The sequence below is a fragment of the Centrocercus urophasianus genome, unplaced genomic scaffold (genome assembly GCF_019232065.1).
Source record: "Centrocercus urophasianus isolate 14NV4802_14NV808 unplaced genomic scaffold, USGS_Curo_1.0 seq_39, whole genome shotgun sequence".
NCBI classification, from domain to species: Eukaryota; Metazoa; Chordata; class Aves; order Galliformes; family Phasianidae; genus Centrocercus; species Centrocercus urophasianus.
This window is the reverse complement of record NW_024884966.1, coordinates 1-255,918: the sequence shown is the minus strand read 5'-3', so window position 1 is coordinate 255,918 and position 255,918 is coordinate 1. Positions and strand designations below refer to the sequence as shown.

The following is a 255,918-nucleotide window of genomic DNA, read 5'->3' as shown; positions in this document are numbered from 1 at the left end:
TCTCCTCTCCTCTCCTCTCCTCTCCTCTCCTCTCCTCTCCTCTCCTCATTCTGCCTCTCTTCCCATTGGGTCTGTGGCACCTTTCTGTTTCTGTAAGACCTAATAGAGGTGATGAGGCTTCCAATATACGGTCTGGAAAGGGTGAGAGCTTCAAAGGAATCTCCAGTGAATCTACAAGCTGGATGTGGATCAACAGGAATTAATCCTAAGAAACACTAAGCCTCTCTGGAGAGCTTCAACACCAGCCTGTGCTAGTGGGAAGAGAAGTATCATCTACCTGACAGAGATAGCTTTGTGTACAGGGCCTGGAAGCATTTCACTCCCAGCTTCTCACCAAGGCCTCCTGCCACAGTAGATCACATAATGTCTTCACCTGGATGACCTTAAGGATCATCTAGTTTCAGATGCAGCTCTGCTGTCTGTTCCTTTGTTATGGATGCATCTTCAAGAACTGTCCCAAGAGACAGAAAAATAATTAATGGAGAAGGAAAGTATCCCCTAAGCTGGATAACTTAACTCAAACAATCAGGGATATCTCCTTTATTGCTCCTGGAGGTGGAGATAAGTTCGTGCTCTGGGTGTAATGTGTTTGGTTGATCAACAAGACTGTGAATTTATTTAGGTTTTAGGATGAAGGATGGGATTTTCTCAGGTTTCATTGTTGGGCACTGTTGTTTGGAAAGCAGTTGGCTACAGGAGCACTGACTCCCAGAGTGCTTCCCAAACATCTGCAAAAATAAGGGACATCAAAGATCACGAGTGGAGGTGGTGACGACATGTCCACCCCTTGGAAAAGGAAGTGCAGCCAAGATGGCCTGGCCTCGGTAGCTTAAAGAGCAGATCAGCTGCTTACAGGAACAGAGGGAGTTAGGAAAGCTTCTGGGAGAGAAAAGCAATAAGCATCAGTGAAGCAGGCCAAGTTGGAGGCTTTTTAAAGAGTAAAGGTAAGACCCCTGCTACAAAGAAATCCTAAGCAGAGGTGCTGAGTGATTGCTTTATTGTTTCTTACAAACCTTGCTGTGAAATCCCTGTAAATATGTTTATGAGCTTGTTGGGGTGGCTTCCCCACTGCCGACTGTACTGTAAATAAACATGCATGCCTTTGATTCACGGAAATTCGTCTTCTGGACTGCATTATAGTCGCTGGCTCTGCTTCCAGCTCAGCCTTGGGGCCCCTCCTGCTCTAGCTCACGAGGAGCATGATTTTTCTGCTCTCCACTGAATAAACTGGAAGAAGCAGTGCACATGTTTAGGTTTATACATCCCATATGGCAGCCCCACGTGCCTCCGCTTCTCTTCTGCTTCCTCCAAGAAGAGCTGTGTGAACCTCACCAGCTCTGAAAAAGCAGCTCGTAGTGAGGCCACCAGATCTGGAGACAGATTGAATGCACTGTCCTCCTTCCCCCCATGCAGCGTGGACATTTGGGCTTGACCCCCCGAGTTTGGATCAGCAACAAGATGCCGCAAGCACTGAGGGATACATCCGTGGCAGATGTTTGCATACACATAATGCATGTAGTGTTGAGGGCAGTCTCAAGAGATCATGTGTTTCGGCCTTCATTGTGCAGTTTCCCTTGGAATAATCCACTCCAAAGCTGTATGACCAAAGAGAGCTGACACAGCTGCCACCCCGAGCGGTCTGCCATGTCCCTCTGAACAGCCAAGCTGCCTTTGTATCATCACAGCTTTGCACTTAAAGCAAGGTGGGTTTGGAGCTATTTTATACGAAGAGACGAGATTTTGCGATGTCGAGAATGTTCTGGCATTGCCAGATGAGTGGCCAAGAATGACATGGGAGGGGATCTTAACAGAGGGAGGCACAAATCCTTTCAAGCCATCCCAGTGCTCACAGAGAAGGAGCTTCCATATCCCAACACAACCCTGTATAGGTAATTTATAGGTACTTGTAAGTTTCAAGGTTTCAGTGTAAATGAGTGGTTCCAGCACTGGATATACCCATGAACTACATTAAAATCCCTATTGAGGGATCCACCATTCTCTAACCAAACCAGCACCCAGCCCGCATAGCAAATGATGAGGCTGTTTGTCCCCATTGCTAAAGCTGGATTCCTAACCATAGTATTGAAAAAAGGGGAGGGGAGGGAAAGGGAAGGGAGAGAAATAGAAAAAAAAAAGAAAAAGAAAATCTGAATAAAGTATCTCAGAAATGCAACAGCAACAAAGTGAGATTTTATCAGCTTCTCTGCTTCCACCCACTCTCTCATTACTGAGTTTGAAAGTGAGGTTGGTCCAGGAAGCAACATACATCAAAATAAAACCAGGATATTTGCCCATCAATATAAACCAAATGAGAGACATTAAAAACATTGCAAATAATTCCAAAAGCAAGGAAATATCTTGTGCATGCAGAAAGAGAAATGCTCCTATTTTGTGCAGTACCTCACAACCCTACTGTGGTCTGAAGTGTTTGCACCATAACTTAATGAATTGTCATAGCTATAAACAGGAGACCAGAGAGATATTTCTTAGCTGACTTGTGAAATAAAATAGAATAGGTGCCGCAGAAAGGCAGCGCCAGAGGACCAAACACTGAACGAGAAGATTTTGAGACAGAAAAAAAAACCACAGGAACTTGAGGATGCTTAGCAGTGTAAGAAGCCACGTGGTGGTGGAAGGCTTAATCATAGACTCATAGAATTATCTGAGTTGGAAGGGACCCTTAAGGACCACCCAGTCCAACTCCCCTGCAGTGAACAGGGACACCCTCAGCTCAGTTGGGTGCTCAGAGCCTGACCATGAATTTCCCCATGGATGGGGCTTCCTCCACCAATCTGGGCAACCTGTGCCAGCGCCCCACCACCCTTCTTGGTCCTAGGCACCAAATCCCATCAATGCCAGTGGGGAATCGGGTGTGTATTTTCAGTGGGGATTCTTTACCTCTCCAAATTATTTGACTCTATGTAATTTGGTTGTCAGTCTCTATTTCCTATCTACAGGGCAGAAATAATTGTCACGCAGTTCTCCTGCCAGCCTTGGCTACATAGATTTCAGATTTCGTTGGCTAAAGATTGCTTTCTACTGTAGGGTTTTGTTCAGACCATGTGATAATAGGAGATGCACTGAGGGCCCAGGAGTGTTGTGGTAACCATACCATAACCAGCAGATCCCTTTTTTACATAAGCAGGAGGAAAACTCATGAAGATATCGGTCTGGAACCAGCAGCAGATGGAGCCTGGATGCCATTTCTATCATCTACACACTGCAAGGATACAAGGAAAGAAGAAAACAACCGAAGTGTCTCCTTATTTTCTGTCTCTGGAAAGAGAAAAAGGCTCTATTCTGCCTCCTGAATACTCAGTGTAATTAAGAAAGATGATTGATAGGCAGGAGAGGTCTGGTGCTGGATGACTTACTTGAATGGTTTGACCCTGGGGTGTCAGACCACTAGCCACAACGCAGAAGGTTCCCCTTACTTCCCAGCTGTCAGCAGAGATCTTCAGGAGAAAAGAGGACAGGAGAGGAAAACACATGGAAAATGAAAAACTGACAGAGCATTTCTACGATATGTTTGCAGGAATGTCCTGGGAAACCACCAGGGTTTGTCCAGTCTGGCCCTTTGCAGTGCAAATGAACATGTCTCCAAAGAATAAATCTGAAGTCTGTTCCTGCTATGTTCTCTCTGGCTCAGCCTGCCTGCAAACATTCCCATTGTTTGTAGAGACTAAGGAACAACTCAGAACTCTCTGGCATGGCCACATCTCTAATTTTAGCATCTAGCCATCTGGACTACACAAATGTAGGGAAAGAAAAGCGAAGAGGATTTCCCTCTCCCTGCACATAGCTACCCGCTGATTTCAGAAAAGAATGGGATTTACTGCTCCTATTTGCTGCCTCTTGGGACAGGGATTGGCTCCACAGCAGTAAGTCAGAGGTGGGGAGGGGCAGCCCCTGAGCGATGTGATCGATGGCCACAGAGCAGAATTTTCCTCGCTGTTCTGCAGGCCTCTTACTATCCCTTAAACTTTGGTGCCTGACCTTTGGAAGCTCATCTGAAACCTTGCCTTCCAGGTTTTTTCTATTTCTTTTTCTATTTTCACTCAAGCAAAAATTTCTTTTTCTTTTTCCTCCTCCCTTTGCTTTGGCTTAGCCAAGCCCCGAGGACACAAGACAGCAATTGTTCAGCATAATTCTACACCCTGCATTATGCTGGTAGTCAAGTGAATGATGTAATGATCCTTTCTGGATGAAAATCTCTTCAGGTGAAATCCATAATGGTAATGCTCATGTAGACATTTTGCAGATGCTCATTTCAGGATATGCATGCTTGCAGTTTACTTCACTTTGTCCAGGAATAATTAATTCAGTTCCCAAAACAGCACTGACAACCACATTCATTAATTCATTGTCAATCGCTTCATACTTACTTTGTTTCAATATAAATTACTTATTCAAGAAAAAAAAAAAGCTTTCAACAAGCTGGCTGTATTACTTCCTTGTATGGCTGAGCATTGGCTTATTCTTTTTTAAATAAGATGGTTAAAGTCAATTAGCTGTAAGGAAATGTTCAATCCTCCTCTAGCCTACAGGATTCCCGTGTCAAGAGAAACCGAACCTGTACTTCTAGTACTTCAATTCTAGTATGAATTTGCCTTGAAAAGCAATAAATCAGATAGTTCTTCCAACTATGGGGTACACTTCGTCACAATATTACACCCTTGCAAGTTTTATATCTGCTGTAGAAAATAGTTATTCAGAATCAGTCCTAAAAATCTGTGTTTGATGCCCGCTTTCAGCTCTGATCATAAAAATGAAGCTTGAATTAGGTTATGAATTTATGTGATTCACAGCATTCTTGAGTGGAGGTTCCCCCCTCTGTAAAAACACCTCCACCGGGCCAATGCCCAGGCCTTACACACAGCTGGACACCAAAGATACCCCAAAAAAGAGAGTGTGTGGAAAAGGGAGAACAGAGAGATAAATGTCAGGTTAATCCAAACACCGGTTTATCCCTCAATCCAGATGCTTAGGAGATTTAAGGGGGAGCAGAGCTACCACACAGCCAGTGTGTTTGTACTGCAGAACGGTTAATGTGCCCGAGAGTTTGGTAATCTGGATAAAAATGGATTTGAGAAATTGATTTGGATTAACTCGATCTGTGTTTTAGTGAAAAAGATTTGGAATCCTAAACGAGCAGCTTAGCCACCATCAGCTCATTTAAATACTTTCACAGCTGAATGTACCAATGCCCCGAGCTGTTGAAGTTTTACACTTTGGGGATTACACTGAAGCTTATCTGGGGTTTCTCCTGCCCTCCTCCACATCCGTCTGCTCTGCAGACATCTCCTCATCATATCCCCTGTGTCCTTCCTTTCACTGTAAGGGACTGACAAAAGGAAGAGATGGGAAATTCTACCTATCCATTCCCACTGGGTGAATTCCTCTCCCACCATCTGATCATTGAGGAGCCCAGCAGCAGGAACAGCCTTGCAGATGCTGTCTCAGGCAGATCTGAAAGGCCTCCAAAGGGAGCGGGGGGATCAGCACCCACATCTCTGCTGGGACAAAATCCAGTCCTAACCACAGGGCTGTAGGGGCTGGAAGGTACCTCTAGAGATCATCAATCCAAACCCCCTGCAAAGCAGGCTCCCAAGACCAGGTTGCACAGGTGGGCGTCCAGGTGGGTTTTGAACCAGTCTCCATAGAAGGAGAGCCCACAACCCCCCTGTGCAGCCTGTTCCAGTGCCACCCTTACTGTGAAGAAATTTGTGCAGAACTTTCTATGTTTCAGATTGTGGCCATTTCCCCTCGTATTTATTTATAGACATTGATCAGATCTCCTCTCGGTTTTCTTTTCTCAAGGCTGAACAGACCCGGGTCACCCAGCCTTTCCTCATACAGAAGATGCTCCGGGCCCTTTATCATCCTCATGGCCCTCCGCTGGACTCTTCCCAGGAGATCTCTGTCTTTTTTTTGTTCTGGGGACCCTAGAACTGGATGCAGTTCTGGTGAGGCCTCACCAAGGCAGAGCAGAGGGGGAGGATCACCTCCCTCGACCTGCTGGCCACGCTCCTTTTAAAGCACCCCAGGATCCCATTGGCCTTCTTGTCCAGCAGGGCACACTGCTGGCTCACGGCCGACCTGTCGTCCACCAGGACCCCCAGGTCCTTCTCTGCAGAGCTCCTCTCCAGCAGGTCAGCCCCCCGCCTGTACCAATGCGTGCAGTTATTCCTTGCACCAGTTATTCCAGGTGCAAGACTCTACACTTGCTCTTGTTAAACCTCATCAGGCTCCCCTCTGCCTGACTCTCCAGTCTGTCCAGGTCAAAGAATTAGTCCTTGAATTAATTGCAAGCAGCCTGAGCAGTTCTGCTGATGTGTTCTGGCCTGTGGACCTGGCAGAACTCAATGTCTATGCCCATACCAGTAACCTGAACGACAGGAGGGCACAGGCCCAAAACATGTCAAGTAATCCTCCATGCTGTGTCATTATTTGCATCCCCCTCAGCACTGTGCGGACCCAGGCCAACTTTAAATGCATGGGCACGGCTCACAGGTCAGCACAGGGTCTGAGATTACAGAAATTGATACAAACATAAATTGCACAAAGCTTCAAAACCAAAGAAGACTCCACAGCCTTTTTATTTGCTGATATGGATGGAGCTGCTAATAGCAAACCTGGAGTAAAAAATGCCACTTTAGGAGTTCCTTGAGGCAACTGAGATGCTGGGGAAGGCTCAGAGATGTTGCTGGAAAAGCTGCCGAACACTCGTGTGAGGTGCTGCACCTCCCTGTTCACTATAAAGAGAGAATCTGTTGGGAAAGGAAAGATACTCATTTCACACCACAGGTTGCAATGCACACTTCTTGTGTTGGGATAAGGAACAAAGGCACTCACCAGTAGTTCTGAAGGAATTAACACTGAGAGCCAAGAAGTTCTCTGCCAAAACTGAAATATTTTCTGTCCATTAGATTGAAAGTGCTATAATTCCCAGTGCCAGAGCTCATCAGAAATAGCTGCTTTTCCTCGTAACACTTTTTTTAATGAAACACTGTCTTGTTTAATCTCTACAGGAATGTGCTGGGGCTTTGTTTTGTCTTGTTTGTTTCTTTTCCAAAGGAGAGGAAAGATCTGTTTTTTGGACTAAAAGCACCTGGAAATAACATGTATGATTTAAACTAGACCTTCCAATACTGATGCTTTGACTCTGCTTTTCTAGAGGCCTGCTGGTGTCCCTGGCATGTTGAGTGCAGCCATGGCCCATTACAAGGCAGTTCTTAAGCCTTTCACTTCTCCTCAGTGCAGACACACAGTCTGTGCTTTCTCATTCGGACATTGTGTTTTAATTATTTTCTTTTGCTTTATTGCTTTTGTTTTTAGTGGTTTTTTTTTTTTACCATTTTTTAATTAAAAAATATATCTTTTTTTTAACAAACCAAAATCAGAAGAGAAACAAAGCAAAGTCTTGAGAAGAGAGCACAATCTGAACCTCTCCTGCAGGATCCAGCTTCTGATAGCACTTAACAGCAAAGTCAAGCTCCAGAAGCTGTCACAAGATGAGGTATAGAGAAGACCAAATCTAATCAGAAATGTAGCTTCTTTTGCTCCAAATAAATTGTATGACTTATGCAGAAACTCCAGCTACTACACCAGCCACATGATTCAATCCAACAGTTATAAAGCTTTTTCCGCTTAGTTTTTTACTAAAACATTAATATAAATGTGACATCTCCCAAAGGCGCAGGATTTACTCCTCTCTGGGGTAACAGCCTACAAAATATCGTGTCAAGGAGATCTACAGCTGTAGCAGGAACGAGGTTCCTGACCGGAACATTGAACTCTGCTGCAGCCTTGAGGATCCACCAGGGCTGTTACTGAACACCCACAGCTGCCCTGAACAAAACACTGCATTGCCTTCCAGCAGCTGCACCAGGGGCAAACCAGACCCTGAATGCTTGGAAGCCCATGTGTCCAACAGAGACATTCCCTACTTATTCTTGGTGCTGCTGTGAAACATGGCAGAACACATTGCTCCAGATGGGAGCAATGAGAACCCAAAGGGCTGAGGTACTGGGTTAAAAGAGTGGGAAAAGGTAGGAGCATCCTCTGACAAGTGGTACTAATGTGTGGCTGGCACACATATGCACGTGGAGAAGTAACCACAGCTGGTAACTTCAGGGCCTTGCTGGATGGTTCCCAGTCTGCCCAAACACAGGGCAGGTAATGAGCCAGTCTTCAGGTGTGTTTTCACCACGGAGTCCTGCAGCAAGCAGGAGATGAGGAGGCAGTGCTGCAGATGGGTGTTGTATTGGAGGCCTGGTGTTCTACTCAGGACTGTGAATTTACGTACATTATACATTAGCCAAGATTTAGGCACTGCAGTACCCAAAGCATTTCATGGACACTTCTTGATCTTTCACAAGAGGAGAGCTGGAAAAAGAATGAAAACTTTCCAATGCTCTGCTCCAAGCAGAAGCTTAATCGTGACATACTCTGTCTGGTTATGTAACATTCAGAACAAACCTTGAAATTATTTGCCCTGCACTTACTCAATTTCAAGGTTATTATTCAGAGCAGTTCATTTCTTTCAGCATAAACAAAAGCACTGATGTCTTTCATGGTGTCTATGATTCCCTCCTGGTTTTGTGCTTCTGCCTTTAGTATTTTTCCCCCAAAGTTCAAGATGAGTATAAATTCTTGCTCCACACAAGGAAATGAGCACTAAGTTGTGTGCGTGGCTTCTCCTTTCGAAGGCCTGGAACAGAGTTCAGGAGAAAATTCCCAGGAAGCCAGCCTATGCAATGCTAGCCATGCCATGTTTTTCTGTCTATAATTATCACAGGAAAGCTGACATTGCTTAGCTCACATGGTGTTTTCAGCATAGATCTGGGAAGGATCCAAAGCTTCTTTTTGTTGATTTGTCAGAGTGGATTAATTTTTCAGCAGCCCATTACTGGAATGCAGCCTGCTCAGCTTCAGGCTTCATTGTAAAAAGCCAGCGATACTGAACTGACAACAGGCATAGGCAGACAGAGCCCAGATGTGGTACAGAGCTGCAGGAATGTAGTGATGACATCTGGAGATCAGCTTCCTCCTCCAGAGTAAGACTTGGAGGATGTATTTCAGCCACTTCCACCACCCAGCAATCCCTTCCCAAACAAATTGATCCACTTAGAATCACAACTGCTGAGTTTTGAATATCATCTATCCTCATCTGGTATCTTTAATGGTACATCCCAAATGAGAACATACAGCATAAATGCAGTTTCAAGCATTGGATACTAACCTGTGACAAGGTTTTGGTAGCATGAGGCTTCAGGGCTGGGTGCCTTCTGTGAGCAGAGCCCCGCACTGCCCCGTCCACATCAGATCACAGCCAGCTCCAGCTGCTCCTAAGCGACTGCCAGTGGCCAGAGCTGAGCCCTGAGCAATGCTGGGTGCGCTCTGGGAGAGCAGACTGAGGAGAGGGAAAAACTGCTGTGCAGCTGGGAGAGAGGATGAGAAATGGGAGAGAAGCAGCCCTACAACCCTCAAGGTCACTGCAGAAGGACAAAAGGGGCTCCAGGTGCAGAGCAGAAGTTCCCTGCAGCCCAAGAGCAACCCTTGCTCTCTCACTCCATGTTCTGAACCAGCCAGCTCTGTCCCACAATGCAGAACCATATCACAGCATCTAATTGCTGTCTCTACATGACTCTGCAGCTCATGGACAGCTAAGAACTGAACCAAAAGGCATGGTAATCATGTCTTTGAGGCCTGGCGACATGCATTATTGAGTCCTGAAGGAACTGACTGATGTAGCTGCCAAGCCACCCTCCACCATATTTGGAAAATCATAGCTGTCAGGAGAAGTCCCAGAGACTGGAAAAAGGGAAGCATCTCTCCTATCTTTAAGAAAAGGATAAAGGAAGACCCACGGAGCTGCAGGCTTGTGAACCACACGTCTGTGCCTGAGAAGATCATGGAGCAGATATTTCTGTAAGCTGTATTAAGGCACACGCAAGAAGAGGATGTTATCCAGGACATCTAGCATCACTTCACCAAGGGCAAATCAGGCCCGATCAATCTAGTGGCCTCTATGGTAGAGCAATGCCATCAGTAGACAAAGGAAGAGTGATTGATGTCCTATACCTGGGCTTCTGCAATTCTGGATATGGTTCTACTCCTACATTCTTATATATAACTGCAGAGATATGGGTATACAGTGGATAAGGATTTGGTTGGAAGATTACAGCCAGAGAACTGTGGCCAGTGCCTCCATGTCCAGGTGGAAGCAGTGACAAGTGGTGCCCCACGGGGTCTGTTTTTGGACCAGTATTCTTAAACATCTTTACCAGTGACATAGATGATGGGATCAAGGGCACCCTCAGCAAGTTTGCAGATGACAACAAGCTGAGTGGTGCGGTTGACAGAACAGAAGGAAGGGATGCCATCCAGAGGGACTTCAATGAACTCAAAAAGTGGGCCATGTGAAACTAATGGGCTCAATAAGGCCAATGCAAGGCAGTGCACAGGGGTTAGGGCAATCCTGGATACCAGTGCAAGCTTGGAAAATAATTCAGTGAGAGCAGCCCTGCTGAGAAGGACCTGGGGGTCCCAGTAGATGAAAAACTTAACATGAGCCATCAGTGTTTTCTTGTAGCCCAGAATGCCAACGGTATCCTATAAGGATATGGATCTGTCGTAACAGATCCAGAGGAGGGCTGTGAGGATCAGAGGTCAGAGGCTGGAGCACCTCTTCCATGAAGAAAGGGTGAGGGAGCTGGGCTTCTTCAGTTTGGAGAAGGCTGTGGGGAGACCTCATTGCAGCCCTCCGCTACCTGAAGAGAGCCTGTAAGCAGGAGGGGGAGAGACTTTGTACAGTCTGATAATGATAGAACAATGGGGAATGGTTTAAAACTAGAAGATATTACACATTAGGAAGATAGACATTACTCACTTCCGCCCAGAGAACCATGGATGCTCCATCCCTAGAGGGTCTCAAGGCCAGGTTGCATGAGGCCCTAGGCAGCATGATCTGGTGGAGAGCAACCAGCCTGCAGCAGGGGTTTGGATTGAAAGGGCTCTGAGGTCCCTTCCAACCCAAACCATTCAGTGATTCTAGTTGCCTTTCAAACAGTGCTGACGTATCTCCAGCCTCCCAAAGATCGGTGTAGTGGAGACCACCATCCTCTTTCTGTACATTCACACAGTGTTAATGAAGGCCCCGTTTTCTCCCTCTTGTCTGCAAAGCCACAGGTATGTCTAATAGGCCCATAATGTGATTCATGAGACTTACATATACATGAGATGTCTGTGAGAAGGCTGGGTCTGCTTCAGACATGAACGTGGGTATCTATATAGCAGAGCCAAGCTATACTTTTCAGTCCTGCAGATTCATTAATTGCTAGGAAGCCTTAGCTGATTTCACTGATGTATTTGTGGACTACTTTCTCTCCAGTACAACATCAATTAGCATGAAATATCAACCACTAAAAATAATGTAACATAAAAAAGCAGTATGAAGTGCACCAGTGCATTAGTATGCATGTCAGAAGGGTTAGGTGTGAAATTTATGAGCAAACAGCAATTGCAAATCAGTGATCAATGACAAAAGAGCAATTTGGAACACTGCAATGCTAAAAGTGAGTATATAGCTCACAGAGATCAACAGTCAAGCAATTTGGATGTATTTTCTGTAAACACAGAATCATATTCTCAAAATCTGAAGCTTTCTGTGGCCACTTACTGCTCCTCACAAACCTCATCAGTCCTTACGAGAGGAGAGGTGTTGTTCAAGCAGGATGCTGACACACAGTCCTGCCCAATAGTCTCCTCATTGAAAATAACTGGATGTCTTGAGCTTCAGTGCTTGCTTAAATCTGTACCTTTCCAACACTGAATCAAAAATCGCTAAGTTCATATAAAAACACACAAACACGTTGGGTCTCTTCTGCCAGAGACCCAGAGCCTGCTCAAAGCACTCACCACCACTAAGTCACTTTGCCTCGGCAGTCATAAGGCAAGAAAGGACGATGTGCCCTTTGAAAGAAAATGAGCACAGGGATAGATGGGTCAATAAGGAAATGCTTTACTGCTCCTGCCACGCCATGAATAAACCAAAAGATAACACAGAATCATCAAATGGCCTGGGTTGAAAAGGACAATAATGACCACTAGTTTCAACCCCCCTGCTATGTGCAGGGTCAGCAACCACCAGGCATATGAGTTTAGACTCAGAAGGTGTATGGGACAGAAGCTGAAGGATGAAAAAGCTTCACAACCAGGACAATCTTGTCTTATGAAGTTTGCAGTCATAAATCCCGTTAAAAAGATGCCTCTCTCCAAAGAGAACTTGTTCTTCAGATTAATGACTTTAAAGGAATATTTAGTGCCCTGAGTTGAGCTCATCAGTGCAAGTCTCTTCCCATGCTGTCAGTTCATCAATATTTCATGCATACAAATGGATGCTCCATTAGCATTTTAAGCTGTTTTGCCCTGAGTAGTTTTACTTCACACAGAAGTGCACCTTCACTTCTGTCTTCCCCAACAGATTCAGATCTCTGCACAGAAACAAAAATATCACTCTTCCACACCACCAAGACCTTCAGGAAGCAGCTCACACTTACTGTTAAGGTACTTCAGTTTTCCCTTGAAATTGCTCCAGATTTCTTCCTACCTGAGTTTATACAATCCTTTCCCACACAAGTAAAACTTGCAGGAACACCTTTTTCATCTATTGGTGTCAGAGGGGCTTAACTTCAGGAGCTTTATCTGTGAAGCTGCATTCTCAGCAGTCAAGAACCAGTGCAGATTTCACGCTCTTCATAAATATTTTTAGGCTTTTCTTGTCTGCCGGCTTTGGTTTTCCCCCAGCTCCTACACGTGCTTTCTCACACCCATGCTGAATGTAATTTCTGCAAAGCAACCTGACCTTCCACAAGCCTGCAAAGGTGATGAGAAGCCACTGCAGACCATGCTGGAGTTTCACAAGGATTTGGCACACAAAGCCAAAGGAGGGAGCAGTAGCTGCAAGGAAATACCACAACCCTTTCTGCTTATAAAACTGGAGCACATGACCATGTTATTAATGATGACATTGTTCTCAGAAGAACCCAGTGGTGGCTGCTTTCATTCTGGTTTTCCTTAGGGTTTGTGTGCCAGAACCCCTCCAGGGGTTTTGCAGAGGCTGAAAGTGGAGTACAGCCTGCAGGGGAGTCTCAGTGTCATGGGGTTTGTGGGTGGTAAGAGCCATTCTGACCATCTCACATTACTTCTGTATCACGTATGTTGATGCTTTCCCTGAATTTCCATCTAACTTGGAATCTAGAATTTCATTTAGAAGTCATCTATCCCAATTACAATTTTCCCCATCACAAGCAATCCACCACCTGCTAAGGTTTTCCAATCCCAAATTATTGTCCCTATTAAAAGAGTTCACTCTATGTCTACTCTGAGCTTCAGCCCCATTGGCTCTTGTTAGTAGAAGTGGCTGAGAAGTTTTCACCAAAATATTTGTTTATAAAAAAAGCAGACAGCAGAAAAGAGTTATTTGTCGTAAGATTTCTTAACTCATCCCTCTTGGGCAATTTTTAGTTGAAACTTTCCAGGTCAGAAGACAAAAGATACGATTTGTCCTCCTGCTTTCTATAAAACAGAAATAGTCCAAAGAAAAATGACACAGCTAGAAATTATTTGCTCCTTCCTTCTTTCCCTAGAAGTCTGTGTGGGTGCCTGAGACATAAACATTGACTGCTGTCACTGCTGCTTCTGCTTTTGAATGGCACTTTACCGTGAGGATGTAAACAGAAATAATTTACATTCAAATGGCAATTTTTCATCCTGAAAACTGAGTGTAGTTTACAGGCAGTGCATATGCAATGGAAAGCACAGCAATGAGAGTGCAGTAGCAAAGTCCCAGGCTGCAGCAAGAGAGGATATGCTTACATGCAGCAGCTGCGGACACAGAAACAAAAGGAAGAAGCTGCTCACCCTTGAAAGGCCTCCGGGACATAGAAAACTCCAGCAAGGTCCCCTCATTTCCACTGCCAGGCCTTAAATGGGGGCTGGGAAGTGGCACCACCATCTTCCCACCAGGTGCTCCATCACTGCTTCAACCCAAGACAGCATTTCTGCTACAGCAGAAAATGCAACCTTTGGAGGTTCTGCTCTGTGAGCATCAAAGCACACGAGTTCCTTGGACTTCAAGCAGTGCCTTTAGTGGATGTTTTTTTTGTTTTTTTGTTGATCAGTTCTCAGAGGCTGATTTGGCCATTCCCAAATCCCAAATTGTGCACTGAGTTTAGATGCAAAGTCACCCATTCTGACTCACTGTGGTTTACCTGTGCCCTCTTGAACATTTTCTCTTAAATTGTCCTTTTAGAAGATGCTGTAAATGCACAAACTCCTTGCTAGTACCAAATTGCACTGAGCATTCAGATACCAGAAAAGCTTTTGGGATGGAACAGCAGCATGCACAGCCACTGCTGGGCTGGGTGCTTTGGAGCAGCATAGTGTGATTTCCAGAAATGAAAGCAATTCATACAAAGTACAGCTTAGAAGAAGTTTGGGATGCCTCTGAGTGCTGTAAGTGGGTGGTCTGAAGGCAGAATCACAGGAGATGGAGGAAGGAGAATCACCTCTGTTATTTCTAAACAACTCATTCATTTAAATAAATGTCCTGCATAAAAAGCGGAATGAGGGGGAGGGTTTAAAGATCTCTGCAAAAAGGAGATGTACAAATCACTGCCTTGTTAAGAGCCAGAGGATGTTTTTCCAGCATGGCACCGCACCCACAGAGCAGCGCTGCACGGATCTTACATTTTACACACCATACGGAGTAACACCAGGCTCCAAACATAACCAGAAAATTAACAGGCTGAGTCACTGCGTCATTCAGATATCCTCTGTAAGATGCTTTTTTTAATACCAGTTGATATCACATCATTTCTGCATATAGTCATAACAGAAAGGGAAAGGTGTTTTCTGACGGCTCAGAAACACAAACTGACTTTGCTCCTCTCTGCTGTCACTGTTTGTGTTCAGAAAGTGTGTGCTCCAAAAACAAAAGCTTATTACACAGGAGAAAAGCTCGTAGCTCTCAGGAGGTGCCAAAGAGGCAATGATTGCACTTGGCAAGGGATGGAAGGCCTTGGCAGAAATAGTTCCCCCTTAGAACGGAGTGTGCTCTGAGCTCAGCCACAGCCTGAGGTTTGGTTTGCTGTGCAGCCACTCAGCTTTGCTCAGAACAATGTACATCAACAGGAAAAAATATACAGAACTGGGTCTTGATTCCTCCTTTCCACTCCACAGCTATTTGTTGTTCAGTAGGAAAATGGGAGAAGTAGTGAAACCCAAAATCCTCTCCAGTGTCATGAACAATGTGACTTTTCCTCAGCAAAAAAGAAAGGGTGGCACAGATCCCCACCTCAAGCACTGTGTCCAGTTTTGGGACCCTCACTACAAGGAAGACATAGAGGCCCTGGAGCGTGTCCAGAGAAGGGCAAGGAAACTGATGAGGGGTCTGGAGCACAAGTCCTCTAAGGAGCAGCTGATGCAGCTGAGATCATTTAGTGTGGAGAAGGGGAGGCTCAGGGGTGACCTTAGTGCTCTCTACAACTACATGAAGGGAGGTTGTAGTGAGGTGGGGTCGGCCTCTTCTCCCATGTAACAGCGACAGAACGAGAGGGAATGGCCTCAAGCTGAATGGGAAATATTGGTGGAAGGTGCACAGTTGGACTGGATGGTCTTGGAGGTCTTTTCCAACCTTGGTGATTCTGTGATTCTATATACATGGGCAACTTCCAACCAGTATATCCCCACAGCTCAAACCAGTTTCTCCAGCACTACTAAGCCAGATTGCCCCTTGGAGGCTTATCCAAGAAGAGCGTAGTTACAAATCTTGTCACATTTGACTGTTGTATTAATAGTGATGGAGATCTGACCATGTCCACAGCCATGCTCTTCTACTGTCACAGCCTCTCGCCATCAGCGTGTGGCTGTGCTCTCCAGGTTCTTGAGGAAGCTACAGCATCGAATTGGTGAAGATAAACATGGCAAGCTCATGTCCCCCATACCTATCTGACAAGGACTCTGCTTGGAGTTTCAGTGTGAAGCACATTAGTCCAGGATTCTCTCCATCTGGGGCCATTTCTGAGAAGCCCACTCATGTGCAGAGGGAAAAGAGAATCATTGATGACATCCATCAGATGTCTCTGCGGTGGTGCTGGCCACATTTCCAAGCGCTGCATCATGGAGTCTCTCGTGCATTTCCCCTCAGCCATCAGAGACTTCTATAGGGAAACTGTGGGCCAGTTGCAAAATTCTACATTGAGAAGGATAAAACCGTGTCTGCTTTCCTTTCTGGCCTTCGGTTTTCTTCTGAAAAGGACCACAAGGGAGCCAGTAGGCATCTGTAGCAGGCACACAAATCTCAGAGCAGCATTCAGGTGGTCCTGTTTCTTCCAACACATAACTCACTGCAACGCTGTACCCGTGGACCCGTGCTACTTTATGCAACAATCCAAATGGTGGCAATGGCACTGCTGTGCTGCCACACGTCCAGGCAGTAATGGGCAATGCAAAATCCAAAAAGCAATTGACTTGCTTAAATTCTGCTAAGGCACCATGTCGATCCAGAGCAAGCTGTACTGATATTAATGAGTGGACAAGGAAAGGCAATATTTTGACAAGTCAGCCACCTTCCCTACGTAACAGCCACAGGACAAAAGATAATGGCTTTAGGTTGTGCCAGAGGAGGTTCAGGTTGGATATTAGGATAAACAACATCTCAGAAAGAGTGGTGAGGTGTTGGAACAGGCTGCCCAGGGATGTGGTGGAGTCAGCATCCTGGAGCTTAACAAGAGGAGGGCAGATGTGGCACTGAGTGACACGGTTTAGTGGTACGGTAGTAATAGGATGACGGTTGGACTAGATAATCTTAAAGGTCTTTTCCAACCTTAATGAGTGTGATTCTGCAACACCAGAATCTCAGATCACCTTATTAAAACTTCACTGCGATTGAGACCTCAATAATGACTACGAGCAGAGGGATTTCTGGGCCAGCCTAAGATGATTCATTGCATGTGATGCCTCGAGAAGCTTGGGAGAGTTCATGCAGCATGAGGGGAAATTCGTATTCCCCACTGCACCACGAGTGTATGCTGCACATCCCGGCAGCACAGCAGCTGAGACAATCTTTATTTGTGCAGCCCCTGGGGTGCTGGCAACAGCAGCAGGCAAGGAGTTAAGTGGTGGCACCAAGCAATCTGGAAGGGAACACATGCCTTATTAACTGGCTGGAATGTCTGGAGGATGTGAGCAGCACCGTGGACATGGGAAAGGCAATGAACACCATATCAGTGAGATTGCCAGGGAACAGTGAGCACAGGTCTGCAGGAGAGGTCAATGGAGCAAATGATAGCAAGAGCTGAAAATGGCCCTGAGAAGCCAAATGGCAATGCAGAGAGAGCAGCAGAGCAGTGGTGATCCAACTGGGACAACTTACCTTTTAAGACTCTTGTGGGATGAAGAATACGGGTTTGATCCCATTCTGCAGTGAATCCAGCTCCTCTGTGCTCCAGCTGTGTGGTGTTACTCCGCAGGTTTATAGAGTTAAACGCAAGCCACCAACTCCTGCCCTGTTCAGCTTGATTGTGTGTTTTTTTTTTTCCCCAGAACTATTCAATAGTTTTGGATCAAATCCAAGAATAGTTACAGAATGACTTAAAGTATTTTATTTAAGGCAGCTCAAAGGATTGTGTTTTTCTTTTTCTTCAATCAAAGCCTTATTAGAAATGCATGGCCCTGAGACCAAAGGAGCTGCAAGTGCACAGCAGGATGCATGCACTGTGAAGATGGTGAGCTGTGCTACACACTGACACCCACGGAAGACTGAGCTGAAAGCGGTGTGCACAGCCTGCTGCTTTGCCTCGCAAGCTTCAGCTGGAAGATTTACGGCAGTGCTCACAGTGCCCAGGGTACATCCTTCATCAGTCTGCATCATGCATTGCTCGTGATTTACAGTTGAATCCCTTGGTTGTACCTGAAGTACACTCAGGCTTACTGCACTTGCTCTTTCCTCTGGACAAAAGAATTTATTTGGAAAAGTTGCATACATAAATCTATTCATTTATATCATTTTTAAAACCAGTTTTGCAATCTCTCTCTCAGGACACAGCACTCCAAATCCAAACCTCTACCATTCCTCAATCACCAAAGTTGAAGGAATGCATTTGTTACAGCGGAAAAGACACAGCCAACAAAACTGATCTCCCTGGCCTCATCCTGTCACTTTGCTCTTCTCAGCACAACACAACACATTGGAAATTCCAGCTAAATCACAGCACCTGGTGACTCACCCAGGGTTGAGGACTTGCCTCCTGCTTTATTTCTAAATATCAGCTGTGAAATTACATCCCATGTCAATACCGAATCATTCCATATGAAACTGCACAGGCTCAGGAACAGGAATCACTCTGCAGAAGCCAGCCCCGCTCTCCAATCCTTCGTAATCCTGTGGGCAGGTCCACCCACCTCCATCTCCCCACGAGGCTGTGGAAAAGCTCTGGGAGCTCAGAGCTTTTGGTCACTGACACTGTTCTGCAAACTTAAGATACAAGTATGAGGAGCACATCCCAAAGCCGTGTGGGCTAAAGCAGTCTTACGCAGACCTGGAAAACATCAAGTCTTATTACTCATCCAATCACAGAATTACAGAATCACAGAGTCACCAAGGCTGCAAAAGACTCACAGGATCACCCAGTCCAACCATCCACCCACCACCAATAGATCTCACTAATCCTTGTCCCTCAACACAAAAACACAAAATCCAAACATTCCTTGATCACCTCCAGGTTTGGTGACTCCACACCTCCCTGTGCAGCCCATTGCACTGCCTGACCACTCTTTCAGATAAGCAGTATTTCCTAACATCCAGCCTAAACCTCCCCTGGCGCAGCTTGAAGCCATTCCCTCTAGTTCTATCACTGTTACATGAGAGAAAAGGCCGACCCCCAGCTCACCACAACCTCCCTTCAGGAAGTTACGGACAGCAGTGAGGTCTCCCCTGAGCCTCCTCTTCTCCACACTAACAATCCAGCTCCCTCAGCTGCTCCTCATAAGGCCCCATTGTGCTCCACACCCCTCACCAGCTTTGTTGCCCTCCTTTGAACACAATCGAGGGCCTCAATGTCTTTCTTGCAGTGAGGGTCCAAAACTGGACACAGCACTCGAGGGTGCAGCCTCACCAGAGCTGAGTACAATAGGGACAATCACTGCCCTGTTCCTTCCTGATGCCAGCACTGTTTCTGATGCAAGCCAGGCTGCCATTGGCCTTCTTGGCCACCTGGGCACACTGTCGGCTCATATTCAGCCGAGCATCAATCAATACCCCCAGGTCCATTTCCTCTATGCAGTCCTCCAGCCACACCGCCCCAAGCCTGCAGCGTCGCCTGGGGTTGTTGTGGCCGAAGTGCAGGACCCGGCATTTGGCCTTGTTGAAACTCATCCCATTGGCTTCAGCCCAGCTCTCCAACCTGCCCAGATCCCTCTGTAGGGCCTCGCTACCCCAAGGCAGATCCACACTTCCAGCCAACTTGGTGCCATCCACAAACTTGCTGAGGGTGCACTCGATGCCCTCATCCAGGTCGTCAGTAAGGATATTGAAGAGGACAGGCCCAGCACCGACCCCTGGGGCACACCGCTCACAACTGGTCGCCAGCTGGATTCAGCTCCATTCACCATCACTCTCTGGGCCCGGTGGAATGTGTCAGCAACCCACTGAAAATTCCACAGGACAACTGAAAGAGCACTTCCACCTTTTTTTTTTCTTCTCATCTATTACTTTGTTTCATTAACATTTGCTTCTGGCTCAGGTATGATTTGGGAATGGTGTACAGGCTGAAAGCATCATGAAATCACTGGTACTCTTTCCCTTAGTGCAGGTAGGCTTTGGGATGGCTGCTGGGAAGCAATGCATCGCTCAGCTGCTCCTGTTTGTGTGCACTGCAGAAGCAGGCTGATGGGCTGAGGCCAAATAAAAGTGCCTCCAGGTTCCAGGTGTGTTACTCTTCCAAACCATTTTCCTTGAGCAACAAAAGCATCAAAAGTGAGGATGCAAATTCAAATGTATTGAAGCAAACTAGAATTTATTTAGCATTTATTACCCATTCTGTTGTTATATGTGGCTTCTTTTGTCTCAATTTTCTTCTAGTAAACATAGACCTTTTCCTTTTTCATTTTTATTAATAAAATATATAAAACATTGTGCATTGCTATCCATAGGAAAACCTCAGTTTAACAACAAAAAAAGAGTAAGGCACACTCCTGTGCAGCATCTTCATATATATATATATATATTTAAAACAAAACAAAACGAAAAGCCTTTTCAACCTCTTTGAGGTTGTTAACATCTCACCAATCACTGACACATCTCCTATATTACCATAATTTCACTGTTGGAGGTGAGTTGGGTTGTATTTGACAGGGACCAGCAGGGAGAACAGACTCAAAAAAAAAAAAAAAAAAAAAAAAAGGATTTTAACCCTGAGGTGTTGGTTAAAAAAACAATGTTCCCATTGAAAAGGAGTATGAAAGAAAGACAGCCATAAATAACTGAATACACTATGGCAAACATCCAAGCACCGAGATGATTTCATGATGGAAGAACACTCCCCTCACCCCCCAGTTCTTCACAACTCATATTTGCCATTGGTTTTTAATGGGGTTTATCTCATGGCTTCTGAAGTCACTAGACAGTCAATCAGGATGTCCCTCCCTGCCCTCCCCAGTCATCTTTCCAGAGCTGTAGCTTTGTTCACAGTTCTCCCAGAGTCCACAGGAAAGGGAAGCCCAACATTCCGAAATGAAAACCAAAACCTGGATGCCTTTGCTCCCCACACAAGTGGCAACACTCGTACTACGGCGTGCCAAGCTCCGTGCTCCACACAGGGGACTCAAACTGTCAGCTCCGTGCCAGCCACTCAGAAACGAAGATGGTCGCCACCTCTGATGTGACCAGAAGGTGTCCGTGAAGGGGGTGACAGTCATACGTCAGGGAAAGGGAGACAGCGAAAGCTTTACTGCTGTCCATCGCACAGCACTCCCGGAAGGAAAAGAGGAAGCAGCCCCACGGCATTCCTCAGCACCTCCCTCCTGCCCGGCAAGGCTGGAGGAGCCCCGTGGCGCAGCGGGACGCCGGGCGCCCGGCTCTCAGTAGTAGCGGTTGAGGCTCCTGGTGCCGGGGATGTCGGGCTGGCCGTTCATCCAGATCTCGCGGATGATGCGCTCCCGCTCCTCCAGCCGCTGCGCCCTCTCCAGCTCCTCTGCCGAAGTGAAGACGTTCATGTTCAAAGTCCTCTCGAACCTGCGGTGCCTGCGGGCCGACACGTCCGACGTGCTGTCCGAGTCCCCATCGCTGTCGCTGCTGTCGCTGTCGCTCTCCCGGGGAGGTTTTTTGGTGGAGGAACGCTTGCAGTCTGTGCGGCAGGACACCCTCAGCACCAGGGCCAGCAGGGTCAGGACGAGTCCAATGCACACCCCGGAGACAAAATACAGAGCGGCGCGCTCGGGGTTTTCTGAAAGGGGAAAGGAAAGAGTGCTTGAGAACGACTCCTGAACAAACAAAACGCACGACTTGTTCCTCTGTGCAAACACCAGCAATGGTCTCCAGAGGGGCAGGGTTTCTAATGGTTCTGTTTGCTTCCAAGCCTTCCTTCATCTCCTTTCCCCGGGGAAGCCAGGGAGGAGATTTTATGTGGTAGATCTGCTGCCAAGGCAGTGACCCACATGCAGAATGCAGGTTAGCTGCAGTTGTGTCTTGGAGTTATCTGGAAGGATAAATTGAATTGAAATTGAACTGAAAAATGAATTAAGTGCTAATTCCAGTTTCTACAAGAATGGCGTTGAAACCTGAGAGCAGCGCAAGCAAAAGCAACCGAATGCATCTTTCTGTCATAGCCGTTATCACAGTGCAAAGAATAGAGTTTATTATAAAGCTTTACATTTGCTCTGTGCTGTAGCTCAGCTGAAATGGTGAGCCTTGCAGCATGGAAAAATGCATATTATTTATCTGTAAGTTTCTTCTGCTTATCCGAGGCGAGTGCGCTGGCTTTCTGCCCAGACCACCAAAAAGAATACCTGTGCTACAGGAGCACTGCTGGGGTTTGTGCCCTGACACGATGAGTCCTGCAGAGCTGCGTTTCGGGGTGATACAACAAGACTCCAAAGGATCCACAATGCCTTTTCAACTAGGTTATCTTTTTATTTACTACAGGGTGGTGTTTTTTGGTTCATGAAACTGCTAAGGGGTGTAATTGTGATAAATGTTGTTATTGCACTTGCCCTGGGCTAAATCACCTCAGCATATTTCATGTTTACAGACACCTTGAGTGGGTGAAGATGAACCAAGCAGAAGTGTCACAGCCAGCTCTGCTCTGCTGTGTCTGTTGGAAGTCCTGAGCACAAGGATGGAGTCAACTCCTCAGATGAGCCTAATCCCCTGAACTCAGAGATGAAGCTGACCTAGATCCCCCCAGCTGATAGACCAGTATTTGGTCCCTGGAAAAACTACAAGACTCGGCTCTACCTTCACCCCCCACACTATGCTTTTAGATCATTCTCCAAGTGATTTCCTTCAAATAAACTTTTATAGGAGAAAAGGAAAACAGCAGGAGCGGGGAGTTGGACCAGCTGACGTCTGGAGGCCCCACACAACCTAAATTATTCTGATTCTGTGTCCAGAACCCAGACACCAACTTGTGCATGGTTTAAGGCAATGCGTGGTTCAATGCCCCAAGATGCTCTTGGAACAGTTACGTGAACAAGAAGCATTTGTGTTCTGTGTTTCTCTCCTACCAAATGGATTTCAAAAGTAAATGACAAGCCATGGAAGAGGAAGGCGTCACGACAGTATGAAATATGGCTAATAAAACATGAGACTTGCTAGACTGGATAATGGGGAAGGCATGAGGAAAAAAGAGGCTGAAGACAGACTGCAAAAGAAGGAGGAAAGAACTGCAAAAGATGCATTTAGCAATGCAGAAGAGGAAAAAAATGCAGCAATAGTTGGAGAAAGAAGGGAGGCCAAAGCTAGAGACTTTAAGCTAAGGTATTTTGACAAGAGTGAGTCAACAAAAAAAACAGAAGGTAGAAGAGAAGAAAGGTATGAGAACAATCATGGAGAATGTGCTGATAGCTCTGCAGCAATGTGACTGACTGAAATCCTGGCCCCAGTGAAGTTAATGGAATCCTGAACTCAAGGGGCAGAACTTGAATAAAAACTGCAGCCCAGCTTATGCAATAGCAAAGCCATTGTCCATCTGCTACAGCATGCACAGTAAAGCAGTCTTCATTGCAGAGACATGACATCGCCAGGAAAAGTGTCATCATCCCCTTTTACCTCCATCTGGACCACTCAGGACAGCGAGCTGCCCTCGCAAGTAGGCACAAGGAGGACTGCAGAGACACGCAGACTGGGAAGCACAAATGAGCAGCACTGATCTGTTTGTCCTGGAAGCCAGTAAGTGCAGTGTGCCCCTGCTCTGCCTTTGGCTGACACGATGCCCAGCACTTTCCTGAGCACCACATTCCTGCACACACAGGGGCTTCGTTTGGTTGCATTAGTTCCACTGTTCACTCTTTTTAAAGCAACTCATAAGATAACATGGGTTTGAGCTTGAGAAGGACACATGTGGTTTCTCTCCTCCCATTTTTGTCCATGTCCTGCTTTTCATTTCTCCTCCCTACTCTTTTTTCCATGCTACTGTATCCTGCTCATGTGCAAGCAGCACCTCCATTGCTACTTAAGCAACTATTTTTCATCCCCTGCTCGTCCTCTTGTGTACAGCTCTCCATGCAGTGCAAAGGCTGTAATCGAATCTTTGGGCTTCGCTGGCATTTTCGAGCTTCTCCAGCTACTCTGTCAACATCTGAGACACTGTCTGGACTTCCTCATGAGCTGTAACCCTCCATTCAACTGCAGCCTCGGCATTTATCATGCATACAATCCACTTGTGCAGCAACATCTCTCTTTCTACAGCAGAAAGAGCAACTTAAGCTAAAAACCAGGGGCTGTTTTTTTCTCAGCTGAAGCAGCCAAATCAGCAACCCCCTGGATTTGGGGGATTGATCAGTTCGCCTCCTCCTTTGCACATCCTCTTTGCGAAGAACAAAAAGCAGCATCCTCTTCAGAAATGGATGCTCAGAACCTTCCAAAACTCAAGGGAGCTCACGTTCATCATGCCCACAGTAACACGTCTCAAAGTATTTCAAAAACTCTTTAAAAGCATATGGATATCAGTTAACAATAGTTTGATATGAATTCATGTGTATGTGTGCCCCACTACCCCTTTAGCACTCGGATTTTGATCAGTGGAGCTCTTTCTTCCACAGCTGTGGATGACAGCAAGGCTGTGTTTTCCTCCTACACTTCTGGAAGGACCCAGCTGCTGCCCATCTCTTTAGATGGGGTTGCCTTCCCTTCTGTGGTATTTCTCTGGACTAAAAGTGTTGATGAAAGTCACTGATTCAAGCCTGAATTTAATCACTGCAGACAAAAGACACACGCTCTTCGTAAACTCTCTACACAAAACCCACCACTTTCTATGCAGTCAAACTGCCCAGAAATTAGAAACACATTTTATTTTGTTTTTCCAACCAAACCAGCAGCAATTGTGGAGCCTGTTTCCTGAGGGCTACCAATCTGCTGGGAGCATCAGCCCAGACTGCCATTAATTCCCCAGGAAATGCCACAGGCCAAGGTTGTTACTGGTATTATAATAAATCGTTTCAATAAATACAAAGCAATCTAGGCATTAATGCTGCTGGCTTCCTGTGATGGCTTCATATATTCAGAAACCTCAGTGGGGAGGGATGTTTCAGAGCTCCCAATGAAAGGCTCAGCATTAAGCACAGTCACACAAACAGTAGCAATAACATCTTCTTGGGAGTTTACAGTCAGCCCCACAGGCTGCCGAAATCCCCTGGCCGGACAGAGGAAGCTCTCCAGCAGCCCCTTATTAAGAAAGCTCAGGCCAAGCAGCCTAAAAGTTGGAATGATCTCCCCTGGGTTGTTTTTTGGAAGCTCCTTGTTCATAACTTGGCACCAATGGTTTAGGGCTTACGGAAGAATGAAACAGGGATTTGTGGAGGTTTCCCTCTAACTACTTTATCCTGAATACAAAACTAGGGTAAGTCCTCTATCCGAAGGAAGGCACTGGAAGTGATCTGGTACAATTTAGACATTTAGTATTTATATAAACAGAAGGGATAGTTCTGGTCTTGCTGGAAGATCGTGACTGCAGAGGCAGGTCCAGCTGTCACTGAGAGCAGTGAAGTCTCAGATACTCAGACAGGTTTTGGATCAGGTCCGTGACAAATAACAGGACTGAGATTTACACACAGGGATTGCATCTAATTCTAATCCTAACTCTGTAACAAAAATTGGCTTTTAAATTAAGGGCATTCCTCAGCCTTTTGCAGGACCACACTCCACGTAAGACTCATTTGTCTGATCAGCTGATAAATCCACTCATCACAAGGCACTGCTGACTCCTTCCCTCTGTTTCTGAGGAAATGTTTTCGAGTTTAAAACACTTATTGTTTTAAGTGTTAAGGGTCACACTTAACAGGCTGTGATGCTCCTAAACACGGTGATAGCCGCAAACAGATTTGACGGTGAAAACCAACTCTCCTGCAGAGAGGCTTTGCTTCCTGCTGTGCTGTGATTTTTCACCCCTTGGTTGTCAACAGGAACATTTCCAACATTTACATGGCAACTGCAACCAAAAAGATTGTAGAAATGAGCCCAGAGGCTTTTGCTAATATTGGTGCTCATCCACTCCGTGTGCAGTAAGACTCTGCACGTGCCAACTGTGCAAACAACAGAGCCTGCAGCTCTTCATCTGCAGCTTCCCAACCAATCCTGTCATTTTGTGCAGAAGAAGCAAACGCCAGCGTGGATGTGGATTTTAGTGCTCTGCTCAGGATAAGAAACATTCCACTGCCAGGAGGCAGGAAAAGTAGCAGAGTGGAAGATCTTTTCAAGCGTGTACTTGATCCATGCAACACCAAGTGCCCCTAAGGTCCTTCTCTTGGAGGAGGTCTGAGGCTGTACACCATCCTCTGTCCCAAACAACAACAAAGAAGTGTACAACTCTTCCCTGTTTACAACTTGCCTTTACAAAATAATGTTTTGAGCCAACTCACCAGCACAGGCAAGTCCTGATCAGCAGTTTCATAGAATCATAGAATGGCACAGTTTCAGTTTCAGTTTGCAGAGTGTACCTGAGGGACATTTTAGAATCATGAAGCAGAGCACTTCTTGCATTGTTTCCCTCTGGCACAGAGGCTGGGGTCAGGGGTGGTGGAAGATGTATGAACCAAAACCTCCCTGGCCATCCCTGCCTCCCTTAAGCCACTGTAGTGACTTCTCTATGGGCACCAACAGCTGGTGTGGTGTAAGCCCTCTTCAAGGCTGCAAACTCAGGCAAACATGAAAATTTCCAAGTGATCTCAAAGTCTGCAACAAGAAGAGAAGTTGCTTTGCAGTGCCTTAGTTTTATCCCATTATATTTGTGCCCTGTCACACATCGTGTGTTTGAACTCATAACATAAAGCCTCCTCCCCATACTAACATACAGTAAAATAAACCAGGCCAAATCCATCCTCCTTGCTAAGAGCAAATGACAACATCTGTAGCAAGTAAAAAGAGTTTACAGCATCTGCTGTTTCAATCCACAGGACAGTCATCAATTATTTTTGTGACAAATACCAACCTGAACCTACATACCGCTGAGATTAAAACTCATCCAGCATTCACAGTTAAGTGCACTGGAGAACACGAGCAAGAAGCTCAGGAACTCATCACTGGAAGCCAAAGTGGTGAGGTCTGAGTTATACTATTTATCTGGCATTTAGTGAATCTGAACATATCACAGGGAGATCGCTTTATAAGAGGGTAAGCAAGTAAGTCCCACATCAACACGACGGCTAAGGCTGTCAATTTAGGGATGCGATGAGGAAGGCTAAGGCCCTCTTGGAATTATACCTTACAAAGAAGGTAAAGGGTAACAAGAAAGGGTTTTTGTAAGTATGTCAGCAGTAAAAGGAAGACCAGAGAAAATGCGAGTCCCCTGCTAAACAAAGTGGGTACGTTGGTAACAGAAGACACTGAAAAGGTAGAGATTCTGAAGGCCTTCTTTGCTTCAGTCTTCAGTGCTAAGATGGGCCCTCAAGAATTCCTGACCCTGGAGATGACAGAGAATCCGGGAGAAGGAGGATTTCCCATCACTTGAGGAGGATCTGGTCAGAGAATGTCTAGCCAAAATCAATGCACACGAAGCCATGGGCTCCGATGGGATGCACCCATGTGTGCTAGGAGAGCTGGCAGAGGTGACTCCTGAACTCCTATCATCTTTGAAAGGTCCTGGCAAACAAGAGAGGTGCCTGAAGACTGGAGGATAGCCGATGTCATTTCAGTCTTCAGAAAGGGCAAAAAGGAGTATGCAGGAAACTACAAGTCAGTCAGCCTCACCTCCATCCCTAAAAAGGTGATGGAACAGCTTGTTCTGGATATCCTCTCCGATCAACTGAAAGAGAAGAAGGTTATCAGGAGTAGTCAACATGGATTCACCAAGGGGAAATTGTGCTCGACCAACCTGGTAGCTTTCTATGATATCATCACTAGCAGAGTAGATGGGGGGAGAGCAGTGAGAGTTGTGTACCTTGAGTTCACCAAGGCATCTGACATCATCTCCCACAACATCCTTGTTATGAAACTTAGAAAGTGCAGGATAGATGAGTGCATGGTGAGGTGGATTGAGAACTGGCTGAGTGGCTGAGCTCAGAGTGTGGTTATCGGCAGTGCAGTCTGGTTGGAGGCTGTAACCAGTGGTGTTCCCCAGGCGTCAGTACTGGGTCCAGACTTATGCAACATCTTCATCAACAACCTGGATGAAGGGATAGAGTCCACCCTCAGCAAGTTTGCTCATGATACAACGCTAGGAGAAGTGGCTGACACACCTGTAGGCTGTGCTACCATTCAGCAAGACCTGGGCAGGCTGAGAGTTGGACAGAACTGGGTCAGGTTTAACAAGAGCAAGTGTAGAGTCATTCCTGGGGAGGAATGACTGCATTTATCAATAAGGGTTCAGGGATGACCTGCTGGAGAAGAGCTCTGCAGAGAAAGACCTGGGTATTCTGGTTGCTAACAGGTCGGCCATGAGCCAGCAGTGTGCCCTGCTGGCCAAGAAGGCCAATGGGATCCTGGGGTGCAGTAAAAGGAGCGTAGCCAGCAGGTTGAGGGAGGTGATCCTCCCCCTCTGCTGTGCCCTGGTGAGGCCACATTTAGAATACTGTGTCCAGTTCTGGGCTCCCCAGTTCAGAAAAGGCAGGGATCTCCTAGAAGGAGTCCAGTGGAGGGCCACAAAATGATGAAGGACTTGGAGCATCTTCTGTATGAGGAAAGGCTGAGTAACCTGGGGCTGTTCAGCCTGGGGAAAAGAAGACTGAGAGGAGATCTGATATATATTTATAAATATCTGAAGGAAGGTGGGAGGCAAATGGATGAGGCCAGGCTCTTCTCAGTGGTGCACAGCAATAGGACAAGGAGCAATGGCCTAAAACTTGAACACAGAAAGATCCATACAAACATGCAGAACTTCTTTACAGTAAGGGTGAGGGAGCACTGGAACAGGTTGCTCCGAGAGGCTGTGGAGTTTCCTTCTATGGAGATACTCAAGACCCGCTTGGTCACCTACCTGTGTGACCAACTGCAGGGAACCTGCTTTAGCAGGGTGGCTGGACTCGATGATCCCTTGAGTTCTCTTCCTATCCCTGCAATTCTGTGATCCTGTGATTTACTATTTGTTCTGGAGCAAAAGGCTCCTGCCAAGACTGACACCTTGGCAAAGGGATGAATCGAGGCCTTGTGCCCCATAAAATGACTGCAAGGTCAAAGAGCTGTGCTGTGGAAGCAGATGGAAGCAAAGTCAGCAGTCCTAAATCCTAGTACTACTGCCCCTACCGTAAATCCTAAAACTTTCTGCTACCCGTTACTTTGCAGATGGGGAAAATAATGCAAACAGCATTTTATTTTCTATTAGCATTGAGAATACAGGCATTTTTTTTCCACAGCAAAAATAGATGTAGGTAAGAGAGGGAAGAAGTATGATAGACAGAAGATACATTTAATGTTTCCTTTCCCTAATCTTTCCTTAGAAAGTCCAAACAACAAAAATATATCCCACTCAGTCATCTTTTGTGAAGAACATCACTACTTGCATTTAGGCTGCCAGCTTCTTTAAAGTGTCACCAACAGCCAATTTCAATGACACCATTCAATGTGTAGAAAAGCAGAACTTTGCATTCAATATTCATGTCCTCTTAGAAGGATCCTTCACTTAACATGAAGAAAAACTCTTATTAAGCTACTTAGTGATTCCAAAATGAAAAGCCCAAGTTAGTTACTTCAAATCCAAATACTTGTCTGTAGCAGCACGGCGGTATCTCAGCAAGAGCAGGGCACCAAGAATGCATTTCTGTTTATTGAATCAGTAAGGTTGAATGTCACAAAGACGTGGAATAACTACTGCTCCCGAATGCAGTTTTAGTTACACAGATCCCAGCTTAACTGCATTAGGGTGGTGTGAGCAGAGCGGCTATAGAGCACAGAATCATTCACAGCATGTACTAAAGGAGCAGCACATTAGCATTACCAACAAGGTGCATACGAACATTTCATTAAAATGGAGAACATTCTGCAGTCTCATAAAAAAAACTGGCTGTAAACAGCATGTCACAGCAGGCCAGTGAAAAAACAGGGCCCTCATTCTGCAGAAAGCAGCAGAGATTGTCCTAAAATACGTAGAGCCAGTGCTACCTGCTTGGGGGGTGGATCCTCCAGCTCTGCAGTCAATTCTTAGTTTTGACAAGGCACCTCACAAGATGGAAAATATTTGCACTACCTTGTCTGCCTCTACTGGACTTCTTACTCTCAATGACACTGAGTCCAAGCACTGAACACAGCACACAGTCTCTATTTCAAGAGTAATTTCTTAATGCAAATCTTAAAAGGAAGACTATTCCTCTGCTACTTGAAAGATACATGTGGGTGAAGGATAAACTGTGATCCAAGGAAATTTCGCTCTAAACTACATTTAAATATATAATTAAGCAGACTCTCAAGCTACTTCATCTTCACATTCCTACTGAAGATAAGCCAAATTCTCTTAAGCAGGGTAATGATCTCTTATTTTCCAAATTACGGGACAACAAGCTTGCCTTCCTTACGTGCCAGGCTTTGATCTTCAGGAAAAACACAGCATTAGAAATAAGACCACATTTAAGATCACATTGTATTTAACTTCAGATGAGAGCAAATCCAGGGGAAAGCAGAGCACCATAAACCCTGTTGCGTGTTGCCTGGCAGAGCTGCCCGGGTCAGGCCTTTCAAGGCAGAATTTGCTGAGAGACAAATGAAAATTACCAACAGTTCAAAGGAATGGATTTAGCCGTAAATGACCGAGGTGCAGGGCTCAGTGCAGAGTCCACAAGCAGCCCGTGGGAGCGCAGAGAGGTGGCAGCCCCCAGACCTACCTGTGATGAAGGCGTACGCTGCTAGGATGTTGCTGAGCAGTGCCATCTCTGTGCTGACACCCACGGGCTCCATGCTGCTGGCGAACGCTGGTGGCTGTGTCTCATCCACAGGAAGCAGGAAGGAGGTGTTGTCTAGAGGGTAGAAGGTGGCCGACCTCCCTTTCTTCTTCTCTGCTTCGAAACAGAAAGGGAGTGAAGAACCAGGCACGTGCACCAGCCCTGTCCTGCCCCACCTATCCTCATCTGTGTTCAGAGATCTGGAGCTGCTCAGCACCAAGCCACCCACATTCGCTCCCCTTTTTGGGGCAACAAAACCTTTGCAGTTAGCTTCGGTTGAGCCCATGCCCTGTCTGCACCCAAACAGCATCTTCTCTCTACTGTCTCCTGCTCTTTCATGTCACCGCCTAGACACACCCACCCATGTTACAGCAAATATAGAATCAGGTTTCTTTTATCTTACGTAAATCAACAAAGCCTTTATCAGCTAAGCTTGTTATAAGTCTGCACATGGGCACGGAAAACACAGCCAGAGCTGGCAACCCTGTGCTGGAGTCGCGCTGCAGTGATCCACCCGCACCTGGCAGACAACACTTTCTCCCCAGCCTTTGCAGAGAAGGGCGAATCTGAGTTTATGACTGCCTTCAGGAGCTCACTTGCATTGTGTTTCACCCAGACATCATTTCCCTTTGGAGAGGTGAGCAAGCGTGAGTTAATGATTTGATTTTATTTGTAGAAGACCAGAGCTGAGGAGGCACATAATTCCAGGAGGCTCAAAGAGACCCTTTCAGACCTTATCAGCTCGCTGCCAAGTACTTCTTGCACCTTGATCTGCTGGCAGACACTCTCACTGGTCACAAAACACTAATTGTTCTGAACACATGAAAACCACTGCACAGGATCCAGCTCCATCATCCATGTGATTGTTTAAGGGTAGCTGTTGCAACTTCTCAGGCTCCTTTTCCTGGGTGTCTGGCTCCAAGCAGCACACTGTAGAATCACAGACTTGCCTCTGGCTTCCACTTGTCTGCAAGTACTAAATTCAGGAAACTGTCGGATCCACCTCCTACAATGCCACCAGTGCCATGCAAACAAAGGGCACAACCAGAGATCATCTGTGCTCACCCAGTCTGTGCCCATTCCCTACTAACCCAGCAAAGCAAGACGAGACATTCAACCTCCTGCTATGTGTGCTGGGAAGCAGCACAGCCCAGAGGAGCAGCAACAGAACGAGGGCTGTCAGAGAACAGGTAATACTGGATGGAGAGGGACTGAGTGCATGAGTGTGTGTGCAGCAATGCCAAGCCCTAATGTGCCTCAGAGGAGAAGTACCAGAGATGGATGTCCGGGTGTTGCTGTGAGGGTTCAGCCCCAAGGAACATGGGTGCAGTTGTATCTGCCACTGGAAGACTGCATGGCCTTGAGAAAATCACACCTACCGAGCTACCAAGGTGTAAATGACTGCCCCAGAGAAGGGTTTTCAAACATGGATTTCTGGGTGCAGATGCAAAAGAGAAAAACATCCCCAGAAGCCCTTCCTTTGGGAGAATAGAGATTGCTACAACTAGGTGTATAGAGGCACAGAAGGGCAAAGGCACAGCCAGCAGGAAATTAACAGCAAATCTTTGGAAAATATTTTAATTCAAATGTAGGCCCCAGAAATGCTAACGTGCCCTCTAATCTTTCTTTTTATTCTCCTTGCCCAGTAAACCCATGTCTGTAAAAGCGGTTGACTTTTTCTTTACCACACCACCACTCCCACCAAGAAACCCCCAGGAAGCAGAGTACATTTTTTATTCGTTCAAACTGAACCCCTGCCCTCCTGAAGATGCCCTGGGTACTTCAAAGTACCTCATGTAGCACTAGGTATCTAAACCATGGCAAGCAAATCCTGCTGTTAGCTGACAGATCTTAATGGAGTGACTCAGCTCTCCCCACATAGCAGGAACTTAAAAGCTCAATGTATTCGTTCACATGGACGTTTAAGCCATCTCAGGGTCAGCAGGACATCCACACAGATGGCAGATATGAGAAGGGATGTGGGGAAAATTCTCACTCTTTTAGAATAGCTTCTGCCACTACAAATGACACATTTGTGTAAAAGCAACAGAACCCTGCCCCTGGATGTATGCACACAGAGCTCTGGTTCTAAAATAGTTAATCTAAAATCTCTTTACAACTAACAACAAAGGAAGAGCACTGCCAGCACATAATCTCATAAACATACTTCTCATCCTGAAGAGAACCACTGAGTTATGTGCTACAGGTTTCTGATAGGTCTTTACGAGGTTTCTGTGATATGAACCTGGCACCTCTTTATCACAGTCTCACGTGTCCAGCTCTAAATTAGTGACAACATAGCTACTGCCCCTCACTGCCAATGCAGTCACAGCATCTCACTAGGAATGAGATTTAAACTGTGCTTGCCACGGGGGCTTCCCTGTTTGCATGTGCTACACCAGTCAGGAAAGGCTCAGATGAAAACACTTCTGTGGGGATTTGGACACCCCCTGGAAAATAAGCTGTGCAAAATGGCGTCTTTTAGGAGAGAGTAAGGCACAACTCCTCTTACATGAGATGTAAAGAGTCTTGTTTTTTTTTCTTCTGACTTGTCCAAAGAACAGATGCGATCAAACAAGTTTTTCAATGAACATTCATCTGCATACACTGCACACCAGCAAAGAGCATCACAGAACTACACAACTAGTTTTGTCATCTACAGGATTGTACAAGAACAGACAGGAAAGACAGAAAATGGCTGGGGTTATGCAGGAGGGAAAAACAACCAAACATCATAAGGGTCACGTGCTGGTTTGCTACGCCGTTCCCTTGTCTGCCTTTTATCCCAGGATCACATTTCAATACAACCCCTTTCTGCTTGCTAGCTCTGAAGACCTCACTTGCCCTAGCAGCCCACCTGCTGCTGGTTACCCCTTCACCACGTCCACCTTTTCTTAGTTGTTCTGACTCACTCAGGCTGTTTTCCTTGCGACTTTACACCAAATTAGAGCAAAAGTATTTCAGCTAGCAGAAAGTTTGCCCAGTAACCTAGGAGAAACTATTCAAGATACTGGGCTGACTTTAGCAAACAGTTTTCATAAAAGAAATAAAACAGGAAGGGAGATTACAGAAATGTCCAAATATTTCCTTTTGCGATTTCTGAAACAATATTTCAGCTGTTAATTTCAAACTGACATCCTTGTTTGAAAAGCACTGCATTTTTTTTTAAATGAATGAATAAACGATATGAAAACTGAAGAGGTGTCATTTGTAGAAGTGAAATGTTTACAGGAATGAAAATAAGCTCTGTGTTTTTCTTCTCGTTTGAAAAAACCACTAAGATGACAGATTTTATTTCAGGCCAATCCAAAGTTCGTTTTCTTGACAATTTTTTTTCCAGTAAGGTCTCCACTGTCTGAAGTGACATCGCTGACGTGTAACCGCCTGCAGGCTGTGAGGTAACTTTGCCTACAGACAGACAGAAGGCAGCTCTGTGCACAGCAACCCCCCACTGCATTTCAGGCAGCGCAGGGTAGGAAATTCCAGCAGTCCTGTCATCACCACCCCCTGCGTGTTGGGAAACACAATGCAAAAACATTGCCTAACCCAGTAAGTGCTCACTTGCCATTTTCCTTTATTCATAATCAATCCCTTCCTCCTACTCACCTACCGCTCGATAGCAAAGACCTGACTTCATTCATCTCCCTCCACTTTGCATTCTTACGAAAATGGCATCACATTTCAAAGCTCAGCTGAAAACCTCTGTCCCCAGTGAAGCAACCTCCTGCCTGTTTGCCCTGCTTTGGATTTGGGACTGCATTGGATGGGTCTTCAAAGTACTTCTGTGACGAATTTTGACACGCATGGCCATGACTGCTATTTCAAGAAATTCAGTGTGAGTTTAACAGTTCACTGTGGTCAGCCATTGTTAATGCCTCAGAACCTCTCATTCTGCCCGTGACATGGACAGGTACAAAACAGAAACCCGGATAAAGTATAAGTTTCCATAAGGGGAAGAGTTATCAGACCACAGTAAGGTCTGAGCCAGTCATACAATAGTCATAGCTACCTGGGAGGGCACGTCCTACACTGGGAGGAGAGACATCAGAAAGGAACACGCCGTCTCCTATAGCATCAGCATCAAACAGCCTTGGTCGCAGTGGAAAATGTGGCTTCTGAAATCTTTGGTAATTGATTGGCCTTGGCTGGGTTTCATGCAGAAGCTTCCTGGGAACTGAAAGAGAAGAGTAAGAAGAGCACAACTGTTAGAGTTACTTCAGCTGATCAGAATGAGAATTATCGCATCATGCTGTGGGTTCAGCTGATACCTAATTACAAACAGGCACTCATTTACCGCTGTGATGAATGCACTCCAAATGCCTGCACAGAGATACACAAGGAGAAAAGGCCAGGAACTACAAAGTGCTCAACATATTGTTTACTTCACTGCAACAGGCTGCCAGGGAGGTGGTGGAGTCTCCTTCCCTGGAGATGTTCAAGACCCACCTGCACACCTCCTTGTGCGACCTGCTGTAGGGAACTGCTTTGGCAGGGGGTTGCACTCGATGATCTCTGGAGGTCCCTTCCAACCCCTACAAGTCTGTGATTCTGTGATACTTATAATTAAGCTTTGAGACTAGACTGAGGGTCAGATTCAGACAGCTTATTTAGACACCCATCTAAGGCAATGAAATGACTGATAAGTTGCCCTTTGGTTCCAGCCCTGAGCTTCAGAGATCTGCAGCTGGTCGTACCATGGTGGCAGGCACAACAGGAAGCCCCTAGCAAAGGGGACTGTCAGTTATGCTTGAATCCCTGTCTCCCTTCAAGCATTGCTGACTTGAGACTGCATATCCATTTCTCGATACCCAGAACCCACCTCTGGAAGATGCTGTCCACAAAAAGCAACAACAAAAAAAACCAACTTAAATTATCCACCATAAAATAAGAAATCCTACCTGAAAGAAACCCTCTCCACCCTATGAGGTCTAAAATATTCCCATCTTTGGACTTCAAGCTTCAGCCACGCTGAGAAAGACCCCTTCTCTGTTCCTACCATCCTGAGAAAGAGGATGAGGGCTTGGCTAGTACCTTGTTTCATCTTCAGTGTAAGTAACAGACAGGTGAGAAAGGTTAACATGCCTACCAGAGCTGTGTCTGTGCATCACTTGTCCCTCTGGACCAATGTGTGCCTTAGTAAGAAAACTATCTTCCCCTCCTTGATGTTGCAAGGCCAGCTCTCTTTGGCTGTACCTCTAAGCAAAGCAATCAAAGCCAGTGCAGCTCCTTTAGTGTACACCCACAGAAGGTGAATCCACACAGTAAATTCACTGATTTGCCCTGTAGGGACACAGCAGCATATCATTTATGAAGCTGAACCAGTTCTGTGCCTCAGTCATGGCCAACACCTGAGGCTATTTCAGAGCAAAGTGCCTTTCTATACAAAGAGAAAACAAACAAACAAACAAACAATGCTTATATATGCTGTTCAGCTCAGAAATTAGAGGAACAGTGTGCTGAAGGACCAAGTAAATAAACTGAAATTTACAGGGGAGAAATACATTTTCCCCTCTGGTGACTGTACCCTAATACATACATCAAAGCACCACTTTGTTCCTGCAGACAGCCAGCACTTTACTATGTTAAAAATACAGACTACTGAGAAATGACACAAGATCATGAGACCCACAGAAATCCCACGGAAGAGCTGCTGCAATGTTTGGCCCTCCCTCCTTCAAGTCTGATGGTCACAGCTTCTGCTGCCCCAGGTTGGCCGCCATCTCCCATGCCTCGGTTTCCCCGCTGCTCCATTGCAGGCTGTGCTATCTCTCATCTTTGCTCTTTGCAGAGGCGTGATTAAGAGTAATTAAAAAACCAAAGCACTTTGAGATCCTTGGCACAAACTTGAAGGAAGATTTTGAAAGCGTGCAGCCCTGGAAGAGAAAGGAAATTCCTGACTGCCCCTTGCAGCTAATCAGCTGCCAAGCTGGAGTGTGAGATTTAATCACACCCAGTAAATCTGCCTGCATAAATACAAATATTCCTAGTGAGGGAAGCAATCCAACTGCCTTGTTTACATTGTGTTTTACTTGCTGTCTTTGCTGAGGCAAAGAGAATTGTTTCTATATTTGCAGACTGACCTCCTGTATCAGGCTGCCAAGATATCAGTGTTGAAGTTCCCATATTATTAGAAGAGTCACGATAAGTCAGGAAACAGACATGAAAACCTACAGCTTCTGAGCAGCAAAAGCCTGGCACAGCAATCTGCAGCGAAATGTGAATTAGCAACTGTCCTCTGATGGGAAGGCAGCAAAAGATGCACATCTCTGTTAGGAGCTAAACAAACTGTTCCAGTGTCTCACCATACTTACTTTTTCCCGATATCTAACCTGAATCTCCCCTCTTTGAGCTTGAAGGCATTTCCCTTTGTCCTGTCACCACAGACCCTGCTAAAGAGTCTGTCCCCTTCTGTCCTGTCGCTCCCCTTTAGATACTGACAGGCTGCTCTCAGCTCACCTCGCAGCCTTCCCTTCTCTTCTCCATCTGCACAGCCCCAGCCCTCAGCCTGTCCTCACAGGAGAGGTGTTCCATCCCTTGGATCATTTCTGTGGCCCTCCTCTAGACACATTCCAACAGCTCCATGTCTCTCCTGTACTGAGGACTCCACATCTGGATGCTCCAGGTGAGGTCTCACCAGCACAGAGCAGAGAGGAAGGATCACCTCCTTTGCCCTGCTGCCACGCTGCTCAGGATGCAGTCCAGGATATGGTTGGCTTTCTGGGCTGCAAGGGCACACTGCTGGCTCATATCCAGCTTCCCATCCACCAGCACCCTCAGATGTTTTTTCAGCAGGGCTGCACTCAATCCTTTCATCCCCCAGCTTGTATTGGTAGTGGATGCTGCCTTGTCCCAGGTGCAGACCTTGTATGTGGATTTGCTGAACCTCATGAGCTTCACCTGGGCTCGCTGCTCAACCCGTGAAGGTCCCTCTGGATGGCATCCCATCCCTCCAGTGTGTCAACTGCACAAGGCTAAGCATCCTTCAGATACTGCTGCATCTCAGGCTGAGGGCCTAAAAGGCATCTGGAGAACAAATCAGTATGGCCTTAAACACCTTCCATCCAAACTGCATCCCATAAAACCTGCTGATACGTGTCTGATGAAGATCATGAAGCAAAAGGAACACAGAAACGCAGTTTAATAGATTTGGGCTACTCTTTCGTATTCCAGATTGGCTCTTCTTCACAAAGATCTCCTTTCACCTCCCAGTCTTCATGGTCAACTCTGGGGCAGAACACAGGCTGGGTGGAGCTGTACCTTTCTTTGAACAGGTCATGCCACCCTTCAGCATTCAAAGAAATAGACAAAAAAGGTCTTTCCTAAGCACATCTAGGGAATTGAGCTTTCCCTCCCACCCTGGCACCTGTGCTAATGCCAATGTGAATGCTATCTGTGGTACCAGGAGAGAAGTCGTGATAAAACAAAGCATCACTAAATCACAGCAGCTGGTCAACAGCATCCCAGGGAAGAATGCAGAAGGAGAAATAATCAGAAGGAAATATTCAGAAAGATCATTAAGGCACCTTAGGGTGCATTTATTCATCTGGGATGGATAAGAAGGTCAGGTGAAGAAAGACTGATGCCAAATAGGCTTTTGGTGCCTGAAGATAGAAGTGGCTGTGTAAAGAGACTTCCAAAAGCAGGCAGGTATTTAACATTCATGATTAGCTTTGGTACTTTTAAAACTCCTAACTAGTTTCTGTCTTCAATTCAGCAACTAAATTCTGGATGCAGCTTAGTGAAAAGAAGGAAGAACCTACAATTTTTTCGTTTGCAAAGAGCTGTCCGCTCTTCTTTGTGGACTCCATAAACATCTTGAGGACGTTTCACCAGGACAGACCTACATTTGCAAAGAGTAAATAGTGTGAATGGCACATAGCAAGTCTTCTCTTATTCTAGAACATTTATACAACACTAAACCCATATATAGCTCAGATAGATTGATTTAGAAAGTAAAATGGAAAGGCTTTTTCAAGTGCAAAACACCTCACAATTTCCAACTAGCTTCTGTGCAGCAGCCAACTCCACAAGAAAGATTAAACATCTGGTTCCTTCAAAATACCTTCCTTAAATCCCCCAGAGAGCAAAACATCTGACACAAAGCACGGCATGAACTGCAGCAAGGTGTCAAAAAATGTTATTTATGATTAAACCCACCAGAAAAAAAATACCTAGGATTTTAGTCTCCTCTCAGCATTAAGCACAGAAATCCTGCAGGGAAGGGCTGGCACTTGGCCTGCTGCATGCAATCCAGCAGAGAGCTTAACACAATTTGGCCTGCAGAACCAGTGATGTATGCAAACAAAAGGCAAAGAAATAGGGTCATCAGTCAAAATGCTAACAGGTCTGATAGTCAGGAGCCCTGCACCTTAAGAAGTGGATGGGGACTGAGTTGGGATGAGTTGAAAGAGAGGCAGTACTTGGAGGACCTCTGGGACCTTCGTTCTCTCAGAGGGTAGCAGTCAGCACTGAGACGTGGGCATTCAATCAAATGGTTAAACTGTCAGGTAACGTGGGCCAAGCAGCTGATAAGGCTTTCAAATCTTTATGTAATCTCTCTGCTCTAAAAGCAGAGCCAGCTCCTTGCTCGCACTTCTCTCACTGGAAGACCGCTCATCTCTCTGAATCAGCACCGTGCTACCAATAATTCATTACATTTCCCAATCCAAGACCTCTATTATTATTCATGTGCAGTGAATTAATGGTACCAACCTCACAACACGTCCACACCATCACTGCGTGCCACCTTCCCCTTGCAAAAAATGAGGCAAGTGAAAATTAAAGCCACAGTGTGCTCTCTGTGGCAGAGTGGGCCTATCAGCCTTGAGTACAGGCAGCTGGCAGGACAGTGTGAAGAGATACATGCTGCTAACAGCATCCTTATTTGTAGGTGGTGGAGACTCTTTCTGCTGGGATTTTCCATACAAGCACTCCCTTGCGTGGCCAGAAGACAGACAGGTGACTAGAAGTTACTGCACCCACAGGCAGCAGAATTCCCAATGACTGTGCTAAGCCATGGAAAATGCCAGCCAACACCTCGCCTCTTTGTTAATCAAGATCATTTGCTGCATCTTGTCTGCAATGCTGATCTGTCCAGTTTTAAATACTCCAGTTCTGCAGGTTCGGCTACTTGCCACATGAGATTATTTTGCAGAGGATTATGGCTCTTTCTCGGGATGTCTATTCCAAAATGCTGTCGAGTGTTTCAGCTTAAGTGCATACATTATTCCACTAAACAAAACGTTTGACTGCTATAACCCCCAAATTTTACAGATGGGAACCTGGCTCAGGGACCGAGTTTTGAAAGTGTTTAAATATCAAAGTAATTCACCCAATCCCACAGAGGGAACCTCTGCCAAAGAAAGGAAAATTTGGTCTCCCTGTAGTCCAGCCACACAAACCATCCCCTTTCTGCAAGTTCCACCATTTGGTATTTCCTGATGCTTCCGCAGTCCTGAGCACGTTTAAAGGCTTCCACTCCCAGGACTCAATTACTGTCCAACCTCCATCATCACCGTACACACCTATCAGTCAATTCCAGGAGAGATCCACGAAAGCTCATTCGTAAAAACACACAGATGGGTTTTGTCAGTCTCTAGCCCTCTGCTATATATTCACTTGTGCATTTGCAGCCCATAAGCTCAGTGCAACGAAAGCAGATCAGCAAATCCTGCCATGAACGACAGAAGCAGTATGCAGTTTGAATAAAGTATGATTCCTTCCCTGATGAAAATTATAACCAAGCCTTTTATCTCGGCAGGTTGGGGCCAGGAACTGTTAATGCTCAACGTGTTTTTAATTAAAAATAATAAAAACACCCTACTGTGAGTAAGCACCCAATATAAACCACTGCATTTTTTTTAAAGGTGGCAGCTCTGAAGCACTGCTGTTTGAGACTTGAAAATGTATGGCATGCAGACATGGAATCACTCATGTTTGTGAACTACTAAAAGAAAGCAATTTCTCAGCACATATGTAAGGTACACAGCTCCATAAGACTGCAGAACTGGAAGAGTTTTAAGTGCTGTAAAACATAAGTTAAAATACTGGATTGTGACTGCATCAGACCACCAAATAGAACAAAAAAGAAAACTCACATATGTAAGAACACTCCAAATCTGGTGACAACAGCAATACCATGATGTAGTTAGAAATATGGGAGTGAAGAAACTAATTTGAACACCAGAGCTAAACAGAGGCACAGCCTACCCCTTTGGTTCCTTACCAAACGTCTTAGGCATGGTCATAGAACCACAGAATCACAGAATCGTAGAATGGGCTGGGTAGAAAAGGACCACAGCGATGAGAGCTGCTCCAGCCCTCTGACATCTCAGTGCCTCCTCTGCACCCGCTCCCAGAGCTCCACGTCCTTCCTGTGCTGGGGCCCCAGGCCTGGATGCAGTGCTGCAGATGGGGCTCACAAGAGCTGAGCAGAGGGGACGATCACCTCCCTGTCCCTGCTGGCCGCCCCTTTTTCAATGCAGCCCATTAAAAAGGGGTGGCCAGCAGGGAGAAGTCAAGAGTTTTCCTCTTTTCATGGTCTCCTCTGTGACACCAGATATGCTAAGCCTGCCTTCAAATCTTGCCCCATGGCCAACCATTCCCCACTCATCTGACAGAGGAGCTGCTGCTTTTTGGTCAAGTATAGATGTAATCATTTGGTAAGAGACCATCAGATTGGAGTCTCCTTCTCTGGAGATGTTCAAGACCTGCCTGGATGCCGACCTGTGCGACCTGCTTTAGGGAACCTGCTTTGGCAGGGGTTGGACTCAATGAGCTCTGGAGGTCCCTTACAACCCCTACAATTCTGTGATTCTGTGATTCTGTGATTCTACAGTGTTTTGTGTCGCCATGAGTGACCGCAATGGACTGGGCACTGCCATATAAAAGCCTGAGGCCATCAGCTCCGTGCCTTAGCCAAAAAGCCATACTGTACCTCTGGATAATCTACATCGTGTTTGAAGTACGGTATAGTTTACACATAAGTGTAAAGTGTCCCAGGACCCAGCAAGAGAAGGACTCTTGTGCTACTGAACCTAAGCCTGAAAGCTGGAATTTGACCTGCGCTTCAAAATCCTCACTCTCAAGCAAATAAAAAGGAGCAGAGACTTAAGGAGACCTTTCCTTCTCCTTCTCTCATTTTAAAAGGGGAGCTTCTTTTTCCAGAGAGTGCTGGCATGGTCTGTAATCCTGAAACTAAATGTAACATCCAAGAGAAAGGAGGAGTGACTCAGCCTACTGCAGGCATGTTCTGTGAGCGTGGTGGTTCCAAGCCGCCGATAAAGAGGAAGTGACTCACGCCAACTACAGAAAGTCCACTTCCAGGCACCATGTGGAAATCAACTGAGATTTCTCTGGGAAAACAGCCCTGCCGTAAGCAAAGCTACCTACGCCCAAAGCCTGAACCAGGGCCCTCCTCCCCTGCCCCTCCTTGCACACTGCCCAAAGCAGAAATTCAACTCCTTTGCTGGTGATTTTTGGGCTGGAAATGGTGCAAGCTGGGATGCCATTGAGGCAGACCAGACATTTCTCCCTTTGCTGCATCTATTGAAGCAGCTAACTACAGAAAGGTTGTGCTATAAGTGTATAAACAGAAACAAATATCTTTTCTTTTCACAGAAGAGATGCTCATCCTTGTCTCACACATCTGTAATCAGAAGTAACTTTAGAAGTCCAACATTTCTGGTCCAGAAACAACGACCACACAACAAAAATCCACTCAGTCTCACTGTTTCTCCCTGTGGACTCCTGGAGCTGCATGGGCCTGCGACTTACGAGGTTTAGGAGATGAAGGTATACATGGGCACCTCTGACTGAGACCCCCCATAAGGCAAACAGTCACTGCTGCCTCCCAGTCTCTCCTCTCCCCTCTTGCACTGGACTGCAGGACAGCTTTCTCCTAACTCCAGAAATGTAATAACCTTATTAAAAGAGCTAGTTCACCTCACTTGGGCACTCAACACATGTGTGCCCTGAAGAAGTCATCCTTAAACAAACTGAATTCCTAAGCTCCCTGTACAGCCACAACCGTAAAAGGTGGGTGCCTTGAAATGCCCCAGGGGAGATTCTGTCTACTTAAATTTAGGAGCCTAATTAGGTGTAGTTAATGAATCATAATGTTACCTATGGATTTATTCTCCTGTGTATATCTGAGTTAAAATCTTACAAACTGCTTCACATCTTTTGCTTAGATATTTCGTTCTATCCTGAACTTTTCAAATCAGGATTTGAAGCTACAAACACCTTAATTTGTAGCCAACGATGCATGTGCTTGATCTATCCACAGGCAGTTTTCCCTCCGCTCTCATAGTCATGAAAGTTAGTTGTTGTTCTTTCATCATCCTAAATGTAATAACAGAATCTAAAGCATCTATCTTCAGCAACTCACAAATCTCCTGCTTGATGTGGCTTTTTGTCTCCACAGGGCACAGTAGAAAGCATCACATGCACCAGTCTGCTCCCTGCAAGCTCTATTTGGAGAGAAAAATGGATCAAAAGGAAGAAAGCCTTGTAAAGATATCTGCAGATATGCAGAGTTATGTTCATCTGGTAGTTCTGTGCTTGGTGCTGAAGTCAGTAGAGTTCTGCACTTTCATTAGGTAACACGTTCAGGGGGATGAGACTCACGCCGAACCTTGCCCAAATTTCACTATACTTGGCTACGCTCCTCATGGGATGTTCTGTCAGTGTTGGTCCTCTCTGATGGTCCGGCTGTATCTAATCTCCACCAGTCCCACAGGAGACCACAACAGCAGCTTTATACGCCTGAGCAGCTGCAATACATTTTAAGGAATTGAGGTGGGCATGGATCAAACCCTTCACCTTCAGCAGCTAATGTTCGAAGCGTGGGTAGCTACAGTCAGCATGCAGGAACAAAGCCAGACTCAGAACTCACAGAGGTAACTGACAGACAAAGCAACCTTCCCCCTACTGAAATCCTGAGCACGATCAGAATCTGGCCATTCAGTTATGTAGCCTCAATTCCACAAATGGCAGCATTCTTCTGGCCTTTTCTGTTCCCTGTTTGGGCTGCATCTTTCACACACTTTCACTGATGCTTTGCAAACCAGCCCACTCACATATGGATCTCTTTGGTGCTACAGAGAACTGCTGGTCTCTTCGAGGAGAATTTTATTATGGACTGAAGTTTTGGGCAATGCTGTACGTATATTCACTCAATTTCTGAACAGGCCCTAAAATGGAGCCCTGTGGAACCCCACTAGTGACTAGTTATCACTTCAATTTTAATCAACAATTTCACACTGCAAGAAAGGCTTTGCTACTGTAAACGACTTTTGTTTTGACTTATTTAGGCTATGGACCTTGGCAGAAATTCTTCTGTGCAGCTTATCTATTTTTCAGGAAAATACATGGCACAAGATGTGGCTCCCAGGAGAATGCCTGGGAACAGTCAGCATTGTGTGTTCAAGTGTGGCTGAATCAGAAGCAAGGCGTTGTTCATGTGAAGAAGTGTTTGCCAGGGACGGAGGAGAGTCTCTGCGCTCAGGAAGCCAACACCTGCAACGTGGCTGCAAGTTACCAGGCACCAAAGATACAAGGATATCAAGGATAAAGGAAGGAGAATGTGATGAAGGACCAGAGCTTCACAGAATCCATGGCAGCCTCCAACAGAGACGGAATGGGATGTCAGGGAATGAGGATGTCCTGAAGGACAGAAGTAAAAATATCCATAGCCACAAATACTTGAATAGGGGGTAAGAAGCCTCATGCTTCAGCATCTGATCCAACTGCTTGACTGGTACAACTCAAGCCATTAAATTCCAGTAGGTAGGAATATAATTCTTCCTCTGAGATTACTGAGCAAGATGGATTTGTGGGATATTCTTTGACTATCTCTGAAGCAGTATCACCCATAGTGAAGTCCACAGACCACTGGTGACCTGTAAGGCATCAGAGAAGTGATCTAGAAAACAACTAATTAGGAATGAAAACAAACAAAACAAAACAGAAGAACAATCAACAACATTTCCCCAGACATTCCCACTTCGTTTGTCTCAGTACAACAGCAGGCACAGGCAGGAGATGTTTCCCATTTGTTCTCATCTAATTAAAAATGTTTGTAACTATAGCAGTAAGTATTTAAAAAGGGATTATAAACAGGAGGGGAATCAACTTTTTACAACGGTAGATAGTAATAGGACAAGGCGAAATGGTTTTAAGTTGAAGGAGGGCAGACTGAGGTTGGATGTCAGGGGGAAGTTGTGTGCTGTGAGAGCAGTGAGGTGCTGGAACAGCTGCCCAGAGAGGCTGTGATGCCCCGTCCATCCCTGGAGGTGTTCAAGGCCAGGTTGGATGGGGCCCTGGGCAGCCTGGGCTGCTGTGAAATGGGGAGGTTGGTGGCCCTGCATGGCAGAGGGGGGTTGGAGCTTCGTGATCCTTGAGGTCCCTTCCAACCCAAACCATTCTGTGATTCTGTGATTCAGTCAGGCTACGCCCTCTAAAAAAAGTCTATTTTCTATTTATCTAAGTGCTACTTATCTGGCAATACATGCTTAGTCCTTTATGAGTTCAACAGCTTTTCCTGCCAGTAATCAAACAGCAGGGAAGCAAACAAGGGGCTAGATTTTTATGAAAAGATAATGATGCCTTGGTAACAAGGACTGAGAGATGTCCAGAGAGTAGCTCTGGAGGTTAATTTGTCACATGTGGCAATTCTCAGGATCTCACAAGATGCCCAAGCTGGAAACCTTGCAGAAGGAAAGCTTATCAAGAGAACTGGAACAAGAATTAAAAGTAAATGATATAAGCTGTCTATAGTGCTAAATGCCCTTCAGTTATATACAGATGAATGCAAATTAGTATTTACTGAACCACAACGCAATCAAGTTTGAGACGCTATGCTTGATGCAGCTTCTGTTGTAAGGACTTGGCTTATATGAGAAGCCAGGGTACACAAACAAACTCAAAATCCAAGGATCTGTGCGCAAAGTGGCAGAAGTGTTTTTTAATATAAATCCTCTAATTTGTAGAGTTTTGACTTGAGAGATCTCTTCCTTTGGGGATGAGATTTCCTAATCCCAGTGGAAATTTTGAGGATAATCTCCATAGATGTTTTAAAATTACGAGAGTATTAAACCTCATTTTTTTTTAAACAAGTAGATTTAGGTAGTAGAACTCCCTCATGCACAGTCATCTGGTTAAGTCATCTGGTTTTTAGACTGTGAAAAGCTCTTTCCATGTTTTTTGTATTATTTTTTTTTCTGGTACAAAACCTCATAGCATGCATCCTCTTGCATCCATGCATATCCTGAGGGAGCAGTGAGGACGGTGTGTTCAAGTGTTACTACAACCTCTACTGCAAGTAACTGCCAGCTTTCTGAACACTAAATTACACTCACTTTCTTGCCAACCCATAAAAGCAGACACACACCATGGAAAACAATGCCAGGGTTTTGTTTTAGCATAGCAATGTTACTGAGCACTTACCCATGCTCTTATACAACCTGCCCTGCAGTTACTTCCACTGAGAGTAATCCGTGAGCACCAAAAAACTGTGGGAATGTGCAGTGCTGCTTGTGGCAGCTTCCCAGTACTTAATTATGGCTTTTTAAAGCAAACACGAGGTTTCAAAAGCTAAATGTTTCTATTAGGCTTCATGAGACGCTCAGTGAGGAAGATATTTGAGAGCTCCAGCCTGCTCTTTTTCACCTCCATACGCAAGCAATTAATTTATATGGAAATCCCTTTCTCAAACAATACCTGGATCCACACCACCCAGTTGAAGACACTTCATAGGACATAGATGGGTGAGTAATTAATCTTTCCACCAATTACACAGGAGGGCTGACTGGTCTCCCAGTTTAACCATTTCAGTTAAATGAAATGGTGTGCACTGGTGTGACTGAGGCTTTGCAAGAGCTGCAAGTACACAAGTTATATGCATTCACATACATACAGGTGTAGGACGTAACTGGGGAAAAGGCTTCTCTCATTGATTACGGTGTTAACAGAGCTAAACAATGCTCAGTCAAATCCTGCCCACCAATGAATGGAGAAAACATCCCCTTTCTAATTGGGACTCCCTTGAGACCTCTCTAAGAGACTAGCAGGTCTGACACATCCCAGCTATCTGTAATACTTGAGTCACTGGAAGATCTTCATCGTGTTGCCACCTAGCCAAACCTCGGGGTGGTCATTCTGGGAAGGCCAGCAGCACTTCCCTTTTCATGGTCTTTGCCACGCACAGTTCAGTAAGGTCTGTTTGGGCACCAAGGTCTGTTCATTCCATCTTCCCTACTTCAAAATGACTGAATAAAAAGAGTAAATGGAGATGCATCTTTGCATTCCCTAGGAAATACAGACAGCAAAGGAACTATGAGGCCTCCAGTGGACTCATTCCATGATGTATCACCTCTATTTTTAGGTTTCCTTTAGGGGACTCTTAAAACAATTTTTCAGACTTTAACACATGCCTTTGTTGCCACTAACTTGAACTCAAAGCAGATCCTTTATCTGGCATACACTCAATTTAAGTTGCTGCCTCTTTCAAGTGGAAATTAATGCTCTGTATCACACAGTGTGTTTGTTCTCTCTACTGAATGTCCCACTAACTGATATTTTAGCATCAGATGAAAGCATTAGTCCAACAAAGAGCCAGTGAACATCTTCTGAACAAGTAAACCTTTAACAAGCACATTTCTGAGAGGTCGCACAGACAGGGATGGTTGACGAGATCCTATAGGCATTAAGGAAGCTCATCCAGTCCCATCCAAGTATTTCTGTCTCTTGCTGGGGCGACCACAGTTTATACCAAGACGGGGACTGCTCCTCTCTGCAATGACACATGCTGCAGGACCTTCTTGGCTCACAAATAAAGGTGGCAGGTCCTCCAAGGAAAAAATTAACCCTTATTAATTCAGCTGCTTAGGATACAATCTATCTCACAACCTGCTCAGTTTATAGCAACAAGCTATAAACTGATATTAATAACTGCTATTAATTGCAGTTCCAATAACCATCACGTTACTTCAAATCTGAAGTAATCCACCTTAATTACCTTAACGTTGATAACTGCTTGTGATCGTAGCAGTTAGAGGAGAAAAATACCTGTTAACTTGTTGACTGCCAGATGCAGACTGCTGATAGGAGATATATCTGATGTTCAAGTTAAAAACTGACCTCAGCCTGGCAGGAGAGGGCTGTGATTCATGCCCATGACTTCTAGGCACTGCAAGAGCGCAAACAAGTAATTGAACAGAGATCAAAGCATTAACTATTTGACTGGAAGAAGGCAGAACGCTCATCTCTAGCTCACTCTCACAGAAACCTCCTCTCCAATTTCCTCCCAGTTCAGCAAGAACTTCAAGCCCAATACAGAAATCTGTTCATTGCCACCTTGCTTACTCCTGTGCCACCAAACTACAATTACTGCTGTGGTGGAGAGTGAGAATTAGCCTAGGATTCTGCTTAGTCAGTTCTGTATCTTTGAGTTGCTTCAGACGTTTCTCTGAAAAATAGAGACCCTATCTGAAACAATCTGTATTAAAAAATCTTGCATGAAGGCTATTTTTTTCTTTATCCTTGAGCAAATAATTCACTTCAAAGATGGCACACCGTGAAAGAGACACTTTAATTAAAAACACAGTATGTAGAAGAAACGCTGCCTCTGTGCTTGTATAACCATCAGTGCAAAGAACTGCCTGCACAATTTCCCAGGAACAACGTATGCTTTGAAGACACGCAGGTACTGATTTGATGCCAGGCTTTACAGAGCTGGAAATCAAAATCTATCGTCAGTCTACTTTCGATATACTTGGCCGACAAAAGGGATGAAATATCTACAACATGATTTTCAAACTCAGGCATGAAATGAAACGTACGAGTGGTAACTGACATATTATTCACAAAATTCTCCTACCGAGGGAATCACGGCACACTGCAGTGCTGTGTGCTGCAGCAGTCCTTACAGTCACAGGCTGGTTCGGTCTGTAGCAGTCTGGTGACAGCAGATCTACGTGGCGGTATGCTGCCACAGACTGCTCCTTGCTGAGCACTGAGATGGGGACTACCGCCAGATTTCTTCACAAAGCAGAAAGGATTCTTTTCCCTCAACAAGGGCCTGATGTCACCTGAGGGTTTGCATTGTTTACCTTCCTCTGAAATACAGGACACTACAACAGCCACAGCTATCTGCAGACTAAAACACCTGGCGAACGCAGAAAGAAGGAAGCCAGGACCTGGAGATGAATTCCTGCATAGGAAGGTGAGCCTAGCCTTGCTGGCAGGCCTGACCTTCACGCAGCGGCACCCAAAGTGATGAGGAAATGCAGGAAGGGAAATGCATGTGGTCCTTCTGGCATTCCATTTAAACCTACAGCAATTTTCTAATAGATAAAATCAAGATTGGCTAATCTTTAGAACCACCAGAAAGACACAAAAGAGCATTAGCCTCTACTTTTATACATCCTGGGAAAAATAAACTGTGGTTACAGGAATACTAGGAAATTAAAGATGTCATTGGCTAGGAACAATCTGACAATGTTTGTGCCATTCAACTCTCTTAGGACTCTAAATAACGGATCCATCCAAAACGCCCACTGGAGGTAGCATACGGACAAGTCCACCTCCAGGCTGTGTCAGGAATGGGCAATACCAAACACTGCACCTGCAGCTTCACGAGGCAGTGGGTCGAATTCCAGAGGCAGGAATTCCTGGGCTTTGGCACTGTTTTCTTTTTGTTCACCAGCACTGACATACCCCACTATGTCCAGAGCTCAAATGCAGAAAGCTAGGCAGCTGGGCTGGCTTGTGAGGTCAGGGCTGTTCCTTGGGACTCAAAGCACCCGTGACATGTAATCACAGCTCCATAGCAATTAGGAAGACATTATGCTGATGACCTGGAGATGTGTCAGGCTGAGAAAGATCTGCTCTCTGTCCCTAGTAAAAGAACCAGAGTCAGCTCTTTGAAAGGTCAGATAACAGCAGGACAAGGGGAAATGGTTTGAAGTTGAGGGAGGGCAGATGGAGGTTGGATGTCAGGGGAAGTTGTGTGCTGTGAGAGTGGTGAGGTGCTGGAACAGCTGCCCAGAGAGGCTGTGATGCCCCGTCCATCCCTGGAGGTGTTCAAGGCCAGGTTGGATGGGGCCCTGGGCAGCCTGGGCTGCTATGAAATGGGGAGGTTGGTGGCCCTGCATGGCACAGGGGGGTTGGAGCTTCGTGATCCTTGAGGTCCCTTCCAACCCAGGCCATTCTGTGACTGCAACTGCAAAACCAGGGATAGCCCTGAAAGACAGCACACAGATCCAAGGCCGTGACACATATTCAACTTTGCACCATTTGAATGGACACCCTTCAGAAATACTAACAAAATCTTCCATGGGTAAAGAGGACAGTTGAAAATATTTGAAAATATTTGCTTAGCCTTCCCTGAGCTGTCCCTCCATACGTGTTCTTCCAGCCATGCTGGCAACACTAAACCTCATTTAACAGAGGTACCTGTCTGACAGACCATCCGCGATGCTCCATCTGCCCTCGTGGAACAGAACGTATCGCCGCAGGGCAACACGGACAGCAGCACTCAGCCTCCACCATAACGGAGAATGAGCTCAGCCAGCCCTCGCTAAACACTTATCAAACCAACTTATTAGCACAGTATAGAGCCATTACTGCCCAGAAACAAGAAGGAAACACAGTGCTGTATTTCCTCTGTTTCCTTTAAACACAGAGAACAAAAAGACTGTGTTAGAGAATCCAGCAGGGTATGTGACTGAGAAAGGATATTAAGTCACAGGAAAGTCTTTGGCTTGATCTTTCCATATTTTAATTAAATGACAAAGCGACAGAAAGCTAAAATAGATGATGGATGTGCAACTAATTTCCCCCGTGTTCTTGGATTTCTAAAACTTCTCCCTTAAATACCATTACAACCACTGTGTCAAATTGCAGCGGAAGTTGTCTTAAGCCACACTTGTATCAATCATTTACTAATGAGCTATCCAACAACTGCTCCCCTCCAGTGCTTTTCTGCACTTGTGGCTGTTCTATAGCTAACTGCGTAGACATAAGACAGCTTCCTACTCTCATTCCCCATCCATGAACATCTAAGCAAATCTTTAGAACCACACCTGTATGCAATTAATCACAATTATATTTTGAAAAAGTATGATGCTACAGCCCGATATTAAAACTCTTTTTACCTTCTCAACGTGACAAACTACAAAACAGAAATCCAGTTTCTGGGGGAACTCCCTGACACCAGTACCTGTCTGTTTAAAGCAGTACATCTCTTACACGCATTGATTTATTTTCTTGTTCCTTTGTCAGTATTTATCAAGATTTTTCTAACAAGAAAGACCCTGACTGCACTACCAGGAAAACCATCAGAAGAAACAGTCCAAGGGAAAGAAAGAACCCATCGCCTGCAGAAGGGATGAACTGTATCTCCCCATTTCCACTGAAGTCATCAACAGCCAGAAATTTGTAAGCATCCCAGCTCTCTTGAGACAGAAACCTTCCACTCAATTTAAAACCAGGTATTTCCCTACCAGGGCTGTCCTCCCAGATCCAGATCCAGCTCCAATTCTGGAGAGTACAAATTCCTCACAGAAATAATTATTACTGGAGCACTTGCCCCAGGGCACCTCAATGTAGAGCTCAATAGCAGGTCTTCCACTGGTTTCTTCTAGTGCTGGCACGTTCACACAGATGGACACAAGCCACCATGAAAGACAAACTGTAAGGAAAGAGAATAAAAGTTGGCTGTGCAATTCGTCCTGTACACAGCCTTCTGTACCCTTTATTCTGTGCTTCATCCTTCACTCTAATTGCAGCAGAGAGCTGAAAAATGTTGCCAATAAATATGGGGCTTCATCAAACAAAGCTCCCATATTGTTTGGTTAAGAATCACTTTCTTCTTACAAACACAGAGAAAATTAAAAGCAGTTGTATCATTCTGCATAATGTGGAAGTAACTGCTGTGGAATCAAAATATGGTTAGCTGAGGTTCTGAGTGCCCGTCCAGCATAAGTCAGACCACGTCTTGGCCTCCTGGGAGGAACGGCTGGACAGAGAAATTGCTCTTTTCCCTGGACAGACACAAGCAGCCAGCCAGCCATATAGCAGGCATCAAGACATCAAGACGCAGTCTGGTAATCAAGTACTACATGGACGTCAGTCAATCAGTATGCAGGAAAGGCAAAAAATGATGTCTGAAAGACAAATCATGTAAAATGAATGTGCTAGCCTTAGAAAAGTCATAATTACAAATGACACCAATGGGAAGACTTGTTGGCTGTCACAGTTTACCTGTCAAAGACATCATCAATGATACCTCTATCCTGGGACGGCACGACTCGCATGCACAGAGGTGGTTCTCCAAAACAAGCTCATGACAGGCAGGAGACATACAGGAAGCTTACATGGCCTGGCCTGCATCATTTCGGCAGGAAATCTACCTCAGGCTACACAGCTGTCAGTTTCACCACCTCACTTGTAAAGGAAGGACCAGAGAAGCCACATCTGCCAAGTGCTGAAGGCAATATGCACTTAAGAGACCATTCCTCCGGGTCAGCCTGCAGCAGACTTGAACAACATAGCCAAGGATATAATCCACTGACATAAAAAGGAAGTAAATATGATTTTCATATTAGATTCAAATATGCCAGTACCATACAAGTATTATTATCAAAAGTGATTGAATGAAAGTAATCTTCTGTCAAGGAAAAAGCATTTCCTTTTAAAGTCCTCAAACAATCTCATCCACTGCCGACAACTGCCATCTGTTTCTCTTCAAAAACAAGCCAACAGAACACTTCCCAGCAGAACAGCACGTTAAGTAGATGGGCATGCTCAGCCCAGCCCTCAAGCCTCAGGGGGCACCGGGCTCACCAAAAGTCCACCAGCTCTCACCGGAGAACAAAACATGAGAGATGGGCTTAGAGCTGGCACCCGGCCTGTCTCAGTGCTCCAAGCTCACTGAGTGGATCAGAGCATGTGCAGCTTCTGTCATGAGTCAGAAGGAGGTTTGAACACCTACAGTACTCCGGTGAATGTCACTACTTGCTGCAACAGTACAGGCCTCCCCTCCAGGGTTTGACTCCAGAGCATCCTACAGAGCTGATCTACAAAGTCCTACGAGCACTGAGCTCCATGGCACTGCTGTTGTAGGTCCACAAGCTGTTCTTTCTGTAAAGTACAGAGGCCCAGGGCATTGGTCCACATGATTACCTGGACTCCAGATGCTCACATCGTTCTCAGCAGGGTTTTAGGAATGCCAACTACCACTCCCTGGACCACGGCCGGCTACAGCCTGGATCACTGCCCTCAGGCAGTTGGTATGCATGATCGACCCTGTTTTGGAGAAAAAAATATCTGGCTAGATGCAAGTCCTGCTGCACTGCTTGCACGTTTTATTTCCCACTATTAGTGCAGCAGTGCTCAGAGCAGCGCTCTTTCATCACCTTTCCTCAACACCTAACTCCAGAATTTTGGTAAGAAATAAAGTCTCCAGTGCACATGGCCTTACCTTTCCATTTGCACAAGAGAGAGTAAGCCAAAGTCAGAGCTGATTTAAATCAGCCTGAGAAATCTGGCAGAGAGTCCTGTGCTGCAGATTGAAGCCAGCTGGATAGGAAGGCTTTCCACTCCACAGCCTGTATGCGCAGCCAAAAATCACATGTGGGTAGCATCACCAAAAAACATACACCTTCTCTTGTCCTGCCTCAAGCTTTGTGTGAAAACAAATGATGGTCTTCACAGTTGGAGAACTCATATTTCAAGGTATGCTTTGGGAAAAAATAACCCGGAGTGAAAGGAGCAGCATTAGTTTCTGGCAGTGCTGCAGAAAAGTCCAAGCAGGGGTTCACTGGCATACAGTCAGCAAAGAATGGCAAGTCCAGGCTCTACGAACCACACATTATGTGGTTTTAGGCAAATCAATAGATCAGTCTGAAGCAACTGCAAAATAAAGCTGAGTGTCACAGAGCCACAGGGTTACAAACAGCTCAGCAAAGTTGTCCAGTCTGTCCTTCTGGTCCTGCAACACGATTAAAACTAGGCTGCTCCTAAAGACCCCTGATGATGAAGAGCCCACTGTTTACCATCCAGTGTCTTCCCATACCTCTCTCTTTTCACCACTGTAATTAATATTCTTCCGATCGCATAACCCAAATTTCCTTTGCTACAGTTCATGTTCTTAACTACCAACACGGAGGGTAAGAATAGCAGTTCTCCACATCTCTGCCACAGCCTCCTCTATGTCCCTGAAAACTACTCACCTACTCCCTTCCAAGTATTCTTTTATTTGAGCTAAACAGCTTCAAACTGTTCCAAAGGCAGATACCAGGATGAAGTCATACCTAAAACCACATTAATGCAGCCTATAAGTGCCCCTGCTCCAAAATGCTCATAACTGATAGGGAAAGGGAAAAAGAAAGTAAAAAGGTCAAAGAGAAAGATAATTCGTATTTTAAAAGTAGAAACTTGATGTTATTCTACTACAGCTTCAAAGGAGTGGGCTTAATACCTAACAAAACCTCTGCATACCAAAATGTGCCTATTTCTGCTTCCCCTGAGCTGCTAGGTAAGTTAAAATACAACCAGTAGATGTGCGAGCGTTCGGCACAAAGCTGGGAAACACAAACCAGATCCCTCAAGTCCCTCCAATCTCAAAACGAGTCTTCCTTGTAGAGAAAGCAGTGATGAATAACGATATTTCCAAAGTCCTCTCATACTTTTTCTGTACAGGAGCTAGAAATAAAATGATTGTTACTTGCTTGAAAGAGTTTCATGCATCCCACCTTGCAGGGCAAACCTGGACAGAGAATACAGCTGAAAAAAACAGACACATCAAATTTCACAGAATCACAGAATGACAGAATTGTAGGGGTTGGAAGGGACCTCCAGAGATCATCGAGTCCAACCCCCTGCCAAAGCAGGTTCCCTGCAGCAGGTCGCACAGGTCGGCATGCAGGCAGGTCTTGAACATCTCCAGAGCAGGAGACTCCACCACCTCCCGGGCAGCCTGTTCCAGTGCTCCGTCACCTCACTGTAAAGAAGTTCTTGTGCATGATTGTGCGGAACTTCCTATGCTGCAGTTTCCGGCCGTTTCCCCTTGTCCTGTCTCCACTCACCACTGAAAACAGTCTGGCCTCGCCATGCTGCCCCCCACACCTTAGATATTTATAGACCTGGATCAGGTCCCCTCTCAGTCTTCTCTTCTCAAGGCTGAACAGACCCAGTTCACTCAGCCTTTCTCCACAGCAGAGATGCTCCAGGCCCTCACCATCTTCGTGGCAAATTTACTGTCCTTAAGACAGATTCATTAATAATTGCCAAAAATGGTCAAATTTAGAGATTTCTAAAAGTGTATTCTGAGTTAGTGTATGCATTACTGATCATCCGTAGCCTTCAGTGAACCATTTTAATTCATTGCTTTTGACATTAATACACACAAATTCCCTGCTTGTTGAAACTTTATGCTTTCACAGCATTTTTCATGCACCACACAAACAGTTTCATATTTAAAATCTCACACACAATAGAAGCAAGTTCCTGTTCCAACCTACTGGTCATGTTACGCCAATCTGGAGGACTAAGATACTACACAGTTACAACACTGAATATACTGCAATAATTGCAAAGGTAATGCTGATGAGGCGAAAATGTAAACATTGCAGATTGATTTTGTGTCAGAGCGGGATGTGAGGATGGCGTTCAACAACAATTAAAAATTTTGGTCCTAAAACAACCCCACAGAAAGCAATAAATCTTGGATTGTTCAGATATAAAAAAATATCCTGCAACTGGAAAATCTGTGTGGGGGCAGCTGTTACCCACTGATTGCCTCAGCACGCTCAGGAGGACCACCTCAGTCCATTCGTGCACACAGAGCTGTGGCAGCTAACTATCAGCACAGTTAGCAGGGCAGGAATCAAGTCACATTGCCTTTGCAGTTGGTAAAACTACAGCACAAGGAGGAGGAAGGGGCAGCTCCACATATCAGCCCAACTGGCTTGTTGAAACAGACCTTTGCAAAGGCAACTTCACCTGAAGGACAGAGGAGCAGTACTGAAAAGTGATGCAGAGGTGACAGTGGGTAAAAAAATACGCAGCGTGATGTTCTTACTGTGGAATATCACTGAGGGATATAAAAGAGAGCAGTATTACAGGGACAGGACGTGTTACCTCTCCTGTGTGGCACAGCTGAGACTGAAACTGGAATACCACGCATAATTCAAGCAGTCCATTTGTATTAGCGTAGAAAAAAGATGAAATAAACAGAGAAGAAGCAGCAGAATGATACAGTCAAATAATGCTTTATGCTGGAAAACTGGAAGAGCTTGATGTTCAGTAGATCAACACACTGACTGTGAAAGATGTCTTGACCTTATGTGCAAAGAGAAAGAAACCACGCGCTTCCACTGAACGCTTCAGTTTAGCAAAGGCAGTCATAACAAGAACTGCTGGCTGGACAAATCCCAGATCAGAGAAACAGTGCAGGTCCTTCAGTCCAAGCTGCTGATATTCAGTGTCACTGCCACGAGTGACTTGTCCTCCATATGAGATCTCCAAATCAGGCCTGGACCTCCAGGTGGGATGTGTTTATTGCAGTGAGCTTAGAATAAAAGCAACTGGATAAGATGTCATAACATGTATTAGATCATGTTGGATGATCCAATGGTCCCTTCAGGCTTTTAAACTTGGTGAGTGAACTCACGACCTTTATAAAACACTGGCTGCACTGGATATTTAAATGTATGTGTAATGAGTTTCCCATCATGCTAAACAGGCATCTTCAACTCTGTTTCTAGGACTGACTTCATGCTGTCATAAACATCACCCATATGTTATGTGATCAGATGCTGTATTATTGTTAGTGAGTTCAATTTGCACACTAAAATAAAATTTCTTTCAGTCTCAGTCCCATCACACTCCTTTTTTTTTCCTGCCAAATCCATGCAAGAAGCATGGACTCACTGTACCTTTGTAGCTGCTTTGGCTGTTGGTGTTCTCAGTGCTGTAAATCTTACGCTTGGGAGAAAAAAACCACATACCACCATAAATGAGATAAAAAGGCTACACTCACCTGATGATAAACAGTAATAAATATTAAGGGGGAATGGGATATTTTATATATAATCCTGTTTCTAAGATTAGCTATTAAGACCCTTTAAATTGAATACAGGCATTTTGCAGATGTTTATTTCATGACCATGCTCTTTTCTTCTAATCCCTGATTCCATTTGTCCCACAGAGACATCGTACAAGTTAGCATGCCTTACCCTGCTGCATTTGAAAACCAGCACACAGACCTGCAGACGCCAAGCCCCTCTTTGTTTATGCCTTGTTATTTTCATTCACTTTCACTTGCATTTGCAAGCAAATTGTTAATGGCAATCACATGTGCATAGGTTGTCACACCCAACACATGCCTCTCTGTAATGTATAAACCCTCCACTTCCTGGCACAGGAGGCAGCCCAGCATCTGGTTGTAAATAGTGCCCCATTTTGGCTTGAGGTTCTTACTCTCCCATGGTCTCTAAATGCACTGAGAACCAAAAATGACTCAGGAATCAAAGCAGTCCATGCTGCACTGGAGCAAGGCTTGAGTCTCGCCATGAAAGCAGAGGACAGCTTGCAGCAACATCCATGCACAAAATGCACCGTGCTTAAATCCCATTTATAGTGTTAAATGAATGTGTGCACACATCTGTGCCCTGCTGACTTTCAAGATGAGACTGGCAAGTCACTAAAAATGTTTTTTTTTTTTTCCAATATAACTTTTTTTTGTTCTCTTTTACACCTTGAGGAGTTGAGCACATAGATGGCATGGAAAATAGAAACTTACATGATGGAGAGTTAGATGGGTTTGCCCATTATTATCACAGATGGCCAGAGGGCTCAGTACCTCCCCTACGAAGACAGGCTGAGGGAACTGGGCCTTTCACTGGGATTGCAGCCTTTCAATATTTAAAAGGGGATTATAAACAGAAGGGGAATCAACTTTTTACAATGGTAGACAGTGACAGGACAAGGGGAAATGGTTTGGAGTTGAGGGAGGGCAGATTGAGGTTGGATGTCAGGGGAAGTTGTGTGCTGTGAGAGTGGTGAGGTGCTGGAACAGCTGCCCAGAGAGGCTGTGATGCCCCGTCCATCCCTGGAGGTGTTCAAGGACAGGTTGGATGGGGCCCTGGGCAGCCTGGGCTGCTGTGCAATGGGGAGGTTGGTGGCCCTGCACGGCACAGGGGGCTGGAGCTTCGTGATCCTTGAGGTCCCTTCCAACCCAACCATTCTGTGATTCTGTGATATTAGTATCTGGCCTTAAAAATAATCCTTGTGGATGCACTTTCTGTCACAAGAGGAAGGAGAACTTTCAAAATCACTGAAGCTGTACATCCAAGTATCTGCTGCCTTTCCTTACATTTGTAAGGGTGCTGTGATTGCTGCGCCTGTGCTTATAAACAAAACTGGTCAGGGTTCTTTCCCTGACCTGCAGGGAAACATGCTAGCACAGCTTGTGACCATATGGCTGCATTTTCTCCCTCTCTTCCCTCCCCCACATAGCACAGCCCCATACACGCTGCTCACCAGGAAGAGCTGCTGGCCCACAGTCGCTCCCAAGCCTGGGCAAGGGCTAATTCACACACAGCAAAGCCACGCCAAGGAGCACGGGAGCAATTCAGCAGCTCCACTGATGGTTGGCAGAGTTTGAGCCCCCAGCGTGGACCTTTGCAGTTTGCTGGTAAGGATGCAGCCAGAGAGAGCAGTCCTGAGATACAGACAAGAAGCCATTGGCTGTGTACAGAATATAAGCAGTTTGATCACAGGGGTAACGTCACACTCTGGGCTGAAAACACTGCAGAATGATGAAATTGTCTTTCAGACAGAAGAGTATGCCTTCTTCCCAGCTAATGCACTTGTACTATGGAAAGTACCACAACAGCATACTCTTAGTGCCTATTTATATACAGCATCATATATTCCTCCCAGTTGGATCTTGCTTATTACTGTTAAGTAATCGGACTCCTAAATTGTCAGCTAGGACTTACTGATTGATTACCAGGACTTGCTGATTCTGCAAATAAAGTCTGTTTTCAAGGCAAGATTGTTCTCCTGCTGTGCAGCCATTCAGAAAAGTACTGGAACGCCAACACACTTTGTACACAGTATTCCCCTGTCCTGGGAAAGGTGTTTTGGAGCAGGAAAGTTTCGAGTGCCTCCAGCATGAAAGTTAAGATGAAACACTCATAGAGATGCACTGTTTGCTCTGCAGCATTAGTCCAATGCCTCATGGTGCTGGAACAGAGCAGTGCTGCTGCTCAGAAAATGCGGTCAGGAAAATACACAGCAGCTTTCAGTGTGACCACTGTGAGCTCCAGCGTTTCTTTGTTGGCCTGCATTTACCTGAGGATTAATTTTCTCTTACTCTGCACATGAGCAATGTCTTCAAAATAATGTCTCTCAGCTTTCCTGTAATCAAACCACAGCAATGCAGTGTGCTATCAGGGCAGGCACTGAGCTGGGTGGAAAAGATTTAGAGTGCAGTTATCAATAATTGGTTTTCACAGAGGAAGGATACATTGAGTGGGGTTTTGCAGAGGTCAGACCAAGCTCAAGTCCTTTTGAACATACTTTCATTTTCCTGGACAGGATGCTCGAATATAAACAACATTTACTACATTTGCAGATGATGATACCAAGTTAGGAAGAACTGAAATAAAGGGAGAGGGAGAGAATCCCACGTGCTCTTGACAGGTTGTAGATACAGACTAGTCCAAGATGCCAAAATAAACCAGGGACAATTCACTGGGCAAATGCAGGATGAAGAACAGCTGTCCACTTAGCAGTCCCGCAGTTCACAAGGGTGAAAATCCACCACTGATGTCAACAAGCTGACGGACAACAGGTCAGAGGATTTAAACCCCTTCTTCTGTTCCTACTGGTAAGATCTCAGCTAAAGTACTGTGCCTGGTCTGGCATCTCATTAGCATGTGAAACAGGGTCCTTCCAGAAATAATCCAGAAGAGGTAAAGAACGACTTAGGCGATGCTGATACTCTCACTGTAAAGAGCGTAAGACCAAGAAGGAATGTGTGCTTTAAAACCATAAAGGTTGCTTGACAGCAGAAAGAAATTGTGTTTTATATGCTTACTTGGACACACGAGGCAGGTGGAAATCTCAAGCACAGAGGTAGCTAATTAAAAAGATGATGAACTTCTAGATAATCTATGCAGTTCAGCTGCACTAACCAAAAACTCAGTGAGCAAAAGACAGGAAGAGGGCATTTCAGTTTTTAAGGCCTTACAGCCATGGCAGATGTGCACACTCAGACCAAACAGATCTCTTTCGTACTTCCCCACACAGCACATCAATCCCATCAGAGAGAATGTTTCAAAAGAACAGCTGGCCAAATAATAAAAGTAGGAGCAGAAGCACTCTGCAAGTGGTACAGATGGGAACTCTGGGGGTGCACAGGTTCAGGGGGCTGTGGGAAATGCATTTCTGTGTGTCAGACACATGTCAGCAGGTCAGGCCTCCCATCTCAAAACACGAGGAACACAAAGCAGCCAAGAATGGTCTGTCTTCTCACAAGTCCTGTCCCAACCTCCTCCCTCCCATAAGTGAACAAGGACTCTGATTTGGAACTGATCCCTTCTAATCAGCATCCTTCACTTGTGAAACAGTTAAATTGCTTGCTTACTACTTTCAAACAACATAACAGCACCAAGGAGGAGGCTGTCAGGTTTCATCAGTGAAGGGAGAAGGCATTTCTGTTCACCTTTTGCACTTCTGTCTTGGAACAATGAAATGTTATTTCTCAGTAACAGGATTAAATGATCCCAATACCCACCTCCACACCTTCATCCTGTGTCTTAGGAGTCACCCATATAAACAACTTACCAAGCTGTCTTTCCTTTCCTTTTCTCTTGGTCTTTTTTTCTGGGGGGCTGAAGCACATCAATGCCTTTACTCACTGAGGGATGCATCCTGCCCTGCCTCACTGCCATCCAAATCCCACCCAGTTTGGTTTATAATGCACAATGTGATCTGGACAGGAGCTTCCACAATGCAACGCTTGGAAATAATCACCCAAATGCTTCAGAGTGCCAACACCTAAAATAAGCAAGCATTCAGCAAGTAGCAGCAGTGACCAGGTTCTGGCAGTCAGCAGTGATGCTGTTGCAGCATACGTTGCTTGACACATAACCCAAATAAATGCATCATCCCAGCAAAGCAAAGAGAAACAGAAAAGGTGCAGACAAATTGGTGCAACAGGGCAAAGAGAACTTGGTGACCACTAGGATGAAGGATGCTGCTGGTGCTACCACAGAGAAGGAAAACCTTGATGTAGCAGCTGGTTCCCCGCTTGCTTTGCTTTTTCTTTTTTGCACTATGATTATTGCTCCCCCTGGGTATTCCACTTAGGGGAGGGTTTACAACCAGCAATCAAGCACATAGATTTCACTTCAGAGAGAAGGTAAACGCATAACACTAACAAAACGAGGCACAAAAACAATCTACCAATTTCCTGCCCAGGTGTCTCACTAAACTTCTTCCTTTGGCATCCATGGTTGGCGACTGTTGCACATGCCCAGAAATGCCACCAGGTAGGCAAAGCATCCCTGAAGGCTCCATCTCCTTTGCAGCCTCCCGCCATGCTGATGGCACTGAGCTCAGTGCTCAGATGCTTTCCCATCCAATATGATCATGTCATGTCCACCTTCTGCAGCTCCATCAGTGGAATTCAGGAAACAAGAGATTCAGTTCTAAACCCCAGCTCAGCTGTGCTGGGCTCATGGAGCTCCTGCAGCCTTCGAGCTGGGAACGGGAGAAGTCCTGGTTCAGATGGGTCACTGCTGATCTCTGTTTCAAGGCACTGAGTGCCAAATTCACACGCACGTCACTAAGCAGTGAACCCAGATCTCCTCTCACCCATCTCTGTCCCCTGAGGATGAGCCCAGGCCAACCTGCACAAGGTGTGTGGGGGCAGCCAGAGAAATATGGGCACATGGAAATGCTAATGCAGATCGTGCCCTACATCCCGTCTTTGCCCCTCCATAAAGGCAAGAAAAAGGCATTTCCTGCACCCATGGAGCACTCAAGGCTAACACAAAGATTGAGTTACACTGAGCAGAACCTGGAAGTGGCTCTCATGAACAGATATGGCTTTTCCCATCACAATGGGCATGGCAGGAAAAAACGAGTAAAACCATATCCACGTGCCCTTGGACTTCAGAAAGAACCAAACCTTGATCCAACTTCTGTCGAGCTTAATGCAGCAGGGATCTCCATAGCACAGGTCAGACTGCGGTAAGCACTGCCATGCTCTCAGGACAGTGTCACTCCTCTAGCCCTTACTGCAGAGCTTTTGTGGTATTCTTGCTTTTCCTTCTGCCCTCTTTCATGGTCCCCCAGAGTTTCAATCAAAATTAAATTCCCTGCTTCTCATTCCCCTTTTGCATTCCAGGAAGTAAAACACAGCCAGAGCTGGCTGGCCATAAAAAGCCCTTCTCACAGCGAAAGCAATGCTTTCCAATAAAACTGAAGCACTCTGGCTGTGCTGCCCAGGCTTCACTTCCCTGCTTTAGGGCACATCTGTGGAGATACAGCAGTCTCAAAGGAGGGAGATAAATAATAAGGAATCACTCTTAATCATTGAGCAACTTCCAGCCATACCAAAATAGCAGCCAGTACACCCACTGATGCTGCTGCACACTTCAGACGTGCTGATCTCAGGAGCCCCTTCCCCACACAGCTGCTAACAGAACCGCCCCAGGTTTGGTTTTTCTCTTAGTGGATTTGTTTATTGCCACTTGTTTAAAGCGCTTTTCAGACATGATTTATGAAGTGCCTCTAAGGAAGCACACACATATACACATAAAAACACACAGAGCTGTGGTTCCAGTTGTACGGGAAAAGCAGCAATAAGAATTCTCACTGCATAACAAACAGTACCTGAGCAAATCCTTTTCTCTGTCTGCAGAGCCCTGTGGCCAGATCTTCGGGGAGAGGCACAACTGCACTGCTTTGGTGGCCTTATTTGAGCTGCGAGGTGATGCTTTTTACGTTCCATTTTGAAAAAGTTCTCTTAAACATACACACCACACACATGCAAACACACAAAAGGCAACTATCAGCCCTTGGTTAGTTCAAACTGCTACCCTTGCCATCCCTACATGTCCCAAGAGTACCAGCTTTAAGCCTTCACAAGCAGCTTTTCTCTAGCATCAAAGATGAAGGCTGTTGAATTCTCATTTTACAGGGTTGAGGTATATTACTCTACATTCTATCTTTATTTAATGAGGGCGTCATATCCCCTGTCCCAAAGCAGTACTCATCACCCAAGATGCTCTCCCAGCTCTTTGTGGAGCAGAGGCTCTTACATCACTTTTGTAAACTCGATGGGTCTCAGGGAAGCAAAACAGGGCATCTGCCAAAGAACAGAGGTTGTTTGTTGCAGCCTGCATGCTGCAACTTGTAAGTAAACCATTTCGAGTCCCAAGTAATGTTCCAGGTAAAGCTCAACCCAACGGAGGTGCTGTGCTCAGGGTTACTGGGATCAGCAGCCCCTGCTTGGCTGAGCAGAGCTTTGGATCTCTGCAGATCCATGCTCTCAGCTTTATCCTGGCTCCTGCTCTCCTTCCCAGGCCTGTGGATGTTCAGATATTTTTAGCTGCTTGCCATGAGTGAAGGCATGGCTTTTCCTGTTACCTCATTCACAGGGGCAGCTCTGCCAAGACAAACAGGTCCAAAGCATGATACTACGACTCCAGCCAGGGGAGCGAGCTCCCATCACATTACTGCCTGCACTCAAATCACAAGCACCTGGAATTATTAGCATCTGTGGTGCATGAAATGACATCCCTGACTTCCTCACCTGGCCACACAGATGGGAGAGGGGGAATTTCAGCCCCTTCCTGCCTTTACACAGCTGAACAGCTCTGAATATGAGTGAGGGTTCCTGAAAGCAGCCCTGACAGATCCAGGACAAGCACGGGGTCATCAGGAGGGGCTCCCCAGACAGCAACCTCTGCAGGAATACGGGCCAAAAGGAAAGCCAGTGACCAGCAGCAGCTCAGTTTCTTGCCTGGGGAAATCTGCTCTGCCCCAGACTCACTGTGTTAATCACACGCTCACCTCCATGTTCCTTCACTCTGCAGAACATTCCACAAGTGACAAAACTCAACCACGAGAGTCAGTTGATGCATTCAAGGTCAACAAGGCAAATCACAGTCCAAGTAAACTAAAAGCACCAATTACACTTCCTTGCCTTGTCCCACAGCTGCCTGTATGGCTCCAGGCCCACAGGATCTGCACACCAAGGGGCTTCTCTGCTTCACAGGACTTCCTGGAGGACAGATCTATTCAAGGTGCCCTGACCCAACCTACCTGCAGATACCTTGTAAGCACCGACAGTAATCATTCAGAGGTAGGGGCTTAAATACTTCAGCCATGGCAGGCAGGAAAATGCAGATACTGAGTACCAATACTACCTAAAAATCTTTACCTACTGAAAAATCTATCAGAAAGCATAACAAAAGCTAGTTCAGTGAACAGACAGAACTTTATTCACATTATTCACCACTGGCAGACACATATTCAATGTAAGTGCCTGACCCATAGGGAAATAGTATGTCAACCAGCTCAAAAAGGGAAAATACACATCCCAGTGAATCCATTCTGAACATACACTCAGAATGATCAAACAACCTCACACTCCACTCCACTCCACATGGGCTGTTGCACCATGAGCACATTCTTGCTTAATATGAAAGGGAATTGTAAGGCAGTGACAATGCACACAGAGACAAGGACATCCCTTCAGGAGATGTGTGCTTACTGTGGTGCACCTCCTGAACAGCGCTTACCATTCTCTTAGCAGCAACAAGCTCAATATCAACAACAGCAACAAAAGGGCTCAGTCAGCTTGCAGGGAGCCCTTGTCTGCTAAATCCTCTTTATAAGAGACAGGTGTGAACTTGACAGCTTCAGCCAGACACAGAAAGCCCAGGTAAATGCAGGAGTGAGAGTTCTCTTACACAGAGCTGGCAAGAAATAATGGGGAGATCCAAACAATGAAAGAAGTAAATCACTTCAATATGATAGGCTGGATTTTAGAAAGATTTCAGGCCATGGTCATAGAAATCAATCATCTCCGGAAATCCCAAAGGAAAATAAAACCTTGCTTTTCTCCAGAAAGTGAAGTTATAAGCCAAAGTGAAGTGAGGAAGGGAACGGTCCCTATTCAGAGAGGCACACTGCAATAATCAAGTGCTGGGATGTAATTTAAAGCAGAGATCAGATTCTACAAAGCAAGACAAAAGCAGAAGTAATAGCAAAGGAATGCTATGAGCAACAGGAAAGCCCAGGCAGTGCCGGGGCTCACTGAGCACTGCACAGCCCATACAGCACTGCCTGCACCTGGAGGGGCTTCCACGCTGCACAGACCCCCTGTCACACTGTATGCATGACTTTTCTTTGCTTTTAATTACCAGAGATCCAAATCCAGCATCCAACAAAAGCTCGAAGTATCTCTAGCAGGAAAAAGAAAGATGTCAGGCTAATTTGCTAGGTGAGAAGAAACGAGGAGAAGTTCAGGAGGTCAGAGATTTACTCTGGCCTTTCCGCACTCAAGACCTGGGATAAGGAAAGCATTTGGTTCTTGTCAGAGTACAAATCATACACACTATAGGCACAAACAGGGCTATTTCCCCCTTCAGCACCAGCAGGCAGCCCAGTAGCTTCGCAGAGAGGATGTGGCAGAGGGCTGCAAGGAGCAACAAATGCAAACAGAGCAGAGCATCTTCATTCCCAGTGAAAGAAAACAGCAAAGGCAGCTCTTAGGCTTTGGAGGTTTGTGCTGAGGAGTCAACGCAGTCCCCTCCCTTTACACCCCACCGCTGTCCTCTCAATGCCCACCTTCACATCTTTTCCAGCCTCATCCTCAAAACTACATATACAAGTGGTGACAAGACTGAAAAATGAACCAGCAAAGAGAACTCGGGCTGTTAGCACTCATTGGCAGCCGGATAATTTAGGGAGACATCCATAAGTACTCCCCATTGAACCCAAAGCAATGCTCTCTTCATCTGCCAGATGTCACAGCCCTCCTCCCCAGCTCGGAAGTACACGATTCTGGACACAGTAACTCACACACTTCCTTTTATCTTTTTCTCACTGATTCGAAATTTTATCTCAGTTCTGCCATCAAACAAACCATTACTGCAATTATTTCCCGTAAGCTTCTTTCATTTCATATTAAAATGCCCAAGGAGGCTGTGGATGCCCCATCCCTGCAGGCATTCAAGGCCAGGCTGGATGTGGCTCTGGGCAGCCTGGGCTGCACACAGGGGGTGCAGGGGTTGGGACTGATGGTCATTGTGGTCCTTTTCAGCCCAGGCCATGCTGTGATTCTCTGATGATTCTATGAAAATGTTCCCCAAATTCCTTTCCTATTAAAATAATGAGTTCGGGCCATATACCCCCTTCTCTGGCAAAATAAATGCTCTGCAAACCAACCAGAACTGTCTCTTATCATAACTTACATATATAAGAAAACCACACTGTCCACTGTTCATTCACAAACTCAAACTCAGTTTGGGGACAATGTACCATACAAATGTTTTGGCCTTACAGCTGCCTTTCTCCCCCACAGAGATGTCATGGAACTGTAGAATGGCCTGGGTTGAAACACAAGAGTCTCAAGGTACAGTTTAAAGGTGCCTCTTTCCAGCTGATTAACAACAGCATCTGTCCTCTTCTTCAGCCCAAGGAGTGCCATCCACACCTGCAGGCTGCCAGTAGCTCAGGAGAAAAATGGAGCACATTCACATCTCCTGCTGCAGTAATTGTTATCTATTATCATCTCCTCTATCATCAAGAAATCAAGCTGCATACATGAAAAGATATATAAACTGTCTGATATTTGAAAATCTATGTACAGAGCTTGTCTTCTCATTACCTCCTCATTGTTTGCAGCTCTGATTTCATTGAAATGACACTTCAGAATATTGATTTCAAGCAAACTGCAAATAAATACAGTGAGCTTTCCTGAAGAAAATCAGATATATGTATTTCATAGTCAACAGTTAGTATATCTCTCTAAGTTGCCCTTGAATCAAGAAAAATGTGGCCCTGTTTAAGAGGGCTGTGTAGTTGTGTAACACAGGAGACTGAAGGCCAAGTTCCACCCCCAAGACTGGGGGCTCACATCTTGTTCTCAGTCCAGCATCACAAGACTCATTTAAGACTTGAAGGGACCTACAGGAAAGCTGGGGTGGGACTTTTTATAAGGGAAGTGGTGACAGGATGAGGGGAAATGGCTTTAAACTGGAAGAGGGCAAATTTAGACTGGATATCAGGAAGAAATTCTTTACTGTGAGGGTGGAGATGCACTGGCACAGGTTGCCCAGTGAGGCTGTGGATGCCCCCTGCCTGGAAGCACTCAAGGCCAGGCTGGATGGGGCTGTGAGCAGCCTGGTCTGGAAGGAGGTGTCCCTGCCTACAGCAGGGGGTTGGAACTGGGTGATCTCAAAGGTCCCTTCCAACCCAAACCGTTCCATGATTTGATGATTTACCTAGTGCTATGTTTCCATATTTCCCAGTTTTGATGCTGAAAAGAGCTGCAGTAAAACTTATCATTTAATTCTTTTCTCTGCTGCATCTATCACCATGCCACCGGCTCTACTGCCCTCCCCATTATACTCAAGGTAAAAGGCAGGGGAGCAGAGCTGGCCCTTCTCCAGTGGATGGAGAATGCAAGTGACATTGGCTCATTTCGTACTCAAATATTTTACAAAAAACACCATGTCAGTGAGAAGGGTGGAAAATCACATGAGTGTATCTGACATGGCTACACAAAACAAGCATCACATGTAGAGGTCAGGAACACTTTCATGCTACAGCTTCTCTTCCCAAGCAGGAAGGTGAAGCTACATCAGCAAAAAAACTTCCTGGCAGAGACTAATGATGTATTTACTGGACAATTTACGAGTAGAGCTTGGCTGACCTAAAATCACAGAATCATAGAACCATTAAAGTTGGAAGAGATCTCTAAGATCCCCCAGTCCAACCCCAGCCCACCATGCCCACTGCCCACATCCCTCAGTGCCACATCTCTGCAGCTCTTGAACACCTCCAGGGACGGTGATGCCATCGCTGGCAGCTGTGCCAACGCCTTGTCACTCTGAGAACTCTTCCCTCACACCCAACCTCTGTTCTTCTAGAGAAAGTGGTCCAAGCATCTTCTCACTCGTTCCAGGGGATTATTGTGAGTGCCAACCCCTGTGTATCACCCGTTGCCATACCACCAGGGGAAAGTGTCAATGGTCCCAAGGAAAAGGGCTTTGCAATCCCCTGCAGACAGAAACCCCAGCTACAAACCTTCACACCAGAAAAAGGCTGGGAGGCATGCTGAACCCAGATGTACAACCAAAATAATTTCCAGTGAAGTGTAGTGAGTTGGGAACTGCCCTGCAGAACTCCTGCCGAAAGAGATAATTATCAGCTGCTGGGCTGCCTCTGATAAGAACCGCTTCTGCAGCGCTCCGTGCTCTCTGGTTATCACTGCTCATCAGTCAGCCAGAAGAGAGAGAGACTGGGGCTTCTCCTGGGGGGAATCACTGGTAACTCAGTTACAGTCGATGGAACACAGAGTGGGAATGTGCTGACCCACAAAGCACTGGAAATACCTGCAGATAGGTCAGAAAAAACACTCCTCTCACACAGATGACAACATTGCCCTCCCTATTCAAGTATTTCCAAGACTGCTTTAATTAAACAAAGCAAACAGATTGTCTTACAGACCTTTAAAGCTGCAGACATGCCACTCACACATCGTGACCATCAACTGCAAAACACACGTGTGACAAGGCTATGCTGCACGTTAGCCTAAAAACACAAGTGCAGATTCAAAGCCTTCATCCACTGCCCATGCACGTTGGTAGTCACCCAGCTCTGACAGGAGCAGGACCTCCTACAAAGCGCCAGTCTGGACAAGCAGCTGGTTGAAGCAACCTGTAGCACAGGAGGAGGTTTGTCGCATAGGAGGCTTTTCATACAGGAGGTTTTTTCATATTGGACAAACCTCTTCTTTCACAGAATTGCTCAGATTGGAAAAGCCCTTAAAGATGATGGAGTCCAACTGCAGCCCAGCCATCCCAGCCCAACTCTACCAGCCCTCCGCTAAATCATGGCCCTGAGCACCACATCCAAACGGTTTGAAACACAGCCAGGGATGGGGACTCCACCACCTCCCTGGGCAGCCCATGATAGTGCTTAACAATCTCTTCTGTAAAGAAGTTTTTCAGCAGGAACACACAAGATATCTATAGCACTGGTGGCTGTGCTCTTTGCTGTGTCTTGGTGCAGGACAAGAAAGATTCCTCCCAGATGATTTTCTCTTTTGGAGTATCTGCTGGAGGAGCCTAGCATGAAGCCTAACAGATGTGAAATGGGAGGACGCATTTAATGCAGCACCATCTGCTGCAGTGCCCAAACAAGTCAGAGTCTCCAAAACACTTCACAACCTCACAGTGCTTCACTGTTTGGTGTCACAGAACCCTGCCTGACTGAGGCACCTGCCCACGCTGCCAGTCTGTGGCAGCCCAGGGACCTGGGCATGTGTCACCAACAGGGCAGACACCACTCAGGAGGTAAAACTGAGCATTCCCATGCAGACACTGGCCTAGGAAAAAAATACCCACCACACACACACACAAAGAAAAGGAAAAAAAAAAGAAGAAAAGAAAACCAACACAGAACTGCTGCAGAAAGAAACCACCTTTGGAAACCTCAAAGCCAGAGTTTCAGACTTCTATATCTGAGAGAATGGGACAAATGGAAACAGAGAAGCAATCCAAAGTTTCCATGCAGTGGTCTCTGCAGCTTGTGCAGAGCCGATGGACATTTCTATGTTCTCATGATACTCCTGTATTTAACTCTACAATCATATAAATGGCTTTAGTTAGCACAGAACCAAAAGAATGGCCACTTTATGTGGCAAATTCCCCAAGGTGTCAAGACTGACATAGGGCCTAGAGAGCCCAGAAAAGGCACAGTGTCTCGGGCTGAAGAAAGAGCAGAGTCTCTTTCAGTCTCACACATAAACGCCTACATAACCCTACTGAATCACTGTGGTTTAAACCAGCAAGCAGCTCAGCACCACACACCCATTTCCTCTCTCCCCCCTTTCATGGGATGGGGAAGAAAAGATGAGGGATCCCTTCAGCCAGTTTAGGCCAGCTGTCCTGCTTCTGTTCCCTCCCAGCTCCTTGTGCACCCCTACCCCTTATTGACAGAACAGTATGAGAAGCTGAAATACGCTCTGCAGAGAGGGACCTGGTGGACAGCAGGTCGGCCATAAGCCAGCAGTGTGCCTCATGGCCAAGAGGGCCAATGCCATTCTGGGCTCATTAAAAAGAGCGTGGCCAGCAGGTCGAAGGAGGTGATCCTCCCCCTCTACTCTGCCCTGGTAAGGCCTCATGTGGAGTACTGCGTCCAGTTCTGGGCTCCCCAGTACAAAACAGACAGGGATCTCTTGGAAAGAGTCCAGCGGAGGGCCACCAAGATGGTGAGGGGCCTGGAGCATCTCTTCTACGAGGAAAGGCTGAGTGAACTGGGTCTGTTCAGCCTTGAGAAGAGAAGACTGAGAGGGGACCTGATCCAGGTTTATAAATATCTAAGGTGTGGGGGGCAGAATGGTGAGGCCAGACAGTTTTCAGTGGTGAGTGGAGACAGGACAAGGGGAAACGGCTGGAAACTGCAGCATAGGAAGTTCCGCACAAACATGCGCAAGAACTTCTTTACGGTGAGGGTGATGGAGCACTGGAACAGGCTGCCAGGGAGGTGGTGGAGTCTCCTTCTCTGGAGATGTTCAAGACCTGCCTGGATGCCGACCTGTGCGACCTGCTGTAGGGAACCTGCTTTGGCAGGGGGTTGGACTCCATGATCTCTGGAGGTCCCTTCCAACCCCTACAATTCTGTGATTCTGTGATTCTTGCCCCAGTTCAGCACTGCTAAGCAACAACTAACATCAGTGAGTTATCAACATTATTCTTATCCTGAGCCCAAAACACAGCACCATACCAACTACTAGGAAGAAAATTAACTCTCTGAAACCAGGTCAGCCATCAAGGCAGATAGCATTTACTGCATACAACACAAGTAAGGAAGCTTCTATGTAGAAGGGACCTCCAGATGCAAAACCTGGTGATAAGGAGTGGTGCCCTGCTGTTTGGGGAACACATAACATTACCCAATGGGACAAACACCAAGAGGAGAAGAATTCTGAGCTTTTGGACAAAGCTCTTAATGTCAGTATTGAACTTACCAGCAGTTACCACAAACTGTCATCTGTCCTCTTAAATTTACTATAGGAAGCAATATCTATTGGCCAACACTGGTTTTGAAGTGACAGCTCAGGTATACACAAGTCTTGATCTATACACAATAAAGGAGCCAGGAAACAGGTAGCACGTACAGTAGATCACAGAATCGTAGAACTGTCAAGGTTAGAAAAGACCTCCAAGCTCATCCAGTCCAACCATCTATCTGCCACCAATATTTCCCACTAAACCAGGTCCATGTCAAGAAACTTCTTGGACGCCTCCAGGACAGTAACTCCACAGCTTCCCTGTGCAGCCCATTCCAGCACCTGACCACTCTCTGGGAGAATTATTTCTTGATATCCAGCCTAAACCTTCTTTGGCACAACTTGAGGCCATTCCCTCTCGTCCTGTCAGAGGTCACACAGGAGAAGAGGCTGACCCCCACACCACAGCCTCCCTTCAGGTAGTTATAGGGAGCTATAACATCTCTCGGAGCCTCCTCTGCTCCACACTGAACAATCCCAGCTCCCTCAGCCACCCCTCATAAGACCTGTGCTTCAGACCCTCACAGCTCCGTTGCCTTTCTCTGGATACTTGCCCACAAAATGCTGTCATTGTAATGTTCCTATTTGCTTCTCATCCATCTGCAGGAAACCTTCAAATACTAAAAGTTATTCATTCCAGAAACAATAAATTAACTACGAGGAAAAGGAGAAGAGGCAGCTTCTTTAATCTCCTAATAAAGAAGCAGAGGAAATTGCATCATGCCCAGATGGGAGACTGATGTTGGCTTGGCAGACAGATAGACAGATCAGAGTGTTGGCATTAATGGCATCGCTTTCACAGAGGCAGACAGACAGAGCAGCCATTGCCTGCATGCAACTCCTTCTTGGCCATCCAGAATCTTGACTCAGTTTTTATATCTCGTTACTATTTCTCACAAAAAGCGAATCAAACCCTTGGCTTAATCATTCTCACACATGGAGAGAAGCGAACTTCTCTATCCAGACACATCTCTAATGCGGTTTTCAAACACAGTGAGAAAGCAAAGTTAGAATCCTTTTTCCCCAGGCATCAAATTCACCAACTCCACTAAAGACCACGCTGGAAAACTATACTTGTCTTTATTTTAAAGGCAATGTGAAAAAGGAAATAAGAAACAGCTTTTTGCCTGAGTTTTCTTTACTTTCTTAGTGCTGCCATCTGTCTTTAGAGGTTCGGGGCTGGTATTTTTCTTTGGTGACCCATTATCTCAGTATTTATTTTCTGGCCCCCTTCTACAAGCTATCTGGGTCAGACAGAGGTATTTGTTTTCACGTAACAAATATGGTTGTTAGTCTAAAGCGGGCAGATGTTCATCACAAGAATATTCCCTACACAACCTCAAATCCCTTTTCACCAAGGTTACTCCTATTTGAATCAAGTGCCTTTAAAAACTTGTCTAAAGCTCTCCAGAGACCAACAGATAGCCATTATGTAGAAAGAACAATCTCCTCATTCCCTCTTGTTATGCCCCTTATCATTTACACTTCGCCAAAGTGGAGTAAGTGCTGCCAAATCAGAGCAGCACCATTTCAGACTTGGCCTCCATGGCGTAGCCAGGGAGCAGGTAAGGTAAACAGGCCCTGGATGCTTAGGAAGTAATTCCCTGGATTAAGTTATCATCTGGTGCAGAGTTTTTCTACGCATCAGCACTCCCAAGGATTTGAAGTATGGACCCCAGTATGCCATCAGCTTAAACCAGCTGCAGTAACTCTCCAAAAAAAAAAAAAAAAAAGAACAAAACCAACAGGAAGCCGCTTTCACGGCTCACTAAATGAAGGCAGATGAGCAGATGATCTGCCAAACTCGCATCCAGTTTACAGCAAAGCATCTGAGAAGCACTACTGCTCATCTGAGCCCACCAAAGGCTGATACACCATCTGCTTTTGCCATCACATCTAGCAGCAGTTCCATGCTTACAAGGGAGAACCCAGCTGCACAGATGGCAGGAGTGCTGCTGCTGCTCCTTCTGTTGATAGATCTATGGTTAAAGGGAGCAGTTCCTCACCTTGCCTAAATTGGCCATTCTTAGGGACTGCTGGAAGGATGGATGTGAAATCACATCCACATGTCGACCTAACTCTGGAGAAGCAGAAAGGTCATTAGCAGCAATGACATAGGGCTCCAAACTTCTGCAAGGCCCTCAACACCAACATATCGGCCTGAGTGACTTGCCTGAGGCTGAGGTTAACACAAAGGGACACAGCGGGGAGAAAACCATTTTAAATTAGAGGCAGGAATATTTATTACCCAAGAGAAACCCCCCCCCCCCTCCATTGGGACCATGATGGTAAACACAGAAGACACAAATCACCTGAAGTGCTTGGACAGCCCCTCGTCCTGCATCCTCTGAGCAGAGCCAGATTCCTCTGCTCTCTCCAGCAGGAGACTCTGCAGCTTTCCTGCTCTGAAGTCTGCTTATATTACTTGCTCCCTTTGCTGACATTGGCAGCTTGCTCAAGCCTTAGCAAAACTATTTTCTCTTGGATATACTTAATCTATCTTATTTTTATCCCATCTGTGAGAAACAGCGGCCGCAGCACAAACAGATCTGCTTAGCAATGCTGCCAGCCGTGCAGATCCCATCGCCTCCTAGCTGAGCTGCTGCAATGTCTGCTGTTTATCTGGTGCTGCTCTCTTGCACTCACACGTCCTACCAGCAGCACAGCACCTATTTCTCTTAAAGGCTGCTTCAAGGTGAATTAACCAAGTCCCACGCTGACTGCATTGCTGAGCGTGGATTTCCAGTCCTTACTTTTTCCATATAAAGCTTTAAATAGGCTTTATATGCCTAAATAGACTGAAAATCTTACTGAGGGCTCCCACGACTGAAAATCTTACTGAGGGCTCCCACGCATTCTCCACAGATGAAGGCAGCCTTGGTCCCACACAGAGACCATAACAGCACACACAGCTTCACCAGGAGACAGGGCCAAGCAGAGAGACTGTGCCTGTACCCGCACAGCCGCCCCCCAGGTGTAAGCATGGCTCTGCTGGCACGTCCCACGCTCCACCCCCTGCACGGAGTGCCGAGCAAAGGCTCATCCAGGCCGGGCCGTGCTGGCTTACGAGTGCTGGAAGGTTCTCCAGGACAGAAGAGACGAGGCTGCTCCTCTCCTTCTGCCACCCCAGACAGCACTGTGTTGGGATTAAGCCTGTTGTGCTTGGAGACAGAAATGGTGTGTTATCACAAGGACATCTGCAAAGCCACTGCAAGGAACTGCTTGTAAACTCCGTGCGTCTGCAGGTCCAAACATTTGGAAATTTATTCCCAGCAACTGGAAATACATGAGTCAGTGACCAGGATAAACATAAAACCACAGTATTTACAGGAAGAGAGAAAGATACCATCTTTCTTTTTTAAATCAATATTTTAACCAAAACTTCCTGAAGTAAGTCATCAAAGCAAAGTTTTTTTTAAGTAGCTGCTTAGGTACTTGATAGTTCCTTCCAAGCAATACCCTGGTACCACTGCATCTTCTTGTAAAGTCCACGGCCCAGCTTCTAGAATGTTAGAAAATTACTTTCATTTACATATGTATTAAAAAATGGCTAAACTTTGAGTGCTTTGCACCTTACTTTATACTCTGTTTCTTTGCTGCATACCAGTCAGCAAGGGGGCTGTCTCTGCAGGTCACCTCCTCATGCATTCAGGTCACAGACAAAGGAACCTGCCCCACAGGGTGCTGCAGGAGGTGCCCTCCTGAAAGTTTGAATTCTATCCAGATGTCATGAATCTGGTGCTTCCCCTACCTCTGCAGATGCTCAAATCCCTGCTGGCAGCACAACGCCATTCTTAATGCTGAATCCATGCTAGAGGAACAAAGTACACGGAGTTCTTGGGGAGAGAGAATGACTGCATTTTTAATTCTCCTAGAAAAATGTAGAAGTGTTTCTTTGGGGGTTTTTTGGAGCTAATGGCTTTTCCTGCTGCTCAGCCCATCCGGAGAGTTCCTCCTGTATTTCCTGCCAGCATTCGTCTGTTCCTTTCTGAAATGCAGGAGATAAAGGAGACTCATCTTGTGAAGAAGATGCGGTCCAGAAGCACAGAACATGAAAGATTTGGAATGCTCCCTTTCCTAAAGATTTCACTTAACCAAAATATCACCAAACTGTAGGTCATTTCTAACAACTAATTGCCCACAGCCTGGAAACTATTTTGAACAACTGTAAATGAGTACAAAATCTGGTTGATGAAGGCCTTTCAATGTAGAACCTGGGAAGTTTCTGAACACTAACAACTGAGGAGAAACAAAACCACCGTTTCTTTTTGTAACTTTGATCCTGCTCTCGGAGGAACATCCAGGCACACCTAACAGCTATTTCGTTCCTCACTGTTCTTGTGCCAAGGATGCCATTTAAACACTTTGGAAAGAGCTCTACAGCTCCTCCATGCTGTCTGTGCTCCAACGTTTAACAGACATCATTTACACAAATGCATGCTAGAATTTTTCTACAAGCCTTCCCAGCATACAGCAGCTGTAACGAGCCCACGTGCAGAAATGCAGGATCCAAAAAAGCTAAAGCAAAATCAGATAGAAGAATTTGGTACTGACTTACAGTACGAAAAATTAAAACAGTCACAATAAGGAATGAAAGACCAGAGGCCTTTCTCACAAAACAAAGAAATAAATAAAATTTAAGAAGACAACAATCTGCCTTAGCACTGACTTCTCTGTGCCCTCTGAACCTTACAGGAAAAGCCCGTCTGTACGCAGTGCACCATGGCAGCACAACCAGCTGCCCTCCTCTGGATGGGTGGAAAGGCTCCCACAGGTACCCACAGGCAGTGCACATCCCTTCTGGGCATTTCTGGTCCAGTTTACTTCATCATTCTCAAAGTCACAGTCACGTGGTTCAGTGGAAACAAGGTAGAACTACTTCCCTTAGAAAAAAACATAGATTTTAGGTTAAGCTTTCCCATGCAGTGTGTATTTAATCTGTACATCCTTATGACCCAAAGAGATTTCTCAGATTGAAATATCAGATAGCTTTCCGTGGAACAAAGTTAACATTCTCACTATGGTCCCTATCACAAAAATTCATAGAATCACAGAATCCCAGCATGGCCTGGGTTGCAAAGGCCCACTTGGGACAGGCTCCTCCAGTCCCAACCCCCTGCTGTGTGCAGGTCGCCAACCAGCAGCCCAGGCTGCCCAGAGCCACATCCAGCCTGGCCTTGAATGCCTGCAGGGATGGGGCATCCACAGCCTCCTTGGGCAACCTGTGCCACTGCCTCACCACCCTCTGGGGGAAATTTTTGCACAAAGGCAGCATCCCAAGCACAGAGATGCAGTGGAAGAAGGACAGAGATTATGTGGTCCTTCAGCTGCCCACCTTGCAGCTCCTGAAACTGTAATTACCCAGAAATAAAATGTATGCAAATGCAGAAGATAAACAGGACTAAGCCACAACACAGACAAGCTGCATCAATTCATCACTATAGAAGGAAGAAATATTGATGAAGTCAGAGTTTTTTTTCTGAGCCCCAGTTTGAAATCTGCTTTTTCTTCCAGGGTCAACAAGACCTCTGGTTTCAATTTTTTAGATACAATTTGAGAATTTACATGCTGGGAGGTCTCACTATGGATGCAGTGCCTTTTTTTCAAGCAATGTGTACAACAGAGAGTTTGGGGGATTCTTTCCAACCTTCCCTCATTAATTACTCACAACAGTCTCATGGTTTTTTGTTTTTTGAGAATGTTGCAAACAAGAATGAATTAAACCTCTGACAGATGGGTTTGAGGCAGCACTCTCATTTTGCCATTGGATAGGATGAAATTCCTACATCGTGAATGGGGTGGTTCAGTCTGAGAAGAGCAGGCTCAGGGGAGACCAGACTGCTCTGCAACTCCCTGAAAGAAGGCTGTGCTGAGGTACAGGCAGCCTCTTCTCCTGGGTAATGAGAGGCGACGGCCTCAAGTCATGCCAGTGAAGGTTCAAGTTGGGCATCAGGAAAAAAGTCTTCTCCAGAAGAGCGGTGAGGCACTGGCACTGCTGCCCGGGGTGTGGTGGAGTCACCGGCCCTGCAGGGGTTCAGGAACCACGGAGATGTGGCACTGAGGGATGTGGTCAGTGGGCACGGTGGGGATGGCTGGGGCGTCTATACGATCTTAAACCTTACCGACCCCACGATTCTGTGACTGGTGGAGGACACAAGTGCCTTTTCCCCCCCAGCTGCAGTTATTCCCCACCTCAGATCCATGGCAATGCTGAAGGGAATCTTAGGGGCACAGTATAAACTGCATAAGAGCCACTGCAACAGGGCTACGATTTAAGGTGCCAGCTTCAGGTTGTGATGTTGTGAAATAACTCTAGGCCGTCCAGGAGACATAGAAAGGTGAGACACAATGTTTTAAGTCCACCTCTCAAGGTTGCTTGTCTGAAGCAGGTGGTTTTCTTCAAGTCTTTGCTTGAATTCCTGTTTCCCAGAAAATCCCTTTACTCCTCTCCAGCTCAGGACAGAAGTGTAGCTACTGGAACCTGCTGTCTATGCTATTGCACAGCTATCTCACTCTTAGCCCAAGCCAAAGAATACTCACCCAAATAACTCTCAGAAAAGACTCAAAACCCACCATGTACCAAATACATAGGAAATACTAACCACTGGAGCACTCCATTTCCAGAGACATGGGTCCCTCAACCTTCCTAATAGCTCTCCCATCATCTATTGTGGAGATAGGAAACAACTCACCGCTTGGCATCCATCTCCCAACAAGCATTTGTAAAATATACTTGCTTCTGAGTAGGGAATTTGTCTGATTCTATGTTGAGTCCACTTGCATTACTACACACCATTCACTTTTGCTTTAAGGATAATGTGTACAGTCAGGAGAGGGTAAATGCAGAAGAGTACCTGAGAACTGATCCTTTGCAACTGCTATTATCTCACAGAACAGAGGTGGCAAATGGTTCACAGTAAAAAACACACCAGTTCAGGGCAAACGGGTGCACAGTTTTTACCATTGTTGCAATGCCAGGGAAATGAACAAATTCGCCCTGTGGGCTGAAGCTAAGGGAATGAAATTCTTGAGCCCTGCCTAAAATCACATGGGTGTGCTTGGTTGTCTGATGTTGTTCCATGGTGAGTCACAAACTCTTCTTTGCCTTGTTCTCTGTATTGCTATGTGATGCTGGGCAGGGAGCTGCACAGTAAAAGCTCACAGGGCACAAACTGGGCCCTGCATGGACACTTTCTTCTTTTTCCTTTTTTGCAGGCAATCTCCTGCCCCACGGCAGCGACTCGTGAAAACAGAACAGGCAATATCTAGACTGAATTGGTGACTATTTAGTGCTGCTAGAAAATAAAGTGACACTACATGGCATGATAGCCATGTGACCCCCTTCCTAATTTGCAGAATTTCTCTTAGTAGCAACAACAAACGGTGCCTCGCAGACCTTTTTTAGCAAATTCTGATTAAAGCCAACAAGGCTTCTACCTGCACAGCCTCTCTTTTGCACTGGCAAAAACAAGCTCCAGAAAGTTAGCTTCAGTTCAGCTGCAACAAATGACACCGTGAACCTGCAGGCATCCTGCCCACAGCACGACCCAGAGCCCCTGTGTGAAATGTTCAGGGATCTAACGTGGTCAAAAGGAGAGCACCGAATTTCTCAGGCATGACTCAGAACCTGTAAGCATACGGGGATTGTAATGGGAGACAAGGTGTCTGTGCAGGGCAATTAGGTGTTCCCACATGCCAGGTGAGAAGGTGCTGAGAGGCAGCCAGCTGGCGGGGATATCTGTCAATAGGCCTCCAGGCTGGGCCCTCTCACAAATGAGTTGGCACAGCAGAGAAGCCTGCCCCAGGTTTCAACTGGAAGCTCCCACGGTGCCATGAGATCACAGAACAACAGAGTCACCAAGGTTGGAAAAGACCTTCAGGATCATCCAGTTCAATCATGCACCTATCACCAGCAGTTCTCATAAACCACGTCCCTCAACACAAAACCCAACCGTTCCTTGGACGAGATGTTGGCTGCCTGCTTCCAGGTGAAGGAGGGGCGATGCAGAACCTTGCAGACAGCTGCAGCCAGAGGTGGAGGTTGGTCTGACTGTTGCACGGTGTGCTCTGTGCCCTCCAGGGAGGGTTTCTGCTGCTGTTCTGTCACTGTATGCAATCCAGTTGTACAGCTGCTGCTCAGAAAGTCAGCAAGCCTGGCAGGTTTGCCCTGCTGGGGTTTCTTCAAGGGAGCAAATGAAGAGGAGGGAATTCCCCATGAAGCATTTGCTTCCCTTTATAACAGTGAAATTGAATAGTGAAAGCTATTTAGACCCAAATATCATACCCAGAGCTTCCATTCAGGCCATGTGCTGCAGGTTTTGGACAGAGAAGGGAGGTGACAACCATCTGGATGCAAAACTTGAGAGGACAGGGAACCTTCCTGGCATTGCCATTCGAGCCTCCTTAGCTGACTGAAGAGCATTCTTCTCACCTCTGGACTGCAGCAGAGAAAACATCCCCAGACTTCCTTAAGAATGAGGAAAAAAGGCAGCAAGTAGGACTGGAATGACTCCCTGCTTCCAGCTCTTGCTTGTAGAAGAGAGAGAAGGGAGTTTCTCTGCTTCTGGTCACACCTTCATCCTTTCCTTATTGTATATCTGGTGCCCAGCACAACACACACTATGGCATTCATTCCATCACTGCTCTCAAAGCTTTTTGCACTTACTCTACAAAGCACTGAACTCCAAACCTGCTAAATATATGAACCTAATTGTAACCATTGCACCAAGGGTGCAATGTAAAAAAAATAAGAAATGTAAGCTTCCAGTCTGCCAACTATTCCAAAACTGGAGCACTGTGTATAGTAAATAGTGAGGAACAACAGAACAGGAGTCGGAGGAATTTGAGTCTTTCATGGGCACTGATGTAGTAAATCAGCTCTGCAGTTTAATGCAGCCAAATGCAGTGTAAAGTAATATGTCTGAGGGAAAGGACTGAACTTGAAAGCACATATTCAAATGTGACATTCATGCACTTTGCTAGCCAGGAAAAGGAGGCTGATTTCATTAAAGAAAAATAAATCTCTGCAGACCATGCAGTCCATGCATGCATTCTAAAGAAGAAAAGAAGTAAATGGAATCCTCGCATTATTTTCATCATTTTAGGCTATCTCAAAGGGGAATCAGAGTGGCCATTAAAATAAAAGGAGCACAAGGTGTATGTTATTAATCTAGAACAGCATCTTGCAGGTAGTGTGAGAGGCTCTGAGGAGGAGCCACGGGCTTCACACAGCGCTCTCATTATTCTTAGTACAGGGACTGATAACCAAGAAGACTCAGACTGACATCGCACGTTCTCTGAGCACATTTCAGTTACAGCAGTACCAAAATATTTAAATTACATCCATTTCAAATGTTCTCAGCTTTCGATTGCTCCAATCCCTGCAGAAACAACAAGCGCTTCAAGGAGAGATGGTCAAGAAGAGAGCAGGAAGTGGTCTGTCTCTCCAATGGTCAGAAGGAGAAATTTTAAACAATGTGGTCACTGGGGAATCAGTGACAGTGCCATTATGCTTTTTTTTCTTATTTTTTAGGAGCGCAGAATGCTTTCTGAACTGCTTGATGCAGTGCCAGCCAGCTGCTGCCAGTGCAGGAGATGAACTGCACTGTGCACCTCGGCATGAGAGCAAACAGGCTCTGGTCAAAAGTCCTCATTTTCAGCAGTGCTGCACTACAGCATTGCTGCAGAGAGCCCAGCGTGCATCCAGAGTGATCTGACCCAGCAAATTGCTGGAAACTTCCATGACGAAGATGACGTCTGAGCTGGGACTCCCACCATGGCTCTGTGGAGATCACAGATCTCAGAGCAAACACCTCAATGCTGACCTTCTGCAGGGTCAAGTTTGTTCTCAGTGGGGAAAGAAAACCTTTCACAGTTACCAGATTAAGCTGAACAAGAGCTAACAAGAACTGGAGAAGCAACAGGAGTGGCTTCTTCATTCTGCCTCAAGAGAACAATCTGGCACTTATTACGAAATTCCAGCCTCAAGCTTCCTCCCACAGGACTGAGCATGGAGGCCCAGACTTGTATGAATGTACCAAAAATAACACTTCCAGGGAGGGAAAGGATGGCTGAGGGATTGCTGATGGGACACAGCAGCCTCTCACCTCATGCTCAGCAGCTCAGCTCCAGAAGAAATCAGCACTAAGGAGAAGCTCTGTGCTTGTGTCAAAGCATTTGGTGTCCCCAGCCGGTTCCCTGGGGAGCAAGTGACTGCCACAGCCACCAGCACCTGGGGCAGCCATGTCAGGAGCAGTTCTTTCAGCCACCCTCCCACCTTCAGCATCAAACCATTTTAAACAACTGTGAGCTGCACAGCGTCAAAGCTCAGCCTCGTATCGATCTTCAGCCCCTCGTAGCAAACGTTTAAGAATAGTCAATGCAAACAAGACCCTGTCTGGGGAGGGGTGGAGAAGGAAGGAGGCACACAACTTTCTGGCTCCTGACTGTCCCAGCTACACATCCTCATTGCTGTGGCAACAGCCCATAAACAGAGCAGCCACCAACAGCTCCCTGCAGAACAAGGCAAGAGCTGTCCTCAGGTAGCAACACTGCCTTAGAATGAAAACAAGATCTGTGCAGGTGAGTTGAAGACTCAGTAGAGCATGCAGATGTTACCTTAATTCAAGCATCAGCACTTAAATACCACAAGAACTGGAGCTCCAACCCCAGGAGAAACTGAAGCAGGCAGCAGGAAATATGAAGCACCAGAGCATCCTTGAAGAAACCTCAGGAAGGACAGGGAGCACCACACTGAGCTGAAGCACTGAACTACAGAGAGCAGCTGACAGGACCACCAGAGCCACCTGCAGCCACCAGCAATGGGAAATTTCTGCTAGACACTGCAGCTGCCACCACAGTCTGCAAAGCACAGAACCACAGAATCATGAAGACTGGAAAAGACCACCAAGATTCCCCAGTCCAACTCCAGCCCATCCCCACCATGCACTGATGTGCCTCAGTGCCACACCTCCAGGGCTGCTGAGCGCCTCCAGGGACAGACCAGCACCAACCTGAACCTGCCCCAGTGCAGCGTGAGGCCGTCACGTCTCACCCTACTGTTGAAGAGGGAAGCGGCCCATCCCCACCTTGCCACAGCCTTGCTACAGCTCCTTTCAGCAGCTCCAAGAGGTCTGATTCAGGAACCAGAAGTACTAAGAGTACCAGAAGAGCTAAGGTGATACAAAGCAAGGCTCGTTCATCCTGCATTTGAGGAATATGTAGAAAGGGGGAATGGAAACACATGCTCATCCCACCTTCCTGCAGCCTTCACAACCTGAGGCCTCTTACAATACTCCCTTCCCTCCTGCAGTGAGGCGGTGCAGAAGAGAGGTTTTACTTAAGGTAATACTTCGATGATGTAATTTAAGACAATAGGATTAAACTGAAACAGACAATTTATGTTGTGCAACAGGAAATATTTCCAGACAGTACGGTCTGTTGGGCTCCAGAGCACTTTCCCAGGGCAAGCAGCAGAACTGGAATTGCCATCCCTTGACTCATCTGTCAAAGCTACATCAGCACTGGAAGCGTGGTGTGGAGAACATGCTCACATAGGAGAGAGATGGGACGGGGACCTGCTCTTCAGCATTCGGTTTTATACAGTGCAAGGTTTCATGAGATGTGGACTAAGTGAAAAAGACAGAAAAGCCAGAAGGGTCTTGGTGAGACTCAAAACCCTCCAGTTCCCCAATACGTGGACTCTTATCCACTCTCAACTGCTGTAAATCAGGAATAACTTCACTGAAATCAGTGACATCAGCTTAAAATAAAGTGGGTTCAAAATTAGACACAAAATTTAAGGATGAAATTGCATTGTTATTAACTAAGGTAAGATCCCACTGTAGCATCCATGGGTTAAGTTTTAGGATAGTTTAGAATCAGCCCACCCAAAATTGTATTGAAACAGCCTTTCTCTCAACATCTAAATACAGAGATGGATTTCTAACGAACTTTAGGTCCTAACCACCCTCCTTCAGCAGCACCTGAAGTATGGTTAGACTCTCCCTTGCACGTGCAGTGACTCAGCTGAAGAGTTGAATTGTTGGACTCCTGCAAAAACATCAGTCTGTTATTGAGGTTCCTTCCCCATCTAGAAATACAAAACGTGGTTCCAGGTAAGCACTATTCCTTCAGCTTCTTAGATGTGCTGGCAGTAATTCCTGCTGCAGCTTCTTCCCTCCCTCTCTTATATGAGCTCATCAGCCTCTTGACTGCATCTCTACTAGCAAACCAAGCGGTGCCAGAGCCCATTCCTTGTCCCCAAAGCTAACTGGCATAGCTGCCAACACGTTGTTAAACTTTCCTACACTGTGAAACAAGGTGATCACATCCAGACTGCCTTTCTGGAGTGCTCCGGCCCATCCTAGCTCCCAGCAGTGCACAGAAGCCACGTGGAGGGCTGTGTGTGTGCCCAGTGCGCCAGGACAGAGCGTCAAGCCCAGAGGCCAACTGTGGGGAACACTGAAAGTAAAGAATGTTTTTTGACAAATCAGTGAGGAGTAGCACAGTGCTCAGAAAGAGTCTGGGAGATGGGAAGACAAAAAAAGAGCATTACCTGCAGAACTCCATTAAAAAAAAAACCAAAAAACCAAAAAGCAAAACAAAAAAACCTTGAGCTTTTGCCTAGAATCAAATCCAAACCAAATTGTCAGCACTGTCTCCTGGGTTCATCACTGCCTGTGGCAGCAAGACAAGGAATGCCAAGGCTGGGCAGGGAGCTCAAATGTTCCCAGGCCATGGGAGGCAATGTGCCTGAGCTGGAGGCTGCAGCAAGAGACTGGTGTGCTGAAGGTGTGCTCAGGGTATCCCCATGTGTACCTTCTTCCACTGTGTTTCCATCCTCGGGGATCACTGCAGAACTAACCTCAAACAAGGGTGACCTGAGAGAGTGACAGGAGTTTAGGAATGACTTGCAGCTAAACACACTGCACACAAGGCATTAAGATCACTGTTCCCAAGGCTAGATCTGAGATGTTCTTCCCCTCTTCTAATTAACTGGTGCATATTATACGCACAGTTGGCCCTTCCAAAGGCTGCTGCATAGCTGGAGGAGCTGGAGCTGATCCTGCCCACGAGGACCCTGGGGTTGTGCACCACTGTCTGCTTGATGGTATACAATGCTCTGCAAGCTCCTCTCTCCCTCTCTACTGACATGCTGAAATTTAGCGTCCTGTGTCAGCGAGTTCAAGAAAGGCTTTAACCCTGAGAGCTCCGGGAGTGGGCTCCAGCACACGGCATGGGACAGAGCTGTCACTTCGTTATGCCCTGCTTGTCTGAGAAACAGCCGAGAGGAGATGGACAGAAATGGCAGATGAAGTCACAGCCGCCCCGCTTCAAAGCACAAACATTTGTGAGATTTTCTCACCAAATCAATAAATAGACGTGCTTTCGGCCAGCGAAAAAGGGAATGTCAGAGGAAGGAGATGGCAGGCAGGTTTGTACAGACGGCAGCCGACCCGTGCCCACACTGAGTGCAATGCAGATTCCAGCAGGCATCGGTTCTTTCAGCCAGCGGCCACCGTGACCATACGCACGCACCACCAGCCTCAGGAAACCCCTCACCGAGGTAAACGCCGGGCTGAAGCTGAAAGGCAAACACGTACCGGAGAACGCCGCGCACCCCTTCTCTTTCCCTCCCTACCTTCCGCACGGCCGGGACGATTCCTCCTTCGGTTTCCCGTTTGCAGAGCAGCCCGAGCCCCGCGTTCGCTGAGCCGCCCGGCAGCCCGCACCGCTCAGCTCCGCATCCCAGCGCTCGGCTCCCACCGCGGCCACCGGCAAGGAAGTTCTCGAGCAAGAAGAGCGCCGTGGCTCTGCCTTAAACACCCAGCTGCCTGGGATCAAAATAAAAGCGCTGCTGAGCTGCCGGGAAAAGAAGAAAGTTGTGTTACCGTTCGGCTTTGCCCGAGAGCTGAGCCTGCGGGGCCGGGGGAGCAGCGCACAGCCGGGACGGGAGAGAGGAGCGGCTGCGGCTGCTCACAGCCCAGGAGCAGCGGGCAGCAATGAGAGCGTGTGTGTAGTGTGTGTGAGTGTGTGAGAGTCTGCGTGTGTGACCGTGTGTGTGTGTGACCGTGTGTGTGTGTGTGTGCGTTTGGGAGCGGTGTCGGGGCGGGCAGCAACAGGAAATGACACAGAAACTTCACCGGGCTCCAATCCAAACGTGGCCCTTGACATGAAAGAAGGGGGAGGCAATTCGGGGAGTGGAGGGGAGAATTTTTCCCCCTCATTAACTAGCCTGAAAATCTGCTGACGGGCAAGGGAAAAAAAAATGGAAAAAAAAAAAAATCCACCAAAACAGAACTGTGCGAAGTTGAATGAAAGCAGAGAATGAAGAGAGCTCTCATCTGAGTTCTGTTCTTTGAGCAGGAGCTGTGTGATGCTGTTAGAGCAGAGAGGTGCCCCATCCTTGGGGGAGCCCAAGGTCAGGCTGGATGGGGCCCTGGGCAGCCTGACTTGGTTGGGGGCAACCAGCCCACAATAGAGGGCCTGGGATTGGGCTTTAAGGTCCCTTCCAACCCAAGTAATTCTATGATTGTATGAATTTAAAGCATCCTGTAGACCTAAACACCTTGTATGTGTTGTTCCAGCACCTGTTCGATGCAGCAGGCAGTGCCATGAGCCCTTTGGAAGGATCCCACAGCACTTCTAAGGAGCCCTTTTGCCTTCCTGGCTCGGGACCCACGCTGCTGCTGTAGGGTGGTTGGGATGGATGCCAGTCTCACCTCCGATCACTACGACCACTTGATCTGATTTCCTGCATTGCTGGAGCCACAGAGCACCGTTACAAATTAACACCACCATGAATTACAGCACATCTTTCATTCCATATCACAGACTTTTAGTGAAGGACGACCCATTCAGATAAGATATTTCAGTGCTTATCACCTTGTCAAGACAAAAGCTTCCTTTTCAATCTGTATTGCTCTGGTTTCATTCCTTGCTTTCAGCTCTGGCCATCACCCTTCAATCTGCTTCACAAGAATCACAGAATCATTAAGGTTGAGAAAAGAAACCCTAATCCCAACCCCTATCCACCCCACCATGCCCCAACCACATGTCTCATTGCCACATCTGTACGGTTCTGCAACACCTCCAGGGATGACTTCCAGGGCAGCTGTACCACTGCATCATCACACCTTCTGAGAAGAATTTTTTCCTAATAAGCCAAAGAATCACACAATCATAGACTGGCCTGGGTTGCAAAGGCCCACAGCGCTCCTCCAGTCCCAACCCCCTGCTGTGTGCAGGTCGCCAACCAGCAGCCCAGGCTGCCCAGAGCCACATCCAGCCTGGCCTTGAATGCCTGCAGGGATGGGGCATCCACAGCCTCCTTGGGCAACCTGTGCCAGTGCCTCACAACCCTCTGGGTGAAAAACTTCCTCCTCATATCCAACCCAAACCTCCCCTGTCTCACTTTAAAACCATTCCCCTTGTCCCATCACCACCCACCCTCACAAACAGCCGTTCCTTCTCCTGTTTATACTCTCCCTTTAAGTACTGGAAAGCCACAATGAGGTCCCCCTGGAGCCTTCCTCTCTTCTCCAAGCTAAAACAGAACAGGCATGGACAAAGAGGGGCTCCAGCCCAGCAAGGCACAGTCCAGTCCCAGTTCACCCTTCAGCACAGCAGGCACATTTTAAGCCCATAAGCTCACATGTTGGTGAAAGCACCCAGGCCGTGCAGCTCCACGTGGAAACCAGAGCCTGCTTTTCCCTCACCACATAGGCTTGACCTTACAAAACCACAGACAAGTTATCTCATAACCTTGTCCCAAATACATAAAAGTAGCTCAGCTTTTTCAGCCTCTCACAGTGAAGTAGATTTTACAGGCAGACCACAAACTGTGCCTGTCGCTCTTTGGAGAGCCATTTCCATTGCATTAAAGGCTCTATTTTAAATGTGCCTCCCAGAACTGGATGTGGTATTACAGCATTGACTTCACCTACACAGTCCATTTTGAAGACGCTGGCAACCAGTCCATCAGAAGCATCTCTCTTCGCTGTGCTTCCATGGATTTAGTAGCTTGTTAACAAGCTGAATTAGAGATCTATTGATGTAGTATTATTTTACTCCAAACTTCAAACTTACGTACAAAACACTTTAATATTTGGCTTTTACACAGTGTTCAATACATGCTTTGATCCAAACAAAGGCTTTGACCTGCCTAACCTTTGGCGCATTTTTTCTCTCTTGTGAAAAACTCGAACACAATTTAAGGTATCAGCTGTCACTTCCCTTAACAAGAGGTTATTTTCAATTAATCAAAGAAATATAAACAGAGCCTTGTATTGAGTTCAAATAAGCTTGGAGCAGTTATGTCCTTGAAACAGATGTCTCAGGCTGTGTCATGTTTCAGATCAGAGCTGGTGGACTGTCGAGAAGAGGCCTTGCAGATCTGTTTGTTCAGCCAGCTCAGAACACTGCTGTCAGCTCCACATCCCGATATGCTCCTGCACGGACCATGGCAATCAGTGCAAGGGATAGTCCACCATGCAGATCAGGGCATTCAGGCCAGAATCTGATTCCTAAAGTCACGATAGATGCGAGAGAATAGTGGGCGAGGAATTAGGCAGCACCATCCTATTTCCAAAGCCCTGCATGCTATATCCGTTCCCCCATAGCTCTGATCCTGACAGGGATAATAAAATGAGCACAATTGAAACCATAAAAAATATGTTTTGATAGGATAACTAGAATAATAAAATCAGGAGATGAAGAGACTATAAGAGCGTTAGCGAACGCCGTGATACCTCATCCCGTGGGGATTGCATTACATTGCTCACATTAGGCACATGTGTACGAGTGAACGCAGCAGGGTCTGGTCTTTGGCCATGGGGTCAGCAGTCACAGCCCAGGCACACATGTGCTTCAGAAGTTCAATGCCTGAACCTTGAAAAGAGAACAGCAGCGTCCAAAGTTCTGTTGGAATGAGCTCTGGACAACGCCAGGGAGCTGTCATGGGCTGGGATAACCAATGTGCCAGGGGCCATGATGTCACACAATACACAGAGAACAGATTTCCAGTGGCTGGCACTATCTGATTAACTAAAGCAATTAACTAAAATATAGCAGCACCTAACTCATCTCAGAACAAGTAACCCAAAAGCCAAACAAAACTCTCCCTTCATCCCAAGGCCTTACAAAAATGGAAGCCCACCCCTGTGAGTATCAGAGTTTTCTGCACAGCTGTTATTCATGCAGTTTGGAGGCTCTGACTTTTGTCCGTGCAATGAAGCAACAGTACATCACCCCTCGGACCTCAGCCCTTGCAGTTCAAAGCCCAAGCGCAGCTCCTCCGACCCAAGAGACAGGCTGCATCTCTGCTCATCTCAGCCATCTCGCAGTCGTATCTGAGCTGAACTCCTGTGCTGCCTCTCGGTAGTTAACAGAGACTGGGAGGGATAATGGCCTTATCCAAACACAGCTTAAGACAGGTGAGATGGATCACCTCCAGAGCTGCCCCTCCTAATCCAGGGGCCGCGGAGGGCAAGCCTCAGGAATTGTGTCCATCTCAGCACCTCATTTTTCAGTGTCCAACACGGGAGCCAAACACAAGATATTTTTGCCTGCATAACACACAAATTTGTTACCATATGTAAAATAACTGCGACAGTAGCATCCTGATGCCTTCTGATGCTGGACACACGGCAGACTGTGATGAGACCATTTGGTTCAGCAGTCCCTGCTGACGCCCAATAAGCTGCGTGGCGCTGAAGCCTATCTGTGCAGCAGGACATCCCCTCCTCAAGATGTCCAGAGAGCCAGAAGCCACTCTGCCTCTTATTAGCTCATTATACTGAGGGTAATAATTCGGCTTTCAGGAAGAATTAATCTGAGGCAGCTTCCTGTAACGTGCTGTATATTTATATACAATGCATTTCTTTATTAGGTGGCATTTTCTCACTCCAAAAATACCTTCTCAAAATAATCCATCAGATTTCAAAGTCCTGATAACTGAGCTTACTCACAAACAGCACCTGCAGCAACACCTGGAAAAGGTGTGAGCAGTGCATTTGAGAGCACTCACTTTGCAGGTAGGTTGCTGACAACGAAGACAGCATTATTTGCATTTTTACCTCAAAATAAGAACAGTGGCAGGGAAAAGGTGTGAACCAGATAGGTTTTGCCTATTTATCTGTGACGATGTGCAGTGCACCAAACCCCTCCTGACAGTCATTTACCTGTGAGGTTTTCAGTTCTCCTAAGTTCACAAGACAAGGGTGTTGGAGCTTCACGACCCTTGGCGTCCCTTCCAACCCAAACTGTTCTGTGATTCTGTGGCATGATTCTGTGACTATTTATCCTCAGCCATGCATGGAGGCAGGATGAAGGTCTTGTGAATCCAAACAGAAGGAACAAGCAGCTTTACATACAATTTTTTAGTCCAGTACCTTTAATTTCACGATAACGTTTCTGAATCCCACAAAGAAAACCACGCCACAAAGATGAAACTTTTTCTGGCTTTTGAGTTTCACAGCAATCTCTGCAGTTTTCACACATTATTATTAGATGACCTGCTATTTTATAAAACATCCTTGCTCATTTCTAAGCGTGCCTGCTTCTTCCCGCTTTACTTTTGGTATTTATGTAACCAGCTACACAGACTTCACAGGCAAGTGACCTTTAAAAATGAATAAAGATCTGTAACATTTAAATCCTGCTTACTTTCAGCAGAAGAAAAGCTGATTTCAACTTCCACTCTCTCCCTGCACCCCCAAAACAAATAAGAATTGTTTCTTTCAAGTCCTTCTCTCTCCTGAAAATCTGACCTACAAATGGCTTTCTCATAACCCAGCAGACTAGTTTGGTCCTCAGATGGATTTATCATTAACCACATAAGCACATGCTGTCCATTCTGCTCAACCTAATGAGCGTGCTATAAATAAAACATCCCTAAAAGCAGGTTTCACCATACTTCACCACGTTGCTGCACGCCCTTCTAACTTCCCAACCCGCTTATGTTAGAAACATTAATCACTTGATTGTAATTCAAAACATCAGCTCCCTACAGCTTAAACTCCCCAGCACTTGACTTTGGCTACACCTCTAACCTCCACTTACCACTTTCAGGCTCACTCCACCTTTTCCTCCCCAGTCTGTCACTAACGTAAGAAAAGACATAGGAAGTCACCCATGGAAGGCATTTTTAACCTAGGAGCATCTCATTAACAGTGGAACTTGGTACAGAAACTCTCAAACAAAACCCTCTTCATTTTCCTTGGTGCAATAACCTGAAAATACCAGAGGTGCATTTCACCACAACCTACGTCATTTAAAGCCCAAGCAGCGTAAACAAAAAGGAAATTCGTCTTTCAAAGACACTGAGTGTCAATTCCTATCCCACAGATGTTTTATAGAATCATAGATTGCCTGTAGAGCTTATATTCTCTACCTTGAATGAAAGAATCTGAATCAGGGCACCTTTTAATTCTGACTGCCTGCTCATTCACGGAGTGCAGGCAACAAGTCGGGCTGTGTTTTCTGTTTGCATCAGCTGTCAGCACAGAGAACATCAGTAATCTGAACTAAGCTTTTAAAAAGCCCAGAGAAACAAGAGATTAATCGTAGGAAATTATTTTTAAACATTATACATCTTAGTCTAGAAATAGAAAGATGTAAATAAAACTTCCAGAAGGAAAGCTACAGCCAGTGAAAGCCTAAGAGGAAATAATGGCACTTATTTTGCTCTTCTGATGGATGTTCTACAAATCAAACGTTTCTGATGTCGATAAATCACTGAAGTATGATAACAGATGAAGGTGAAGGATCACAATAAAAGAGGAAAAGGAGAGGGAGCCACATATAGCTTTATAAACTGCATCCTCAGCTTGTGACGACTTGCAGCTAATAAATGTCATTCCTTTTCTACATTATCTAGGAGATTAAGAATGTTTCTCAGCGTGCAACTTCTGGGAAGCCTCTGTGTCACCTTCTCCAGGAGGTTCACATTACATCAGTTTATTTTTCCAGCAATTATGATTTTGTTCACAAAGAGAAACTTACACTTTCCTCTTCTAACTGTTGTCGGAGGACACGGGCGGCAAGGAGAACCCAGGCAGAACCGAAAGCTTTGAACTTAAAGGTCTGTCAGATTTTGTTCTGAGGCTCCAGCAAGTTTTCTTGTATGACCTTACCCTGTGCGAAGCATCTAACGTCACAGAGGTACCAGCAAGGTCTCTAATCAGCCCACGTAGGGAGCTGTTGGTTTCTATACTCAGCAGAACCGCCCAGCTGCTCATCTCCAAGTATCACAGTTTGTGGTTTTTAAGGGAAACATTCCCAGAGCTCTGCAGAGCTAAACAAATGGATTTGAGATACTGTTTCTGATGAATCAGTTCCCTTCCAGTCTTTGTCCTTCATTAGTAGATTTAATCATACGGAAAACAGCGCTGGTTGTCCAAAGCAAACTGAAGCTACTGCAAATTCAGAATCAGAGGTAATTAAAACCAGGAAGATTGCCAATAAGGCAAAATCTCCTTCGAGTAACAAAAGCCAAAGGCTCACCAGACACCTGTGAGAGAAAGGACAGAAGCACGCTGGAAGCCTGTGAGGATCATTTCAACTGAAATATGAATTTGTGTGGCTTCCCATGTATTTTTTATGACTTTTGCCACTGTGTTCTCCACTCTGTGATACAGAGTGATCTCCAAGCTGAGAACAGCCGCGAGGAGAAGGACTTGGGGTGTTTGTTAATGAAAAGCTGATCACGTGCGCTTGCACCCCTGAAAGCCAGCCACATCCTGGGCTGTATCAGAATAATGGCCAGCAAGTCAGGAACCGAGGTTGTCCTGCTCTGCTCTGACCTCATGAGGTCCCATCTGGAGCACTGCCTGGAGCTCCCACCACAATAAAGACATGGAGATGTTGGAGCAGGTCCAGAGGAGGAAAGATTATCAGAGTGATAGAGCAACTCTCCTACAAATAAACACTGAGGATGCTGGGCTTGTTCAGTCTGGAGAACAGAGGGCTCCAGCAAGATGTTATTGAGGCCTTCCAGTACCCAAAGGAGTCTGTAGAAAAGCTGGAGAGGGACTTTTTGTAATGGCATGTAGTCATAGGACAAGAGGCAATGACTTTAAACTAAAGCAGAGTTGGTTTAGATGTGATACGTAAGCTCAGATGCACGGCAGATACTGCCTTTATTCCAGTAGAGCCAGACACATCCCTACTGAAATATTCTCTGCAATGATTTTAACTTGGAGTTACAGCTGAGTTTCACTGCGCACCTCACAGCTCCTCTTGCTGTGGTTTCTCTGGCATCACCTACTGAGAACATGCCAATTTTAGTTTGCAGCAGCTAACGGGGAGATCAGCGGCAGAGTCGGGGGGGGGAGCCTTGGAAGTCACTCACTTGGAAGTGAGATGTTCCCACAGCACATAAAGCTTATTTGTCCCTGTAATGAGTGCCTTGTGCTGCACAGAATGGTAGAGCTGACATTTCTGTTGCTCCTGTTCTTGACAAGCTTTCTATATGTAGCTATACTGCAAGGGAAGTACTGAAAGCACACATGAATGGACATTCAATTACAGCATTTTCCTCCAGGCTAACTCATCATGGGCAGGAAGAGGAGACAAGTACATGTTAACAGAAAATCTAAGCTAAGATGTGAAATTTTACCCATAGAAATGGAAAGAGTAGGAAACAGAGCAAACAAAGAAGAAAAGACAACAGGTGAAAAATAAGTCCTGCAAATGAGCTCCAGCATTGAGATAAAGCAAGGAGAATACTTAGCATGCAGTTGTTTGAGTTCTGCTGTGAATAGCTGCAAGAATCTGTGGCATGGAAATGAGTCAGAATTATTGTCCCAGGGAACACACTCCACTGGAGCACTCTGACTTAGCTTAGGAGTGCATGCAAGTCTTACAATGTGATTCTTGACAGATGTCTGGTCACTGATCACTGTTTTTACAATGTCGTGTTTCAGCTGAGAAGCAGTTGCTTCGACCACATTCTTAAAATGAAAAGAGTGGAATGCTCACAATCAGAGTAGGAATGATCTTTATGCTACAAAGCCTCTGCTCTTCAAATATAGAGGCAAATAAAAAAAAAAAAAAAAACCAAAACAAAACAAAAAACGGGGCATCCAGGCCCTCTGACCAGTGCTTTTGAATGCAATGTGGTATAGATTTCTGGCTGTGAATTCTGACCTGGAAGCCCATCTGGAAGTATCTATCCTTGCATACATTAGATTTGTGCTACAGTCAAGAAATCGTAAGTTCCACAAATGACATAGATAATTGAGAAGGTCCTTGGCCTAAAACTATGCATTATGTGTTATGTTTTATTATGTTACACTGAGACCAACTCCTTAAAAGCTACTGATAACAACATCATGAAGCATCATCTGCAAAGTTCTGGCCAGCTATAGCAGCGTTCCTCTAAAGCCAACTGTATGAAAACTCACCCTTGTGTTAGCACACCAAAATCTTCCCAAACAACAGAGTTGTTCTGCATTTGGTACCACAGCAAAAAAATTACACGTATCAACCAAGTTTCACCATACTGCAGTACTGAGCTACTGTCCTTTGCCTGCAAGGGGAGAAGGAAATGCATCAGGAGAAAAGGGAGTCTTTGGCAACACACTAAGGTATGAAAGAACAAAGACAGCCCTCTCAGCAAGCTCACCTGGCACAGCAGCTGCAGTGTTTTATATGATAAAACACCACCTTGCAGTGCCAGCACTGTGTTGATGTGTTGTGCTCCTGAATAAACCCCCTCCTTCCCAGCATGGCATTTGTTGAACTTCTTGTTGAGCAGGGAAGACAGTTAGAAGCAGAGGTAGAGCTACCTCTGATCACAGGAACAGCCACATCCCTGCAGCAGCTCTGCTGCAATGAAGCATTACATAAATGAGTTCACGTTGGGTCACAGGCAGAAGGCAGAGGCAGAAACACTCAAGCAGGCATTGTTTTCCCACAGCTATTTTTAAAACGCAGTAGAACACCTCTGTGGAGGCAGACACCACAATACTAACAGTGGGATGGCTTCACAGTCAGGTTGTATTATTGCCTCCAACACTACCTTCGCTGCACTAAGTCAGTGAAAGCAACATAAATTTACAATGAACAGTCACTTAAATGAAGGCACACAATTCCCCTGGAGATCCTCTGGGTAGATCTTGAGGGCAGTGATCCATTCCCAAATCCAAATCCTCTAAGCAGCTCCACATCCACACAATATGGAATACTGATAAAGCCAAGACAGCCAGGAACCTTGGGAGCTACTGCACTGACAGCTTTTAGTTAACTGCTTGTATTTGATGTCTCAGAATGGCATTTCTTTCCTCAGGAAGATGATGAGTTTGATCAGGAGGCTTAACCTTAGGAACTTCAGCATTAACGTCAGGCTGGACATTAGGAAATACTACTCCTCTGAAAGAGTGGTCAGGCAGTGCAATGGGCTGCACAGGGAGGTGTGGAGTCACCGACCCTGGAGGTGATCAAGGAACATTTGGATTTTGTGTAGAGGGACATGGATTAGTGAGATCTATTGGTGGTGGGTGGATGGTTGGACTGGGTGACCTTGTAGGTCTTTTCCAACCTTGGTGCTTCTGTGATCCTGTGAACATATAAAGAAGTTGAAAGAAGAGAGGAAAAGCAGGGGGGGAAGGAAAGCCGAAACCAGGACTCGCTGTACCTCTGACCTCACTGGCACTTACAAATTCTGCTCCAACTTCTCTGACCCTCAAACCATCGGTAACTGCATTGCACATCAAAACTGGTAATTGCAAAGAAACACGGTCACGCTCTGTGAATAATATCATATCTCTTTGTCTCTCTCTTAATGGCACTGTTCATTTGGTTTTTAATCTGTTAAACATCAGCCCATCTGCATTCCCAAGAGTCAGTCTTGCTGACGTGTTCTGAACATCCTAAAGCAACTGTGAATTAAGGTTCATGAATCAAATATCCCTTATTCCTGACTTGTGCCATGGTAACACTTCAACCCGAAATCCCCAGTGCCTCAGAGAAGAAATCTTTCTTTTCCATGTGTAGTTGTACAGAATATAACAAATGCTGATGCTGAACTCTCATATATACTGTTATTTTTAAACAATGCCTTATAGGTTGAGCTGGCTAAATCCACAGAACTGTGGGACATATACACCCAGAAGGCTTTCAAGATCAGGTTGGATGGGGCCCAGGGCAACTTGATGTGGTGCCTGACCTAGTTAGTTGGCAACCCTGCCCAGGGCAGGGAGGTTGGAGGATCCTTCAGGTCCCTTCCAGCGCAAACCATTCTATGATTCCATGGTTCTGTGACATACTGGCATGAGGATTTGATAATGCAGGACAGATTGCCAGCTAAGAACATCACTGCAGATCACACCTTTCCTCCACCATCACTGCAGGCCATACCTCTCCTCCACCATCTAGTTCAACTCCCTGAAGAATTCTGGAATATTTGTCATCTGGATCTCCAAGACTTGTAAAAGCTCCAGAAATACACAGAGGTTAGCAGATACGATCCTCTGGCTTCATGGGAAGAGTAATAAGGCTCTCATCAAAACAGAAGAATGAATTCCTTTGGGAACCTCAGCCTACTTCAAATCCCACCTCCTTTCACTACAATTAGTGGGTGCAATTCTTTGCCTTTGCTACGTGAAATAAAATACGTAAGTGAATACATAGCTCATAAAAACCAAACCACCTTAAAATCCTATCAAAATCACACGCTGTGCTTCATACACTCCTCCCTAAAGGGGGGGCTGCAAAAACAACAGTTGAAACATTCATAATCAACGTGCTTAATGCACTACTAGAAGATGCTCCACAATTCATCTGATGAGTGCAGGAAAAGAATAGGAAAAAAAAACCCACATTCATTTCAGGCCAGGCGGTTTTCTGAAGGACCACAAAACCCAGGAGATTCTGTAAGCAAACATCTGTCCGGAAGGGAATATGATACAATAATAAAAATCAACAGTCCCAGTTATAATAATATTAAAAACTAAAATATAACTAAAACTATACATAAAACTAAAATATAACTAAAACTAACTATAACTAAAACTAATAAAACTAAAATATAACTATCCTTCAGTGAAATCCAGTAGCTGCTTGCAGGTACAGCCCCAGCTCACTGCTACACAATGCTCTTCTGCAACTCCTGGATGATTTTAGAGGGCAGTGAATGAATTGATGCTCTCCACACACTGTATGTATTAACAAGGTGTAAGTAGGTTGGTCAAACGATTCTGTGATTCTAATTTGAGTACAGACACACGCAAAGTCCTGGATGTAACATCAAACAGTGGAGAGCTTAATTCTCAGACATGAGACAAGAGGTCAGAAACAGCAAGCTGGAAAAAGCCCAGCAAGTTATGGAGTCTGTTTTGTTCACAAGGGATGATGAGTCCAATATCTTCAGCAGTAACACATGTAGAAATTGTACAAGAAGCAGTGTAATTATGCATCATCCCAACTGGTATTTGTGCAACTGCTACTGATACACAGAGCCTATTTCAGAAGCTGCAGACAATAGAAAAATGGTAAAGATTTCAGGGTAAAGGTACAAGAATGAATGAAGAATTGGAAAACTTCATCCTGGAGAAAGATATGAGGTGCTCTAACTCTAATTTCACAAAGAGCATGCAAAGAGATTGTAAGCATTTATAGACAGAATAAAAATCAGCCTCAAGGGCAAAAGCCCTGGTAATGAACAAGAGGTAGAAGTTGAAAGTAGACATGCAGAATAGAAATAAATCCCATTTCTTACACAATTTTGTTGGCATGTGAGATAGTTTCAGTCACTAGAATGTTTCAAATCAACTTTTTCACTCCTGTTCAAATAGCAACTCACTGAGGGAACTCTTAGGGCTCGTTCTCAGTAACTTACCAATTAATTGACAGGGCTCTGAATGCTTCATGGAAGGCTATTTAACAACCTAATACATGTCAGCTCTTGGGAAACGCTTCACGGGATTCGGTTTTTTTCTTTAGCACACTGCTAACAGACCACACAGAGTACCAAATCCCCTTGCTTTATGTTCTCATCAAAGAACAATTACAATAGTGACCTTTCAGCAATAACTGATCGTAATGCGTTTTCTAATACTTGGACAGAATAAGTAGAGAATGAATCAAACGTAGCTTTTATTCCTTCTTACCACACAAGTCCTGAACTCAGCACTCACTTAAACACAGGAGTAGGTGGTAAGGATTTCCTTTAGCCAAGCACTGGAGAAGGAACAAAAGGAATCTTGTTATTTGTGATGCACAAATTGCTATGTTTTGTCGTATCTCTGCCCAAAACAGAAGATTCCACAGAGAAAACTGAGACTTTTACAGGAGCTGAGGTAAATGTGCTCCTGTGGCTATCATTCACACTCTCTCTCCAACCTCACCTACTCTTTGGCTCCTGCTTGTTCCTTTTGTCACTCATGTTTTAATTTGCCTCCTAATTTCAATCCTGCTATTCAGTCTTTAAGCATGCATGTTTCCTTAAAACCACAGAGAAACAACTCTGTTGTGTCAGTGAAACCCACAAAGTCTTTCCCTGCTCCAGCGGGTTCACAGTGTGGAATATAAACCAGCCTTGTCCAAATAGTGGCCTGCAAACTGAGCCCAGCACAGACAACTTCACCATAATAATTCTTGATCCTTGGAGGAGACATTCATGGCCACTTGGCAGCTATTGGGGTACCATGGGAGAATGCCTAACGACGGGCCTCGTAACATGGTTGAGCAACACCAACAAATGTGCTGCTAATTGATAGCAAAATCACTCTGCATTTCCTGACCTCACTGTATTTCTTCCCCTTGTTCCAGATAAAGGGTGGTGCTACTAGGCCCATCTCAGGGCACCCACCCTTAGGCAGCACCATGCCCATCACACCCCAGAACTGCTTAATACACACAACCAAATCAGGAGGTGACAGACTGCCCAATCTGAATCTCTAAACACAAAGCAATTATGACAGCTTTCACTGAATACATCTCTGAGGGACAGGTTCCAGGCCCCTGGAAACAGGTTGGAGGACAGCAAATTTAATAGGGAAACAGAGGCCCTACATCTCTTTCATAGAACTGCTGAGGTTGAAAACGACCTTCAGACCATCAAGTCCAACCACCACTTTACTGCTTCACCAGCTCTGTCAGAAAAGATTAGTAGTACCAAGTTATGTGCTAGAATCATAGACTTGTTGAGCTGCCAGAACCAGGATGCTGATTGGGTCAGCCAGAGGAATCTCAGTTCTGGTACAGGGGAATACAGTGTGCACAAAGTTGGGCAAACAGTAGGTAAGGAAGTGGGAGAGGCTGAACCACCTGGTTCCCAAAGTGGAAACCAAGAAAAATTGCTTGCTCCAAGTGGCAGCCCTCAGACACAGACACTGCAGTGTCTACACACACACAGGTGCAATTAGGACCTTAGACATGACCCCCAGACTGAACTTTTTGGCACCACTTTCTCTGATCCTTATTTATCCAAAATTTGCCAAATCAAAACTTGTAAGTATGATCCCTCCCAAGATGGGTTCTGTCCAGGCAAAGACCTTACCTCATAGCCAACCCTCTTTCCAAACTGTTAAGAGAGATTTTAAGCAAACACATTAACACTGAATCCACCCCACCAAGTGTTAGCATGTACTCATCACTGTGAGTTTTGGGTCCTTCCAGATTCTTTTATAGTTTTCATCTCCAGTCAATCTAAATTAATTTTTCAGCTCAGTATTCATTATACTATACATTAATTGCCTTAATACATGAACACACATCTTATTTATGCAGATCAAATGCCCCACTTCTTTTCATCTATTCGTACTGCAGACGGATCAAACTAGGCAGGGTTTGTTTTGTACAGATCCATGTGCATGTTATTTGTGTTCCTTAATTTTTGAAGGGTGAAGTTAACTGACGTAGAGGATCCTCATACTTCCTATACGCTACTAAAGGAATTGAATTAATAACCAAAATGTGTTCTGAGTTGCACAGAAAGCTCAATAAATTCTTCAACAAGAATGAAGTTTATTTTAACTGCTCATAGAAATATTTATTATTTAGTATTTTCTGCACTGTTCTATTACAACAAAACTTACTCCTTTTCTTACCACTTACACTCTGCTTTGGCAACTGTTTTGAGGGTTAGCTAAAATACACATGGCTCCACGCGCATGCACGGCACAGTAAATTCTCCTTTCCTTACTTAGTCCACTCTACTGGAGATGGAAGCCAAACTTGTGGAATAGTTACTAGCTCTTTTACTGACTGCTGGTTATCCTTACAGATAATACAATGTTGGCTATGGATTGTTGATTTTTCTTAAAGATCAGTGCAATCAATTCTTAAAGATCTTCAAGACATTTCTTCTCAGTCCTCTGATAACAGACTGATAACAGATAACTGTCTGTAGGCCAGTCACCTTTCTTGATAACTGCAATAAGGCAGCAGACACATTTTTCCAAGTTCTATTTCTAGGATTTTCCTGTTTCCTATATCCCTGAAATCTGCCTCACAGAAGCAGCATTCCAGCCCACTCCCAAAGCATTCAGCTAATGTTAGCATCAGGAAATAGCACAGTGCCTTGGTAAATTCAGCAGCACTGACTTGAAGTTCTCATTCCGTGGGGTTCCCTAATGCTGTTAGACAGTTTGAGGTCTAAAACAGGATGAAAGGAGACAAGGCGAGGTAAATATGTCACTTCCATTCAAAGCTCTGCTTATGGATGTTTCCTAACTTGGTGAAAGTCAACTAACTCACAGGAAGAGCAGTAAGGTAGCTTGGCACATAAAAAAGCTACTGCCTAGAGCAACTCATTGCAGAGATCTCTGTAATGCTTGTAATGCAAACCATTATAAGAACAGGATTCTGAACCAGTTTAACATTTGAACCATCAACATTTTGTGGGATTCAGGGCCATGAAGAAAGAGCTCTTCAATGCTTTGTATTGTTCCCTAAGCAAACATAAATGTGAATTTCCATCAGCAGAAAATAAAAAGCTGTTTCAACAAAGTTCCTCAGGTTTAGAAACACAACAGCAGCCAAAATAAGTCAAAACTCAGAGGAGAAAAAGTATCCTTTTCAAGGAGGCCTACATTTTTAAAGTAGACAGACTCATCCAAAGTACAACGAACAGAACAGCTCATGCCAGCTGCCCTGTGACTCAGACTGGCATAAATGCAATGATTACCTGGGCAGTTTTGCAACAGCATAGGAGTGGGAGAAATAAAGGCCAAGTTCTGCCTTGGTTCAGAAAATGTGTGAGCCAAGGGAAGTTTTCAAGCAATTGAACACTGAGTTATTGGATTCTTGCTTCTTACCCCGTCCCACTAGTCAACATATCTGCTACACACATAAGGTATAGAATCATAGAATCACCAAGAATCGTCCAAGATCATCCAGTCCAACTGTGCACCTTCCACCATATTTCCCACTAAATCATCCCTCTCGTTACAACATCTAAATGGTTCTTGAACACCTACAGGTTAGGTAGGCATACGAGAAGCAACCAACCCCACCTCACTACAACCTCCCTTCAGATAGTTGTAGAGAGAAATAAGGCATAGAAGAATGACTGAAGCATGCACAGTCATGAGCTTAATAGTCACAACTGTATCTGAAATACTTATACCTGAAAGCTTCATCATTTATTTGAGTTCTGAAAAGAGAACGGAGTGCCATCTTAAGACAGGCTGCTAGGGCTAAGATCCTCAAAGCTGCCATTTCTTTACCTTCAGTCTGTGGTTATGGATGCTAAGACATCTCAAAACGACAACCTGCGACTAATGATATGAGAAAAGCAAGACAACAAAGATCAAAATGGGCTAGCTATTAATATTAGCTTCTGAGACTTGCTACGAGCTTCTGTGACTCTTTTCTGTCAACACTGGAACACTGAATTATTTGCCTCTGTTGTCTCAACTAAGACTTACTGAAATGAGAAGCAGCACATCTCAGACAATTTGTTAAAATCCCTTTGAGTCTCTGAGTGACGATAACGATCATTGACTGAGGGTAGAGTGCAGCAAGCTGAATGGCACGATGACTGGCAGATGCCAACCACACGTATTTCATGGACTCTCACAACACCTCATTGCTTCCTACTGTAAGTTCTCACAGAATCAGAGCTGTATGGGTTGGAAGGGACTTCCAGTAGTTCCCTATAGGAGGGCACACATCACCTTCCTAGACAATGTTCTTTTTTTCCCTTTTTTAATAGAGACCTGAAGCACAGAGGGAATACATGATGAGCCTAAGGTCACCTAGGTCTGCTCAGTTCTCCACCACTGTTGTAGGCAGAGACATCCATCACTCATACTTCTGGAGCTGCAGTCAAAACTTGTGGCTGATTGGTCCTTCATGATGTGCTCAGGGCTCTGCTGCTCACTCTCCTCATGAAACCTCACATTCACCAGACATTGCAAAATCTGTCATGAGGAGGCAAAACAGTTATGGACATGAGTGTCAGTGTTAGATAGTAGAATTATAGAACCATATCACAGAATAGCTTGGGTTGAAAGGGACCTCAAAGGACTTCTAGTTCCAGCCTCCTTCCATGGGCAGGGTTGCCTACCACTAGATCAGACTGCCAGGAACCCATCTTGTGTAGGTTTGGTGTACATGCTCTAGAAGGTGCCAAACTCGAGTACATTCAAGATTATCTCAGAAGTATTCACAGAGACAGCCTATTTCCAAGCATCCATCAACAACACTCAAATGTCAGCACTGCCAGGCAAGGATCTTAAGATGTTCTCACCTGCTATAAGGTTGCTAATGGCCCTTGTCCCTGTTTCAGAAATAGGGAAAGTCAGGCACACAACAATAAAAACAATTATTCTGCAGTTGCCCACAGATCAGAGCAGGAATTAAGAACAAACAAACAAAAATGTATAGGAATATTGGCTCAAGTATCATGTATTATCTACAAAATTACTGAATCATTTGTTCTCTCAGAGTTTTCTGTTCCCTTTCTGCCAGTCCCATCTTCTTCTGATTGCCATCATTTGTCTCTTTGCTCTTGTCAATCCCATTCCTATAGTCTTTCCCAGTGCCTCTCTCCCAGCAATGATCCCTTTCTTCCAGTTTCACCTCAAGTTTTTCTCTATATTTCTTTACAGCTGTGCCCCTGCCTGCCACCTCCTGTAAACCAAGAGGTAAGCACCTTTCCAAGGCTCCTGCTTACTCAAGCCAGAGGAGGACAGCAGAGCATTTCAGTTCCCTTCTAACAAAGGCTGTCGGGGAAACAGAGGGAGTGCACAAGCAGGACAGCCACCTCCCTTGTGTATCACGAGGAAGGAACCAGAATGAGGAGAAAGTTTATTTATGGCACTGCTGCTCTGATTTGAGCATACAAGAGTTTGATAATGTGCAGATTTCATGTTAATGTATTTTTAAACTCAGAAGAAAGGGCTGGGCTTTCTACCTGTGAGCACATCGCTGGCCTGCTCCTTGGACCTATCCATCTCTGACATCTTTCTCCAGTGTCTCTCTCCCAGGACATACTTCCTCAGCTAAACCTAACTACACACAAGTTGCTCTCAGGATGTAGAAGGGTCAAATAATGGGAATAGTATGGAATGCAACAGATGGAAAATGGGCCTATGTGGAAGACAGGTACTCTCCAAGCATCATGTCTCCAAGCAGTGATAAGCAATGCTATCAAATACCATGGCAGAAAGCACAAATAAATAAAACATAAAGGTGCCTCTTAAAAATAAATGTTGCTCCACAGTCTTTTTCCCAGGAGAACGAAGTTTCCAGTGCACTCTCTCTGCTTGTGGTATCAGATACTGCATGGTCTGTTCCCTATAAGCTCTCAACATATGCTACAAATCTGCCTCTCCAGTACACGCACTCTAGATCAGATGCTTATGCCTTCTCCTGATCTTTTGCAGTCACACATTCATATATATATATATATATATATATATACACAATCAGATTTTGCCACAGGCTATCAACCATTTCTCCCTTTCCAGCATCTGAAATGCATGACCCACAATTTAGTTTTATGCATGTTTTACTACAGTTTCTACATAATCACACAGGAAACTTTAATTCTCACCTTATGAGGCCAAGCACAAACCCGTAACACCAGACACAGACTGCAAACTTTTAATCCTCATCTTTCAGAGGCGTCAAGACTGCACCTCTGATCAATGACAGAATGCATTTCTCACAACTGGTGGAAAAATACCTGAACTGCAAATTCCATTGCAAGCAAAGCTTTACTCTTAATATTCAGCTCCATACATATGCCATTTTACACTTCTGATCCCAGAGCAGTACCTAAAGTCAGTCGTTATTCCCCCCACCTATGAGCGCTCCTCATTCCAGCAGTGGGTTAAGCGCAGTGACGGTGCATGAAGCAGGCATTTTCCATTGCTGTAATAGACAGAGCAAAGGCACACATCAGTCCCACAGCACACTGCAGCCTGTGCTCCTCTGAGCCATGGTTATGTGGGGACTGGGGCAGTAAATCCCTCCCCACTGTTAGGCAGAGCAGGTCCAAGACCACCTCATGAGACTGAATGCATACAAGTCTATGGTGTCAGATGGCGTGCATCCCAGCGTTCTGAAGGAGCTGGCTGAGGTGGTTGCCCGGCCACTCTCCATTAAATCTGAACAGTTGTGGCTATCAGGTGAGGTCCCGGATGACTGGAGAAAAGGATCACATCACTCCCATTTATAAGGGAGCAAGAAGGACCCGGGGAACTACAGGCCGGCGAGTCTCACCTCTGTGACTGGGAATATGATGGAACAGATCCTCCTGGACGACATGCATGATCACATGAGGAATGGGAGTGTGATCCGAGACAGCCAGCATGGCTTCACCAGGGCCAGGTCATGCTTGACCAGTGTGGTGGCCTTCTGTGATGGAGTGATGGTGTCGGTGGACAAGGTGACCGATGTCAGTTAGCTGGACTTGACCGAGGCCTCTGACATGGTCAAAGAGAGATGTGGATTTGACAGGTGGACCACCTGGTGGAAAAGGAATTGGTTGAACAGCCGCAGACAGAGGGTGGTCCTCAATGGCTCTGTGTCCAGGTGGAGGCCGGTAACAAGCAGCGTCCCCAGGGCTCTGTCTTGGGAGCGGTGCTCTGTAACATCTTCATCATGACAGCGATGGTGGAATTGAGGGCAGCCTCAGCCATTTGCTGACGACACCAAGCTGAGTGATGTGGTAGACAGGGTGGAAGGAAGGGAGGCCATTCAGAGGGACCTCGAGAGGCTGGAAAGGTGGGCAGGGGGAACCTGATGAGGTTCAACATGGCAAAGTGCAGAGTTTGGCACTTGGGCTGGAGGAATCCCAGGCATCCACACAGACTGGAAGGAGCGGTGCTTGAGAGCAGCCCTGTGGAGAAGGACCTGGGGGTCCTGGGTGTGAAAAACTGAACACCAGCTCGGAAAGCAAATGGTATCCTGGACTCTGTCAGCAGAGGGGTGGCCAGCAGGGACAGGGAGGTGATCGTCCCTCTCTGCTCTGCTCTCATGAGGCCCCATCTGCAGCACTGCATCCAGGTCTGGAGCCCCCAGTACAAGAAAGACAGGGAGCTGTTGGAGAGGGTCCAGAGGAGCCACAAAGATGATCAGGGGGCTGCAGCACCTCCCTACAAAGACAGGCTGAGGGAGCTGGGCTTGTTCAGCATGGAGAAGAGAAGCTGCAGGGTGACCTCATTGCAGCCTGCAGTACCTAAAGGGAGCCATTTTATGATTCTATGAATAAGCATTTTCTCTGTATATAATATTGCAGGTGAAAAGCTCAACTTCTTGGCAGAACACAATGTAAGTACAGACTTTACAGGCCAAAAAAACCAACACAAAACATTAAAAATAAAAAGGAAGCAACCCCATCCTCTGCAGATCCATCATATCTCAAGTGAGACTTGCCCTTCTCATTCCTTTCTGTCTGTTCCCCACTCTGCATAGCCCTGTTCCCATTGCAAAGCACAAGCAGCAGGCACAGCTGGTCAGCATCATCCACATCCCAGCTGTCTCTCTTTCAGGTCACAAAAAGAGGCCAGAGGTCAGCCCAGCCTCTGCTTTATGGCACAGCATCCACTTCCCAGCTGTACAAACCCATGCCTCAAGGCCTGACTTGATTTTGCACAGCGCCCACCAGAACAGTCCTATCTGTACACAGGGAATACAGCTCTTCCAGGACAGCATATGCCAGGCAAAGGCAGCTTTGGAATGGGGATATGCCCTCACTGGTTGAGTGTAAGACAGAGGATAGTTTAGTTCCCTGAGAAGTGACTATCTGGAAAGTGATGACAGAAAAATGGTGTTGTAAAATACCCACCCTATGCAAGGAACAGAGGCATTGGAGAAGTTCCTGCAAACAACAGTCAAACTCTAGCCATAAGCTGATTCAGCTGCCTTGAATACAGCCTCCATCACCACCAGACAGGGCTGGAAACCATCAGGCTGGGAATTTGCACGTCCTGAGTTACTGCCAAGAGTAAGATTGGTTCTGGAGGGATCCATGTGGGCCCTAGATCAGGACAGCAGCAGCTTATCCATGCAAGAGGGAAGTCAGGGACACTGCCTCCCCTCTCAACTATTCCTTGGCTCTTTACATTAATTATTAGCCCTTGGGAATATATTTTCCTCTCTACTTTTCTGCGGCTTGCATTATAATTTGCTAAATATTAGCATCTGCTATCTATCATGAGGGCCACAGCTCTCATCCACTCCAGGAAGTTTGAGACTAAATCAGAGCAATACATTTTCTGACGGTTTATGGGTTGTATAAAACCAAGAGGCACACAGCTGAAGTTATTAACTTGGAACCTTCAGGCTGTAATCTCACTGCAAAACCTTAGTCACCAAAGGATGCAAATGAAGGTAGGTTATTACACTTACACTGGATTCAGATTCAGACTCCAAATGTGTTTGTTTACTAGGAGTGATTACTTTGGCTCCGCTGCTTTTGATGATGTTTAAAGGCTCAGGAAACCACATTATGTACAGCTCCCTTTCAATAGTATGTTTTGTTCATAAAAACTGCTAGGCAAGCTAAGGAAACAGGGTGAGTTTGTGGACTAAGAATCAGACATAATTGCATCATAATAACCAAAATGGACACCTTGGTCTATAATACTGCTGTTTCTCTGTTTGTTGCAGAACAGAATCTTCTGAGACCTGACTTCAAACCTGCTGGCTCCACTGAAAGATTTTTCAGCAAATCCTACACGGTGATCAGACATTATCCTTTACTGACCTGTTCGCCCAGCACAAGTGGGGAGTTTGGCCTTTCCATCTGCAAGAGCTGTTGTCTAAAAAGAGATTCAAATTTTGACTAGAAAGGTAATTCTATCGCCTTCTTCATTTCTGAGCTCCAACTTCTTTTCAGACACATCCTTGGTTAATGACTAAAAACACTCCAGATCCTTCCGGCTTTCTGGATCTGATCCCAGGCACCTCCAATGCAAATTGGAGTGTAGACTGAACAGGGAATGTTTAATAAAAAATGTTAGATTTAAAAAAAATTATTACTGAAGAAATAAATGTTAATTGAATGGCCAAAAAACCCACTGGTCTGAGAAGTCTGTATTTTCAAACTTTTCAAAGTAGCCTACCTTGGTGTCCATTCAAAATAATGGTGGAGGTTCTCCAACAACTTTTTCCATCCAAACATGGGCAAAGTCATTAATATCAGACAGAAGAATCCCCCTGCCCTCAGTGTACCAGAGAGCAGCACACAGTGCAGCTGCTGTCTGAGAACGGGCACCCAGGAAAAGGATGCATTGAGCCGCTGGGTGACTGTGGACCCTTCTGGATCCCTTGCTCTCACGGTACCATGGGATCCAAGGCAGGAAAATGCTCCCCAATGTAGGGCTTGTTGACTGGGATGTTCTCTCCTCCTGCCTAGACCTTTCTGCAGGTGGCACAGGATGCCCAAGCAGTTTTCTTCTTGCAGATTTGGCTGGAGTATGACCAGAACATCGCGTTACTACATAAATTTACTGTAAAATACCTCAAGGAGCTTTTGACTGTAGGACAAATTCCTATTCTTTAATTGGTTCAGAGTAGTTCTTGTTGGAAATAATTATGTTTCCAATGTTAGGACTACAGCCCTAACACCAAACCCTTGCTTTTGAGTTTAGTAGTTTTCCACTGAAATAAAAAGAATGGGAATGTTTTTCTTTTATCTCTGACTGGAAAAAGGAAATGCTCTTCAGAAGGACATGGATTCTTTTGATATCTTAAAACAGAGATTGATCCCCTTGCTTTTCTGTGCCACAGGCAGGATAACACTACCATGTCCATTTTTGGGATTTGTTGTTTTCAAAGCCTGGTAAAAGCAAATATGAAATAGCAATGGAAACAGCCTTTCTTACATTCCCACTATTCTCCACAGGGATGGCTGCCAGAGAAATGACACTATATTAGGACTGGCGTATCCCTTAGAAAAATACAAACCCTTTCCCCAGGGTTTCCTCCTCACAGAGTGACAAGAATCTGGGGAGCCAGCTCTGAATTCAGACAAACATTCACGTGGCTGCAATGTGAGCATTCACATGGCTGTTAGGTGTACGAACTCCTGACTGCAAACTCCTGAAGGGAACCTGGTTTAGTGGGGGTGGAGGTGAACTAGATGATCCCCAGAGATCCCTTCCAACCCCTACAATTCTGTGATTATATGATTCTGTAAGTGTCAGCACTGATCAGATCTTGACAGTCTGAGAGCAATTCAACCCTGCAAATACCCATACAATCCTGTTAAACTTTAGTGCAGAATGATTTTGAAAGGCCTGGGCTCCAACAAAGACAAGGTCTGCAAATAATAGGTAGACTCTATGAGAAAAACATTGTCTAAAATACCTCAATGCACATATATATAGGGAAACAAACTCTTGTATCTAGTTGGTATAAAAACAAAGTTTCTTAGGCTCACTGCCTATAATAGGAGCTTTGATATTTCATCTGCCTCCAGGCGGCTACAATTGGTAGCAGAATGAGAAACTGAATCCCACCCCACAGAACTGGGTACAACAGCAGCAAATAGACACCCTTCAGAAGAGACTTATTTCCCTAAAGTAGATGTTACTGGACTACATCTCACTTGTGGCTTTTCTGTGATACAACTACTTTTTAACAGCTTCTTGTAAGTTTAAAAAAAATAACAAACATCTGAAGCAAATTAGTAAACTTATAACCAACACAATAGAATTGCATTTAAATATTGTGAGGTTTGAGGACTCTTTAAGAAAAACGGCAAACAGTTCATAAAATACACAACTTTATAGAATCCAAGCTAAGATTTATTAGACCTAACTACAGATGTTAATAACACGTCTGTTCCAGTCAACACAGTTCCCCTTCATCAATGAAAGAAAAATAAGCACTTGTACGGTGCCTGAGACATTTTAAAAATGAAATGAGCTGCAACCCAGAACCGTGCATTTCTTTTCATATACTGACTACAAAGGGAAGCCAGGTTATCTAGTCCATATGTGGTGATTATAATGTGTATAGTTACATCTGGTCAGCATCAGAGCATTTAATGACATACCTATCTGCAACTGCATCCCCATTCAGATCAGTATGTCTACGCACTCTGCTTACACTCAGGACTGCATCCACTGCTAGTCCAACCCTTTAGCCTTGAACTTCAAAAGCATCTGTGGGTTGCACTGGGCTACAATGAGATCTACAACTTGCTCCACAAGGAAATACAAGTCACCAAGCCAGGATGAGACACCTGAGATGCAATGAGAAGCCTGCAGAGGAGCTCTTCCAGGAAAACAGAGAGAAATCATCACCAACACCTCTTAGAAAAATATTTTTTACCCTGAAAAGCAAACAAACAAACAAACAAAAAAACCAGCAGTGCTGATAATTAAATACATTTCATAAGACCCTGAATTCAAAGGCAAGCCAGTCTCACATAGGTAGAGAACTGTTGAACCTTCATGCAGTCTGGACAGGTAAATCACTCCTTGTTGAAATTCAAACAGCCTGGCTCAGACATGAGTGTGTTGGCATCCCAAGGTATGGGGCAGAGTTTCCTGGCAATCTGCAAAAGGCAGGTCAGTCAGTCATCCGGATCTATAAAGCAGCAAACTGTGCTGCTATTAGAAGCCTGCCTCCCCATCTGGAAATTAAATACAAACATATGCACGTGCCAAAGTGTGGCTTGGAGAGAAATTACTGCCCTGACAACACCGAATGGGAACAGGAAGGAAAATAAAAACAAAAATTCAAACATATCTGTGCCTTCACTGTTTCGTCTTCTGTCAGAGGCAACAGAAGTTTGTAATTAAGGATAACTTAAGGGACAAAGAGTTACAAGGTGATGAAGGAGAGTGAATCCACGCATTTGTTAATACAGTAATAGGCTAATGTCTGATAGAAAATTTACATTACTTATTCCTACTGCAATTCACTAAGAGACTCACTCCTCTCAACAGTCACAACACATTACCAACACCCTGCACTTCATTCTTTGCTGACACCCAACGCATCTGCAGAAGGTTTTGATGTCTGTAATAGCAAAAGGAGAAATTCTGCCTTTCGTAATTGTGGGTATCAGGTACAGCTTTCACACAACAGGATTTGGACCCTTTGATCAATATGGGGCACATCAAGGAATGTGTGTAATCCTGGGATAAACCCTGAATGGTTTGGGTTTTTCACTGAAAAAAAAAAAAAAAAATCCACAAACACATGAGATGGGAATTTAATCTCTGTTATTTCATTCTATGAATTATAAGAATAATCCAGAAGAATGAAAAAAATAAAGGAAAAATGCAGGACAGCCATTGAATTCGTGACTGACTTCATTACCGTGACCACAGTGGAGACGTTGGGCAGGAGCTTAACACCTGTACTTCCCAAAGCTTCACACCACTGAAGTTCAACAGGAACCGCAGGCACTGACAGAGACTCACCACACCTGCGTGATCACTTCTGCACTGCATGCATAAGCTGAAAGGCCAAGGGAGGTGGTGACGCTGCTATTTCTCTGGTTTGCCCAGCAGCTGGCAGCCCTGGGCCCTGCAGTGGCTGCCCAGTGCCAAAGAGCTTGTGACAAACTGCTAGGGCTAAGAATCGTAGAATCATTTTAGATGGAAGGCTCCCCTGCCATGAACAGGAACACCTATAGCTCATCAGGCGCTCAGAGCCCTGTCAGCCTGACCCTCAGTGATTCCAGCGATGGGGTTTCCACCATCTCTCTGGGCAAGGAGGAAGTCTAAGGCCAGTGTCCACGAGCCATGCCAAATACCAAGCTGTTCCCCCTCCCCCCCTCAAAAAAAACCACAAATATTGTCAATATAGAGAAGGGTTAATAATGTGCTGGGATATTTTTGGTCCTTGTATGAGACAATTCATTTTCCTTCTAAGTTTTCATATACCCTCCAAAAAAAAAATTATTCATGTTTTCTTTTTAGAAAAGAAATACTAGAACCATTTTGTCAAAGCTTGAAGCAAATATACATGACCTAGGGACTAGCCAGAGTAAATTCCATCTACTGCCTGGTACCTGATACACACTCCCTAGATCACTACAGCCTCAGTCAGGATGCTCCCTTTTCAGATAGATAGATAGATAACAGATCAGTTGGACTCCAGATGGAGCTGCATACCAGGTATATTCCTCTCCCTGATGCTTTGGCTTGAACCACAATGGAGTGACACTTCCAGCAAATGAAATCTCCAACTCTTTGTCCTCCCTCCCTCACTCCTTCCCTGGAGGCACCAAGGCTACATCTGGTTGGATTAACCAGCCTCCAGAGTTCTTGCACCCACCTGTAAGATGGCTTTTAAAGATAAGACACAGCCCAGCCTGGCCTCATGGGTCAGGAATTTAGTTAAATATATTCTAAAGGGATTTAGTGGGATTTGCTTTGCTATTTATACTATGCAGTATCAGTCATCCTTAAGTCCCCACGTCTTTATATTAGCAGAGCCAGGCAAACCACCAGCCGGAAGGGATACTGTGATATCAGCCCCCAGGATCCTGCTTTCCAGCAGAAATACTCTGGCTTTCAGAAGTTGCTACTTTCCATCAAAATGAGGGTAAATAAGGGTTCACCAAAAGGTGAAAATGTGGGTTCACCAAAATGAGGGTAAATAAGTGAAATACTGAGCATCAAGACACCTGAGAGTGAAACTCCAGAAAGAGATTCAGCCATGGCTCTTGGGTAGCAATTCTGAAACAGCATCCATCGTTAACATATGGCCAAAAAAAAATAATCACAAGCTTCTGCCCCCAAGGTAAAAAGGCCAGCAGCTTACTCAGTGCTTGTTACAAGAAAGAGGTGACTGAGGAAAAGAGCAACACAAAGACAACAGAGACTGGGAAGCTTGATTTATGAGGAAAGATTAAAGGAGCTGAACAAGAGTGGCTTGGCCAAACAATGACTAAATCACAACATGAAAAGTAGCCACTGCCAACAGTATTTGAAGGGTCCGTCTGAAGGGCATTGACTGTTTGGGTGGGTCCACTTTGAATGAACTGAGGTCCTGAAACAGAAACAGGAAAAGTGGAAACTGGACCTTTCCTGAAGATGGAGTGCGCTGGGGTCAACTGCCACTGCAATCTCCTCCTCACTTAATGCGGGGAGTGGGCTCACCTGCACTGAGCAGACATTTCCTTTAGGGGGCTTCCCGTGGATCTTCCCCATTGCTGAGCACGAGCACAGGGATACCAAGAATGTTAGAGCCTAAAGTCTCCATACAGCCAGAAGATAAAATACCACTGCATCAGGCTTCAGAGAGCCAGCAGAAACACAAGAAGATATACGAAGAGGGAGAGGAGAGTGGCTCTCCAGACCCTCAGCATGCCACCGAATGTTGAAAAAGCACTTCCCATGGGTAGTGGGAGGACATGGAAACATCAGCCTCTGTGTCCTACAGCACTTCTCACAGAAGAGAGCACAGGAACAAGAGAAATGTTCTTTAGTGGCCACACATCCATCAGTGAGACATTAGAAATCAGAACAGTCATACAAGTCACATAATTCATATAAGGCACAGCATCAACCCCCCTGACTAACTCATGCAGGTCAGCTGTTAATCTGACCTGCTTTGGAGCTCCTCCAAAGTTAGTCTGCCTGCTTTGGAGCTCCTCCCTGAGTTCTTTTGGCCAGAGAGGCCCCCAGCTGTGGTGACTAACACGTAATGACAAATTATCTTTCCTGATCCTGGTGCCTTTCATTTCAGGATGTAGAAGGGATTGGGTAGAAGTACTGCATGATGAATGTCCAGCAGAAGGACACAGCATGGCTCTACTCATCTAACAAAGTCACCACCACCAGTAAAAGTCACCACTGCTGGGGAGGGAGGAGGCACACACAGGTAAGGCTTTACGCTGGAAGATCTTAGACTCAGCTCCTGTGACACAAACCTTTATGTAAACTGTCTTTGCACTTTCTCCCAAGATCCACCAGCCCTGCCTACGTAGCCACAGAATTACTCACAGCAGGGATGGCTTCTCAATAAGCCAGTGCACTGCACAGCAGGACAGGCCTTGCGGCAGCCTGTAGGCATGCCAAGTGATGTAAGTCATTAGTGCACTTCCTAGCAATTAAGTACGCTTCTGATGCCTATGATATCTTTCATCAAAGGACTACAGACACCCCTGAGAAGCTCCTTTTTTTTTTTTCCCCTCCCTATGTCAGCAGTCATTTACAAGCCCCAGTTGTACCAAAGGGCCCCGTCACCGTGTTCTCATATTTTATCATTTTTGGTGGCTTTCACAAAATCACTGTTTATATCCCCTCTCCATCGTGCTCTTCTCCTACTCAGGAGCAAGAGTTTTCCAAATCCCAGAGAATTTCTTGTCTGCTCATTGAAGTGGAGAGATGAAAGAGTGTGCAAGCAAACAAACAGCAGGGCAGTGGGAGATGTGCAGAGAAACGGACTGGTGCTCACAGACATCGCCAGCTGAGAGTCCTTCCATAAACAGTGGAAGAAAATGGCATTATCTTGGTACATTTTCAAAAGTCAAAGAGAAAGCACATATGTGATCTACGCAAATATATCTTAGTCATATTGCCAAACATTCCCTTTGCATTTCATCTAACCGGTATGGTACTGAGCTGTCAGCAATCTGCAGTAGCCTCCGGGCACTAATGAGTTCCCATCAAGGTGTCAATGCCTCTGGCATTAACCTCAATTAGGAGTAGTTAAGGAGATCGCTGAATGAAGGGTCAGCCATCCATTGCTCAGACATTCCTCGGACCACAGCCTGCAGTCTCCCACATGGAGGAGGATGGCAGACTGGCTGCCTGCTGCCATCTCGGTAAAGAAGCCTCACATCCGATAACATTAAAGTCAATTACCAACTCTGCTTGTCTTGACATGCATGGAAAAATCAACAGGAACCCTATTTAACGATGATGTTCAGTGAGGTTCCCAGGTGAAGAAGCTGGCTGTGACAATAAAACAGTGGATGTCTGTAAATTATTCAGAACTTTTAAAAGAACTCTGTAAAAGGAATAATCATGCCAAAGAACAGAAAGTCTCAATAGCAGAGTTATGCATACAGGGAAAAAAAATATCGTCATACAAATAATCCCCATCACTTTAACTCTGCTCCACTTATCTCTCCCCATGCTTCTTGAAAGATTGCCTTACAATGGATTAGGTTCAAATGCCATCCTGCACAGCCATTCACAGGTAGGTCTGTTTTTCTTGGGTGACATTAAGAGTGGACTACAATTGCTTTCAAGGCTGTGTCCCAGAGTAGGCTGGTCTCAGCACAGCCGGGGGGGACCCACAAAGCCACACTCAGTCTGGGACCAGTTCTCTATTTGGCAAAATGCTGTTCAGCCCCAAGGACTTGCACATGTATGCCAGAGAAAATCATTTGACAGCAGCAACTCTTTGAGGTTAGAAACCTCAAGCGTTTGTCAGCCAGCATAAAATCTTGGTTTGTGTTAGTCTAGCATTACAATTATTGCAGCAGGCATTCTGGGTTCATACTAACACATTTCTAAAAGTCTCTAAGAAAACGTAGGTAATATCAGAAGGAAAAGAAATCCCACCTGCCTTCCCACCGTCCTTGCCATCAGCCCCTGCACAAAGTCTTCACATACACCAGCCATGGCTGTACCTCCACCTGTACCCTCTGGGCAAAACAACCCTGGAGCATCCCCTACACTACGTGAGAACCCCACGCTGAGCCCCTTACCCACTGCACTTTTAGATGGTGGTCTTTATCAAGTACAACAACAACAAGAAAGAAATAAAAGGAATAAAGGATTCAGGCACACAAAACTGAGTGTGTCAGGAGCATCAGAGTAATTTAACTAACTCTCTATAGGACTCTTTTCTTCCATAGTAGAAGCCCTACACAATTTTCAGTAAGGCTGAAGTGAATGACCGCAGCAGGCTTGCTAAGCTTCCCTAGTTGTAAGGTGGCATTCTGCTTCCATCATTGTAAAAAGTGTCCTTTGAACTCTCTCAGCATCCTCCAGCCCCTTCTTCTTTCCTCCTTATCCCCAAGGCAATGACTTTTATCTCCAGGTCTCCATTTCTTCTCTGCAATAATTAAAGGGCTTCCAAGCCTTTCTTTAGAGGTGACAGCATTGCCTACTCCTCCTGCACCTGAGATGCCAAGCTCTGCTTCCTCAGAATATTTATTTATCCTAATCTACATCAGACAAGCTCATCCTTCCCTGGTAATGAAAATCTGCTGTCTGGGATAGCCAGGCCAGACATGATAGGATTGTTCTGGATGTACAATTCAGATCACACTACAGTGAGTTGTATGGTGAGCAAAGACAGAAAGGAGCCACGCACTGACAGCTTCCCATTACCTCATTTACTAAGCTTCATCTTCAAACTGATTAGGCTGTTTGTGCTTTTCTAACTCCGAGCTAAGTTTGTTCCTGGACACATCATCCCAATCCACGCTCTTGGGCAATCTCTAACCTTAAACCTAAACAAGCCATTGCCTCTATAGCATATTCTTCCTTGATGTATGATAGCAGAGCCACTACAGACTCTGTTCATAACAGGTATCTCCAAGCCCATCAGTAGAGTTGAGTGTCTCACTCTAGCTCAGGCCAGCAAGAGATCTTGCCTTTTCCTTTAATTAATCAATGATCTCCAATAGATTTGTACTGTTGATCCAAGTTATAAGAACCTTGCTTAACGAGGAGTTTCCTGCTTTGCTTCTCTCCAAGGTCCAGGAAACTGCAACCATAAAGAAAGTTACTCAATCATCAGTAAAGATGAAAAAGTCACAGCCTCAGAAGCTGGAAAACATCAGCCTTAAACGGATATGTCCGACCCATCATGGAGCAGTTACACTATTACACATATGCTTCTCTAATAGGTTCTATGAAGTTTGAGAATTCCTGAATGATCTCAGTTTCTAAAAAGAAGAAAAAGGCTTTTTTCTTTTCCTTCCCTTCATGGAAGTATATAAAAGGCTGGAAGGAGGTTCAGTACATCCATTTGCTTGCAGGAACAGGAAACAAATGCTATAACCAAATGAAAAGCCACTCTGCACTCTCCCCCACTCTACCAACTTCAGTCCATGGCAATCTACAACAAAACTAAGAACAAAAGATCAGAAAAATCAAATGGTGGGAGTGGAAACCAGGACTCATAAGGAAAAAAAAGACAGGTGTTGTAATCATCATTACAAGGCAGAGGTAATTTTGACCAAAATGAGCACTTGACCAAGAACATAGTGGTTGAAAGCCATCTAATCAGGTGTAGATATGTGCACTGTAGAAGTCCTGTGTATAGATTGTGTATCTCAACTAGATACAAGCAGCTCAGTTTACAGTTAGCACCGGGGAACTGTCACCTCAAATATGCTGTTCATCTTTCAGGCATCTGCTTTAGGATGAGATGATTTGTGCCTCAAAGGCAGCTGTTCCTCTCAATTACCAATAAAAGTAATTTTTCTCAGATGGGAACGTTTACACTGTAAATCTCTATGCTTATATGCCTGCACTTGGTTAGATGAATCCCACTTCATGAACGTTTCATTCTTTGTAGTCATTACATGGGACTGGATAAGAGATGCACATAACTTGACCAGAAGCACAGGTTTGATGCACAAAAAAACAAAACTACACAAGCTTCTATCATCTTAGAAAAATAAGACTCAGGCTTTGAACATACTTCCCAAACCTCATCTGAACCTTGATTTGTGACAATGAAAGTAGCTATATTTTGGGATTATATTCCAAAATTACTTATTACTTCATTACTTGGTAGGTCAAACTATTTGGCCTTAATTTAAAATCTGAGTGCCTTTGAGTTCTGCTTTACCATATGGCAAAAGAATTCTGTTATACAGTTTCAAACACTGTATATCCAGTTTAATATCCTTGGAGCTAAGTTGCTTGAAATGTTTGTTTGCTGGCAAAAATCAGTTTTGTAACTTCTGACAAAAAGAAGTCCTTCCATATATCGTGTCTTCCTCTAACAAGAGGCTGCCTGTATTGCTCTGTTTCAAAAGGTGTCTATTAAGTTTTCTTCTTAATTTGAAGTCTGGAACTGCTTTTTCCCCATTTGTTGGGGATCCTGGACATCGTTTTTTATACCAAGAGAAAGCCCTTTAGCAGTAATAAAAGTACGTGCAGTCTGAAACACTGACAAGTTCACTATGCAGGAGGTAATGGACAACAGCACGGCCCTTTTGAGATGACAGGAGAGCCTTCGTGCAGGTCTTCAGCCTCTCTCCTCATTGCGATTAAAAAGGCTCTCACCTAAATCGTCAGTGCTCTCATCTAAAACAACGCCTGCCTCTAGTCCAACACACACAGGATGTTTATTTAACCGCAACATTTTGGAGTTAGCCAAACTGCTTTTCCAAGTACTCAGAGATCACCCCAGATAATCTCCATCACCTCTCATCAGCCTCTTTAGCCTCTCAGTAGCACAAAACAGCACTGGCTGATGATTGCAGTGATGCTTTATCCTTTACTTACCAAGCTCCCTTATTGAGTTACCTGTGACTTCCTCCATTTTGTCATAGCCATGTCTAACAGAACATTACCATTACCAGTTATGCAGACCTGATAACCAAACCACTGAAACATGCCTACAAACAAAGAAATTCACAATCTCCTTTTTTTTTTCTCCCCCTCCTTTTCTTTCCCCCATCAGGCCATTTCTGATCAATTCATGCATTTGAAGACCAGAGGCTTACACTGACTGCAAGGGTCAGGTCTGGCAGGCAGGACAGCAGTCACTTGGATTGCTCGCTTCTTATTGCGCCGTTCTTGCTACATACAGACAAGCCCTATTCAAGGACTTGAGAAAGCATTAAACTTTCATGGTATTTATGCATGGGACTTAAAAATAATGCATGCCTTTAAATATTCCCTTGAATGAAGTGATATCACTCGTGAGACAAAAATGCAACTTTTCTTTAAACTCACTGCTGGGTTAGAAGTTCAGTACAGGCAGAAAAAGTCTAGAACACCAGGGAGGAAAGATGTTTAGAGAGTTAAAGAGAATCTTTAAAGATAATAAATAGACAATTAAGAAAAAGGAAAAGGTGAGGAATACAATAACTTTTATCAGTAAGTACAAAAATCACTGCAATAATGACACCAGCAGCATCATAGAATTGTCAAGGTTGGAAAGACCATCAATATCATCTAGTCTGACCCATTACTGGGGAGCAGAGGCCAACCCTCACCTCATCACAACCTCATTTCAGGAAGCTGTACAGCATCTTAAGGTCTCCCCTGAGCTCCACTTCTCCAGACTGAACAATGCCAGTTTCCTCAGCCATTCCCCATGACAGCGGTGCTCCAGATCCTTCACAGCTTACCCGTCCTTCTCTGGACATGCTCCAGGGCCCCAACATCATCTCTGTAGTCAGAGGCCCACAACTGAACACAGTACTCAATGTGCAGCCTCACCAACGTGAATACTGATCACCTCACCAGTCCTGCTCACCACACTGTTTGTGATAGAGGCCAGGATGCTCTTGGTACTCTTGGCCACCTGCGCACACTGCTGGTTCACATTCAGCCAGCTGTCAGCCAGCACCCCCAGATACTTTCCTGCCATGCTGCTTTCTAGCTGCTCTGCCCCAGGCCTGTAGCGATGCACAGAGTTTTTGTAACAGAAATGCAAGACGCTGCACTTGTCTTGTTAAAGCTCATGCAACAACACTTTTCCTTTAAGCCAGATTCATCAACTTAATTCTTTATGTCTGGAAGGTATTACAGAATCACAGAATCACAGAATTGTAGGGGTTGGAAGGGACCTCCAGAGATCATCGAGTCCAACCCCCTGCCAAAGCAGTTCCTACAGCAGGTCGCACAGGTCGGCATCCAGGCAGGTCTTGAACATCTCCAGAGAAGGAGACTCCACCACCTCCCTGGGCAGCCTGTTCCAGTGCTCCTCACCTCACTGTACAGAAGTTCTTGCGCACATTGGTGCAGAACTTCCTGTGCTGCAGTTTCTGGCCGTTTCCCCTTGTCCTGTCTCCACTCACCACTGAAAACAGTCTGGCCTCGCCATTCTGCCCCCCACACCTTAGATATTTATAGGGTTTCTTACAACCAATAAAACACAGAGGCTGTAGGAATGAATCTCCAAGAAATTTGGAACTAGCTAATAAGAAACCAGAGCTGTTGCCTTACCTATTTATCTCTTGAAGAAGGCAGGAGATTAGGAATAGGGCTCAGCTCCTCCTGAAAAGTTACAGAAGAAGAGTCCAAGAGACTTTTTCAGATGTACTCCTCTCAGGACTTGGAGATGTCACATCACTTGCTGTTCACAGCTTCTCTATGCAAACTGCACCAGCACTAACAGCAGTCGTAAAGCCCACCTCAGCAAAAGGGCCACGATTTCTGCTCACAATACAAGTTTTGAATTTATATAATCCTTTATCACCTCACAAAGCAATCCCTCATTGGATTTTTTTTGTTTTTTCAGGAATTGCTGTCAGCGAGAGACATTATTCTCTGTCCAGCCCTGTTCATGCTTTAGCACCAAGAGCTGAGTTCAGCTGCCCTACAGCTCGTAAAGTATCTCACAAGGAAAATGGCTGTTTGAAGGTCCTCCCATGCACACAGCACATCCATCAGTGGGCTTGCTCTTACCACCTCTTCTGAAGAGGCACTGATGGTCAGTAACTCTTGGCATGGACACATCAGTTTTTTTGTGGCAGGTAAGACAAGTGACATGGTCAGTCAGACCACGGCTGAAGCGATGCCCAGAGAAACCTGTGACGTACATCTGTCTTGCTTCCAGGTGACACTAGGACTACTCTGTGTCTTTCACTTCTCTGCAGTGAAAACCATCAAAGCCACAAACCCAGTCTGCATGAATCCAGCATCTTTAACTGTAAGAGGTGGGGAAAAAGATACATATCCAGACACAGGTGACAGAAGAGATTGGCTTAAATCAAAAGAAATCCATCTGAGTCACTTTTAGCAGTTGCCATGCTATAATGGGATGGAAAGCAACGTGATAATAACAGGGTGGCAAAATTTTTGTCTACAGTAAATGAGAACGAGCCCAAATGCTGTGGCTGTGTACACAGGAATGAAGGAAAAGAACCGCTTACCTTTGGAAGGCCTCAGGCATGCAGGGACCTCCAAGAAGACCCCCTCACCTCACTGCCAACCCTTAAATGAGGGCTCGGAAGGGGTGGATCCTGGCTCCAGCCCTTCTGGTCCACAGTACATTGTATGCAGCTGAGCTCCCTGGTTTGGCCCTGCCCTCCCAAAAGTTGCTCCGTCACTGGCTCAGGCCATGACAGTCAAAGCCAGTCCCTTTTCACTCCCATGGGTTTTGTGAAAGTGAGAGAACATCACAGCAGGAGTAATAATGCATGCATCTTTATGAAAACCCAAAACAAGGAGATATCCAACAGGAATACACCACATTTATTCTTTAAGCTATAAAACATCAAGTTGCTTGGTTTTATAATTTCTTTTAAGAGAATACCAGAATGATCCTTGATCCAGCATGGCCATGTGGAACTAGAATTTGACTTCTTGTTTAGTCGGGCTTTATATTTTGAAGGATTTTGCTTTTTGAGAGGAGAATTATGTGTCTGATGATCAGCTCAGACATGCTGAATCATGACAGCTCAGATAGCTCAGATCGTGGTTTTGAGAAGGAACCATGGACACCCTCAAATAATGAGGCAGATTTCACCTACTGGAAATCAAACCAGGGCATATTGTGCTCTCAAGCGTGACTCATTTCCTGATGCAGTTAGGCTTTAACTAGGAAAGCTGAAGTCATGCGAAGAGATCAACAATGCCTTCTATAGTAGGCTTTGGGATCAGAACCACAATGCGTGAAGGCTGCACAGGGCTTTGAAGGAGATATCTTCTTGGAAATACATCATGGGGCCCTATTTGGTTTGTTCCTGATTTTGAATTATGGAGCCCACATCCCTATGAGAATGAGATTCTCTCCAATCTGTTTATGAAAAAAATAATACAGCAGTGTCAACTCGCTGGCAAGAAAATTTGCAAGGCTTTGAATAGATAGTATTTCTGTTTCTTGCTAAATCATTTCAAACAAAAACAAAGAAGTGACAAGGGAAAAAAAAAGTTTAACATTCCTGCTGCTTCTGCCAAATGAAACAACAGCCAGGCAGGCGTTCAGAGCTTCATGCTCTTGATTCTTCGCTCTGTTTTTGAACAGGCAACACATCAGCCACACTACAGCATCTATTAAATTCTTTAGCATTCCATATCAAAAATCATATATCAGATTTAGCATGCTGCTGTTGCACATAGGGATTCATCCACAGATTTGCTGTTTGGAGACACAGCCAGCACCTCCTCTGCTAGATCAAATGGCTCATCTACTCAGCAGATCCAAACAGATCCAAAACAGCACCAGGATTTCTCTTTTCAGTGAATGTAGAAAGAAATGGAGAGGCAAAGCTGATCCTAGCAACAACTATACAAACAAAACCCTCAAGCAAATATTTTCATATCTATCAGCTACAAATGATCAAAATTTCTTAACTGGGAAAGTCAGACCTGAAGTTGTTTTCATAGTGCATCGTTCTCTTCTGCAGCACAGGAGGATTAGTCAGATAGGAGTACAGTGTCTACTCAGCACTGTGACTTATGATCCCAACTGAAGACATGTCATTTTCAAACAACAGTATTTTCTTAGGAAAATATTGCCAGATTCACCTGAAGTTTTTTCAACGAATGCCGTGGGCATGGATTAGTGATTGCCTTATTGTTTGGTAAAAAAATGAAACACAGAACAAAATAAAAAGGATCCTACTGTAAACCACAACTTTTCTGCAGGAAAATGAAACAGCAGGGTATCATTCAGGGTATAAGCACCTGATGGATCATAGAATCATTAATGCTGGAAAAGACCACTAAGGTCATCTAGTCCAGCCATCAAATGGGCTAACAGAATTTGCTGCCTCGAGGAGGCAGTGTTGAACGGGTTAACAAAATGTCATTTCCATGCTTCCTGCTTTTTCCTGTCAACCCAATAAATAGAAAAAGAGACTGAATTAAACCTCTCAGGTAATCCACAGGCTTTCCATTTAACCAAATGAAAATAACAATGAGCCAAGTGGAAGCTCAACAACATTTTACGTACATTCGTAACTCTTCTCATTTTTCATGTACTGCTGCTCATCAAACACACACCCCAGCGAGAACTGATTTTGTGACTCACCACAGGTGTAGATGACATTCAGATGCTTTTGGATGCCGGGATAACAAGGATCTCCAAATTCATAGGTGCTGGCATATATGCTACAACTTCTTTTCCCATGGCAGCGCTTGATCATGAGTTGGAGAGCAGTAGCTGACTTGCAGTCTGTAAAGGAAAAAGGACAGAGCATGGAAGAAAGATCTCAGGAGTCTCTTTCCAGTGCATTTATCCAGAAACACTACATGCTTCCTTGTAAATTAAATAACTGCCACAGGAAAAGAAAATACATGGAAACAGTTAAAATATGCATGTGGAATTTATGACGTGTATCATTTATTGGTTCAGCATTTATTTAGCTGTCTGATAATGCAACTGATCGCAGCAACGTGCAAAATTATTAGCAACTTTCCACTTCATGGGTATGAGCAAGATGGGCTTTGTGAACTTGTTCAGGGAAGAGTAAAATTGATTTGAGTGTGTAGATTTTTTTTCCAGATGTTGCTTGTTTCATTTTGAGAGGAAGAGAGAGAGTGAGTGTGGGAGGTTTGTGAGGTTCTTTAGCCTTTGCTATGTACAAAAGAGCTGTCTCAACTCTGCAGATTCCACACTGCTTCTGCAGACAGAAGTGCTCATTGTCCCTGTCTGTTCTTTGCAGATGCTGTATTTCTAAGGCTATAGTTTTTTACAGTTTTACTGTCCACCATCTAGGTAGAAATATTCTATTAATTGTGTTTGTTCCACGCAAGTATAAATATTTGTCAGATCAGGACTTGAGAATACGCAGAAGTCCAAAAGTACTCACCAGATTGTTTGCAACTGTTTTCTCATGTAAAACAGAGAGGACAAGCTCTCCAAATTTTCAATGCCAGACTGACAGTTTGCTTTCACTGTCCAACCACAGTCAATGACAGTGGGAATCAACAAGATAGTTTTTGTTTAACATTAAGAAGTTTAGCAATAGAAAATCTACCGAGAAAAGAATGCAAATCCATTTGGTCACTCGTTAGGAAGCAGGGAAAGGGAAAGTGGACCCTGAAAGGTATTGAATGATACAAAAAGTATGATGGTTTAACACCAATAGGCAACTAAACACCACTATGTTGCTCTCTTTCTCTCCTTCAACAGATCAAGTGGAGAAAATATGATAGAAAAAGGATCATGGGTTGAGATAAGGACAATGAGATTTCAAACCAGTTACTGTTACAGAAAAACAGATGAAACATTAGGGAGATTAATGTAATTTGTGAGCTGCTGCTAACAAATGAGAGCAATAAGAACTGAAAGCAAACTACTAACACCTTCATCCCCACCCACCCTCCTTCACCTCCTCCTCCTGAGTGGTGCAGAGGAATGGCACACTGGGCTGAGTTAGTCCACAAGACTTACTAGGGCTGGCTGGTTCAGAACATGGAGCGAGAGAGCAGGGGTTGCTCCTGGGCTGCAGGGAGCTTCAGCTCTGCACCTGAAGCACCTCCTGCCCTCTTTCTGCGCTGCCCTTGGGGGTTGCAGAGCTGCTTCTCTCCCATTTCTCATCCTCTCTCCCAGCTGCACAGCAGTTTTTCCCTCTCCTCAGTCTGCTCTCCCAGAGCGCACCCAGCATTGCTCAGGGCTCAGCTCTGGCCACTGGCAGTCGCTTAGGAGCAGCTGGAGCTGGCTGTGATCTGACGTGGATGGGGCAGTGCGGGGCTCTGCTCACAGAAGGCACCCCTTGCAACCTGCTGTTCAACAAATGCCAGAGGTTCCAACAGAAACATCTGCATTTGTGTTTTCGTCAAAGGTCCAGTAAGAGAAAGTCATCAAGTCTACTCACTAGATAAGATTTCATGGAGGGTATCTATTCTTTTTATTTGTTTTGGTTCCCACACAAAACAGACAGCATTCCAGGGCAGTGCAGTGGCCTCACTCCCCAACACTCCATGGGAGGATGAGGAATTACCCACACATCTTCAACGGCTGGTTCTGGGATCATCAGCCTTTGGGTTCTCCTCCTGTAGGAACAAGTAGTTTCAATGGTTACAAGCCACAGGCTCTGCTCTCCAGCTCAGCAGGCTGGATTGACTCTGCAGGACCCAGTTCTGTAGAGTCAGCACACTGAATATGCTTATGCGAACGTGACGATATCACCAGCTCCTCTGGACACCATCAGTCATGTCTTGGTATTGACAAGCTCCTTTCTCCCATGCAGAAAGCTACAATCTCTATCCATACTGACCTTAACAGCTTCATTGGCACTACAAAACCAAACAAGGCCTGAATGCTTACACACCAAGTTTAAGAGTTATCCTGTGAGCATGATTTTGCCAAGTGGCATTATGCCAGACACTGCAGAGGTCCAATGTGAGAAATCACAAGGGCTGTTTCCAACTGTCAGTTTGCAGAAGGCTTCCCTGGATATTCTGAGGAGAAGAGCAGGGGCACGTGGTAGAGGATTTCGCCACACAGACACCATGTCAGCCAGTCACAGCACCAGGCAGCAGGCTCTCTCTCACTGCATTTAGTATAGCACATGAGCATAATCCTGTTGCTATCTTTTTCAGGTAGAAGCTTCTCCCCAGGAGAAGACAGTCTTGCCTATGCTACCCACCAAAACCAAAATGCCATACTGCCAACAGACAGCTGTGAGACCCTGCTATGGCCTCTTTGCAGTCCCACCAACCAGTGCAATGGAGCCCAAGTTATAATGGCCAAGCAAAGAGTCATGCAGCTTCATCTGGCAGAGTGGGTCCTAACGCTGCTGTTCCTGTTTGTGTGTTAACTGTGCTAAGGACCAGTCTATGCTGTTTGGTTAGCATGCTTGCTGGTAAATGAAAACTTCCCCGGCCCATTCCCAGGCCCTGAGGCCAACTGTGTTGGAACAACCAACATTAATACTATTAAATACTCTTACCTTCCAAAATAGTGGTGAAACACGATAGGAATCAACCCTGTCCCATACACAACTTTAAACCAGTTTCTGGGCTGACTGTTAGTGTCAGTCAGGCCAAGACAACTAATTATAGCAACAAGTGCAGTGTAATTTAACAGAACAGAAGATCTTACAGTATCTGTACCCAGGCCTTGGCACTATTTTGCCACATTCAGGTAAGCCTAGATACCCAACTTCTTAGGGCACAAACCTACGTCCTCCATATTCACCTAACCACCAGTAGTGTCATGCTTGACTCTCCAATCACCAGGCTGCTCCAGCTCCACCTGTGCCAGACAAAATGAGCAGAAAGCAGAAGAGACTCTGCATGCTCCAATTATACATGTGGATAAGATCCCTCAGCACAGGAAGTAAAGAACCAAGATTTTAAAAGCCCGATTTATATAGAATTTTTAGAGACTTCAATATTGAAAATACTGAACTCACTGAATATTCAAATAATACGGAAAAGTCACCTGTTTGGACTGTAGCACATAAACCATACAGTAACTACATTGGAAGCAGTATCTGGAGCTTATCCAGTACAGCCTGCTGCTCAGAACAGGGCCAGCTTTGAAGTTACATCAGGTTACTCAGGATTTTGTCCAGGCAAGTTTTGAAAATACCCACAGGTAAATAATCCCCAACCTCCCTGGGCTGTGGCATTCTTCAGCTTAATTTTTTTTCTCCTGTATCTAATCAGGTTTCCATTCCTGCAGCTTGTATTGACTGCTTTTGTGATTATTTTTGTTGGGTTTGTTTATTTATGTTTGCTTTGTTTTGCATTCCCAAGAAGTCTTCTGCACAGCCACCTCTTAGGTATTAGAAAAACAACAATAACATCCCTACCTGAGCTTCCTCTTCATGAAAACAAGCCAATGCAGGTCTTTCACCATCTCCCCACATGCTGTGTGTTCCAGTCCCTGACTTCCTTGGTGGCCCTTCACTGGATTTGCTGCGTTTTTCAACATCTATCTGAGGAGTCCAAAACTGAGTATTCATTTTTTCCATGGTAAGGACAAAGACATTCTCTTAGAATCAGTCATACTCTTCCAGTCCAAATAAATCAATAAGTAGACTCTATGGCACAATAACAAATTACATAGTAGATATTAATAACAAATTAATAAAAAATAACACTGGTGACAGTGGCAAGTTTTCCCTTATTTTTCCTGCACATAAGCACAAATGCCCTGTGCACTTCCAGAATTGCCAGAGCAAGTAGCCCACAGTACTTCTTAAACTGAAATTAGTTTGGTCTCCTCTCTCATATTTTGAGCTGTTAACTTGCTGAGCCTCCACAGAACACACTGAACTGAAAAAATGCAGCAGCAAGGTCCAAATGGGATCATCCCCCTTGAACACTTCTAAGGATTTGTAATATAGAGGTCATGCCAGACTGTCATATCTAGCATCTTTATTCTCTCACTAACAAGCACTGAAGATGTCAAAATATACCAGAGCGACAGATGGGTGGTAGGTGAGGCTACCAGACCCTCATAAATCACAGTTAGCATCATGTCATCTAGAAGTGACAACGTGGTCCCATGTCTTAGGAGTATAAAAACACCCAAATCACTCGTGTTACTTTTTATGATGTACATGCTGGTAATTCAACTTCCAAGAGTAAACAATATATAAAGGAGCTGGATTGAAGTGAGAATTCCAAATATATTTGTACTTCTTCATGAGGTGATTCCAGGTATGAAGTCTTCACCTCCACTTGCCTCAGAGAAGCAATAGAATAGAGGTTCTCTTCTCTATAAGTGACGTAGCTAGCATCCCGAAAAGATGCAGAGGCAAGCCCAGCAATGTGGCAGAGCAGAGTAGGGTATGACCCCATACGGCTGGCCAAACTCAGTTCCTGTTCCTTAGAAGAGGAAAAGTGGATTTGGCACTCTTGTTTGCACTCTTATTCAGGACATCTCATTTCTCCTGTGGCTTGTTTGTTTACTAAGTGCAAACAGTGCATGTTATATTAAACACTATACTAACATCAGTGATGTTAGTACTAACAAGTGATCTCATGTGTCAGATACATGGGGAAGGACACTCACAAATGCCATAGCTCAGTCTAATGGAAAGTCTACTGCTAAATAGAGCCAGGTCCCTGTCAGGAACCTTTTACAGCCCACAAAGCTCAAATCCCACAGCAGAGCAATAAAAAGCACTTTATGTCCTCACAGATGATAGAGAATGCACTTATGAAGGCTGGGATAGAGTCACCATTTACTTTCATTAATCTTGGATAGCTCCAGTGCACTAAGAATAGATCTGATTCCTGGCTACGGTGAAACTTAAATGCAAAGATGTTCAAAGATATAAGCTGTGCTTTTGAAACATGGTATTTCAAACTAAAGTTCAGGTTTGAAGGACAGTGGGATCATCTCACTTTGTCATCTTTATCCTGAACATGCTTTCTAAAAGCTGTACTTCCCTCCAGCCTTACTACTGCTGCACGTCTACATGGATTGATTCCATAGAGGCATAGAATCAGAGAGTCCTTAGAGTTGGAAAGGACACTTAAGGTCATCTAGTCCAGCTCCCCTGCAGTAAACACCACAGCTAGATCAGGTTGCCCAGGGCCTGATCCAGCCTTGCCTTGAAAGTCTCCATGGATGGGACATCCACTACATCACCTCTGGGCATCCTGTTCCAACACCTTACTATAGAAGACTTTTTCCTTATATCTAACATACACCTCTCCTCTTTAAGCTGCAAGCTATTTCCCCTTATCCTATCACCACAGACCCTGCTAAAGAGTCTGTCCCCTCCTGTCCTATCACTCCCCTTTAGATACTGACAGGCCACCCTCAGCTCACCTCACTCTTCTCTATCTGCACAGCCCCAGCTCTCAGCATGTGCTGCAGGAGAGGTGTTCCATCTCTTAGATCATTTCTGTAGCCCTCCTCTGGACACACTCCAACAGCTTCATGTTTCTCCTGCACTGAGGACTCCACATCTGGATGCGGTGCTCCAGAGGCAGATCTCCTCCCTCACCCTACTGGCCATACTGCTTTGGATGCAGCCCAGGATATGGTTGGTTTTCTGGGCTGCAAGGGCACATTGTTGACTCATGTTCAGATTGCCATCCACCAGCACCCCCAGGTCTCTTTTCGCAGGGCTGCTCTCAATCCATTCACGCCCCAGCTTGTATTAGTAGTAGGGGTTGCCTCGACCCAGGTGCAAGCCTTGCGTGTGGATTTGCTGAACCTCATGAGTTTCACCTGGCCCACTGCTCAAGCCTGTCTAGGCCCTTCTGAATGGCATCCCATCTCTCTGGTGTGTCAACTGCATCCCACAGCTTGATGGCATCAACAAACTTACTAAGGGCGCACATGACACCACTGTTGATGTCACTGATGAAGATATTAAAGAGCACTGGCCCCAGCACCAACCCCTGGGGGACACCACTCATCACCAAACTCTGTCCAGACATTGAACTATTGACCACCACTCTCTGGACTCCGTCCTGCAGCCAGTTCTTTGTCCATCGAACAGTCCACGCATCAAATCCATGTCTTTCCAGTGTTGTGGGGTACTGTGTCAAAGGCGTTACCAGGACGATCATGAGTCAGCACTGTGCCCTTGTGGTCAAGAAGGCAAAGGCATCCTGGGGTGTGTTAGAAGGGGGATAGTTAGTAAGAAGAGAAAGGTTCTCCTCCCCCTCTACTCTGCCCTAGTGAGACTGCATCTGGAATACTGTGTCCAGTTCTGGGCCCCTTCGTTCAAGAAGGACAGGGAACTGCTTGAGAGAGTCCAGCACAGAGCCACAAAGATGGTTAAGGGAGTGGAGCATCTCCCTTACAAGGGAAGGCTGAGGGACCTGGGTCTCTTTAGCTTGGAGGAGAGACTGAGAGGTGACCTCATTAATGTTTGTAAGTACGTAAAGGGTGAGTGTCAGGAGGATGAAGCCATTCTCAGCGATGTGTAATGATAGAACAAGCTGCAGTGGGTGCAAGCTGGAATGTAGGAGGTTCCACGTAAATATGAGAAAAACTTCTTCACAGTAAGGGTAACAGAACACTGGAACGGGCTGCCCAGACAGGCTGTGAGGTCTCCTTCTCTGGAGGCATTCAAAACCCGCCTGGACAGATTCCTGTGTGATCATCCCAGGCTGGATGTGGCTTTGGGCAGCCTGGTCTGGTGGTTGGTGACTCTGCACATTAAAGGGGTTGAAACTAGATGATCATTGTGGTCCTTTTGAACCCAGGCCATTCTATGATTCTATGACCTGGTCCAGGTGTTCCTGCTCTGGCAGGAGGTTGAACTAGCGCCCTCTCTCTCTAGTATAGTTATGCCCTCCCACACTTTATTGTGGAAGGGCTCACTGTCCATCTCCCATCCCCCTTCACATCTGATTTAAAGCCCTCCCAGTGAGTCCTGCTAGCTTTTCCCCAAAGACCATTCTCTCTGAGAAAGCAAACCCCATCCACTGCCTAGAAACCCAGTACCATATAGGCTAATTGTTCATCAAAAAACGCAGAGTTCTGGTGATGGCATCAGCCACAAAGCCACATATTCAGAGAAGTGATCCTTTGGTTTGTTACCATGTGTCCTCACCCAACACAGGAGGCAGAAAAGATGAGCTGCACATTCAGTTCCTTTAGACTTGTCCCTAGGCCCTGAAGTCTCTTGACAGCCCTTGACCCATGTAGCCACATTATCTCTCCCTACATGGAAAAGGGATCCAATCACCTACAGCTAATACCCATTTCCTCTTCTTCAACAAAGCAGCCTTAGTCTTGGGGGTCGGCTTTTCCCAATTTGGACTGAGTGAGCTGTAACTACTCTCCACAAAAGGCCTGTTTATTGCTGGGCAGCTTCTTTTCACAACTTTTAGCCTAAGCCCTTGATAGGCAATTCATTTTACCACTTCAATGTAGTATTCCAGGACTGTTAGGCTGCTCTTGGATCTTCTGTCTTCATCTGCCCGGCCTCTGCCAGGGGTAAAACCCAAATCAGATGATACCAAAACCATACTGGAGAATTTTACCAGCTGTAGCTTGCAGAGAGCATCAGCTCTACTGGAATCAATCTCAGTGACAGCGTCCAAATCATCGAGCTCACCACAATGAATGGGTTCTAGTCAGTTAAAGGCTGTTTCCCAGCATGACTGATTTTTATTACTTTTTCCTGGTGAAAAAAAAAGAAAATTGAGACATTTTAAAAATGCCTATTAATCACATCCACTACTTTGGTTACTCACTGTTACTGCTTTTGATGGCAAAATCTATTTGGGTTCAAAAGAATGCTTCCAGTCAGTTCAGTTTTTGTATTACAGTAACTCTTAGCTCAAGCTGTGGTGGAGGTTAGAGCCTTTTCCAAGTCATCACAGATGGATCCACAGATGTGGAATCTTGCTTTGAGATGGGTAACTAATAGCATAATGAAATTGGGCATGTGCCAAGTGTCCAACTATATCTTCAGCATCTGTGCATTTACTGACATTAGGGTCAGACTCACCTGCCACATCCTGCCTCTTCTGCAGCTTCTTTCACATGAGGCAGGCTTTTCAGAGCAAGCAGGACTACATACACCTGAATGCATTCACAAGTTAGAATGCTGTAAGGCTGTCAGGTAGTGCCTTTTCCACAGGCTGCCTACGGGGACAGCAAGGCAGTGGGGCATGGAGAACAGAATAGTCAGAATAGAGAGAGTCAATTCTTCCTATTCTTCACAGACCTCAGGATCTTAGGAGTGTTGTCTGACAGGACATTTTTATTCTTCTAGCTCATTATTCTTTCATCTGAGCATCAGGTCTGTTTTCCACCAATAATCTCAATGGCTCCCACTGCATATTAGTCCTGAGTGCCCTTATTTCACATAAGAATTATGTGGGGACTTGACAAGAATTAAAACAGAGCTTAAGAAGAAACCTTCACCCACTTGTCAGAGGAAGCACTCTCTGAATCTAGGACAAATATTGGAGCACTCATGCTACTTTTTCAACAAAGTGAAAGATCTTGAAGTATCAGAAGAACCAAGTGACTGGCTGTAATTGAAGGCTTCAGAAACAGAATCCCTGCCTGAAGTACTATTTCCATTAGCGCAAGGGAGGTAAGCAACGAGGAACTAAAACACAACTGGTATTACCTGATCAAGGGACAAATTCTGTGGCACTCTTTGGCTCAATGATACTTCGGCTGCACTGGGAGTAGACCTACACCTGATATTCCATTCAGTGGAACCCCTTCTGTCCTCTTTTGATGAGAAGGCAAAAGGAATGAGCTAAGGCAAGCATTCCTTTGAGGGAAATCATTCAGAAGCAAGTGACAGCTCTAGGAGGAAATGCCTCTAAAGCAAGGGACAGCATTTTTCTCAGAAACACACAGTAAGATTTCTGGATAAAAAATAAAACAGGAATCTTAAAAAAAAACAACCCACTTTACATCTGCACACTGGAGCTGAATACACTGCAGACTTAGTTGCAGATGCTATAGTTACAATTGGAAGCGTTCGGTTTATTAATGTGATCTCAAATCTTCTTGTCACCTTTGTATCTAGAACCAGAACTCATATAAAACATGTGAGGCTCCAATTTGGCAGAGACTGAGTGTGTGAAGCTGAGCAAATGAATAATATTTTGCAGGTCTGGGAGCTAAAGTGAGAATCTGAGGACACCAATGAGCTTGGCTTCAAGAAGTCTCAGAGAACAAAGAAATTTGGGGCTGGCAAAGACAGTAAACTTTTATTATTTAATATGCAGCAGAAAACAACTGGCTGTGGGCCGTAAGTCACTCCAGTTACAAAGCAAAGAAGCTAACAGCTATTGCTTCAGCCAGTAGAAGATAGGGCTGGTGCATTAAATGCACTGCTTTGTGAAGGCCCTGAGTCTATCTGTCCGTTCCATTTGTTACAGCCCAACAGAAGCGTTTTCCTGAAGATGCTCACACTTCAATTAGTGCCTGCATCTACAGTGGAGTGGAGTGGACCACCTATTTTAAAAGGCTATCCTGCTGACACAACCTGCAAGTCACTTCTTGGTCTTCTTAAAGTAAAGCACTGCATGCTTGCAGCCTCATGGATTTCGCATTACCTCTGTTTCTCAGGCTCAGGATTCACCACTGTGGTAATTATATCATAATCTTGACTGACATCTGAATTGTTTTAAGAGGAGCTTCAGCAGCTCTGGACAAGTTACACCAGTTTTCATTCAGAGTGACTCCATGGAAATATGCTGAAATGCTATAGATTTGTATCTCCTATGTTCTTCCCTTTTATTTTTAAAAGCATATTCTGAATTTGCTTTTAGCTAAAACTAAGACAACAGGCATCCTTATAAGGCTGGTTACAGCATACATTTACCATTCTGAAGGAGTGAGAAGTACCCCCTTCATTTCTTCAAGCATCACATGAATATCAACACAAAGTCTGCTAGTGCTTTTTGAATTACAACTTTCAGAATTGTTGTTTACAACCATTGCATAGGGTTATATACTCCACTATATATTTTTTTTTTTCAAACCAAGTTGAACTTTGGCTTTGAGGAAGCTCTTGCCCAGAAGCCAATTTGAATGGAGCTTTCCATTATTATTTTTTTTTAATAGCAATTGTGTGCTTACAGAGAACTACACCATGTAAATCATTTTTATGACCACGCGACCCAACGATGGTTTGAGCTTTTTAAAACCAGTTGTAGAGTGACTTTAATTACCTTCTGGTGCTTCGAAACAAAAAGTGAAACATACAAACTAAGAACTGAAAAATAACTTTCTGAAAACAGCCTTCATTTCACTTTAGCCTAGCGTTCTAAATGGATTTTCATTTCAGTTAAGATTTAATAAGGTATTATGTGAATTAAACTGCAACTGGTATTTACTTAGCTTTAAAACCTGGGTACTTGTGGGTTTTATTACGTACGAACAGATCGGCCTCTATAAACTTGTTCTTAATAGCTATACATATAGTACAGCAGGTTCTACAGTGAATGTAAAATACATGCAGGGAGTCACACTTACAGGAAGGAGAATTCTGGAAGCCTGGTAGGAACCTTAAAGATGAAAATCAGAGTCCAAACCCATTGTACTTGCTGCTCATGCCACGAAGTCAATGTTTGAGCCATTTTAAAGGCTGCCATATTCATGGTGAAAGGCCAAAGCACAGGAGTGCTTCAGCCCCAAGCACTCAGATCTGCTCAAGGATTACCCCGTTACATGGCATTACCTATTAATTACTAAAATCAGCAGCAGCATTCCAGCAGCTCCGCCATCTTAGGTTGGTGGCCCTACATGTGACAGGGGGATTGGAGATTCATGATCCTTGAGGTCCCTTCCAACCCTGGCCATTCTGTGATCCTGTGATCTTGTCCTGCCACCCCCAGCCCATCAGTGCCAGCAGTCGCTGCTCCTCATAGCCCCACCTCCACAGCTTGGAGACCTTCTGTTTTTAAGCATTTCACTTAAGACCAGGTTTAGAGCCCAGTTACAGACTTGCACTGGCAGAAATATAGGGTGGAACAGAACATACCACAGATTAAAATGATTTTCTTTAATTGCATGTAATTCATTCTAATTCACATGCTAGATCTGATCACAGACAGACAAACTTAAAGAGCCTACTATTTATGTGGTATAACAAATATTTATAAGAGGAACCGTGAAAGCTCTAGTTCCAGTCATATATACATTTGCCTCAAGAGGAAGAAATCAAAACAAACAGGGTTCAATCATCTTCTTGCATTAATATGAAAAAAATGCCAGGGAATGAGCACCTAAGGCACAGGCTTCTTCGCTAAACTCATTTTTCTGCTCTTTCCTTATCAGATCCAATGACCTAGAGAGAGTCACTTCCATCTGAATTTCCTCAGGGCTTTGCAAACACATCTGTTTTCTATACATGAGATTACAGGAGAGAATCTATACATTAAGTGATAAAAACATTCTACTTCTCAGCAGACTACTGAGTTTAAGTTATATACCATGAGCTGAAGCGAGGCTTTGGAGCTTTGCTCCTCCAATCCTGTGCCAACTCAGGAAACCAAGCCCAGATTATTTCTACCAGAAGAGGAGAGAAATTGCTGTGGTAGCTTTGTATCTTTCAGGCTGTCCAGAGATGCTGTGGACGCCCCATCCCTGGAGGTGCTCAAGGCCAGGCTGGATGGGCCCTGGGCAACCCGTACTGGTGCCTGATCTAGTGGGTTGGTAACCCTGCCCACAGCAGGGAGCTGGAACTGAACGATCTCTGAGGTTTCTTTCAAGCCATTCTATGATTCTGTATCTGATGGAGAGAGACAGGGTTCTTGAGAGGAGACCTGAGTCCTTGTATTAGCAGTAAGCTAGACACATCTATCTCATTCCCTGTGGTTCAGGGGCTATTACTATAAAAATGTACATGTGAACGTATCAGGTGCATTGAACATGGTCAAGGATATCATACCACTGAATACTGGAAAAGGTGGTTTTTTTTAACATCCAGGTTCTTGCTACTCAGACTCTTAATTAGGTATTTACCTTATACACTCAGATCTGGGTAAGAAAAGTCCATTTTTTAAATTAGCTTCTCTTGTATAAACTCAGAGATGCAGAGGCAGCTGTAAACAGCATGATAAAGGGGGCAAAGGGTTCCCTGTGCTGAAGGATATTAACGACTTGTTGCTTGCAAATAACCTTTTCTCCAGAGACCTCTCTATGCTCTGCATATTGTCTCTGCAAAGCAAAGTGGAAGCTTTATTAAGAATGGAGTTACAAATAAGGTCAAATTCCTTTAGGAGCTCCTCAGAGTTCCCAAGGCATTCAAAGGAGAGGTCCAAATGTTTTCAGGGGATTTCCCATTATGCTCAGAGGCACAAGTTTCAGTGTGTTTCCAGTTAAAAGGGGATCCTGGCAGTTTTTTTCTTTAACGTGACAGGGATAGGATGGAGTCCTTCACAAAAACTTTCTCTTCTCAGATGCTAAGCACCGTCATATAGACATAAGACAGCACATGTTTGACAGGGAAATGGAGTGCTGAGTCTGACTGGGGACTCCACACTACCCAAAAGCAGCAGAAGGACGGCTGGGTGTCCAGGTTTTCAAGGGCTATAATGCATTGACAAACCTCACACTCCTCCCAGTGAGCACCCAAAATGTTGCGTGTCTCTGTAGAACCCAAGAAATTCACCATTAGCAAGCTTTACTGCTCAGCACTCCTATAGGAGTACAAGGTCTTTTTCAAGGCAGAGCAAATTAAATGATTTATTCTGTTACCTCATGGCAATAGTACCCCGATCTGTTAGGACAACTCTCCTGCTCATCCCTCAGCGTTTTAAAAGTCTCATCTGCAGATGATGAAAATTGCTAAATTCAACCCAAACGTACGTTTTATTCACAAAAGCAATGGATGGAATAACATTTTCTGAGCTGCTTTTCATCAGGAGAGGATGATCTCTCTCCCCACCTCTGGGGCACCGACAAGTTCTTCACTCATCGGTAACTCACACTACCTGAATAAACTAATTGCTGCAGACTTTTCCAGGACCTACATCCCACCAAAAGGCCCTCTGCCAAGGCTCTGGCATGGCACAAATCATAATTCCAGTGAAACTGAAACAGAGCAAATCTTTCGCGTGCAGAACGTAGCTGGGTTCTGCCTTATGGGAAGTGGTGCTGCTGTAAAGTCTGACTCGTAGCCATGTTTGTGAGATCAGCTCCTTGCCAGTGCTTGAGATCAAAGGCTGTCACAGAGCAGCCCTCTCCATATCGCAGGGCTGTGGAAATGTGCAGAGAAGTGTTCCCTAGCTAGAGAAATCTTGTCATGATGCTTTTACCAGCTCCTGAAGGAACAGAGATGCCTTCTGGGCTAGATAAGCTCATGGCAGGAGTGCAAGTTCTGAAGCAGTTTGAGGGACTTTGCACAGAGATCCCAGAATTGCTGGTGGCAGCTGGGAATACAGCCCCCTCACTTCAGTACTGTGAATGGATGCACGCCTGTTACTTCTTCAGTATGCCGTGGGCAAGCATGGTGTAAATATGCTTTTTGCTGATTTGGGTTACAGACGGATCCTACACTGTCTTCTCCTGTGGGGCCAACAGTGGAATCATAACCACAGCCACCTTCCCCTTCCTTGCATAACTAGAGCTCTGGCCCATTGGGTCACCTCCCACAAAACCTTGTTTCCTTAGCAAGTACCACACTTAGTAGGGTGTCTGTGCAGCTCTGCTTCATGCCTTGCAGTTTGTTCCTTTAACTACAGCTTTGCTCCACTGCCTCCCATCCCACTTTCTAGTGCCATACACCCCACTCTCAGCCTGGCCAAGTTTCAGGACTTTGCACTTAGAAGGAGAAGAGGAAAACTTCACCCTGCGTGTCTTTGATTCAAAATGAAGAGTTTCACTTCACACTGACATACAAGAGCAAATCCCAGCATCCGCACTTTGTCACCAGTACATGTCTTTTTCTGCACTCTCAGGAAGGAAAAAGGAGCAGTGTGCTCAGGTGTGCTCTAGAAACCCATCCAATTTTGCTGACTTGGCAAGTTGTCATCCAGCAGTCAAACCACCACTGCACTGGTCTGCCTGCTTCGGCCATCCTGTCAAACTTAATAGCTTCTACTCCAACTAAGGGACAAAAGGAGAGCATCCAAAGGCACGTGTTTCCTCCAAAGATGGGAGATTAAAGAACAGGGACTTTTCTACCATGCATCCAAAACATAGGACTGTGTAGGAAATCCTGAACTACTCCACCATGCTGCAAGTGCTGAGGTTTTTCCAGTTACACAGCGAAGGCACTCTCCATGCAGCACAAATTAATTGACAAGCCTGGTTCTACCACTCGTCTACTGACACCCATCACCTGCATATCATGTTTCCAAGCATGGTTCCATTTGAACAGCATTTAACTCCTCAAGGGCACAGGATCAGCAGCCATGAAACCAAAGATCTCCTGGTACAGTTGAACAGACACCAGCACAGACCACAGCAGCCCCTTAAGCTACTTTTGCAGCCCCTTCTGAAGCCCTTCCCTCTCTAGAGGCAATTCTTCAGAGAAAGTGGTTAGCCCCCTTTCAGTTCTGCAGAAAGTGGTGAAGAATGCCAGCCACCTGGTTTTGCACTGAGGACATACGCTCTGACACAGCCTAAAATGCTCAAACTCATTTCACGTTGGCTCAGGAACAGACAGTTTTAGTGAATGTTCTGAAGTTTATGAATCTTCAACACATGAATGTAAGAAACTACGACAGCCTGAGTAAAGAATCTGTTCAGAGGTACCCCGAGCTGACTGTAACGTGATTCAATTTAACAGCTTGCTTTTTGAATTTTTATCCCTTGCTTTAATGTGAATGAAATTTTAAATACAATGTCAAGGCTTGACTTAGCCGTAGACAGTCCATGACACCTACCAATAACATACATCTCCATGGCATAGATAGAGGGTATGGAGTACCAGGAAGGCAAACAGGTGAGTAAGGAATTCAAGGAGCACCCTGAAGTCTGATGAATCTGCCAAAAGCCTGCAGCTTCCTAACTTGGCTATGGCTTCTACCTGCACCTCAGTTAGGCACTTATGATGCAGCTCACCACTGGCTAAGGAAGCTCCACACATCAGGAGCACAACAGTGACAGGTTGCATGTGCCAGTTCTGCCTTTCCTACCCAGGCTCTCTGCCAGCACTGTGAGATGACAGTAAATGAGATAAACCTGCTCAGACTCCCAGAATAGTGTGCTCCATAAAGCCATTCTTACCAATCGTGTGCATCCCTAGGTTTTGGTACGGGCACTCCAGGCTGCCTCCCCGTGTCCTTCCAAAGATAGCAGAGTAGATGGCTATCACCATGCTCTTCTTACAGCTTAGCCGCAGCTTGTCATCTTCACAGGCTACTTTACTCTTGTACTCGTCTAGAAGAAAACAAACAATTACTCAGCTTACACAGAGGCAAGCATCCAGCATGAAGGGAGCCTCATCACTTCTCCATGGTGTGAGTTTGTCAGAGGCAGTAGTGACCGGGCATCTGTCCAGAGCTGCACATCAGCTGCCAGAAGCCCAGCTTTATAACTGCATTTGCTAGAGTAGCAGTGATCACTTGCATTACCAGAACACTTAATGAACACTGTTCAACCCAGCCCATGTGAATTCCAATGAATAGGTGGACACGTGCATGAAGTATGGCAGCTGAGAGATTTCTCCTAGGGATATCAGAAGTCTGTGGCAGGGGAAGGCGAAGGCACATCTTTAGACACATTTCTCATCAGCCCTTCATGTGCCAAATTTTCGTTCCATATTCTGCCCCTCAAATCCTTGAAATAGACAGTCCAAAGCCACAAAATATATTGTCGCTTTTCTAAGACCGCTGCACACAAAAGAACTCAGTTTACATCTGCCATAACGACTAAGCAATTATTTCACAAGAAATCTCATCATTCCCTTCTCTTTACTATTATCTGTATTATGGGAACCCCTAGAGGTCCCAACCTAGAACAGGCCCTCCCCAAGCATGTCTGCTAAAACACCACAGAAGATAACACTAATCTGAAGAGCTGAGTCTTAATAGCTAGACATCTATAAGCATGCAAGATAGAGAGAAAGAAAACCAATATGCATGCTTCAGATCAACCCCGCTGATACCAACCTCCCCAGTCTCAGTAGAGTGACTTACTTTCCACTTGACTGCATTATTTACCTTTAGAAATGTAGTCACAACAGGTCAAAGACTACTCTCCAGCCTCAAAGCCAACTGATATAATTCAGTTGACATTCACACAGCTGAACTCCTTTCTTCCCTACTGCAAGGTGTTGCATCTGAATGACTTAATGGGAAGTCATTCCCATTACTTATGTCCCTGATCCACAGTAACCTCCAAAGCATAATCAGTCATCATCTTAATGCTGCTGACTGCTCCAGATCAAAGCCGTGCCACAGAGCATGCTAACAACCAAAGCGTGTAAATCATAATCAGCCAGCGCCAGCAACTGTCCCAGGCCCTGTGTATAGTACAGACATGATAGTTGTCCCTATGTGTGATATCATAAATCTATACATACAGATAGATAAAGACTTCTGCTAAGTCCATATTTATAAAACATAATAAATGAGAACACAACATATTTTCATTACAGTTTAATACTTAATATTTGGTTAATTTAATGCACATCCCAAATACTGTGTCCAATTCTGGGCTGCCAGTTCAAAAAAGACAGGAATCTCCTAGAAATAGTCCAGCAGAAGGTGACAAAGATGATGAAGAGCCTGGGGCATCTCCCATATGTGGAAAGGCTGAGAGACGGGATTGTTCAGCCTGGAGAAGAGAAGGCTGAGAGGAGATCTCATCGTTGTCTCATCCACACCTAAAGTGTGGAAGCAAAGTCAATAGGGATGGACTCTTTTCAGTGGTGAGCAACAGTAGGACGAGGGGCAATGGGCAGAACTTGGAACACAGAAAGTTCCATACTAATGCAAGGAACAACTTCTTCACCATCAGAGTGACAGCACTGGAACAGGCTGCCCAGAATGGTTGTGGAGTCTCCTTCTATGGAGATATTCAAGACCCTCCTGGACACCGTCCTGAGCAACCCGCTGTAGGGAAGGAACCTGCTTTGCAGGGGGTTGGACTTGATGATCTCTTGAGGTCCCTTCCAATCCCTGCAATTCCATGATTATGTGACTTAAGTCTTTTTGCATCATGGGAGATGTGACATAATTCAACAGTTTCTACTGTACTGCAACTACTGGCCCAGGAATAATTTATTCCTAATGGGAGCTAGACAGAAATGCTCCACGAAAGTTGAATCACAGATGAATTCAGGTTGGAAGGCTTCTTGGAACACAATCTGGTTCAACCCCTGCTAATTCTAGGATCAGTTTTTTCAGAAGAAACTACATGAAGAAAACACATTACACCAAAACACACACGTACTGGTTGAAAAGAAGTGTCCAAGTGACTCCTTATGCTCAACATGGAAATTCCAACTCAAAGCTAAAAAACAGCCCCTTCAAAATATCCTATTATCTGACAATCAGAGCAACCGCCCAGAGAGTAGAAGCTGTGGCCCAGACCCTCACAGACCAGATGACAAACTTAAACCCACACACCAGTTATTTGGGTATCTCATCTTCCTTCTTCCCTTCCAGCTCTGTATAAAAATCTCTGAAAAATTCTATCTTTCATGCCACCACCAGAAAACTTTCAGACATCCAAAATATGTATGGAGCAGGGAAACACCTTCTTATCCAGCTCTCTTCCCTGTAGATGAAGGCAGAATTAAGATGTAACTCATTCATGGGAGAATCCGACTGTTAGAAGAACATACACAGCAATACCTGCAGTGCTCAACCCACGGCCAGCTCTGCATGCAGAACAGACTGGAGGCAGCAACAGAAGCTCTTTTTAACATCAAAGTATGCAGAGAGAGAGGATACCTCACACTGCTCTAATGAACCAGTCCGCCCATACTTTCTGTGTGGGTATTGCAGTCATTATCACCATTACCTGCATGGCACACTGAATATACTGAGTGGTTATCTTCACCTCTAGTTTGTTTGATTTTTAAATAAGACTTCTGTTTCTTCTGGGATGGAAATGGGATCACAGCTTTAAATTTGGTTACACAGCGTTAACACCTAACAGTGTATAACAGATATTAATAAACTTAAAAAACAATAGTTTCAAGCTAAAAGCACTAGGGCATTAAACTGTGCAATAGGGCAAGCTATACATAGTTGCAGCAGTACTACAGAAAGAGAAAACACTCCTGACTGGCTGAGATATGAAACAGTAGATTGACTTAAGAAAAAGAAAAATCCCAGTATGCCTAAAGAACAAGTGCTAGGGTCCCCTGCAAAGCTCTTGTTTCTTAGAGGGCAGTAACTCAATTTCCTCCTCTGATTTATTACTAGCTACCACTCCCAATTAACAAGTGTAACTGATTGCTTAACTACATGTCCTGAGGTCTCATTTAAGGCCCTTAGAACCCTAATAAGTTCTGTTGATTGTTCAAAGTTAGAGCTTGTGATTTGGAAACTTCACTGGGATTGGATGCAGTGAGCATTGTATCTTCCCCAGACGCCATTCACACCTCTGCTGAGAGTCAGGCCGGGAGCTGAGAAAATCAACAATAAAGCACGTTTTCAGTTCTTACTCTCAGAGCAGCTCTGGGAAATTACATTCAGAGCTGGTGGGGGAAACTGTCTGATGAGTGACTCACAGTACTAAACCAGGGCAATGAAGCTGACCATGCACTCCTTGGGGTTTGGCGCAGGGCGACGTGCTGCTGACATGCTGCACTGTGGTGCAGGAGGGCTACGCCATCTGCAACAGATGTCACCTCCTCAGAGCCACTGAATTCTGCCATAAGAAAGTCTGCTGGAGCTGCTGCTTACCAAGGACACGAATACCCAGTTATGGCCAAGGCAGGGCTAATCAAGAGCGCAGATCCCTGAGCTGTCACAGATTAAAATGCAACTTTTTTGAAAGGAAGGACTAAAAAAGAACAAATACAGATGAAGCACACAGTATTACTTCAGACTCCTTAAAATTTCCCATGAGTTTGATCATTGGAGAACAGGTTCTCTCTGTGTTTCTGGGCAACCTGACAGAAGTCTACATAAACAAACAGAAAGTGATGTTACGTAGGACATAAAACCCCTGGAAGTATTTTCTGTTTCATAGCTCTGCCACCTCCATCTTAGCCAGGATGAACTAAAGCCAGTTGTCTTACATCCAGACAGTGATGGCTCCCAGGCATCGGGTAATTTTAAGGGCTGTGACTGATGTGAAAAACAATACAGAGCAAAGCATCATCCATATATTTACTGGTACTTCAACCCATAATAGCATTATATAAATACTGAAAAGAACTGAAGCAGCGTGACTAGAAATGAATCTGCATTTTTCTCTCTCGTTCTCTCAAGCAGAACTGGCCTCCTACAGATCAGTCACAATCTGGCCCTAACCCTGATCTAACTGTTACAGTCTGGATATAATTCAGTCCAAATACAAACATTTGTATTAGTGGGCTTCATGTTTCACCCTGAAAAATTAAACACATTTAAATGGCCTAGGAAAGGTGGCAGTGATATTCAGCAAATGCTTACTCAACTCTAATCCCCATGCAGTCACTTGTAGGGCAAGAGAGATTTATCACGATTAAGATATTTACTAAGGATAATATCCCTTCTATTACTGCCTGTTTTCAGATACACTGACTTAAACATAATTCAACAGAGAGAAACCAAGGAGGGAACAGCTGCAGGCTTTTCTAGACACATTTTAGAGGCCAATATATGGCATTATGATAACAAAGCTAGAACAATTGAAGAGAAATAATCATAAATGTTTCCAGTGGAAAGAACGGCTCTCTCAAATAACAATGTAAACAAGAACCATTGTGATAATAGAATGCATATGAGAATATATGAGAATACCAAAATATTGACCTGCAGTAAATCAAATCAGTGTCTTAAGGACATTTTCACCTACGGCCCATGAATATTTTCTGAATGACCACAGTTGAGAAACTCAAAATGTAACTCAACTGGCTAAGGCTCCGAAAGAGCTTCAGAGATAAAAGCTCTTACAAAGATTGTACATCTAACAAGGCGTTGGAAGCCTTAATGCCAGAGGTCTACTTTGTCTAAAACTGTTTTTAAACAGAACTAGCAGTAGAAAAAAAATGAAATTTTGCTAATTAAAATATGCATGGTTCACATAATCAGTGCATAAAAGTTGACCTATTTCCCGGATCAAAGAGCTGGAAAGACATGGAAAGAGGAATCTGCCTTCCTCAGAAAGCCCTGAAGGATTTAAATCTCGGAAGCAGGGATCTGAACAAAGAGGTTATGTAGGAAACGTAGCTGGTCTCACCTACAGTAGATGTGGCCTGGAGGACGCAGCCCCACAGGAGCAGCCTGTAGAGAGGAGCCCACGGTGCAGCAGGAGGGCCGGGGGAGCTGCCGCTGTGGGGACAGGGCTGGAGCAGGGCCTGAAGGGGGACCCGTGGTACCGAGCTGTGCTGGGCACTGCCTGGAGGGCTGCAGCTGTGGGATGCCCAGGTGGGATCAGGAGGGGAAGGGCGGTGTGCCCACGGGAGGGAGGTGAGCAGAGACACCATGGAGGAGAGGCAGAGACTAAATGTTATGGGATGACTGCAGTCCCCATTCCCCTGTGCTGCAAGGGAGGTGTGAGGTAAAAGAAGGTTTTTACTTGGCTATCAGTAGACAATAAATTACACTAATCTCCCTTACACTGAATCCTTTGTGCCCATGACAGCAATTGGGTCAAATTTGCTTGTCCTTATCTCAACCTGCACGTGTTTTTCACTATATTTTCTCCTCCTGTTCCATTGAGGAGGAGTGAGAGAACAGCATGGTAAAGCTCTGCTGCCCATCAGCATGAAATCACCACGGGTGGTAATTTGTGTGAGCTGCTTTTTTCATGATGTAGAACTACTCCACCAACACTACTTTAATTCTTTAATTGTGTTTAACCCTTTGGTAGCAGATAGTATTGGTCTACAAAAAAGGGGCATAAAGGCTACTCTCTTCCTCACAGAGCCACTATCTCCACAAGAACAGCGCTAAGGACAGCACACATCCAAAGCACTCCATCACTCTTCCTGCACCTGTCAGATACTGATTAGTTTTGAAGTCGAAAACTTGAAATACACAGTTGTAACACTGTAATGAGATGGAAGATGAGATGAAAGGGAGATAGAAAGCAGCAGTGACAACAGAGTAGCAAGGCCCTAGACTGCAGCAAGTGAGGACTTGCTTGAATGCATCAGCAGCAGGCACAGAAGCAAAAGAAAAAAGCTGCTTACCTTCAGAAGGCCTCAAGCATGCAGGGATCTCCAGAGGGACCCCCTCACCTCACTGCCAGCTCTTAAATGAGGGCTGGGAAGGGTGGATCCTGTCTCCAGCCCTTCTGGTCACTCAGCACACTGCATGCAGCTGAGCTCCCCTGTGCTGGCCTTGCTTTCCCACCAGGTGCTCCATCACTGCTTCAAGCTGTGCCTTTTAGCATTTCTGCTACAACAGTGGAAAGGGAAGTAGAATAGTACAAATGGAATACATAACAATTTAGTCATAAGTTAAAATTCAGCTTTCACAGAGACTGAAAGTGATCACCTAATTACTATGATTCTGGCAGAAGAAGATATATTACAGGAGTCATCACACTGCAATTTCTTTGTGTCAGCCTAATGGAAAAAGCCAACACAAGACCTAACCATGAAAAGTTGAACTCTTTTCTAGGGATGTGATCACTCCAGACCATAATTCATACAGTCACTCAGGTCAGAAGGCCCTTCTGGGGACTGTCTAGGCCAACCTCTGTGCTTAAACTACTGTAAGTGCTTAAACTACTGTAAGCTAGAGCAAGTTGCTCAGGCCATGTCCAGTCAAGATTTTAATGTCTCTGAGGACTGAGACTTCACAATCTCCTTGGACAACCATTTCCAGCAATCTTGTTGATCATACAAGAGATGAGCATAGCTAGTATCTGTTAATGTCTCTTCTGGGAGAATTAAAGAGGTAAGTGTCCAACACAGGAAAAGTATTAAACACCAGTACAGATAACTAAGGGGCACTCTTGAACTAGAGTGCTTGTGCAACAGAGCAGCCCATGAATTGCTCAGCTTAATATACCCATCCAGTATCCTTCCACACAGCATGTGACACTTATTTCTGCTTTTACATTTATTGTTTCCCCCAGAACCCAGGGTACACCTTCTGTAAGAAAGAGAGAACTCTGTCACTTTCAATTACAAATGAAGTACCTCATATCTGAGTTCCAGGGCTTCACCTTTATCAGCGTGAATCTGCTATGCATTCATCTCTAGATTTGTATAAATCCATGTCAATCAAGTCATCCTTCCCTTAGGCGTAAGTAGGTAAAGACCTTTCCAAGACAGCAAAGACCTCCAGAATCCAAGCACGGTGTTTCCTCTGACTCCACCACAAACACGTGAACTGTGGACTGTGTGTGCATTCACTCATTTCAACATCCGTGATCTTTGAGCATAAACAAATAAGAATGCCACAGATTCATACATTCTCAAAGGAATGCCTTTTAACATCACTTAAATTCAAACTCCCTTTGATAAACTTTTTTTGAAGATGCTGTAATTTAACCTTTAAAAATTGATGTTTACTATCTTTCGTGGCATGGAGAACACTACTTCTGCAAAACAGAAATTGAAACTGAAACAAGCAACTTGCATGATAGCCCAGAGTTATACTAAGTAGGCAGTTTGCCAACTTAAAAGTACCCTGAAATTTCAAGATTGCAGAATTCTGAAGGTCTGAAGCAGTTTTGACAAGATTGCTCTCTGTTAACAACCTTGTCAAATTCCTTTAAAATTACAGGCCTGATGTACCCATTCTATTTGCAGTGTTTAAGAGGAGCCCTTCCCCACTGCTGCTTTCATTGGTCTGAAGCAGTCGTCATTTTATATTCTGCTCCGTAAGTCTGGCACTGTTGCAAACTACTCTGTTCCATCTCCAAAGTAGACTTCAAACACACCTGGCTGCACTTTCCTGTAGGACAGAATACTACGATTATCTGAGGAGGAAGAAGAGAGCAGTATCAAAACTTATACACTACACGCTGAGATGAGAGTTAAAGAAAACATTTGGGAGCAAAGAGCTCAATTTTCACCCCACTTCATCCCATTAATGACTGGGCTGATTTTCTGAAGTATGACTGAAAGGCCTAAAGCAATATTAATCATTCTCATTAAGATTTCTCTGACCCAGATCACAGGCTGATGGATCTATGCTCTGTTATTTATAACATTCCTTTATTTACACCTTTTCACAGCTACAGCACTTGCTGCCTGAAGTTTTATTGCTCTTATAAATTTCTTGCGCAGCATTAGCAGTTCAGAACTGATACAGATAAGCAACAGCAAGTTGATGAATACAGGAGGCAAAAGACCTATTTTACTGCCTCAGCGGCTGGGCCAGGAGAATGTGCCACTTTAACAGCCCACACTTCATTGCACTGCTTTGGAAAGGCTAGCCCACCAAAACAGCAGTGCAGTGAACAATACAGTGACCTCTTCCTGCCACCAATAAAGCTGTCTTATGAAGCAGATTAATGCTTTTCTGAAAAGATTGATAACTGCTGAATTACCAGCCTATCCCAGCACTGAAATTAATCACCAGGCTAAAGGCACCAGGAATATATTCAGATGTGGCTCTGGGCAGCCTGGTCTGGTGGTTGGCGACCCTGCACACAGCAGGGGATGGAAACTGGATGTTCATTGTCCTTTTCAACCCAGGCCATTTTATGATTCTATGATCCCTCTTTGCTCCCATCAGAAATTTCTATAAGAACTCTCTCTTTGCATGGCCCTTCATTCTTGCTCACAGCATCTGCAAATTTTGGCTAGAGAGTGAAAGCATTAAGGACACATAACAAAACCCAGCTTTTCACACAGCATTCACTGAATTCAACAGAAAAGATGTAATCCTTAGTCCAGCAAAACCAGCGGCAGCTCATAGTAGGTTCAGTATTGTAGGAAGGGATCACAGAGAAACTTTAAGGCAAACGAGACACATTCACTCCCTACATCTTCCTTCCATAGCGTCCCAGCCAAAATTCTCAGTTAATCCATTTGAAAAGTGATGCACAGAACCACAAATTCTCCAACACACGTAAGGTACCCACATGTAAGCCTTCAAATTCACCAGCAACTGGGAATCGCCAATGCATAGGATGACTCTACAGCTCTCTGATGGCTGCAGAAGCCCTGGCACAAGTAATGGTATTACTGTGTTTATAAAAGTTTTTAGTTACCTTTACCAAAAAAACACACATCCTCACTGAAAGGCCAGCACGTCTGGGACAGCAGCTGCATCACCATCTGATAGAGATTATCACTATGCTATAGAGAACAAACTCAAGTCAACATTTTTATCAGAAGATCTAGTTAGAATTCCTAATTGATCTCCAAATTCATTTGTTTTATAATTACAATTCATGAGTGCTGGTAAGAGAAATCTGAGTATGACTTTGGCAAGAACATCAGAATGAGCATTCCCATGTTTGAAAAACAGTAATTGACAGTTCACACAAATTAACTGTGCTTCTTACATAGAATTAAATCTATGGTGGGGAGAATAACTGCCTGCTCTTTTCAAAACACTCGTCCAGGTCGATTTTCAGCCATAAATCAAAGCTGGCCAGGCCCTGAACTAGAACAAATTGACCTCCTCCACTCCCTTTTCTCCTCCTACCCCCATAAACACTTCTGGCACTTTACCCTTTGCCAACAAATGCAGGCTTCCCAGACACATTTCTCAAAGCCTTGAGAAAGGCTTTCACAAATATATTCTTGTATTGTCACAGAGGGAATTGAGCTGTAACTGGACTGCAGGTCACAATCCAGGCTTCCTGAATCTTTAAAAGGTTTTAGGCTTTAGAAGAAAGAGCAGCACAGTTTGTATTTACACTTGGCTAAATGATAAAGATTATGGGGAAGCCACTAAGCCCCATTATCACACCCAGGTGCACCACACAGCATTTAAAATGAAATAAAAATAATTATCATTTGGGAAAAAAAAACCAACAAACAAGATAGAAATTCTCTCTCCCACAGTCCTGGAAATCATAAGCTAAAATAGCAACTGCCTGGTAGGAAAGAGGGAAATGTCACCAAGAGAACTGCAGGAGGCTACAGCCCAGGTCACTCAGAAGGGGACAGGGCACACAGGACAGCACAGCAATGGCAGCAAATAGGGGAAGAAGAGACAAGGGAAAGGCAGAACGTGGAGCACTCATTGCCAAAGCCATATAGACAGGGTTGAAGCCTTCTTAGTTATCAACAACACTACCAGTGAATAGCAACTTAAACATCCCAAATAACCCCTCTGTAGAGACAAACATTTATGTCCAGGTTTTGTTCAGGTGCTTTTAAAATAGAAAATGAAAACAAAGAAGCAAAAAGCCAGCACGGGCAAACAGATGCTGCACGAAGGCAGATGGATTGCTTCTCCCACCACAGCCAGAGCAGCAACCAGCCCTGGTGAACTCAGCTATGGTGGCATTGCTGGGATGCAGACAGGTGACATTATTTCCTCAGTGTGACTTGAGCAGCGCCAGAGATTCTGTTTCCTGCTGTGATCAGAATGCTGCCCCTCCAGAGGTCTGCACACAGAGCAAACATTTACTAACTCACAATTACACATGATCTGTCTGTGAAGGGAGGGGGGGATGAACAAGCACTGAATTGTTTAAATAATATTGGTGAATCCAGATTTCAGTTACAGGGAATTCACGCGATACCAACTAACTAATATGTCAGCTCCCTCTGATTCTGTGTTCCTGTAGCCTGCCCAGTCATTATACTTAATGGGCCTTAATCAAATTGGCACAGTACCTGAGAAGTAATTGGATTTGGGTGCAATTTTTTAATGATTCTGAGAGGTACCCTGGAGATTGAAATTCTCAGCGTGTTCAGCTGACACAAGGCCCCAGTGTGCTCTGGGTGTGCATCTCTGGCTGCCACGGCCCTGATAAGTTAAATGTGCCAGGTCACAGAATCACAGAATGGCCAGGGTTGGATGGGACCTCAAGGCTCATGAATCTCCAACCCCCTGCCACGTGTAGGGCCACCAACCTCCACGTTTAACGCTAAACCAGGTCTCTGGTGCTGAGGCCAGCTGGCACAGAAGAATTCATAGCCACTGTTACAGACTTCCTTACCTTCCAAAACAGGGTGACTACATCCAAACCTTCTATTGGAAATCATCCCTGGCCAGTGCTGAACATCACATTTGGGCCTGGGAGTTGCTCAGGGCAGCACTGGTTGGCTCACCTTCAGCAGAGCCAGGACCCTGTCTGGAGTTCCCATACGTGGAGCAGCTCCGTGGCACTGCTTGTTTGAGGCTACATCAACGCTTGCACTTGAATAGCTCCAGGTCTCACTGTTGGGAATAACACTGCCCATTCTGCAGCGATCCTCTGGGGATCTTTAGTGAGGCTGCAGGTAGCAGGATGATCTGCTAAAGCTGTCCCAAGTATATATCTGAGCCCTCCAGAGGCAGGTGAATGTTGGCTAGATCCCAGAAGCAGCAATTAGATTACTGGGGACAGCACAGGACTTCCCAAACCACACAAGCCATTCTATTTCTCACTACCTTTTGTCAAATAAACACTGTGAAAGCAGACTCCAAGCAGTTACTGCAGCACACCCTATTTACTGGAGCCTCATAATTTGGAACATCTGGGCTTTCAGTTTCAGCGTGATATACTGGTCCACATTTCCTTGAAATTCTGCCTCTGAGAATCAACCTTGCCTTATGAATCAACCCCGCAACACCAGTGAGCACTGAAATCATTAGACTTCAAGGGCACCGTAACGTCCAAGAGACACAACTGCAGTCATAGTGGCTGGAAGGCATGGCTACATCTATTATTCTTCAGCAAAGGTGTAAGTAAGCACCACTAACCTCAGTACTGCTTTGTGTTTTTAGATAACTGCATCTATATAGGGACCTTTTGAGGCTTGAGTGCAGTTCTGAAAGTGGGAGGGCTTTGGCATCTTTATATTTTTTTAATGTCCTGTGCAAATTCTGTAGGCCTCTTCCCAAAGTGCTTCTCATATATGTATACAGAAAGCTTCATGTTCCTGCTACCTAGGTGGGCACTTAACCAAGGCAGCTACCTTCAGTTGCGCGATCACATCAGGCTCCCTCAATAGGCAAAAACAGACAAAAAAAAGATATCTCTAGAATACAGTTCAGACCTTAAGAGGCTTCTTAATAAAGCACTACTATCATGCCTACTGTTAAAAAGAGACATAGGCCAAAAAATTGCATCTGTCTTCTGCAATCTTCTGGGAGTTTAAATCAGGCGAACTTTCAGGCCCCTTCCAATGTAAGCCATGTTCTGACTCTGACAGAATGATGGATCAAAGCATGTGTCAGGCAGTGAGCTGTCACCAGTGACACCAGTGACTGTTACAACTACGGGCGCTCAGACTTTCTGGAGCAGACCAACATTTCATGGGACCACAGCTTTTGGGATCACTTATTAAGCATGAAGGCCTTCCACTGGATTCATCTGTAGCTCAGAAGAAATGAGCAAAACGTATCACGGTCCTGCACTGTGTGTTCTATGAACCATCTTCATCAGTCTGCTCATTAACATTCTGAGAGTGTTCTGCAGAGTGAAAAGGCTTGGTTACCAGACTCAAGCATTGCTGAGGCTTAGAGTTCTGAATCATCAAAGAAAGGTAGAAAGTGCATTGGCATCTCTATGCAAGGCTGATCCTCGCGTATTTTAAACTTTGTTATTAATGCAGTGGGTTTGATTAAGGTTTGCCCAGTGGCAAAGTGTTGCTGCCAGATTACTATTTTGCCCTGCAAAATGGGAAAACGCCTGAAAAAACTGGGAAATGTTTTTAAGCAACTTCCCCTGCTCTCTTTCTCAGGAAAATCACTTACTCTGTACACACACACGTACTCTTTCTTTTCTAGCATAGCTGTAATTAGCAAAGAATGCCAAGCCATAAATATTTATGCACAGATGGGATCCTGAAGTACTTTCAGAAGTTCAGTCTGGCCTCAATAGTCAGATTTCTCAAGTGAGCTTTCATACAAAACCCCCAGGTTTACGAGGACTTGTCAGAACACCCTGTTAATCACTCCTGCTTCACAGAGATGTGCTTCTCACCTAACGGGGAATGTTCCAATCACTCAGAAAGCCCCACAGTAAATGCAGGTGCTACATTACCAACTTTTCATTTGAATTCCTCATAGGTTCTGCCAGATCTCTTTACTTAGCACAGGTCTCTGCATGCTGAGGCAAAAAGTATTCTCCTCTGCAGCTTAGTTTTTAAATATTTCTTCTGTTGTTTCAAATTTTTTTCTGAAATCAGTTATGTTTTACTTTCCTATGTAAACACCTTTTTTTCCCCAAAAAATTTTGCTGGTGTGATGGTAGCACCATGTCACTAATGTAACCAAAAGGGCTGAAATCTCAAATCCAGGCTAACAACTTACAGTCTTTCCTCTGGATGAAATCTGGTGGCACAGTTTGGTCACTGCAAGACTCTATCTGCCTCCAGGATGACGTGTCTGCTGCCAGAGCACCCGAGGGGAGCAGTGTCCACATCATGCTGACTGCCCTAGCAGGGCCAGGAATTGGCCAAGGTGTCAGTTGTCCCTGTCTAAAATCACACTGACCTCACTGCACTGCAGCAGGCATGATTGCTCTCCTAGTACCCACTGGCCTCATTTAATTTAAACACAGCTAATGAGAAAAGCAAAGAAAAGGTTAATATTTTCGAGACTGATCTGGAAGCAATTAAAAGCTAGATTATGATATGGCGTGGTGAGTGTGGCACTGACTTATGGCCCTAACTGCTCACTTTAGGCGCCTGAATAAAAATCTTCATCCACTCAGGCTGTCCCTGTGCTGCTGTGGGCAGAAATAGAGGGAATGAGTCCCACTAGCTTAGAGAAGATCGTAGAGTCACAGAATGGTTTGGGTTGGATGGGACTTCCAAGTCTATCCAATCCAACACCTGCTGTGGGCTGGCTGCCCCTCACCACATCAGGCTGTCCAGGTGTTCCATGGCCTTGGGTACCTTCAGGGATGAGGTATCTACAGCTTGTCTGGGCAGCAGTGACTGAGTCTGGAACCAGATAGGAGCTGCAGCAGCCCCTTCATTGCCAGCAGTATTGCAGGGCAGCATGAGCTAACTCTTGGCAAAAGACCTCCACTGGCACCTGCAAAAACAATCTTCACTGCAGGCTGCTGGGAAGAGAGGAAGAGACAGAGCAGCACCAAGAGCAATGCAGCAAATGAGGGGGAGAGGGGAAATGCTCTGCACCCAGGCATTATGTTACACTGAAAATAAAGGTGGAAGGGAACAAAAAGTATCAAAAGTTCTTGCTGGCAAGGACTAAGCACAAAATTGTTTTTGTCTCACCAGGAAAAAAGCAGATCTGATGGAGAGATACTCACTTGGCCTGCACTTATACCACACGAGGAGGTATTTGGCTGTTTCAGGGCACGGATCTACGCCAAACAGCCGGCTGCTGACAAGGAACCGGCAGCTCCGTCTGTCCTGGCACTCATCCAGCATCTTCTGCAGCGGGGGATGCACAAACATGGAACAGAAAACGAAAGCACTTCAGTACCTCCCTAAGGAACCATAAATACAGGCAAGTTGAAGGACAGACAGCATGGCAGTTCCTGCCTCCTTAGCCACCTCAGCAATGACCATATGACCAGCTGAAAGCAATGGGTGCTGATGGAGCTACGCAGCGAAGCAGATAACTAAAATTTGCACTATTTCAGTGAGCACGTTTTCCTTTCATGCATGCAAAGAGAATGCATTGGACTGCTGGCAGAGACTTTGGAAGACTCATACAGTTTAATCATAGCATCAGGTAGCACCAGCAGTGTGTCTCAGGAAAAGCAATGTGGAGGAGATGGATCAGCCCTGTTAACAGCAGCCCCAAACACTGCCCACACCATTCTGCTTCAGCTTCCTCTGCAGATTCAGTTTCAACCACAGGTTTCAGAAAAGCTCTCTTACTGGTAAGGGAACGTTTTGGCAATAGCTGGTGTTCCAATAATTAGTCCTTGTGGTGGGAATGCTGATACTTCAGTAAGTTGTCTAAGCACACTCTCCTCCCTGTGACTTTCGCTTTCCTTTTAGCTAAACTCACCATGGGTCTGTGAGTCACAGGGTCCTCCTACCACTGGTATTTTGGGCCTTATCTCCATTTTTTCACACTACTTTTCCTCCAACACTGGCTTCCCACCTCCCCATTCATAACACTCACAAAACTGTCTCAGAATCCACAGGGATGAGGCATTCTGTCTCCTGCTAGAAAGTAACTTCATTAAGGAAGATTAATGATTTTTTTTTTCTAACCATATGATTCTTCAGAGCAGAAGTGGGGCAGAGGGAATATTATTAAGTGGAGCAGTAATTACATTTTAAATCCAGCTGGATGGCTTAGATATCCTCCTTTAGAGCCCCCAAAGCACCAACACTAACATAATGTTTGTCTGACACACATGAACCTGTGTGAAAGCGTTTTGAGACCGCAGAGCGAGGCAATCCCACAACCTTGCTCAGCCTCTGCCATTCAGAGCTATGAATTCCAGTCTCAAAACAATTTCCTCTTGCAAGGAGTTGCTAGAAAATCTTCTCCCAGAAGCTCTCCCAGGTTCCCCTCAATTTCATTTTCTTGTACCTACCCTGATATTGGACTTTCCCACAGTCTCATCTCTATGCTATTACCTAAAGGCCACAGCATGCCTCCTAAACCCATTTTGTCTCTGCCTCAACGGTTCTCTATTTTTGAGCTCTCCCTGAACATAGTATCTATTATCTTCAGCATTATAACTCTGAACATCATCCTTTAAACAACAGCAATTTCTGCTCCAGTTTCTGTTCAGTCTGGGAGCACCTCACTGACAGTTGCACACAGCTTCCTAAAGTCTTCACCTTTCAGGCTCATACATGCAAGAATTTGTGCCCACACAATCTTTGTTTTAAACTTTAATCCATGACTATTCAAGCCTTTTCTAGAGAACAGAGAGCACGTGCTGCTGTTGTTTTGCACTCATGAAGGTAATAAAACGCAGGCATCTCATCTCAAAAAACAGGGCTTAGGATGGAAAGGATTAAAGATGAACAGTATGAAAGGGCCTGCAAGCACTACCCCTAGCTTGACCAGTATGTTAAAATGCACAGAAACAGCATATTCCTTTTTCTGGACTCCCAGGGTTAACAGCTAACTAAGCATATGAAATTTAATTTAACGCTAAGTCCAAAGAATTGCAAAGGAATTCAAGTCAGACCTCTATGCAGATACCTCTTGTGATCTCACAAGGCAAGGAACAGCTGGAACAACTCTTGAGAGCTTCATACATGGTAAGAGACCTTCTCCAAATCATAGTGGACCTGAAAAGATTTTCTACTACTGCTCAACCACGACTTTACACCTACACAGTGCCACAGATACGCAGCTAAAGGAAATTAGGAACACCGTGAAAGTTTTCTTTCCCACAAGGGAGTTTTGTCTCCTCAAAGGCAGCACTCTGCTTTTTGGTCAGCAAACCTTTCCATACCACAACGGGTAGAATTTTCACCACTGCTTATTAGGGGCTTGGTGTTGTGCAATAGGTGCCACTAAAACCAGTGGGAAAAGCACAGTGGATTTAGAGACCAACAAGAAGCTGCTTTGGAAGTTTTTGCTTCAACAAGCAACACATGTTCATCTGTCCTTAGATGCAGAACCAAGAACAAAGGTGATTGCTTCACAACCTCAGGCTCCACAAATTGCCACTTCAGAACCACAGAATCGTAATTTAGGTCAGAAAACTTTGTCATGCCCTGCTCTGATCTGTGGTAACTCTTCCTCACTATTTCCCATGTAAGAGGAACATCCTGAACTTCTTTTCAGTGGTACTGAGAGTAACAGCCCTAAGGAGAAATTTATACCTAAATGAAGGAGCAAAAGTCATCCATGCCATTGTGAGAGCGCAGAAAATGAGAAATGTTATTTAGGCTGAATGCACCTTCTATTAATGACTCTTCTGACTGGCTTCATCGTTCATCTACAGTTTCAACTGTATAACTGGATAACTGCCATAATTCTGCAGAGTTACTCCGTAGGGAGTAGAAATCAATACTTCCTTTTCATTCACATAATTCTGATGCACCATCCCCAGGTTCTTGAAAAAAAATTATCAAAAAATCATTAAGATTTCTGACTTCCTGCAGACTGTTTGGGTAAAGCCTTGGATAAAATTAAATAAATCCACAAAGTGTAAAATGAAAAATCAGCAAACAAGTTGTGCCAGACCTAACATCAATTTAAAACCTGGTGCATACAATTTTCACCTATCCTGACGTGCACAGAAAATGTATTCCCCATTACTATCAGCAGTATGCACAATGCTTAAACTCTGCAGAGACCCTGCAAAACACACACCAAGGGTGAAAAACATAGCAGGTCACAGACCAAGACCACAGCTTTCTGTTCTTGCTCTTAAAAATTACAATTCTAGGCAAGATCTGAGCTTCAGTGGATGCCAGATCACAGAACAGCCTGGGTTGGAAGGGACCTCAAGGATCACGAAGCTCCAACCCCCCTGTGCCATGCAGGGCCACCAACTGCTGAGTTGATATTTGTACGTGTAAGTCAGGCTGTTTTATTCCATGCAAGGTAAGAGGATTTCAGATTTGCTCTCCAGGATCACAGGAATTGTTCCACATTTCACAGCATCCCAGGCTGCCCAGGGCCCCATCCAACCTGGCCTTGAACACCTCCAGGGATGGACGGGGCATCACAGCCTCTCTGGGCAGCTGTTCCAGCACCTCACCACTCTCACAGCACACAACTTCCCCCTGACATCCAACCTCCATCTGCCCTCCCTCAACTCCAAACCATTTCCCCTTGTCCTGCTGCCATCTCCCCTTTCACAGAGCTGACTCCCCTCCTGTCTGCAGGCTCCCTTTAGGTACTGCAGGCTGCACTGAGGTCACCCCACAGCTTCTCTTCTCCATGCTGAACAAGCCCAGCTCCCTCAGCCTGTCTTTGTAGTGGAGGTGCTGCAGCCCCCTGCTCATCTCTGTGGCTCTTCTGGACCCTCTCCAACAGCTCCCTGTCTTTCTTGTACTGAAGCCCCCAGCCCTGGACGCAGTGCTGCAGATGGGGCCTCACGAGAGCAGAGCAGAGAGTGACAATCACCTCCCTGTCCCTGCTGGCCACCCCTCTGCTGATGGAGCCCAGGACACCATTTGCCTTCCAAGTCACAAGAGCACACTGCTGGCTCATGTTCAGTTTTTCACACCCAGGACCCCCAGGTCCTTCTCTGCAGGGCTAAATGCGAACATTTCTGAATTTGGAGATGATCAGCTAGACTGACCCCAGGAAGGCTGTGAGTTTTCTTGATGATGTGAGAGTATCCTAAACTCACAAGCATTTGATGAATGGCTGAAAAATTCAGGCATTCTATTCTTTTCTCTCTGTCATTTGTAAAGATAGAAATACACAATCAGAAAAAAAAAATATGCCCATGAGCAAAATGAATTTGCATAGAAATAGTTTTAGAAACACAAAATGGCTCCCAACCTGTACACATAATGAGCTGTTTATGCTAAAGTCAGCTAGCAGACTCCTGAGTAACACAAAATGAAGTCATGTAGGATACATTATGTAAAAAAAACCAGTCACTCCAACAAAAGAAGGTGGAGGAGAAATTCCTGTCTGGCATGAAAGACATGGGAGGACACTTTCATTGTGTTGTGCCATTTTATGATAGTTTTTCATTGGTAAATCAAGCCTGAGGGCTGACAGCCAGTGATCAGGAGGGAAGCTGTAGCTGCTTAAAGCCGTTCCATTCCGAGGTCCATGACTGAGCTAAGAGGCTGCAAGATTTGGAGGAGATAACAGAGAAAGAAATGTGAACTCAAGTAAAACAACCACTAATCTAATCCCTGTGATTTACGCCCTGGATTAATCTCACTGCAGTGACCCAGGTCCTAAAGCAAGGGCAGTCTCGAGCTCAAAACCATGTCTTGGAAGAGGACACTCCAGGTGAAACACATTTCTTGTGCTCGTTTTGCTGAGCTTGTTAACATAGTAATTGCTTGTGGTCATTAGTTATCAACTGTTTAATCTGGAACTGAATGGGAGCTCTGAAACAAGGCTGTCCTCAGCTATTCCCAAGGATGCACTCATCTTTATTTTATCTCTTCAAATCACTCTTGAAGAAATACTTCTGCTCATGCTTAAAATAGACCACAACTGAGCTTAATACCCAAGGTAATTAAATTTATCTTAGCTCTTAGTACCTTGCAGTAGCTCACAGATTTAAAACATTCGGGGTGAAACCCTAAACCATAGAAGCCAATGATGATATTCCATGGGAGCTGGGATTCTGACATACAACTTCTCTCTGCGCAGCCTCTGTCATCAAAGGAACATAAGGATGACTTCAGGTCACATCAGTTCAGGCATGAAATTGCACAGAGGAGCCCCGCTAAATGATTTCCAAATTGTATGCTGCAGAAGATAAGAATTCAGGGTGTGAGCTTACGAATGGATCAGAGCTGCGTGCCAGATGAAGATGGGCACAGGTTGGTACTAAGAATTTTACACAAGAAGATAACAATAATTAAAATATAATCAATCATTTCTAGGTCACACTCAGCCCAAGCACTGCCACTATGGTAGAATTAAACCAACACATAGGTTGGTATTCTTCCATGAGCTTTGCAATGAGAAGTAAATAGAACAAACAAGGCAGCATTAATTCTCTCCACGCTGACACACAGCACAATGGCTTCATAATGGCTTTATGTCACGTTTTATTTGAATTTTAACACTCTTTTATATATCTCAGATTGTGTTACCCTAACACACTGTAGACTTAATACTTTAATGCTGCAATCTTATTTCGAGAGCCTTCTGCCAGTTATGTGCAGATTGCACGTTAATGCAGCAAGAAGATGTTTGAAGGATCAGCAACAGGGAAGGAAAGAGTACAGGAGGAACTGGACTCTGTACTGCTGAGATGCAGGTCACTTGTCTATGGTATTATCAAGAAACCTTCCCAGTCTGCTCCTCAGGAAAGTAATTCAGTTTTGCCCAAAGCGCCGTATCCAAACTGCTCATTAAATTAAGAAGAGCACAGAGGCCCTGGATTTGACCACTGATCTATGGCATGTTTTAGTGCTCCACTAGCACTCCTTATTACTCCCCCATGGACTTTCTGATGCTCACCATGGAGTTAGCAGAAGGAAACTATACCCACATAACTGGTGACATACACCAACAAACCAGACTGAAGAATAGCTGAAAATTGGGCATGCATGAGCTCTGCTATGGAAGTAAATTCCAGCAAGGTGAGTAGTGCAGGCAGCAGTGGTACTAAAATGCTAAAAAACACCACCAAGATTTTCCAGAGCTCCTCTGCAAGAACCTTAAAAGAGCCCGGAGACAGTAATGTGCAAAGAACTGCACTATGTTCAGTAACTAGAGCTAGTAAAAAACGCTGCCTAATTAACCATTACCTGCATTTCCTAACAGTGGGAAACCTAATCCGTGTGGAGGGCTGACTTCAAAGGGCAAGGAAGGCTAAGCTAAAGAAATACAAAAGGATACATAACTGAAAGTCATGGGATTAAGGAAAGGGAAAGCATAAAACAGAGTGGAGAAAAATCACTGAGAGCAAACCATTACACTGTCAAGCAGAGTCTTGGAAGCAGTGACAGAAGCCCCATGACTTGGAAAGTTTAAATTCACAGTAAACAAAGCTTTAGGAGGCTTACAACTCAGGGAGCAGTCCTGCCTCTTCAGGGAGACAGGAGCCTCTGCCTGTCACACCTCCCCTTCCACTGCACTTCAAAATGCTCTGATAAACTATTTCAGCCAAGGAAAGACGTCAAAGATACAATGTAGAGATATCTGTGATCTCTGCATCAAACAGATCTTCAATTTGCAAATGGTTAACTGGGAGACGATTGCCAGAGAGCTGCATTTCAGGCAGTGCACAGCTCATGAATGAAGTGCACAGGTTCCATAGCTTTTTATAGGAGCAGTTTTGGCACTGCAGTAACCTCCTGTGCACCCTCAACTCACTGCTCACGAGCACCTGCAAAACAAACAGCACAGTTTGATGAAGAGTTGCCCAAATTCTGCTCTTGAATTCACTGGAGTCCCTGAAACTTTTCCTGCTCAAATTGTCTGTAAATCCTGGAAATGTGATGTGCAATGTGACAAGCCCTGAGCTCTCCCTGCTGTACTGACCACAGTGTGGTCTGGTGTAAATTCCTTTCTTCCTGTCATTTTTCCCTTTCTTTCCCTCCGACCATCATCATCTTACAGGTTGTTTGGAGACAAGGAAGGGCTCTTCCTTTGTGTCTTTATAATACCAGTACAGCAGGACCCCAGTTCCTGGTGAGGACACTTGGGGCTGTTACATCAGTGGCACTGTACAACATCCCGAGACTGGGCACGACAAATAACCACTACCCTTCCCAAAAAGTCACAGTAATTGAATCATTTTCTTCTCCTTTCTATTTTACTTTACCACACTACTAAGCCACACTTACACACAACTACGATGCTTGGAGAAAATAAAACCCTCCATAGCACACAGACACCTCTAGCTCCATCGCCTTCTGACCAACTCTCAGCTCATGATTTGGAAGTCTTGCAGCTAATGAACAGTTTACCTAATATTTTAAGCACCAAAGAGGTCAGCTTTCCTCTGCTTTCTATCACATAAATCTTCCTATCCTTTTAAAAAAAGGGGAGGAAGTGCTGAGGGTGTCCTGTGGTTAGCATGCAAGGAATCTGCTGCTCCCTTTTGCAGGGCTGCTTCATAAACTGCTGAAGTGCCTGTGGGAGAAGGTGACAGCAGAGCTGTGTCACGTATCTCACTTCAGGCACATCCCAGCTATTTCCAGCGTACAGAGAAGGTACAGAAGAAACAATTCCAGACCAGACTGTCTAATGACGCGTCAGAGCACAATATTTGCTCCTCATATGAAAGGGTGAGTGGGCAATTTCTACACCCTCAGCTTTAAATCATCTTCTTGAATACAGCACAAATCTCTCTTACTTCCTACAACACATCTCAAGTGTCTTGTGCTAATTTTAGGTTCCCCTGTTAAACAGAGTGGAATAGGAGGCTGTTCACAAAACAAATATCTGGCTTTCAACACAACTTGATTTTTGTTTTTCTGATATCTCCATACATGCAGTTTGGGGTCACTGCCTTCACACCTTGGACACATTCTCCTAAATGGAATGCATTTCATTTCAAATAAAAGCGTGATTAAGGAAAGCATCCAGGCCACTCGTCACATAAGACTGGACTAGCTTTGGTTGCCTCAGTGTAATCAACACCTTTTTTCAACTTTCCATTGTTTCTATGTCTGAACTGGATATTTATAGGACAGAGAAGCAACCATTATGCACAAGTATGCACAGGTAGTGTTCAGGGAGAATGGTATTAGTACCTGTCTCTTACACTCCCTCCAGGCCAATCTCAAGATAAGAGCATGTACAGTATAGTAATAGTATGTAGTCATGGGCTTGATTAGACACAGTGATTTTGCATACTTAATTTGGCAAGGTTTGGTTTAGCTGGCTTTTTAAATTAGCACCAATCAGAATACAAACCTAACTTTCCTGTCTATAGCAACCAACATAACCAAGAATAAACATAATAAATCCAATTTTATTGTCTAGTTTTCTTTTCTATGTCCAATTTTCTTACATATGTGCATTTCCACCACGTAGACGCAGGCACCCTGCTATTCAGCTTGTGGAGAGCCTAGTTTACCCTTCAGAGAGGCATCAGCCCTTCCAGGTCTGAGAAAGATGATGAGATCCAGCTCTCATTTACACTATCTAAAGATTTCATCTCCCTTGCTCTCAAATTCTTCCAGTTGCTTTGAGTGGGCCACTCACTCAGAGGAGATGAGCTTATATGCACTGGTATCAATGATGTTTCAAGTAAATGTAATCATGAAAAGAAACAAAAAAGGGAAGGCAGACTCTGCTAAAGCCTTCAGTCAGAAAAAATCCTGGATGAAAGAATGAGAAGTGATGGGGGCAACACTGGCCTTTATGCAAGTTATAAATGAAATTATTCACTAGCTCTGTGGGTTCATTAATCTAGCTCTAAGCTTTACTACAAGTTACTACTGGTTCATAGCTATAAACACACAGCATGCTAAAGAAAAGTCTCTGGCCTTGGATTTTCAGTCTCAAAGTGTGCACGTAGAAAGAAGTGGGCTTTCTTTTGCACTGGGGAGCAGATCACTCATCACAGATCAGCCCAGTAATGTTTCTAATTTTTGTTGCTCTTACTGACAGCTGATTAACAATGGCACCTTCCATATAATCCTCTGATTTGCTCAAGTTACACGTGCATACAGTCAGCATTCCCTACAGAAATGAACAGAGGTGGTTAACTGGGAGATAACAAGATCAAGTGATGTATTATCACTTACAGCGGCCTAAGAGCCAAATGAGTCAGGCACAGAACTCAAGGATTGCCTCTGGATTTCATGTTACTGAAGTAAAAGCCTCGAGACAGGATCATTTCTGAAGCAAGAAGCCAGAGAAACCAGAAACAGCAGAGAAACTCCTAAATGTGTTGAAAAAGCTATCGGGAAGGAAGAGCATGAAGAAGTCTTGAAACACAGTCCAAACACAATCTGGTCTTCCAGAATACTCCTTTTTAATCATATGCCTGAACTATTATTGATAGAACCATAAGAAAACTAAATGCCTGGTCTAGGAAAAGAACTCCAGAATGAGCAGATCCAGTTTAGCACGAAATACCTGAAGTGAAGTGCCAACTGAACAGGCAACATCTTCCTTAATTAAAGTCGCGTGGGAGCGGGGAGAGCGAGAAGGACACATCTGGTGACTTGGTACAATTCTGCCATAGAAAGAAGACTGGATGCTGATGGTGGTTCTGTGAGGACATCTCAGGGAGACATATTCTCCATCACAGGCATGGTCGGTGTAATTCTTTAATACTTGTGATATGTAACCTGCAAAAAAACATGACACAAACCATCATTAGTGACAGGTAAGTTAATAATTAAGTTAATTATTAGTAAACTAGTGCAGTTTAACAGACACAACTAAAACAGTGAGGGCCATAGATTTTATTACTCATCATCACATACAGGAAAGAAGATAGACACTGACAGAGTCTGAGAGAGAGAGGTTGAGCAGTTCGTCCTTCAGCAGTGTTATATGTCCTTAAATCTGAAGCATCTCTATATTGCTTCCTCTTAGTACACTCGTACCACTTGCACTGGTACAAATACCAAGACTACAGGAAATGCAGCTGAGCCAGACTCATCATTTACACTGTATCTCGATAGTACAGGCAACTTTTGGTCCACCAGTACCAGACAGCCATTGATAAATTGGAGTGAGCGCAGCCATGGGTCACTGAGATGTACAGGAGCTGGAACACTTGACCTGCTGGAAAAAGGCAGCTTTTGGGGAAAATAAAAGCAGCCTGACAGTGTGTATAGGGAGGTTATCAAGGAGGTGGAGTTAAACCCTCCACAGGAGCACATGCTGGAAGAACATCAGGCATGAACTGCAATGAGTATTTCAGACTATGTATATGGAGTAGCTTTTCACAGCGAGGGCAGTCAGTCAGTGGAACGGGGTACCCAGAGAGGTCCCACAGTCTCTGTTACTTCAGGATCTCCATGAATAAAGCTTTGAGTAACCTGATCTGATCTCTTAGTTGATCCTGCTTTGAGTAGGAGGTTGGACTAGATAACAACAGTCCCTTCCCACCCCAGCTTTCCTGTAACCCTGCAACAGTAACAGGTAAGAAAGACCCAGACTCAGAGCTGCTAAGGGGTAAATCTGGTGCAAGTACTTATAGTTTGTTGGATGAGAACATCATGGCACACCAATTATACCTTAGATCTCCCTTCACAACGTACTATTTCCTTCTCGTTTTTACCAAGTTTCAATAAAGTTAGAAGAAAAACCATATGCAGAAATCAAATCTCTTCTGTCTGTTACAAGACGGCGTTATTCATAATAATAAAGTTGTTAAAAAGAACAAAGCGTGACAAAACCTCATTAAAGTTATGCTGAGCTAAACAGGATTGATTGCAGTCAGGTTTCCATGGTGTAACATAATGGAAAGCACAACAGTGTCAGCTGAGTAGCAAGGCCCTAGACTGCAGCAAGTGAGGACTTGCTCAAATGCATCAGCAGTGGGCACAGAAGCAAAAGAAAGAAGCTGCTTACCTTCAGAAGGCCTCAGGAATGCAGGCATCTCCAGAGATATGTGTGACACCACTGCCAACCCTTAAATGAGGGCTGGGAAGGGATGGATCCTGTCTCCAGCCCTTCTGGTCACTCAGTACACTGCATGCAGCTGAGCTCCCCTGGGCTGGCCTTGCTTTCCCACCTGGTGCTCCATCACTGTTTCAAGCTGTGCCTTTTAGCATTTCCACCATACATGGCAACAGCCCCAAACCTTGCCACACTCAAGCCTGAGGAGGAATCACGGTGGTGCTGATACAGAGATGTTCGCTCAGGGAACTCTACAGCCTGTGCAAGAGCAGCAGCAGCCATGGGTCTGTTCTGCAGACTTCTTACTCTCTGCAGTGACTTCAGAAGTCCCCTTCCCAACCCTGGCCAACAGAAGCCTGTCAGTAGCAATCCCACAATATCCTGTCTCTGTCTTCCTGTACTTCTTTCTCTAGAAGTAGAATAGAGAGGAAAAACAACACCCAGACAAATTTCTAAAAGGAAACCTGACATGTATCTTACAATTGCATTTTTAAAAAAATAGCAGAAATGTGATCATCCTCTCAGTTGGCCATAACCATGAAATAAATTGGACTGGTACCTCTGTAAGCTATCCAGTACTATCTTTTGCTTAAAACAGGGGTGCTTCACATCAGCTTGCTCAGAATCTAGTCCAGTGAAGTTCTGAGTATTTCCACAGGACCTTCAGAACTTCTCTGGGCAATCTGTGCCAATGCTTAACAGCAATTAAGTTCAAGAACAGCCGTTACTGATTCTTTGTTGCCTCTGGCTCTACCACGGTGCATTTCAGAGAAAAGTTTCTGGTTTCACTTCATCTGTAAGCAAACAGCAACTGGATCCCACTTTCCTTATTCTTTAGTTGCACTCACTGTTGCAAGGTGCACTGCTTACTCACGTCCATCAGCATGTTCTCCAAGACCATTGTGATAATTTACACAAGGAAGCACAAACTGTGGTTTGAGAAAATCCACGTGGCTTCCTGAGAATCATTTCAATGTCAAATTGAGCTGTATATGCATCTGAAGGCTATCTTTAGTCACTAAATAAATTTTACCCAGGGCCTCTTCTCTGGCCCCAAGTCTATGACCAACAATTTCCTCTTACATTCTAAAATAGTACATTCTCATCTAGATCTTTGACTAGGAATAGTTCTTTATCCACACTAACACTGAAATCTTGCACAGGAGATGTGTGAACGCATGTTCTGGGTGATGCTATAACACATAATCAGATCAGCTCTCCCTCAAAAGCGAGGCAACCCTACAAGATGGACAGGAAAAGTAAACAGCAAACAAAAACAGAATATGACATGAAATAGTAACCCTCATTTTCCATGCTGATCCTCCATTGCATTAGGACTTCTCCCTAAATCTGACCCATTAGGGAGGGAAAGAACTATAGCCAAAGCACAGTGAAGACAGCACTGGCTCCTCCAAATACTCAATTATTCTGTCAGAGCAGCTGTTCTGCAGCATGCCTTTCACAGCACCAATTCACCATCAGGTAAGGTTTCCATCCCTGCAATTAGTGCTGATCACTTGTTGAAATAGTTCCTTCTCTCCTTTACTATCATCAGTCTTGTAATACCGTGAGTTTGTTCAAGCTGAAGGTATTGAAGTGCTCAAAGGCTTTGATGGTGACTGGCCAATAATGAACAAAGCACAGCGCCTGAAACATCTGGCACTGACCACAGTTAGGAAACACTGAATTAGGCACTGACATGATCAGGAAAGACATAATGTTCTCCAAAAAGCAAAAGGACTGGGCTGCAGAGAATCAATGTTTTTTCTTCAAATGTGCCACATCTGCACTGCATTCGCTGGCAGTTCTTCTGAAAATGCTGACACTTCTATACCCACTGATTCATGTTTCAGTAAACCAAAACCCAAATTGTTTTCAGCATTCCTGCTGGGTTTTAGGTGACAAGTTTCCAGTGACCTCTTGTACCACTACGTGCGGCACAAGCAAGAGAACCACAGGGAGGCTCTTCACTAAATGAAGTGTATGAACATGGAGCCGGAGGCAGTGATTGAGGACTTCAATGGCTCTTATATACCAAAGTGAGAAGCAATTCATAAATAATAAATACAAAAGGAATAGCTTACAGGCCTCTGACTGTTTCCTGGCAAACGTGAAAATGCCTCTTCTGGGTGGCTGCAAGAAATCATTGGTGTACAAGTAATACATTGGTGTAGACAGTAAAACTGCATAGCAGATCAGCTATTCATAGATCACAGAGGATGACAGTCAAGATATCAAGATTAAAAAAGTATTGTGAAATGCTGCTATTGTCCTCCATCAGGTATGTTTATCTGCTTTGCTTTCCGAGGTATCAGCCATAGACTTGCAAGAGCTCAAGTTCTCTTACACTTACGAGTGTGAGAGAAGGCTTTTAAAAGCCAAATCCATTCATCAGCCTCAGATTCTAGGATTTAAATCAGCATTGTTGGATCCAGGAAGGCAAGCAGTTATTTAAGGAAGACATCACAGTTGCACGGCCACAGTAAAATCTATTCTGTGTTGTCATGGTTCACATTGGAGGAATAGTGACGTTGATTTTCACAGAATCATAGGATCACAGAGCTATAGAATGGTTGGGGTTGGAATGGACCTTTAAGATCACCCAGTTCCAGCCCCTGCTGTAGGCAGGGACACCTCTCTCTATCACAGCTGCTCACAGCCCCATCCAGGCTGGCCTTGAGTGCTTCCATGGAGGGGCATCCACAGCCTCACTGGGCAACCTGCACCAGGGTCTCATCACCCTCACACACAGTACATTCTAACTAGAGAGAAAGGGTTCACATCACAGAGCCCACAAAGCTCTTCCAAATCAAATTACAACTTGTTTAATTAACGGACAAGACACTCTCCTCTAGATGGTTTGTGTACAAGGGACTTCTAACAGCAGAGCTGTAGTGGAACATCAATAGGCTGCCAGGAAAACACACAAAAAACTTTCCACAGTAAACACACTTACAGGGGATACACCTTGCATATAACCACCAATGCATCTTCACTGCTAAACCTTCTTATCTAGACAAGTTCCACTTATATTTATTTTCATTGCAATTCCACAATAAAATTCATTTCACTCCTTTCTATGAAAATTCTTACAGAAAACAAATTCACAGAAATCAAAATTACAAATCTGACATGCAAATAGAAAGACACCAACTAAGTAAACAAACCCAAAGCTTGATGTCCTTTGGCAGCACTGACTGCAGCTAAGTTTAAGAGTCTAAACAGGACCTATACCCACACTCAGCCTCCTCCCCAGGCAAGCTAATTCTCAACCCTCCTACAAGCACCATTGGGTCATACAGCAATAGACAGACAGCCCTTTTGTGCCTTCTGGTCCAGTCACTAAAATCGCTGAAATGAAATTTGTGCAGTTTTTCAAGGGCCAGGGATCTGCTTATTCATGTGTTGATAAAGCGATTACCCAAAGCAGTGCTTATATAACAGGGGATGGAGTCAGGCAGGCACTGAATCCCTGCACCTCCCTCAGGACATATTCTGAGTTCACTGAATGTCTTGTCACTTATTCAACAGACCAGGAATGATTTACAGCAATCAACGTTTAAACCATCTCTACATTTACTAGTCCACCATTTGCACTTTGATGGTTTGTGTGGTCAATCTGCAAAGCATCACTGTCACTTCTACATTCCCAGAGAGAAGCACCTGTAAGACTCTGCAGTGCACCTCTCTCTCTCCATCAGGTTCCTTCTTAGACTTTTCTTAGCCATGTTCCACCATGTTTGGCATCGGTGGACAAGGGAAAGGCAACCGATGTCATTTACCTGGACTTGAGCAAGGCCTCTGACACGGTCCCCCACCACATCCTTATCTCACAATTGGAGGGATGTGGATGTGATGGGTGACCACTCGCTAGATAAGAAACTGGTTGAACGGCCGCAGACAGAGGGTGGTGATCGATGGCTCTGTGTCCAGGTGGAGGCCGGTAACAAGCAGCGTGCCCCAGGGCTCTGTGTTGGGAGCGGTGCTCTGTAACATCTTCATCATGACAGCGATGGCGGAATCGAGGGCAGCCTCAGCCATTTGCTGACCACACCAAGCTGAGTGATGTGGTCGACACGGTGGAAGGAAGGGAGGCCATTCAGAGGGACCTCGAGAGGCTGGAAAGGTGGGCAGGGGGAACCTGATGAGGTTCAACATGGCAAAGTGCAGAGTTTGGCACTTGGGCTGGAGGAATCCCAGGCATCCACACCGACTGGAAGGAGCGGTGCTTGAGAGCAGCCCTGTGGAGAAGGACCTGGGGGTCTTGATAAATGAAAAACTGAACATGAGCCAGCAGTGTGCTCTTGTGACTTGGAAGGCAAATGGTGTCCTGGGCTCCATCAGCAGAGGGGTGGCCAGCAGGGACAGGGAGGTGATCGTCCCCCTCTGCTCTGCTCTTGTGAGGCCCCATCTGGAGTGCTGTGTCCAAGTGTGGAGCCCCCAGTACAAGAAAGACAGGGAGCTGTTGGAGAGGGTCCAGAGGAGCCACAAAGATGAGCAGGGGGCTGCAGCACCTCCACTACAAAGACAGGCTGAGGGAGCTGGGCTTGTTCAGCATGGAGGAGAGAAGCTGCAGGGTGACCTCAGTGCAGCCTGCAGTGCCTAAAGGGAGCCTGCAGACAGGAGGGGAGTCAGCTCTTGGAAAGGGGAGATGGCAGCAGGACAAGGGGAAATGGTTTGGAGTTGAGGGAGGGCAGATTGAGGTTGGATGTCAGGGGAAGTTGTGTGCTGTGAGAGTGGTGAGGTGCTGAACAGCTGCCCAGAGAGGCTGTGATGCCCCGTCCATCCCTGGAGGTGTTCAAGGCCAGGTTGGATGGGGCCCTGGGCAGCCTGGGCTGCTGTGAAATGGGGAGGTTGGTGGCCCTGCATGGCACAGGGGGGTTGGAGCTTTGTGATCCTTGAGGTCCCTTCCAACCCAGGCCATTCTGTGCTTCCCTCCAGAGAAGCCAAGGCTGGTGAGCACAGTACATGACAGCAGTCTTCTGATGGATCCCATACGACTGACAAATGCACCTTTTGGCTTTTCCTCCAATATTTTGGAAGGATGGAGATCACCACATGCCAAAGAAAATTCATTCGCAAACTGATAGGAATTGTTTGGCAGTAGGAAATATTTAGCATTTGTCATGAAACCAGCTGCTGCATACCAGGTCTCCAGCAAAGTTTGCAGCAGCTCCTTTATGTCCCCAAGCACTGTGGCAGTAAGTGGCCGAGCACCAACACAGGAACGTTGACAACTGTCCAATTTGACCACAGGAGATTTTCACCATTGCAAAGCATGCAGAGGCTTTTTTTATTTTTCTGTAATAAAAACATGCAGCAGAAGAAATATAAATCAGCCTTCTTATAACCACGTGTCTTTGCAGGGCGTGTAGAAGTAGCACTTAAAAGCAGTCAGGCCTTTTACTGGAAGTGACCGGGAAACACCCTGCTTTCATTCAAGTTAAAGGAAAGCTTTTACACAGCACATCACACTGAGACAGCCAAAATAGCTATTTGACCACACCAGTGACAGACAAAACTCTGTGCATTGACCAATTCTACAAGTACATTAATAACAAAGCCATGACAATCTGACAGGAGCTAGGAAACACCAACTCTGAATGAACGGCCTTCTGTCCATTTGGGAGAACTTAATTCTGTCAAGGCCATGAGTACAAGGAGATGGCAGCTTTGTTTGGACTAGGGCAAATGGCAGGAGTGAAGGCAAAAGTGCACAACCCTGTGGGAGCTGCTGCTAAAACCATCAGAAGCAGCCACGTGTTCCTTGCACACAGAACCAGAAGGCAGCCCCAGAGCAGAGCGCGCTCCTGAAAAATGTGTATTTCAACTGGCAGGCCAAAATGTGGAACAATTCCTGTGATCCTGGAGAGCAAATCTGAAACCCTCTTGCCTTGCATGAAATAAAACAGCCTGACTTACACGCACAAATATCAACGTGGCAGTGAAGGTTCTCCAAGAGGAAAATAGTTCCCACCAGCTTTCAGTCTCTCTCACTGATTTTAATGAGCACTCTGACACTCTGATGGACATTTTTATTAGAAATTTTTTGAACTGCAGACCGTGAAATTCCAGACCTCCCTCACTGAAACTCTGTAATAAGGAGAAGAGGTAAGAAAATCTTCATGCTCAACTAGGTCAGATCAGCTTGAATTGCTATTTGCCACCTTGCCATTCTTCCACTGAAGAAGCAGGGAATTTCTGTGGATGAGGACATTGATTTCCATGGCAAGAAGGCACAGAGTTCACAGACAAATGTGGAAGCTCTGCCAAGACACAGCAGAAAACCCACGGATATGGTTTCCCTTCAGACCAGAGACTCCGAGTTTAATTCTTCATGAACTCGCTTTCTGAGAAAAATATAAAAATCAGGCAAAAGCCTGTTTTCAGCACTGGAATGCTAACGTTTCCCTTTTCCCCCTTCTTTACATTCCATATTTTATTTATTTATTCTTATTCAAGGTGGATTTGACAAACTTAATGAGAGCAACAGCTCTGAAATAACCTTGCATCATTTTCCCCAGGACCGGCAATAAGAGCTGCAGTGCTGCCCTCTGCGTGACCCTCGCCTGTGAAATGCATATTTCTCTTTGTTTTGGCTCAGCCTTGGCAACTTTATGAACCTCGAGAGAGAAAAGGAAATAAGGAGAGACCGAGACAAGATAGAAAAGGCTGAACGGTGAAAGGGAGATGCACAATAGGGGAAAAAGAGGGAACTGAGAAAGGGAAAACAAGATAGAAGATAAAGTAGGCAGGTAAAAAAATCTTGTCTTAATTTGTCAATTAGAAGCGTGGTCCCAAGAGCAAGGATTGGCTGAAAACATCACAGGGGCTGAATCCCTTGAGCAAAGGTAGAAAAACATGAGAAACAGCAAGAGGGAGTCTTAAAATACTGTAAGGGGGGGAGAGAAGGTTTGGGGTAAGAATACCCATCTGTAAGCAACCTCGGGGTCAAGCTGCTAGATTCAATACGTAACTGCCTGCAGAAAGGCAGAGATAAAAAGTACTCAGGAGAAAAGGGAGCTCAGAGTGGCTATCAAAACAGAAAATGATTAATAAGTAAGTCTGCATGAATATCTCATCATTTTGAATGTGTCCTATCTCTGATGGTTTGTCTACAGACTCAGTTATTGACTGAACAGTACGTGCAGAGCATTGTGTATTCAACAGCCAGGCAAAAATGCCAGATCAGCATCTTCTGCTTTTGCCATTGATTTTAGCCAGAAGAGAATTTACTGTTCACCAGTAACCGGACAGCTTAATGCAACGATAAATGTTGTCAGGGTAGCAAGAGGGATGATTTCACATATGAATTATTTTTTTTCAGTTTGATACAAACAATATCGACAGGAAATATGGATCCCTGAGCAGTACTAGTTTAAGATGTCAGGCCACCTAACTCCACTTCCCTCATGCTGCTTCTGGAAAAGGCACTGCAGGAAAGGATGGGCAGTCTGCACTTGGGAGTAAAGGCAGGATGGTCTCCCTACATTGGGATGCGTTCAAGCTGTTCAGGCTTCCTCCTGGAAGCCACAGTTTCCTGGTACTCAACTGAAAAATCATGCCTGTGTCAAAATATCTTATCAATTTAATGGTAGCTCTACTTTTCCTATAGAATCCTACAGAATCATGTCATTTGCTAACAGAGCTCATTGTGCTTTAGGTGTGGCTTTTAAAATTATTGCCCACATTTTTTTTTTTTCTGCATCGGTGGGAAGGCAGCATTATTTCCTAGCTAGGCCAAGCTGGAATGCAGAAGAAACTGTGGCCTAGAAGACTGCTCTTTGGACACCAGTGGCATGCAATTATGCTACCATCTGAATGGTCTCCATACAGTCAGTACAGGAAGGAAAGTCCCATCAGGTACAAAACACTTCATTCCAAAGTAGATACCTAAGCAAGAACAGGAGCACAGGTCAGACAAAACATGTCTGAGTCTCGTTTGTCCCTGACAGTAAAGGGAACACCACCTAATTAGCTCAAATACATTTTTGCAACACTCACCAAAATAAAGATGGGTTGCAGTGTTCATTACTTATCACAGTACTGAGCAATGGCTTCACGATCTACTTCTAACAAGAGTCACCCCAAGGAGGAGCTCACCTCGAGTACGGACGGTGAGCAGAGCACCAAGCTCTCACTGCACTGATCCTTCTGGAGTCCTACAGAGTGATTCTGTTCCAGCAGTGCAGCAGTTGCTCGCACTGGAACACAGCCTTCAGAGAGACACTGGCATTCCCAGCTCTTACTATCCCTGAAGTCGCTGGCAGCATAACTTTTGTCATCAGTATACCTACAGCTTGAAGCGAATGCTACAGAAGACAAAACAAATGACTGAATTTACCTACATAAAATGAGCCCAGGGACAATTTGACAACGCATAGCCTTGAGGGAGAGAGGCCACACACCACTAAATTGACTAATAAATTAGAATGACCACCACATTCCTCTCATTCTCCCAAAACAAGGTGAACTTTCTTTTCAGATATCTTAGAAGTTCCCTTGAGCCATGCCCTGACAACGACTAGGAAACTGCTAGTTAGCATGGGTCTAAATGGTGACTTTGGGTGTGCAAAAAGTTAAGCAGGACAATTGTGGCAGTGGTTAGCACATCCCCTTGCTCTATCTTGCCCTTTCTCTTACTAGCCACCTAACTGCATACCTCTACTATATATACTAGAGGCCAAGAGTATAGTAACACCTCCATTGTGCCACTAAAGAAAGGTCAGCTCTGGCCATCAGACTCAGGGCCAGAGAAGTGTTCCCAGCTTACTTCATTTGGCATCATTCCTGCAGCTCAGTTTCTGAAATGTCAGATGGAGATGACCCATTTCAGTATCCATAGGTAGGCAAGAGAAAGACGAGGACTCGTGAAAGTGAAGTAACATGGAAAGACTGGCAATAGAGACATAGAAATGCATACTGGTTTTTAATCAGGAGCACTCAGCACTTCGGGATACACCAAAGGAGATGAAAAGATACATGGGAGGGAACCTCAGCCTGAAATATAACTTAATAACATTTATAAAGACATCTGACTAAGAGAAAAGAGAACAGCCCTGTTCCAGCACACCATCACAATCTTCCCTAAAAAAGCAGTAAGTGAAAACACAAAGGACATTTTTCCACAGGGTCTCTTTTCTCCCCCACCTCTCACTAAGGCCATTCCCCATATTTGCAGTTTCTTTCAAAGGCAGAAATAATATTTGGCTTCCCTAGCAACTAAGAACAAAGAGACAATAGAAATTCGACAGCGGAATTTATTAAGCTGCATACTGCACTAACCCCTTGTACAGGGACAGCAATCAGGCAGAGCAGAACGGCCCCAAAGCAACAGCAGATAGAAAAGCATTTCGGCTAAAAGCTATTTGTGCTGCTCTGACACAGAGCAGCTGCTTTGACTAATAGGCTAGAGAGGGGATTTGTTTTGCAAAGTGGCACTTTGAAGGGCTCACTGCCTCACAGCTGTAACAGTAACTACATCTTTTAACACGCCTTTTCCTCCTGCTTATGGTATTACACTCCAAACCCAGCACAGGCCAAAACAGTCTCAGGATCAGCTGCTGCTAAGTTGGCGAGAACTGGGCACATATGTGGGCAGTGCCACTCTTCACAGCTAAAAGCAGTGCTTAAACAACATGGGGGCATTCCTCAATCCCTGAATCTTGAGAGCACATCCCAGCTGCCTCTCCTCAGAGAAGGTGATAATCTAAAGAACATGATTTTCAACTCGTCTCTATGTACACATACATGTATTAATCTGCTCAAAATGCAGACTGACCAATATGCCCTCCTACATTATCCTCGTTTGGGACAGGACGTGGAACTGTACTCAAGCATTCTAGAGCTCAATCTAATATTAAGCTTCTCTGTTGCACTAAAAACACTTCTGAACCTATGTATGTAATCCATACATTTTGCACACCACACAGAACTGGAATGAGCCCTTGATAGAGCAGATTACTTGGTGAAGTCCACCATTCAGAGGGATCTGAACAGCCTCAAGAAATGGGTCAGCAGGAATGTCATGAATTTCAGTTAAGGGGGGATGCCACATCTGGCTCATGGGAATCTCTCTATATACCAGCTGAGGCTGAGGGTCAAGAGACTGCAAGCAGCTATGCAGAAACAGACCCAAAGGGTCTGGTGAACACCAAGTTAACCACAACCCAGCACTATATCCGCATAGCAAAGGAAAAGTGAGAAAAATAAAGAAAATGCAGCCAATTTTCTCAGCGGTATCCAGAAAATGGACAAGAGGCAATAGGCACAAACTGAAATACCAAAAATTCTGTTTAAATATACAAGTTTAAGGGTGGTCAGACATTGGAACAGGTTTTGCAGAGAGGCCATGGAGTCCCCATGCTTGCATACATTCAAAATCCAATCAGACATGGCCCTAAGAATCCTCCTATAAGTGACCCCACTCTAAGGAGCCTGATCTAAATGTGTGTGTTTGGTGGCCCTGCTAGGCAGGGGGGTTGGAACTACATGATCCTTGAGGTCCCTTCCAACCTGGGTGATTCTGTGATTCTGTGATTGGACTAGAAGATCTCAGGAATCCCTTCTAACTGCAGCTATTCCATGATATCCAACCACTTCTCAGCATGCACCGACAAGATCGTGTCTCCTTTGAAACATTCCGAAAGAAAAACAAACAAACAAACCGAAAAACAAACAGACATTTCTCATGACACCGGTCGATACATTTCAGCATCATCCCGCTCTGTCCACACAGGCATTTACACTTGGTGATGCACCCGACAAGAGAAAGCAAACTCCTGGACTTGCAGGTTAACAGAGAAGCTCTTGTGGGGGATGTAAAGGTTACAGGCTGACTGGGGCAGAGCGATCGTGAAATGACAGCTTTTTGATCGCTGAAGCACAAAGTGGAGTCAGCAGAACTGCCACCTGGCACTTCCAGAGGGCAGACTTTGTTCTCTTTTGTACCATGGTTGAGAAGGGCCTCTGGGAGGCAGTTCTGGAAGGTATGTGAGCCTAGGAAGGCTGGGAATGCCTTAAGGAAGTTATTTTAAAGGTGCAGGAACTGACCGTCCCCCCAGGTCATGGAAGATGAGCTGACAGGGAAGGAGACCTGTCTAGCTGAACAGGAACCTTTGGCTGGAACTCAAGAGCAAAAGGAAAGTTTGTGGTCTTTAAAAGAGGGAGCAAGCTACTTATGATGATTGCAGGCATGTAGTGAAGCTGTGCAGGGAGAAAACTAGAAAGGCCAAAGCCCAGCTAAAACTGAACTTGGCCACTACGGTGAAAGACAACAATAAATATTTCTATAAGCACATCAGCAGTAAGAGGAAGGTTAGGGAGAATCTCCATTCCTTGTTGGATGCAGGGGGGAATACAGTGACCATAGATCAGGATAAGGCGGAGGTACTTAATGCCTTCTTCGCCTCAGTCTTCAATAGTAAGACTAGTGACAGGATGAGGGGAAATGGCCTCAAGTGGTGCCAGGGGAGGTTGAGGTTGGATGTCAGGAAACACTTCTGTACAGAAAGGGCTGCTAAGCACTGCCATGGGCTGACAGGGAGGTGGTGGAGTCCCCATCCCTGGCTGTGTTTCAAACCGTTTGGATGTGGTGCTCAGGGCCATGATTTAGCGGAGGGCTGGTAGAGTTGGGCTGGGATGGTTGGGCTGCGGTTGGACTCCATCATCTTTAAGGGCTTTTCCAACCTGAGCTATTCTATGCTCCTAAGACTCAGACTGTACTGCAGCAGAGTTCAGGGAAGAGAAGTCTAAGAGAAGTCTTTCCCAAGAACATCTCTTGAACAAGAAGCATCAGTGACCTTTATAAGCATTAGCATTCAATAAAACTGCTGCTTCAGAAAATGGAAACAGTGCTTGGCACTTTGTTCTGCTGAGTAAGTGCTAGAATGAGATCACCTTTCATGATTTGTTTGGTTTTCTCACCTGAATTTATTAATTTGATCTACTGCAAAAATTGAATGTGTTACAGGAAGAGAATTTGGTAATATTTGAAAATTTTGTTATGAATTGTACATAATGACTTCTTGCCTCAACAAATCATGTTCCCTGTAGCTTGCTTGATTAGCCTTTCTGAATTTTGTTCTCCAAACCTCAACAAATGCCTTTCCAAACGATTGCAAGCAATCTCTCAGCAAAGAGGTGAGAATCATCTGACTGGTCAAAAGATGATGAAATCTGTTTCCGTTGTTTCCACTAAAAATGTCACCCTCCAGAGAGTTGCTTTCCATGTCCAGAGGCACAGACCATGCCAGTGGGACTACAGAAACTGTACTGGCAAATCCAAGCCATCTTGACTCCTTTTTCACCCCCCACAGTGCCTAAATAAAGGACAGTATCCTTGTGAGGACATGCTGTGTTGGCAGCAAACTCAGCATTTTGAGGTCAATCCTTGTGCACTGTTTGATGAAAGGGATTCGGTATGTGAGCAACTCGTTCTCCTAGAGAAGGTAGTAAAGAGAAGCTAGTGAAGAATGGCTGTCCTTTCCCGTCTTCCTCTCCACTTCAAATCAGAATCATGAGGTGCAATGAGAAACAGTTCAGAGAACAGTGTTAAGTTGAAACTAACCCTCTTTCTATCTGGAAGAAAAACAACCGAGAGGTGCAACAGACCAAGCAGAAGCTGAAACGGAGGTAAAACAAATTGAAAGCATTGTTTCTTTCCATAAAAAAAACAGTTTGGGGGTGGGGGCATCGAAAAGGTAACCGCTGTGACGGTGAGCAGTGGCACTTACTGGCACTGCCCTGATGCAGATCTCAAGTATGTACACAAGGTTAAAGAAAAAAAAACAAGATCAATGAATATGAGAAAAATCCATGAGGAAATACAGTGAACTCGCACACAAATCTTGATTTTAACTGTCTCTGAGCTCTAAGGATGATGAGAATGGAATGGACTGATCAGAGCTGTTACTGAGCTTCAGCCACTCACTAGACCTGATTCGACATTTCCCAGATATCAGTGAAGAAATGCTTGCCTTGTTCCTTCATCCTACTGACAAATCCTAACTCTGGTTGGCCCTTCAGTCCAAGCAGGTATCTGCTTCTCATGGTTTTGTGCTTTAGCATTAGTATCCCATATCATACCTTGCAGTGCACTGGCTGTTAAGGAGTGAATGCTGCAGCTCTGTCTCAGAAGAGACAAAAGAACCGTAGTTCCCAGCAGACTTCACTTTTTCCTTTCCATCTTCCAGAGAGAGGAAAAATAAAACTGACTGGAAGTCACCAAACTTTCTCTTTGTTCCCTGGCAGATCCGAGTAAGAACTTCAGCTTTCAAAAAACTCTTATTCATTTATTAGCTTCAACCCAATTCAATACAATTAACTTGTATTTTGGTATTATAATTAGTAAACTAAGTTTGTTTTCCTCCTCACATTGCTTCCACTACTTCTTTTCCTTTTCACTCCCTTTCCCCTCTTTTTGGCCAGTGGGCTGCTGTCCCCATCATGGACACAGGTCTAGAGACAATACCACGGCAGGGCTCTGGCATTACATCTCTGCAGCAACTATAAAGGGAGCCAAAAATGAGCATCTCACATTAGCAATCTCAGAGACGAGCAGATTTGGAACAGAACAGAGGACGCTCATCCCTACCTTACGCTGTGTTTTTTCTCCAGCATGCCAATCTATCAGCAGATAACCACTAAAAATTGTGTTTGAATTATCCGGAAATAAGCCGTTAAGCAACAGGCTCTTGAAGTAGAAAAATCAGCAGGCTACTGCTCCTAGCAGACAAATAAACAGTGGAAGGGAATGCGTCTGTCAGACTCACATGAAGGTCGGCTGTTGCAGAGAACACTGCCTTCAGCACTGGATGGCATGTTTATTAACTAAGTCTATCAATCTGCTTACAGTATCTGCCCTGTTTCCACAGCCTGGAGATGTGGTCCTGAGATGGATTGTATTAAGTAGGGTAAAAGAGAGAGAGGAAGAAGTGAAACAAGAGAATGCTAGAGAGCAAGGAGATGAAAGACACACAGGAAGGCACTGGATTAATGGACAAGCATTTATGTCATGATCAGCTAATGTACAGACATTAGCATGCAGGGTATTTTCTAATAATAAAAAAAAGTCCTGTCAGCCAGAATGTGATGTAAAAAGATAAAACAGCCAGACAGATGTCTAGGAAGCTGTCACTCCATCTTTCCTTTGCTGTTTCTCGCTCTAGAGGTAGGAGGGGAGTAAGCCAGGAGAAAGGCCAGGGGATAAAAACAGCAGTGGGGAATTGGCTGAATGCCTCCAGCTCTGTGAAGCAGAACTGACCCTCCCAGAGGATAAAACAAGGGCAGAAAGCTTGAGTTTCCACAACCAGCACCTTAGAGAGAAATTTCTTGGATACTGTTTCAGTATAGACATTACTTTCCCTGCATCCAGAAACAACAGAACAGTTATATGTTGGCTAAGCACCAGAAAGCAGCACCAATATTCTGCTGCATATTGTTTGTAAAGGCAGAGGGATCAAGCAGAATTATTCTTCAAAGAAAAATAGAGGATCAGGAGATGAACTATCTCATTCCTTTTGGTTGGTTCTCATACATTTCTGTGACAGTGTCTGTTCACAATAACCCTGTGAACAGCAGATGCACAGAAATAGCAGATTTCACAGGGGTAACCCAGTTTTAATTGTGATATTCCATATCATGGCATGATGCAGCAGGCTGTCGGATGTTTAAGAACAGTGCTGGGTGCAGCTCCTGCGTGCTGTGCTTTTGAGCAGGCTCAGCTATTTCACCTCAGTTCCAGCTCTGGGAGATGTGATCCTCCAAAGCCAGGGAAGGGGAAGTTCTTTTGCCTTTTCCAGCAGGCCAGCCATCCAGTTTGTTTTTGGTTCATCTGATTTATTATTCTTAATTATTTTGTACTATCTCACATCCGTTTAATAAATCAGTTTCTACTATCTCAATCAGGTTTATTCTCTCCCTCCCCCTGTTCTCCTGAGGGCAAGGAGGAGTGTCGTGTGATTAACTCCTCAAACCGCAACAAGGGGAAACAAAACAGAGGTAATTATTAAGAAAACAAAAACAAAAAGCATTTTCAACTTTTTGCCATGATTCCAAGTCATAAATAACAGGGAAACACAGAGAAGCTGGAACTTTTCAGTAATGCTTAACTAACTGGAAAGAGTAACGTTGACTCCTTACCCATTGGAAACTGAGAATTAAGGGGAAGAAAGACAGACCAATCATTAACAAAACTCCCACTCCTAACATACAGTGGGCTTGACTGCTCTTGACTGCTCTGATGCTTCCTATCCCTAAGCTCCTCCCGTGAGCTGGTGGAAATCTCACTGAAGCCTCTCTCTCTCCCCTGACCTCAGATGGAGGTCCCTTCCAACCCCTACAATTCTGTGAAAAGCAACAGCACGATGGAGTTCCAGTCTACACACAGTCACCAGCAGATGCAGTCTTACCAATACAGCAAAAGACTTCCTTGTTCAATATCTGCTGTGCTCAAGAACATCAGGATGATGAAGGCAATACCAAAAGACAGGTGGCTCCGCGATCAGTGCCTTTAACAAAACCAGCGCCTATCAGTGTGTTCAAGATGGCATAGCTGTCTTTTTGTTCTCTCTAATCAAAATTAAACCCTGAAACTAGGAGACATCTATCAGTTAAACCCATTTTGAGGTTTTCATGCCACCCTGAGCTTTAAAAATCTCAAAGTCCTTATTCATCAGCACCACATCCCACAAAACTCTGACACAGGCAACTCCCAAGCACAATTTCTGCATTGTTCAAGAGCCCCTAGAGATCCTATTTTGCAATTTCTGTTTGTGGTGATACTCAAAACTCAACAGAACAACTTTCAAACTGTCATGGTCACAAATTTGTACCAGCTCTAGTCAAGCATCTGGAGATACTTTAAGCTTACCCTGAAATGCTTCCAACTTCATCTGTCAAAGAACTGATGGTTCTTCACAAAAGAAGCACAGCACCAAACGCCGCGCTGTGTGTAAAGGCAGAACCACGCTCTGTAACTGCTTCTGCAGAACAGATTATTTCCTGACACAGTGTTCTTTGCCTTCTCTTTCCTCAAGCAATTTTAAAAGTCTCTCCAGACAACAGACAGACTGTTTTATTAATTGCCTTCTAAATATTTTGGAGAATGTAAGCTATACTATAGCAATTTCTCCACCCTGCACACAAGGAAAAATTCTATCACCTGCTCATTGTCAGGCAGCCTATAAGGCTAATAATCTATCAGAAAAATAGCTTTAAACCATATTCCTTAACGTTGTATTTCACATTGCACCTTCCACAGCTTTGAGGGAAGAGGCACATAGCACTTTACATTGGAAATGGCTCAGTGGTAACAACAAGTGCTTTTGTACCAAGGAATAGCACGCTAATGGAATGGGCCAGGACAGCAAACTGAGATGATAGGCTTTGTCTACTGGGCAGGAATTAAATCTCAGCTCCTGGTGGAACTATCATCCTTCTGCAAGTCTTAACTGCAGAACGTAAATGACTCACAGACACAAGGGAATGTGGGAGAGACTGGAGTAAGTCTCATTCAGCCTGGAGGATGGGGAAGGGCATTTTCTAAATGGGTCCTAAAATTTAGTGTAACAACATGCATCCCTTTTTGTCCCTGAGACAAGTGGGTCTACAGAATGGTGAGGTACACAGCAATGTATTCAGAATAATTCAGGCATGGATTCTCTCAAGAAGCCTTCATTTGCACATCAGCACATTGAAGCCGATTCTCTCATTAAGATTAAAGCGAGGACTCCCTTCCTTTCAGGTAGCCAGCCCCAGCCAGTGCATTGCCATCATGAACCAGGGGACCCGCTGGTACCAAAGAGGTTCCACTCTGGCATTTAACACTCACTCTCATTCAAGGAGAGGTGCTTTTTAGGCATTTGCCTAGCCCTTCTAAAAACAGCACTGTGACTCTTAATTCTAAGCTGCTGCCATTAATCTAAAATCTAGTAAGGGACAAGCTGCCACGTTCCCACTCCTCTGATCTGGTGTCCCAGACAGAGTGAGAGATGAGCTCACAGATGAGGAGAAGCAACTCATCATGAGGCATAGGCAATTCCGTGGATGAACCTCATAAAGATGGTAGCAGACTCTTACATCTCATTAGAAGTGCTCAGTGAAAAGGAGACTAATCCACTTTGGGATTTAAAAAAAAAGAAAGAGGAAAAAAAAGAAAAATATCAATAACACTGTCAAAACATGCACTCAGAGTTCATTTATCGCCTACTTCTTTGTCCTTCATCTATTTTCAGAAAAGTAGTCAGTCACCCCATGTAAATAAGCCAAAGGTTTATGACAGCAACAAGAAACATGATAAAGATATCATTCCTTAAATCCATAGATATAACAGGGGATATTTCACTTAACAGTATACCATAAAGTTCCCCAAAACATTTCAGTTTTATTACTGAGTATAGCAAAGTCCACTGGTGTTCTTGGCTACTGATGGGAACAACTTAATTGGCACATGGGTTGCCTTTAATTAGCATATCTATCCAAAGGAAAATGCTCACCTTACCAAGCTGTGATGACAAATAACTGTTCCTTTGCCCTGGACTAGGTGCACTCCACCTGATCCCAGCGGCAGAAAGATGGTGCAATAGCAGAGAAGTGGGCAGCATCTGCACCTCTCACTGCAAACTACTTACGCTCTTCCCAGGATGAGAACTGGAAAGGCAAACAGGAAACAGAACTAAGAGGTAAAGGAGGAAGAGGAGAAGATAACGGAAACTGGCCTGTCTGCAAATGTAAAACCCTTACATTTCATTGGCAATTAACAGACTGATTTCCCAAGTCAGGGAAAGGACATGAAGATAGAATTTTCTCTGTCTTTCCTAGCTATGAAGACAAGGGATCATTCATGGCTGAGATTTCCACATTTTAAACTCCCACCTATGCCTGAGACATAGGCCACACCTCGAGTGCTGTGTTCAGTTTTGGGCCCCTCACTGCAGAAAAGATGTTGAGGCCCTGGAACGTGTGCAGAGAAGGGCAACGAAATGGTGAGGGGTCTGGAGCACAGGGCTGATGAGGAGCGGATGAGGGAGCTGGGATTGTTGAGTGTGGAGAAGAGGAGCTCAGGGGAGACCTCACTGCACTGTACAACTTCCTGAAGGGAGGCTGTGCTGCAAAAGGGTCTGGCCTCTTCTCCCAGGCAATGAGCAGCACACGGGGCAATGGCTGCAAGTTGTACCAGAGGAGGTTTAGGTTGGACATAAGGAAGAACTTTTTCTCTCAGTGGTCAGGCACTGCAATGGCTGCACAGGGAGGTGGTGGAGTCGCCGTCCCTGGCAGTGTTCAAGAGGCGCCTGGATGAGGAGCTGCAAGATGTGGGTTAGTGCTGGTGGTGGCAATGGTGATGAGGAGACGGTTGGACCAGATGATCTTATGGGTCATTTCCCAGTTCATACCTTCAAATCCACCACTATCAGCAAGCAAAGAAGAAAGGCAGCACTTTTGTTTCTCCCCAGAGCTGGACAGCTTGCATGAGGTAATAAGTGATGTTTAAATAGATAACAAAGGGGGAAAGACTTTTGCCTGCAACACCGGAGTTCTGTATATCAGTAATACCACTTACATCTGTGGCTGCAGATATTCATTGTCTTTGTAATATGTAACACTGGAGATACCATATCTGCAGGTTTTAGGAACAGCCTCCATAGCAGCATCAGTGGTCTTCGTGGAAGCTCTCACAAAGAAGGGATTTTCACAAAGGCTCTTAGGAAGGGGAATTTGCATGGGATTAGGATTAAGCAAGTTTCAGTTACTTAAAAGCTAACTTTGGCCTAGGGAATTAAGGTTGGGATACCTAACTGTTCGGCTTGTTTTTACCCCTACCTTTCACTACTGAACTTCAGAGCACGCTAAAGAGACAGACATAAGAAGTCAGACCTCCGGCAGCAACTACCTGAAACAATGTAATGTGGCTAGAGGGAAAAAAATAAAAAAATAAAATACAAATTAAACTCTTTCTGGGAGCGTTCTCATGCAGCCAGCTTTGCACAAATCCCAAGGGCAGGGAATAGACCTGGGTCACTCCCAGGGTAGGAGCACTTTGAGGCCAAGGGAGAAACGAAGATAGGTCTGCAACACTTGTGTGTACAGGTGTGCATAGGGTCCCTGGAACACGATCATCAAAGAGACCACAGGACTGCAAAGCAGACCATCCTAGCTTCTCTTGAGATGCAGCGCACTCCCTACCTTATCACACCGATTACTTTCAGTGTTAAGTAAAAGATGATGACTCCAGTGTGCCAGGCACCAGACCAGGCTTCTGGAGTTCCAACCAAGTCACTGATCAGTTCTGTGGGGTCTGGAAGACACTTTCTCTTGCTGTTGCTTTCCTCCTCATCCTGTCCTCTCCTTGTATGTCCCAGCTTTTGTTCCCAAAAGTCTCTCCTCAGTACTCAGTACCCAGGTGCTCCTGTAGTCCTTTTTTTTTTTTTTTCCCCCCATGAGCTTGGGCATGCCAATGCCTCAGTACCAGCACTCACCATTTTTGAACCCACTGCAGTTGCTTTTACTGACTGGAGGTCAAAGAACAAGACTAAAGCTTTAGAGGCAGATTTTGGTGAATACATGAGCTAGAGGAAATGCTCAAAGGAACTCAGTCTCTCAGTGCCCACACATACACTGTTGGAAGGTTGTGCCAGGCATTGTTTTCTTAGGGAAGGTCTTCAGCAAAGGAAAAAAAAATCCTACTTCAAACAGTCTTAAGTTCAAGAGACATCTCATTTCAGTGAGCTTCGGATGATTTGTTTTTATTATTTATTTTTATTTATGCTGCTACACTTACCTACTTTTTGTTTGTGACTTTTTCACTTGCAAGATCTTCTTTCAAAACCCAAATTTTCTTTCTCTTCTGCTGTGTGTACAGCGATAAGTGGCCTTTTAGTTGAAATTAACCTCAAAGAAATTCATTGCACTCTTGCAAAACAGCTTATCGTCACAAAGTCAAAGCTTAACCCAGAAAGGTTTCTAACCTCATAAACCACAAGCTCCTGACAAAGAAAGAATCAAAAGATTTGTAATTCAGCTCTTTCCAAGAGCAGCCTCTGGAGCACTCCAGTACCCATGTCAGTCTGGCACAACAAGATCACAGCAAAGCAGCTGGAGGATCTAAAACTTAACGGAGCTATTCAATTCCAGAGCCTTGTAAGTAGCAATAGACAGGCTGACAGGATACACCAACACTGACCAAGTGCTGCACTCAAGACCTGCTGTTGTTCCTAGCACTGGACACTATCTCAGTCAGGAGCTAGTGCTTCTGGGTCACTTAGGTCTCAATTCAGGAAACTATTTTATGCATCTGACCTTAAATTCAGGCAAGATACACGGAAGCAAAGCATGTATTCTTCTTTCCTGGGCCTCTGTAGATTTGGGCCTTGGCCTGTGCAGACCTGCATTGGTCTGAAGCACTGAATTACCACTGCTGCCATGCTAAGCAACCTCTGCTGCTTTACTACCCAAACAGGGGTTAACACAGATGTATCTGATACCTGTGCTGACGCAAGAGTGCCCATACCCGATACCACCATTTTATTTCTGTAAGAGTGATACCACCACACAGCCTCCTCAAAATCGGTGCTACACAAGATTTTATTAAAAAAATAGGAGCTAAATGCCAAAACTTGCTATTAGGTTTACTACAATACTGGTTAAATTTTCCTTAGGTAGATATAACTACACTGCATCATCTTCTTCCATGCAAATTTAACCATGACTACCAGCATCTGACTGATGGTCTTCAGAAATGCCCGTATCTCTCTCTGCCTTCCACAGTGAGGAGCTCAGGACTCCTTGGGGAGACTGCGGAGCTGGATCAAGAGAAAGAAAGGAGGGAAAAAGACAGTAGGATTTTATCAGAGAAACCCACAAACCATCCTAGGCACAGCCCAACAGGGAACATCCATTCGCTCCCACGGTTAGATGTAGTATGAGGGTGTTTCAGTCTTGTATTAACTAGAAATGTATTGAAAACTGGGGAATGAAATAGGAAAAATGCCAGACAGGTAACATGCTGTGATTATTCATTCCACATGAAAAAGAGGAAACCCTGCACAGCTGTTTTGCTTATCACACCACACAGGTAAAATTTCCCTGATCGAATCTCAGCAGTTTCTCCCTATCCTGGCCTCCTCCAGCATTCTATCCCCACCTCCAGGCTCTGTGTTTTGTCTAGCAGAGAGCAGGTGAGATTGGTTGTGTGGTCTCAATAAAACAGTAATATTTAGCCCAAACTTGCCTGCCTGATCTTTTTGCCTAAGAAAAAAAAAAATCAAATCAGCTTTCAGCATTGTTTACATGAGTGCTTAAAGCATCCCGGTTCAGACAGCAGCAGAACAAGAACCCCTCACAAGCAGGCTCAAAGATGTGCTGCCCTAACAGTTATACAACGTGGGTGCAATTTAACATGGAGCCATTCAGATGCAGCTGTTCTGCTATTCTCTTGTCTCACTATACTTCTCCACATGGACTCAAGGGCAGACACAGCATGGCAGGGCACAAAGTACAGAAGTATTTTATATGGCAGATACCAGAAAACATTTAGAAGAACAAAGCTGTTTCTGAGGGTCAGGATACAAAGAAAAATGCATTCCACACCTCAAGACTTCTTTTCATTATGATTGTGTTTTGTATGAGGGTGTCTCCCAACTCCCAAAACAAAGTTCTAGAGCAGCTATGAAGTTAGCAGTCAGATCAGATCGATGACCTGCTATGGAAGTCCCAGGGATGCCGTGCACAGGACAGATCCATACTGCCACCTTGCCATCCACCAGCACCAGCACTGTCTTTTTGGCAAGGCTGCACTCAATCCCTCCATCCCCCAGACTCTGCTCTTGGATTTGCTGACCCTCACAAGGCTCACCTGGGCCCACTGCTCAAGCCTGTCCAGGTCAGCCTGGATGGCATCCCATCCCTCTGCTGTGCTGACCATCAGATCAATACCACTGCCACTAATTCATACACAGAAACCAGGATGGTCCAACATGAATGCCTCACCAGCAAGCTGTTTAACATTCACCTCATTTACCATTACAACCAACATTTAACTCAATCATGAATGACTAAGTAGCTGGTTTGAAATGTGGATTACATTGATTTGTAACTGAAGGAAAGACCAGAGAATTCTATTAGTATTCCCTCTGACCTCATGGATTCCTGATTAAAAGAGAGTTTTGTCTTTGCTATTTTACTCCTCTGTCACTACTGGAGCTTTTTAATAGACTTAAGAAATATTTGGATGCAAAACAGACATCACTTCCTCCTTGCATATCCATGAAGGAATTCGGTGCTGTTTTCCAATGGGCTGCCTCCCAGGATCTGGGGGATATCTAATTTCCCATTCAAATGCAGGCAATAGAAAAACCTGAAAGGGAAAGGACTGCTCCTCCATCTCATACCCAAACCTGTAACATGAATGAGGCTTTTGGTAGTTTGTCCTTCCTTTTTAATAACTACTTCATTTACTATTCACAAAAGCCAGTCTTCTTTCCCCATTGCAACCTCCTAATAGGATTCCCCCCAAATCACTGGAGCCCAACTGTCCTCAGAGGCTGAGTTATTCAGGAAACAGGTGAGTTCAGATCACACAGCTATTCCTGCTGGCATTCAAAGCCGCTGCATCCTCATGCAGCTCAGCTCTTCAGTGGAACGAGGTCCTGCAGCCAGTGCCACCTCACTTGTGGTACGATGCTTTCCTTCCCTGTCCACTTTACTGCCTTTATTCCTAATGCAGGCAAGAGAAATCCTGGAGATGAGAAGCTAAAATTCTTCCATGCTAACACAACCTTTCTCTTTTAGAATATCTCATCTGTCACACTGGATTTCACAACTGCCATCCACTCTGTGGAAATGCAGTCTTCTTGCATTCCAATCAGACCTTAGGTATATCTGCAGAGGAAAAGAATCTGCTTTCTTTATGGTCTCTGTTCCACCACTGTCTAGGGCTTCATTAATTCTAGTTTCATCTCAGCAATCCTAGTTTCATTCCACCATGTGCCATGCTGCACAGGAAGCCATTTGTTAGTCACACCCTCCATGCAAACTGATCCGTGGCAACAGCAAGGGCTCAGGCAGCTGCCCTAAGCAACTTCTAGAAGTCTAACAAATCCCCGTTCCCCCCAGATCCTTGAATTTCCTAATGACATTTTGGCTCAGTGTCTTCCATGCAAGAGGCACTTCAGTCCTACGGTACGAAGAACTTGGTGTAAAAGCCTGTTTCTCTGAAAACCTCCGTCTTCCTTTCTGTTCCCTCCCAAACTACACAGTGACTTTCTCCGTTTTGAGTAGCAGCTGAAAACCTGCTCTGTTTTGGTTGTTTTTTTGTATTGCTTTTGTTAAGTGCTCCAGCATTATTATTTTTTTCCTAAGGGAAGTGTCTTCATTATTCCTCATCCTCATATTTACCAGGACAGACTGAGAGTGCTAGGGCTGCTCTGTCTGAAGAAGAGAAGGCTCCAAGGTGACCTTACAGCAGCCTTTTGCTATTTAAAGAGGAGCTACAGGAAAGAAGGGGACAGGCTGGCAGGTTCTGTGGTGTGGTGACAGAGCAAGGGGAAACATCTTCAAGCTCAAAGAGGGTAGATTTAAGTTAGACACAAGGAAAAGATCTTCTAAAGTGAAGATGGCGATGCACTGGAAGAGGTGATGTGGTTGATGCCCCATCCCTGGAGACTTCCAAGGTGAGGATGGTTCAGGCCTTGGGCAACCTGACCAATCTGTGGATGTCTCTGTCCACTGCAGGGGAGCTGGACTGTGATGGGACATCTAGTCCCTTCCAACTCTGAGGATTCTATGATCCAGATGCACTGGCTAAACCAAATGGAGGGATGTCTCACCCCTGTAAGCACATGGTGTAATTCAGTCTTGCCATCTGACTCAGAGTGAACAATGCAGGCAATGGCAGAAGGAGAGGAGAGCCAGTGAAACAACTCACCGAGTCACGCCGTCTCACAGACACACCTGTTGTGGGCACTGCTGGCATTATTCCACTCATCGTCATCAGGTCACGAATCCACTCTCTAACGCTGCTTTTACATTACTGAGAATCACAGAATGGTTTGGGTTGGAAAGGACCTGTAAGATCACCCAGATCCAAAACACCTCCCTCTATCCCAGGTTGCTCACAGCCCCATCCAGCCTGGCTTTGAGGGAGGGGAGATCCACAGCCTCACTGGGCAACCTGCACTCCAGCTGGGGTCTCATGAGAGCAGATGGGCAGAATCGCCTCCCTCAACCTGCTGGTCACACTTCTCAGAAAGTAACAACATAAAAAAAAAAAACATTAAATTACACTGGCACTAACAAAAGCTGGTCTCTTTTTTTTTTATCTGAAAGCAAAAGCGTATCTTGATTTCTACTTTATTCATCTTGAGAAAACATGTTCTATGTATTTCCAACAGCATGAAGCTGCACGGCAACTTGATCTCACTCCCTAGATGGATTATTGTTGGGAAAACATTGTCCAATCTCATAAAAGCATTCACAACCCCAGCTGGATGTATCTAAACATGTCTGTCTACAAAAGCAAGTTAGTTTTCAACCTGAAGTATCACTTTCAGGTGATCATCTTCACTGCTGATTTTATTGAGTAAAAAAACCTCTAAATGACTTAAAAATTCTCTGTGGCCAAACACACCCACCTATCTTAGATTAATGCAGGATGAAATGGAAAAACAAACAAAACTGTGCACTATTTGTCTCTTCCTATCACTCTTCCTCTAAAATTAAAGACAGGCTTTTTGAACAAAAGTTTTCAAGTTGTTTTTATTTTGAGAATTCATCCTACTTGTAATTCTAAAAGCTAGAAAAGCAAAACTATCTTACAGAAAAAAAAAAGAACAATTAGTAGAACTTGTTTACATTTTTATACAAACCAAAAACTATGAATGTTCCTTGTTGTTATGTTTTAAAGCAAGGTGTTTTCCTTCTGCCAGAGATGAAAAACAATAGCTGACGTTTTGACTAGCCACTTGATAGATAGCTTCAAACCCTTTGGCAGGTTCTTAAGGCAGAGGTGAAGCGACCATCTGTTTCAAAAAGAAAAAGTTTTCATGAATCTTTGCAAAGAAGTCTAGCCCCAAACCACAGCATTTGGTACCAGTGTACTTCCATTCTGAGAAACTTCAGAGCACAGCATTCATGCTCCTTTAGCTTTTTCAAATATATATTTACACTACCTACCAACAGTGGAAGGAAGATAGCAGTACACGCATGCACACAGGCTGAATTTTTCCTTCTCAAATCTCACCCAGTATCATAGTGCACACATGCACAGCCAGCTCTTCCTTTGGAAGGAGAGCATTTTCATACAATCGTAGAAGGGCCTGGGTTGAAAAGGACCACAATGCTCACCTAGCTCCAAACCCTGGCTGTATGCAGGGTCACCAACCACCAGACCAGGCTGCCCAGAGCCACATCCTGGATGCTGGATGTATTTTCCAAATTAAAAAAAAAAAAAAAAACAAACCTCTCACAAACACTGTAGGAGAGCACATTCAGGTAAAGCAGGGATGAAGGAAAAGCAGTCAGAAAGGGAGAACAGCAAAGAGCAAGGACTCTACTCCTGACAGAAGTGCAGAACAGCAGCTCTTCACCCAGTGAAGGGCCTCATCTCCCTCAGAATCTTATCTTGAAAGCTGTCAGAGCCAAAAGATAGTGGTCCACTCAGATCCCATAGGCACAAAGTCTCTTCAGTATAAATTTTCTTAATCAGTAAAGACTAAATTCTAGCCTCACAGCCAAGTGTGCAACCCAATTACTGAAAATTCAAGGTGAGGCAGTGCTATCATCCTGTTTAGCCATACCTCCGCCACAACACAGGTCTTAGGTATTCACAGAACAGAGCTTTCACTAAAGCTCAGTAACTTCAAAAAGCTGTTTTCACTGAGTAAACTTTTGCATTTTGTACTTTAAAGCATTAAAACAAAAATCCATGGCATCTCTCCATAAGCTACACTAACAGTTAATTATCTTCCTCGTTAAATGCTCACGTCTTGTTTCCAGCAAGCATTACCCACACACAGCTGGATACAGGCCCAGGCTGAGGTAAATGAGGTGCATTTTTCTCCTCTCAGTTCCTTTCACTACACTTCTGAATACAAAACCAGATTTGCTAAAGATAACTGAGCCGCTGACAAATCTTCCCAGCCAGGGACACAGAATTAGTGTTGCTGGCCTTCATGATTTAACCTACAAACCCAACAGTAATTAGATTTTCTTGGAGTTCCATCCCCTGGAAACAGGCTATTATGCGATAATCCCTACCTTGGTTACTTTCATAGTAAGTTATAGACCTCTGGAAAAATGCAGTAGTGGCCTGAGTGCCCCTAGCGGATGTATGAGAATGACTTAACTCTAATTCTACTTATTTCTTTAAGATTAATTGTTATGGTTATAGAAGATATCATGACTTGCAACTAAGTTTGAAGGGAGAGACAGAAGAGCTGAGAATATATAAAAAAAAAAAATTCTAGAGTCCTTCTCCTGGACTTGAGAGGATAACCAATGAACTTTGAGGTTTGGATGGCCACCATCAGCAGAAATTGTACACAAAAGTTCACATCAGCTTTGCTTTTAGCTTTGACAGATCTAGCATCAACTCCAATCACAGCAAAAGCCCAAAGTTTTGGATGCTTCTCTTAGACAACAGACATTTCCTATGGCTAAGAGGACCTACAAAGATACCTACAAATGATACAAGCTGAGATGCTGAAAGCTCACTTAAGAAGCACACTCCTGATCTGAACACATCATGACAGATGCACCTCCTGGAGCTGACCTTATATAAGGGAGCAGAAGATGGCCCAGGACCTGCAAGTCCTCCGTACTAACAGAAAATATGACTACTATGAACTCTCACTGCCTGCTATTCAGTGCTAATTAGTTTGACTGTATTATTTTAAAGTTACTACTAATTGTATTACTTTATTATTTTAATTGAAATTAAGTATGCTTAACTGAACACAACTGAGAACTAATTGAAGTTTTCCTTGAAGACTGTACCCAGTGCACCACGAAACCAAGGCAAACAGCTTCTGCACAATGGCCTAGTTGTTTTAAGAGGACAGCACTACACTAATCAGCAAGAGCACAGAGTATTTCAGCTTCCATGTTCCCCACGTTATTCTTTTGAGTCTGCACTGTCAGTGTTTGTCTCCAGGTTCAGTTTGCCTTACAGATAACAGAGACCCCAGGTTCTCACACTGCACAGGGTTAAGCCAGGCTACTGCAGTGAGTGGCCCAGTGCACTGAGACAAACAAGCCTCTCAAGGAAGGGGAGAACCCACAACTCTGAGGATGAGTCCGTAGTCACAACGAGTCCATTGGTGGCAGTTGAGACCCTCGCCTGTTAAGAAAAGGACATCTTCCAGTCCCTGAAGTAACTACAGAAGGATTTTTCCTCTAAGAATTCACCTTCTGTTGCTCAGAGAGAATTACCAGGTCACAGATAGCAAACTTTTGCTTTGTTTTTAATTAATTAATTACCTTTTCTGTTCGCAGATCCTTGCTGCTGTTCTACTGCAGCTGTGCTCCACAGAAAATCTGAAAAGCCCCTAGCACTTCCCCAGGGACTTTTCACACATCTGACAAGCCCCTTGATAATTCCAGGCATTCAAATAGCATCGTCTAAAGTCTGTTGCTGCTTGCTATCAAATATGTATCCTATAATTGCTTTAATTGTTCTTAAGTTGTTAATCATTATTTCCCATTATCTCAAAAATATGGCCCATGTGAAAAATAGTTGGCTCCTATCTGTGGTGCCTCTTCAGCAACAGGGTCAAATAAGAGTCTGCAACAAATACAGAGAAATCTAATTTACAAGTACACTTTAAAAGTCCTACTTAAACCAATAAGAACCTTTTAAATATGTTAAATATTAACTTTATATCCACACGTTCTATAAGTTTATTGTCCCTTGGCTTCCTTCGGTTCCAAAAGTGACTTTTGTGTGTGAAATTTTAACAAGAAATGCATTCAAAAGGGAATCCAATGTGTTTTGGCTGAGTTATTGTTCTGTTCTTAAAATCATAGTTCCTAAAAAAAAAATACCATCCATATACTCAGACTGAACATTTCCAGAAAATCATTGAATATTTTTAGTCTTAGTTCCCCCTACAATGGCAACTGACACTATAAACATCTCAAAACAGGCAAGAGAAATGAGAGATTCAGGATTACTTCTAAAAGCATAATAAAATATCATCTCCTCCTCCTACAGCTTTCAGACGGTGTCACCATCTGGATGCATCTGCCTGCGTTTGTAAATGGAAACCACAGAACTGTAGGGGCTAGAAGGGACCTCTAGAAATCCTCAAGTCCAACCGCCCCGCTCAAGCGGTTCCCTATTGCAGGTTACACAGGGAGGTGTCCAGATGGCTCTTGAATATCTCTAGGGAAGGAGACCCCACTGCCTTTCTGAGTGGCCTTGTATTCTGACAGTGCTAGCGTGGAGTGACAGTCTTTAGCTACACCTGATCTGGATGGTATTTTAAACTGACAGCTGAAAACACAGCAGAATGGATGGGAAAGGCAACCTTTAAGAAGGTATGTGCAGAAGCACTGGGCGCCCATTTGATTTACTGATGGAATAGGCTTCATTTAAGAAGGATAGCAAGCATATTTAATCTTCATGTCAAAAGACAGAGTGGCACTAAAGGGTAGAGAGTTATCTCAGGGACAAAAATGAGTCTTTAATCATCCCATTTTCCCTTATTTTGGACACTGGAGCTTGACTCAGTATCTTCACCCCTGTATCTTACTCCACGCTTCCACAGCACTGCCTACTAAAGATTTGGTACCTGAGCCCTTGTTTTAAGGTGGTAATTACATAAAATTGGCAACACAAACAGGTTTTGGTTCCAGGTCAAGTAACATCAGAGAATAAGGAGATATTAATTATAGAGAGTGGATAATTTCTTCCTTAGCAGCTAATCCTCCCATTTATCCTCTCCAAAGGTCAGATCCAGAAACCCAACACCCTTCCAGCATAAAGTGAATAATCTGTCTTCATGGCCCTATGCCATACTCCTGGCTATGCACTAGGCTGGACTACCCAGAGGTACAAAGCCCATGCAATCCATTTAATGGAAATGGAAACACCCACCTTTCTTCCTGGCAGCTTGAAATAGGCACCTTAAACCAATCAGAAGCAGGCACAAGTGCAATTCACCACAGCTGATTTCAGTTGTTTAGCCAAGAGAAGCAATGCTTTGGTGTCTCATTATGCATGAGGCAAGGCAAAACATGAGGGCTGTAAGCTTGCCATGGCATAAACTAGTATGAGGCAGGACTGTGTTTAAGTAAAGATCTGCTGGGTTAGGCAATTAGGTGCTTCTCTTTCCACAAGTATCTCACAACTCTAACCTCCCTGCTATAAGCGTGGTCACTGGTATTTGAATGCATTTCACTACAGTTTCACCCTATTTCCTAGCTGTTAGGATAGTCTACAGATACAGAGGAAGAAAGCCCATGGAGAATGAAGATGGCATTTAATCAGACCTGCCAATGCAGAGCACACAAGCAGCATTGCCAGAGCTCATCACTCCAAGCTGATGCACTCCCAGCTCTTCCACTTGAAGCCATTTGGGGCCAGATGGACAAGTGAGTTGCCTAGGTTGAGGCTACTGACCTGCTGCCGTTCAGACCAAATAAAGCAGCAAAGTTAGTGTCATTTTCCTGCAATACATCCTACTGAGCAACAGCCTTAGAGGTACTACAGACGCAGAAAGCCAGAGAGATCTTTCAGGAAAAATATGCCTGTTCTTTCATTGTTCTTTGAAGAACTTGTCACCCCAAGCAAGCAGATGTTTTGCCTACCTCCAAACACACGCTCCATTTGATTTTGATCAGGCTGTTCTTAAGATCCCCACAAATAGCCCTTTCTCATGTGGAGATGGATTTTTTTTCTCCATCCTTCTATGGGTAGAATGACCAGTCAGGCACTGGAGAATGAGCTGTGGTGGCAAGAAGGCAAGTAGCTGGAAAACTGCTCTCTGCTCTTCTTAGCAAGGATCAAGTGAGAAACAAGGTTCCTGAACAAGAGCTAAGACCCAACTTTGTCAAATCCTACTTAAGTCTTGGTATTTCAAAAGACTCCTCAGAAGAACCAACCAAGCTGCATCTGTTGTTGAAGAAGGCAACCACAGCAACACAGAAGATGGAGGGAGTCAAATTCCAGTTCCTCAGCTGAGGTCTCTACAAAGGAATTTTCACAAGTAATCACATCAGACCTGGGGATATCAGGGCATTTTGCTGTGTTTCTTTTATGCCTAGAGAAAACAGTTTTATTTTTAATATATAAAACAGGAGAAGCAAGATACCAGGGCTCACATAGGAGCTGAATAAATGCATCAGGTAGATGAGGGGATATTTCCCATGACATTTAAAAGCCACGTAACGTCTTTTATTTAACGCAGTGTGGAATCAACAGTTCTGATTTTGTTTCTTTCTCCTCATACACACCAGAACCTCACTTGTTAGAAAACAACAGAAACCTTTGCATTTCATATTTAATAATAGAAAATTGTTTGGCACATGTAGGTTGTGTCTTAAGCCACGTTTACAAGTTGTTGCTCTGTTTACCAATCAGAAATGGACTGGTGAGCTGGGAAAAGCAGGTGCCTAAGGAGCAGCTAGCAGAGATACAGCCCAAACCTTTCTGTTCTGTAATGTCTACACTGCCTGTGTGAAAGAAAACAGGAGAGAATCTTCACAGACTGAGATTTGGGCAGTCTGATCTTCTCTGCCACAAACAAAAAGCTTATTATCAAACACTATAATATTAAACACCACTATGAGCCACAATCCTGCAAGAATGCCATTTATCTAAAGAGTTTCAAGTTAGTGCTTGAACCACCCACTTGGGTTACTCCTCCCCCCCAGGGTTTTATACTTTTTAAAGCCCCTTTTCCCCATTCTGCTTGCATGTCAGCCTCTGCCTGCAACATTCCTCAGCCTTTGTCCTCCTTTCCTCTTAGGAAAATGCCTGCTGAACACCAGGCAGCATCACAGCCTGATACATTGGCACTTTACTGCACTTTCCACTCCAACAGTTCTTCGAAGCCATCAGCTGCAAAGCAACCTGCAGAGACTGTCAATTCACTGGGCCATTAACAAATGCTTTCTGTACAGGTAACTTTCAAATTGATAAAAGCCACACAGGACCAGAGCAGAGATGCCAGGCTGCCTGTAGTTGGCTTAGCTTCTCTCCTGCATGAGGGCAGGAGGCACAGGGAGAGGTCGGAAAGCAGCTGGCAGGGTGCTGAGAGTGATACATTAAGATCAAATGCTGATGCTGCTTTCATGTCTCCTCTCCTTAGATGAAACATCTGATTTGCATGTAAGTTGTGAACCTCTCATTCTTACTATGATGAACAGAAGAGGCGCCCAACCTTTGGGCAGGGCAAGTAACATGGGCTCCTCCGGGCTTCCCTGCTCAGCCCCTCATCTCAAACACCTTTATTTGCACTAAAAGCACAAACCAGATACAGAATGTGCAAGCCATACCTGACTCCCCAGTATCTATACTTCTGTCACGTAAACAGAAATGCCTCAGTCACAATTATATATGTCATACAACACTTGGACAAGTCTTCTATCACATCACAAGGGATCCACAAGATCCTTCCGAAAGACTGACAGACAGCAGGTCTTACAACAATTCAGAAGGCCTGAAACCATTTCCTGTCCAAATGTTGGTGGAATTTAAGAAAGAATGTCTGGGAGCAGAGAATGCAAGTTTTTCTGGCAGAGAGCTCCAGCACTGGCAGTTCCAACATCACCGCTCCAGAAGACTGTCCTCCTAACTGCAGCTCCCCAGACACATCCATACAGAATCATTAAGGTTAGAAAAGACCACTAAGACCATCTACTCCAACCATCAACCCATTCTCCTCCATGCCCACTAATCCATTTACCTCAGTTCCACATCTACCCTTTCCTTGAAGGCCTCCAGAGACAGTGACTCCACCACCTTCCTGGACTGACTGTTCCAATGCCTCACCACTCTGGGAATATATATATATATTTTGCTAATATTCAGTCTATCTACATCACTGTTTCACTTGAATCAACCAGGCTGGTAAAACCTTGTGTCAGGCTGTGAGAAGTACTTGCAGCACAGAGCTGGCAGCCATGTTTGGAAGCTCTCTGATACCCAGGTACCACCAGCACCCTGGTGCAGGGATACATACAGCATTGCACTGTTTCAGCCTTAATTTCAAGCACATGCTAGCAGGAGTCACAGCCCATTCCTTGCCAAAAAGCAAGGGAAACCAAAGCATTTCTGAGCAGCGTTTTCCTGAGATCACCAATGCAACACTTCTGGAGCTATCTACAGTTAATATTTATAAGGGATCTTTACCTGCCTGCTTGCTTCCAGGATTTTACTACCAACTCAATCTGAAGTTCCACTGTTGATCAATACAAATGTTAGAAGGGTGCTGAATGCCTGCAAGCCCATTCACCCTCCAACTCACAAGGTACAAGGGTGGGTCCCATATAAACAGGTTTTTGTTTGAGGGCCCCCAGCAAGACAGAGTCTGACCTTTCCCCTTTGGAGGAACAGCAGGTTTCCATGAAACACGGCTGAGGGTTGTTTTCCCCTCACGTGTGTCAGGGGGACGCCTGAACTCTCCTTAACTCCACTCCCCCACCCAGCCCATCAATCTCAGCTCTGCTGTGTCTGACAGCTGGGGCCACTGGGGCTTACAATTGCTCACTGCCTTTGCTTGTAGGGCTTTGGGTCTCCTTTGGACCATCACAGAGGCAGAAACTAGACCCTCTGCAGGAGGAAGACACTTGCCAGAGTGATGCTTTCACATTAAATCCTGAGCTGGCAGTGTACCCTTTGGAAGGCATTAGGTTGGAAGTAGCTGGATTGAGAGCACTGTTCTGAAGTGCTGCAATTTGCACTGCATTTGAGGGCAAAAGTACCTTTAGCGTTGACTCATGATAATGTTGACATAAATAGGACTCCAGATTAGAGCTAAGAAATGCCACTCCATATTACTCTGTGGGAACAGCAAAAGATCCTAGGAGAACGGTCTAACAACATTTTACCACAATTTACACTCTTGAGCTGCTTCTGTGTGGTAAAAAGATCATCACATGCTGCATTTCTCAATTTATCACTGCTATCAGAACTATGATATTTCGCACTCCAAGATCCAGCCCATTCACTTCCTAAATACTAAAACCAGTAAACTACTAAATAAAAAGTTCATCTTCTCCTTTCTGCCAGGAGACACTGAGTGCTGATAGGCTGCATCCAGTTACAAGCACATTATGATTCTAAAAGAAAGGGTGCTGCCAGGTGAGGTGACCAGAGCTGATTTCCTCCACTCTTGTTCTCTGTAATACAGCCAAGTTTGGCAAAGGCAATAACTGTTTGTTTCCTGGAAAATCCTAGGTGTGGGTTGGTGAGAGAAATAAGAGATGAGTGCTCACCTGGAACACAGAGCAAGGCAGAAAGGAAGACTACATCCAGCCTCTTCCCATTCGTTTTTGTGGAAGCTCTCAGGCCCTGCAGACAGACCCAGGATGGGAAGAGCTTCCAACGCGCACCAGTACCTAGCAGACCAGAAAGGAGCAGTTCTGTGGATCTTCTGTGAAAGAAGAATCTAGTAAAAACAGCTCAGGTTGGACCAGGAAAAAAAAGTGTTTCCATCTCAGAGGGTTTTTTTTTTTTTAAAAGCTCTTTTCCAGTCTCAAAACTTTTTTGTTCTCACAACACTGACGATGAAAACAGGAATCCTAGAAAGTGAAGAGTTGAGCCTAAAAAATGAAGTGCTAGCCTGAAAGATCCTACAATCTTGATCCAAAAAAAGAAACAGGATTTCTAAATATCAGCCTAAATATTTGTGGAAAAGAAGAAACTGTGAAGACAGTTTCTTCTTACAGTTTCTTCTACAGAACAAAGATTTTATCAGCCTCTTCTGAAAGAATTAATTCTTCCTGCTGAGCCATCAATCACGCAAAAACAATAAGTTAACATTAGTGTTACTATCTTAGTCATTAACTTGAGACTCTCTCACTGCCCAAAATTGGACCAAAATGCCAAAATAAAAACAGAGCAGGCCTGAATGAATCTCCCAGGCCTGCATCCAGCTGCATCATTGCATAATCAAGTTTTTAGCTCAGAGAAATCACATGCTATACCTCTTGCTGCAGCTTTTATTCTTCAAGGCTACTGTGGCTCTCCTTCCTCCCACATCAGTAAAGTCACTATGCTAGGCCATCTGGCACACCAGAATTTACCTTTAGATTTCATTATCCAACCCACTGACTTCAGTGTTTCCTCCCATTGACCAATGGAATTAGCTCATCACCGCCTAACTGCAACATTCATACCTAGTCTGCTTTACCAGCACCCAAGAAAAGCAATCTCTGGGTTGTTTCAGAGTGAATGTCAGGCTGCTCTTAGAACAAGCACAGCATTTATAATAGGAGACAGGTGCATCAAAACAATTAATGAATGCATTCAGGCTGCAAAATGAAAAATAGAAAATACAAACACACGCACTAGTCTCAAACCACTGATGTCTGCATTCACACTGCTGGGGCTTGTTTAACACTATCAGAGCAGTACAAGGAGTATTATCTAGCACTCCTCATGGGAAGAGAGCAGGGCTAGCAATTCACTGCGTATTACCTGAAAGGACACTGGCAGAGGGTGGTCTTGTTCTGTGTCCTGTCGCTCTGCTAAGAAGCTTCCTCCAAAAAGCGTTATGAAAAGGCAGAAAGAAGGAGTTAAAAAGTCTGTTGCATATCAGTGCTATTAATATAATATGGCACAGGAGAAGATCCTGGAAGTCTGGATGCCAGCTCTGCTACTCTTAGTTGTGTAACTTTGAGCAGGACCTGTTTAGTCTAAGCTAGCTGCCTGGACCCTCTTTTAGTGAATGGAGCAGTCCTGGGATGCCTATGACTTCACAACGTAGATGAAATGAAAGTCAGATTGCATTCCTAGATGTCCAAAGGAACAGCTTAGGTGAGATGAAGGTGTTCTTCATACGGCTAAATAAAATCAAATCCCATGGTCTGAGACTCAGTTTCTCCATCTACAAAATACTATGGTTAGACTCCTGTACAGCCATGTTGTAACACTACAAATTGCTCTTGATAAATTTATTCAGTGTGCTTGAACGTGATACTTGGAGTCCTGCAGTAAATTCAGAAGTAAAGAAAAAAAAAGAGATAGGAAACATTATGGCTTTCAAGTGAAGTTAGAAAACTTGGAGTTAAGTTACAAACAAAAAAGTACCTGACCCCTCCTGCCTTAAAGGCAAATCAAACCTCCTAAGTGCTTCACCTGTCTCTGTCTTTCTGCTGAAGGTTTTAACATTTCCAGAGCAGCCCTAAAGGCCTCATTAGAAATATCAATAATGATGTATCATTGAAGCAGTAGCATGAACAAGCCATCAGTGAGAACAGAAGTCTCCACCAGAGCACTCAGACTGCACGGAGCTTTATGCATGTCAGAGCTTCAGGAGCCTGGATGCCCCAAAGACAGCCAAGCAAGATTCACATGGGGAGCAGCACGGGAGAGCACGTTTCTGTCTGCCTGTTTCCCACGTGCTCAATCTCTGTTTACATGCAGCATCAGACACATTTCCCTGCCTCTCCCCACCACATTTTTTGTGACAAGTGTGCCTTCTACACACTGCATGCCTGAACTGTGCACACCATAGCAGCTAGAACACAGCTGAACTTGGTTGCCATAGGAGCCAGGCATTAGTTACATGACAACTTTGCTATAGAGCAAATGAGGCCAATGCAGAACAGCCCTAAATGGAAAACTATTGCCCCTTGATAGCCACCTCTTTAAGAGCAGAAAAGGGTTTAGAGCAAATGCTCACCACACCACGTGTTAGTGCAGAAAAGCATCAGGCTCTCTCCACATTTGTCTGCCATCAAGCCAGTCTTGGGCTAGCAAGTCCCAAGAGTTCAAAGATTTAGTCAGCCTCCCTCTTTATCAGCCATTTTGTGGCTTGGGCCCCTTTGGCCAGCAGACCCAGAGCTGCCCCTCTGTACTAATCCACAGCACTGACAAAGCTAAGAGGGGTTTAAAAGGCATTCAGCAGGCACAAATACTCGGACCACATACTTCCCAAGATACTGACAGCATCCTGCAGCACTCACTGACCCGCAGTAGAAATGTAGTTTTCAACCAGAAGAAAACTATTTCACAAAGGGAATTCTCTTTTCAAAGAGAATTCTTATTCATATCTCTTATGATCAAGGTGGGTCAGGTTAATTTCTTTCTTTTTAAGCTAGTGAGTAAAGTTGGGACACAGCAAATCCTGACACCACACTTGGAGCAGAGAAGTCAGAACTGGACACAGCTCCAGCAGTCGAGAACCAGAAGCGTTTCGTTCTCTGCCTCCGTGAGAAACACACTGGAAGGTGCAACACCAGAGCTCCTGGCTGCCAAGCCATGCTGGCAAAGGAAATGAACTCAGCTGCACCCTTAACTTTCACCACTTGTTAAAGCAGAGCTCACCAAAAGCATTTGCTGGCAAACCTCACGAATGTGGACAAACCACTGCATGCTCCCTTTGAGCTTACTCTTACTGAAGCACCCCTGGGTAGTGAGCTGCACCTGTCCCCTGCCACCTTCATTCACAGACAAAAGCTGACATTATTCCATGCTGCATTAACCCCCTTCTGCAAGATAAATAAGCAGGTCCATGCCTGTCAACCTGTAACTCCACTTATTCTTTTATCCTCCTACCAATTATTTCTGCACTCTGTGAGAATCACGGGAAAATATTTCATGCCAGAAAGTCAAAGGCAGCACTACTTACTAATGGGATAGCAGACTTCAGGAGATCCAAGGGTCGCGCCTTCAGGAGGCCCAGAGGTTGTGCCTCTCATTTGCTCTATAATATTTCAGGTCACTGACTGAAATTTCTACGTCCCTCATTTCCCCACCATGCACATAAATGATGGAAGCCTTTGAAAAAGCACAGAAATCCAGGGTGGGCATTATTTATTATTGACAGCACTGAAACAACATAGAAAGCAACAAAGAAACCTTTTTCATATTTCTTTTTCCTTCTCTAAGCAGGAACTCAGCAGGCTGTGGGAACAGAAAAGGAAAACGCTATAAATTGGAGCACAGGAAGTTTAGCACCAATATGAGAAGGAACTTCTTGTGAGCTCTGAAACAGGCTCCCCAGGAGGCTGTGGATTCTCCTTCTCCAGAGATATTCCAAACCCACCTGGGCACCTGCTGTAGGGGGCCTGCTTTGCAGCAGGGCTGGACTCAATGAGTTCTGAAGGACCCTTCCAGCCCCTACAGTTCTGTGATTCAGGGAAAAACAGAAGGCAGTGAATGCCCCATCCAGTGCCTGGCTGAGAGCAGCAGAGGTTGGCTCTGACACAGCACTGCAGAAGTTGTGCTTCTAGGGGAGAACTGTATTCGTTTCTGGAGGAAAAAAAAGAGGAAATGAGTAATCCTAGAAGGAAAGGGCCTGCATGCTTTCTTAGAGCCTACCACTGAGAAAAGAAGTGCTACTGTAAAAGGGGGCTGCATTATTTCAGTCCTTCTGAGAAAACTTTAAATAATATGCAGAAGCGTAACAAGTAGAGAAAACAAAAGTGTTTCTTCAGCTGCATAAATGCCTATTTTCAGCCTGGCTGGAGGAAGAGATACTGCTAAACTGCAGTGTTAATTACCATAGTTAACCTTTATTCTTGCTAATGACACTTGTTATTTAAAAAACAACAAACACCTTCAGATTCATAAGCAGTGAGCATGTCTGATGAGAACCACCACACTGTTTTAAATGGAGCTGTACACACATCACAGTTTAAGCATTAGCCTCCAGGACGTCTGTAACACTGAATTACTGCAGTAACCAGCCATGCTTCCGCTGGTGCCACTTTTCCTCTTGTATCATCCATCTTGGGTGAGACAAGAATCCCATGGAGATGGGAGGTGGAAGCAGTATGTGCTCATTAAAGAGAAAATTAGACTGGTGAAATGCAAACAACCCAGTCGGGTGGTTAAGTAGTTACATCTACCCTAATTTCAGCATTTATTAACTTCCACATGCTTAATGCACAACCTTAATGCAGGTTTTGAATATTCCTCACAAAGGATAAACTTCAAAACTAAAGGATAGAATTGTGTCCCACAGCATCCTATGGATGCGGTCTGGGCCACAGCAGCACTGCATGCACAGGTCCCATAGAGAGCACAGACACAGAAGATTTCTCAAAGTCTGGGGCTCAAAATTAAATACAGTTCAGATACAGCAGGTCAAGTCATCGCCTATCAGCCTAATTACACTACACGCAAGTCAAAAGCCTTTGCAAAAATATAGCAAGCATGGAAAAAAATCAATGCCAGAAATAGTATCTGCCATAGAGCAAACTTAACATCAGCACAGTGGAGAGAACAATAAAGGATCACAGCTGAGCCCACACATTCCAGGCACAGAATGTAGGTCACCCTAGCACACAGAATGATACAGCAGTAAAAATCTCCAGTGCCATACAATCATACAACCATAGAGTAGCTCAGGTTGGAAGAGACTTTAAAGATGATGGAGTCCAACCGCAGCCCAACCATCCCAGCCCAACTCTACCAGCCCTCCGCTAAATCATGGCCCTGAGCACCACATCCAAACGGTTTGAAACACAGCCAGGGATGGGGACTCCACCACCTCCCTGTCAGCCCATGGCAGTGCTTAGCAGCCCTTTCTGTACAGAAGTGTTTCCTGACATCCAACCTCAACCTCCCCTGGCACCACTTGAGGCCATTTCCCCTCGTCCTGTCACCAGTGAGCAGAGACCAACCCCGCTCTGCTGCACTCACTTTCAGGTACTGGCAGAGAGCAATCAGGTCTCCCCTCAGCCTCCTCTTCCCCAGCCCAAACAGCCCCAGTTCTTTCAGTCTCTCCCCCTAGGCCATATTCTTCTCCAGCCTTGTTGCCCTTCTTTGGGCCTGCTGCAGCACCTCCATGTCCTTTCTGTACTGAGGTGCCCAACACTGAGCACAGTACTCAATGTTTGTTTTTATATTTACTTGTTGGAGTAAAATCCCATTTTAAATCCTTGAGGCTAATATAAGACATGTTGATATTATCATAGCAGCATAACCACTAACAAAAGCAATCTGTAAGCAGATGAAAATAAAACCATCACATAGGGAGCCTTCGAGCAGGAGGTCTGAACGGTCCCCTCTTCAGGAAGCAGCAGCATCAGGTACCTCACAGGTTTAGCAGAATTGATCTGAACACAGAATCACACAATGTTGGGGATTGGAAGGGGCCTCAGAAGATCATCTAGTCCAACCACCCTACCAGAGCAGGAACACCTAGACCAGATCACACAGGAACCTGTCCATGTGGGTTTTGAACGCCTCCAGAGAAGGAGACCCCGCAACCTCTCTGAGTAGCCCCATCCAGCATTCTGTTACCCTTACTGTGAACAAGTTTTTTCTCATATTTAGGTGGAGCCTCCTATGTTCCAACTTGCACCCACTGCCCCTTGTGTTATCACTGCATGTTACCGAGAAGAGCCTGGTTCCATCCTTCTGACACTCACCCTTCACATATTTATAAATGTTAATGACATCGTGTATAATCAATGAATATTAAGATGTTATAATTACGAAATAAACAAGAGAGTTAGGCAAAGCAGACCATGATAACAAAAAAGAGGATAGAAAGCTTACCCCTATCCTGGGCTCACTTACAAAACTCCAGCAGAGCAGATCTCCAGACAAGATCCTTCCCCACTGGTAGCCAGCTCTTAAACAGGTCTAGGAGGGCTGTAGCCTGGCTGCACCCCTTCCAGCAGCACAGCTGCATTGCCTTCACCTGTGCTCCTCTGCCTGACTCACTGCTCGCCTCAGGTGCTCAATCAGAGGTTCAGGCCGTGACTCAGCTGTTCGCATACACATCACCCCTCAGTCTCTCCTTCTCCAAGAGACCCAGCACCCTCAGATCTGTAGCTCCCCAGATCTTCCTTACAGCTCTTCTTGTAAATGGGAATTATTTATTATCAGATTTAATCAGCAAGATCAGTTCTTCCAATTTCCAGGCACCCTAGAAAACCTTTTGAAAGTAAATTAAACTGCCTTACATCCGGGCAGAACAGGACTCTTGCCTGTCTGGGCCATCAGCGAGATGCAGACTCACAAAGACACACGAGATCTTGCACTATCTCACTAAATGATGCATCGGTAAGGCATTGGAACAAGTCAGCCCACAGAGGTGGTGGAGTCACCATTCCCAGAGGTGTTCAAAAACAATAAAAATGTGACACTGAGGGACATGGTTCAGTGAGCATGGTGGGGTGGGGTTGGTGATCTTAGAGGCCTTTTCCAATCCGAATGATTCCATAATTCTAAACCTGACCAGAAATCCTCTAAGTTACTTAGAGCAGCATGATAAGCCTGTTTCTACAAGCAGCCACACACCTGCCAAGGGACAGAAAAATGGCTAAATTAGCAAAGGCCTTGGAGATAAATAAAAGGGAATGACAAGGACACAAAGAAAAATAAATTTATGCATGCACAATCAGCCAATCTCAAGCAAACACAAACAATCCTGGTGTTGGCCACCCAGATCCCTGCACATCCACGTAAGTGCAGCACAAGCCAACTGCCAGTTCTGAACCAGGTTCTTTGGGAGACAAGGCCACACTAAAATTAGCATCAACAAAGTGATCAGCCATATACCACGTACAAAACTGTAGGGTTATTCAGCCCAGTCACCCAAACAATTAAAAACCCACCAAGCTTATTCTGCCTCCCCACAGCATAAATTGTTATTTTAGCATTGCACTCAGTTGAGAAAGGATAAATTAAAATTCCCACTTTTTTTATTGCACAAACCATTTATGTCTTAAGAAATTTGCTTTCAGAGAGTCTTAAATTAGCAAAGTCTTTTTACCAGAAGACAAACTATCACTTTGATTTTGCAGAAATTTTGTACCTAATAACACAGACATAAGAAGAATGCTGCAAAAACGTTTTCCTGGAATAGACTGCTTGAAACAGCATCCTCTGGGTAGTGATAACCCCAGACATTTTAAAGTGTTACAATTTAAACTACCACAGTGTATGTTTTGTTATGCCGTATGTCCTTAAAAGTTGTTAATCTTAAAGCACTTCTGGTCCTGATCAAAATTCCCAGTGGATCAGCTTCTATCCCGTAGCATTCAGTATTTAGGCATTGCCAGTCACCATGCACTTAGGAATTCTTAGGGACTCAGCCCCTGCTGACAGCTCCAGTGGTAGAACACTGGATTTCCACACGACGTGAGCCAGAAGCACATCACAAGGGCTCTTGAACTCAGCACACCAAGGCCTGAAGTCATCACAGAACGGTGCAGGTTGAAAGGAACCCTGGAGCCCATTCGGTCCCAACCGCTGCCATGGGCTTGTTGCTCCCAGAAGACCAGGCTGCCCAGGGCCCCATCCAGCCTGGCCTTGGGCACCTCCAGGGATGAGGCACCCACAGCTCTCTGCACAGCAGTGCCAGGGCCTCACCGCTCACTGAGTAAAGTATTTTTTCTTAATACCTAATTTGAATCTCCCCTCTTTTAGTCTGAAACTCTTTTCCCCCTTCTTCTGTCCCTATTGGACCATGCGATTGCATATGAGGTTTCACAGACTCATCATGAGGCATTCTGGCACCCAAAGCATCCCCCTCTTTCCTTTGTGGATGCCCACTGTATAATCAATGAATATAAAGACGTTATAATTATGAAATAAACCAGAGAGTTTGGCTAAGCAGGTCATAATAACAAAAAGAGAGTAGATAGAATGCTTACCTGTGTCCTGCGCTCACTGCAAAACTCCAGAGGAGGGATCTCCAGCACAGATCCTTCCCCACTGGCAGTCAGCTCTTAAAAGGGTCTGGGAGAGGTGCAGCCAGGCTCCAGCCCTTCCAGCAGCACAGCTGAGTCGCCTTCACTGTGCTCCCATGGCTGACTCAGCGCTCCCCTCAGGTGATCAGTCAGAGGTTCAGCAGTTCCCATACACCCACAAAGCCACATCCATGCTGACAAGCAGTAACAGATCTCTAAGGCACTGAAACAACCTCTTCATTTGTGCTTTCTTCCCCAGCGCTTGGCACCCATCCCCGATTTCATCCTCCAGCACTACCTGGCTCTGCCCACTGACAGGCAATGGACCAAGGGCACTTTGTGAAAACTGCTCAGCTTTGGCTGCCAGGCCCGGCCACCCTCCTTCAGCTCCTCAGCCTTTCTGGTACAGCTCACCATGCAGTCACCTCTCCAAAACATTTTCAGGAGTTTCTTAAGCAGCCTCGGTGAGGTTTTGGAATTTGTTGCTTCTGCAAAGGAGAATTTCCCTGTCCCGGCACAGACCTCCCTCAGTAAGCCCACAGAGCTGTAACCTCCAGCTGAGGAAGAAAGCAGCCATCTGGGCTGAGGCCTGTCCAACCACAGCACTCAGAGTCCTGCATATAGAGGACGTGAGAGGTGCTCTGGGTTTGTCCCAAAGCAAAGGCTGAGGCACACCTATTTGCCCTTGGAGTCAACAGCACAAACCTTATTACTGTGTTACAGCTCTACACTGAAAAGAAATTGTATCTGCCTTTCTCTTCAAAATGCCCAAAACCAATACCAAAGTCCAACTGAAGTCATTCAGGGAGCTGCTAGCTGTAGGTTGGTGATAATGCGATGAACGGATTTGTCAGGCAAATTGCTTTTACTGTGGATTGATAAGACGCAGTCAAGTGCCTTTCCCCTCCCAAATGCAGCTCGTCAGCTTCAACAAATGCACTGAGCCAATTAGCAGAGAGGCACCAAAAGCAGCTTTGACCTGAAACCTGCCATTCTTGGGGAGGAAAAAAGGAAAAAAAACAAACACCTACCAAAAAAAAAAAAAAAAAAAAAAAAAATCTGTGCTCTCCAGAGAGAACCTCCAGAGAAAACTGCTGAAAGCTACCCAGGGCTCACCTGCAGGGTGTGGATGGGAATTATCAGGATTCACCTGGCTCAGTGCCTGATCAGCTCCCTTAAGCAAAGTGCTGCTCACATTCAGCTCGTGCCAAATATAACACAAAGAACATTAATATTAAAGTGGGCTCAGGGAGTGAAGTACTACTGGGACTGTTTTTCCTACAGCTTATCGTCCTCCAGATAGGTTGTCCCATGTCAGAAAAGGCAGGAGTTCCAGTCAAAGCTATTTTCATGCCTAGAAACTGAAATCTTTGGCATGGCTTTCTATAGTGTCTTCTACTAGGTCTGCAAATGGCTAAGTTCACAGTACAGACTTCTCTACGCTGCAGCAGTAGTGAAGGAATCCTTCTCCACCAACATGAAATTGATGGAAGTCAAGTAGATCCAATGCCACTGCTGTTCTGTCCACCTTACCTACTGATTAGCTCATTTCAGGTAAGTTACCGCAGGAACAGACAGCAGCAGCCACGTAATCACTACGCCTAATTCCCTGCGGACATTCAGCTGGAAAGTAAATAGCCAACAGCCAGCATGGGTTTGCATGATTCACATGCAGTGAAAGAAACCCTGTGGCTGGAGCTAGAGATAATACATGGGATATGAGCAAGAGTTGTTGGCTCAACTTTCAATGCCTGCAGTAAGCCAGCACCAAGATGAGTTTCAGCCCTGTTTTCATTAACACTGTGAATGACCTCTGAGTGCTGTAAACACATCACCAGCTCCCAGGGTCTACCCAGAGCAGCAGCGGCAAGGAAAGCCACTCACTTCTTTATCTTGGATTCCTACCACAAACAGAAAAGGGCTAAAACAAAAGTGAAGTTTTACCTTCCAGCAAGGATTTCAGAGTTCATTGCAAGGAATGAGATTAGGATTGAGGGTGTTACACTTAAAGTACAGAGAGTTGGAAGACCAGCCTCTTACCCACACCCCATCACAGACTTCAAGCCTCACTGTAAACAGAAGGGGGTATGTGACATACCATGACATTGAGTCCTGAGCCTTCAAACACTCCTGAGCACAAGAAGCAATCACAGTGAGATTAGAACAAGAGCCCACAGTACAAGAAGCCACGGAGAGAAGAGTTCGGGCCTGTTTTAAGTAGTGGCTATGAAGTGCCTAGTTACTCCACTTGCTCCCCAAAGACTTGCTTCCTACTTCCCTGCTTCTACACCCACACCCCCTGCAAACATCAATGTTTAAAGAGCTATTGAAGAAAACTAAAACTCTTCACATAGCTCAAATACTTCACCTAAATGGAATTTTGATTCTTACATCTCAGATTGCACCAGTCCCCAGCACAGTGCACACTTACGTTCACATTGTGGTGCTTGAACTGTGCAAACAGAAGGCACAGAGATGCACAGCTGCTCATGGGCCTGGGACCACAACAAGGAGATCTCCCAGCACCACATATGTTTTCCTGTGGGAAGGGCCATGCTGGTCCTCCACTTACTCTTTCAAAGTCCTTTCCATAGCCTACATGAAAAAGAAATCCTCCTGCAGCTAAGAGACACATACCTTGAATCTTGTGCTGTTTCTTTACAGGACTGGAACTGCAGAATATTTCTTTCTTGCCCCAGAAAGAACATAACACGTTACTAACCAGCATTATGCCATTAATACTCGGTCAAACCAAGCAGAGAAGCTGTGTGGCTGAATGAGGTCTACAGGGTTTTAAAAACATCATTCTCCAAAGAGCATCAGCCGCTGTCTGGGAAAATACTGCTATCTGAAACCTGGAAAAGCCTTTCCATCCAGGGGAATCTCATCATCTCCTTCCAACAACTGGGAGCAGCCAAACTGCTGCTGAAGCCTTCCAAGGGAATAGATCAAGCCTTGCATTCCTCAGCAGTGGTACTTAGTACAAATCCATTCATCTCCTTGGGATGCAGACAATTCATGTCTCAGATGAACATCCTCTGGGTAGGGTGGTAGGGTTGTATGTGTTTCCTGAAGACCTTCAGCTACTCAAATGCAGCCATATCAGAAAAACGCCCAGAAGTATAGAAAACACAAATAAATGGCCAAAAACCATTATAGCCAAGTTATACTACAAGATTTTCTTCCCTCCCTTATTATACCTGGCAATTCTTGTATAGGGGTAACAGTAGCAAAAAGCAGTGTTCCATCACACAGCAAGAACTAATAGGCTCCACCACTGCTGCTCAAGCTCTCAGCATTGATCTCTGCAAAGTGTTTTGCAGAAGCATAACGTGATTTGGAAAATACTCAGTCTTTCTCTATCCTTTTTCATCTTGCTGTCAACATAGCTCTGAATGCTTAAAACTCTATCAGAACCACCCACAGCAGGCACAGCCCTTTCCTGCAGCAAAACATGTTTCCTGTCCCATAAGGTACAGTTAGTTCAACAAGACTGGGGACATTTGCCAAGCCTGCTATTAGGAAACTTAGCTTGAATCAGATGATGATTTCAGCCACTGTGGAAGCACACTGCAGACTGTAGGGCTCAGACCCTGCATCACAGTACGACCACTCAGTGCAGGTACACAAAGTAACACCCCTCATCACATACCATGACCACATGGCTGATGTTGAGAAGTTTTTGGTTTTTTTTTCCTTTTTTAAATGACAGCATCTATCCCCACTGTCAGCATCACCAAGGCCAAACAAGTGTGCACTTACTGCTCTGGTGATGTTACATACACAATGTTAAGTACTCTCGCTCTGGGACATTTTGCACACCTTAATGTTTATCAGTTGGCTTGTCTGGGATCTGTACTTCCCATTACAGCTTTTGCTGCTGTCCTGCCCACTCTACACGCCCCTTTCTGCACTAACTTCACTGCAATAAGGAGTACAGAGAAAGCTCACTGCCAAGGAAGGGGGAGAAAAACATGCTCTTATTTCCATTCAGAGGCAGATCTGCTTTGAATGGCAGCCCCTCATCTGACCTGCATCTGAATGGGACTTCAAGCAAGACAGTCCCCTTCAATTCCCGCTAGAGGTTTTCAAACTACTGTATACTTTTCCCCCCCCCATGTCCAGCACAGGCTCCTTTCTAACACAAATCTGAGCTGCACGCAGGCTACATGCACTTCCAGGAAACAAACAGCAGTGCTGCAGTGTGCTGAGACCACAGTCTGGCAAGATTCAGCCCTTGCAAATGAATGTTTTTATTAGCAAAATATATTTGGCAGGTTTTGTATGCTACAACAGTTTCACAGCACTCACCTAAACAATACGCCGGACCAGAGTCACAAAATTAAAGGAGATATCCCAAAAGCAAAATGACCCCAATAGCCATTCCTGAGCAAAATAATCACCACTGCTCACATGAGACCCAGGATGTTTTCTCTTACCCACATGCACATTCACAAGGAACAGAAAGCCAATTTTCAAGTGACTGATGCAGTTACATACATAGAAGTTATATGGGACTCCACACTTCAAAGCACTGTGCAGTTAAATGTTGTGCACAAAAAAACAACACTATAAATATTTTTAATTTCCTGTTGCACAATTAATTTGTAATTGAGACACTTCATCGTGGGTTAAGCCAACACAGGCTCAGAATGTAATTTATTCTGTGCACCTAATGTCTCCTTGTTTCCTGAGCTCAGGAAACATTTGGAACACTGAGGAACTGTATCTTAAGAGCAAAAGAATCTGGCCCATTACGAAAGGTAAAGCTCAGAGAACATCACAGTATTATATGCTAAGTTGTCCCAGGTCCTAGATCTCTCTTTCCATTTCTCAAACACAGCACAAAAGCAGGTACAAGCAGAAATTAACATCGTTCCCTTCCTCGTTCCCAAAGTTACTCAGATCTAACTTATCTGAAGCACTTTTGCTAAGGGGAAATTTTGCTTATTGAGACAGAATTTTAACAAACTCGAAATCTTACGGGAGATCCTTTTCATCAGATTACTTTAAAAGGATTGAAGCCGCTCCCCGCGCAACTACCCCTGATCTGCTCCTATGCGCTCTCCTCGCGCTGCTCCCCCACGCTGTAACAGGAGCTCCCAGCAGGCAGCCAGGAGGGATCAGCGCTTCTTCCCTACCTGAGAAGTCTGAAGAAGTCTTAGCAAAGTTGCCGAAAGCTGCCAAGCACATCAGTGCTACGAGAAAAGTGGAGGCGGGAGACACATCTGGGCAGCACATCCTTAATTATCCTCACGGCTTGTTTTCTTCCAGAAAGAAGGAAAGCGCTGTCTGCCCCAGTACAGCACTCACTGCCCGGAGAAAACTGTTAGTCCCATTGCTTGGAAGGATCACAGCCAACAGCCAGGAAGAAAAAGCAGTCGAGCACACCCCCCACCCCATTGGAATGAATGAATCCCACAGAGCGAGGCTGGCGAATGACGCCGACCCACCTGAGCCCTGGCGGCAGTCCCAGGGTCCTAAGGCCAGCCCTTCGCCCCGGTCGCGGCCAGCTCCCGGCGTGCGGGTGTCCCGCAGGATGCAGGGAAAGAGCTGTGCAGGAGGGCTCTGGGGTGCTTCACAGAAGCCTGGTTGCTGGTACAATAGACTCTCGCCTCTCTGATGCAGAGGGACAGCAGGATGGGGAGTATTTTCAAAGTAGGGAGCCCTAAACAAAGCGCTTGAATATACATGGGTTTCTGGAGAAGTGGGCGCTTGCAGCTGCTGCTGATCCTGAGAAGCAGTGTTCTGCCAGGCTGCTGGCAGGTCAACCCTTTGGTTACAACCAGTGTTGCAGCTGATCCCACCCGGGATACTCGGCACCGGCCCTGGGATTAAACCCCCCTGGATCTCATCGCTGGTGACACATATCCAAAATCCTCCTTCCTTTTGATGGCAGCCAACCACACCAGGATTCCTCTATCCCACTGCGTGCCTCTCCCTCCCCCAAATCCAACAGCTTTTAATACAGGTCTACAGTGTTCAGACCAGGAGACTTGTCCCCTGCCATAGAAGTTGCTTTAATCAAGTAGTGCGGCACTTGGGGCTGACCCCTGCACTGCTCAACCTACAGAGTTAAGAGACAGCTTTGGTTCATGTGGAAGCACGTTCAGTACTTGATTGTCCCTGATCTCCATCCGCATCACCATGGCATCAAGCCAGCCATCCCAGCCTGAAAGACTCAAACTCAGGGAAAATCAAGGTGGTTGGGCTGGTAGACCTGCTCTCCTCAGGTTAAAGAGCTTCCTCTTGGGCTTCGGTCATTCTGGAGATCTTAGGCTCTGGTCAACAGTGCTAGCTGCATCTTCAGCATAGGCTTTGTGTTTAAATAATGGACATAGCCAATATATCCAAGCTAGAACAAACTGACAGTGCAAAGAGCAGATGGATATTTTTAATGGGCAAAACCAAAAGCAGAAGCGGGCAGCCTGCCCACACACATAAACCCTCTGAACAACACTTCATAGGGCTCCCGGGGAAAAGTAGATGGAGCTGCTCCTTTATCCTGCAAAAACAACTTGAGCAGAAACCACCAAGAAAAACCACAACTGTCCACATAGAATTTAGCCACCTTAGATCTGAAAACAAGACGTCAGCCCAAACAGCTATTTCTTTCCAGAGCTGCATGCCTTTGCAAAGAGTTTTCTTATGCTGAAATTTCCAAGTGTTTCAGCTGTTCTCAGATCAGAATCAGACTGGCTGTGGGTTTATGTGTGCACGTGAGAGATGCCTTCGAGAGCACTGCCATGAATATCAGTTCCATTGTATTCACAAGAAATCCTCCCTAAACTGGTCCATGGATTAAAAGCAAACTGAAAGGGGTCTGTATGGCTGTGGCCTTGTTTGCCTTCTGTCCATACTGCTGCTTGCTTAAGTTTCAGCCAGCAGCAGTAAGAATGAGGATAGAGTGGGATACCCTGAGTTTCAGTACTGTGCATGCCCTGCCCACCCGGACCACACGAACAAAGGGCTGATCAGGCTCAAACCGCACGCAGGGAACCCTCCTTCCCACATGCAGCTCTTTGTACCTCAAAGATCTACAGCAAAGACACAGATTGGGCAGCTCCCAAGGGCAGCGGTGGGCCTCATAGCACGGATGTACCCCAAGGTCTCCCAGGCTACTCTTTGTTTCACCTAAAACTTCAATTCCACCAGCATCCCACTTTCAAGGTAAACCTAAGTTTTAAAGAGAAAAGATCGGGACTTTTTCTTCCTAGGTTAGCTAGAGTCAGTCGTGCCAGAAGTGAGGAAAGATTCAATATTTCCCTGAGACAAGTTAGAGCTCTGTCCACTTGGACATACTGCCTCCTTGTACATGAACATAAATTAATAACTATCTATGTTTATACCTACGGAAATCTGTCTAATCTGGCTGGAGAGAATATCAAATACAAATTGGCAAATCCTCCCAGCATAGCATGGCTCTTCACATCTTTCTTATTTTTGATGTTTCCCCTAAGAGTGTCTTATGGAAACCAATTAGGTTACTCATAGAAGCACAGTTTGCTTTCATCAGCTTGAAGGCACAGGGCATCACATAATGCAGTTTTGCAATACTACATCAAGCATCTCAGAAATTAAATCCTTCCTTGTCTCCATATTCAGTGTTTAACAACAGCTGTGCAGAATGTTCAAGCTGACGAGCCTTTCAAGTTTTTCCACATTTTGCATCATTTAATCACCCAGTTTACAGAACAGATATAAATTCTGGGGGACTTTACTCCATACCAGGACAGGTTTGAAGTGGGTGTGTTGCCAATTCAGAATGATGGGAAGTCCCCAACTTGTGAAAGTGCCAGAAATAAATATTTGGAGATTGGAATCCTACAGAAGGATTCACAAAAAACATAAAACCCTTCTCCTCATGACTGCACCCAATAATTGATGTTGAAACCTCTCATCTGCTATTCTCTTTTCAGCAATGACATGTTCCATTAGAGGATGCAGTACAGCCTGGTGCTTTGTTCCAGGCCCACACATCCAATTTGACTTGGTTGGTGCCTTGTGTATGGAGCGCTATTGAATTTATCACTGTACTAGAACTACAGAGATTTGGAGTCACCTTCGTATTCATACTCCACAAGTAACAGGATTCCAAAAGACAAAGGGTTTCAAGGATCAGAGTCCCTCAGTTAAGAATCAGACTCTTGCTTTTCTCACACTTCTTCCTTCTTGCCTGTTTGGACATTGATCTCTGAGATTTCTTGCTACATAGGTATAACATCAAGCAGCTGAGACTACGTAGTACTATGAAGTACTCTGAAACCTTCAGGACTTAATGCTGTTTTCTTAAACATCTAACATGAAACTATTCTCCAACTTGTCCTAACTCATTAGTCTTCATTAAGAGCCTCCCTGAGAAGGTTTCTCAGCCACTTGTATGATAGTACAGTGGCTTTTTCTCTGCTGCTGCAAGCTTTCCTTCAAGATATTCATTAGCTCTCTTGGAATGCTTACTAGCTAAAAGGATGATTTTCACACCTGAAAATATCTACCCCTGATTGAGATGGTCTTTGCTCTCTCAAGCAGTCACATACACTCCAATAAACAGTTTGCAGCCCATTACACACTGATGCACCCACAATAGCAAGCCCTCAATGGCTCAGGTGGTTCAAGGTGCGTGGTGTATGGTTTTCCTGTCCTCTCACCTACATTAACCAAAGGAGAATTTACTCTTTCCTGCCGCCGCATAGTTGTGAATTGCTTCAAGTTACAGTAGTTCCCAATATTTCTCCTACTTTATGATAAGCTCTTTTTAATCTTGACCTCCACATTTCCCTCCTTTTGTTTTCTTTTTTCCTACCACTCACACATAACTCACGCTGTCATTTACTTCCACAGAACCCAGAGTTCTTCCTCGTACTTGCTTGCCTGGAAGTTCTCTACTCATTCTATGTCTGGGAGAAATATGCTTAATGCAAAGTAGCGTTTGTCTCAACATTCAGCCATAGAACTACACTTGAAGATGATGCCCAAGCACTTACCCCAAACCTCACGGATACTCTGGACTCCACATTGAGGGCATTTGAGTGCAGTAGCATGAAGAACAGCAATGGAGTCCTTCAGCACTTCCATTCTCCCGTGCCCACATCTACACATAATTACATCCTATCCTTATTGCAACTGATGTTACAACTTACATCATTCAAGATTCAGCTGCTAATGTCAGTGAAGAAGTTTTTGCTGACCTCAGGTTCAACAAGATTTTCTTCTCCCATGAGAGAAAGTGATGGAATCCTAGAACGTCCCAGATTGGAAGGGACCCACAGGGATCACTGAGCCCAACCCCTGCCGCACACAGCACCACCCAAACCCCAAACTGAGCAGCATCCCAGAGCTCTCTGAGCTCCACCAGCTCCAGGCCATGCAGAACCTTTCCACAACCCCCACCTCATCCTCCCCCGACTCAGCTCCACACTGCTCCCTCAAGTCTGTCACCATCACCAGAGCGCAGCGCTGACCTTCTGCTTCTGCACGGAGCTGCAGCCTCCCCTCAGCTCCTCTGCTCTGGAGCCAACAACCTCAGCTGCTCCTCAAACACTCTGCCCTCTAGGCCTGTCCCCACCTTCACAGCCCCCATCTGGATTCTCTGATAGATTTACATCCTGTGCTTCAAGTCACGCCTGGTGCTTAAGGTAAGGCTACAGCAGGACTGTTAGCAGTGCTGGGCCTGGGGCACCCATCTCAGTATGTTCTTGCCCAGCCTTATGCTGGACAGCACTGGTTCAGAGAGCGAATCAACAGTGCAGCTCTGAGCCCTCACATTCTCAAGGCTCTGATCATCAATGTGCTGAAACAACTCTTATCTCGGGAAAGCAATTTCATTGAAGCTTTATGCTTTCTGATGTTCTCTTTATTAAAGGACAGGTCTAGTGGAAGGCAGAGCTCGAGACCGTGCAAGGAATGTACAGCAGGGAAGTTTTATTTCCAGCACAAACTGAACAGAGCTCAGCTTTTTTTTTTTTTTGGCCTTGTGCTTACCATTGCTCAGGAGCACAGAGTATTTCCCTGGTTTTGTGCAGATAGCTAATTTCATAGAGACCTCTAGCTAACAAATCATAAAACTGATAAGAAATCAAAGGGAAATGGAAGAAAGGCCTTTCTGCTGAATGGACAGCCTTAATCCCAAATATAATTTCGCAAACAGTGAAAACCGAACAATGGTCTGGGAATCAAACAGGTACGTTCTCATCTCACATGCACTTAAGGTGAGAAACGATGCTTAGAGGACATTTGATTTTCCTTTTTTTAGAATCTTTTCTATTTGAAAGGATAGTTACAAGAGTAACTATGCACTTCTATGTGTACTCAGGACAACATTATTGTCAATATGTATTTTACAATGGTTTCAAAAGAATATTCAGTGACAGAGTCCAGGAACAGTAGCCATTACAGATAGAGCTAGGCTATGTCATCTGTAACAGATGAAGGAGCTTACAATAGCATAGAAATTCAAGTCGTTCAAAAAACAACTTCGCACTTCTCATCCACAACATCAGCATTACAAAATGCTAGTTAACTTCTAGACAAGAGACACCCCTGCAGAAAACTCACACTGAAAATTTACTGCCTTTCTTTGTCTCTATGCAACCACCTGGAAGTCCTGGCCCTCAGTGCAGTAACGTTACTTCTGGACCAGCTACAAAGAATGTGAGGAAGGAGGTGACACTGCTGGCTCACTAGATGCTTGCAGCTGTCTGAGTTCACCCAATTAAGTTTCTCAGGAGCTGCTAAAGACAGTTCTTTAATAATACAGATGGTGGCATTTCTTTCTCCAAGCAATGCCTCAGAAACAGAAAATCATCGTCAGGTGAATGATTGAAGCAGTGACCTGTTTGTAGTAAGGGCAGTAAAAAAAGGATTAGAGCCCACCCAGGTTCCAAACATTTTTTTTTATTTTTGCTGGACCAACCCTGTGCAATAGACTACAAATCAGCATTACCATCTGTAACACTATGATGCAATAGAAAGAACAGCAACAATTACAGGGTGGAAAAGTCTCTGGCTACAGCAAATGAGGACAAACCAAATGCAGCAGCTCTAGACACAGGAACAAAGGAAAAAAGCTTGCCTACCTTCAGAAGGCTGCAGATAGACATGGCCATCTAGCAAGATACTCTCACCTCCACTTCCAAACCTTAAATGAGGGCTAGGAGGGGGTGGATCCTAGCTGCACCCCTTCATCACTCAGCAGCATTACATGCACCTGAGCTCTGTGGGGCTGGCCCTGCTCTCCACCAGGTTCTCCATCACTGCTTCAAGCTGTGACTTAGCATTTCTGCTACGCCATCATTCTCTGCCCTGTTCTGCAGTGACACTACAGGTGCTGTTTTGCACACAGTATCCTTCCTAGATGTTCTCAATCTGACCTGCTGTCACCTACGGAGAACCTTTCTTACTACCCTACTGACAATTTCTTGTTTCATGTTGTTATAATCAGATAGATTAACACAGCAATACAGGAGTGTAACACCAAAGGGACCAGCATGGATGTGATGCTATTTCACAGGAAAAGTAAATACGCTCACCTGTCTCCAAAGATCTAGGTCTACAGGAAAGGCTCCACAAGGGGGAGGGGGGTCTCCAACAAGAAATCCTTCCCCAGTAGCAGTCAGCCCCCAGCTGAGGTCTAAGAGAGCTGCAGCCAGGCTCCGCTCCTTCCAGTCCTACAGCTGAATTGCCTTCACCTGTGCTCCCAGGACTGACCAGGTCTTTTCCCCAGGTGCTCAATCAGTGGTTCAGGCTGGGACTCAACAGTTTGCATACACATGTGCTAGCGTTCTCTTGGACATATGTAATTAGACAAACCACATTTTTCTTTCTTGTAGTGATGGGTAAAATTATTCATTTTTCTTTTCAGCTTCCTGAATCTGCTCCAACACAGCGCACCAGCTAGTTTCCACATCACCTCTGCAAAGTGCATCTTCTGACATTAGAAAAAAAGCAGCTGCATTCAGTCCCTAAGGTAGCCTGAGAATTAACTCAAGGCTGTTGGATTTTCAGCAAAAGACAACTGCCACAAATGGCATTACGGTTACCTGGGAGAGTGGAGGACTTCTTCGGCTGTTTTAGGAATCCAGTGTCCATAGCTGATTCCTGTGCGGGGGATGAGAAAAGGATGCAAAGTTTGTAAAGCCCAGTTCTCAGGTAGAAGCCTGCTATAAATGCAGTGGGTGCTAAGTGAGATGTAAGATGAATTAGCAGTTTCCCTCTTCCGCTTGTCTTTTCAGAATAATACTGTATGCAGTTGAACCAGCACAGTGGAAAATAATGTTATGATTTCTAAAGGTGCTTTGTGGAACAAAGGATATTGGATCAAATTTTCTCCCGAGCTTGCTCACTGCTCCTACAGTATTGAAGAGCAGAAGCTGGCTTGCTTTAAAATAATGAGAAGCTGTGACTTTGAGTAATAAGATCATAAATTTTGGTTTGCTATTTCCCATGCATGAGAAGGTTGTGATAGTAAGTATAATTTACTGTGACAAACCACTGGCGTTAATGCTTTCATCAAGAGAAACAAATGGTCTCCTTTTGAAATCTCCTGCCCACCTTGAGAGAGCAATAGGGTTATAAATAGAGAAAGAACAAATATTGACTCTATGAAATGTAAAGGTACCTGGAGTTCACCCATCAGTCTTCAGATTACACCTGCCTTTCAAGATTAATGTTTTTTTTCTTCATAATCCACTGGGATGACTTGTTTGAGCTCAGTGCTCTTTCTAGGTTTTCAAAATGTTCTGTACCATTTCTGAAGAAGCTCAGAATTCTGGAATGAGGTAGATATTCCCAACCCAAGAGTTATCTTTCATTTCAGTTTGACATTAGTATTTACAAAACTGCCTGGGCTACTCAATGAGTTACTTGTTTGATGGCATTCCTGGTTAGGCTTTCTGTATAACAGCTCCAGAAAATTATTCCTCCATGACTTACACTGTGGGACCTCAGAGAAGCACACCCCCCTTCACATCTGAACCTGTACAGGACTCAAGAGGATACAAGAATTTACTACCTCAGGGAAAGGCCTCAGACACTGTTTGCTGAACTTAATCTCACTTTGTCACACACTTTGCTTCCCCTTTTGAAGTCAAAATGTCTCATGCTTTTAATCTCTGAAGCAATGCTGTAAAACTATCTTCTACGCAGTCTGTTGGAGTCTACTTTACATTAATTTCAGCATGGGCTCCTACATTGGATTCAGTTCCTCTTAAAGTGTCTTACAGAACAAACGGACGAAGATGGATGTGTGTGGACACACAGGTGATGTGCCACAAGAGCCATACCTACTTTCAGAAGCACACCAGGAGCCTGGGGCTCATGTGAGCAGGTCTGAGCATTGCTCCAGCTGCCACACACAGAGAAAAGAACACGTTGGTCTGCGGGGTTAAAGCACGTGTGGCTCCAACAGGATGTGTGCTCAAAAACAGCCAAAGCCTGGGGGTGTTTTGACAGAATGAACTGAAGGTTTTCCAGTCCATTGCCTCCCCAAACTCAGTGCTAGAATGCTGTGTCTAAAGAATAGTTTTCTCTCACCTCTTTGCTTGCTCTACAATAAGGTAAAGAAAACGTATGCTTGAAGGCCATCTTAGTGAACAGCTGTATGTGACAGAAAGGTCTGGTACCTCAGGTCATTTTAGGCAGCGTTTAGGATTTAATTATTTTGAATACTAAATTTCAACAATTCGTATTAAGCTATGGCAACTCACCATGCCTCACTAAAGGCACGTCCAGAAGGACTAGAGCTGCTGCCAGACTGTTTGAATATTCTAATAAAATTCACCACACACAAACATTTCCAGATTAGCTTTTACATTTCCTTGCAGTCAGCAGTTGCACAGAACCGCTTTGATATTTGGGATAAGCAGGGCGGAGAGGAATCCAGGCATGGCCTTGTGTATACATTGACGTGGTTTTTCAGGAGGGCTTAAGGGACTTACTGAATATGGCAGATGCACCTGGACTGTGTGACACTCATGGCCTCTCTGCCTGAAGGGTAAAGGGTAGAATTTAGTTAGGTCAAAAGCAGGCTCTTGCCCTCGGTCACTTCCATTAGGAAGATGTCACCCTCCAAGCTCAGAAGCAGTGGAGCCACTCCACTCCATGGAGATTACCCTCACATTTTCAGTTAGCTTCCTTGAGCCTCCTTTTTCTCCACTGGAAAAGCACCTCAGGACACTCCTGGAAAAAAAAGTGCCAGGTAGCAGTTAACACCTACACAGATATGCCATATCCTACAGATATGGGCACACCGAACACTTTGGGGGATTCATTAGCATTTCTTTCTCTCCATTTCACTTTTCTATGGTATCTCAGTAAGCTGGGATCACTTGCAGACTGTGTTTGTACTTTTATGTCTGCACAAACCAGCAAAGTATAGAAGAGAGGAGAGATGCATTTATGTTGCACTGCTGCATAAATGACAAAGGAAGGAGATTCACTACTGAGACAGCAACTGTTAGAGAAAGGTTTTGGAAAGGAATTAACAAAAGCATTATTTCCACTTTTAAATCCAGTTGAAACTAAACTGTACTGAACCAATGCCCATTTCCATTTCTGAAGGAAATGACCATATCTGCTTCCTACGTGCGCAGCAAGGATGAGGTGAGGAAGGCCTCCAGCAGTTATACTCACTGCTTTTGGAATCTGGCCTCTTGGGACACCGTGTTCTTAACCCCGAATGCACAACATATTGTATCTCCAGATCTGCTCAGCTTCCTGTAAATATTTCTGTATGTATGGAGACAAAATCATAATAATAGCAGGTGTTACTAACTTTTGCTGCCTTTCTTCCAAAAAGATACACGTTTCCTTGGGGAACATGAAGCGCAGATTCACTCCCTTCTTCACACTCTGACGCTTCACAGACAGCTGTGTAAGGGTTGCTGCAGCATCGCCTTGGGCGTTTAGAAGAAATCTTGGATATTTGAAAATATTTAAAAATGTATCATTTCAGACTGCAACACAGCCTGATTCAGAAAGTGATACAGCTTCCATCCTGTGATGCAAAGACTGACAGACATATCCATGCTGGGACTGAAGAACATTGCCATGTTTTCAGAGCTCAGATCACCTCAATCCTTGTAACAACTTTTACATGTCTCTACACTGTCAAACAGACCAAGGATGTTCTAGATCCAAAGTAACTGTCTCTGAATTCACTCTGAATCAACACCAGTACAGACTGTCAGGCATCTCTGCACCACAAATATGTACTCCTTCCCTGTCTGAACAAAGCAGTGAATGGTCTGAGATCACAGATCACAGCACTTCGGACTTTCATGCCTACATAAAGTTGAGATGAATCCTAGAGAATAAAAACGAATGGTTGAAAGTCACCAGGAAAGGGTGGAGCAAAATGCAAGGCAGATTTAGTGCCTAAAAATCAGAATAGTGCCTAAAAATCTTTTTTTCACCTATTAGAAGTAAACCAACATTCAGTGAAACCTTCAGCAAGGAGTTTGTTTCTAAATGGGCCCAAGAGGAACCAGTTATATTGGTGACCTGAGAGACGCAGTGAGAAAAACATCAGGGGAGGAAGACAGGTCAGTGAAATGCATGTGCCAAACGAAATCTGGTTTTGAAGCATTGTAAGAAGGACACCGGAATACTGGATTTAAAAGACAATAATATGAAGGATGACCTTAAATGAAAGACCTTGCCCACATATCATAGGTGACAAGGGACGAGGCTAAGCACTGCCTTCTACCGGTCTGGGCTTTCTCCCCAGTGGAACTCAGATTCCCAAATAGGCAACTGAAATGCATTTTGGTGGGAACAAAAAAGAGCTTCAGCTCTTCTATTAGCTCAACTATTCTGAGATCCCCTCTATCACCATTATGGTATTGGAATTACTCCTCACACCACAAGATAAAATTTTCTGCCTAGCGAGTACTTAGACATTCAGACCGTGGTAATAATCGTAACAACATCATTTTGGGGGGAGCACGGTGGTAGTGAAAAGTGTTCTGTATTTTAAGGGCCGGAGTGCCCCCTTCTGTCGCATCCCGAATTTAACAGGCGTTACACCAACAGGCTGCAGAGCCCCGCGGTTCTGATCAGCACGGCTGCATCGAGCTGCGACTCGGAGCCCCTAGAGCTGATGGCCAGCGGGCTGTCCTTGCTTCGGTGTGAAGGTTCGGGCGGGGCAAAGCGAGCTGCCGCAGGGAAAGCGGCGGTGGGAAGCTCCCCGGCAGCGTCATTGGTGTAATCAGCGGCTGAAGTCGGGCATATTTCGAAGGGAAGCCGCAGAGCTGAAGTAATGGGGTGTTACTGATAGCTCTGCACTCTGCGTTTGAGCTTTGCATCTCCTGCAGCCACCAACTGAATCCAGGCTGTTCAGAACAACTGAGGAAATCTGACTGAAATATATTTAAAAGCAACTCAATAATGCCTATGTGTATAATCATGTCTGAGTTAATCACCGAGTGCTAACTAGGTTATTAAAAGAGCTCGAAAGGGGTCGGAAGTAGAACGGCGCACAGCCTCGCTTCGCGCTGGGCGTAGTTTTGGCCCTCCGCGCTTGCCGTAGCCACCCTGCACTCTGGCGCCAGTAGACCGGAAGTGGCCGTATTCGCTATGGCGGCCGCCTGTGGGAGAGCGCTGCTGCAGGGCGTCCGGCCCGTCCGTGAGCACCGCCCGCCTTTCTCCGCCCGGCCCCGGGGAGGGAACCCGGGCCCGTTCTGTGGGGAGGGCGGGGGTTTGGGCTGCGAAGCTGTGGGGAACGGTTCCTTTTGAGAACGGCGTTTTTCTGAGCGTTTTATCTTTACAGGGTGGTTTTCTTCCTCGACTTGTCGAATGAGCAGCGACGGAAAGCCCACAAAATTCCAGCCGCCCCCGAAGCCCGTCATTATTGACAAGCAGAAGCAGAGACAGGAGAGGAGGTAGGAAGGGTGGCTGGGGCTCTGAGGTGTTAGTGCACAAAAACTGCATGTCGGAAGGGAGCGGACACAGCTCTGTGCCTTTGGCTCAGACCTCGAGGTCGGCTGGGAGCTGAGCACAGGTTTTGCTGTTAGTCAATGTGAATTTTTCTCCAGCTAAGCATTTTTCGTGTCTCCTAAACCCATCTGCATTGCTTTAAGTGGCACGGTGTTTGAAATGGTGCTGCTGCCTCTGGGAGGAGAGTGACAGTGTGATGTTGTGCACACTGGGGGTATTGGTCAATGGCTGCATGTATCCAAAGGTGTGCCCAGCTGGCCAAGAATGCCAACAGCATCCTGGCCTGTATCAGAAATAGTGCAGTCAGAAGGGCTGGTGAGCTGATCTGCCCACTTTTCTCAGCACTGCTGTACATCCAGTACTGTGTTCAGTTTTGGGCCCCTCACTATGAGAAAGACACTGGAGCCCTGGGTCATGTTCAGAGAAGGGCAAAGCGCCCTAAATATCATGGGAGTGGCTAAAGGAACAGGGATTGTTCAGGCTGGAGAGAAGAGGGTTCAGGAGAAACTTTGTGTCTTTTCACTGCTACTGAAAAGAGGTTGTGGCTGGGTGGGAGTCAGCCTCTAATCCCAGGTAGCAGCAAAAGGACAAGAAGCGATGGCCTTCAGTTGTGCCAGGGGAGGTTCAGGTTGAATAATAGAAAAAATGTATTTTCAGAACGCCCAGGTGGGTGGTGGAATCACTGTCCATAGAGGTGTTTGAGATCCGTAGAGATGTGGCTCTGAAGGACGTAGTTTAGTGGGCATGGTGGGGATGGGTCAACATTTGGACTTGATGATCTGATCCTTTCCAACTTTAATGATCCTATGGTTCTGTGATCTTGTGAAAAACAGCATAATCCTCAGGAATGGGAAAAGTATTAAAAATATTATAAAATCTTCCGTTCTGCCTTCAGATCTGTTAGTGTTCATGTCTTTAAGATGTGAAGAGTAAGCGGCTATGGCCCACCTAAGGCATGCAGCCTGTAATGAGGTTACCAGGGACAGCAGGGATTTAAATGATGTTTCTCCGGAACTCCTGAACTTACCTGGACTTGAGCAAGGCCTCTGACACGGTCCCCCACCACATCCTTATCTCCAAATGGGAGGGATGTGGATGTGATGGGTGACCACTCGCTAGATAAGAAACTGGTTGAACGGCCGCAGACAGAGGGTGGTGATCGATGGCTCTGTGTCCAGGTGGAGGCCGGTAACGAGCGGCGTCCCCAGGGCTCTGTGTTGGGAGCAGTGCTCTGTAACATCTTCATCATGACAGCGATGGCGGAATCGAGGGCAGCCTCAGCCATTTGCTGACGACACCAAGCTGAGTGATGTGGTCGACAGGGTGGAAGGAAGGGAGGCCATTCAGAGGGACCTCGAGAGGCTGGAAAGGTGGGCAGGGGGAACCTGATGAGGTTCAACACAGCAAAGTGCAGAGTTTGGCACTTGGGCTGGAGGAATCCCAGGCATCCACACAGACTGGAAGGAGCTCCTTGAGAGCAGCCCTGGGGAGAAGGACCTGGGGGCCTTGATAAATGAAAAACTGAACATGAGCCAGCAGTGTGCTCTTGTGACTTGGAAGGCAAATGGTGTCCTGGGCTCCATCAGCAGAGGGGTGGCCAGCAGGGACAGGGAGGTGATTGTCCCTCTCTGCTCTGCTCTTGTGAGGCCCCATCTGGAGTGCTGTGTCCAAGTGTGGAGCCCCCAGTACAAGAAAGACAGGGAGCTGTTGGAGAGGGTCCAGAGGAGCCACAGGGATGATCAGGGGGCTGCAGCACCTCCACTACAAAGACAGGCTGAGGGAGCTGGGCTCGTTCAGCATGGAGGAGAGAAGCTGTGGGGTGACCTCAGTGCAGCCTGCAGTGCCTAAAGGGAGCCTGCAGACAGGAGGGGAGTCAGCTCTGTGAAAGGGGAGATGGCAGCAGGACAAGGGGAAATGGTTTGGAGCTGAGGGAGAGAAGATTGAGGTTGGATGTCAGGGGGAAGTTGTGTGCTGTGAGAGTGGTGAGGTGCTGGAACAGCTGCCCAGAGAGGCTGTGATGCCCCGTCCATCCCTGGAGGTGTTGAAGGCCAGGTTGGATGGGGCCCTGGGCAGCCTGGGCTGGTACTGAATGTGGAGGTTGGTGGCCCTGCCTTTGGTGGGGAGTTGGAGCTTCGTGATCCTTGAGGTCCCTTCCAACCCGGACCATTCTGTGATTCTGTGACTCCTGTAACTATGAGGATGAGGGGCAGGCCTGATAGCAGAGGCCTGATGTCAATTCTCATCTTAATGGCTGCCTGCAAGCAGCAGCACTGAGCAGAACCTCCGTGTGCTGCCCTGTCCATCATCCTGTGCTTTCCATGTAGTCTATGTAAGGCTTGTCAGGCAGGTATGCATTTGTCGTCTTTCTTGTGCTCTCTCCTGACCAGATGCTGGTCATCTAAGAGTTAAATGTGAGTTAAATGTATCCATCTTCATTGGCTCTGACGCCAAGTCTTCATGCTGTCTGAAGCACAGTGACCCCATGCAAACAATGTGTTGGTAGTGGCCCTCAGGCCAGGCCAACACTGTGTCTGGAAGCCTTCAACTTACTGCCAGGCAGTTGAGCTCCAGAGCATGAGATTTCCTTGGCACGGTGTAATTCATCCGAGCAGAAAAGAGTTTTTAGTGTTCCTTTAAGCTTTGCCAACACAAGATAACCACTCGAATGTGATGTTTCCTGTAGGCTCTCTTCAGCCGTTTGTAAGAAACAGTAATAACTTTTTTCCTATCTTTTACTATCAAGTGATGAAATAAGAAGTGTTTTGTTTTTTTTATTGTGGATTACAGTTAAACTATGAAATAATCTGCTCCTAAACTGAGATAAAAGTAACAGGATTGTCATCTCTTGGTCTGTTCTTCCAAGAACAGCATTGTTTTGGAGAAAAAAAAATGGGTTTTAAAAAAAAAATCAGTAATTTGCAGTTCCTGTCTCTGAGAAGACAGCTGGCACAGATGGTCAGCGTGTGGCAGTATTTAATTTTTAGGCAAATGTTTGGATTTCTTTAATATTTTTAATGGAAATGTGGAAATGCTTTTGTTTTAAACTTATTTAAGTTTGGATTTTCTTACAGGTTTTTGAGCCCTGAATTTATACCTCCCAGAGGAAGAACAGATCCTCTGAAATTCTATATGGAAAGAAAGGATATGATACAGAGACGAAAAGTCTTCAACATCCCCGAGTTCTATGTTGGTCAGTAGCAGCACTGGAACTGTCACACTTCTTAACTGTTGTTCATTGGGTGAGATGGTTAAAAGCGTGCTCTGGAATTGAGTTATCAGGGGACATCGCAGCATCTGCTGTGTTAGATCAGCCTGTGTGTGTGTCTGTGCTTACCAGTTCATATTTTAAACTCTCATTCAATTTCCAGTGAAAAGATAATACTTTGTGTTTCTTTCAGATAATTTGTGTATGTTTTTTTTAACTGGCATTTCAGTGTGGTTAATGAGTAAAACTCAAGGAATGGAAACTGATTATTTGTATTCAGTTTGTGTAAAAAACTGTACAGGTGAAGGCTTAAGGAGGGACAGAGCTTTACAGTTAAGTGCAGAATCACTTTTAGCCTGTTCTGAATGAATGTATGCTACAATTTATTCTGTTTCTGGCAGTTCAGTTGGATGATTAACCATTTTTGAAACGTGCCTAACTGTGCTCCATCTGACCCTTTTACCATGTGCTGGTGTTAGTTTGCTTGCACAGCCTGCTGTTTTTCCTTGGTTCCTTTTGCAGGCAGTATACTTGCTGTTACTACTGCAGATCCGTATGCTGATGGCAAAACCAACCGGTTTGTGGGGATCTGCATTCAAAGAGGAGGAAGAGGGCTTGGTGCGACCTTTGTGCTTCGGAATGTGATCGAAGACCAAGGTGGGATTTCCATTGAGGCAGTAATCCATATATTTGAACACATGGCACTGCTTAGTCATTTTATGCCTGTGTGCTGTGTTTCAGATCTGTACTCGCATGAGGCTGAACGTGTGTGGTGGCTGCGCACTGATGGGCAGCTCAGATCCACCACACTGTTCTCTCACTCTCCCTACTCAAAAGACCAGGGGAAAAAAATATATGAAAAAAGGGTTCTAGGTTGAGATAAGGACGGGGAGATCATGTTCAGTTACCATTGTGGACAAAACAGACTTGGCGTAAGGGAGGTCAATGTAATTCATTGCCTAGTAATAACAAACTCAAGTAGTGGGGAAGTAAAAGCAAACTGAAAACACCTTTCCTCCTCTCCTACCTTCTCCCCTCAAGTGGCACAGAGAATGGAGGCTGCAGTCATTTCATAATGCTTTGTATCTTCACTCTCTTCCCCTGCTCCAGCATGGCATCCCTGCCACAGAATGCAGTTCTTCCTAAACTTACTGCTAGCCATGTAAGCCCTAGAGCCAGTTTGGCCGCTGTGGATTTGTTGCACTTGTTGCACAGTTCAGGCCCACAGCATAACAAATGTGTCTGTGTACACACACACACACACACACACACACACACTCAAGCCGTTGTGTTACCAACAACTGGACTTACTTGCCTGTGCAAATGCAGGTGTAATGCATGTGAACAATCACCTGTCCCCACAGCACTGTGTATGTAGTTCCCTGTACAGGTGGAAAGCAGCTCTTAAATTATACAGAGTTATAGAACACTGAAGAAATACTAAATTGGTATTAGTATTTCCAACTATGTGATCACTGAACCAGACTTCCTCTCTCGAAGGTGTTGAAATTTGTTACGAACTGTACAGTCCTCGGATCCAGGAAATCACAGTTCTGAAGCTGGAAAAAAGGCTGGATGACAACCTGATGTACCTGAGAGATGCCCTTCCTGAATATAGTACTTTTGATATGAATATGAAACCTGTGTCTCATTTAGACCATGAGGAAATCCCTGTAAACAAGGTAGGAGTTCAATATTTTAGTGGGAATTAAAATAGCAGGGGATAATTTAGTTAACTTTCTGACTGATACAGGGGTTGCATCAGGGTGCTGAGCCGTCCCCTGGGGCTGCTGCAGGGCTCCATTTCAGGGCCAGATAGAGGACTGCAGCAGGGAAGGCTCAGGGTGGAAAAGCTTCTGCAGCAGAGGTTGATCAGTCATGGAACAGGTTCCCCAGGCCCAAATATGCCAGACTTCAAGGAGCCTTTGGACCCCACTCAGACACTGTGGCTGGTTTTATGTGGAGCCAGGGGTTGAACTCCTATGATCCTTTGCAAGTCTCTTCCAAGTGGCCATTTGATAATCGCCTGCAAGGCTCTTAACTTCTAGTTGTGTTAGTGATACAAGTATGTAACATCTGGTGCTTTAATGCTGCTCCTGTAGTGAAAACATTTATAACCAAGTACCTGCCTTCCTCAGAAAGCAACTTAGAAGAGACTGCAGGAAGTAACAGCCTGCAGGTTCCTCTGCATTACATGCAGACAGCACAGCCAAGACTGCGGAAACTTAATGCTATTGACTTGGGGGCGGAAGGAGCAAGATCTGCATCTCAGGAGCTCTGGCAGACTGGTAAAAGAATGCCATCCACCTTAGCTTACGGGAAAAGGACAAACAGCTGCTGCCATGTTTTTTTTTCCTTAGTAACACAGTTAGAACCATAGAAGAGTTAGTTAATGGCATGCCGCTGTAAGGACCGTGTAATAAATCAGTTTCATTTAGGTTAATTAACAGACATAAAAGACAGAAAATCCCTTTTCTCCCACTGATGACCAATAGTCCCTTAGTTTACTGACAGATTGGTCTGGTTTTTCTATTAAAGCAGCACTTGTCTCACTACTTTTGGTTCACAGTCAGAATTCTGACCTTTTAATACGTTTCATTTTTTATTTATTTTATTTTTTTAATCTTTCCCCCTAGCTGCAGGTAAGAATGAAACCTAAACCTTGGTCAAAACGGTGGGAAAGGCCAAAATACAACATAAAAGGAATCAAGTTTGAGCTACCTGAGAAAACAATGAAAGAAGCACAGAAGTGGAAGAAGCCCTGGCTGGAATTTGATATGCTGCGAGAGTATGATACCTCAAAGATAGAGGAAAAAATATGGAGGGAAGTGAGTGAAGAGCTGAGGAAGTAACAGCTTTGAGTTCGGTGATCAATTGTCAGTTCTCAAGTTTTGTATGCAGGTAAAATACACAGTAAAATGTCAGCAGTTCCTTTCTGAATGTTCAACTATCCAAATAGTTGTTTCTTCTGTCTTTGCCAAGTAGGCAGTGGGCAACTGTGAAAACGCTTAGTGCAGTAGGTTCAGAGGGGGCTGTGGCAGGGAAGCAGACGTTCAGCAGCTCAACTGCACAATCTGAGAGTAAGTGCTGCTTAGTGGCCCTGTAAACACTTTTGAAATCACATTTGGTAAAGCACCAGTAATCATCTGACAACAAAGCAGCAATACAAACATTCTGAAACCAGCCTGAAAGAATGAAGCCAGATGAGCTGTTAGTCAGATGAGGTCGTGTGAGCGGGGTAAGGTTCAGCGCCCCGCGGCACAGGAGGTTCTCGAGATACTCAGCTGCAATGGGGGTCTGAGCTCCAGTAAAAATTGCCTTCCCCTGCTTACGAGTGATGACAAGTGATGTCTGCAGCCACTGGAAGAAGCACCTACAGGTCAAGTATGATAGAATCTATTCCAGTTTCATAGCAACACAGGATAATTTCTTCAGGAGCAACTTTCAACATGAATGAGGAAGCAGGAGAAGAGACAAAGCAAGCAGTGAGATCACATGCTCGAGCTAATTACTGAGCAGTTACATTTCCTTTGCACTCAGGAAAGTAGGAGTATGCAATTATTTACCACAGCACTCCCAATTCCTGAAGATAATGAAGTGCCAGTGGTGGCAAAGTTTTTATCCATGCTTCACATGATATTACTGCCATATGTTCAAGCCTTGAAAATGTTAGAAGTCTTATTAACACAAAAATATCTTTACTCTTCAAAATAATTGCTCTGCTTTTATTTTAAGTCATCTTTTGTCTGTAACACTGATCAATGCTATTTACAGTTAAAATAGTTTACAAAAATATATATTCTGTCATAAAAAATAGAAAAATCGTAGGGAATATAAAAGCCTCCAAGAGTTAAATGTTAGACCCATAACATTTCAGAGAAACAGGAACTGATGAGCTTAGAATTTGTGATGCACTGCTGTTTCTACAATAAAGCATCCTTTTTATTCTGCAGCAGTAATATTTACTGCACATATACAAAGTTATACAACATTAGAAATCTGACATGGGTACAATGAAATGAGGTGTCTTAGTGGGAAGCCAAAGTAAGACTTCCTTAGAAAGTCAGTTACTAGAAGGTAACTGGAGTTGTTCTTCTGCTTGTCTGATAAATCAGGGTGTGACAACTCCAGGTCCGTGCACCAAGTGCAGTCTGTATGTCAAGCACAAAGCTCCTCTACAGACCACACTCTGGAGAAGAACAGACACAGATGTTAAGATGTTCTCCTGTGCAGCTTCTTACCTTCCTGAACACCCGTTTACCATCAGCATGTTCACAGATCAAACTCCTCCCTGCACACAGACCTGCTTTTGTGCCAGGATCAAAAAGCTATGACAAGCTTGTTGAGTGAAAAAGGGAGTTTGGCAGAGTTCTCTCATTAAGTGGGCAATGAGTTAGAGTTCAGTGACTCCGAGTCAGAGTGATTTGGTATGGAGCTGAAAACAGCTTGTGAAGCTGTGTGCACAGTAGCAGCAGTAACGTTACAGGCACCTCCTTATTCCAGTCCTCCTCCCCCAAAGAAGGAAGCACTCAGGCTTTGTCGTTCATTGCAGAACTCCTGCGCTTCACACTGATGACTGCGATTCCACCTAGGAGCAGATGGTAGTAGGACACGTTTGGAAAAACAGCTGTGGGCAGGTCCACTAATTAAACATTACCACTTTTTTAGAGTGAGCATCAGGTTGTTTCAGTAAAAGAACTGCTGTTTCAAAGAAATCCTTATTTTCTGATCACAGATCTCAGATGTTCCAGTTTGTACTCTTCAATGAACTCTTCAGCAATACACAGAGCCTTGACTTTTACCATCAGGAGAATAACTTCTTCAGTTTCATCACTATTAAAAAAAAAGTTGATATAGCAGCACATTCACACCTGACTTCAAAATCAGTAAAGCTGAAGTCTATTTAAAAGAGAGGCAGAGAATTCTCCCCGGCTGTCACCTGGTGCTTTTAGCTACACTGACCACTAACTGCACCCAACATCCAGAGCCTCAAACTAACCTGAACTAGTACTGTAAAAGCACTCCATTTTACATCATGGATTGCATGTTTTGTATGTAGATGTTGGAAGTACATCACTGAAAGGGTTAAATTGGTGAGACTTGAGGAATTTAAGAATCGTAGAATCATTAAGGTTGAAAAGGAACACAAAGATCATTTAGTCCAACTGTCAACCCATCAACACCATGCCCACTGAACCACCACATCCCTATAAGAAATATTAGCATGAAGTATATGAGGAAGTGCTGCATCCCAAAGAAAGTGTGATTTCTTACCTGTGGTTGTTCCTGTGGAGCACACGTGCACACTGAAGCAAATGCTGGCAGAAGTTCTGTAACTCAGGGAGAGTTGAGCCACTTCCAAGATTTTGGAACCACCTTTCTGGGAAGCACGCAGCCACCTGCTCACCCAGGCAGTAAGTTGGAAGGTTTAAAAAAAAGACTTTCAATAAAACTAAGTCACACCACTTCTGACAGAATTCTCCTTTTGGCTAGTTCAGTTATGATTGGTTGTGTTTATTCTTCAAAAAACAGGATCATCATTATAAGCAGTTATTCCCAAAGCAAGCATTGGCTCATAGGCTTTTAAAATGCTTTTATACACCAAGGTCATAAAAAAAATTAGATGTTAAATAATTATATTTCATCTTCAGACTACATCTGTCCCCATGGAAATGAGACTTCTTACCTTTTTACACTTCTCTATGTTTTCTGGCCCTGGTGGCGTGTTGAAGAGGTTCAGAACAAGGTAACGGTTCAGCAGCTTGCTGAGTCCCAAATCTCGGAGCACGTCTTCCTCTACAATCCCATCCCAAAGCAGAACATTGGAGAGCAGCTGCAGAAATGAAGACACACAGCACGCATGTTTGGAGGCGGGAGGTGTGTTAAACCTCTTTGTTGAACTTCAAGGATACCGCAGCATCCAATTTCACTACTCAAAAAATAGGATTTATTCTCTCCAAGCTTACTGCCAATTAGCCACTAAAAAGCTACGTATCATAAATAGTATTTTGAAGTGCATTAATTTTACACGTGCTATGAGCTGTACCCTAATACATACACACATCACCTCCCCAGCAAATAAGGAGCATGTCACCCTTCCAATTTGCTAACACCCAAGAACAGAAAAGAATCATGCTGTATTTTTTCAGAGAAAAGCCAGTGGTCAAATCTGAAGGTGTACACATGTACAGAGACACCAAGGCCAGCAAGAAGCAGGGATCAACAGCAACTGAGATCCAATTCTAAGTGAACCTTTGAGAGAATCTTGTGACAGAATGAAAAAAAAAAACAACAAAACCACCCACTACTGCATCTGCTACATAAGATTACATGCCATCAGCCTCATAACACAGGTGAGGTTGGTAGCCTTGGTCCACAGCAGCAAAAAGATTCTTTTGTATTTGATCTCAGTATTATTAGTTAGCAAGAGTTGTCTTTAGTTACCCTATCACTGTCAAAATGACTATTTAAAAAGATTTAAGCCCAGCATAAGAACATCCCTGGTTTCCCCTCAATACAGAATTTCAAGGTAACTGTTAACCTCGAGGTGTTTCACCCGCACACACAGTGCGTGATCTCAGGTCACCAGTCAGAAAGCAGTCACAAAGCCCATGGCTGCTGCGCATTGCTCTGAATGTCTGACAGGACACTTCCTTTTGACTCCACGAGCTGCTACGAAAGTTAGACTGTATGATGGCACAAACATCAAAGTCTCATCAGCTGTACTTTTGTATCAAAATAGCTCCCATCCCACCTCTTGCCCAGCCCCTTATTTGAGCTCTGCCATACCATTTCTGGGCTTGCCTTAGAGGCCATTCCCAATAGAGTTTACAGATGATCACCTGCTTTGAAAGACAGCACCATTAGGGGCTGCACAACAGCAGTCTCAAACACAGATAAGTCACTCTAATAAGCTGCTGAACAGACCTAAAGAGTTTAATGCATGACCTGCAGAACTTCTGACACTGGGTTAAATAATTCATGACTTTACTCCAGAAAAAAATAGTGGCAAACTGTCAACAGATACCTGAGGTACCCGATACAAGAACATTTAAATCTATTTTACACATTACTCCTAAAGAGAACATTGACAGCAAAGATGGAAAACAAACTAAAAGGAGAGAACTTCAATCCGCAGTGAAAGACCACCGGTCTCTCTTTTACAAACATGCATTATTTGACAACACGTTTAAATCAGGCAATACACAGTCTGAGAAGATGGTCCAAGTTGTCTGCTTTGTTTCTGCTGGGCATCTGAATCAGTATTAAGCTCCCTCTTGTCTTCTCTGCATCTGTCCATGCAAACCCTTACACAACAGCTCACCCTAGGAGTGAATGTGGCAAGTCCTCAACATTCCCCCATTCCCCGACTTTTCTACAGGGATGTGCAGCGTGGCAGCAGGGAGCCAACACAGGGCTGTTACCATGGCCTTGTCATCACACACAGCAGACTTAAGGTACATTTCCTCAAAGACTACCTTCTACTTTTAACTGAAATGATTTTCTCAGAAGATCAGTATTGTTCCTTTACCTTCACAGCTGACCAAAACCGTCTTTCTTGGAATTGTGAACATGGTGATGATTTGTCTTCCACAGTGCTGGTCAGAGAAAGAAAAGGTAAAATAAGGGTTTTGTTTGTCCTTAAAATAAGACAAACAGACAATTCATCTCTTAAACACTGATGAATTACAGTTATGGAATTCTTTCAGCAGTGACAGCCAGAATAAAGATCTAAGGAAACAGCTGTTAATTTGAACTCATGACAGTACCCACAGGAATTGCAATTGGAAACACTCCAGTCTGTGTTTAATGGATTCTGACCAGAACAACACTGCTTGTAACCACACAAACATGCTGCATCAGGTTTAGCAACACTTTTCTCCTAGCTGGATCTTAACCCCACATCTACCAGACTCTTTCTAGTTATCCTCTCTCTAAGAGCACCATGTTCAAAGAAAGGCAACAAAGCTGGTGAGGGGTGTGGAGCACAATGGGGCCTTATGAGGAGCAGCTGAGGGAGCTGGATTGTTAGTGTGGAGAAGAGGAGGCTCAGGGGAGACCTCACTGCTGTCCATAACTACCTGAAAGGAGGTTGTGGTGAGCTGGGGTCGGCCTCTTCTCTCATGTAACAGTGATAGAACTAGAGGGAATGGCTTCAAGCTGCGCCAGGGGAGGTTTAGGCTGGATGTTAGGAAATACTGCTTATCTGAAAGAGTGGTCAGGCAGTGCAATGGGCTGCACAGGGAGGTGTGGAGTCACCGACCCTGGAGGTGATCAAGGAACTTTTGGATTTTGTGTTTTTGTGTTGAGGGACAAGGATTAGTGAGATCTATTGGTGGTGGGTGGATGGTTGGACTGGGTGATCCTGTGAGTCTTTTGCAGCCTTGGTGATTCTGTAATCAAGCAATAAGCATCAGCAATATAAACTATTTCAGGAAAGAAAGGAGGAGTCAAGAGTAGAAGGGGGAACAGACCACCAAAAATAACATGAGCCCTCAGCTGCTCTAATATCACAAAACCAGCCTCCAGTTGTACTAGAAGCTAAACTGATTATACTAAAACTAAAATCTTTCCATTAATGAAAGCTTTTAGTTTTAGGAGCAAAAAAGCATGAAGCTGACTGCAGAGTTGCTCTTGTCAGAAAGAGTTCATAAACATTAATGTTTGGTAACTATTCCTATAACGAAACAGTAGAAGGCACATCTGTTCCACTTGTTCATTGATGCCTACAATATATTTCACCTACGCCTGTGGGGAAAAGGCACAGAAAAATAGAATAAAGGCTAAAAAAATAGGTTAGGCTGCAGCTAGACTTGATGGTCTTTAAGGTCTTTTCCAACCTGAGCAATTCTGTGATTCTGTGACTAAAAATAAAAATTTTTAAAAGTAAAACAAAATAATTCCCAGAGTCAGCTTACCTTGTAGGATACACAGGGATAAAGACATCCTCCTCTACAGACTTCTTCATCCTCAGGACAACCCCCTGAATCAAATCCTGTTAAAAAAAAAAAGAAAAGAAAAATATTAACACATCCTCACAACATTTGGTCCATTTACAACAATTTTAGGCACTTATTTTGTTAATGTGGAAAAGCAAAATGCTGATTGAGCTGAATGGAAGTGACATGGTATATAATACACACTAAGATCGTGACTACATTAAAGACCTGTGAACGAGTCTCAGCTCTAACCATCTTTTTTTTTGTTTTTAAATAAAATCCTGTTGGATAACAAGTATTTTCCAGCTATGTAGTTCTATTAAAAAACCACAACAAAACACCATGGCTGCTATGCAAACAGAATTCTACCTCAAGTTGTCTACTTGAAGTCAAGAGCAGTGACTGCAAAAACGTTTGTTATTTCTTTTCATATTAAGGGCCTAAACATCAACTTAGTTTCACCTCCTTTACACCAGATAAACTCCCAGATTTACGTGAGAATGAAAGCAGAACTGGGCTAAGGGCATGCTGCAGTGAAAACTCCCATAAAGTAATTATTACATGATCACCAAGATAAGTGCAGTAGCCTTTCTCCTAACCATTAACTCGTATTTTGGGATTTTTTTTCCCATTTTTGCTGGGAGAATAAAGAATTCCTTGTTTTTCTCGTCCATGTCTATGTTAGGGCTAAAAACAAACCAAGCCGACCACTGGAATACTACTAGTATTTAAATATCAAATTTTAAAGGATACTTCCATGCTAGTGCAAAATTTCTGACAATTTTTATTGTGATAAAGCAAGATGATTCAGTCTTCAAACAGATTTCTGACAGGGACAGGCACAATTTTTCTAGGAACACAGACTGACACCTGTCTCAGGGGTACCCCGTGCCCCATAACCTTCAGAATACTGAGATGTTAACTGTTAAGTTTTCTGACTATACAGAGACAAAAATTAATCAGAACTGAACAACCTCAGATCATCCTAGGGGCACACAGAAGCAAGCACAGAAAGTGCACACACAGGATCAAGAACTTCCTTCCCCATTACCACAACAGCCTTTACCTGCCTTGCTTGGCTGCGCTCACTTCTGGACAGGACTTGTTGTTCAAACACGTTATGGCAAAGCTGTATAAGGTTCTCAGTCTGTGAAGTTGATAAAGGATCCCACACACTCTTCACAAATGCTGAAAAATAGGAATTTATTTCATTCATGATACCCAACTGGCTATCTGCTCTACTTTCAAGGAAGTAAACACTCAAAAAGCTAAACCTTTCATTCACAGTAACCTCAACAAGTAATTGTAAAATTATCTTAAGAGTTACATTTACCACTTATTTAAGGTTTGATTAGCTAGCTGCAGTAAACATTCTCAAGACAACCTTACTGTACCTGTAATTTTTGGCAGAATAGTTTTTTCAATCACTCTGGGCAAAACTTCTTCATCAGGATCTCTTTTTGATTCAGATGACTTTTTGGCATCACTGAATTCTTTCACAGCTCTGAACCAGGGCATCTCTTCCAAGTCTGTAGAATTCTGCTGAAAGATCATTCCTATTAGTTGCTCAGCTGGTCAGGATTGAGAGAAAAAACTCCATGCAAAAATACATCCAACGATACCAAAAGATCCTCATTTAACAATTTTACATGGATTCTAATCACTGAATGGACCAAAGCAGCAAGCTAAAACTGAATTTAAGGCTAGATTTCAGAAGGTAGGGTTGTCAAAATGTCAGCAAACAACACTGCATTAATAAAGATGCAAGCGACTCATATACAAGCAACCTGACAAGGGGAAAAGATGTCCTCCTTCTAGTTAAAACACTTATCAAGCTCTGGAATGCCTCTAGAATCCACAGCAAAGTTTCTGTACAGAATTCTTCCCTGCAAATGTCCTGTCATACTTTGAGCTGCCAGAAATACCCACAGATCTCTGTTAACTGACAAGATGAGTGCATCAGGCAAGTAAACAAGATGCAAAGACGGCACAGACCAGAAACACGGCAGAGCATTGCCCACACAGGAGCCTAGATGATATAATAATACACAAACACACACAAAACTTTTCACAAAAATAAAGTCTGGTGATACACCTACCTCAAGAGGACTCCAATTTATTAACTGAACTCTGATTAATGGATTTAAAAGCTTAGGCAGGCAAAAACTGATGTAAGCATCGCAGTAAGAGTCGGGAAACTTCTCTTTCCATTCCTGGAATTTCAACAGGATTTTTCTGATGTCACAAAAATCTTCATGGACATCTTCAAAGATTTTCCTACTCTCCTCTAAAATGTTATCTATGGATAATATTCAATAGGAATAAAAAAAACAACCACAGCATTAATTGAGGCATAAGATGAACAGTTTATGCATCTACAGAACTTAAGAGATATCTTTATGATAACAGCATTTGTGTTTCCTCCTTCACACCTCTTACACCAAAATGGGTTTTAAAACCAGCACTCTGGCAAAGCCTTTTTCAGATAAAAAAATAATACAGAAGACAACAAAAAGACTTCTGCAATTCTGAACAACTGCCTGGATTGAAATTACAAAGGAGAAATTACAGGGAGATTACAAAGAAGTAGCTAAGGTATGCAGGGAGGAAGTTAGGAGGGCGAAAGCCCAACTTGAGCTCAGGCTGGCCACTGCAGTAAAAGACAACAAAAAATCCTTTTATAAATATATCAATGGCAAAAGAAGAATCAAAGATAATTCTCATCCTATACTGGATGCAGCAGGGAATGTGGTCACTGAGGACAAGGAGAGGGCTGAGATCCTCAATGCCTTCTTTACATCTGCCTTTAACAGCCAGATCAGTTATCCTCTGGGCTTTTTATGCCCCGATCTGGAAGTCTGGGACGCAGCTCAGAATTTGCCCCCAGCAATTCCAGTGGAGACAGTCAGAGAGCTCCTCCTCTGTCTGGACTGTCACAAGTCCATGGGACCAGATGGGCTGCACCCTCAGGTGCTGAGGGAGCTGGCAGGCGTGATTGCTGAGCCCCTCTCAGCCATCTATCAATGCTCCTGGTTCACTGGTGAGGTCCCAGAGGATTGGAGGCTTGCCGATGTGACTCCCATCTTCAAGAAGGGCTGCAGGGAGGATCTGGGGAACTATAGGCCTGTGAGCCTGACCTCAGTATCAGGGAAGGTGATGGAGCAAATCATCTTGGACGAGATCGCACAGCATGTGCACAGTGTCCAGGGGATCAGACCCAGCCAGCACGGGTTTGTGAAAGGCAGGTCGTGCCTAACCAACCTCATCTCTTTCTACGACTGGGTGACTAGTCTGATAGATGAGGGAAGGGCTGTTGATGTAGTCTTCCTAGATTTCAGCAAAGCCTTTGACACGGTCCCTGACAGGCTTCTTCTGGGGAAACTGGCTGCCCGTGGTCTGAACAGACACACACTGCTTTGGGTAAGGAACTGGCTACAGGGCCGTGCCCAGCGGGTCGTGGTGCATGGAGTGAAGTCCAGCTGGCAACCCGTTTCAAGTGGTGCCCCCCAGGGGTCGGTACTGGGGCCATCTTGTTTAATATCTTTATTGATGACCTAGATGAAGGCATTGAATGCACCCTCAGCAAGTTCGCAGATGATACCAAGCTGGGAGGTGGTGTCGATCTGCCTGAGGGCAGGGAGGCCCTGCAGAGGGATTTAGACAGGCTGGATCGCTGGGCTGAGATGAATGGGATGAGGTTTAACAAGGCCAACTGTCGGGTTCTGCACTTTGGGCACAACAACCCCATGCAGCGTTACAGGCTTGGGGAGGAGTGGCTGGATGAGTGTGGAGAAGAGAAGAACCTGGGGGTGCTGGTTGATGCTCGGCTGAACATGAGCCCACAGTGTGCCCAGGTGGCCAAGAGGGCCAACAGCATCCTGGCCTGCATTAGAAATGGCCAGCAGGAGCAGGGAGGTGAGCATCCCCTGTACTCAGCACTGGTGAGGCCGCACCTTGAGTGCTGTGTTCAGTTTTGGGCTCCTCACTACAGGAAAGATGTTGAGGCCCTGCAACGTGTGCAGAGAAGGGCAACGAAACTGGTGAGGGGTCTGGAGCACAGACCTTATGAGGAGCGGCTGAGGGAGCTGGGATTGTTGAGTGTGGAGAAGAGGAGCTCAGGGGAGACCTCACTGCACTGTACAACTTCCTGAAGGGAGGCTGTGGTGAAGAGGGATTTGGCCTCTTCTCCCAAGCAATGAGCAGCACATGGGGCAATGGCTGCAAGTTGTACCAGAGGAGGTTTAGGTTGGACATAAGGAAGAACTTTTTCTCTCAGAGGGTGGTCAGGCACTGGAATGGCTGCACAGGGAGGTGGTGGAGGCGCCGTCCCTGGCAGTGCTCAAGAGACACCTGGATGACGTGCTGCGAGATGTGGTTTAGTGCTGGTGGTGGCAGTGGTGATGAGGAAACAGTTGGACTGGATGATCTTACAGGTCATTTCCAACCTTGTGATTCTGTGATTCTATGAAATATCCATTACATTTCATAATTTGTATGTCTCTTAAAATCTCAGACAAGAAAATCCTTCTTCTGTTATTCAGAAAATATGCATCATGCCTCTCCCAGCTCCTCATGACCTGCTCACTCAGGGCAGTTAAAATCTCAATTTAAAATACATTCCAACTTTGGAGAAAAAAAAAAAAAAAAAAAAAAAAAAAAAGATCACACTAAAGAAGCCTACAATCATGTCTGTTCTTCCTAAGTCACTGGTCAGAATCATTTACATGCATTAATTCTATGCTGCAGAATTATGCTGGGGGTTGGTCTCGATGATCTCTAGAGGTCCCTTCCAACCCCTACAATTCTGTGATTCTGTGAAAATAAAGGGTAAACCCATTCAAAAGGAGTATTTCTTCACTCTCCTTTGAAAATCCTTCTAAACATCGGAGGAATTTTGTTCTCATCTACTGACCAACCTCTGCTCTTCTGGAATTCATCCAACTCCGTCACAGTCAGTTCATCATCACTCGACATGCCTTCGTGGTGACCAGCTGCTTGTGAACGTTCTCTCAGCTGCCGCCTGCAAGCCCTGCATTTTGCAGTGAACGCAGGTGAGTTATTCCCCGCATACATACACAAAAGGAAGCTCAATGATAGACCAAAAACACGTGGTGAGAGCAATAGCCTAAGGAAACGCAATCAGGAAGCAGAATTATGCACCACAGAGACACAGACTGTAACAGTAAGGTTCCCACCTGAAACACCAAACACTGACATGGAACTTCTTACTATCCCCAATAGAGGTAGTGTACAAGAAACCACTGCTCTCAGCAGTCTGTCTTAGTTCTACACTGCTTATGCAACAACTTGCACAGAAACCGTGACTGCATCCAAGGGGCTCAAAAATGTCAGTCCTGGCACCACGTACCATAAGAGCCTGCAAAATCAACAGTTTGCATCTGACATGAGAAAATTATATTTACACATATTTGCATAGCATAGATCTTGTCTGTAGTTATTGACATCACTTAACGTTAAAGGTTAACAGTTTGCTTCAAGCAAAGTTTTACTACATTATTTTTCAACCATTAAAACTCTTAAGTCCTTAACTGTATGAGTTATGAGTCAAGGCACCAATGCAACTGAAAGTTTCAGAGCTCCCATTCACTTCAGGTCAGCAGGAGACTGAACACAGACATTCAAAATGTACCATGTGGCCTGCACTGATAACAGAGCACAGGTTAGATGTTCCTCTGCACCCACTGCCACTCCAGCAGCAGCAATACCACCTGCCTATTTTTGTTATCTATGCAACAATCACAAGAATGTATTCCTATATACAGTCACAATATTATTTATTCTAGCAGCGGGGAAGATCTACTCTCAGTTTCATGAACAGTCTCACTTCAACTTACTTTACATTAATAATACCTATTAACATTCAGATTTCAATCAGCATGAAGAGAACCCCATTAACAAACAGATGCTTTCCAAATACCCTGAGCTTTTGCATACGTGTGTACAAGCTCCCTTAGTAACCCCACAGATTCACCTTCATCCCTGTGTGACAGGAAGCAAATATACATTTATTACAGATAATGCTATCATACATAATAGCTACCTTCGATGCTCACGCATTTTCAGAAGCTTCATCCTTTCATCACTTTCCAGTCCATCAGTAGATGGTTTGCCATTCCCAGCTACCAGAAGACAGGAACAAGACAAAGAGGTGAATGCAGAACACTGATTCTGCTTCTGCTCTTCATGTGGAAACTAACCAAAGTAAATAAAACCTCCTGATGAAAAATTCTAGCAGTGCCCAGTGTAAAGTAAAGTCAATATTATAAATGAACTGTAGGACAGATGTGGCTGCTCCCTCGTGCAGGGGGACTGACCAGGTCACAGCCAGAGCCAGTAAGGTGAGCATCTGAGTGAGCAGAGGGAGGGACCCCAGACTCACCCTTCCTTTCTCCCCTTCTTTGTGATGCTTCCAGCTGCACCTCCCAGAGCGCACACACATGCACAGTCTGCATGGTTTGCACCCCCTCACCTGCACACAAGTTAGAACCAGAAAGGGCTACATCCCTGAGCTCACTCTTTTTGAGCTGTTGCCAGTTATCAGTCAATTCTTTTTTGCCCTCCTGTTCTATAGTGCCTGTAGTGTTCTACAGTATCCCAAATAAAGGCTCCACGTCACCTTTGTTTGCTTTACACCTTGTAACAAGCGATGAAATACCAGCTCACTGCTTCCCAGTCCTGCATGGAAGCAAACAGTGCCTACCACAGTCTGTTCCTAACAGTGTAAAAGGCAAGTGTGGGGACTGAGCCTGCATGCTGAGCACGAAGCCATGCAGTGAACCGAGCAGCTATCAGGGCTCAGTTCCAACTTCCAAAATTTACATGTTACTGCATTTAGATTTCAACAGTCAGCTCCCCACTGTCTCCCGCTATTTGTGTCCCCTTGTATGTCCCAAATCACCCCTGCTGAGTCCTTGGTTCAACAGAGAAGTAGAAACTAGAACCAAGTTCTACTTGGGCTGTTCATCTGTACCAGTGTCCGCTGGCTTAAGCGCACGCAAGATACAAAACCAGCTGTCCCTACTGACCTACTGCAGTATAAGAAAATACAGCATTTCCATTAAGTACAACTTATATAAATATAAAAAAATAATATAAGGAACACGACAATTAAAAGCTCTCTTAAACGTTCAAGTACAGATTCACTTCTGATAAGCTGAAAATACTATTTAAATGGCTGCTACTAAAACAAGTACTCTTCTCCTCTTAACACCTGCTCTCAGACACTGCACCACAAAATTATACACGCAGACAGTTTTCGCTCGCCAGCACTTTATCCTATGTGCTCAGAAATATGAATCCACCAGTGGCAGTTACAAGAAACTGGTGCATCTGGTCTCTGATGCTCACTGCAGCTCCTAGCACACTGTTTTTTGCTTTCCTGAACAGGTTTAAAGTGGATTTTCTGCTTGTTTCCTTAAACAGCAACAGGTGAAGACTCACTTTACATACAAACAACACATCAGCATGGAAAGAAAACACAAGATGTGAAAATTGCAATTTTCCTTACAGTAACAAGAAGACAGACTCTGTTTTGAATAAAATCTTATTTTATTCAAAAACAGGTTGAACATCCCCCAGCTGTGTGCAGGTCACCAACCAGCAGACCAGGCTGCCCAGAGCAACATCCAGCCTGGCCTTGAATGCCTGCAGGGATGGGGCATCCACAACAGTCCTTCACCTTTTATTTCTTTACGCCCTTCCCTTCACATAACTGCCCAGTCTGAAATCTGCATTTTAAGCACACACTTAGCTTTAAGAACACCAATGTCAAGCGATGTCACCAGGTAAACACACTGCTTTTTCACATATTCATACAGAACAGGATCCTCCATCTGCTTAACAGCTACTAGAAAACTGACTCCATTTTTCTTTTCAAGTGCTGAAAGGCAACCACTGAGATGAGTAATTCAAAACTGAGTAAGCATTTGGTCATGCTGTACTCACTATTATACCACAAAAAAATGATACTATGAGTCTTAGGTGAGGGGTTCAACTAATGTACTGGGCACAATATGCCCACTGACAACAGAGAGGGAGCAAAGATTAAACATGCACATGAAATATAATCCAAAGATTAACTGTGCTTCTTCTTCAAGAAAGAGATTTCAATAAGAAAGTAACTTGTAACTTCACACTAACCTGCCAGATGCTGCATATAAGCAGATTCCATTTTCAGGTCATCTTGCCTTCGTTTCAGTGCTGATGTGGCTCGTTGCTGAAGAAGTGCATGTACAGCAGATTCTAGCTCATCTATGTATTTCAGCTGAAATACGGTAAACAGTAATAAGGTTTGGAAAAGCAAAATGAAAGAACAATTTCCACTGGCTTTCAAGCATGACGGTGAAGCGAGAACAAGAGTATTAAAGACTGAAAAGCAAGAACCTGCTCATTGGAGTTTTTCAGGTTGCTCGAGACTGAAAACTACAAACGGAATAGGCCAACTGCCTACTACTAGACTACCTCAGACCCTATCAGAAAGTGTTTAACAGGACACCATTGGTGTAATCAGTCTGCTTACAATCTGCCTTTGTACACCCAGCCACCAGAGGAAGCACATCAACCAACACTCGTACACTTCAAAGTTACACAGAAAAGACTCAGGCTGCAACACAACTGACATTAATTAGATTTGACAGCACTTTCTGTAAGACTACTTTCATCGAGGTCAAACTTTGAGCAGCATCTTCCAACTTCAACCTTTTATTTTTTAAAAAAAAATACTTAAGGTTTGCAGTTTAGGAAAGCAATACAGCAGACAATGTAGACAAATCCTCACACAACTCACCTAAAACCAACTCAAACCTAATGCAAAATCCTTACTACTAGTCACATGTTGCAAAGCAAATACATTTTGAGATCCCAAAACTGAATGTACATCCCACTTCTCATACAGCTTTAGGACACTCCAGTTACTACACTTGAAGAAAACTTCCATTAACATTTTGTTCTTATTCATCGCAATCCAGGTGAGCCCCCAGCCCAAGTCAGTGTACATATACTAACTTAATCATTTTAGGTTACTGTGAGGGGTGGTCTGTTTCTCCTTTTGTTTCCTGTTACACTCAAGTTTCTGATAGAACTGATCTATAACTGGTCATCTCTCATCATCATTTCCAGACAAGAAATCTCATTCTTACATTGACAGAATGCAACTTTATCATCTCAAAGAAATGGGTGGCAAGGAGGGGAAGGGAAGGAAAACATACATACTTTTTCATTGAAACAGTTTACTAAGTTTTCTACGTATGTTTTCATTCCCCTGTAGAATTTGTAATTCATAGCAGCATCTGAAGACTTCTCTAATTCCTGGACGGTTATCTTTGAACTTTCAATGTCCTCCACATATTTTCCATACTCCCTCTGGTGAGCACGGTGCACATCCTGCAATGATGCTATCCTAAAAAAGGAAAACACTCAGACCATTAAAACCATGACAGGTTAACAGATAATGCAGTTCTGAACACTTTCCAATTACAACAAAGTACAAAATCTTTGCCTGATAATAGCACCTGCATTTTTGAGCAAAGAAGAACTGCAAGCTCAGCCGCAACATCTGCAGAAGCACTGCGAGTGGACGAGATTCGTGCTTTGGAAACATCAAACATCACTCACACAGTGGTAGTTCTGAAGGACCCCACTGACATTCGACCCATTTTCCTCAACGTGCTCCTAAGTAACGTAATAAGGCAAGCCTAGCGATGCCACACCGAACAGATACTCCCCCAGTTGATGTGGGTAGAACCACAGCACGCATCAGTGTGTCCACACCAACTTCATTCAAGCTGCAGGGACAGAAGCACATCAGCACTTACCTGGTGCTCATTGCCCAGCACAGACCATCTGAAACTTCCTGTTACTAACCTCATAACCCAAAAACCTATGCTTACAGCTCCCATTGGTTATTAAATGAAATACCTCAGAAAAGCTTACATTTATTACAAATCTTTTTTCTTTCCTTAAAAAAATAAAATAAAATCTCCTTTGGTATCTCATATATGTTTGCTCTGTTTGAGAAAGATCTTAACAGAACCCAGAAGCAGACTTTAATTTAATTTGCTTCTCTGAAGGAGAGAACAGATTTCAATGAAAACAATTCAATTAAGATGTTCTCCATGGCACCAGAAGTTAAAAAAAGAAAAGAAAAAAACCAGCCTTTAGAAGTTATTTCAGCATTTAAGACATTAAATACATCTCTATGGCATAATATTACCAAGCTATTACTAGCAGACACGTCCTCCCTCCCCTTCTTGTTACTTTCAAATAGGTTTCGCACTCCTGATAGCCTTTCACATTTGACTGCACTTGAACTGCCACTTCATTTCATTCATTGCTTTCATCTGATCAAGGCCAAAAAAAGCATACAAGTCCACAGACATATTTAGTCCACAGCAGTTGCAATTCTTTGAACACAAAGAAGCCAGCAGCAGTCCGTACAAAAAGTATACATGCACAGAGATTGACACAAGTTAACAGCACACATTTGTGTTTCAGCTGCACGATGTCACTCGCCTGAGCGGATCAGAACAGCTGCTTCTGGCTGCATCAGCACTGAGGCGACGGCTCTCTTGGCAGCTTCGGGCGCCTGACCCCATCGGTCCTTCTCACACACTACCCTGGAAGTCCCCACCTCCACCCAGCACATTCCAGCCGCCCCCTGCCTTGTCCAAACAGGCTAAAGAGAAGCGCGACAGAAGGACTGACGGCCCTACCTGCCCCCAGTTTGTCCTACCTGGACAAACAAAGCACTGTGCCTGCACTCCTTTAAGAACTACTAGCATGTAGCATAAAGCAGCAGACTTTTACAAGTGATAAAATGCTTGACAAGTCCAAACACACCCCTACAACAAAGCACTGCCAGATGAAGTTAAAATCTGTAATGCTGAATATTACAATAAGCACAATACACAGCTAACCCCCAAACCCTTCAATACTCACAAGAAAGGATAAGTCTCAGAAATTAACACTAAAAGCAGTATTTACCTTTCAGTCAGTTGCTTTTTTATAGTTTCCAAGTTCACAGGTGGTAAGGAAACACAGGGACCACACACAGGTTTAGCTGGTTGAGATTTACACAGGGAAGCATCACTGTAAGTTCCCTAAGAGAATTGCAACACTTTCAATAGATAGTTTATGGAAATTAAATATAAGTTGATAGACAACTGATGTAAGATTTGTCTCTGCAGATTTAGAGATCAACAAAACATACCACTTGAAGGCATAAAGCATATAATAAAAAGATGTATATTTCAATGATCAAATTGGGTGATTTCTGTACAACACAAAAACTGTATATACAAAAAGCTGTGTATTTATAGTGTACCAGTGCACACACCATGCACATCCATCAGTACAAAACAATCTGCAATTTAGGGAGAGCAGCTCTCCTCTTAGACATCAATAGCTTCCAGCAATACATAATGGTTCGATACCGATGGCTGAAACCACACTAGTACTACTATCTTAAATATAAAAAGTAGAAATAAACTACAGCCAAGATAAAGATAGAACTTCCATTCTGACCACTTTGCTTGATGTAATAACTAAGAAAAAAAAAAACCACAAAACACATCCAACCATTTTAATATGTAAATTAAATGATATTCTGCATTCTAAGGAGTTGGTAAGGTAAAACCTAGCCCAAATACAATGACTTGAAGTAATCAAGTCCATGACCAAGGTCTGTTACTAAGAACTTCTGCAATCTTCTGAACAGCAAAAATAAAGGGGTTTCCAGAAACAAAAGGAGTACAAGGACCTAAGAACCCAGTTTTACTGGATTTGAAATTCAGCAGCGATCTTCCCAATCCTCTAACCATTTCCATTTGGCATGCAGTAATTTCTACACCTTTCCCTTCTGACATACGAACTGGTAACTCAGGTTTTCGTAGTCTGATACAGAAGATTCAAGCCAAAAGCAAAACTTCCAGCTCATCAGAAAAAACATTCTTGCCAATTAGTTAACAGAAAAAAAAATCTCTCTCTCTTGCCTGTAAGCAAATAGCAAATTTCAACAGTTAGGAGAGCACAAATATCACCTGAGGGAGTTTGACGGCTTTCTTAATTTGCTGTTCTTCCCACTTTGTTTCTGCTTCATCTTCACTTGATTCATCACTCACAGGCACTAGAAGTTAAATCAATCATTAGCACACATCATTATGCCCTTTACCTATTTCCCTACTCCTTACCCAACCTCCTCCTTCAAAAACAGTAATGCTTCCCACAGCCATTACAAGTTTTAGAAACAAATGACAGCAGATGAAAAGCCTGCACACAAAGACCATTTTCACATTGGAAGATTTGGAAATGGGAACTGGATTTTGCAGAATCCATGTTCGTTTACCCAACAGTTTCCCAAATTGCTGCAGTACCAGAAGAAGAAAGATCAAATGTATCAAAACAAACCTGCTTATCATATGAGACTTTGAATACAGTTAGACTACAACATGGGGACCTCATACACAGAAAATGCTCCAGTGTTCTAAGATGCACAATCTACTACAGACAGAAGTTTCTCCATAGCATTTATGGCAACAATAGAATCAGATCATATCTACACATTACTTACAACCATTATCCAAATAAGAAAGCAACTGGTCTACAAGCCTGGCAAACCAGTGCTTTGTGAGTGAAACTACAAACAGCAAGATGAGTTAAGAAGCAACAGAAAAGCCACATACACTTCACATGCAGTAAGTTTGCTTACTTCCAAATGGCTGGGTTACTTTGGTTTGTTGTTTTTTGTTTGTTTGTTTTTACCCCTTTTCAATAACAGTCGTAATGTCAGTGCATGGAAAGCAGGATAACATCCCATACAAACCCCAAAGACCAAGCTTTATGGTCTTCTGTCAAGATCAAGAGCAAAACTTTGCACTGCACTCTTTAGTGGGCGAGGCTCATGTTCTTGCAGACATCAGTAGAAGAAAGACACGGCCTCTGGGAGAAAAGGCACAAACTCACCCATGTGTTCAGCCATCCTTTGCCTAAGCGTTCTCATTTTCGGAACAAAGCGGAGATTATTCATATCAGACTCATCCTCTGAATCACTGCTTCCTCTCCTCCAAGAAGGCTGACGGTCATTAGAAACATCCAAGGGGAGATAATCTGCTCGGGGCCTGGCCAGGGGACGCCTCCCCCGAGCAGCCGCCATGCAGCCTGCATGCAAGAGGAACAAAACCTCAAAGACAGAAAGCAGCGCTCTGCCACTCCGAGTGTCAACAACCACCACAACACAGGCTCACTGCACAATCCTGAGTTGAAAACAATATTTTTCTTAGAAGCTTACCATACTGAATATAAACAAATGGAAAGAGATCCTTAAAAAACAGCTCTTAACCTGAAAACAAGCCTCAGACCTTTTTCTTTCAAATAAATCAGCATCCTGTCATTTTTCCAGCTCTTTAAAAGATCAAGACTACGACACCAATTGAGTTAACAAAGGAATTCAAATTTCACTAATAAAACAGGAAAGTTAATTTTTATCTCAAAGTTAATTATGAATCATTAAATAATTTTTTGCTGCTTTTGTATTTCTTCTAGTATCAACGGTCATAATTTCTAATCTACTTCCTGAAGCTAACAAAGAATTGTGACAAACACCTGCAACCAAAAACACCACGCAACTGCCACTATTCTTTCAAGACAGCCCTGACTCAGCATAAACAACTTTAAAATGTCCTATAACTGCTTAAAAATGTCCACGAAACTGACCTGGTGATGAATCCTTCCTCCTCTGAGATGGGTTGGATTCATTTTCAGAGTCTGTGCTATTGTAGTCCTCACTTAGTGAAGAATAACTCTCTTCCTTTACCTCTTGAGCACCTTTAGCGTTGCCAGTCCCAGGCTCCAACTGAGGTATTTCTGTGTTAAGAGAAAAAAATATGACCACAGTTATACGTACAAAAGCTGCATAAGAGCTCCCAGATGCCATCAGATCTGCGCCCTGATAGGTCACAGCTTTGCTTTTTGAAAGGTTTGAAAGACGCGATGCTGATGCACACATTTATCCCAGTCCCACCACCTCTGATTTACTGCAGAGGTTTTGCAGATCCAGATCTTCTCAAGAAGAATCTCCACGCTTTGATCCTGTTTTACCCACATTCATATTAAAGCCCCAAGATCAAATAACAGACAGAAGACACCTAACAGCAGTATTTGCACAATACTCTTAAGCACTTCATGATGTTCTTACAGAATTAATGCTAACTTTTTTTTTTTTAACTTAAAAAGGACTTACTTTTGCTCTCATCAACTTCGCTCCCTGTGGACAGCAGGCTTTTCTTCTTTTGAATTCTGAACGTCACTTCATTGAAGGATGGCTTTTTGATTTTAAAAACTCCCTCCTCACCTGGACAGACAGAATGGTTCTGAGTAACACACTAAAAAAGCCAGCAGCATACGGGCACGTAAGTGTAAAGCACACAATCCTGATACACGCACTCAGCACAGATTTTGAGCCTTCAGCTGCACTACATCTCCTAATTCCACGGCCCTGTCACTCGAGATCCAGCACTACTGAATTTACATCCGGCACGTCTTCTCAGTACGGCAGGGGAGATGTAACGTACCGACACAGGGCACCCCCCCCAAGCTGCCCAGACCTGCTATCCGCCTACTAATTTTGCCGTTTGCACGCACTCACACGCCGCCCCAGGGCTAATTAGCCCCCCCCAAATCGCCCACCTCCCCGCTCCTCCTCGTCGCTCCCGAAGCTCAGCACCGCCCCAGCTCCCCGCGCCGGCTCCGCCGAGGACAGCGGTCGCTCTGCGGCGGTTCGGGCCCCCTCAGAGAACGAGGCGGCGCCACCGCGGTCCCCGTCGCTTTCCCCGGACTCCGCTTCGTCGTCGGGGTCGCGGTCCGGCGGTAGGACGGAGGTCGACCCCCGCTCGCCGTCGCTACCGCAGCTGCTGCCGCTGGAAGCCGCGCGCCGCCGGCCGCGGAAGTTGCGCGGGGCCCGGCGGAACATTTCCCGGTCCCCCCGCGCGCAGCCTTCGCACAGCGCGTGCGCGATGACGCAAAGCCCCGCCTTGTCCAACAGCGGGGGAGGGGGCGGTGCGTGCGGCAGTGCCGACCAATGAGGGCGAAGGGGCGTGGCTGCGGAGTAACGACGGAGGGGCAGGAGGCGGGATGGGGGGGAGGTGAGGCTGTGCTCCCTTGTCTGTTAGAAATGTCACCAAGTGCCTTTGGGGACAGGCTGGAATCAAAATATGTGGACCATCAGAGCTCGTAGACCCAATTGCCTACAGGTCATTACTCTTTTTTTAATCCTTTTTTTCTTCTTTATGCCTGTATGGGAACTGTGAGGACACGGCCTGAACCGGTGATGGAGCAGCTGATGAGCACAGGTGGAAGCAATGCACCTGTGACACCAGATGGGGCTGAGCCTGGCTCCACCCCTCCCTGACCTCATTTAAGGGCTAGCAGCCAGAAAGGAAGCATCTCTGTCTACCTGGAGACTGCCTTCTTTGGGCTGTAGGGTGAATGATTCCTTCTGTGCTATGGAATTGTCATCTCTGCTCTTCCTGGGCAGTATGTGACTGGTTTAAAGAAGTTGTGTCTCCTACAGATTGGTGTGCATTTCTTTTTTCCCTACTACTGCTTTGTTCTTGGAACGCTTTGATCAGCTCTTAGGTAGTGCTAGTATGCTGACCATGTGTTGCAGCTCTGGAAATGCCCTTTTCCATAAAGGGTTTCTGCATACTTGAATTTAAAAAAAAAAAAAAAAAAAAAAAAAAACAAAAAAAAAAACACCTCCTTTTAGTTGAGCCTCTCTTCTCTGTTTCACAGGTCTTACTTTATGATCTCCGTCATGGGTGGGGTGTATGGGAACAGCTGACTCACGGCCTGAACCTCTGATTGACCACCTGAGGGGAGCACTGAGTCAGCCAGAGGAGCACAGGGGAAGGCAATGCAGCTGTGCTGAAGGAAGGGGTGGAGCCTGGCTGCACCTCTTCTAGAGCTGTTTAAGAGCTGGCTACCAGTGGGGAAGGATCCCTTCTGGAGATCCCTCCTTCTGGTGTTTTGTGGTGTGGGGGTGTGGTGGGCTCTGCCCCTTACCAGTTGGGCCTCCACCATGCTGAGCAACACAGCGCCATGCTGCTCAGCTGCCTCCAGCTCTGCCTGATGCTGCTGCCTGCAGGGAGCAGGGCCTGGCTGGGGGGTGCTGGCCTCCATCACCATGAGGACTCCCCAGCAGTGTGTGCCCACCCCAGGGCTGGAACTCGTGGCTACTGCAGTGAAAGAGAATAAGAAATCCTTTTACGAATACATCAATGGTAAGAGAAGAACCAAGCAGAATTTCTATCCTTTACTTGATGCAGCGGGGAGTGTGACCACTGAGGATAAGGAGAAGGCTGAGGTCCTCAATGCCTTCTTTACATCTGCCTTTAATAGGCAGATCAGTTATCCCTGGGGCATGTTATGCCCTGATATGGAAGTCTGGTTCGCTATGCAGAATATACCCTGGTGATTCAGGTGGCAACAGTTAGAGAGCTCCTTCTCATCTGGACTATCACAAGTCCATGGGACTGGATGGGCTCCATCTCAGGGTGCTGAGGGAGCTGGTGGGGGTGACTGCTGAGCCCCTCACTGCCATCTACCAGCGCTCCTGATTAACTGGTGAGGTCCCAGAGGATTGGAGGCTTGCCGATGTGACTCCTATCTACAAGAAGGGCTGTAAGGTGGATCTGGGGAACTATAGGCCAGTCAGCCTGACCTCAGTACCAGAGAAAGTTATGGAGCAAATCATCTTGGGTGGGATGACACGGTACGTGCGTGGCGTACAGGGGATCAGGCCCAGCCAGCAGGAGTTCACGAGAGGCAGGTTGTGCCTGACCAACTTCATCTCCTTCTATGACTGGGTGACCAGACTGGTAGATGAGGGTAAGGCTGTTGATGCAGTCTACCTAGACTTCAGCAAAGCCTTTGACATGGTCTCTCACAGTATTCTGGGGAAACTGGCTGTCCGTAGCCTGGACAGATATATAGTTTTTTGGATAAGGAACTGGCTATAGGGCTGTGCCCAATAGGTAGTGGTTAGTGGAACTAAGTCCAGCTGATGACCCATTAAGAGTGGTGTCCCCCATGGGTCGGGACTGAGGCCCATCTTGTTTAATATCTTTATTGATGTTATAATGAGGGCATTGAGTGCACCTCAGTAAGTGTGCAGATGACACCAAGTTCAGAGCTGATGTCAATCTCCCTGAGGGTAGGGAGGCCATACAGAGGGATCTAAGTATGCTTGGATCACTGAAGTGAATGGGATGAGGTTCAACAAGGCTGAGTGCTGGGTCCTGAGGTTGTGATGAAGAGGGCTTTGGCTCCTTCTCCCAGGGCAACAAACAGGACCTGAGGAAATGGCTGGAAGTTGTACCAGAAGTTTAGGTTACATATAAGGAAGAACTTTTTCTCTCAGACAGCAGTCAGGCACTGGAATGGCTGCACAGGGGAGTGGTGGAGTTGCCGCCCCTGGCAGTGTTCAAGAGGCATCTGGAGGAGGAGCTACGAGGTCTGGTTTAGTGCTTGTGGTGGCAGTGGTGATGGGAGGATGGCTGGACCAGGTGATCTTGCAGGTTGTGCCCAACCTTACAATTCTATGACCTACAGGGTTAGCTTGTAAGTTGGGAGTCAAGAACGGACACGGCAGGAGGAGAGAGGTGTTAGGGAGCAGCCAAGGCATCACAATGTATCAAAAAGCCCTGAAAAGCAACACAAAGCCACAGCCAGGAAGCTTGGGATTATCATGAGCAGCATCCAGGATGCTAGAGACTATTTGCTACTGTACCAAATGGGAGCTGCAGACACCCCAAAGCCAGACAAAACAGGAACAAGCCTGGAGCTCTGATTCATGCACCCCACAGCCTCAGCATTGCAAGCTGAGGTGCCTTGCTGTGTGCTGCATTCATCCCAGTCATCGTGAATGAAAACTCCTCAGGCAGTCAAGGTGTTGAGTGAGCACAAGTGTGCTTTTATTATTAAAGGAAAACACAGGAGGGCGTGAGAGGTCCAGGTAAAGATGGGAATCGTCCTCTCTTGGATGGAAAGATCACGTAGAGAGTGGCTCAGAGCTGTCAGAGCCGCTGCACGGTGCCTGGGACTGGAGGCCTGATTCTAAGCCCCCCTCCAAGAGGCTCTGCTGCTCCTCGCTGATGCCGACCTGCTCCTGCACAGAGGTGCTGCTGTCGCGGCACTCGGGCTGTGCTTGGGCTGGGCTGCACTGCAAAGGTGCCGGGTCACAGTCCAGGCTGGTGACTGCGGTGTCTGGCAGGCTCAGGTCAGCATCTTCAGCACAGCCAGGAGAAATGAGGGCTTGAACTTGAATGAGCTCCTCCTGTCCGTCACTGTTGTTATGCGGCAGGCTGTCAGCTGATCCACAGCCACTTGTGCTTCCTGCGAGCTCTCCATTGGTGGAAGCACACAGCCCAGCATCGCTACTTGCTCCGGCTCTGCTCGGTTGACAAGAGCTTGAATCACCTATAAAAGAATGAACAGGGGTTGGTGTCAAACTTTCACAAGCTGAATTACAAAAGGGGTTCTTGATCAGGGGAGAACTAAAGGTGTCAGGTATGGGTTGGAACGCTGGAAGTAGATACAAGCCCACTGACAGCAAGAATTCTATGTTGCTGAAAAGCAAGGCGTTGAAAGCTGGATTTGCACCCTTACCTGCCAGCACTACGATTTCTATTTCTGAGGGCTCCCTGGGATGGTGCTGTGGCTGGCGTTTGGCCCCAGACGATGGTTTCCCCAGGCTGAAACAAGAACACCAACAGCCAGCTGGTGATTCATTTGTCTTGCTGGGTGGACTTGGTCTGGAGAGAGAAAACAGGGAATGGTGTGAGTCGTGCGTGGCGCAGGGTGAGGGAAGAGCTGCACTGAGCTCTTGCCAACAGTTGCTTGTTCCTAGCACCGCCTGGTTCCTGCTGAAACACAGCTTAGAAACTCGCTCCATTTCAAGCAGTTGAGGATGGTTCCATTCCTATAGCTCAGCCCTGATGTCTTGCTGGCTAAATTCCCCTCAACTGTGTCAAGCAAGATGCAGAGCATGTGAGGTCCACAGGCTCCACACCTGTACAGGACAGCATCAAAGGGTGGCTTTGATTGAGTAGGCAGGCATAACTGCTGGCTGCGGAATTGCACAGCCATAAAGGAACTTCAAAAGCATCTCTGACTCTGACAGCTCATCGGCCCATCTCACTGCCACGTCTAGTTTCTCGTGCCAGCAGGTCTGACCAACAGCTCTGCTTTGAGGAGAACCGGAACTGGATTCAGGCACATGGCCCTGAAGTCTGGAAACCCCCAACGTTTCCAGGTACATCCAGCACAGGATGGGATAGATGTCAGTGTGGCTTTATGCATCTTGTGACTGCCTGCCCAGCAAGGAAGGAACGGCAGCCTTGTGAGGCTAAACTGAGCCCGTCAGGCAACTGAATGTTAGTTCAATCTCACAGTCCAAAGGGAGTGGAGATTCACTGCAACACTTCAGGCACCATTAGTTTAACTGAGTTTCAGCAAGCTTTGGAACTAGAAATAACGGGAAAAAAAAAAAACAAAAAACAAAAACAAACAACAAATAACAAAAACCCACCCAAACAATGATGATAGGTGCTGGAAAACCAAGTCCTCTTTACCTTTCAGCGGGGCCTTCTTCCACCCCTATGTCCCTGCTCTCTGTCACAACGACAGGAGAGCTGCTGTGGCCTCGCCTCCGTGCCTGCGCCTCCTCCAGGCTGAGCAGCTCTGTGGCAGGAGAAGACGCCTGCACAGACTGGGGCCCTGAGAGAGAACTGTGCCCTGGAAGGGAAAACCACAGGGGAGAGCCAGGATCAGAAAGCAGCAGCACAGCCATCGCAGGTCCAGGGGAGCTACTGTGTTTCTCTCAGACTTGCTTATCCGAGCCGCTGCAAGAAGAGCAGCTCAAAACAACCATGTGCTCAGAGGTGTGTCTATGGCAAAGGACGCAGTCATAATTAAGAGCAGCTCCCTGTATCGAAACAGGGAAACAAAAACCCTAGAAAATGGGGGACAGGGAACTCAAAAAGCTTTGCCGCCACACTTTCACCAAGCTTCACCTGCTTGCAAAACATCATAATGACAGTGACGGTTGTCTCCTTGTCAAGTTTGGGCTTGCACATTCTCAGCATCCAGCAGCAGGATGCCAGATTCTAATCTAAGGCCAGAAGTCTGCTGTCCCCTTGACAGGAAAAGAGTACTTCAAAGGACTTGGAGAAGGCCTGCATTTGATCCAGGTGTCTGAACAAGATGAAGCTAATGGAGGAAGACACTCACCTGCTCCATCTGCGATGTCAGATCCAGATGTGGAGCAGAAGAGGACATCTGTGTGGTCAATGATGAATTCCACCACGGCCGACTGCGTCTGCAGTTCCATGCAGGCAGCTCTCCCGCTGGCGCAGGCAGACTCGCTCTGCTGTGATCTGTAGAAAAGGCAGCTTTTAGAAGTCATTCAGCCAAGATCGCTTCCCCAGGTCTGAATTACTGCAGCCCAAAGCTGTCACATTTGTTCTCTGGAGACTTCCGCAGCGGGCATATAAGAGATGCCACTGAAGAAGTTCTCCTGTCTGATCAAGGACACACCAGTCCCATCTAAACAAGAGAGCAGAAATGCTCAGCTAGAAATTGTGCCCACGTGGGGTTGGAGAACAGCCCAGGCTCCTGCTCTGCTGGCAGCCACTCACTGCACATTTTACAGGAGAAGAGCACATATGGTGCAGAAGAAGGGGGGATTGCTTTACTCTACTGGAGAACAGATGTTCTGTTGAAACGGAAAAAGAAGTTTACCTTAAGAGGTTTGGAGCCCACACAATGGCTAAGTTCTTAGCGTGCATGTTGGTGACAGAGCTGTTGGCAGCCAGACAGGCCAAGTGTCTCATCAGATACGCCAGGGTCCTGGGAAACAAGAGCAGCAAATGTTCAGCAACAGCCAGCATGCCGTGCTGCCACTCACAAAGCAAACCTCAATTCATGCTAGTTGTTACTATTGCTACTGTCACTGAAGATGAAGTGGCCATCAACTGCACTGAGCGTGCCCCCGTGCCCAGGAACTGACCCAATAAATTAACCCTATGCAGGGTTTCAGCATACCCAGGCATCCCGTTGCTCGCGTGAGACAAAGCCTGGAATCGCACCAATGCCCTCTGAAGTGCAGCAGGGCTGAGCTCAGCAGGCTGAGGGCAGCACTGACCTGTAGTGAGGAGCGGGCAGCTGCTGGATGACGTCCCGCATTCTGACCAGCCGCTCCTCCTCCGTAGTGGCACCAACAGCATCCTGGAAAAGGGCAGAAAGGGATTGAGACACAAATCAGGCGAGATACCTGCCGCAGGGTCGGGAACCATGGGCACAGCGCGCTGCTGGTCAGCACTGAGAAAGACTTTAGGCCTCCCCAGAGGCATCTGGGGAACATGGCGGCACGCAGCTGGTGCCACCACGGCCAAGGAGTCCAAGCACCGGGCCGGTTTACAGCCTGGTTGGGCAGCTCAGCTCCTTGCAGGGGGCATTCATCTCCAAGTATGCTTGGCTATTAATCCCATTCCCGTTACAGAGATAGCTGGGGAATAGCAAAAAACAAACAAACAGCACGGGAATTCTCACAAGCATTGTGAATATGGAAATAACCACCTCCTGGGGCCACCAGAAGCGGCATCAGCACGATGCGGGATGTGGCAAAGACATGCGAGTAAACCCCATGGGGCTAACAGAAGAAGGGCCTCAGAGCTGGGGCACTGCTGCAGCCATCTCCCAAGAGGCCCAGCGAAGAGGGAAAGGAAAGGCGTTGCCTCGTGCTTACCGAGAACTTGTCGTACAGCTGGTCGGTCAGCAGGGGGGTCGGGAGCTCCCTGAAGTACATTTTGCAGAGGGAGCTCGCGCTGTGAACGTCGCGGACGGTTAGCTCAGGAACCTGCTCAGACTCAAATTCCTGGCTGCAGAGAAGGACACGAAAGTGGTTGAGAAAGAGGAAAGCAAGTCAAAAGCCACACCCAATGCAATCAAGAATCAGAAGGGCTTCCTGATGTACAGGAGAACACAAACACTCGGCCACCAGCACCACGTCAGCCGTGCTGGATGGGATGTTCCCAAAGGAGACCTTTTCTCTGTGCTAAGGCATTGCCCGCACGCCTCTGAACGCCCGCAACAGGGCACGTGCCCCTGCTGGCAGCTGTGTCTGTCAGTCGCAGCACTCTTACCGCAGTCTCTGGACGTTGGACGCCACGCCGGACAGGCGGTATATCCCCTGCACCACGCCATGCTGCTCGATGAACTCGGCGCAGCTCTGGAGGACCTGGGGGACTAAAGAACACGTGCCGGCGGTTACTGGAGCTCCTTAGTCAAGTCCTGCCTCAGGCTGCGCTCCCGTCACATCCCATCCACTAAGCCTAGCCGGCTTAGCTGAAGCAAATAAAAATGTGCTTGTCTCTTGGGAGCATTAGCCTCACTTCATCTTTCAGCCATCAACTCCCATTACTTGTTTCTCCACAGGTATCAAGCTGCCCCTTGCTAGATATCATCTCCCTTTCATCTTTAGATTCCCAGCTGAGGAAGCTCTCAGGAATGGGCTGTCCCTTACCATCACGACCAGAGTGGAGAAGATGCTCTCCCAGGTCACGGCCAAACACCCTCTCCTTCTCCACCTCCCGCTCTTTCCGTTGCTTTGGGCGGGCCTTCACCACGGAACGAAGGAAGGTGAGGAGCTTGCCGCGCTTCTTTGGCACTGCACAACAAAAGGAAGAAACCAGTTCATCTCAGGTTTGGCTCCAGTGGACGAGGCCGAGCACAACACATTCTACAGAGCACCTCAAAACGGGAAGAACATGATGAGCAAGTGCGTACCAAAATGGATTTTCCCCATCCCTGGAGGAGTCCAAGGCCAGACTGGATGGGGCCCTGGGCAGCCTGGTCCAGTCCCACATT

At 45.0% G+C, this 255,918-nt stretch overlaps 4 protein-coding genes across 9 annotated transcripts; 1 reads left to right on the top strand and 3 right to left on the bottom strand.

Moving 5' to 3' along the window:
- Nucleotides 1–20,064: 20,064 nt before the first annotated feature.
- On the bottom strand, nt 20,065–209,145 carry EVA1A (eva-1 homolog A, regulator of programmed cell death). 4 transcript variants are annotated; one of them, XM_042832674.1, is made up of 8 exons: nt 209,046–209,145; nt 160,597–160,811; nt 151,235–151,358; nt 137,009–137,161; nt 121,463–121,606; nt 34,595–34,759; nt 30,529–30,702; nt 20,065–21,509 (listed from the first exon to the last, which is right to left on the bottom strand). In XM_042832674.1, the coding sequence occupies exons 1-8, from the start codon at nt 209,143–209,145 to the stop codon at nt 21,145–21,147; spliced, it is 1,440 nt and encodes a 479-aa protein (XP_042688608.1). In that variant the 3' UTR covers nt 20,065–21,144. The 4 variants fall into 4 exon arrangements, with proteins under 4 accessions (XP_042688608.1, XP_042688609.1, XP_042688610.1 ...); XM_042832675.1 differs by lacking the exons at nt 151,235–151,358; nt 160,597–160,811; nt 209,046–209,145 and having other exon boundaries at nt 30,529–30,699; nt 137,009–137,047; XM_042832676.1 differs by lacking the exons at nt 121,463–121,606; nt 137,009–137,161; nt 151,235–151,358; nt 160,597–160,811; nt 209,046–209,145 and adding an exon at nt 84,558–84,631.
- An 11,306-nt stretch (nt 209,146–220,451) lies between these two features.
- On the top strand, nt 220,452–229,506 carry MRPL19 (mitochondrial ribosomal protein L19). Of its 2 annotated transcripts, XM_042832617.1 has the most exons (7): nt 220,452–220,525; nt 220,670–220,781; nt 223,908–224,026; nt 224,564–224,698; nt 225,542–225,723; nt 226,678–226,942; nt 228,777–229,506. In XM_042832617.1, the coding sequence occupies exons 1-6, from the start codon at nt 220,477–220,479 to the stop codon at nt 226,891–226,893; spliced, it is 813 nt and encodes a 270-aa protein (XP_042688551.1). In that variant the 5' UTR covers nt 220,452–220,476; the 3' UTR covers nt 226,894–226,942; nt 228,777–229,506. The 2 variants fall into 2 exon arrangements, with proteins under 2 accessions (XP_042688551.1, XP_042688550.1); XM_042832616.1 differs by lacking the exon at nt 228,777–229,506 and having other exon boundaries at nt 226,678–226,991.
- On the bottom strand, nt 227,746–247,963 carry GCFC2 (GC-rich sequence DNA-binding factor 2). Of its 2 annotated transcripts, none has more exons than XM_042832614.1 (18): nt 247,681–247,963; nt 247,235–247,345; nt 246,709–246,858; nt 245,959–246,153; nt 245,037–245,122; nt 243,982–244,097; nt 242,212–242,398; nt 241,141–241,264; nt 239,042–239,120; nt 237,897–238,009; nt 235,080–235,279; nt 234,375–234,522; nt 234,047–234,168; nt 232,960–233,036; nt 231,573–231,639; nt 229,728–229,874; nt 229,316–229,440; nt 227,746–228,874 (listed from the first exon to the last, which is right to left on the bottom strand). In XM_042832614.1, the coding sequence occupies exons 1-18, from the start codon at nt 247,961–247,963 to the stop codon at nt 228,760–228,762; spliced, it is 2,445 nt and encodes an 814-aa protein (XP_042688548.1). In that variant the 3' UTR covers nt 227,746–228,759. The 2 variants fall into 2 exon arrangements, with proteins under 2 accessions (XP_042688548.1, XP_042688549.1); XM_042832615.1 differs by having other exon boundaries at nt 234,375–234,519.
- A 3,078-nt stretch (nt 247,964–251,041) lies between these two features.
- LOC122167840 (rho GTPase-activating protein 32-like) lies at nt 251,042–255,718 on the bottom strand (the record flags this gene model as incomplete). The annotated part of the gene is made up of 9 exons (XM_042832698.1): nt 251,042–251,469; nt 251,659–251,744; nt 252,624–252,786; nt 253,282–253,427; nt 253,792–253,899; nt 254,195–254,277; nt 254,798–254,930; nt 255,195–255,297; nt 255,575–255,718. Coding segments are annotated over 9 exons (1,394 nt in total), but the record flags the coding sequence as incomplete, so codon positions are not given.
- Between the last annotated feature and the right edge of the window lie 200 nt (nt 255,719–255,918).

What these genes read in the sequence shown, in the direction of transcription:
- EVA1A (XM_042832674.1), bottom strand. Translation starts at nt 209,145, where the DNA reads ATGTGCTGCCCAGATGTGTCTCCCGCCTCCACTTTTCTCGTAGCACTG. An exon ending in CAGTTGGCACTTCACTTCAG is followed by an intron (nt 151,359 to 160,596) that starts GTATTTCGTGCT and finishes CCCCCGCTGCAG; the next exon opens with AAGATGCTGGATGAGTGCCA. An exon ending in GTGGTATAAGTGCAGGCCAA is followed by an intron (nt 137,162 to 151,234) that starts GTGAGTATCTCT and finishes GTTTTCTTCTAG; the next exon opens with ACGAGTACAAGAGTAAAGTA.
- MRPL19 (XM_042832617.1), top strand. Translation starts at nt 220,477, where the DNA reads ATGGCGGCCGCCTGTGGGAGAGCGCTGCTGCAGGGCGTCCGGCCCGTC. An exon ending in GCAGGGCGTCCGGCCCGTCC is followed by an intron (nt 220,526 to 220,669) that starts GTGAGCACCGCC and finishes TTATCTTTACAG; the next exon opens with GGTGGTTTTCTTCCTCGACT. An exon ending in GAATGTGATCGAAGACCAAG is followed by an intron (nt 224,699 to 225,541) that starts GTGGGATTTCCA and finishes CCTCTCTCGAAG; the next exon opens with GTGTTGAAATTTGTTACGAA.
- GCFC2 (XM_042832614.1), bottom strand. Translation starts at nt 247,963, where the DNA reads ATGTTCCGCCGGGCCCCGCGCAACTTCCGCGGCCGGCGGCGCGCGGCT. An exon ending in TGAATTCCAGAAGAGCAGAG is followed by an intron (nt 235,280 to 237,896) that starts GTTGGTCAGTAG and finishes TATTATCCATAG; the next exon opens with ATAACATTTTAGAGGAGAGT. An exon ending in ATCCCTGTGTATCCTACAAG is followed by an intron (nt 231,640 to 232,959) that starts GTAAGCTGACTC and finishes TTCTCTGACCAG; the next exon opens with CACTGTGGAAGACAAATCAT.